The sequence below is a fragment of the Ursus arctos genome, unplaced genomic scaffold, assembly GCF_023065955.2.
Source record: "Ursus arctos isolate Adak ecotype North America unplaced genomic scaffold, UrsArc2.0 scaffold_4, whole genome shotgun sequence".
In the NCBI taxonomy this organism is placed as follows: Eukaryota; Metazoa; Chordata; class Mammalia; order Carnivora; family Ursidae; genus Ursus; species Ursus arctos.
Window position 1 is genome coordinate 31,006,338 of NW_026623056.1, and position 254,436 is coordinate 31,260,773.

Genomic DNA, 254,436 nt, shown 5'->3' on the forward strand with positions numbered 1-254,436 from the left:
TGACACTTCAAAGGACAGCATCAAAAAGTAAAAAGAACCACAGAAGGGGAGAAAATATTTACAAATCAGATATCTGATAAGGGACTTGTATCCAGAATATGCAAAGAAATCTTACACCTCAGTGATAAAGACAAATAGCCTAATTTAATAATGGGCAAAGGATCTGAATAGACATTTCTTCAAGGAAGATATGCAAATGGATATTAAGATCATGAAGGATCCTTGACATCATTTGTCATCAGGGAAATGCAAAATCAAAACCATAATATGATACGACTTCATGCCCACCACCACGATGGCTAGGCTTAAAAAGGCAGATAATAACAAGTGTTCAGGATATGGAGAAATCCAAACTCTCCTACACTGCTGGTGGGAATGTAAAATGGTGCAGCTATTTTGGAAAACAGTGTAAGTTACTTGAACAATTAAACATATAGAGTTGCCATGTGAAACAGCAATTTCATTCTTCGGTATCTACCCAAGAGAAATGAAAACATATGTACGCCCCCCGCCAAAATGTGTGCAAATGTTTATACATTGTCCATAATAGTCAAAGGCTGAAAGCAACCAAATATCCATCAACTGATAAGTGGATGAACAAAATGTAGTATATCCATAAAATTGGGTATTATTTGACCATAAAATAGAACAAAATGTAGCACATGCTACAACATAGGTGAATCTCCAAAACATAATGCTAAGTGGAAGAAGCCAGTTGCAAAAACCCATATGTGATTTCATACATATGGAATGTCTAGAACAGGCAAATTTATAGAGACACATAGGAAGTAAGTAAATTAGTGGTTGCTTAGGAGTGAAGATGTGGAGGAAGATGGGGGATGATAGCTAGAAGGTATGGGGTTTCTTTTTGAGGTGATGAAAATGTTCTAAAATTGGCTATGTGATGGTTGCACACATTTTTAAATATACTAAAAACTATTGAGTTGTATACTTTAATTGGGTGAATTATGTGGTATATAAATTATATCTTAGAGTGTTAGAAAAAAGAAAAATGGCAATTAAATGGAACACTTGGTTTTGGACTGGAGCTTTTAGCACTTAAAGACATTTTGGGGACAACTGGGGAACCTGAAGTTGTCTGGGGATTAAATGTTGTAAATGTATCAGTGTTAAATTCCTGATTTTGATGGTTGTATTTCAGTTATTCAGGAGAAAATGCTTGTTTGTAGGAAATGCACACTAAAATATTTGTTGGTGATGGGGCATCCCTGTAGGTAACTTACTCTCAAAAGTCTGGAAAAAAAGGTTTTTTTGCAACTTATCTATAAGTTTAAGATTATTTCAAAATATAAATATATTTTGTAAAATACCTGATTTAATTTAAAAATGTGAGGCTAGGGATGGAATATTGGATTCTCTGCAACCATAGGACACTGATAGCCCATGATCTAGCCTGCCTATGTTGGTAATGGTGGTGGTGGTGGTCTTATCCTTTAGCAAAGTTGCATTGAGCCTGAATAATTTCTATAAGATTTCCAACTGATATCAGTTTTTATGGAATTTCTACTCTAAAGCAACAACATTGAGAAAGAAAAGGTAAATACTATATAATACAATGAAAGAGAAATAGTTGAAGAAATAAATTTATTTGAAAAGGAATGCTTCTTTATTGATAGTTACATTTATTAGCAGAGAACATTAATCATTAGCCAGTGGAAAATATCAGACCACTTTTCGAATATGCTGCTAAAAGCCTGTGATCTCATCATCCTTGCTTTTGTCAGTCTGGTAACCAGTAAGTGTCAAAGTTGGATTTTGTTGAGGAAGGCCTTTGAATACTTTCAGGTGAATATAACTATTATCACCTACTCGCACCTAGAAGATAAAAAAAAATGAAAAAAATGAAAAGGAAATTCATGCAGGATCTATGTCAAGTGAAAGATCTACAGACTTAAAGACTCACTGAAATAAGCTTTTCAGGAACAGTATTTCTAGATCAGCATTCTTAGTCCCTTGATTTTCATAAATCTACCACCTTATTTTATGAGAAAGGGCAGGCTAAAGGCATGGCAAGAGGCATAAGCCCTTCTTTAATTTTATTTGATCTTATCTTAATTTGTTTTGTTTTATAATTTCCTACTGCTTGGGCACAAATGAAAGTGAATTTCATTTTCAAAGCTGCACAAAGCAAGAAAACAAGTAATAATAATTGATTCTGTTTTCTGACTTCTAAATTGGGACACTTTATTTGCCACATGGTTTGAAAAGGGAGGAGAAAATTGGCATTGTCCTAAATTTGGGAGGTGGTGTTCCCATATCTATATTAGAACCTACATTATAAAAGCCCACTGATAGGACTGAGAAGACACCAGGGGATGGGCAGTCTAGTGTCCCTCTAAAGTAAAGGGATCTTGCTGGGAGGTCATTGGTATGAAAATTGAAAAGGTAGTTTGGGTGCTCGCTTCGGCAGCACATATACTAAAATTGGAACAAAAAGGTAGTTTGGTCATGAATCTGGGACCTAGAATATCATGGTGAGAATTTCTACTTTTGTTTTTGGTTAGGACAATACAAGTTTTGTCTTAGAATATTTTTTATGTTCTGATGTCCCTTCCTAAGAAACAAATACCATTTATCAGTTGTTTACTAGGATTCGGAGGCTATGACGAATATTTTATATACTTCTTACTATCGGCCTGAACAAAGGTAGAACAATGACAGTTTTACAGATGCAAAAGCAGATTAGGAGAGATTAAGTAATTTTCCATAAATCTCTCAGCTAATAAGTGACAAAGTCAAAACCTAAATCTAGACTCCAACATCAATGTTCTTTTCAGTCTATAGTGTAACTATTTTTTCTTTTCATGTAGGTTTCACACCCAGCATGGAACTCAATGCGGGGCCTGAACTCACAACCCTGAGATCAAGACCCGAGCTGAGATCAAGAGTTGGTTGAGCCACCCAGATTCCCCTACAGTGTAACCTTTTAAAAGCATTTATTCTGTGCTTGGAACAGGATATCAGCCTTTTCATACATTATTAGAAGCAGCACAGCCAGTAGTTAAGCATCAGATCACCTGGGTTCAAATCCTGGCTCTGCTTTTACATTGTATGACCTTTGTTACTCCATCTCTGTGGGTCTCCATTTTCTCAACACAAGGGAATGATCATACTTATCTCATAGATTTGATGAGAGGATTAAAAGAAATAATAGATGCCCAGGTCTTAGAACAGAGCCTGGCACACTGTAAGTACTCAGTAAATTTCTAGCTCATTTATTCCACACAATACCTGGCAAAGTAGGTTTTTATCTGCATTGTGCAGATAAGGGCATTGAGGCTCTGAGAGGATGAGACACTGAGATCACGCACGCCCTGACTAGTGGAACAAGTTGAACAAGGACGGGTTCAAACCCAGAACTATCTGACACCAAAGCCTGCAGCCCTTCCATTCCACCACCTGGCTCCTGATAGATATTTGAGAAAGAACACAGAAGGTCACATCACCAGAAAGACCTTAAATGTAGAGAGCGGATCAGAGCCGAGATCAACAACTAGACGGCTGGGAAGTAATGAGGGAACTGGGGTCAGGAGTTGTAATCCAGTAGGAGGAATTTGACCAGGCAGGTGGTCTTAAGGTATGAAATTCTCATGAGCTTTTAAAGAAATACGTGAGTTGGTTAATATATGAAATTTATGAACCTGGACTAATTGTAAATTATTAAAACAATGATCCCAATTTTGATGGAATGTTTCTTGTCTTTGAACAAAATCATTTTTAACTGGAAAAACGTTCTTTTTCAGCCGTGAAGAAAGCAGATTGAGAAAGGAGGAAACAATGTCACTGCTTTCTGAGGATAAGGTGGGATGTCATTCATGTGCGCCACCCCAGGACCTGGCATATACAAGGAGCTCAAATTTGGTAGGACTGGGCTGATCCATTTACATGACCCAGTGTTGTAGTTTCCCTGTGCTGAGCTGGTTAGGACCTCTTATTTTATTTTTTTGCTGAAAATATTTTTTAAACATTTTATATCTTAAGTAGTTAATTGTTAAAGAGAAATAAGCCAGACTGTGCCTTGGTCAAATGGTTTTGTAAAGATCAAGTACATGCATTTGAATGTCTGTTGTTATTATTCATTAAATCAGAATTATCATCTGAATACAAAAGGATGAAGATGGTTTTCAAATATCTATGGTTGACTTATTGAATTCGTTCCTTCTCAACTTTGCAAACATTTTCTTCAATTAGAACTGGATAGTGCATCATTTAATGTATTGATATAGCTATAAAATTAATCTTAAAATTTTTTTAAATGCTCCACTGTTTTAAACTATATCTACAGTGTCACAAATTGAATCCTCTTACTTGAATTGTAAAAATTATTTAAATTTTATCCATCAGAATGCTGTGTAAAGGACAACACTGGCTTCAAGTATTTTCCCACCTTAAATTACTTTAAGTCATTCATAAAATTCATTTAATTTAGACACATAGAATCACAAAGCTCTGAGTGGAATAAGCTTTAAGATAGCATCTGGTCCAGCTCCAAGCCTTCAGGCAACTGAGATAGCCTCTCATTTCACACAAAAAGCGCATGGCCACAAACTAGGCATGCTTGGAACCGTTATGAAATCTCTTTCTATACGATTTCTGAAAATTGTAATTTGTAAATTGTAATTGTAATTTGGAAAGAGTCAATATAGGAAAGCTTTCTAAATTCACAGGAAGCAGATGGTATAAATATATCATCATCTGCCGAATTTGAGAGTCTACCACTTGGGAAATTTCCTGCTAGGTAAGTACCTTCATTTAGGACAACAAGAAAGGATAAAAGGTATGGTAGGGGTGACGGGGAACATCACATGAAGTAGGAAATGCAGTATCTTTTAGTGCCAAGGTGAACCCAACAAGGATGTTGAACTCTAACCTTAATGTAGTAATTTATTCCAGCAACCACTTGAGTTTTATACTCTACAGCTTCAAATTCTTGGTAAGTCTCATTTGTTTTTTCTTCAAGCTGAGGTTTAACCTTAAGAAGAGAAAAGAGGAAACACATTATCAAAGCTATATTGGACTCCATTTATGTGATTTACAAGTCTGGAAACCTCACGTTTCTAAAGGTCCTCAAACATGATGATGAGAGCTATTTTCAGTGTTTCAAGGAAAAGAAAAGATCTGCCTTTAATAAGATTACATGGGCTAACTAAAATGTTAAATTTTGTTGCTTTAGGCTGAATTTGCATCAACTCAGTGTGGTAATATGGCAATATAGTAATGTTTTCACTAGGAAAACTCTGATATATATGTCTTTGATTAATAAAAATAGGAGAGCAATAATCACTATTTCACTTAAAATATTTTTATTTTGAAGTAATTTCAGACTCAGAGTTGCAAAAATAGTATAGTATATCTCAAGATATTATTTCCTTTGCCATGTAAGATAGCACATTTACAGGATTCAGGGATTAGGATGTTGGCCACCATTCTGTCTCCCACAGAGGGATTATAAGCTTTGGTACCAGCATGCCTGAACCAGACATGATAAGGGAATGGAAAGTCTCAAATTCAATATGTGAACTTTTATTGGATCTACCAGTTTTCAGTATCAGTCTCATTTCTGCCGTGAGCTGAGCCTGAGATGCTAGTTTCCACTGTGTTGTCTCTGACTCACTTTCTGTTAAGAGTATAGCTCCAGAATTCTGCCAGCTTGGAAGATGGTGAAAGGGAAGGATCTGGGGGGTGGCCTAACTGCTCCTTATACAGATCTGCTATCAGTTCTCCTGGCATTAGCCCCATGCCTCACTCTCATCTTCAAACATTCCTGGTGTTGCTAGTGCTTGAGCCATTTTGGAATTCTGCACCATGAATCCACTTGCTGCTGGCTCATCACTGCCCTCTGTGGTTGGGCTCCGTCTAAGTGACCCAGTCATTTTCCATTGTTCATTTGTTTTCCATCTTCCAAGGTTTGGTCAGTATCTCTGAGGTGGTGTTTGCCTATCTCCTCTTTCTATGTGTGGTTTTGTGCCCCTTTCCCCCTAATTTTTTCCTATCATCTAGAGGAAAAAGAAAATAGATGTGTATGTTTGATATACCTTGTTTATTGGGAAGTTGCCTCCCTGCCCTTCACTAAAGCATTTTACATGTTTCAGGTAGGTCTCCCGAGCATCTAGATTCTCAAAGGCCATTTGGTTCTTCCCATCAGTGGGCAGACATATTGAATACATTTTCTTTCTTTTTTTTTTTTTTTAAAGATTTTATTTATTTATTCGACAGAGATAGAGACAGCAGCGAGAGAGGGAACACAAGCAGGGGGAGTGGGAGAGGAAGAAGCAGGCTCCTAGTGGAGGAGCCTGATGTGGGGCTCGATCCCATAACGCCGGGATCACGCCCTGAGCCGAAGGCAGACGCTTAACCGCTGTGCCACCCAGGCGCCCCTGAATACATTTTCTATTGACGCCTCGGTTTGGGTACCAGACTGGTTTTCAAAGATGTAAACATTTCCTGACTCTTTGAGTTCTCAGACCACTTTTGAGGGTACAACACCTCAATGAACCACCACCCATTTCTCCTGTGACCTTCAGAATAGATGGGAAGAATGTACTATTGTTTTTTTGAGATGGAAAATGAAGCTTCAGAGTCAAGAAAGGAAGAAGGCAAATTGTGAGAGAAAAACACCAGAAATGGAAGAGGTAGGGTGGAGGAGAGAGGGGAAAAAGGTAGACAGGAGTGCAGAGAGAAGTCAAGTAAGGAGAAGAGTTACTGTCCTATTGCTTCCCGTGTCTAACCCTTCTGAGCCAACGCTGTGTACCAGTCAAGTTAGGAGCTGAGTTGGAGAGGGTTAACCTCTAAACCCAAAATTATCTATTTAAACCTCATTTTACAAATGAGGAACCTAAGGCTCTGAGGAGAATATGACTGCTTAAGGCTGAAAATTATTAATTACAGTTACTTAACATTTTCAATCCCTCGCCTGATAGCTTAAGTATCTGATTTATCTGTTGCAATGATATGTTTTCCTTCTGGTTTCCAGTCTTTTGGTTGTGGTTGTTTGTTTTTTGTTTGTTTGGGGTTTTTTTTGTTTGTTTGTTTTTACCATATGTCAGAAAAATTTATTTCTATTTGTCCTTGTCCTAAAAAATAGATCAAAATCTATAACTTTTCCACTGCATCTGTGCAGTCCCCAAGTCCAGAATTTTCCATAAGAGAGCTGATTTCCAATGTCCTCGTTTATTTTGGTAAGTGCACTGGCACTTGTCAGACTGTGTGCCATGATTTCAGGTTCACTGTACTTATATTCTGTAGCCTTACTCTGTCTTCCAGTAGAAAAGACTGGTATTCTTCTAATGTTGGATGCTATGAACCGGAAGTGGGGATAAGCTGAGGAGCAGGAAAGGGGGCAGAATAGGAAGGAACTGATCCGTGAAACCTTATTTTCAGAAGGCAGCTTGGTGCTGAAAGACATCCCAGGGATGGGTGCTAGGAGAGTGGAGGCCAGCTGGGAGTGGTGGTCTGGGACCTGGTGGTGCATAGGCAGATGTTGAGCTGAACACAGTTGGCCTTCACCTTCCCCAGCCTGCCATACATGGTGGTAGCTGAGATGCTGGAAGAAACAATATGGGTTTGTCACTCAGACCCCAACCAGGAGAAGGATGCTCTCAGGGAGGAGTAGCTGGTAAAATACAATTACCCTAGAGCTGTTCAAGATATTTTTATTATTGCAGAGCATGAATCTTGGTGAGTTGTTAGTTCTCTGGGATCTGAGGATTTGAGCCACGCTGCACCCAACACACCGAGGCGTTTTCCCTATCTATAATCATTCTGCAGAAATTTTGGACTATGCATAATTTAGGGAAGAATGGATAGAAAGGTGACAGTGGCAACATGGGTGGGCCATATTTTGGGATGTTTACAGGGTAAGGAAGGAGAGTTTGGGTATAGCATGAAAGTATAGTAGGGCTGATGAAAAGTGACTTACAGACATTTGTCATCTGACTATGTTTTTGAAGGAAGGGGCAAGTATGGGACAAGGCACCTGGTATGCAAGAAATGATGGCACCCCACATAAGAGAGGAAGGGCAGAGTCTTAGACTGGAGGGAGGAATGAAATCCAGCAAGGGATAAGGAAATTGAGAGTATTCTTGTACCAGATGAGTGCAATCTTTTAACAGAAGGAACTGAGACCAGCTGGAGGAGCCATGGGGATGGGAAGTATTGAGAAATCAAGGAGAGTGAAGGTCCAGGTCCACCTCTCTGGGGTTTTGAGAAAAGGGCCAACAGGATGTGACTGAAAGGATGTTCTGGCAGCCCTAGGGTCCTGTTGCGGTTGTTTGCTGGCATATATTCATAGATTGGTACTGAGTGAGTTTCTGTGGTTCTGCAACTTCCTTGAGCAAAGTTCTCTGAACCTGGAGCAGAAGCCGAAGAGGAAGTTGTGACAATGGGAGTGATCTCTAATTGAGGATTGGAATGCCAGAATTTCATGGGGTCAACAGAAATCGGGGGTGGAAGAGTGCATGAATCTACCCATCATGGGTCAAGGCTGGATGAGCACTCAAGAGGGCCTAGGCATGTTCTGATGATGAAGATGGGAGGGTGAGGGCCTGAAAGATCGTGGTGTGGCTGAATGGCAGGTTCTCTGGGTGTGGGGCAGTGGGAGAGGCGATTGATGAGGAGGCTGCAGTCACAGAGGAGAACACAAATGTGTGGGTGAGTGACAGCTATGACATGCTAAGCTCTGGGGTGTGGTGTCCATGATGGTATGCACAGGGGGTGTTTGTATGGTGTTATGTATGGTCTGTGTGGATGCCAGGAATGGAATTCAGCAATTAGGTTTGACTTAGGGGTGTGTGTGTGTGTGTGTGTGTGTGTGTGTGCATATGTGTGTGTGTTATATCAACCTATGCATGCATAATAATAGCCCTCATTTCTAAAAATAATTATTGAAATAACAGTTCTTTCCTGGACATAAACATACTCTGGAATTCTCATCCCAATTCTCAGGCCAAGTATAGCTCTTTATGTCCTTGGGCATATCTCTTATCTTTTATCTATTTTGTAAATTTCTCTGAAGGCAAGAACCATCTTTGTGTCCCTTCTGTCCCTATAGCAATTCACATAATACTGTGTACATAGTGTTTTCTGAATGAAGAAACCAGGGTTGTTTTTCTTCATGACACCTTGTCTTCCCAGAAAGGAAAGAGGATAAAAGAGGATAGCAGAGACCCACCACTAATAAAGAGAATCCTGGGGAAGGGGATTTCTTCCATGTGTACTTGGGACTCAAGCACCGTTTGCATTCTTCAGTGATACGTGATACACAACTACTATTCAGTTTCCATTATCTTCAGAATGGGGACACTCTTTTCTCCTGCCTTCAGAAATGTTAAGTCTCCTCAACTTCAAGCTCTTTTTTTTTTTAAGATTTTATTTATTTATTTGACAGAGAGAGAGACAACAAGAGAGGGAATGCAAGCAGGGGGAGTGGGAGAGGGAGAAGCAGGCTTCCTGACAAGCAGGGAGCCTGATGTGGGTCTCAATCCCAGGACCCTGGGACCATGACCTGAGCCGAAGGCAGACGCTTAACGACTGAGCCACCCAGGCGCCCTAACTACAAGCTCTTTGTTTGATTTTCTTCTCTTTCTGACCTCATCCAACATCCCTCTTTCATTTTTTTTTTTAAGTTTTTTAAAATTTGTCAGAGAGACAGAGAGAGCACAAGCAGGGGAGTGGCAGGCAGAGGGAGAAGCCAACTTCCTGCTGAGCAGGGAGTACGATGCAGGACTTGATCCCAGGACACTGGGATCATGACCCAAGTCGAAGGCAGACATTTAACCGACTGAGCCACCCAGGCGTCCCTCCCTCTTTCATTTTGATGTCAAATTCCTTAAACCTGCAGTTCTCATTTTTTCTTTGATGCTTCCCCCTCTCTATGAGATGGCTTTTCCGCTAAGAAGCTCTCTGTTAAGGACAGGGAAAGCTGATAAACTTCAGCTCCTCTAAGAATACCTGCATTTTAACAGCTGATTTAAAAAAATTAGAATACATAAAAAAATCAAAGGGATAAAATTACAAGGTAAATGACAGGTAGTGGTGGTCTTCCTTGGGACCACCTCAAATCATACTAAGTATATGACTACTAACACTTACCCATTTGCCTGACTCTGACTGGGCACCTAACTAATTCTATAATCTTGGAGTAGGTGTTGATTATATTTCTTCACCTACAGGTGGTTTTGGTAATACCTGCCTCTTGGGGTTGTTTGTGGGGAGATAAATTTTGTCATTGATGGGAAAGTGCTTCCTAAACTGACCATTCTTCTGCCTTCTAATACTTAACTGGGAATTGTCCCCTAAGGCTCTCCTGTGAGAGGGGAGCCAAATGATAACTGGGAACTTAATACCTGAAAAGCTGAACTTACTACACAGTAATTATTCACTTGAAAGTTAGGAGCTTTGCTGGGCAAACTCCAATGTCCTTCCTGGTCCCAAACCTACGATTTAAAAAATGTTCCTTATTGGGGATTGTTTTATAACATTCCAGTTATCTTGATTTCTCTAAATGGACTCTAAACTCCTTGAGAGCAGGGGCCTGAGATCATGACCTGAGCTGAATCCAAGAGTCAGAGGATCAACCGACTGCACCACCCAGACGCCCCCAGGGCTCTGCTTGTGGGAAGCCCATCTCCCATAGGCCTCTTGGATTTAGGTATCTCCAGTCCTGCAGGCCAGTGTGGTCATGGACAGCAGCTGGGGCATCATCTGGTAGCTGGTTAGAAATGCAGGCTCTCAGGCCCACCCCAGCCATATCTACTGAGTCAGAATCTGCATTTTAACAAGACCCCTGGGTAATGTACATGTACGCTGAAGTTTGTGAATACAGGCCTATACATGGAAGTTTGAGAATACTGACCTCAAATAAAGGTATTAATGACTTAACATTACCCTTCACAAGAAAGAAAAGCCCCAAAGTATCTATTTTTTAAAAGAACTCTTGAAAGGGAAACATTTATCCCCAAAGAATGAGTGGTAGAATTTCAGGCATCGAATCTCTAGAGAGCATTCCAGAGCCCTAACATAGAAATCCTATCTCTTTCACTTATGCAAGAAGCCGATCTTATTTGCCAGTGTCATAGAATGAAATTACAGAGAAAAAAAACAAGGAATGGTACAAGAAAATAGGGCAACAATTTACAAACCTAAAATGATAATTTATGTATATTTTCTTTTTGTAAAATATGCAGGATAATAAAATTTTATCATAGAGGTGATCACTAATCAAACAACACTTAGAAAAATGTATCAACTTGCTAAGAACATTGAGTTCTGTTTTCATCTTAATCAATTTCAGAATCATCATAGACTATGCCACTCCTCTTCCCTACTAGTTTAATCGTCCTCTAAATACGAAAAGACTAAAATATTTTCCTTAGTCAAATTGGCAGGAAGTGTGTAAGTGGATTGTCTTTGCAATATTGTCCTTCATTTAACCCATTTAAAAAAATTTCCCCGCAGAGCGTGTGAAGTCTAGTTTGTCAAATTGTTAACAACCCCAGAGTTTAATTACATGTTGGCTCCATTTGGTAAGATTAGAAGCTTCATCAGAAACTGAATTAGTAATCCTAGAATCATACATTGTAAGCCTATAAAGATGACCCAATATAAATTCTTTTATAAATGGGGAAACTGAGGCTCAGAGAAGGAATGTTACTTGTTCAAGATCACTCTCATAGTTGGGATTATTAGAGGTTTCAACTAAAAAGGTTTTTAGTTGTAAGGAAGCCTGAACAAAACCACACATTTCCCAATGTTCTTCTGGTTTTCATGTTCACCCATACGCTTAACGTGGCCCACCTAGGACCCCAGGTTTTGGATCAATCATTTTCATGAGGTACACCAACTCACCTTGTTAGCAATCTCCTGAATTTCCGGAGTGGCAGGTCTGGCTTCGGTTAAGCCTCCAGGTATCATTTTGGCTAATTGCTTCTTTGCTGGGCAGGATGCTGGAACTGAAGTGATCAAGTAAGCGTGGAGACTCTGGTTTTTAAAGAGGGTGTTGCTCAACAAGCCCCGCCTCCAGAAGGTTTTCTTTTTCACAAAGAGCAAAAAGGCACAGGGAAAATGAATATGTCTTGAAGCAAGCCATGCTGCTTCCTCAACAGAATCTGCCAGTAGGAATTTGGGAGAATGAGGGCTGAGGATGAACAAATGGGTGTGCCCCGCGAGTCGCGTCATCACAGGGAGTCAGACTTCCCTGCATTCTCTTTGACAGTGGTTCCATCCTGTTGCATCTGAGGAATGCAATCTAGAGTCACGACCAGAGTTTCTCAATGTTTTAAAACCTCTAATACAAAATTTTATACTTTAGAGGTATATTTATTAATAATGTCAAGGCTGATTGTTCAGAATTTACTTGACTTTATGAAGAAAGTAAAAGGGTCTGTCTGGAGAACCTTGGCTGGATGTTTGTATTTTACTGTTTGTTTGTTTTTACATTTCTAGATCTGTAGAGTAAAACAAGCACTTCTATTCCTATCACCTAGATTTGAAACTTTTAACATTTTATCTTACCTACTTTCCCTTTCTTCTTTTCTTTCTCCTTTTTTCTGTTCTTTTTTCTTTTTTTTTTTCTTTTCTTCTCTTTTCTTTTCTTTATTCTTTTCTTTTCTTTGTAGTTGTTTTTAAGAAATACAATATAACCAGCCTCCCACTCCCACCCCCCAATTTAGGTCTCCACAGAGGGTAATTACACTGTGAGTTTGGTATCCTTCTATCCCATTTTATACATTTACTTAGTGTGTTTTTAAAAATTTACTTAAGTTGTATGCTAAACATATACTCTATATATGCTTTTTTTCTGCTTAACATGTTTTTGAGTTGTTCCGTGTTGATACACAGATTGACCAATCTAGTTTATTTCCTTTAACTGTTATTCGATGATAGATTTATCTGTCTGCCTATCTATCTATCTATCTATCTATCTATCTATCTATCTATCTATCATCTATTCTCTCTATCTAACTGCTATATGCTATTCCACATTTTACATACTTATTCCCCTACCGATGAAGACTTTTGTTCTTTCTAGTTTTTTTTTTTTTAAAGATTTTATTTATTTATTCGACAGAGATAGAGACAGCCAGCGAGAGAGGGAACACAAGCAGGGGGAGTGGGAGAGGAAGAAGCAGGCTCATAGCAGAGAAGCCTGATGTGGGGCTCGATGCCACAACGCCAGGATCACGCCCTGAGCCGAAGGCAGACGCTTAACCGCTGTGCCACCCAGGCGCCCCTGTTCTTTCTAGTCTTTTAACCCGTATAAACAATATTGCATTTTTTCCCCTTTTATACATGTGCGATGGCTTCTGGAGGGAATTATCTAGAAGTAAAATTGCTGTTTTGCGTGAATATTTATCTGCATTATTTTATTCAATTTTTGAGTATATAACACGTACACATGATTAAAATGTTCAAATGGAACAAAAGAGTTTAAGGGAGAATATAAGGAATTCTTCACCCACTCTATTCCTCAGCCACCCTTCTATTCTCTAGAGACTACTGTCACTAGCTTCTTTTTTTTTTTTTAAGATTTTATTTATTTATTTGACAGAGAGACAGCCAGCGAGAGAGGGAACACAACAGGGGGAGTGGGAAAGGAAGAAGCAGGCTCCCAGTGGAGGAGTCTGATGCGGGGCTCGATCCCAGGACTTCGGGATCACGCCCTGAGCCGAAGGCAGACATTTAATGACTGAGCCACCCAGGCGCCCCTGTCACCAGCTTCTTTATCCTTCATATCCTACTGCACGAATATATAAATAATTAACTACATACATTCAAATACGTGTGTATATACTTTTCTTCTATAAATGGTACAAATGGTACTCTACCACATAATCTATTATATGCTTCACTTTATCCCTAACTATATTTTGCAAACTGTTTATTATTATATTATATATTAATACTTTCATATTATAATTAATATGCAATATGTTATATAAATTATATATTAGAAAGATACTTCATTCTTTATAAAGTTTGGCAGGTGCTTGACAAATTTTTGGAGATAAGTGGTGTCTTCCTGGATAATCTAAGGGGTGCTAGGCAGATGGATGTCCATGGAATGCCTTCATCCATGTATTGAGAAAAATAGCAAATGTGAATGACATGGTGCTCACTCAAGAGGCCACAAGGCATCTTAAGACTTAGCTCTGGCCACAGATAAACCTAGACATCTTCCTGTGACCTTTCTAAGTCAGGTCCTCTCGTATCCAGGTCTTCAACTTTTTTTTTCAAGGCCACAGTCCATTTCCGCCTCTCTGTTCACCAACTAGTTCAGGTCTAATCCCCCCAGTGGTCAGGCATGGGGTAAGCAGCATATCTTCTGTTCTTTTTCTAGAGTCTATGCCTGTTACTCTTGGGTATTCCCTGTTGATTCTCAAAAATTTCTTTTAGAAGCAATAACTGACCCAAAGTAAATATTGCTTTTGTCTTTGCATTTCTACTGTAATATCCTAACTCTTCTTAAGGTAGTATGGATGCCTCTGATAGGGAAGAGTCACATACAAGGAAGTGCAGAAAAGAAAAGCACAAAAATTAATATCTCTGTTAATAAAAATTAAAGTGACAAAAACAGATCAGAGGTTGCCTCCGGCTGGGGGTGGGAGAAGGATCTACTACTGCAAAGGGACACAAGAAATGTTTTCAGGAGATGGAACTATTCTATATCTGGTTGGGGTGGTGGTTATACAATGGTATACAATTATCCAAATTCATCAAATTGTACACTTAAAATGGGTAGACTTTACTGTATGTAAGTTACACCCCCCCCCAAAAAAAAGCTGAGGTAAAAAAAGCACTACCTTTTAAAAACCTTGTTTATTTGTCTCTTGGTCTTGCTTTTATACTGCTTCCTCTAATATTTTCCACCGCATCAACACGTTGCTTTAGAAATGGTTGTAAAGACCCCATTTGAAGTGTGTGCCCCCAAGGACAAAATTACTTCTCCTGGCTATGCTCATGGTGAGGGGAAAAGTAAGAAGTAAGGTTGATTGAAGATAGGTCATAGAAAACAGGTGAAAGATTTTATACTTTAGTTGTTAGGTAACAGAGGTCGCTAAAATTTTTGAGCTGTACAGAAACCATGTGTGCTTTAGAAAGATAAAATCAGCAGCAATGTGTAGGCTGGATTGAGGGACAAGATCCTAAAGACAGAAAGACTGATTAGGGAGTTTTCGTAGTGGAATAGTGAAAAGTTAGTCCTGACCCGATGTTGTGTCAAGTGGCTTGGAGAGGAATGGGTATGACGATTTATAAAAACAGTATTAGGAGGGAAGCCGGGACAAGAAAAAGGGAATGAGTGGCTGATGGAGGTGTTTTGTTTGGATAACCAGGAGGATCCCTGTTCAGTGGATGTTTTTATGTTAGAGATGCACGTGGACTGTTGAGGCAGCTGGTGGGTAGCTGCCTGTGACTGTAGCAGACGCCAAAGCGTCCAGTGCCACCAACACTCCTGGAACTACAATCTCCGCTCTCCTTGCTCTACCCCAACTCCGTATGCAAGGCGAATGGCTCCTTTCTCAAACGCAACTTTTGTCCGTCTTTCCTCTGGCAAGTTAGTGCAGTGGTTTTCAAATTGCCCTCAAGGGACTCTAAAGGTTTCTCAGAGCTCACCCGGGGCCTAGAGGCAAGGATGAGAGGAAATGGGGGAGAGGGGAAGAGCAGTCAGCTGCCCAGAAAGGCTTTGCCTCTGCTCAACCAGAGTGGTGTGGCTAAGCACAGAGAAGAGGGAGTTCTCTGAAAGAACTCCTTTCAGAAGGAGTGCTCTAGGGGCGCCTGGGTGGCTCAGTCGTTAACGTCTGCCTTCGGCTCAGGGCGTGATCCCCGCGCGTTCTGGGATCGAGCCCCACATCAGGCTTCTCTGCTATGATCCTGCTTCTCCCTCTCCCACTCCCCCCGCTTGTGTTCCCTCTCTCGCTGGCTATCTCTGTCATCTCAAATAAATAAATAAAATCTTAAAAAAAAAAAAAAAGGAGTGCTCTATTCTTATGAAAGAATTTCCTTGTCCAGGCCTTTTGGGGAGAAAGCTGTGATTCTGTGATCTGGGTGTTGGCATCGGGGCTTGAGAAAAGCAGTTTGTATTCTGCATTCAGAGAGAAAGGGAGACAGTTCAGCTAGCCAGGTGCCAAGAGAGCCAGCCTGTGATTTAGGATGAGACTGCTCTCTGCGAATTTGAATAAAGTCAAACTAACAGAAAGTTGACTAAACTTACAAAATCCACTCCTAGAAGTGGAATTTTTAAAAATCTTTATTTATTTGTTTTTATTTATTTATTTTCGAGAGGGAGCTCATTGTCAGTGGACAGAAGGGAATCAAGAGAGTGAGCCCTTAGGGTTCAGCCAAACTCCTGGGGAGGCATGGAGTTTCCTCCTCTCCAAACTGGATCTTTTTGGCTGGGAAGTCCCCAGTTCCCATCTGGATTCCATGTATTTGGGGTTCCATGTGGGATTCTTCCCCCCCCTTTTTTAATTGAAGCACGATTTACATGTGGCAAGATGCGCACATTTTCAGTGCACAGCTCAATAATAATGTGCTTAAATTTTGGCAGTTGTATACACCCATACAATGGGTTTGAGAAATATTTCCATCATCCCAGAAAGTTCCCTCATACCCCTTCCCAGTCACTACAGTCGGCTCAACCAGTACTTTTCCAGTTTTTAAATTTCAAATAAGTAGACTCTTATTGTAGATTTTCTTTTTTAAAATTTAAATTCAGTTTAGTTAATGTATAGTGTATTATTAGTTTCAGAGGTAGAATTTGGTGATTCATCAGTTGCATATAACACCCAATGCTCAATACATCACATTCCCTCCTTAATGCCCATCACCCAATTATCCCTTCCACTTACCACCTCCCCTCCAGCAACCCTCAGTTTGTTCCCTATAGTTGAGAGTCTCTTCTGGTTTGCTTCCCTCTTTGTTTTTATCTAATGTTATTTTTCCTTCCCTTCCCCTATGTTCATCTGTTTTGTTTCTTAAATTCCACATATGAGTGAAATCTCATACTGGAGATATTCTTTTGTGTTTGGCTTCTTTTGCTCAGCAAAATGTTTTTGACACTCACTCATGTTGTTGCTTTTATCAAATAGTTTGCTCCTTTATTTCTGTATGGTATTCTATTGTATGAATATGCCATATTTGTTTATTCTACCGATGGGCATTTGGGTTATTTCTATATTGGGCTATTTTGGATAAATCTACTATAAACAAGTCATTTCTCTTGAAGTATAGACTGAGGAGTGGAAATCCTGGGATATAAGGAAGGTGTATGTTTAACTGTATTAGAAACTGCCAAATAATTTCCAATGTGGTTGTGCCGTTTAAAGTCCCATCAACAATTCATGGGAGTTCAGGTTTCACCATCAACGTCAAGTGTCTTGCCAAGGAAGTCTAGATCCAAAGAGTAAGATATGTGGAAGGAAGGGGTATATGGGTGTTAACTTTGTCCTTCTCGTGTCCCTAAGAACAATGTTCCTATTGTGTACATAGGTCTGCTGTTGGTAAAGGCATTAAATGCCATGCTTGTAACCAGTTATGTGGACCTAGGAAGTGCTGTAGCCAAAATTGTGTGGCTCTCAGATTTCCATCCCTTCCCCAACCCCCTTAGGTATTACTGTACTCACCTATTTTCCCAATCTCATCTATTAAAACTTACTCTTACAAAAGAATCTGCAAATCTTTCATAAAAAAGTATAGGTGACTAACAAAAATCACCCATGAATATTGACATTTTGTCTGAGATGAAGAAATAATGATGAAGTTTTATGCATGTGATAAAAATACACTTTGGGAAGTAGAGTGTTCGTAGTATCTATTGATCACATCAGTTTGGTGATCACCTACCTTATTTACATGTTAAAGCTGGCGTTTCCTTGTTTCAAAAACTTATTCTGACTTTGTTAGACTAGACGTTTCTTCTACCTCCAGCCTTCCTCAGGGACCCATCTCTATCCGTTCTAAAAGTCTAAAGTTGGCAAAAGTTGCTCACAAGGAAGGAGGTAGTTTTATATTATGGAAAAAACAATGTTGGAATAAATAATTTTAGAGAATAGTTGAAAACGTAACAAAAAATGTATCTAATTGTCCCCAGGTGTTTATATTCACTTACATTTTCTCTAGATTATAAGCTCTATTAAAAATACAATTTTGTGATTGGTTATTGTCTGCATTAAATCTTCTTTAATGGTTCTTGCAGGTTTGTTGAGGTATGATTGACAAAATTATAATACATTTAAAGTGTACATTGCAATGATTTGATGTACATACACATTGTGAAAGAATTCTCACAGAGGTAATGAATATATCCATCTATCCATCACCTCACATAGTTACCTTTGTGTGTGTGACAACACTTAAGTTCTACTCTCTTAGCAAATTTCAGTTATACAATACAGAATTATCAACTAGTTACCATGTTATTCATTAGATCCTCTGATCTTATTCATATTATAACTGGAAACTTATAGCCTTTTACCAGCCTTTCCCTATTTTCTCCAGTCCCAGCTTCTAGGAACCATCATTTTTAAAAAAGATTTGTTTATTTATTTTAGAGACAGGAAAGAAAGAGAGAGAGTAGGTGGGGGGCAGAGGGAAGGGGAGAGAGAGAATCTCAAGCAGACTTGCCACTGAGCGTGGAGCCCAACTCAGGGGCCAGATCCCACAACGCTGAGATCATGACCTGAGCCAAAATCAAAAGCTGAGCCACCCAGGTGCCCCCTCTAGCAACCACCATTTTACTGTTTCTACAAGTTCGACTTTTTTTTTTTTTTTAGATTCCACATATAAGTGATACCGTGCAGTGTTTGTCTTTCTCTGTCTGGCTTATTTCATTTAGCACGATGCCCTCCAAATTCATCCATGTGCAGGGTTTCCTTCTTTTAAGGCAGAATAATATTCGTGTGTTGTGTGTGTTCACATTTTCTTTGTGCATTCAGTTGTCAACAGACAGATTGTCTCCATACTTTGGCTATTATGAATATTGCTGCAACGAACATGGGAACATAGATATCTCTTTGAGATAGTGATTTGTTTTCTTTGAATATATATCTAGAAGTTGGACTGCAGAATGATATGGTAGTTCTATTTTTAATTTCCTGAGGAACCTCCTATTGTTTTCCATCATGGCTATACCAGTTTACCTTCCTCCCAACTGTACAAGGTTACTTTCCTTCACATCCTAGCCAGCGTTTGTTATCTCTTCTCTTTTTTCCCTCAACTTTATTGAGATATTATTGACATATAGCATTGTATAAGTTTAAGGTGTGATGATTTGACATATGTACATATTTCAAAATGAGTATCACAATAAGGTTAACACAACCACCACTTCACATAGTTACTTCTTTTTTGTGGTGAGAATTTTAAACATTTACTCTCAGCAACTTTCGAGTATACAATACAGTATTATTAACTATAGACACCATGCTGTACATTACATTCCCAGAACTTATTAATCTCATAACTGGAAGTTTATACCTTTTAACTACTTTCACCCACCCACCCCTTCCCCTAGCAACCACCAATTTACTTTCTGTTTCTATGAGTTCCATTTTTTTAAGATTACACATATATTGTCTTTCTCTGTCTGACTTACTTCACTTAGCTTAATGCCCTTGAAATCCATCCATGTTGTCACATGTAGCAGGATTTCCTTCTTTTTTATGGCTGAATTATATTCTGTCATATCTCTTATCTTTAAAAAGTTTTTTAAAACTGAGCTCTATGCCCAACATGGGGCTTGAACCCATGACCCCAAGATCAGGAGTCACATACTCTACTGACTGAGCCAGCCAGGTACCCCTTTTGTTTTTTTGATAGTAGACATCCTAGCAGGTGTGAGATTATCTCATTGTAGTTTTGATTTGCATTTCTCTCATGATTTGTGATCTTGCGAGTACCTTTTCAAGTACCTCTTGGCTATTTGTATGTCTTCTTTGGAAAAATGTTTATTCGGGTCATTTGCCCATTTTTAAAATGGGTTGTTTTTTTGCTATTGAGTTGTATGACTTCCTTGATATTTTGGATATTAGCTCCTTATTGGATGTGTGGTTTGCAAATATTTTCTCCCATTCTATAGGTTACCTTTTCATTTTGATAATTGTTGCCTTTGCTGTGCAGAAGCTTTTTAGTTTGATGTAGTCTTGTTTATTTTTGCTTTAAAAAAAATTTTTTTTATTATATTATGTTAGTCACCATACAGTACATCCCTGGTTTCTGATGTAAAGTTGGATGATTCATTATTTGCGTATAACACCCAGTGCACCATGCAATACGTGCCCTCCTTACTACCCATCACCAGCCTATCCCATTCCCCCACACCCCTCCCCTCTGAAGCCCTCAGTTTGTTTCCCAGAGTCCGTAGTCTCTCATACTTCATTCCCCCTTCTGATTACTCCCCCTTTCTTTATCCCTTTCTTCTCCTACTGATTTTTGCTTTTTTAACCTTTGCTTTTGGTGTGAAATCTAAGAAAATCATCACCCAGACCAATGTCAAGGAGCTTATGGGGATATGTTTTCTTCTGGAAGTTTTACAGTTTCAGGTCTTATGTTCAAGTCTTTAACCCATTTTGAGTTGATTTTTATACATGGTGTGAGATAGGGTTTCAATTTCTTTCTTTTGCATGTGGCTCTCCAGTTTTTCCAACACCATTCATTGAAGAGTCTATTTTTCCCCATTGTATATTTTGGCTCCTTTGTCAAAAATTAATTGACCATGTACACCTGAAACTAATATTATACTGTATGTTAAATAACTGAAATTTAAATAAAAGCTTAAAAAATTAATTGACCATATATGGGTGGGTTTATTTCTGAGCTCTCTATTCTGTTCCATTGATCTGTGTTGTCTGTTTTTATGCCAATACCATACTGTTTTGATTATTAGCTTTGCAATATAGTCTTTATTTAAGAAGTATGATGCCTCCAGCTTTGTTTTTCTTTTTCAAGATTGCTTTGGCTATTTGGGGTCTTTTGTGGTTCTATACAAATTTTAGGATTAAAAAAATTCTCTGAAAAATGCCATTGGAATATTGATAGGGGTTGCATTGAATCTGTAGATTACTTTGGATAGTATGGGCATTTTAACAATATTAATTTTTCCAGTTCATGAAAACAGGATATCTTTCCATTTGTGTCTTCCTCAATTTCTTTGGTCAATGTTTTATACTTTTTAAGGTGCCAATCTTTCACTTCCTTGGTTAAATCAGTACCTAAGTATTTTATTCCATTTGATACTATTGTAAATGGGATTGTTTTCTTAATTTCTTTCTGAGATTTCATTAGTAGTGTATAGAAATGCAACTGATTTTTTTATATTGATGTTAAATCCTGCAACTTTTCTGAATTTGTTTATTAGTTGTAACACTTTTTTTGATGGGATCTTTAGAGTTTTCTCTATATATCATATAATCTGCAAAGAGAGACATTTTACTTCTTCCATTCCATGCCTTTTTCCCCCCTAATTGCTTTGGCTAGGACTTCCAGACTATATTGAATAAAATGGTGAGAGTGGGCACCCTTGTCTTTCCTGATCTTAAAAGGAAAGCTTTCAGCTTTTCACCATTAAGTATGATGTTAAATGATTATCATTAATTGAGCTGCTAGTTATTCTTTTAAAAAGTAGAAGGTACAGGGGTGCCTGGGTGGCTCAATCATTTAAGTGTCTGCCTTTGGCTTAGGTCATGATCCTGGAGTCCCAGGATGGAGCCCCAGGATCGTTGGGCTCCCTGCTCAGTGAGGAGTCTGCTTCTCCCTCTCCCTCTGCTCCTCCCCCTGCTCTCTCTCTTTTTTGCTCAATCATTCTCTCAAATAAATAAATAAAATATTTTTTTAAACAGTAGATGGTACATATGAAAGTATTTCTTAGCCAATACCATCCTAATTATTCGATACATGGCATTCTAGCTTCTTGGAGTTTCCTGGACATCCCTGACTTCTCTGCCCACGGAAAATTCTTGAAACTGCAAGAAAAATATTTCCATTGCAAAAGGTAACAAAAATTCTAGCCAAGTCAAGGCAAAGGAAAAAAAAATTCTGGCCACGGAGGGCTCTGGCTTTCCATCGGTGGCGGTTGCCAGTAATGAGCAGAGAGTGAGGCCCCCAAGGAGATCCCCTGTAGAGAGCAAGATGGAGTCACTAAGGTCAAGCAGGGGCCTGTGTCAAGCCACAACTCAAGCCACTAAGGGCATTGCAGCTAACACCAGATATCACAGAGACCAGCACCAGCTGATGACACACTCAGAACTGATAACCAGAAGATATGGAGGAGGTCTGCAAAGGCCAAGATTGATTAAATGCCTTTAAAAAGAGGATTTTTGCAAGTCAGACTCCTTAGACACTGACCCCTCTGTGTCTGACCATTTCAGAAAGGGAGCTGCCACCGAAGGGCTCTGCCTGATCAATCTCCGAAAAGAACAGAGATCTTTCACTGCTTGAGCTTAAGAAGCAGTTAAGTGCCAAGAGCTGATCCGTACCGGGCTGAGGCCTTACCTCAACTGTGCGTTCACAGACTGACTTTGCGTTTGGTTTGTTAACCTCCTACCCCCGTTCTATCTTGTTTGTTGTGTGACTTGTCTTGTGCTTTGCTTCGTGTGACACGTAAGAAGCCAAGTTAAACATGTGGTGAAATGTCATTGAGTTTAGAATCCTGAACCTGCTTTATCATTATGTTAACTTTGCTTTATGACTAAGTAAAGCAGACATTGTGGAGAGACACAACTCATGTGTGTGCCTTCACAGCGTGTTCATGACACTCCCAAAAGGTGAGTTCTGGACTTCATGAGTTAGAGGTGAGTGCCTTGCAGCGGAGTAGGCATGGAGATACACTAGGGGTAGGGAAAGCTGGGATGGGGTATAAGGTGGCTCTTGACCCATATCTGCTTTTATGGTCCTTGACTTGGCTAACTTCGAAGAGGCTTATACAGGTGTGCTGAGACTGAAGGTGGGACTCACGTATTTCAAGCCAACAAGTCTGGGTGCCATGCTGGCCGCAGGGTACCCCTTTTGGTGCCAGGACACTAGGTGAGGTTGGGAACATAGTTTGGAGGGTTGTAGAAACATTAAGGTTGTCATCCTTCAAGAATAAATCTTTCAGGAACCTACAGTTTTTCTCAGTTCAAAAGTGAGTGTAACAGCAATCATTCCCCTCCTCCTTCTCCACAGGATAAAGGAACTGGTGATCTCCACAACCCTGGTGGCTTTTGGGTAATCTCAAAACAATGCAGAAAAGCTTGTCTGACCTCAGGGATCATTCAAACTTTTGCTCAGGAGCTGGTCTAAGAGTTGGGTTGCACATTTGCCCTTTGAGTGGATAGGGAAGTGAATTGTAGGGGGTCTACCCACTGTGGATCTCATGAAATGAACTGGCAATACTGGAGTTGGCTGTCTATTTTTATGACTAATAATAAATGCCAGGGTGGAGTAATATTAAGCAATCAAAGTTGCTGCACCTCTCCCTAGGGAGAAAATTCTGCCCTCGCCCAAACACACACTGGGATCACAGACATCTCCCAACATGACTTTGTGTCAGTTTACACCCTTGGAAAAATCGACTCATGCATAAGCATAGGATTCTTGGGAAATGTTAATTATGAGTTTGGCTTTGTGGATTGTAATGGTGGGTTCAACTTAGCAGTACTTCCCAACATACCATCTGAACCCCCTGGGATGCTTCCTGAGCTCTATCCCATATTTATTAAATTAACATCCCTTGGGGGGAAGCCCCAGAATCTGCATTTTAAAGAAGCTCCCTAGATGATTCTTGTGTGTACTAAATTTAGAGGCCTAGCAACTTACAATGTTGGTGTCCTGAGTTTATAGATGCATTAGGGAGGTGAACAGTTGGAAATCTGGAAGAACAGTTCATTTTTAGAAGGCAGCCATTTTTACAAAGTGAAAACAGCTCAAGGAAAGAGTTAAAGCAAATGTTCGTAACACGTGGTATTCCAATCAAGTCACATGCATGGGTCCTGGGTTCGTGTTGCGGAACATCCAGTCGGGAGCATGTAATGTGCTGGTACTGAAAAGTGTTTGTCTTAGGCCAGTGACCAGGCCCCCAGTTGTAGCTGAGGATTCTGTGCCTGGGCAGGTGGAGCTCTTCAATCATAGTTATAACACTACCACATCACCTATCAAAACCCAAACTGATCAGTATTTCTCCACAACCTGTGGAGTCCCTTTGTCTTCTGTGTCATTTCCATTTGTTTTTTGTACCCTATAGATAACCAGTGTGTGGCCAGACTGGCCCTGTGGTTCTTTTTCTTTTTTCTTTTTTTCAGCCTGTGGTTCTTATTATGATTGCAAGACACCCTCAGCAGCAGTATATTTTTTTGGGGAAAAAAGTATACTATTTACGTGTCCTGGAAGTTACATGACACATGTGGGGCCACACAGCAAAGTCACAGGCAGAGAGGTAGAGAGGGAGCATAAGAGAGGGCAAGCGTGTGCCCGGGGTTCTGCTTTTATTAAGGTCGAGGGTGAGGTTTTTGCAGGGTCATTCTTTATTGGTGAATTTAAAACGTAAGAGCAGGAATTTATAGTGTGGTAAGAGAAAATAAATAGAAAAGAAAATAAAAAGAAAAAATAAATAGCCCAAATGCTCTGTTGTTGAAACTGACCAAGATCTCTAAAACAGAGGAGCTTTGGTGGGGGTGAGGGGTGGGAGGAGTGGCCTGGCTCTTTATCTTGTCTGGGGCTGGCAATGAGTTTATTCAAGATAGCCATCTTTGAAGTGGATGCTTCTTTGAAGTGGATGCCCCGGCAATCAAAGCTTCTGTAGGGCACTTGATTACAAAAAAAGATAAACCTACTTTCCGGGCCTACGCTACACCATTTTAACCTTTCCAGTGTTCCTTTTCCCTTGCATGGATCCAGCCGCCCTGGGAAGGAAGTGAAGGCAGAGTTAAACTTTAAAACTCTTCATTGATATTGGAAATAGTGTATTCATCGATATTTGGAAATAGTGTATTCTTACAGAGGGACCTTCTGAAGACTGAAATAGAATATTAGCAATAAAAACCTTACACGAAACTGAATAAATGAAGTCTTGGCACAATACTTCTGAGATACTAGAAAACTCTAACTTCAAGGCTCAGCGCACAGAAACCCAGGGGCGCTATTGCCAGGAACCACTCAAATATACTGGCAGTTATGATTTCACAAGGTCTCTCAAATTCACCCTTCCTTGCTGTTTCACGGATGGCACTCCATCAAAGTTTCATCACACCCTTACCAGATTATTGCCCAAAGTTTCTGGCTGGATCCCACCTTTCTAGCTCCTCCGGAAAACCAAACTCTTTCTCAAACACTTAAAAAAAATGTTGCTCCACAACTTGGGAACTTCCCATGGTTTATGAGCAATCACTTTGCCAATAGGTTGTAACTCCTTGTGGTGCCCATCTGCCTATTTGTGTCTCTCTAATGATAAAACACAGTTTCACAGATGCAAGAATGGTAAGGGTCATAGTTTTCTTTTCTTTCCCCTCTCTCCTTTTCTTTCTACAGATAAACTGGGCTTATATTTTCCAGATAAGTTGAGAAATCTTTTCAGTATTTTCATACAGAAAATGGCTATGCTCCAGAGAGACAAGCAGCTCACTGGCAAGAAGAGCAGGGCACCCCTGCCAATGGTGAGTAGCCAGAGCCTTGGCAATCTCTGTTATGGGCAGCAACTGAGGACAAGCCAGGGACCTGGCCAGAAACAGGTGAAACAACTAAAGTGGGGTTTGACTTTACAAACAGAACCATCATTTGGCCTGGGTTATCTTTCTTTACATATCTGGGTTTAAATATAATTCACACAACCCTAATCACAACCTTCGACTTTCTCTCTTGAACTGATTTTCCATTTTTACCCTGCAATATTCTAAAAAGGATTTGAATCGACATGCCTAGGTGCTTCAAACACAGCAACAATATGAACTTTTACCATATGTAATTGAGGAAATTGGAAATGGAGGCGAGAAGGAAAATAAAAGTAAGAAGAAAAAAAAATTGAAACCAAGGTGCGGGTATTACAGTAAATGCTGGCTTTTCTAAGGTAGGGTTAGTTGTCAGAGGCAAGCTACAGATTTGGATTTTAAGGTCCTTGGAGCCAACACAAAGAGGGAAACAAGATTAATTAAACATTTCATAAGGAAGAGAAAATAAAAACAAACCAGTTTCTTTTGATAAACACAGCTATTCCCTGATGGCAAGGCCTGATGGACATTCCCTCCATAGGCCTACAAAAAAGAGAGACGGAAAGCATTGACGGAGCTGTCTTCAACATATCCCTATGGTAAATGCAAGTTCCACAAGACTTAGAAATCCTGTTTCTTATATACTGGCTGAAGGGCAGTTCAGCAAAAGCAATTTTAGTAAAATGATCAGCATGAAAATCCCTTGTGCTCACTTAAATCAAAGATAAAATCGAAAGTATCCAGAACACTAGATTCATTGGATCTCCTTTAGACATTCTTCCATAAACCTTTCTCACAGATGGGCAGTCCTGATGATCAGCTGGGCTTCAGATTCTCTGCTCGGCTGGCCAAGGGCTGTTGCAGATTTTTTGACAGTTTGCTCAGTCACTCATCTAATCTGTTCTTAAAAATGAGTTGTCGGGCAGTCTGTATGCCTGGTCTGAATTTAGGCTGAAGTCCTAGTAGTTTGATCTAAGTCGGTACAGTTATGAGGATGCTAGGTTACACAATTCCAGGGGCATTATTCACACTATATTCTAAAATGGAGCTCAAGTCTGCGGGATGTTTTTACTAAGGATACTTTCTTAATTTTCAGTGAAAATGTACTTAACTGGTGAGAAGGCTTTTATGAGATGGATTTAAATTCATCCAATGTTTCAAAGGAGAGCTCACTGGAGGTAGAAAGCATAGAGGTTAATACAATGGGCTTTGGAGTCAGAGATGGCTGGGTTCAAGAATCTGTCTGGTTCTATAACCCTGGGCACATGACTTTGCTCTTTTGAGCACCAGTTTCATTGTCTGTGAAATATAAATAATAATAACTACCTCACAGAGCTGTGAAGGTTAAATAGAAAATGTATGTGGAACATTTCAGCCAGCGTCTGGCATATGTACTGTCCCATAAATGGAAGCTAGTCGTATTTTCATTTCCAGATATCCTAGCAACTATCCTTACATTTTGCATCCTCAGCTGCATCTTTGAAGGATCTAGAAATATAAAGAGCGACGAAGAAAATAAAACAGATTGGAAGACTGCATTTGGGTTTTTGGATTAATTTTTAATATTTGAGGTTGGTGAGATTAAAAAGCCTCATCGTTATAACCAAACCAGGGTGGGTACCTAAGTATCTTTTTTCTTCTTTCTTTTTCTGATATAAAATGTGGTCCTTAGTGGAGCTATTGGGTAGGTAATGCTGGATGGTCTCTTGGTTGCAGGGTCTACTTCTGATGACCCCCTCCATATTCTGGTTCTTCTCCTTCTGTGTCCCATGCCTTGGTCCTCTCATTTCCCAGCTTGGAAAGATGGGTGTCACTCTCCACTGTTTGCTCACTCTCAGCCTCCTCTTCAAGTAATCACCATCTCCTGTCAGTTACAGTGGACTCCATCTACTTCTTTCCATCTGGATTGCACCACCCCCATTCGGGCCATGATTATGTGTCTCCTGAATAACTGCAGTAGCTTCTCCAGTCTCCCCCTCTTTGACTATGCTCCATTCTTATACAACAGCCAAATATGTCTTCTAAAAGGCAAATCCGATTGTATTGTTTCCGTAGTTAAAACCCTTCAATAGCATTCTATTGTTCTCAGGATACAGCTGTCACTCTTTAACATGGCTTATAAGACCTTTCTGATTTGGTTCTTGCTAAATTCTCCTAAGGCACCCTTCTCTTTGCCTCTTTGCTTATGCTGGGAACCTTTCTCTGTGCTTCCATTTGCCTGTCTGACTCCTCTTTATCAGTCAGGCCTGTTGCTGGCTATGTTATGTCCGTCCCTCCCAATTCATATGTTGAAGCCCTAATCCCCAGTACCTCAGAATGTGACTGTATTTGAAGATTGGGGCTGTAAAGATGTGTTAAGCTAAAATGAGGTCACTAGGGTGGGCCCTCATCCAATATGACTGGTGTCCTTATAAGAAGAGGAAATTAGGACACAAACATACAGACAGAAGACCATGGAAAGACAAAGGGAGAAGATGACAACAGAAAAGCCAACGAGGGAGGCCTCAGTAGAAATCAACTCTGCTGACACCTTGATCTCAAACTTCTGGCCTCCAAAATTGTGAGAAAACAAATTTCTGTTGGTTAAGCCATCCGGTCTGTGGTACTTTGCTCTGGCAGCCCTAACATACTAATACAAGGCCTCAGCTGAAATGTTATTTCTCATCCCATCCCCCCACCTGCCTCAGATATAATGTTTCTCTGTTACCTACTCCCATAGCACTTTGTAATTTCTCTATCAGACGTTTTACTACGGTGTATTAGAACGGCCTATTTCTCTTTTCTTTTCTTTTTTTAAAATTGTTTATTTTGCTTTTATGTTTTTGGTCTGTACTGTCTAAACCATAAGTTTCATAGGCAGAGACTGTGTCTGTTTTGTTCAAGATTTTATCCCTGGTGCCTCACATAGTCTTATACTTCTGGGCATTCAATAAATAGTTGAATGAAAGGAATGAATGATTTGAGGATAATTAAAATCCTAGAGGCTAAACTAATGTTAAAGGTCACCTAGACCTAGATAAACAGATGTAATTTTGAGTGTTGGAGTTGGTTAAAAGAATGTTGACCGGGGTACAGTTCTTAGCACAAAGATAGAAACCATCCCCTTTCTACCACTCTAGTTAGAAAACGATGCTAAAACCAAACAGAAGACAGAGGAATGACATCACTGAATGAAGCAAACCACTTTATAACTCCAAATGGAGCTAAAGATAACTGATTCAGATATAAGAAGAAAAATAAAGTGACTATAGGTTGAAATCAGACCCAGATTCAGGGATGACAGGTGGCTTCTTATTCTTCACATTCATAATTCTTCACTAGGTATGCTTGGGTCAAGTTCCAATCCTCCTTCTAAGTACCATTGCTCTTCCTCATCTAACCTGCAAGCCTATGTGAGTAGGTGGGGCTGTCAGACAGCCAGAGCAGAGCCTGGAGACAAAGGGTGGAGTCAGGAGTTATGAAGTCCAGGACAAGTAGTCAGACCAGAATTTTACCAACCGGTTCTTGATGACTCACTTAACCTGTGAACTAGGACATTGGAAACCTGTATGACATAATCAAGTTACTTCCTGATTCTGCAGTCAACTGTGGGGAGACAGTACACTCATAGTACAATCTCCTCTTTGGATCAGCAATTAGTGTACCCATGATTTGCAAAATGATTTTACTAAACATATTAATATCTGAGAATTTAAAAAAAAACAGTAGTATATTTTCTATGGCATAGCCAAGAAATTTAATTATTATAAAACATTTCTTTGATGAGCAAGAAAACCTAACCAGGGCTGAGATTATCTCAGCAGATGTTTCTTTTCTTTCTTATTCTTGTTGTTGAAGATCTCTGCTCTTGTTTATTTTATTTTTTAAAAAAGATTTTATTTATTTATTCGACAGAGATAGAGACAGCCAGCGAGACAGGGAACACAAGCAGGGGGAGTGGGAGAGGAAGAAGCAGGCTCACAGTGGAGGAGCCTGATGTGGGGCTCGATCCCATAACGCCGGGATCACGCCCTGAGCCGAAGGCAGACGCTTAACCGCTGTGCCACCCAGGCGCCCCTGTTTATTTATTTTTTTTAAAAAAGATTTTATTTATTTGAGAGAGAGAGCGTGCATTCACATGAGTGGGGAGGGGCAGAGGGAGAACGAAAAACAGATGCCTTGCTGAGCACAGAGTCCCACGTGGGGCTTGATCCCACCATCCTGAGACCATGACCTCAGCTGAAATAAAGAGTTGTATGCTTTATTGACTAAGCCACCCAGGTGCCCTGCTCTTATTTTTTAAAATCCTTTTGTTGGGGTACCTGGGTGGCTCAGTCAGTTAAGCGTCTGCTTTCGGCTCAGGTCATGATCCCAGGGTCCTGGGATTGAGTCCCGGGTCGGGCTTGCTGCTCAGCGGGGGAGTCTGCTTTTCCCTCTTCCTCTCCCTCTGCCCCTGCTCATGTGCTCTCTTTCTTGCTCACTCTCTCAAATAAATTAAATCTTTAAAAAAAATCCTTTTGTTGAGGTATAGCATATAAGTAGTGCACAAATCATAAGCTCAATAAATGCTTTTGGTTTCAAATAACATTATTTCTCTGATTATGAAAACAGTATATGCACATTGCAGAGATATTTTAAAATATGGAAAGAAAATAATTATCATTAATATTCCCACTCATAATACCACCACACAGGGATCCTTTTTAACATTCTGGTAAGGAAATTTCCAACCTTTTTCTATAGGCTCTATTCAAATATGTACTTTATAAAATTGTAATTGCATAGTTTATACTGGGTTTTTTACTTTTATGGTGACTCTTTCCCTATATCATCAGATATTCTTCAGTTTGACATTTAACAGTTGCATAGAATTTTATCCTGTGATCTTACTTTATTTAAGCAATTCCCAGGGCGCCCGGGTGCCTCAGATGGTTAAGTGTCTGCTTTCAGCTTGGATCATTACACGAGGGTCCTGGGATTGAGCCCCTCATCGAGCCCCACAGCAGGTTCCCTGCTCGGCGGGAGCATGCTTCTACCTTTCCCCCTACTGCTCCCCCTGCTTGTGCTCTCTCACTCTGTCAAATAAATAAATAAAATCTTTGAAAAAAAACCCCACAACAATCCTCTATTATTGAACATTTAGAGTGTTTCTAATTTTTTGCTAATATAAATAATGCTACATAAACATTGTTCTATATAAGCTCCTGCCCACATATATGATAAATCAATAAATGATTAGAAGATGTTACTATTTCCAATTTCCTTAGTGCAGATGATCAGATGCCCTGATTTTGTGGGTCAGGTTTACTTCATGTTTTCAAGTCCTAGGATCCTTGGTATTATGGAAACATAGGGCGTCAGCAGAGAAATACTCAAATTGAGGAAAGTGCAGTTAGAAGTAAAAATGAATTTACCAACTTATTTTAATAGGGATGCTAATAACAGATACAAAATTGTGTAAGAAAGATATCTGAGAACCCATGTAAATACTGAAAAATAAAAGTGTGGTCATTTATCTGTAGTGTCATTTGCAAGTATCTTCTCCCATTCTGTGGGCTGCCTCTTAGTTTTTTTGACTGTTTCCTTGGTTGTGCAGAAGCTTTTTATCTTGATGAAGTCCCATAAGTTCATTTTATTTTTTGTTTCTCTTGCCTTTGGAGATGTGTCATGAAAAAGGTTGCTTTGGCCGATGTAGAGGTTGCTGCCTATGTTCTCCTCTAGAATTTTGATGGATTCCTGTCTCACATCGGGGTCTTTCATCCATTTGGAGTTTATCTTTGTGTATGGTGTGAGAGAGTGGTCAAGTTTCATTCTTTTGCATATAGCTGTCCAATTTTCCCAGCACCATTTATTGAAGAGACTATCTTTTTTCCACTGGATGTTTTTTCCTGCTTTGTCAAAGATTAGTTGCCCGTAGAGCCGAGGGTCCATTTCTGGGTTCTCTATTCTGTTCCATTGGTCTATGTGTCTCTTTTTGTCTGGTACCATGCTGTCTTTGTGATCACAGCTTTGTAGTATAGCTTGAAATCAGGGAACGTGATGCCCCCAGCTTTGTTTTTCCTTTTCAACAATTCCTTGGTGATTTGGGGCCTTTTCTGTTTCCACACAAATTTAAAGGCTGTTTGTTCCAGCTTGAAGAATGTCATTGGTATTTTGATCGGGATGGCATTGAAAGTGTAGATTGCTCTGGGCAGCATAGACATTTTAACTATATTTATTCTTCCAATCCATGAGCATGGAATGTTTTTCCATCTTTTTGTGTCTTCCATGTCTTTCAAGAGTGATCTGTAGTTTCTAGAGTATAGATCCTTTACATCTCTAGTTAAGTTTTTTTTTTTTTAAAGATTTTATTTATTTATTTGACAAAGAGAGACAGCCAGCGAGAGAGGGAACACAAGCAGGGGGAGTGGGAGAGGGAGAAGCAGGATCCCAGCAGAGGAGCCTGATGTGGGGCTCGATCCCAGAACGCTGGGATCACGCCCTGAGCTGAAGGCAGACGCTTAACAACTGAGCCACCCAGGTGCCCCTCTCTAGTTAAGTTAATTCCGAAATATTGTATGATTTTTGGTGCTATTGTAAATGAAATCGATTCCCTAATTTCTCTTTGTTCAGTCTCATTGTTCGTGTATAGAAATGCAACTAATTTCTGAGCATTGATTTTGTATCCTGCCACATTACTGAATTGCTGTGTAAGTTCTAGTAATTTGGGGGTGGAGTCTTTTGGGTTTTCCATATAGAGTATCATGTCATCTGCGAAGAGAAGCAGTTTGACTTCTTCTTTGCCTATTTGAATACCTTTTATCCCTTTCTGTTGTCTGATCGCTGTTGCAAGGACTTCTAGTACTATGTTGAATAATAATGGCGAGAGTGGCCATCCTTGTCGTGTTCCTGACTGGTATCCAAGATCTACAAAGAACTTCTCAAACTCAATACGTGAGAAACAAATAATCAAATCAAAAAATGGGCAGAAGATATGAACAGACACTTTTCCAATGAAGACATACAAATGGCTAACAGACACATGAAAAAAATGTTCAAAATCATTAGCCATCAGGGAAATTAAAATCAAAACCACATTGAGATACCACCTTATGCCAGTTAGAATGGCAAAAATTGACAAGGCAAGAAACAGCAAATGTTGGAGAGGATGTGCAGAAAGGGGATCCCTCTTACACTGTTGGTTGGAATGCAAGCTGGTACAGCCACTCTGGAAAACAGTGTGGAGGTCCCTTAAAAAGTTAAAAATTGAGCTACCCTATGATCCAGCAATTGCACTACTGGGTATTTACCCCAAAGATACAGACGTAGTGAAGAGAAGGGCAATATGCACCCCAATGTTCATAGCAGCATTGTCCACAATAGCTAAGTTGTGGAAGGAGCCGAGATGCCCTTCAACAGACGAATGGATTAAGAAGATGTGGTCCGTATATACAATGGAATATTACTCAGCCATCAGAAAGAACAATTTCTCAACATTTGCAGCAACATGGATGGGACTGGAGGAGATTATGCTAAGTAAAATAAGTCAAGCAGAGAAAGACAATTATCATATGGTTTCACTCATTTATGGAACATAAGAAATAGCAGGGAGATCAGTAGGAGAAGGAAGGGAAGAATGAGGGGGGGTAAAGAGAAGGGGGAATGAATCACGAGAGACTATGGACTCTGGGAAACAAACTGAGGGCTTCAGAGGGGAGGGGGGTGGGGGATTGGGATAGGCCATTGATGGGTATTAAGGAGGGCACATATTGCATGGTGCACTGGGAGTTATACGCAAATAATGAATCATGGAACACTACATCAAAAACTAAGGATGTACTGTATGGTGACTAACATAACATAATAAAAAATTATTATTAAAAAAACAAAAAAAAAACCCATGTTATGGGACAGCAAAAATAAATAAATAAATAAACAAATAAATAAATAAATAAAAGTGTGGTCAGATAATGTTTCAGGTACTTACCTATATTTTTACTTTTCTTAAACTTTCCCCCTGCCCAAGGTAGTGGTCACCCTGTGCTCATTCATCTCTCAAAGGAGGGATGTTACATGTTAGAAAGCAGAAGTCTGAAAGGGTTTCTGGCTTCTGTTTCTAAGAGGTTAAATTCTAGAATAGAGAGCAGGTAAACAAGGCATGTGTCTGAAAGTGTAGTGAGACTTGAAAATATTGTCCTGGCTAAGGGGAAGGGAAGTGATGAATGAACAGAGATCTCTGGGGGCTTAGAACGAAGGAGGATGGTAGCAAAACCTTAAAAAGGAAATAGTTTCAAGGTGCATTTAGGCATATGGATCCCAGGTAGACTTGCAAAAAGATTCCTGTGCCTGGGTGTGAGGCAGGAGCAGAGGGGTATTCTGACTGGAATGGTAGCCATCTTTACTGTAAACTGGATACACCGGAGAGCTGGAACCAGATTGTGACTCCTGTTCCCCATCTTTGGCACCATATAAGGCCCTCAAACAATGGCGTAACCCAAAGTGAGTGTGGGAAAAGAATTAGGGCAAAGAATTAAGGCTGTTTCCCTGCGAGATGAGGGCTCAAAACAGAAGCAGAAATTTAGAAAATCAAGTTCTATTTCTTTAATATTTGGGCTTATAGTTTGAGATTTATACCCACTATAATTTCTCTATTTTCTGTAGAAATTGATAAAATTTTAAAAAATCCTAACAAGAGTACTAATGGGATACAGTGTAGTTCTCAGTTACATTGCTGTAAATTCAGGTATATATTTTTATGAGGTGTACAACTTTATGGGGCAGAGTTGTAGGATATAATTCATGCAAATTCTGATAGTATCATGGAGTTATTTAGAAATAACTGAAATTCCTTCATACTGTTTCAAATGAATGAAGTAGTGCTTTGAGCATTTTAGGAATTGATTTATAGTATTTAGAAACTTTAGATTTTGCTTGAGAACTTTTAAAGTAGACTTTAGTTTTTTATATTAACTTTCACCGCAGATTAATGATGTCATATGTTTTATAATTCAGTAAATAGAGGCTTAGAGTCTCTAATGCTCTGGCTAAATCTAAAAGTTAAGGTTATAGTATTTAGAGCATGAGCTCTATTCTCTCTGGTTATCCTTCAAAAATCACATTTCTCATAGCTGGATTTGGGATAAGGATTGGACAGAGAACACTGCAGGTTATGTTATCTGGTAAATTCTCAGTTGGCAACTTCACATTCAAGCCTTTTCACCTAATTTGATTGGCCAACTAACTCTCAGGGGACTTTAATTATTCAAACATAAATGGCCTAATGCTTTATAGGGAGGAGACCTGGAAGTGAGACAGAAATAGAGGTAGATATGAGAGTCAGAGAGACAGACAATCAGAATGAATGGATGAATGGATAACCGCTTTTCTAGGGAGGTCTGAATTAGAGTCCTAGCTCTTCCTTGGTACCTATTCAATCTATGGGACCTGGGGTAAATGGGTTAAACTTTTGGGCCCGGATTCCTCCTGCGCCCCAAGGGTGCTAATAGTGTCTAGTGACTTCAGAAGGGGGACAGGAACTTCTTTTTTTCTTCTGAGGCTCAACAGAGAAATACTTCTATATGGGAGATGGGCCATTTTATAATCCCTGTCTCTTCCCAGAAGAAGTGTGTTGTTTTTGTTGTCATTATTTTTCATTTTTTTAAGTGGCAGATACTTAATTGAGCCTCCACAGTCTTAGTTCTCATTCTCTGGCATAGTCTTGGTTTCTCTGAGATGCCCAGTCCCCCGTGCAGCGATGAGACCTACTTTGCAGCCGGGGAGGGGTGGCATCTTTGAGGATGGTACCAGGTTTGCCGATATGCTGGTAGTTGCCACCTCTGAAGGGATGCTCCACAGGGTTCATGGCCACACCCCACATGCGTGGCCAGCAATTCCTCTTGTCCTTATACTTGTGGTAGGCACAGTGGCCTTCAGCATGGGCTTGTAAGTGCGGCCATCTCCGGCCACGACACCGACCACAGGTTTGTTGGCTGACGACCTGACCTTCTTGGAGTCTGAGGGCAGCTTCACTTGTGGCAAGTGACAATGGTGTCGTTCGTGGAGGCTCAGGCCAGCTTGCCTCTGTCGCAGGCTTCTCCTCCAGGCAACACACGATGGCGCATCGTGCTTTCACGAATGGTGCCCATTGGGAGCACACGGCCGATGCTGAGCTGGGCCTTCTTGCCACAGTACAGGAACTAGCTGACGTGGATGCCCTCAGCCGTGAAGAACAGCTCTGTTTCTCACAGACTAGGGACCCTGGAGGACCGCCTTAGCACGGAGCGCACCCAGCCTGCCGCGTGGATGACGTCCTTCCTGGCGCCCTTGACGTAACTGCGCGGCTCTACGAAGTAGGTGCGCAGGCGCAGAGCGCCTTTTGGTGCTACAACGCGTGCCACGTGAGCCAGTGCCTTTCTGGTTTCTCTGGGCCACACGCTGCTTGGCGTGGCTCTGGGGGTGTTTCAGGGGTATTCGCGGCCGCCCAGGCACCCCGCTATGGCCCAGGAACCTTTGGTATCCCCTCAGGAGAAGTTTCAAGGCTGCTTCTAGTCACGTAGGGATTTAAAACCAGGTAGCTACTTTCTCTCCTCTATACAATTTGAAGATATATTTTTTTAAAGATTTTATTTATTTGAGCGAGATGGAGAGAGAGCACGGGGTGGGAGCAAGGGGGAGGGGGAAGCGGGGAAAGGTAAAGGAGAGGGGGAGGGAGAAGCAGACTCTTCCTGAACCCAGAGCCCAGGGTGGCTGATCCTAGGACCCTGAGATCATGACCTGATCCCGTCAGACGTAGACGCTTAACGACTGAGTCACCCAGGCGCCCCCAGTTTGAAGCTGTTTTGCACAGACTGACGAGAGGGTGCCCTAAGTTTTGTTCTTGGAACTATTGTAACCAGTTATGTGGTTATCGAGTTGATCATATCTGGTCTCGTGGTCTCAGGTGGACAGGGGAGGACAAATACAGGAATTCTTATTCCCTCTCATACTTTGGATTCTGACCAGGTGGAAGAAAGGACCGAGAGGAGGTCAAGTGGAGGTCATACCTGGAACTGGCAGTTCTACGAAGTAAGTGTTAAGTTTAGCCACCATTATTTAGAGTTCGTGGAAAACTGATGTTCTTTACTAGCAGAAAGGAGAAGTGAGGTTTTTGGAGCTTTCCAACTTGGAATTTTCAAGTCTAAGCATCTGTAAGGCAGTGATCTTCAGATGTGTGAAGACAAGTCTGGGAATCTCTTTGTGGTAAGAGGAGGAGAAGGACATGTAAAGTTTGAAAACCCATGTTTGTATATATGTTTGGAACACAGAATATTACTATTTTAAATAATCTGAGCTTAATAAGAGCGGTAATCTTTTTAATTCATATTTAATGGGTATGTGTGTAAATAAAGCTTGAGAAACTGCTTTAGGCTGTAAAAAAAGGTGCCAGAAGATGTAAATGAAGTTTAACCCCAGAGTTAGCTAAATAGGGAATCAGTAGCCGTTTAGTTAACAGAGGCCTAGCCAGACCTGAGAGACAGACCATCCAGCCCAGGGATTGCCAGGCCATAGCTCCAGGAGCCAAGTCCAAGCTGGCAGCTGATTTTTAATGACCTGCTAGCTACTAATGGTTTTTACATTCTTAAATGGTTGAAAACAAAAAATGAATAATATTTCATGACATGTGGAAACTATGTGAAATTACAATTTCAGTGTCCATAAAATTTTATTGGAACAGAGCAATGCTCATTTGTTTATGTATTCTCATTTGCTGCTTTTTGTGCTGCAAGGACAGAGTTGAGTGGTTGGGACAGTGTATAGCCCATGAACCTTAAAGCATTTATTGTCTCACACTTCACAGAAAATATTTGCTGACTCTCTTGATCTTGCTCAGGGTTCAGGGAAAGAAATTAAGGCTCTGTAAAGGTGACTGGCTTGCTCAAACTCAGATGGTTAAGCAGTACTAGGTTCTTAATATTACTCATGATATCTCTTTTCAGCGTGTCTTTTTAGTTATCATTACTATGTCAGCACTTCTTCTCTCAACCTTTTCTACCTCCAAAGATATTTCCTAACCGAATTTTCTAGAGCATATCCAGAATTATATTTTTGACAAAGACAGGATTTTGCTTTGCTTCTAGTGCCCTTTTAAAGGATATTCAGCATTTTGCTGACCTTTCCAACTAAGTCAACTTGTGACCTGCCTGAAATGTCTTTATAAATAAGTTTCTAAATCAGTTAGAAGGCTGTTTATGCCTTTTAAGGACTTTGCAGGCACTTGGGAGTCTGTTGCCACCAAGTGGCCAATGACACGTTGATTATGCTTGCCAAACTGAGTGATCATAGAATTATCATAGTGTTACAGGGTCTCATGGTTGGAGGAGATCTGAAATCCCAACCACTTAACACTAAGTTGTTAAGGAGATCATAATGCTGACTAGCCAACTGTTAGAAATAAAAGTAGTTTTTTTTTTAAGTAAGCTTACATAGTCACTTTTAAAGCCAGATATAAAGACATGCAAAGTTACAAATGCACTTTGGTTCTATCCTCAGTCTTCAGTGGTCATTAATCATAGATAAAACTGGCCCTGCTGCTAGACTAATGACAACTTTCTCTTTCTATTATTTTCAATTAAATGGCCCTCAGAGGTGTTTTAAAACAGCCTGATATTTAAAGCAACCCCTGTGGCTTGCTAGTATTTATCCCTCTTTTATTTATTTTTATTTTTAATTTTTTATTTTTTTAAAGATTTTATTTATTTATTCGACAGAGACAGAGACAGCCAGCGAGAGAGGGAACACAAGCAGGGGGAGTGGGAGAGGAAGAAGCAGGCTCATAGTGGAGGAGCCTGATGTGGGCTCGATCCCAGAATGCCGGGATCACGCCCTGAGCCGAAGGCAGACGCTTAACCGCTGTGCCACCCAGGTGCCCCTATCCCTCTTTTAAAAGAGAAGTTGGTGGCCCCTGTAACTCTGTGCACAGCCTGACAGAACAGGTGCCTGCTCACCTTCACAGCCTTTTCCTCTAGCACATAATGGTGAATTGTGTATTCATATTTTTTGCCCATTTTTATATTGGGTTTTTGGTCTTTGTTTCCTTTGATTTCTAAAAATAATTTACATATAAGGTGTATTGCCCATTATCTGTGATTTTTTTAATAATAATTTTTTATTATATTATGTTAGTTACCATACAGTACATCCCTAGTTTTTGATGTAAAGTTCCATGATTCATTACTTGCGTATAACACCCAGTGCACCATGCAATACGTGCCCTCCTTAATACCCATCACCAGCCTATCCCTTCCCCCACCCCCCTCCCCTCTGAAGCCCTCAGTTTGTTTCCCAGAGCCCATAGTCTCTCATGGTTCATTCCCCCTTCTGTTTACCCCCCCTTTCTTCTTCCCTTTCTTCTCTTACCGATCTTCCTTCTTCTTATGTTCCATAAATGAGTGAAACCATATGATAATTGTCTTTCTCTGCTTGACTTATTTCGCTTAGCATCACTATCTGTGATATATGTTGCAAATATTTTTCTTGCAATGAGTGATTTGTCATTTGACTTTACGTTTGGTGTTCTCTTATGCGATGTGACAGTTTTTAATTTTTTTGTAGTCAACTTTATCAGTATTTTCTTTTATTGAATCTGGATTTTGAATCAGAAAAAGCCTTTTCCCACCTTCAAATTATAAAGAAATTTACCATTGATTTCATCTAGTATTTATATGATCTTCTTTTCTTTTCTTTTCTTTTCTTTTCTTTTCTTTCCCCTTCCTTCCTTCCTTCCTTCCTTCCTTCCTTCCTTCCTTCCTTCCTTCCTTCCTTCCTTCTTTTTAAAAGATTTTATTTATTTATTTGAGAGAAAGAGTGAGAGAGAACATGAGCAGTGCCAGGGGAGAGGGAGAAGCAAGCTCCCTGCTGAGAGCAGGGAGTCCAGTGTGGGCTCGATCCCAGGACCCTGGGATCATGATCTGAGCTGACGGTAGATGCTTAACCGACTGAGCCACCCAGGCACTTCTGATCTTATTTCTTACTTCTAGAACTTCTGATCCATTTGGAGTCATTTTTGTGTATGATTTGAGGTATGGATCCAATTTTATCTTTTTCAAAATCATTATCAAGTTGTTCTCACACCCTGTATATGCCCCAGTGATTTTTTGATACCACTTTGATCACATTCCACATTTCCATACGTACTTAGGTTTAATTCTGGACTTTGTGTTCCATTACATAGGTCCATTTATGTGCCAGTATCAAACTTTAATTATAGAAGTTTTGTATTTAGATATTTAGTACAGCTACTTTTCCTTTATAGCCCTTCTTTTTCATTTTTTAAAAAAGCTATTCTTGCGTGTTTATTTTTCCATATGAACTTCAGTATCAGCTTTCTAGTTCTAGGAGAAAAGCATATTGGTATATTTATGAAGAATCTTATTTAATTTATAAGTTGGGGCACCTGGGTGGCACAGTCGTTAAGCGTCTGCCTTCGGCTCAGGGCGTGATCCCGGCGTTATGGGATCGAGCCCTGCATCATGCTCCTCGGCTGGGAGCCTGCTTCTTCCTCTCCCACTCCCCCTGCTTGTGTTCCCTCTCTCGCTGGCTGTCTCTATCTCTGTCAAATAAATAAATTAAAAAAAATCTTTAATTTATAAGTTATCATAGGAAGAACAGACGTCTTTTTAATATGAGTGATCATACTTAAGAACATAAAATGTCTTTCCACTGGTTCAAGTCTACTTGTGGGTGTTTCAAGAATGTTTCCTTGTGTTGATTTTGCACATTTCTTCTTAAGGTTATACCTTAGAATTTATCTTTTTTTTGGTTGCTGTTGTAAATAGGGCCTTTTTTCTCACTTATATCTTGAAACTGATTATTGTTAGTATATCTAAAGGCTGTTGATTTCTGTATGTTAGTTTTATATCTTGCTAACTTTAGAATTCTTTTGTTATTTGGTTAGATTTACCATGGATTCTCTAAGATTTTGTGGATATACAATTATGTCATCTGTATGATGCTGGGTTCAAGACTGAGGTGTATGCATTTTATTACATGAAGAAAATATCCATTAATTTCTATATTTTTGAGTGCTTTTTTTTTACATGAAGAATACGTTTTGAGTTTTGTCAAATATTTTATAGCCTTTATGGAGATCATCATATATTTTCCTTCCTAGATCTATTGATATGGTGAATTATAGTAATTGATTTTCTAATAATGAACCACTCTTGTAGTTCCTGGAATGAATCCACTGGACATGGTGTATTATTTTCTTAATGTGGCATTGGATTCTGTTTACTATTTTATTTTAGAATTTTTGCATCAACATACATAAGTGGTATTTTTCTGTCATTTTTTAAAAAATATTTTTAAAATTTTTATTTTTAAGTAATCTCTACACCCAACATGGGGCTCAAACCTACAACCCTGAAATCAAGAGTCACATGCTCTACCTACTGAGCCAGCCGGGTGCCCAGTTCTGTCACTTTTTTTAAATAAAGATTTTATTTATTTATTTGAGAGAGAGAGTGAGCGAGAGAGAGAGAACACAAGCAGGAAGGGGCAGAGGGAGAAGGAGAGGCAGGCTCCCTGCTGAGCAGAGAGCCCTACGTGGGGCTCTCTCCCAGGACTCCGGGATCGCCTGAGCCAAAGGTAGACGTTTAACTGACTGAGCCACCCAGGCGCCCCTGTCATTTTCTTTATGCTATTTTTTGTCAGGTTTAGGAGTCAGTGTTATGCTTCAGTTCATGAAAATAATTTGGATGTTTCTCTTTTCTAGAACAATTTATGTTGCATTAAGATTATCTGGTCTTGGAAGACTTGTAGAATTTTCCTTTGAAACTGAGCCTGAGGGGTGGGAGAGGGAAATGGTGCTAGCCAGCTCCCTTGTTCCTGGCCCAAAGCACCTCTGCGTATGCTGCCTGTCAGGGAAGCACACCGAGAGGAGCAAATAATCTCCCTGTGTGTGTGTCCCAGGTGTTTTTCAGATTGCCGTTTCCGCAGTCTTGGTCTGGGTTGTTTGCCAACCCTCTCTCCAGGGGCAGTGCTCTACCCTCTGGGCTCTGTCCTGGCCAAGCTGCTCACTTTTAAAATAAAACATACAGATGGCCAACAGCCACATGAAAAGATGCTCGACATCACCCATCATCAGGGAAATACAAATCAACACTACAGAGAGGTATCATCTCACACCAGTCAGAATGGCTATAATTAATAACGCAGGAAACAACAGGTGTTGGTGAGGATGTGGACAAAGGGGAACCCTCTTAACACTGTTGGTGGGACTACAAACTGGTACAGCCACTGTAGAAAACAGTATGGAGGTTCCTCAAAAAGTTAAAAATAGAACTACCCTGTGATCCAGGAATTGCACTACTAGGTATTTACCCAAAAGATACAGAAATACTAATTCGAAGGGGTATAAGCACCGTGATGTTTATAGCAGCGTTATCAATAATAGCCGAATTATGGGAAGAGCCCAAATGTCCATTGACTGATAAATGGATAAAGAAGTGGTATATAAACACACACAGACACACAGACACAGACACACAATGGAATATTATTCATCTAAAAAGAATGAAATCTTGCCATTTGCAGCAACATGGATGGAGGTAGAGAAAGACAAATACCTTATGATTTCACTCATGTGAAATTTAAGAAATAAAACAACTGGTCCTAGGGGAAAACAAGAGAAAGACAAACTAAGAAACAGATTCTTAACTATTGAGAACAAACTGATGGTTACTAGAGGGGAGGTGGTGGGGGAATGGATTAAATAGGTGATGGGTATTAAGGAGTGTACTTGTGATGAGCCCTGGGTGTTGTATGTAAGTGTTGAATCACTATATTGTATACCTGAAACTAATATTACACTCTATGTTAACTAACTGAAGTTTAAATAAAGACTAAAGAAAAAAAAAAAAAGAAAAAGAGAAACTGAGCCTGGTACTTTTTTTGTGAGTAGTCCTTTGACAACTTTGTCTATTTTTTAAAATACTGACATTGGTCTGCTGAAGCTTTTTATCTCTGCTGGAGTCAATTTTGATAGACTGTGTTTTAGTAGGAAATTATCCATTTCATCCAGCTTTTCAAATGTATTTGCATAGTGAGGTACAAAATACTAGCTTATGATTTAAAATATTTTCTGTTTTAATGGTTATTTCCCTTTTGGTATTTATTGTTACTTTTTCTGATTTTTAAAAATTTTTCAGAGAACCAAAATTTTGATTTATTAGTTTTGCAGTTTTTCTGTTCTTTACCTCATTAATTTTGGCTTTTAGATATATTAGTTCCTTCCTTATCCTTTCTTTTAACCAAAACCAATATTTTTCTAACTTTTTGAGTTGTGAATTTAATTCAGTTATTTTCTTTCTTTAATTTTAATTACCACGTTTAAGACTATGAATTTTCCTCAGATCACTTTTAAGTGGATCCCATAGATTCTAATATGTGGTGTTTCAGTCTCATTATTTTTTGCAAACTCAGTAATTTCAGGGAAAACTATTAATATTTTTCCTTTCATCCAAAAGGTGTTTAATAGAAAGTTTCTTTTCTTTTTTCAAACATACAGTGTTGTATTAGTTTCAGGTATACAACATAGTGATTCAGCAATTCTATACATTACTTAGTGCTCGTCAAGATAAGTGTGCTCTTGATGTCCTTTATCAATTTCACTCTTCTCCCCACCCACCTTCCCTCTGGGAACCACCAGTTTGTTTTCTGTACTTCAGAGGTTTTTGTTTGTCTCCTTTTTTCTTTGTAAATTTGTTTCTTAAATTCCACATATGAGTGAAATCATATGGTGTTTGCCTTTCTCTGAATGAGTTATTTCACTTAACATTGTACTCTCTAGCTCCATCCATGTTGCAAATGGCCAGACCTCTTCCATTTTTTATGGCTAAGTATATATAGAACACATTATTTTCATCCATTCGTTTATGAATGGACCCTTGGGTTGCTTCTGTATCTTGGCTTTTGTAAATAATGCTGAGGTAAACATAGGGGTATATATCTTTTCAAATTAGTGTTTTTGTTTTCTTTGGGTAAATACCCAGTATTGGGATTATTCGATCATATGGTAATTCTCTTTTTAATTTTTTGAGGAAACTTCATACTGTTTTCCACAGTGGCTATACCAGTTTGCATTCCCACCAACAGCGCACAAAGGTTTCTTTTTCTCCACATCTTCACCAATACTTCTTATTCCTTGTGTTTCTTATTTTAGGCATTCTAACAGATGTGAGGTGATATCTCACTATGGTTTTGATTTGCACTTCCCTCATTAGTGATATTGATCATCTTTTCATGTGGCTGTTGGCCATCTGGATGTCTTTGGAGAAGTATTTACTCATGTCCTCTGCTCATTTTAGTCAGATTATTTGGTTTATTTTTTGGTGTTGAGTTGTATAAGTTCTTTTATGTGTTTTGGGTATTAATCCCTTATCAGATTTATCATTTGCAAATATTTTCTCCAATTTTGTTTTCTTAATGGTTTCCTTTGCTGTGCAAAAGCTTTTTATTTTGGTGTCGTTCCAATAGTTTAATTTTGCTTTTGTTTCCTTTGCCCAAGGAGACATCTAGAAAAATGTTTCTATGGCTAATGTCAAAGCAATTATTGCCTATGTTTTCTTCTGACGTTTTATGGCTTCACGTCTTGCATTTAGGTCTTTAATTCATTTTGAGTGTATTTATCTGTATGGTGTAAGAAAGTAATCCAGTTTCATTCTTTTGCATGTAGCTATCCAGTTTTTCCAGCACCATTTGTTGAAGAGACCATCTTTTCCTTGTTGTATAGTCTTGCCTCCTTTGTCATAGATTAATTGACCATGAGTGTGAGTTTATTTTGGACTCTCTATTCTGTTCTATTGATCTATGTGTCTGTTGTTGTGCCAGTACCATGATTTTTTGATTATTACAGCTTTGTAGTTTATCTTGAGATCTGGGAGTGTAATACATCCTGCTTTGTTCTTCTTTATCAAGATTGCTTTGGCTGTTTGGGTCTTTTGTGGTTGCATACAGATTTTATTATTCTTTGTTCTAGTTCTGAGAAAAATGTTGTTATATTAAATCTGTAGATTGCTTTGGGTAGTATGGACATTTTAGCAATATTGGTTCTTCCAGTCTGTGAGCATGGTATATATCTTTCCATTTGTTTGTATCCATCTTCATTTTTCCTTCATCAGTGTTTTATGATTTTTGGAGTACAGCTCTTTCATTTCCTTGGGTAAGTTTATTTCTAAGTATTTCATTATTTTTGGTGCAATTGTAAATGGATTTGTCTCTTAATTTCTTTTTCTGCTATTTTTAATAGAAGGCTTCTTAACTTCAAGGTGGAATGGCCTTTTTATTTTTGGTTTTGCCATTAATGTCTGGTTTAATTACATTGTGGTTATCTTAAATCTTTTTTTAAATAGTATCCTTCTCTTTCTCCATTGTCATTTATCTCGTATGATCTTACATATCTTGGATTTGGCTGCTTGCTTCCTCACATTATCATTTAACCTATTTTTTTATATTCTGTATTTTCTGTAAATTGCTAGTTACTCCTCAGGCTTGATTAAATTCAGGTTTAATGTTTTATGTAGTAATACTTCATGGGGATGCTATATACTTCCCATTGCAATTGATCATGAAACATGTAATGTCTTGTTCCACTTCAGTGATATAGATATTATTCACTGGGTTTAGGTGAGTAAGCCTGATCCTCCATTATAAACCTGACTGTCAACCTTTTGTGTAATAGTTTTAGCATCCACTGATGTTGTACCCTTGACCTATTATTTTAGTAGATGTAGCAAAACAATGATTTTCCTGCTATTCCTTTTGTTGTTTTTAGTTGTTGTGGTTCTATTTATTTTTTGATAGTTTTTTTGAGGTATAATTGATGTGTAATAAAATGTATGTATTTGAAGTATACAATTTAATTAACTTTGACATATTTATATACTTACTGATGATTATATAATACATTATTATATATTGATAACTAAATTTTTCTATAAGAAGAATTTTTCTTCATCAACTATTAGATTACCCTGAAATTCAGTTAGTTCATATAGGAAAAGTCAAGCTAAATGCTTGATTCTTTCACTTAATTTATCAGTTAACAGATAATGATTTGATGCCCTGGAAACTTCCATTGGTAACAATTGAAGTTTTTCTCCCCAACACCTTTTTTTAGGGGGGGGGGTTTGGAAAGGTATTATTATGAACTCATGTATTTTTATATATTTGAAATGCTTCAATCAATTACAGTCGCTGTCTTTTTATTGGTGCTTATGTTATGCCACCTTAGGCTAGTGGGAGTCCCTTCAAGTTGGCTCATATCTTTTTGATAGAATTTCAGTAGTCTTTGATAGCTTCTTTGCTTTTTTGTCACAAAAAGATGTCATAGATTCATCTTGTATATTTTCTACCACAGAACTGGAATAAACCATTTTTCTAAAGAGTGCTGGTTCCTTTTAGTGGGGAATGGTATTTAGAGCTATGAACTTTTCTTTGTTTTCATTTTTAATCTTTCTAAAATGATATATTGGTTCATAACTAATGGTATACATTAGTGACATACATTACTGAATTAATATTTTTTATATTAATTTTTAAGCTAATAGTGTTTAGGTTTGTTTTTTAAATATCCGAGCTAAGAAATAATCTGTAGTCATTTAAAGTAACATTATACCTTGCCTATTATCTTTACTCATGTAGTCAGATTTTTAAAAAGATTTTATTTAGAGTGAGCAGGAGGGAGGAGCAGAGGGAGAGGGAGAGGGAGAGAGAGAATCCCAGAGTGTAGAACCCTATGGGGGGGCTTGATCTCATGACCCTGAAATCATGACCTGAGCCGAAATCAAGAGTCAGTTGCTTAACCGACTGAGCCCCCTAGGTGCCCCTGTAGTCAGATGGTACTTACCACAAAAACTATTTAGAAAGGGCATGGGTACCAACAAGTTGGGAGATCTGGGGACTCAGGCTCACTCTATGGGTGGTATGAACTTGAATGAACCATCAGCTCTCTCTCTCTCTTTTTTTAAAGATTTTATTTATTTATTTATTTATTTATTTATTTATTTATTTATTTGACACAGAGAGAGAGAGCCAGCAAGAGAGGGAACACAAGCAGGGGGAGTGGGAGAGGAAGAAGCAGGCTCCCAGCGGAGCAGGGAGCCTGGGATCACGCCCTGAGCCGAAGGCAGACGCTTAACGACTGAGCCACCCAGGCGCCCCAAATGAACCATCGGCTCTCTTAAATTTCTGACTTCTCTTTACTTAGGCAGGGGTAAAGACAATGGCCTGTCTCTGAGGACAGCTGATGGCTGTATATGCTATTGGCACATATTACTTCCTTATTGGGCATTGACAATCAGTATAGGCAGAGAAGTAAAGGCAACCGAGAGAGGATGATAAGAGTGGCCAGATAAGTTATAGACACTTGTTCCTTTCCCCTTTCAGACCAAGTAGAGGGAGAGGGGTAGGAGTGAAAGAACAGACCATAGCCGTTTCTGAGTCCCAAGCCAAAGTTGGCCTGCTGATAGGATGAGGGGAATGTGTGATCATTAAATTGGATTTGAAATTCAAATTTTACTAATACTAAAATTTTTAATAAATAGAAGTGACAAGAAAGACATAGATTCTGCCCAAAATATTGTTAAGAGATGGGAAAAAAAGATTCAGCAAAGCCTGGTCAAAGACAGTGAGGGATGGGAGAAAAGCAAAGCTATTTGAGTACGTGGCCCATTGTGTTCAGAATGTACAATAAACTGTGTGTATTTGGTAACCATAGTGGGAGAAGTTACATTTTTTTTGTGTATCAATATAAGAAACAGAGATTCTGGAATAGAAAATTTAGAAGGATTTTCTGTACTTTATTTTTACTATTTTAATTTTTTTTATTATGTTCAGTTAGCCAGCATATAAGTTTTTGTTGTAGTGTTCAATGATTTGTTAGTTGAATATAACACCCAGTGCTCATCCCAACACGTGCCCTCCTTAATACCCCAACCCCCCCTCCTGGTCACCCCAACCCCCCATCCCCCTCCCTTCTGTAACTCTGTTTGTTTCCTGGAGTCCAGAGTCTCTCATGGTTTGTCTCCCTCTCTGATTTCTTCCCATTCAGTTTTCCCTCCCTTCCCCTGTGGTCCTTCGTGCTATTCCTTATGTTCCACATATGAGTGAAACCATATGATAATTGTCTTTCTCTGCTCGACTTATTTCACTTAGCATAATCCCCTCTAGTTCCATTCATGTCGATGCAAATGGTGGGTATTCATCCTGAGATACCACCTTACACCAACTAGAATGGCCAAAATTAACAAGACAGAAAAAAACAAAAGTTGGCAAAGTTGTGGAGAAAAGGGAACCCTCTTAGACTATTGGTGGGAATGCAAGCTGGTACAGCCACTTTGGAAAGCAGTATGGAAGTTCCTCAAGATGTTCAAAATAGAGCTACCCTACAGCCCACTGATTGCACTACTAGGTATTTACCCCAGATACAGATGTAGTAAAAAGAAGGGGCACCTGCACCCCAATGTTCATAGCAGCAATGTCCACAGTAGCCAAACTGTGCAAGGAACCGAGATGTCCTTCAACAGATGAATGGATGAAGATGTGGTACATATATACAATGGAATATTACTCAGCCATCAGAAAGGATTTTCTGTACTTCAAACTAGAGATTGATAATCTCCCCCACCTACTTCTCTCAGGCTTTTCCTGTAATTCAGTCATTCTCCCCTAGGTGGCAGCAGATATCTTGGTTATGTTATCCATGAGCTCAAATTTTAATTTTTTGCTCAGATTTCATGTAGATTTTAGCTGTATATTTTTCAAATAAAAATTAACAACATCATCTGAGTTTTTTTTTTAAGGAAAGACCTGTTTTGTTTAAAGATTTTATTCATTTATTTGAGAGAGAGAGAGCAGCAGAGGGAGAGGGAGAAGCAGACTCTCCACTGAGTAAGGAGCTTGATATGGGGCTCAATCCCAGGACCCTGAGATCATGACCTGAGCTGAAGGCAGACACTTAACCGACTGAGCCACCCAGGCACCCTTCATTTGATTATTTTAATAAAAACTTTTTTAAATGTTTTTTTATTATATTATGTTAGTCACCATACAGTACATCCCTGGTTTTTGATGTAAAGTTCGATGATTCATTAGTTGCGTATAACACCCAGTGCACCTCCTTACTACCCATCACCAGCCTATCCCATTCCCCCACCCCCTCCCCCTGAAGCCCTCAGTTTGTTTCTCAGAGTCCATAGTCTCTCATGCTTCATTCCCTCTTCTGATTACCCCCCTTTCTTTATCCTTTTCTTCCCCTACCAATCTTCCTTGTTCTTATATTCCATAGATGAGAGAAATCATATGATAATTGTCTTTCTCTGCTTGAGTTATTTCACTTAGCATTATCTCCTCCAGTGCCGTCCATGTTGCAGCAAATGTTGAGAACTCGTTCTTTCTGATAGCTGAGTAATATTCCATTGTATATATGGTCCACAACTTCTTAATCCAGTCATCTGTTGAAGGGCATCTCGGTTCCTTCCATGATTTAGCTATTGTGGACAATGCTGCTATGAACATTGGGGTGCATATGGCCCTTCTCTTCACTACGTCTGTATCTTTGGGGTAAATACCCAGTAGTGCAATGGCTGGGTCATAGGGTAGCTCAATTTTTAACTTTTTAAGGGACCTCCACACTGTTTTCCAGAGTGGCTGTACCAGCTTGCATTCCCACCAACAATGTAGGAGGGATCCCCTTTCTCCACATCCTCTCCAGCAATTGTTGTTTCTTCCCTTGTCAATTTCTGCCATTCTAACTGGCGTAAGGTGGTATCTTAGTGTGGTTTTGATTTGAATTTCCCTGATGGCTAATGATTTTGAACATTTTTTCATGTGTCTGTTAGCCATTTGTATGTCTTCATTGGGAAAGTGTCTGTTCATATCTTCTGCCCATTTTATGATTTGTTTATTTGTTTCTCACGTATTGAGTTTGAGAAGTTCTTTGTAAATCTTGGATACCAGTCTTTTATCTGTAGTGCCATTTGCAAATATCTTCTCCCATTCCGTGGGCTGCCTCTTAGTTTTTTTGACTGTTTCCTTGGCTGTGCAGAAGCTTTTTATCTTGATGAACTCCCACAAGTTCATTTTATCTTTTGTTTCTCTTGCCCTTGGAGATGTGTCATGAAAAAGGTTGCTTTGGCCAATGTCGTAGAGGTTGCTGCCTATGTTTTCCTCTAGGATTTTGATGGATTCCTGTCTCACATCGACGTCTTTCATCCATTTGGAGTTATCTTTGTGTATGGTGTGAGAGAGTGGTCAGGTTTCATTCTTTTGCATGTAGCTGTCCAATTTTCCCAGCACCATTTATTGAAGAGAGTGTCTTTTTTCCACCGGTTGTTTTTTCCTGCTTTATCAAAGATTAATTGCCCATAGAGCCGAGGGTCCATTTCTGGGTTCTCTATTCTGTTCCATTGGTCTATGTGTCTGTTTTTGTGCCAGTACCATGCTGTCTTTGTGATCACAGCTTTGTAGTACAGCTCGAAATCCGGCATTGTGATGCCCCCAGCTTTGTTTTTCCTTTTCAACAATTCCTTGGCGATTCGGGGCTTTTTCTGGTTCCATACAAATTTAAAGACTATTTGTTCCAGTTCTTTGAAAAATGTCATTGGTATTTTGATCGGGATAGCATTGAAAGTGTAGATTGCTCTGGGTAGCATGGACATTTTAACTATGTTAATTCTTCTGATCCATGAGCATGGAATATTTTTCCATCTTTTAAAAACTTGTAAGTATTGCTTTAATACAAATAGGAAATGTTGATCAGACATATTTTTTAAAAAGTCTAAGAGGCAAACTACATAGAAATATTTTTCATTATATTACTAACTAACCCTGTTCTTATCTCTAGACTGACTAGAATGATATTTTTTAATTCCTTCTGATGTCGTTTTGTAATAATATGTTAATAGGAAATGGCTGGCACAGTTCTGAGACTTCAGTTAAATTGGATAACACAAATTTATTGCAGTTTCCCTCTGCTACTGGTTCTAGGATGTTGGGGTTTAGGGAATAATTTTTGTGTCTGTCTTTTTTTTACTTGTCCATAAGTTTCCATTTCTTATTTTCAGAGTTTCATTTTTATCCCTTCTATTGGCAAAAGCAAGAAATGAAAATCTCTGACCTGCTGAGACCAAAAATCCCCATGCCACCAGATTACTTTCTTCAATTAGAGGGCAGTAATTTCCCACTGATTCATAGAATGACATCACTTTTTTCTCATCAGCTTTCTAACTGGAAACTCATTTAAACTACTTTACATATGATAGTACTTATCTTGCCTTATCCTAGCCACAACTCTGAGTTCCTACAAATAATTTTAGAAAGTTCTACACACAAAGGGCATTTTAAGCCAAAATGTATAGTTTCTGAGCGATAGTTCAACAAACATTTATAAACAATTCTAAAAAATAAATTCCCAGGTTTTTATTACAGAGTTTTTAAACATTCAGAAAAATAGTGCAATAAATACCCCGTACCACCACTCAGATTAAATAATTAATATTTTGCCGCGTATTTAAATATATATCTTTTTTTTGGTGAAACATTTTAAAACTGCAGATACTGTGACCATTTACAGAGTAGAGTTGAGTCACATCCCCTAAAATGAGGACATTCTCTTACATAATTGTATTATTACCCCTAAGAAAATTAACAATACTTCCTTACTATTATCTTATAACCAGTCCATATTTACATTTCCCAGATTTCCCTCAAGTTCAAGTTTTACACATTACTTTGGGTTGCTGTTTAGAATATTATAATTTAGAAAGTTTTAAAAGCATTTTTTAAAAAAATAATGATACTGACGTTTTGAAGAGATGAGGACAGTTGTCTTATAGAATGTCCAATATTTTGGATTTGTCTAACTTTTCTTTATAGTGTCACTTGATTCTAAGAGTATATAGTCAAATTAATTTGATGACAACAATTCCTATTATGTGAAAGTTTTCAGAAGTTGCAGTGGTTTGAAGCCACAAAATGATTTTATTGACTCTTTTGTCATTCTGGAAGACTTGCAACCAGAGAATGTCAGAGCAGGAGAGCCCACTCCGACTGACACATCAGAAAGACTCAGTATGATAGATAATTATTATTGCTGCTGTAACAAGTTACCACAAATATGGTGGCTTAAAATCGCGCAGAGTTGTTATCTTACAGTTCTGGGGGTCAGACGTCCAACATGGGTCCTGGCTAAAATCAAGGTGGTGGCAGGGCTGCACTCCTTTCTGAAGATTAACTTTGTTCCTCACATTTCCCAGCTTCTCTAGGCCATGCTTTGGCTTCTGGTCCCTTCCTTCATCTTCAAAGCCAGCACTTTGGCTGGCTTCAGATCTCTCTCTGACCCTGACCCTGACCCTGACTTTCCTGCTTCCCTCTTCCATTTATAAAAACTACTGTGATTACACTGGTCCCACCTGAATATAATCCAGGATACTCTTCCTTTTTCGGGGTCAGATAATCAGAATCTTAGTTCCATATATAAATTAATTCTTTCTTGCCATGTGACGTAACATATTCAGAGGTTCCAGGGATTAGGACAAAGACATCATTCGGGGCCACTATTTTGCCTATGACAGGAGGTGACCTGACGAGGATTTATAAGTTACTCTCAAGAGTCTTTTCAGTACACTGCAACCTTACATGCTTATTTTGCATTGGAATTCAGTAAAAGGTGATCCTTTGTTGAACCTTGATACATCTGAAATGAGATCGTTTCATTTGTTAGTTTTCTTTTGTTTTGATAAGGAAGTTAAGTGTTTTCTTTGACTATAATTGGAGGATCTAAATGGCTCAAATCTTGTAATTCACTTCAACTCAACCTCTTAAATTCTAGTTTTCTTCTTCTGTCACTTCAGGGTATGGTGAAAGAATCCATAAACATAGGTGGGTCACACATACCTCCTTCTGGGTTATTCAAATCAGAACGGAAGTGGATCATGTTATCGACATCCAGACTCATGTAGTGTCAAGACTTAGTATTTTACCAAAAGCTGAAGTTCTGGTGTGGCCTAGGGCCACTTAGCGTACACAGGGTGCTGACTTCTTGTGATAATTTTATAACTGCTAATGCAATAGGAATTGTTTCTGGCTCAAATATTTTCCTCAGACTTAAGAAAAATCAAACTCATTGATGTCTCATTAAGTGCAATAAAATCTGTCCCACTAATGTTGATGGGGTTTTTCTGAAATGGCAAATGAAAATTGTTGGGTATTATTGATCAGGTAGAGAAATCTAGGGAAAGGAAAATGATGAGGTTTTAGTTAGTAGAGTGAAATGTTTTAAGTTAATGAATTTTGGTGGATTTTGGGTGCAGTCAGACAAAATAAGAAGGAAGAAATGACAGAATCTTGGGTATACAATAGTTTGTTGAGCCAAGAAAATATTTAGAGTTGAACCAGGTGTATCAGAGGCTTCAGTTTAAGTAAAAATCTCTGCTCTCGGGTGCCCTGATTATGAGTCCTACTCTGTGAGTTAATGATTTTATGATGGGAAAATCCACACCCTCTACCTTGGGCAAGGTCTGGAAGCAGTTTGGGAGGGGCTTGTGCTGTAGACCAAGGCAGTGATTTTGAGGGCGTGGTCTTGGATTCCAAATAATAGTGATTATACAAGCCTGTGAGCTCAAGAACATCTTGGGAACCTCAGCTATGTTGAATGTCCCACCAAAGTGGTTGTGCCAGGGAAAGTGATTTTGTGTATACACATTGTGTTATTTATTCTTTGCAGTGGCCATTGCTACTTAGGAAGGAACCTCAGGGCCATGGGAACTTAGAGTTTATTCTTCAGCATGTTCTTAGATCCCGTCTAAGAGGGCCACCTGCATGAGCGAAAAGAGAAACTGGAGATACTGCAGAATATTTGGGAGTGAGGAGAGTGCATCACCCACATTAAGGAACCTGCAGGAGAGAGGTCCCCAGCAGTGGAGGGGGTCTCTAAGGAACACATGTAAATACTCATGCGCGAGAGTAATCTATAAACACTTGCTGGGTACCAGTCAATATGGGGACTTTCCTACCCAGGTTACTTTTTCTTCCTCTCTGTGCTGCATTCTTGGAGAGGATTGCCATATGTGTAGGGAAGAGAGGGCATAGCACCTGTGGGATAAATAGGGAAATGGCTGACCATAGCCCCTTTCCTGACTAATGGCGTCTTTCTCTGCAGTAGGCCTGAGCTGAGGGAAAAGGAGGGAGACTAAATTAAGCCAAGAGCTTGACTGTAACAGAAACTAGACATTTGAATTACTGATTAGGACCTTGTATGACCTAATAGTTACCAGAAAAGTGATACCCGAGTTTTTCCACTTAGGGAAAAGAGAACTAGGCCCATGGAGCAGATTTAGGTGGATGGGGAAACAAAAATAAAGTTACTTTAGGATTATATCCCATGAGTTTTGCTTTTTTGATAGGATTGTTACAGTTGTGAAAGTTCAGGACATAGATGTCTGGTGCCTTAATTAGCATGCTGGGGGAGAGGGGAAAGGTCAAGAGACTGGAAAACAGATTGAGGGATGGTAATAATATTTTGTTTGTTTTATATTTGGGTTAAAGTTTACTTACCCACATCTGTATAACAAAGAAAGTGTGTTTTAAAATTATTCTTTGAATGTTTTACCTTCCGCTTTATTTTTTAAGGTTTTTTTTTTTTAAGATTTATTTATTTATCTTTAGAGAGAGAGAGAGCAAGAGAGAGTGCATACACACAAGTGGGAGGGGCAGAGGGAGAAGGGGAGAGAATCCCAAGCAGACTCTGCACTGAGCACAGAGCCTGACATGGGGCTAGGTTGCACGTTCCTGACATCATGACCCAAGACGAAACCAAGACTGGTGCTTAACCGACTGCGTTACCCAGGCACCCCTAAGTTTTTTTTTCTCTTAAAGAGCTCTTGAGAGAGCATGAGCTTGTGGGCAGGGACAGAGGCATAGTGAGAGAATGCCAAGCAGACTCCTCGAGGGTCTCTATGCCAGGCTCCACGCAGGGCTCGACCCCACGACCCTGAGATCATGACCTGACCCAAAATAAAGAGTCTGATGTTTAAACGACTGAGCCACCCAGGCACCGCAACTTCCCAACTTATTTAAGTTCCCTTAATATTGGCCAAGATGTAGCGAAATGGATTAACACTCTCCATAGCTTATCCAATCAAGAATTCTGATGGATTTAGCTCAAGAGCCCACAAATGATTTCTTCTCATCTACTGTCCATTATAATCTTGGCTTTATTAGTCCTTAAATCGTAGCTAAAATACCACAGGTAAGGCTGTGTTTCTTTTTCCCTCCCTCCCTCTTTCCTTCCCTCCCTCTTTCAATGATGTTATATAGCATTGCAAAAGAAAGAAAGAGGGCAGACAGTACTTTATTTTCCTTCCCTGTATTTTCTCTTCTTCCTTTTCAGTGAAGCTTCATTTGTGTTATTCTGTGTGGACACAGTATTCTGTGTCCTGCTCTCCCCCTTAGCATTACTTCTAAACTTGATGATGTGTTTTGCTATGGTACACACACTTGTCATACCTGTTGTTTGTGGGCTCTCCCACAGTGGGATTATGGTGTAATTTCCTTAGCTGTGCTCCGGATGTTGGGCATCTGGGTTCTTTCCTGTTTGTATCCCAGACCCTCGTGTGTGTCAGTGCCCCCATGGGTGCAGGCTCTGGGCATGAGGCCCTGGTGGGTTCTCATGCAGCTGGAACATGGTGCTGCTAAATAATCATTACCTGTTGGATTATTTCCTTGGGAGTGTATACATAAAAGAAATCATTGGCACAAAGGCTGAGAAGGATCTTTATAAAAACTTTTAAACTTTTTGCCAAAGGACAATACAGAAAATGAACCAGCCTGAAGTTAGTTTATCTAAGGATAGATCATAATAGAGGACGTCAGAAGATCCCAAGGAACTGGTCTTTCATCAATCTCCAAGAAGGCCTTTCTGATAGGCTTCAAGGAATTACTTTTTGAGCTTTGTTTTAAAGATCTTAATTTTATTTAAAGATTTTTGCTTTTTGACTAAAATTTTAACTGGTTTGCGGACTTTCAGATTCTCTTTGTTTGAGTGTTTGGTGGACTGACTTCTCTTGTGACAAATTGGGGCCAGTCAAATCACTGAAATTCTATTGTGTGATTTGTTTGGCTGATGAATTCTTTATTTTTTTGGCTGATTTTTTAAACATTTTCTATTATGAAGATTTTAAAAACTTAACAAAAATAGAAGGAGTAGAAATATGGAGCCCCATATACTCATTACCAAGCTTCACCAACCATTAACTTTCTGTTGTTCTTTCTTTTCTCCCTATATACTTATTTCCTCCTCACATTGTGATGTTTTATTTTATTTATTTATTTTTAAAGATTTATTTTAGAGAGAGAGAGAGAGAAGAGCACATGAGTGCGGGGGGTAAGGAGGGACAGAAGGAGAAGAGAGTCTTAAGCAGATTCCATGCTGAGTGCACAGCCCAATGCAGGGGCTTGATCTCGTGACCCTGAGATCACGACCTGAGCTGAAACCAAGGGTCAGATGCTTAACCAACTGCACTACCCAGGTGCCCCAACACATTGTGATGTTTTAAAGCAAATCCCAGGCATCATATGATTTCACCCATAAATACTTCACCCTACATCACAACTTATTAAATGACCACAGTGCATATGGCAAAGCCAATAGAGTAAAATGTTAACAGTAAGCGAATTGGGTAAAGGGATATATGTGGTCTTTGTAGTACTTATTTTTACAAATTTTCTGTAAGTTTGAAATTATTTCTAAATAAAAAGTAAAACAAAACAAAACAAAAAACCCACCCAACCAAACAAAAAACATGACCATGATAATACCACATCTGAAAATCCAAGAACAGTTTTTTCTTGTTTTACTATAAACCATACTCTTGGAAAGAAATTAAGGGAAAAACTCAGATGAATATTAAAAAGAAAATAAAAATCACTCATTATTCTAACACCCAGACACAATCACTGTTTAATGATTATGTATTTTTCTCCAGGCTGTTAAACAGACACAGATACACCCAGACAGATACACATAAAATATGCCTCTCATTTAGAAAATCAAATAGTACTAACGGGCTTATAATCAAGCACATAATTCCCATCATCCCATCCCCTCCAGTCTCCCTGCCTGAAGTACTTCCTGCTTGCTCTCTCTTATCTGCTAGCAACCACTAATGGCAAAAGGCCAGCCGCAGCTCTGTGTTCAGGGTAGTACTTCCTTATCTATCACAGCTAAGATGAAAGTGAATCCTGTTTTTTCTTGCTTTTTCTCAGGAGAATGTTTTTTTCATTTTGTGTTTGATCTTAAAAATGCTTTGTTTGTGGGCACCATGTACTGCAGATTGGCTTGTCCATCATCCACTTTGACCTTCTTTTAGCAGGTCATCCTATACTGTAGAGGCTGGACAGCAAAAGCCACATTTCCAGACTCCCTTGCAGCTTGGGTTTTGCACATAGCCAGTGGGAGGCCTGGAAAGTTGATATGAATGGGGCCAAGCACAGTGGCAGAAGGGTTTGGTTCCTCCAGCTGCAATGAAGAGTCTAGTATCCAGTTCCCTGTGCCATGGGTGCTAAGTGGAAGGCAGGGGAAGTAGTGAGGTTTTTGCCAGAAGAACCCCATGGAGGGATTGGATATTTTTCCTGGCTGCATGGTTCCTGATTGTGTAGCATCCAAGCTTGGTTATCATAAATTCATAAGCATCTTAATATCCTGTAACAGATTTTTTTTTTTTTTTGCTTAAACTAGCTAGAATGAATTTTATTGCATCCAACTGAGAAACTTGATAGAAGAAATTATTGAACTCTAGGACACTTCTTGAGATTCTAAAAGCAAAACCTGCAGACTTTAACCATCTGTGGTTTTGATGATTTTCTATATTTTTCCTATACTCCTGAAAAGGGGGGATACTTTTACATCAGTTATTTTATTTAGCAAATAACCAGTTATGGCAGGTAATATTGTATCTTCTTTATATAAGAAACCGAGACAAATGAATTTGGGCACTAACTACCTCACCTAAGGACATATAGTTTATCTGTTACGCTGTTTAGAATTCCACTCCTGGTGTTTCACTACTCCAATACTTGACCTATTCATGACTAACAATAAAAAATAGTCCCTAAGAGTCCTGGAACCAATTATAGTGCTAGCAAAACTTCATAAGAGCGGCAACTGACCTAACTGGGTGATTCTTATCTAATATAGTTTGCTTATCTATTTAAAACTTTACTCGTGGCAATTTTAAATTCTTTTCTTAATTTTTCTGGTATATTTTTGTGCTTAATGTACAAAATTTGTGAGCTATAATTCTAAAGAAGTGGAAATGATTAGTCCACCACAAGCAGCAGTGTCTATTATTTGAATGTTTTCATAGGTCAGATAGAAACAAAACATTTAAAGAAAATTGGGAGGTTTTGAGCAATAGCCACATCTTTGGGTTGATGTCAAGAACAACACATTCTTCCAAAAACATTTCCTGATACTTCTGTCAGGGATCAAATCCTGTACTGACTCTGAGGGTTATTCTTGGGCTTTGATCTCTTACCTAGTTCCATTATACTCACAAAGATTTGTACTCTATGTGCTGTGAACTCAGTCCTAGAGTTAATTGTTTTATTGGTTCTAGCCTCCTACTCTGGCTAGTTATCCAGGTAGCTAATGCCCCAATTTCAGAGGGAGACAGCTGGTAATAATCTCTATTGCTCTCCTACCCACTTCCTCTAATCTAGCTCTTGGTATAAACAGGTATCTTTGCCTCCACTCCAAACTCCCCCCACTCTTGTGCTTGATTCAGGGGAGGGGACGGATGTGGTGGTCATTCCAGCAGAGGAGGTGGTCCCCCTTGCCCGCTTGATGCCTGGGTCACAGCTGTGCTGCTAGTCCCTAAATACACCTTCTGCTGGTTCTGCCCAGTCTCCTGCCCCTATTTGGTTTCTTCTAGTAGTTCTCCACTTATACCACAGCTGAGCAGCTCCCTTCAAGGCTGAAACTCTTCTCCCTGTCCTTGGAATGCACCTTTGTTCCCATGACTCATCCTACCCTGTACTTGTTGTATTCCTGACCTCTACCTCACTTCTTGCATGATAGCAAAGTTCTCAACCAACTGCTGGTATTTCCCCATGATCCAGGACAGGAAAGCCAGGGTTTCCTGGACACAAGTGATCTCATCACAACAACTTTCTTCCACCTACCCCAGTTCCACCCACCTTCAAGATCCACCTTTATCTCCATTGGACTCCTAAAATGACCATCCAGGCTCAGACGAGGGGTGACTAACAGCACCCCTTATTAGTGTTCTGCTGCAATGCTAGCCCAGATGTGTTCAAATGCAGGAGATAACACAGGAAAACTGGCTCTGTGCATAGCTAGACCGCAGCTTCTAGGACTTAAGCCAGGCCCAAAGGAGAAATAACATTGCCCGGAAATACAACTTTAGGAGAAAGATGGAGGGAAGTCTGATTTCCCCAGAATTGAAACTAACACAGTTAGACAACTTTTGGTGATCATAGGGACTTTCAGAGTGATAATGTTACATGCTGATCGTTACCCGTGAAGTTCTAGTGTAAATTTTTAAAATCTAGGAAACTCTTTCATTTGAGTGAAAATCCTTCATAACTATATAATTCATTTTTATTTTCAAAAGAAAGATAAACAGTTTTCCATTGCCAGTGGACTCTAAAGAATCTTTTAAAAAACTCTTGACTGACTTTATACAAGAGAAAACAAACCCTCATTTGTTAAAACTACTGTTTTTCAGGTTTCTCCTACTAACAGATAATAAATGGAGAGCGAATGGCTGTTAACTATCTAAAACCGAAGCCCAGAAAGACCAAGAACACAAGGTTTCTACTTCCCCAACTAGATTTGAAGGAATAGTATATAGGGCAGAACTTTCTTTTGGGAGGAGAGAGACAGAGCTAGTTGGTGGGGAGAGCATCAGAGTGAGAACAGATGGATCTCTGAGAAAGGTCCTGGCCTTGAGCTGAAAAAGCTCAGGAAAGGGAGGACAGTAAAAATGTGTTAGTTTCCTGCTGTTTCTGTAATAGTACCACAAACTTAGTGGCTTAAAACAACATAAATTTATTATCTTACAGTTCTGGATACCAACAGTCCAAAAAGGCTCTCATTGGGCTAAAATCAAGGTTTTGATAGGACTGGTTCCTTCTAGGACCTCTGGGGAGAACTTGTTTTCTTACCTTTTCCAGCTTCTAAAAACTGCCTGTGTCTCTTGGCTCCTGGTTCCCTTCCATATTCAAAAGCAGCAATGATCTGTGGAGTCTTTTTCATATCACGTTATTCTGACACTGATTTTCTGCTTTCCTCTTCCACTTTTGAGGAGCTGGTGATGACATGGGGCCCACCTGGATAATTCAAAATAATCTCCCCCCCAAGGTCAGCTGATTAGCAACATTAATCCCATCTGCAACCATAATTCACTCTTGCCACAGAATTTATCATCACAGGTTCTGGAGATTAGGACGTGGGCATCTTTATTGTTATTCAGCCTTCAACAAATTCCTGTATAGATTTGGAGAAACGTGCCCTGTTTTCCCTCTAGCGCCTTGAAAGCTAGTCTCCCTGAATTCTCCATACCAGCATGGGGAGGCAGAGTGAAGTAGAGGCCAGGAGGCAGGGGCCTGAGAGCTGCCTGGCAGTTCCCAGTCCCCCGTGTTCTCTATTCATGAGAAAGCTGGCAGGCCTGGGAGGAGCCTAGCAGTTGGGACAAAGTAATGCAGCTATGAAAATCACCATGGATCCCATGACTGGGGACCTTATGCGGAGGCGAGTCCTCAGAGGATGCCACTGTGGAGGCATTATAATCACTGGGGCCAGACAAGAATGTTCTCAGATGTCAGTTGGAGTTGATGGTTGAGGAACATCATGTTTCTTTTCACTAAAAACCCTCATGGAAGGGGGAGGGAAGAAACCTTTGAATTGACCCCCAGAAATCTGGATTGATTCAGAAAACTCTGAAGTTACTGAAAAACCCCAATTTAATTAAGATGAATTTCCTGTCACTAGGCTGAATGGGAATTTGAGATAGAAACTAGGTCGTTACAATAAAGCTCATGTTTTACACTCCTGATTTTGTCTGAGAGTTGTGCCTGCAACATATGAATGAGGACAATGATGTTGAGTCTACCATTCTGACAAGACTATTGGGAAATACTTCTGTATTCGTGAGCACTTGGTGAAATGGAGCTTAACGTAAATGTTGGATGTTTTCCTTGATGAGCCTCCTCCAGGTCAGCACCATGGGTGAGCTGCATGTTGAAGGATGAGTGTGTGACATTTTGCACAGAGTAACTGTGTTTCTACATGGCTATTTGACACATAAAAACCAAGCCCTCAAACTTTTCAACTTCCTTTTTTGTTTTTGTTTTAAGGTGAGGTTAAATGTCAAATATAAATCTTCACTCAGCTCTGTGCCTTGCTCAGAGGTATGACGAGGACAGGAGAAGCAGGTGGAGCCTGAGGCCAGCGCCCTTCCTGGCTTGGGGAGCAGATACCTCACCAACATCTTCCTGTGGGAGACCTCCTCTGTGTCTTACAGTGGCACACCCACATGGTGCCCTTGAGGGCCTTTTCATCCAAATTAACAACCATTCACATCAACAAGTTACTTAAAAAATCGTGGAAAGGCAGCCCTTTTGAAGAAAGTGGTCAGAGGAAGAAGTCGTCAAGAGCTGTGAAGTTGAGGCCTCACACAGACTTAATTGCTATATTTTGGCTTTGCGTAAGAGCAGCATTTAGAGTGATCTGAGAAATTGCTTCCAGACTGGTGACATTCTTCCCTTGGTGCTAGAACCAGAGACCCCCCCTGGGGGTCTGATTGACTTTTTGGTTGTCACCAGGAGCCAGTGTTCCAAGGACTGACCCCTTGAACTGGGTCCCAGAGTTCTTGGGGTTATTATGAAGAAAGTTTTTGTCATCAGTGGGCTTGTCATTAAAATCCAAATGGTAAACAAATAAGGTTTGTTTTATATTGTAAGCAAGTGAAAAAAAATAATTGCAATATCAGTAATAATATTAACTAACATTTATTGAGTGTTTATTATGTGCTAGGCACCATGCTAAGGTACTTTACATACATTATCTCTTTTAATTCACATAAGTGCTCTGAGGGAAAAGAATGATTATTACCTCTATTTTAGAGACAAAGAAACTGGGGCTTAGCAAAGTTAAGATTCCCTGCCTACGGTCACCCAACTTGCAAGTGACTGGCTTGAGCCCAGGTCTCTCTGGCTCCAGAGCCTGAATGCTCAGAAGTATGCCATTCAACCACTTTCACACCCATGGGCAGATTCCCACTGCTGGAGGGAATACAGGTATGGCATTGGGAGGGGGCAGTGCTAGGTTAAGGTCCTGTGAGAGCTCTCTTGGAATCACACTTTCTTACCCCAGCAACCGGTAGGGGCTAACAATTGGAAGCTTATTCTACACAGGGTCAGGTGTGGATCTGGCTTCAGAAAGCCTTGGGGTCAGGGATGGGGGAAACTTCTGGATCCCTGGGACTCACCTGGGCTTAGCTCATGGAGGTGAGGGGTTGGGGTGGGCAAGGGGTGGGCAAGGGGCTCAATAATACTGCCTTGTATTAACCAGACTGTGACATTTGTTTTCAGTTTATATTGTCCATGAGCTATTGTAACAGAAGTATTTAAAACTACATATTAGCAATATTAATTACAGATACAGCTCATTGGATTCATGCAGTCCCTTCCCAACAATTTGAGGTGATTCTTGTGATCCTGAAATCTAAACATGGCATCATTATCACATTCTTGACCACATGCGGTTGGTACAGGAGGGATGCTAACCTTCTAGATGTCCCATGATAGCAGCAGCAAGTAGGAGACCAAATATCTTACGTTTTCATAAATAGGAGGGGACATGTTCACCTTACTATTTTGAACATTTGAAGTTCTTCCCATTGTCAAGGTGCTGGACAGCACTGGTGACTTTCTGTCTTTCAGACTCTTAAATCTAGTGGTGGCCAGTCTGATGTTTTGTCACTCTGCACACTCTTGTCTCTGGGCCAGGGCGTCTGCAATGTTCAGAGCAGGCATTTCAGTGTTAAGAAAAAAAAAGAGGGAACAGGTGGGTTGCTTACAGCCTTGTTTCATCTCTGGGCTATTGGGTGGGATAGAACAGAGGAGGAGAACAGAGAAGAGACACATAGCATATCTGATTATGGTGTTCTCAATACTCTGACATATCCAACCACAGAATCACATGGCTCTCCTTCTTTTTTTAATTTTAAAGGGAGCATTAGTCAATTCACTGTTATTTAAAACAGTGCAACTAAGTTTGAGGTGTTTGGTGTGTCATCCCTCCTTCCACAGAAGAAAGGAATCTGGGGGGGTGAGATTCCTCATCCTTGTCATCGAACATGATCCCAGGAAACCTCTCTGGATCCTCCCTGGACTGGCCACCTTGTTCCATTTTATGAATGCAGTATGTTTTCTGTGACAGTGCTGCCTCCACTGCTGATGACAAAGCTTTGTGAACTGGACACTACAAGTGCTGGGGACATCTCTTCAGGGTCTTCCGTCTCTGGTCGGCGGTCCCCACCCACAGGCCCTTGGAGGCCTGTCTCCTGGGCAGTCAGGTCTGAGTCTATCTCCCTGCACTGCAGCGGGAGCAATGCCTGGTGTCTGGTCAGGGTCTCGTTGCTTCTCTGGGTCTCCAGGGAGTTCTGGTGCGTGGCATTCCTGTGAGCCATGGCACTCTTCTGAGGCTCATCAAAGCTCAGTGAGAAGGTGACGGTGCCACTGCCAAAGATGACCTTCTGCTTGCATCTGGGCTGCGGCTGTGGCTGTGGCTGCTGCTGTAGGGTCAGGGGTTGCTGTGGCTGCTGCTCTTGCTGGGTCAGGGCCAGTGGCTGCTGCTGCTTCTGCCTCTCAGGCTGTGGGAAGGGGTCTTCACTGTTGCTCTTGCTGCTGATGGAGGAGGAGGGCGTGGATCCCGTGGAGCCCCCGAGGCTGCTGGACCGCTTGCGGGAGACATTGCTGCGGCGCAGTGTGGCCCGGGCCGCCACCTTGAAAGCGTGAGCAGCAGTGCTGCAGCGCACCTCCTCGATGGTGTTCCGGGATGGCTTGAAGAGGATGATGTAGACCTTGTTGAAGAAGATGCAGGCCAGCAAGCCGAAGCTGGCTGCCAGGATGGCGATCACTTCCACGGCAGAGACAAACTTGCCGTAGGTGCTGGCGTAGGCTGGAATGAAGGAGATCCAGACAATGAAGAAGATGAGCATGCTGAAGGTGATGAACTTGGCTTCATTGAAGTTCTCTGGCAGCTTCCGGGACTTGAAGGCAAAGAAGAAGCAGATGGCGGCCAGCAAGCAGGTGTAGCCAATCAAGAAGCCCAGTGCCATAAGTGAGCCCTCATGGCATGTGATAAAGATGATCTCATCCTCCAGCTCATGGTTGCGGTAGCTTGAGGGTGGGGCGGTGTAGAGCCAGATCACACAGATGACAATCTGCATGAAGGTGCAGAGGAAGACCAGCAGGAACTGCAGGTTGAGCCCCCACCATTTGCGGTGGAAGCTTGTGGGGATCTTGGCCTCAAACACCAGGAGGACACGGTTGGTTTTCACCAGGATGCATGATATGCAGAGCACGAAGCTGATGCCAAAGGCTGGCTGGCGCAGGCGGCATGTCCAGTCCTGGGGCTCGCCAATGAAGAACAGGGAGCTGGAGAAGCAGCAGAGCAAGGAGAAGAGGAGGAGGTAGGAGAGCTCTCGGTTGGTGGCCTTGACTATGGGTGTGTTACAGAACTTGATAAAGACACCCAGCACGAAGGCTGTCAGGAAAATGCCCAGCACGGCAAAGAGGGTGAGTGCAATCCCAAAGGGCTCCGTCCAGGACAGAAACTCAATCTCTTTGGCAATGCAGGAGGTGTGGTTTTCATTGGACCAGAAGTCATCAGGGCACTTGTCACAGGCACTTGCATCTGTGAATTATTCCAGGGAAGAGTTAGTTACTGTGTGGCATGGACTATAATTTGTGAGTGTGAATGTGGTGCTAAGGGTGTACAGGTTATTGGATGTGGTCACTTTAAATTTTCTTTGTTGATGACATAATTGTGATTTTTACATTACAAACACATAGAACTCTGACTTATGTTTAATATACTTATTTAATTTCATGTATTTATAATAGTTCTATTATTTTTTTCCTTTGTACACGTGGGGGGTAGTGCTACATGTTTCCTTTAGCACTACTTAGTGATGGTTTATACCAGAGAATGATCAATCTTGCTGGACAGGTGGCTACCTGCGCACTAGGGGTCTAGCATAGTTCATCAACTTTCCATAGTGATTCGCACTCAGCCCGTCTCATTTTGGATATATGGATGGGCTTTGTGGACCTGTCAGAGCAGAATTCCTCTTAGATCAAGGCAGAGTATCCCACACAAATGACCTGTGCCTTCCTTACTCCACATCCATGGCTTTCCAATGAGGGAGACTGCAGACTCATTCAGCCAGTAGACATTTATTAAGTCTCTGCTATGTCTCAAACATCATGCAGTTTTGGGGCGTGAAAGGAGCATGGGCTTTCAGTCAGAGATTTGGATGGGAACCCTGGCTCTGCCATTTACTAGCTGTGTGACTTTGGTCAGGCTCCTTAACCTCTCTGAGTCTCAGTTTTATTCTGTGTAATGAAAGCAATAATCCCATTGTGGTGAGGATGAAATGAGATAATAACAATAACATTATAGTTAATATTTATAGAGTGCCTCCAATATGTCAGGTAAGGTTTTTATTTATCTAGAACTTACCATGTGCTATATTAATATTAACTCATTTAATTCCACCAAACTCTATAAAATAGGCTTATTATTCCCACATTATAGATGAAGAAACCGAGGCACAGGAAAAACATAAATAAGACAGCAAATACAATGCCAGGCACCCAGCAGGCAATATATCATAGCCTATTAACTCTATGGTCTGGAACAGATAGAACTTTGTCTATTCAGGGCTACTGAGCTGTAAGAAAAGGAATATAATATTGGAGAGTGGTATCAAAGTAAAAGAAAGATGTCTAAGCTTTTATAGTATTACAAGACATCTAATATTTCTTTTCTATCCCCTCACCCAGTGCCTGGCCCAGCATGACTCTCAGACATACCTTGTTAAATGAGAAACTATGCTAAGTACCTTCTCAGCCTATCTCTTCCAGGGACTTTGCTGACCGCAGGGCCCGAAAGTGGACCAAATCTTGTATGGTGTCCATGAGGGCATGTTCCTTTACCTGTTTCATCACTGTACTCCCCATCAGGACACTCCACACACTCAAAGCAGCAGGTGGGCTCCCCCTCAATGATTCCTTTCCTGGTCCCTGCCAGGCAGTCTCGGCTGCAGTTGGAAAATGGCACCTGGAGAACCGAGAGCACAAAAGTGAAGGGCTGCAGCTGTGGGATCACTTTCACAGCTCCTTTGGCATAATTACGGGGGAGGAGTTTGTGCACAAGGACAGTACGACAGACTTCAGGCCCGTTCCAGGCAGAGGAAGCTCCAGAGATCCTTGTTCCTGTTATCTATGAAAGGGAGAGATGTCCATGGGCCAATGCGCACGCAGGTGTGCGCGCACACCCACACACCCACCCATACCCCCCCCCCACTCATGGGATTCTGGGAAGATTAGTTGTTGGGTCTCTACACGGTGACCAAAATCCTCCTTAAATAATCCCCCATTCCATTCCCTCCGAATCCCAGAGTGGGACACCTGTTTACTTTCCATAGAAATAGAAGTTTAAGACAAACTAAAAGATGCAGGAACATGGACCTACACACAGAAGGACAATTGCAAGGGGATATGCTGAGATGAGAAATTTGTTTGAAAATGAGACTTTGAATTTTGCAGTGGATTGCAATTCCTGCAGTTTTATTTTAGGCTTTATAGGGAGACTTCTGAGATCTTGCAACCATTCAGCAAGGCAGGCAGGACAGGCATAGAAGGGTCAAAAATAAATGGATCAGAAAGATATGTCAGGGAATTACTATCCAAAAGAAATCTGCAATAGCTTTACATTAATTTCAGATAACAGAGATTTTATTTATTTACTTATTTATTTCCTTAGTGGACTTCAGGTGCATGGAATTTGATCATAATCCTTGTTTTTCTCCCCATCATCATTTATTCATGTTTCAGTCACTTTTAGTCAGTCGTTTTTAATGACCACCACCCAAAACAAAAGCTAGGACCAGAACAATAACCTACACCTAACTGCATGCTTTCCTCCACCATTGCTTCCTCCCCCACCACATATTCATACCCGAGATGACCACTGTTCTGTGTTTACCACAGGCGAATTACACTGAACTTTCAAAGAACAGATGAATTTAATCTTATGTGAACTCTAGCAGAGGTTTAAAAGAAAAAAAAAAAAAAAGGAACACTCACTAACTCATTCTTATAAGACCAGTGTAACCCTGATTCCAAAACCAGACAAAAACAGTATGGAAAAGAAAAAAAAAATTACAGGCCCATCTCACTACTTTAACTTATCTTCAGAAGCAGACCTGATTTGAGGATCTGTGTACAAGGAGTTTATAAAGAAAGTTCTCTCAAGGGAACCAGGAAGAGAATGGAGCAAGTCAGACATAGAAGGGAAGAAGACAGCAAGGGTGTGATCTTGAGCAAAGACTCTCTAGTAGCTTCTGCCTGATCCCACAGGAGAACTCTGGACTGTAAGTTTTTCCTCAGAGCTGTCCTGACCTGAGGAAAAGGGAGCCAGGGCTTTCATACTTCTGCACCACTCATTGTTAAGGGTCATCTTAAGGAAATGTAAATTCCTAGGCTTTTCTGCCTCCCTGAGCCTGTGGGCAAAGTGGGTTCCATTAGCCTGCTGGTAGTCTCCTGAAAAAGAGTGGTGAGTTCTGGTTATCGGAAGCAAAAATATACAGAAGTCCTGGAGGCATATACAAAGTATAAGGAATCTGAAAGGACCTGGAAAGAGTACAACTATTTTTTACCACTTGAAGAGAGATGAAAAATACTAAAACAATTAACTCAAAGGACATAAAAAACAATACATACCATGATCATGTTGGTTTATGCCAGGAATGCAAGCAAGTTTATCATTAGAAAATCTATAAAGGTCATCCCCTTCATTAGTAAGTTAATGCAGAAAAATCATATGATCATTGGTAGATGAAGAAAAAGCATTTGATGAAATTCAGCACAAACTCATGATTAAAAACTTAACTGAAAAAGGAGTTAGGCAATTGTTGGAGAGGATGTGGAGAAAGGGGATCCCTCCTACATTGTTGGTGGGAATGCAAGTTGGTACTACCACTCTGGAAAACAGTGTGGAGGTCCCTTAAAAAGTTAAAAATTGAGCTACCCTATGACCCAGCCATTGCACTACTGGGTGTTTACCCCAAAGATACAGACGTAGTGAAGACCCCAATGTTCATAGCAGCAATGTCCACAATAGCTAAATTGTGGAAGGAGCCGAGATGCCCTTCAACAGATGACTGGATTAAGAAGTTGTGGTCCATATATACAATGGAATATTACTCAGCTATCAGAAAGAACGAATTCTCAACATTTGCTACAACATGGACGGCACTGGAGGAGATAATGCTAAGTGAAATAAGTCAAGCAGAGAAAGACAACTATCATATGATTTCTCTCATCTATGGAACATAAGAACTAGGAAGATCGGTAGGGGAAGAAAGGGATAAAGAAAGGGGGGGTAATCAGAAGGGGGAATGAAACATGAGAGACTATGGAATATGAGAAACAAACTGAGGACTTCAGAGGGGAGGGGGGTGGGGGAATGGGATAGACCGGTGATGGGTAGTAAGGAGGGCACGTATTGCATGGTGCACTGGGTGTTATACGCAACTTATGAATCATCGAGCTTTACATCGGAAACCGGGGATATACTGTATGGTGACTAACATAATATAATAAAAAATCATTAATTAAAAAAGAAAAGTAAAAAAAAAAAAGAAAAAAAAAAGAAAAAGGAGTTAGGAAGAAATATCTTTAACTAAAAAGGGTAATATAAAAAATTCTTAGGTAAATATCATTCTACATGAGAAAATATTAAAAGCATTTCTTTTAAAACAAGAATGCCCACTATCACCACTATTATTAAACATTGCAGAGTTCATAGCTAGTGGAATAAGACAAGAAAAATGAGGGCATAAATATTGGAAAGGACTCAATAAAACTGTTGTTATTTGCAGATGATACGATTGTTCACATAGAAAACTTAAAAGAAACAGCAACCCAATTATTAGAAATAATTGGGGGAGCTGCCCCAAGTTAAAATGCCATGAGCTTTTCTTATCCAGATTTCATTAGTTTTTCTTAAAAATTGACACTTCGCCTTTTGTTTGCTTTTGGTTGATTGCCAGATCCTTAAATAATTGTTTTTGACAGTTTTGTCCAATTTATTGCTTCACCATTTCAGAAGCTCTACTTCTGTCTCATGTCAGATAACATGGAGGGCTCATACTATTTGCAAAATGTCTCTTTAATAAGACTCTTCCCTTCTCTTCCCACTTACCTGCTTTATTTGAGACATCTTACAAAGTTAAATGCATGGAAAGCAATAAAATAATTTCTTTGGTCTAACAGAAAAGAAATAACTGGTTTGACAAGGAGTTTTTTAAAAACTTGCAGATGACTGGCATTATCTTCTAATGAAAGAGAGATAGAAAGGGCAGTATTGGACCTGATGATTTCTAAGTTTCTTGGGACCCTGGGGAGGGAAAGGAAGGAAAAGAAATAGTGAAGGACAGTACATGTTAGCACTCTCAACCATAGTAACACAGTACTCTCAGAGGTTTTATCTTTCCCAAATTACCAACCCATTTGATCTTCTAAGAAATTGTCCTTTTGATTTATAGGTCTGCCTTGAGCTATTTGGATTATAGGGAACTAACTCTGTGTGAATTGTCCAGGCCCTGCCTTGAACGATATTTATGTTTAGTTAAATATTTTGCTCTAGTTGGGGAAAGTTTTAGGTGAGGAAATTATTAGCCATTTAGCCAAGGAGTTTTTATGAAGAATAACAAATTTATGAAGAATAACAGATTTTCCAATATAGTAAGTATGGGGCTCGGGTTCTGAGGATTCTCCTCTGTACATGAAACACTGTTGGATTTCACAGGTAGGAACCTGGGCAGTGCAGAGTTAGTGAGTTGAAGGAAGTGGACTTATCAGTTTTCAAGTCCAGTGGTGAAGTCCAAGGCCCTCCCAAAGCTCAGCACAATTTCCTGCCCATGGTGGAGGCATCTGTTGTTCTGATGGACAGCACATACCTCCCTGGAGAACCCACTCCACAGGATTTTCTCCTCATTGATGAAGAGCCTTTCTCCTTTCTTGGCATAGACGTTGTAATATCCGACTTCCTTAAACACTATGGAGCCATCTTCTGGGGAGAGGTGCCAGTTGATGATGGAGTAGTTCCCCATCAGGTCACCACATTCATCGAAAGTCACCTGCTCCCCCATATTGTTGGTAAAATTTAGGTGCCGTAGGTGCTTCAGGACCTAAAGAGGAACAAAGTAGCATTATTCATAATAATCAAAAAGTGGAAACAAGCTAAGTGTCCATCAGTTGGATTAACGGACAAAGTGTTCTATCTGAATAATGGTATACTATTCTGCCATAAGAAGGAATGAAGTACTGATACATGCTGCAACATGGATGAACCTTGAAAACATGCTAAGTGGAAGAAGTCAGTCACACTGACCACATATTTTATGATTCCATTTATATGAAATGTCCAGAAATATCCAAATACAGAGAGAAAGTAGATTTGTTGTTGTTTAGTAATGGGGGGCTGAGGGGGGAAGGAGTGATAGCTAGAGAATATGAAGTCTCTTTTTGATGTGGTGAAAATGTTCTAAATTGATTGTGGTTATGGTTGCACAACTCTGCAAATATATTAAAAAGCACTTTAATAGGTAAACTGTATGGTATGTGAATTATATCTCAATAAAGCTGTTTAAAAGAGGAGGTATGGAAAGGGATTTCAAATATCCAAATATGACTTCTTTGGTGGAGTTGATATTTAGCAGCAGATAGAGACCTTGACAACAAGGTAACCTTGAGCATACTTGGTGTTGAGAATTTACTAGTGAGACATAGCAATTCTAGCCTCAAATGGGACAGGGAGATAAGGATATGCAGAAGGTAAGAGCAGTACAAACATCTTATCCAAAAAAGGAAGTACCCAGAATCTTTGTGGCTAGAAATTTTATACCTGAGATTAGACAAATTTCCTCTAAAGAAGATTTATTCCTTTCTGTATCCCCAGTGATTTGTAGAGGGCCTGAATTTTAATGGATACTCAAACTGTCTGTTGAATGTTTGGTTAATAGTGTGTGCATTAAACTAACACTGTTGCATTTGTCAGGTAATGTCAAACCATGATGAGGTTTTCACCAGTCTGAGGATAAATAAGAAAAATAAGGTCAACATGGTTTCTGTATTAGTTAAAAGAGCAAGTAGGTAGAAAATCAATAAAGATATAAAAGACTTGAATGATACGTGATCAACAGACTTGACCTAATTGATATTTATAGAACACTCAACCCAATAGCAGTAGAATACACATTCTGTTCAAGGGCACATAGAATATTTACCAAGATAAACCATATCCTGGATCATAAAACAAGTTTCCATAAATTTAAAAATATTCAAACAAAGTAGGTTTTTTGACTCCAGAGGATTTATTTACTTATTTATTTTTTAAAAGATTTTTATTTATTTATTTATTTATTTGACAGAGAGAGACAGCCAGTGAGAGAGGGAACACAAGCAGGGGGAGTGGGAGAGGAAGAAGCAGGCTCCCAGCAGAGGAGCCTGATGCGGGGCTCGATCCCAGAATGCCGGGATCACGGCCTGAGCCAAAGGCAGACGCTTAACGACTGAGCCACCCAGGAGACCCTGACTCCAGAGGATTTAAATTAGAAATGAATAACAGAAAGATACTTGGAAAATCTCCAGGTACTTGGAAACCAGTAACACACTTCCAAATAACCTATGGGTTAAAGAAGGAATGAAAACGAATGTTAGAATGTATTTTGAATTAAATGAAAATGAAAACATAGCATATAAAAATTTGGGAGTACAGCTAATGCAACAGTTAGAGGGAGATATGTAACATTAAAATTACTATATTAGAGGAGAAGAAAGGTCTCAAATCAATGACCCCACTTTCCAAATTAAGAAACTAGAAAAAGAAGAGCGAAGTAAATTGAAATAAAGAAGGGGAAAGGAAATAATAAAGATCAGAGCAAAAAATCAGTGAAATAGAAAACAGAAAAATAGAAAGTCACTGAAACAAATTTGGTTCTTTGGGAAGATCAATATAATCAGTGGATCTCTACCTAGATTGATCAGAAAAAAAGGAGAAGATGCATATTTCCAAAAATGGAATGAGATCAGTAACATCACTAAAAATCTTGCAGATAGTCTGAGAATATTGTAAACAATTTAATAAACAATTTCTAAACAAATTTATGCCAATAAACTCAACAACTTAGACAGTTTTTGAAAGACAAACTATCAAAGCTGTCTTCAAAGGTAACTAGAATAGCCCTGTAAGTATTTTTTTTTAAGAGAGAGAGCGAGTATGTATATGCACGTGGAGAGCTGTGGGGGTAGGGGCAGAGAGAGAGGGAGAAAGAGAGAACTTAAGCAGGATCCAGACCCAGTGGTAACCTGACACAGGGCTTGATCTCATGACCCTGAGATCATGACCTGAATCAAAATCAAGAGTTGGACACTTAACTGACTGTGCCACCCAGGTGTCCCAGCCCTGTAAGTATTAAAGAAATTGAATTTGCAGTTCAGAATTTTCCCACAAAGAAAACTGGCCCAAGCTGGGGTCACTGATGAATTCTGCCACATATTTAAGGAAGAAGTAATACCAGTTCCACACAAACTCTTTCAGAATATTGAAAAGGAGGCAGCACTTGCTAACTCATTCTTTGAAGCCAATATTACTCAGATACCAAAACCAGATCCAGATATTACTAGAAAATAAAACAATTGACCAATATCTCTCATGAACACAGAAGCAAAATTTCTTAGCCAAATGTTAACTATCTACAAAATACACTGTGACCAAGTAGAGTTTATCATAGGAATGCAAGGTTGGTTTAACATTTGACTACATTAACATAGTACAAAAGGGAAACCATATGATCATCTCAATAAACATAGAAAAAATAGTTGATAACATCCAATGTCCATTCCTGATAAAAACTCCATAATCTTGGGGCGCCTGGGTGGCACAGCGGTTAAGCCTCTGCCTTTGGCTCAGGGCGTGATCCCAGCTTTGTGGGATTGAGCCCCACATCAGGCTCCTCCGCTATGAGCCTGCTCTTCCTCTCCCACTCCCCTTGCTTGTGTTCCTTCTCTCGCTGGCTGTCTCTATCTCTGTCGAATAAATAAAAATAAAATCTTTAAAAAAAAAGATTAAAAAAAAAAACTCCATAATCTAGGAGTAAAAAGGAACTTTCTGAATCCTATAAAGGACATCTATGAAAAACCTACAGTTAACATTATGTTTAGTGGTGAGAGATTGAATGTTTTTCCCCTAAGGTCAGGATCAAGACAAGAATGTCCATTCTCACTGTGGCTATACACTGTAGCTATGGAATGGAGGTTCTAGCCAGTACAGCTGGGCTGAATTCAGCTGATTCAGACTGAAAAGATAAGTTCTAAACACAAACAAAAACAAGCAAACAAACAAAAGAACTTTCAAAAAGGTGAAAAGACTTAGGATTCACTTTTTGAAAAACTTCATTGAAGACCATTAAAATTAAGGCTTTTATATAATCAGTTGTAACATAAACCTGTTTTTTAAAAGCAAAATACTTAAAATTATACTACAGGATGAAGGGCCAACACAATTTTTCCCTTTGAGATGTAACTTTAACTTAGGTTCATACATTTTGAATTAAAAAGAAAAACATTCTGGATTTAAAGAAGTAAACAAAAAATGGCACACAAGTGAATGGGGAAATATTAGAATTAGTTTTAAAATGTGCTAAAAGATTTTACTTAACAGTGGTAGGGACGAATTAGTTTTCAGAGAATAAAATGTCAACCTTTCCATAGAGGAAAAAGATCCTTATTTTTTCCCCCTAGGGGACTATGTCCCTTGATGTCTTTTTAGAAAGCTGAAGCTAAATATTATATTTTGCATGTCATGTTTTTGGTTACAGGCATACATTTAATTCTGAGTAAACATTCAAAACGTGGAAAAAATGGATTATAAAACTTTCACCACTTTCTTGAGGAAAAAGGAAGTTGGAATCACCATAATGTTGTAATATTGGTGTAACAGCTGGGAGTGTCCTGAAGAGAAAGGTAAGTCTCCCAAACAACTGTTCCATATAAGATTGATGACAGAGTATGCCAGAAGATGAAGGGAGCAGCTAACACCTGAAATGTAGGACTGACAGTCCCTTAATAGAGAGAGAACCAGAATTATTCAGTTAGCTGTGATAAAGTAATTCAAACTAATTGCAAGGAAGGACGAGCCCCTCTCCCCTTTTAAAAATAAAAAAGAATGCCAAGATAGATTTTTTTTTTAAAAGTTTCTCTTCTCCTTTTAGGGATATTCATTGGTACAAAGTAGGCTAAAAATTGTTCCTGATTCTTAGGAAGTCTGTGTCATTTAAAAATAAGAACAAAATTTAATTGTTTCTGTATCTTCATGTCTCAATAATCCTGTTTGTACTCTATTTTTTTAATACTCTTAAAAATCATTACTGAAGTGGTATTTTCCCCATCATTTATCTCATTGCTAATGAAGAGGTAAGTTTCAGCCCACATTTATGAAGTCAGAATTATTATGTTTTTTTTTTACATGAGCATTTTATGCTGACTTCTTTCAGACCACTCACTTTCTCTTTAATCTATGCCTATGTCTCTGTATTGTTTTGTAGTTATCCACTTAAGAACTGTCTTCTCTCAGTATCTACCATTGTCCCATTCTCTTTCTTTGTTCATTCAACAAGTATTTATTAAGCACCTAATATGGGCCAAACGGGCACTTTTTTAGTGACAAGAGATACAGTTATATTCAATATGGACAAAGGGATGTTTGGTATTACTCTAATTTGGTCAGTTGTGTCCACTCTTACTTATTTGCACACTGTACTTTGTGTCTTTATATGAATTAGTTTCAGGATGGTTGGGTTTCCTCTGGTGATCACCTAGGTTTAGGATGAAACCCAGGTTTTCACTGTGAAACTATTGGCTGACCCTGCAGCTGCTTAGGAGCTAGAAAGCATGTGCCCGGAGGGACAACTGGGTACATGGTTCTTTTAACAGTCATCTTGGTGTCATCAGGGGAAGAGACTGCCTGGGGCAGATGTGGGCTTTCTTACTGGCTAGACATATGACTTTGGGCAAATCATTTTGGCTTCTTTAGGTCTTATTTTCCTCACCTGCAAAAGAATAATACTTGACTAATATTTACTGAACACTTACTATGTATAGGCAGTATCCTAAGCACTTTATACATATTAACTAATGTCATCCTTATAATGAACTTATACATTTCATTATCTCCATTTTTCAGGTGAGGGAAGTGAGGCACAGGCACATTAAGTGACAGCCCAAGGTCATACAACTGTTAAGTAGCAATTGGAATTTAGATCTAGTTAGTTTGGCTCTAGGGTCCAAACTGTCAACCATTATACTATATACTGTCTACTCAGGTGTAGGAGTCAGACTAGGTAGTCTATCTATTACATTGTCTATTGCTAGTTACAACAGGTTAACTGGTGTAAAATTTAGTTTGAGAAGATAGGCTTATTTTTAAAATGGGATCATGGAGACATGTATAATGCTTGTGGCAACACAAGAGACCTTAATTGGAAAAGTGGTCCATACTGAACAACATCCTTCTCCATGCATGGCCTGAGCTTTCCCACTCCAGGGACTTTTCATTGTTTTATATTTTTAATCAGCTATACTGAAGTATAGTTTACATAGGATAAAATATGCCTATTTTAAGAGTATAGTTCTGAGTTCTGGTGAATATGCCTGTGTAACCACCACTACTGTCATCTCAAAAGGTTCCCAGATGTCCCTTCCAAATTAGTCCCCACCGCCACTTGGAGCCCTAGGTCACTGTGGATCTGTTTTCTTTCTATCATTAGAGAAAGCGGATCTGTTTTCTTTCTATCATTAGAGAGAGGATATCATATAAATGTGTAGTAATAAAAGAGAATGCCTCTTTTAAGTCTGGATTTTTTTGCTTAGCATGATGTTTTGGGGATTTACCTATGTTGTGTATTTGCCTTTGAATTTGACATTTTCTCCAGGGAATAGACCCTTTCCAAAAATCCTGTGCATCCTTCAAGGCCCATCTCAGATGATATCTTTTGTTTTCGTCCTTATTTCAAATCCTAACCAGCATAGGATTGTAGTGTTTCATCCTCACAGCAGGTGTATGAATAAAATCATGAGTACTGAATTTTTCTAGTCAAAATTTGTACCTTGTCCATTAATGGTCAATTATTTGTTTTCTAAGTCATATGTCTAAGTCATCCTTTTAGAGATCTTTAATGTTTCTTTGGCATATTGACTTTCAAGTTTGGCTTTGAACACCTAATTTTCTACATTAATGCCTTGCATAACAGGGAAGGTTGAGATGGAAACTGTTTCACCCTTAAAAGCAATGGTATGGAATCTTTAAATGATAATCATTGACCTACAAAAGAGCCAACATACATCACAAAATAATTTAGATATTTTCCCCAGAGAGAACACTCTTCTTTTTGGAATTTTAAAAGACGGGACTAATAGTTCCATTAAAAAAGAAAATATAAAATTTTACTTGAGATTACAATCCAGTGTAATATGCTTCTAAATTATTTTACTTGGGGATAAATATGAGGAAAATAAGAATAAATGAAGGGGAAGAGAAAGGAAAACAGTTAATGGAAAGACTTAAATATGAAAATAATATACAGACAAAGAAACTGACAGGCTCATAAAGAAACTAAACACTGTGAAAGACACAGTAAAAGAGGGACAAGTACTTAAAATGTGCACACACTGAGATGGTCATATACTATCTTTTATGTGGTATTATTTCCATCTTGTGGCCTTTTAGGGTATTTCCTCTAAAGGATTTTAAAGTCAAACTATTGCTCATTGTAAGCATAAATGGGAACCATCTCTTGGCACATACTCTAATGGTTAATTGAAATAAACCAAAGACTAGAGACTAGAAACCTCCCACTATTGTCTAGGATTTCCAGCTCTTACACATGGCATCACAGCACAGAGGGAAGATGGGATATACAAAGCACCCCATCCACACAGGGGTGAATGAGGGTTGGTTTACACAGATAAGGAGACTATTGTTTCTTGCCCACTTCCTATACTAAGAGTGTTGGGAAGATCCAGGACCAGTTCCCTTCTCTAACCTCAGCCATATTTCCTTATCTACCCTCCGTCTCTTCTGGTTTTAACCCCAATTCACTCCCTCTGCAAATCCCAACAGTACTCACAATTCCTGGAGAGCAATTCCATTTGACTTCTGTTATCACCGTAGTTCTGTCATTACGCATACCTATTTTTTGACTAGTGAGTGGTTGGTATAAGGTGGGGGAAAGTAGGAAGCATGCCTTATGTATAATCATCCTGAGAGAAGGAAGAAGGTGGTTCCAGACTTCCTTACATAGTGTTCCATACAAATTTGGCTGTTGGGAATGTGACACAGGCTTATCTAATCAGAGTCTAGAGTACTTGGACCAGAGTGATTGACTCAAGGATGGGTTGTTGGGTTGAACACTTTTCTGCAAGGACTCTAGTTGTCAGGCCAAATCAACTAGATTTCTATTCTTTCTTTCGTTTATTCTATACATACTCAGGTGTCAGGTGTTCTGGACATAGTGCTGAAAAGTACATTAGAGGAGTCAGAGTGAAGAGAGCGCTGAGGAGCAGTGGAGAAGGACTTGGGGTCTCTGAGGATGTCAGGAGGGAATTGTGTGCTGTGTGCTCATAAATTATCTGTTAGTGATACTTTAAGGCATATGACTTGATTGACAAATTTTAGGGGTGGCAAAAGTCAACAAAAGAAAAAACTTGTGATCTAATTTAACTAGAAGTTTAATTAATAAGAATCTATTTCAGTCAACTGAAGAGTTATAGAAGCTTAAGTTGAATAGATAAGTGGCAAAAATGAGGAAGAAAGAGTGGTCATAAAGAGTGTGTGTGGGAGTATGACTTGCAGAGACTTCTAGGAGAAAGTGAGTTTTGAAAAAGGGTTAAAACTTCATGGTGGATAGTGGATACAGGAAACAAAAATTGATGGCCCCTCAGGTGTGGGATGTGATCTAAGCCAAAATGCTCTGCCAAAACCTCATAGATGCTTTTGTGGGGAGGTGCCAGGCAGGTTGGCTTATAAGAGAATTGAGAGAAGATGGGGATGGAATTCCAGGCTGAGATCTTTGGATTAGATTATGTGTACTCTACAGGTGATAGGTTTCCATGTAGGTCTTCATAATGAGAGTGAATAATTGTTGGTCCATCTCCTGATAGATAAAGACATGGCCAATATCATTAAATTCCAGAATGCCCACCCAACTGCCTATGTTCCTGAGGCTTAAAGGAGACTTACAGCTAGCACACGGGACGTTTTGGCCAATGACCACATATTATTCCTCCCTAGAGCTGCGACCCTATTTTCCTATCTGTCTCCTGTCCTGGATGAATTGTTCCAGACTGTGTGTGAGCCGGGGGTGGGGGGGCACATCTTAACCTGTACTTAACCTGTCAGCTGAGGTGTCTGTGTGGTGGATCTTTATTTTGCCTGCTTTGCTTCTCTTTTTCCCTCCTTTTGGTAACAGCATCCTGATTTCTCTTTGGGGATCCACTCCCCCTCTTTACTCTCTGTCTATATAGTTTGAAAGGATTCCACTCCTAGCTTCAGGGATGGATATGTGATCCTGGACTGGTCAATCAACATGGGTTCTGGAACTTTTACAGGAGATCCTGGGAAGTAAGAGCCTAACAGTAAAGATTCTGTGAGCCTGAAGCTACTGTAGAGGCTGAAAACTGCTAACCCTGAGGAATAAGGAACAGAGGAGGAGATGAAAGCATCTACTTGTATCTAAAATACTTCTCCAATTTTCAGCATTACGAGCTGCAATAATATGAGTTTCTTCTGCTTAAGCCAATTTGGTTTGGGTTTTCTACCGTATGGAACTAAAAGTCCCAGTTTTGACTATAGCCTCCTTCTTACAGCTTTTTTCGCATATGTCCAAGCTCTGGTCTTGACCATCTGGATCTTAATTCTTTGTTTGGAGAGGAGCCATTGAAGAACAGAACTGTGAAACTACACACTGGAAGCCTCTTTCCCCTTCAACCTCACCCTCGTCCTGTAGGCTTTTCAAGAGCTGGAGTCTTTCTTTCAGGGGACATGGAAGGGAAGGGAGGAAACACAACAGTATTTACTAAAATATTGTACCTTTATTCCTCTTTCTTAAGACTCCCCTCCTTATTATTATGGCTCCTGAAGTCTTTTTTGTTTTTGACTGTCATTAGAACCCCTCTTTTTTTTTTTTTCCGCTGGGGTGCAGGAAGGGGATGGTGCAGTGCAAGGAAAGAGACTTTAAGTACCTCATAGAGATGAGAAACTTTAGCCAACAATGACATCTGAGTGAGATTTTCCCTACACAAGAACGGTTAAGAAGTACTTGCGGTCCTGGCTCATTCTGCCACCCTAGACAGTCTGTTTTGATCCCATGAGAGTCTCTAAAGACTGACATAGGTTGTACATTCTTTGTTTCTTGGTATCTTTTCCCAGGGGTTTGTGGTAGTTGGTTTGTACATACACAGTTATTGTAGTTACCATTTTTAACCTGATTGCTTAATTAGAGGCATATTGAAATACTACTATAATAATCATCATCCATTTAGAGCTTGAAAATTTATAAATTGCTTTCACATATGTCATCACATTTCATCTTCAAAAGAACCTGGGGTGGAAAGTAGGCTAGATATTAGGGCCATTTTGCAGATGAAGAGATTGACTTAAAGCAGTGGCTTGCCAGGGCTTGCCAGTGATTGACTTACAGTGGCTTGCCATCCCCCAAATGATGCAGCTAGTATTTGGGGGAGTTGGAGCTGAAGCTGGAGTCTGGGTCATTCAGCTCATGTTCAGGAATGTCGCCTTCCCCTTTCCCTAATAATCATGCACTGTCTGATAGGTCAGTCTGGAGCCGAGGAAGATACAAAAGGAGTGTAAAACAAGGTTTGGTTGAAAAATCAAGGTACTGTGCAAGACATGAACAACTATGTAGTATTTAAGTCAGGGAGACTTTTATCTTCAGAATTTTTATGAAATGAAAAAGATTATGATGGCTCTTTTATGTGTAATTCAAATAAAAAATACAACATAAGACTAAACCATAAAATGAGTAGGAATTCCACCTTCATCTAATCATTTTCTATGATAACCACTTCAGTGTTTCTTTTTGAAATATCCAATATCAAATCTTTTTAAGAAGAGTTTTTTGTTTTTTTCCTGCGCCCTTGATTTGCTAGTGTCCTAAGCTTAGTTGGCTTACTGGGTGGTGCAGCACATTATATTGTGAATAATATTACGGTAAAAGTAGTGGCTAAATACAGTAACACTAATTTTATGCCCCTTAGTGTATGGAATATAATAGGTACTCAACAAATACTTGTTATAAGGGAATAATATCTGTAATACAAGCATTGTAAAAATACTCCACACAATATTAAATCTGTTCCAGGATATTTAAAAACTTATAGGGGCCATACTCTAGGTATTCTGAACCATTGGACTAAAGAACAGTTGATCCAAGGCTTTAAACAGATAATCAAAATAAATGATTATTAATTTTGCAGAAGTCAGTAGCTCAGATGTTTGAAAAGGCAATTTGAGTCCAAAGCTACATATAGCAACGTCATTTAGATATTGCCTTTTTGAGGTAACCACTTTATCTGTCTCGCCTGGATCCGCCCGACTCTGCCTTAATACACAGTGAACTGTTATCTAAGTGAAGGATGTACCTGCCAGGCCTCAACCTTCTTGATATCTGCACAGGAACCGTTGGTGAAGAGCCCTCTTCCAGGTAAGCATGTGTATATATCTTGCAGGGCATGAGCAATGGAATAGACCGCTAAGTAGACATTGTAGGATATCCGTAAGTGTGTATAATCCATGTAAGGGGTCTCCACGCTGCTGATGTTCTCATCCCCTGTACAAAGAGGTCGGAAGGCAGTGGAGCTGTTGCTTATCCTGCCACCACCTTCTTCGTGACCTCTCAGGAAAGTGTCCATGGACAAAGGCCCTTTAGCACCTTCTTGGAGGTGGCAGTTAAATGTTTCTTCCCAAAACTCCTTGGCAAAACCATTGTGGACAGACTTCCTGGGATGGACTTTCTGCAGGAATTCCCGGAAACCTGGGATCTGCCCAGCCTTCAGAGCGAATCCAATGGTGCCTCCAACCACATGGAAGTACTCGGGCATGGCAATCAAGGAAGAGCTGGCCCAGGCCTCACTGGCCAGCCAGATCCTCCCTGTGATATTGCGCCGGACGATCTCCTTGATGAGGGGTTCAAGGTCTGGGCCACTGGAGAAAACAACAATGACTTTGGCTGTGGAATTCTGGATCACCTCCACCACTTGCTGGATCTCTTCCTCATCAGAATACTGGGAGATGAGTTCACTGAAGTCAATGCATATGTCCCTCTCCTCCGCTTCCTCTCGAAACTTCTCAATCCCTGGCCGGCCATAGTCATCATCAGCTGCAATTGTGCCCACCCAGTTCCAGCGGAAATACTCAATAATGTCTGCCATGGCGGTGGCCTGGTGTTCATCATTGGGGATGGTACGGAGGAAGGACTTGAACTGGTTTTTATTGCTGAGGAGTCTGCTGGAGGAGGCATAGCTGACCTGCAAAGAACACAGGATGAATGAGTGAGGTACCAGTGAGTGAGGCTGTGCATAGGTGCTTTTTTGAGCATTCACTACTTTAATTTATCAAACATGCTTTTCACGGCAGATGGGATGAAAGGGTGAAGACAGCCATAATCTGTTCCTCTCCATTGTGAACACTCAAGCATCTGTCTTTCAGGGAGCATTCTAATTCCCAGTGGGTGATTCTTCACAATGCTACCTTCAGAAATGGGTCTGGCCATAAAGTCAACTCAGTAGTAGAATCTACTTAACCTTTCAAGGGCAGTCTTCATCCACTGTTCCATAGTTGCTCCTAACTTCCTCTGGTACATGGTTATAATACATTCATGTACACATCTTTTTCCCGTTAGGTCCAGGTTCTGATCTGAACGTTTTAGCTTCCCCTTTACTGTGATGAACACTTTGTCCATGACTCACTTCTGGAAGGAATGAGGTTCCCTGTGGGTTATAAACCTAAGCCTCTTCAGAGGAGACCCAAAGGTCTTCTTTCCTATTCTTCCTAGTTTCTCTCTTCCAGTCTCCAGTTATTCTCTCTCTTGGTAATGAAAGAGTGTTTAATATCTCTTGTTCTCCAGTTTTCTAGAGAGATTTTAAAGGAAACCAAGTTGAAAAAACTGGGGGGAATGTTTTTTTAATATTTCTCACCAGTTGAAACAATTAGTTTTCTATGTTCAATGTTTTAAAATGAATTTTTGTTTTTTTAGATATTTTTTAAATTTAAATTCAATTAGCCAACATACAGTACACCATTACTTTTTGACATAGTGTTCAATGATTCATTAGTTGCATATGACACCCAGTGCTCACCACCTCACGTGCCCTCCTTGAATTTTCCAATATATTCCTTCTTATCAATGAATAGTTTCTACACCAAAAACATGAAAGACATTGGTGTATGAAAGATCAGGGCCAGGGCACATGGGTGGCTGAGTCAGTTGAGCATCTGACTCTTGATTTCAGCTCAGGTCATGATCTTGGTTGTGAGATCAAGCCCTGGGTCGGGCTCGTGCTGGGCGTGGAGCCTGCTTAAAATTCTCTCTCACCCTCTCCTTCTGCCCTCCCCTCTCCACCACTACTAAAGAAAAAAAAAAAAAAAAAGACCGAGGCCAACTTTGGTAAGGGGGCATGATTTTTCTGATAAGAGCTTTGATTTTGGAAGTTATAATATGAAATTGACAATTTTTTCTTGTTGTTACGAGAGTTCATGAGGTGTAGGTAGTTTAGACTAAGTAATTTGTTGAGATGTTATTGTTTTTATGGAGCTCTACTTGCAGACCCAAACAGCAGGCTTCTGAATCAGACTTTTGCAAATGAGAAACCTACTCAGGGAAAACATTTTAAAAGGATTAAAATTACAAACGAACATATCTACTATGGATATGGTTCTCTTAAAGTGTATTTATAATATTTGTCCAGTTTTTTTAAAGAAACTAGAAAAGTGGGGATGAGTACTACTTCATTACCTGTTCTCCCCACCAAAAAACAAAACAAAGCAGAACAAAACAAAAAACCCTGAAAAACACAAAACTTTTTTTTATTGTAAGAGGGGAGAATTTCATGAATGATTCAGAAAACTTCTAACCACAACTGTTCTAGCTGGTCCGCTTATTCCATCCACTTGGTGGCATGAGTGGTATAAGAAATACCACAGGGCCTCTGCCCCCACCTGCACAGCAGCGGCTCCCAACTCTGCTGCAGATTAGGATTACCTGGGGAGCTTTCAAAACTGCCGCCCAGGCTGCCTCTCAGATCAGTTAAACCCAAATCTCTGCGGTGTGAGACCCAAACATCGGCATTTTTTTTTAAATAATAATTTTTTATTAGGTTAGTCACCATACAGTACATCCTTGGTTTTTGATGTAGTGTTAAGCTCCCCATGTGATTCCAACATTCAGTCACAGCAGAGAACCACTGCTGTAGATACATTTAACATTGTTTTGACTGAGAATTGGTATAGTCTTCGCTTTTCTAGTTCAAATTCAGTTAGCCTCATCTTTCATCCAAATCACAAAGAATTAAAACCTTTACTTTGGGTTCTTTATTTACTTGGTGGCAATTATATCTTGTGCCTCCTGGCTACAACAACTCACTTTAACTGTCATTTTGAAAAAATTCTGTACAATATGCCAAAATTTTAAGATGCATATTTGCATATTGCCCAGCACATTTACTGATAAGGGCATTGTTAGATCATTTTGCACAAAAGTTATAGAGTCAGGGCTTCCCCATGGGAAACACCTTTAATTCCCTGAAGTAAGGATTCGGGAAATGATGACAAAACTTTTTTAGTTGCCACATGTATATAAAAGGATAATGTCTATTACCAAAGAAAGGGAGACTCCCAACATATAAATGTGAATTTATGAAAGGTACTCTTACAAATTTTAAATATTAGACATTGAAAAGGTAAATTCAATTATCATTTGTAATTTAATTTAGAAATTGTTATAAAGGATGTTCACAATTGAACTGATTCTCCCATCTGTGGACATTTAGGTTGTTTCCAATTTTTCACTATTATAAAATGATGTCATAGATCTATGAATATTAACATGAAAAAAGGTTTACTTCATAGGCGAAAAATATGCAACTTTGAATAAATGTGTATTATAGCACTTGTTTCAGTGAACTGTTCACTAGTATTTGAAAATATAGACATCTCCTCACCTAGGCTGAGTTCCTGCAGGGTGGACACTATTATTCATATGTGTTCTATAAATATTTATTGAATGAAATGGAGTATTTTCCATTTCTAGAATGTGCAAGACAATGGTTAAGTTCCTGTTCTGTGAGAAAGTATACTCTGCTTCCACCTGAGCTAAACTGTCAACCAGAAGGTAGAGAGGTAGACTTTTAAGGAAATAGGATTAGGGACAGATATTTTGAGTTTGAAAGCTGGGGTTTACATCTCATGGTCTCATTCCCTTCAGTAAAGACAGAAGAATGGGCATTTACTAAAGGAAGGGAGTGAAAAGTAAATAATTGAACACTTTGATAAAAAAAGACAAAGTTTTATACATGGTATGTTTAAAAGAATTTTGGAAGAGTTGTGAAGGTTTAGTTGACATGGTTGACATGGGGGTCTCAGAAATCCCAAATGGTCATGGTACAGTGCCCCGACTAATTAAAAGGTCTTTTATGCTAAGGTAAAGCTTAGGTAGGAAAATAGCGAGCTGTATGGACAGTGGGCATGGCAGCCCTTTGAGTCCTGATCCCTGCTTACTCTGCTGCCCCATCTAAGAAGGCGCGTGTACCTGGGGGATGTAGAAGAGGCCCAGCAGGTTTGCCACCGCCGTGGAGACGCCCGAGCCAGTTGCTCCCACCACAGCGATAGTAGAGGGGATATGTTCAGAGCAGTTGCAGAACTCGTCAAGGTTCAGAGAATCAATTTTATTCTGTGCCACAAAACTCAGGGTGGCCTCCAAGGCTTTAGAAACAGTGTTGCAAGTATCAAATATTCTGTATCCCAGTGTCATGTTGGGAAGAAGGGCTGGGCTGCTATTGATTTCCTCGATGGCAAATATCATTGCTTGTAACCAACGAAACCCACGGAAATTGTACCTGGAAGAAAGAAGAAATGGAAGAAAATGGGAGGCTTTCTGGTCAATCACTTGAGAGTAGGGACCGGGTAAACGTGGGTTTGAATCACGGCTCTGTTACTCTTTGGTTTCATGATGTGTTCTTTGAAACTCAGAGTCCTCTCTGTAAAATGGGCACAGTGCCTACCTCACATGGTGGCTGTGAACATGAGATAATTATGCAACATTCTCAGCCTGGTGCTTTACACAGAGGGAGCAATGATAGCAAAGATTATTGTAACTAATAGAATGAATAATTTGTATCTGCTTCATTCAGCAAAGAGTTTGAAGTTGCTGATGTGAAGTGTTAAAAATAATACAGAGATTTTTTTTAAAAAGGACTAAGGAAAATATAAATAAGATTAGGATTTTAATAGGTGAGAGCCTAAAAATAAGTTCAGGTTTACAAAGTCACAAATTTAGATTATGACATTACTGGAGGTCAGAGGGGAAAGGGAAATGATGGGTCTCATCTTTGTAAACTAACAAACATATACAGAAGGACTGTTTACAAACTGGTTATTTCTGGGTGGTGGAGTGATGGGTTTTTAAATTGTGGGCTTTTGTTTTGTTTATATATTCTGTTTTAAAAAATGAGCATGCTTTGCTTTTCAAAGAACATTATTTTAAATAAATATCAAGCAAATTAAACAAAGAGAAGTAGGGTGAGTGACATAGTTTTCACTCTCCCAAGATTTGGCTCAGAGTGAGGGTTAGATAAGTGTGCTGAATCAGTGTATCAGTGCCCAAAGGAAGAAATGTAACAAGTCTGCAGGTTCTTTCTTTATGCGGTAGGTTATAGGAACTCAGTGACGGGAGGTAAGAAGTACAGTTTGCTACGCTCCACTGTATTGTTTAGGTTCCTAACTTTTAATATGACGTTTTTCTCCTAGTCATTTTTTTTTGTTTAGTTGTTTGTTTTAAACCTGCAACGTTAGGAGAGATTACAGAGTATTTCTTTACATAAAATACTTATACTGCTTTTACTATCTTTCTTTAGTATAATTTTAAAAATATAGTATTTCAGGTCTTCGTGCTTGATCTTAAGTATATACATAGCACATGCACAACTCTGTCCAGGAGGTCACAGCAAAGAGGATATATTTGTCCACATGGGTTATGTGAGGGATGTAATCAGCATAATTGAAATTCTGTACTTAGTTTTTCTGTATTCATGAGGAAAATGTGAAAATGTTAATTTTCCAACTTTCATTACAATATGAACAAAATCCAGTTTTGTTGGAGCAATTGTGGTTTTCATTTTAATTTTCCAGCAATCCAGAAGAGCAGGAAAAAATGCTGGATCCCTTCTGAACGTTGCAAGTCTTAGAGAGAAAGTGGTATTTTCTCTTAGAAGTTGGGAAAAAACTTGGAGTACAGTCATGGTCTCCGATACCCTGGTGAAGAGAGGTGATACACAGTCCATTCTACTCTGCAGAAGTCAGATCTTGTTTGAAGGAATTGTGCCTAATTCTAGATGCCATATCATAGTCATGACAAATTAAGGAGCATTACACGGAGGGCAATGAGAATGGTGAGGGGTCTGGAAATCATGTCATGAAGTAATTGTTCAGAAAGCAGAGACGAGTTTGGAAAAGAAGCGATTCAGTGGGACGTGTTAGCTGTCCTCCGATGGCTGAAGAGAGAGTTCAGTGAGACACTTGGATGGATTCTATGTTTTCTCCATGGGTGTTAGGCAGCAGGATTTTAGCCTTCTATAAGAAGGACTTCCAGAATCCTGTGGGCTGCATTTTGAAGATGCCTGCATTTTGAAGATGAATTTTAAAATCCTTTTAAAAAAAAAAAAAGTGAGAGGCAGCCAACACTCAGGTATTACTGACCTTAATAGCTGGGGCACTTAAGGTAAATGGGAGATTTTCTAAAGTTTGCAAGACCTGTAAGAAATTTCCTTCTAAGTCCGCAGTCTTTCATTCGGCAACACTCCTGCCAGATGAACGGTGATGATTCAGTTACCAAGTGACCAGGCACAGACTCCCAATAGGCCATGGATTTTTCTACTCAATATTTTTGACATTTTACTTTTTGAAAAATTTCTTTTTAAAAAGGGGGATGGAATAATTTCAGAATGACTACCAGTCACCATTTTTGAAAAGAGAAAACCAAGTTTGAAAAAATTACTTTGGGTTTGGTACAGTTTTTCTACAACCACCAGCAGAGAAGAGACTCTGACTTGGCTCCTCTCCTTACCTGATACATTCCACAGACTCCGGCCTTGACTTTAGATCTTGATCTTTGGCTGCTACTCCAAAATGAATAGGAAAGAGTCCCCCGAGGATAATGTCCCCTTTCTTCTGGGCTCGTTGGTCAGGCCCATAGGCAGAAGTGCACCAGGTAATTGCCAGGAGGGTTAAACAGCAGCTATAAAATGCCATAGTTCTGCTTTCTCTCCAGGGGAGAGACAAGAGTGCTGGTGGTGTGGGGGCCCCTGGAACTTTCCCCCTTGGTTCAGTTCACTCCCTGTAGTGGGGGCATATGTCTACAGAGTGAGTAATAACAGAACGGAGGCTGTGGTGTTTGAATATCCATTTCTGACTTTCCCATTGCAGACTAGTAAGGTGGGTGGTCCTTGAGTCTTTAGAAGCCACATCATGTGAAGGGTGTCTGTGATGCTTTCTAAAAGAAAAGAGAAACAAAATGAATTCAGCTAAACCTAAATCCTATCTTGTTATGATGACTGCAACTGACATGGCTTAGCATTTCCATTTAGAGAGGCTGAGGGGTAGCAGGAAGGAAGGCATGACTTAGAGTCTCATTTTTATAGCACTTTGTGAAGATACAGAAAACTTTACTCGCTCATGTTGGAGAAGGACTGTGTTCAGGTGTGAGGCCACCCTTTAAAGAAGTCATTGATAAGCTAAGGCCTCCGCTGATGCTGTTGCTGGATTTTAATTCGTTCATTCTTCTGCATGGATAATGCATAGAATTTTCTTAGTAGAAGCAGTTCCTTGCATTATTGTAATATAAATGATATTTTATTCAGCACCTATGTCCTTATAGAAAATACAGAATGAGTCATATTTTAGTTTAAATCTGTCTTTAAATCAAACAAAAATGTCAGAATAGGCCATTTATTATGGTAGATTCCCTTTTTTGTACCTTCTTATCACAGATCTGTTTCAGTTTATAATATGACACTCCATAAACCTTTGAGAAATGGTTCTTGTAAAGGATGCAGCTAAATCGAAGGTCAGATTATGCTGATAAGGCTCAACAGCTGGATCTAGGGAAAAGTCCTTCTGCTAGGAAATCTTCGTTCTTCTCTACACTCTCTCACCCACTTTCTGGGTCAACTACCAACGATACGTTGATGTTGGGCAACTATACAGCTTCTCCTGAGGTTCAGGGCCAGCACTGAACTGTCAGCTGGCCATCTCCACCTGGATGACAGGTGCTTCCAACTTGACAGGCTCTACACTCACCTTCCTCCCAAACTTCTTGCTACTTCATTGTTTTCTAATCTCAGCAAATGATGTATCATCCACAAAGACACAAAATAAGGAGTCATCTTAGCCTCATCCCTCTTCTCATCATTGCCTTTCATATTCAAACAACCACCAAGTGTTTTAGTCTTTTACATCTTGGATCTTGGAGTTCTCCTCTTGGGAGATTTTTCATACTTGATTATAATTACATGCATAATGTCTGATTCCAGAGCCCGAACCCTTAATCATTGTCACATGCTGCCTCTTGCCCTTTAGGAAACCCACCTCCTCCAATAGCTATTCTAGCAGAGGCTACTGGCCCCCACGTGGAAGGAGTACTCCCACAGACTCTCAGCACTCATGGAATTGTCTCCAATAATGTCTGAACATGCCCATGACCTTACATCTAAGCACCCATGATCCATCCAGAACTACCATGTAGTAGTTCTCTGACCCCAGTCCTGCATTTGGATTTTTGGCTTCATTTTTTGGACCTTGGTCATACATTGATTCATACATTTAATAAGTACATGTGTTAAGAACTGGGAATATAAAGGTAACAAACATATGCATGTTCCCTGCCCTCAGGAGCTCCCAGTCTAGTAGCCAGGCACATTGGTGTAGAGGATCAGAATTTACCTCAACATTCAGAAGTGAAAAAAAAATATTATAACTTTGGTTTCAAGAACTAAACTCAGCTATGCTCCCCAGCACTTAGCTCAGTGTCTGAAATAGTAACTGCTGAATAAATGTTGAATGAATGTATAAAAAAAGAAAGCACTTTGGAAGGACACAGAAACTAGCATTTATTGAACCAGGCCTTGTGTCAGGTCCTTTAAACATCCAGTGTATTTTAAATTTCACAACTGCAGTACCAACTCCACTTTCTAGATGGGGGCATAGATTCTCTATATATTCAGCTTACTCAAGTGAGAAATTCTGGCACTTGAATTAAGAATGCCTCAAGAACTGAGAATTTTAAGGAGTCCGAAGTAGTGTACTGAATTAGGAGAGGGAACATTATGACTGGTTAAGGTAGGTCACTAAGACCTGTTAAATTTTTCCTGTGAAAGATTAACTACTTGGAGAAATTTATTAACTTCATTAGTCCATTCAAGAGAAAATTCATGGCGTGAAGTAATAGATCAAGGAGAGATTTGGGGTCATTTTGCAGCAGTTAACTCCCCCAGTCTAATGCAGTCTCTAAACCGCCCTGTTTAGTCCAATTACTAGGGTCTAATTTGTTTTAAAGCTAAATCATTCTAGATCCTCCCTCTCCCTTTCCTCCAATATCCAACCACTTTGTCCTGCTGATTCTACCATCTTTTTCCACCCTGTCTTCTCCTTTCGATTGCCCTTGCCCTGCCTTACCCAGACTCCCACTGCCCCCCAATTTCCTTGTTGCAAAGGCTTTCTTTTCCTTCTATCTCACTCCTGCTGTCATTGATAGTGGCAATCAGAACAGTACCAATTGTGATCATAGCACAGTGGATTAACAATTGGAGTTCATCATTGTGACTTCAGCTTGCAGTAATCAGAATACAGTAGTTCTGGAATAATCACTAATATTTCAGTGGCAGTATCTGCAGTAGAGACATCTGATTGTATCCTTCATGTCTGTACTCCTTTTATGCCACACTAAAATTTTTTTTAGCTGGATATGTGGTTATCCAAAATAAAAGCCACTTCCCTCAACTTCCTTAATAATCATATGTGGTCAATGGGATGTAAGCTGAAGTGCCTGTGGCAGCCTCCAAGAAACTGCTTAAGAGTTAGGGTTTATCCTTTGTCCCTTCATCCCTCTTCCTTCATTCTGCAGCATGGAGATATAGGTGACAGCTGGAGCCCATCTTGAACCATGCACCATATCTTAGGGAATGATGGTACCATGAGCTGATGATTTCATGGAGCAGAACCTCTATGTCAGACAGTTTCTGGACTTTTACATGATAGATAAAAAAGCTTCTAGCTTGTTTAAGCCATTGTTATTATATTTCTTCTTTCTGTAGCTATATTAACAGTATCTATCCAAGAGTTGCAAGTAAACTCATTTGTTTTCCTTACTATAAGTTCATTCCATGTAAATCATATATAATCATGTTTGCCCTCCTGCAAAAAAGTATTGTAAACACAAGCTGAAGCTAGTATTTGTTCTTTATCTCAATGGCAAATATATTTGGAAGAAGAAATGACCCGTGTACCAGCTGGTTTTATGTTCAGAAAGTCCTTGAAATCATGAGGAGTGTTTCAGTACTAACAGATGACTGATCACTGAGTTCCTAATCCAAGAGATGTGGCATGGGGGGTTGATCTGTGGCTCCATAGGTTCATTAATTTGTAAATTCATGCAATTATTTATTCATTCAAAAACATTTATTGAGCTCCCCTATGTGTTAGACACTAGGGAGTGTGAGACACCCAGGAGAGAAAGCTGAGATTGTTACCTTCAAGGTACTCATGGTTTTAAAGGAGACAAAGATATGCATTATAAGTACAGTGATGCAAGCACTAGAAAGAGGCATGAAGTAGGTGTTGAGGGAGTACAGAGGCAGATGCTGCCAAGAGAATTAATTCAGAGTGGAGACCAGAAGCTTCCGAGGGTATGGCCTGTCTCTTCTCATCACTGTAGCTTGGCACTCAGCACAACTTAGTATGTGCTCCACAAATATTTGCTGAATGAATGAATGAAGCATGACCAGTAAAAACCAGGGGTTGGTTGGGCAATTGTAGGACAGAACAGAGAAGGGGTCACCCCACAAGACCAAAGGTTCCTGAGGGGAGGGTCTTCATCATGATCGCAGTTGCATTCCCAGCACTGAACATCGAACCTGGTGCTGAAAGTTATCGAAATATGTTGAACTTTCATTTGTCCAAAAAGTTCCAGAGTCAAGGCTGAATTAACAGAAGATAGAAGGGCAAGGTTAGAAGGCAACAAACATTGCAACATTTCAATTTCCATCAAAGTAAAAACCATCTTGACTCATGTCCCTTGGCTTTAATATTTCCAGAAATTGTGTCTCTCAAGAGTGATTTTACCTATGTTTCAGCTACACAAAACCGAATCATAGACGTCTAAACATAGACCCACTCAGAAATACATACATAATGCTAAGTGAAATAAGTCAAGCAGAGAAAGACAATTATCATATGATTTCTCTCATCTATGGAACATAAGAACTAGTAAGATCAGTAGGGGAAGAAAGGGATAAAGAAAGGGGGGTAATCAGAAGGGGGAGTGAAGCATGGGAGACTATGGACTCTGAGAAACAAACTGAGGGCTTCAGAGGGGAGGGGGGTGGGGGAATGGGCTAGACTGGTGATGGGTAGTAAGGAGGGCACATATTGCATGGCTCACTGGGTGTTATACGCAACTCATGAATCATCGAACCTTGCATCAGAAACCAGGGATGTACTGTATGGTGACTAACATAATGTAACAAAAAAACATTAAACAAAACAAAACAAAAACAAACAAAACAAAACAAAAAAGAAATACATACATACACACATACATACATAAAACCACTCAGTAAATTAGAGGCATGGCAAACCCAAAAACTACAATTTGTTAATTCCTAGCCTGCAGAAATAAAAATTCCAGGTTGCCTAGAGAAAAGGTGGTTATGAACCCAAAATCGATTTCCAGCAGAAATCATTTATCTACATAGGGTGAGTACATTGATTTGTCTGTGATTTATTGTACTATAATCTTTGCCCTCTTTTGTCATACTGATCATAAAGAATAGTAACAGTAGGTGTAAAGCCACCATTGCATAAAGGTGAAACACATACATTTTAAGGAGGGTGAATAGGGAAAAACCTGAGAAACTTCAACCAATATCACAAAACCCGTGTACCTGGCTCTGGTTACAGCTTTCTTTACCTTTTGCTGAGGACACATCCCCAATGTGGGTTTTTATATGCACCTGGTGTGCATTTGCTAAAGAATTAGGGACATCTTATCTGTCATCATTAGTGTGACCATCCTCAGGTCTGTGTCAGACCTCATTCCTTCTGTATTAAAGCAAGGGACATCTTGTTTTCAAATGAGGGCCCTCTGTCAGCACTGGGGGAACATGAGCTGCCGAGTCACACTCGGCTGCCTCCCTCCAGCCCTGCCTGCTGTTCGCTCGCCAGCTGCACAGGTTCCTACCCTCCATCTCCCTGACAACAGGTGTGACTTTTGGAGAGTCCATGCCTCATTTAGCCCTGGTAATGGCTTAATTGAGTCGGAAAAATGCAAGGACAGGAGTGTGATAAAAACCAGCTGAGCTGGGTTCCTGTTAGTCACTGGAAAAAACTATCAAGGAAGGGAGGAGAAAGGATGAACAAGAGTGGGGAGGAACAGCGTGGGGTGTCAAGCAATATGGGGAGAAAGAGCCAAGACAAAGCAAATAAAGGAGATAAGTAGGAGAGGAAATGAACATTCATTAATGTTGTACTATGAGCCCTCGGCAACATGGCCTGGTCTGTCCCGTTTGTGGCCCAGAACCCAGAGGGGCTCTGTAAATGATTAGGTGAGTGAATATATATACGTGGGGTCCCCACATCCCCATAAACCAGCTTAGGAGTTTATAAAGCCATCTCAAGAAGAAGGAAACAAAAAGAAAAAGAGAAAAAGAAATAGAATGGGAGTTGAGGGAAGGTGAAAAATTCAAGGTTAAAAAATGATGAGAAATGCTCATTCTCTGCTCTAGAATCTTATGAGTTGAAATGTGTGCTGGCTTTGGGCTTTGACATTGCCAATGCCTGGTTTCCACAACAGGACGGAGTGAGTTCCTGGGGACACAGGCCATGGAGTTAAGAAATTTTTTTATCCTGAAATGATTCCCTTCATGCCTTAAGTAAGCTCTGCTGATGGATATGTGGACACCTCTGGAATTAATGAAATGGTTGAGGTGAAAAGCAAAAACACGCAACTCATGTTTTTATAAAGAAAAATGCGAGAGGTTCAAGTCGTACATGAAAAAAATATTTCTGTGCAATAATGTCCTTTCAAAACTGCAAGGAACCCTGATTAGCCAGGTGTTTTTCAGTCTGGTGTCCCAAGATGTGCTACTGCAGTGTCCTTGGGTAAAGTAAGTTTGGGAATTGATGTACACTCTGCCACAAGGACATATTTGCCTCCCAAAGGCTCTGAGAAGTCCTGCAGTAAAGATAACTTTAACCCACTCATTCTCAAATTTATTTCAGCATGGGACTTTTGTTAACAATGCTGTGAAACACAGGCTTGAGAAATGTTAACCTCATGGAAAGTATACAATCCTTCCCTGGAGCCTACCCGTTCTCTCTGGATGCATTTTTGAATGGGGAGGTATGTCCGTCCCTCACTGGGCATAGCATTTCTCGTAATCCCAGGAATGAAATTCCAAAGGGTAAGATTGGAAAGAAGAAAGGACTGAGGGGTGGGGTATGCTGATGCATACTCCAGTCATTCTCTGATCTCGGGGATAGGTGTTCCTGCTCTCTTCTTCCGCAGGATGTCTCTGCGGCACTCAGCAAGCTTGTACAGCAAGCCTTTCTCCCTCCTACTTGCAGCAACTCTGGCCTAGAAGTGTTCCCCCACAAGGATCTTTGGAACATGCAGGGGCGTTCTGGTAAACTGGCTCTCTGGAGGCAAAAATAAGAGAGAAAAGGAAAAAAATGAAAGAAAAAATGACCTGATTTGTAGTGTTTGCTGAATATTCCCACCATGGCAGATTTCAGGCTACCAGTGATTTCATAGCCAACTTGCAAAAATCCTTGCTATTTAACCATTGGCTCTCATGGGCTGGTAGAAGCCTGTTGCAACATACTTCTGGGACACAGCTTTAAGCAAATGGAAATACTGGTCTTTGGAAAAACTGGCCCCAATTATTTTATGGACATTATTATGAATCTTTTCTTTCCTCCTGTTTCCTTCTCTGCTCTGACTGCTATGAAGCTGAGGCCAAATCTGAGGCCCAGCTCCAGATAATATAGAAACCAAAGAGTGCATTTATGTGTTCTAACATTACTCAATGTATTACTTTTTCTTCCCATGCTTATTTCACCCCCATTTCCTCACCCTATTAAATCTTTTATTTTTATAAGCAATGATAGGGATATAAACACACACAAAAACATATATTGGGGGTTCTGCTATGGGGAATAAGAAATGTCCCCAGAGAAGACTCCCTGTACAGTGAGAAGAAGGGGGTCTGGGAAAGCCATTCTTGCCTCAGTAACTGAGTTGGTAGATTTAAGGGGGCTGTTTTGGGAGGCCAGGTCATTAATCTACACTGGGTGTTATATGCAACTAATGAATCGTTGAACAGTACATCAAAAACTAATGATGTGCTATATGTTGGCTAATTGAACATAATAAGAAAATAAAAAATAAAATGTGGAATTTTAGAGGTAGAAGGGACCTGGGAAGCATAACTTGTTCACACTGAAACCTTCTGACACCTCAATTATTGTATCATGGTGGCCACTCTTATCAAGTGTAGGAGTTGGAATTCAGAACTCATGGAAAAAACTGTGTGAGATTCAGCAACGGAAGGGAAGGGAAGTCATTTTCTTTTTTCCTCTGATTTGTCAGTGCCCCCTAGTGTGACTTAGTAATAGCATTTTAGGTTTTTAGGAGACTAAACTTAGTTTCATTTTCAGCATAAAATCTATTATGGGAATTCCTGGAGTTTTAACTGGCCTTTAGGTGTATAGAGTTGGATTAATCATAATCCTTGCTTGGTGACACATCCTCACCATTGGTCCGTGACTGTTCCATTTTTATTTATTAAGTTATTTTAATTTATGAAAATTTTTTCTGTTCATTTATCTTTCTCATTATTCTATCAGTTTTGGGCTTTTTCCCCTCCAATTTTAAGAGTTCTTTATATATTACGAATATTAGCCCTTAAGGTGTGAGGTATACTACAAATATTTTCATCAAATTTGGCAGCTCTTTGACTTTATTTTACCACGCTACTTTAAAGAACATTTTTTATGTGGTCAAATTTGTGACTTATTTCCCTTATTGCCCCTGGATTTTGAATTAATGTTAGAAAGCTTTTCCCTACACTGAGTTTATAGAAGAGTTCAACATATTTTTCCACTTTAATTTATTAATTTACTTTCTATCTAATTCTGTTTTTTTTTTACATTTAGTTTCCTGATCAGTGTGGAGTTTATTTTTGTGTATGGTATGAGCTATGGATCTGGTTTTACCTTGTTTTCCAAGTAGCTACCTAGTTGTGCCAGCAACATTTTTTAAAAAGCTCATCTTAAAATAAATAAGTAAAGAAATAGCCCATCTTTGCTTCTGTGGTTGAAGATGCAACCTTTATCTATTCTATTCTTGTCTGTATGGCTATTCTTAGGGCAGTGGCAGTAGCACTCTGTTTTTATTTTTGTTTTTAAGTATACTCCACACCCAGCATGAAGCCCCAACATGGGCTTGAATTCATGACCCTGAGATCAAGACCTACGTAGAGATGAAGAGTCTCACTCTTAACCGACTGAGCCAGGCAGGTGCCCCAGTAGCACCCTGTTTTAATTATGGGGACTCATAGTATAGTTTAATACCTGGTAGGACTAGTCTACATTTATAGTTTTTTTATTTCTTAGTGGGTTCTAGGCTATTCCTGCATGCTTGTTTTTCCTTGTAAACTTTGGCATTAACTTATCCAGCTCCATAAAAAAAGCTTATAGATATTTTTATGGGGATTGTGTTACATTGACATCTTGATGGTGTTGAGTTGTCTTATCCAAGAACTTCAAGGATGCATTTCCTTTTGTTTCAAGTCTAATTTCATGTCTTTCAAGAGTGTTTCCCCTCATTGGTTTTGCACATTTTTGTTAAACTTGTTCCTAAGTATTTATTTTTGTTGCTATTATAAATGGGGCTTTCTTTACCATTATATCCTCTAGCTGATTATTATTTGTGTTTATGAAAGCTGTTGATTTTCATATGTTAATTACATATGTTGATACCTTACTGACTTCTTTTATTATTTAAATTACTTCCATTGTTCATTGATTCTCTAGTATTGTCTGGAGATATTTTTACTTTTTTTATTGAGATAGACTTGACATTGTAACATTACATTAGTTTCAGGTACACAACATAATGATTCAATATTTGTGGGTATTGTGAAATGATCACCACAATAAGTCTGGTTAACATCCATCACCACACACAGTTACAAATTTTTTTTCTTGTGATGAGAAGTTTTACCACACGTTCATCATTTCTTTGCTTTCCTCTCCACCCCCTCCAACCATGCTTTAAAATTTTTTTTTAAAATCATAACAAAGACTGGGAGGATACACATCAAAATGTTGAGTGATTTGTTTTCAGTGGTAGAATTATGGATTTCTTCCCTGTTTTGCTCTTTGTTTTTGAAACTAAAAAAAAGGTATGATTTTGGAGGTTCTAGCAGGGGAGCGCAGCTACTTGTATACCCTTGACCCAAGAACGGTCCTCCTCTATCGGGAAAGGTTGTCCTCTTTGACGAAGCACGCAGCTTTGGGAGGGACACACATGGAGCGGTGACAATTGGACAGCTACACGAAAAAGAATGAAACTTGACCACTCTCTCACGCCATACACAAAGATAAACTCCAAATGGATGAAAGACCTCGATGTGAGGCAGGAATCCATCAAAATCCTAGAGCAGAACATAGGCAGCAACCTCTTTGACATCGGCCACAGCAACTTTTCTCATGACACATCTCCAAAGGCAAGAGAAACAAAAGAAAAAATGAACTCGTGGGGCTTCATCAAGATAAAAAGCTTCTGCACAGCCAAGGAAACAGTCAAAAAAACTAAGAGACAGCCCACAGAATGGGAGAAGATATTTGCAAATGACACTACAGATAAAAGATTAGTATCCAAGATCTACAAAGAACTTCTCAAACTCAATACACGTGAAACAAATAATCAAATCAAAAAATGGGCAGAAGATATGAACAGACACTTTTCCAATGAAGACATACAAATGGCTAACAGACACATGAAAAAATGTTCAAAATCATTAGCCATCAGGGAAATTCAAATCAAAACCACATTGAGATACCACCTTACGCCAGTTAGAATGGCAAAAATTGACAAGGCAGGAAACAACAAATGTTGGAGAGGATGTGCAGAAAGGGGATCCCTCCTACATTGTTGGTGGGAATGCAAGTTGGTACAGCCACTCTGGAAAACAGTGTGGAGGTCCCTTAAAAAGTTAAAAATTGAGCTACCCTATGATCCAGCAATTGCACTACTGGGTATTTACCCCAAAGATACAGATATAGTGAAGAGAAGGGCCATATGCACCCCAATGTTCATAGCAGCATTGTCCACAATAGCTAAATTGTGGAAGGAGCCGAGATGCCCTTCAATAGATGACTGGGATTAAGAAGATGTGGTCCATATATACAATGGAGTATTACTCAGCCATCAAAAAGAACGATTTCTCAACATTTGCTGCAACATGGATGGGACTGGAGGAGATAATGCTAAGCGAAACAAGTCAATCAGAGAAAGACAATTATCATATGGTTTCACTCATTTATGGAACATAAGAAGTCGGAAGATCGGTAGGAGAAGAAAGGGAAGAAGAAGGGGGGTAAACAGAAGGGGGAATGAACCATGAAAGACTATGGACTCTGGGAAACAAACTGAGGACTTCAGAGGGGAGTGGGGTGGGAGATTGGAATAGGCTGGTGATGGGTAGTAAGGAGGGCACGTATTGCATGGTGCACTGGGTGTTATACGCAAGTAATGAATCATGGAACTTTACATCAAAAACTAGGGATGTACTGTATGGTGACTAACATAATATAATAAAAATTATTATACAAAATGTATGATTTTTTAAATCAGAAAAGATGTTGTTGTAAAATGTTATTTAAAAGGATGGCTATGTAATTAGACATAAACATTAAACATGAAGGAAAAACATTGCAAAAATGATTTTACTGTTTAGTCATACTAAATATACTTTGAAATATATTTTGAAACATAGGCTTATGGGTACTACTACTTCATATCTTCTATTTTTTTAATAAAATTTTTACCTCCCTTTTCTCTTTTCTCTGTCTCTCAAACTTTTAATGGCAATATAAGACATCAAGACATATACACAAATCATAAGTGAATTTTCACGATGTAAACACATCCATGAAACCAGCATCCAAAAAACTAGATTGAGAAATAGAACCAGAACCCCAGAGGCCCCACCCATGTCTCCTCCCAGTCATTATCCTCATCTAAGGTAACCAGTAGCCTGACCTTTACCATCACAAATCAGTTTTTCATGTTTTTGACCTTTATATACATGGAATTATGTAGTATATACTCTTTTGTGTCTGGCTTCTTTTTTCCAACATTATGTTTGCAAGATTCATCTATATTGTTTTGTGTAACCATGGTTTGTTTTTTCTCACTGTTGCACATTACATACCCATTCCTCTGTTAATGAACAGGTTTTTTTGTTTGTTTGTTTTTTTAAGATTTTATTTATTCATGGGGCACCTGGGTGGCTCAGTTGGTTAAGCGTCTGTCTTCAGCTCAGGTCATGATCTCAGGGTCCTGGGATGGAGCCCTACATCAAGCTCCCTGCTCAGCAGGGAGTCTGCTTCTCCCTCTGCCCCTCCCCCTGCTTGTGCTTGTATGCTCTCTCTCTCAAATAAATTAATAAAATCTTTAAAAATAAAGTCACTTTCACAAATCCCCTCTGTCCAGTACCCCCTGTTCTCTTCTGCTCTCTCTGCCAGCCCTTCTGGGGGCTCAGAAAGGCCTCTTCTTCAGGAGCTGGAATGGTCCTGAACATTCTGCAACCTATGGCTATCCAGGGCACTCTCAGTGTCTCTTTGCCCAGTCCTGAGCCTGTTAGAGGCTCCCGAAGACCTGGTCAGGGTAAGAGGAGGCCACAGAGGCCTTACAAAGAGCTCTTTCCACTTTGATGCCTCCATTCCTCTTTTGAAATGAAATCCTATTTTATTTTGATTTTCTTCTCTCTTCTTTCCCTCTTTTGCTTTCTTTTGTCTTTCAGAAGTTTCCAAACTGGTTTTTAAGATTTCTCCCAATCTCTATCATGAGAAACAAGCTCTTTTAAAAGTAATGGTATTATTCCTGTTCCTATTTAGCTATGCCCATGTGCTGATTATACTAGACCAGGGGGCAAACTATGATCAGATTTGGCCCACCTATTTTTGTAAACATTTTATTGCAATATATGCATGCCTATTCACTTGCGTATTATCTGTGGTTGGTTTTGTGCTACAAGGGCAGATTTGAGTAGTTACAACAGACATTGGCCCACAAAGCCTAAAATATTTACTATTTGGTCCTTTACACAGAAAGTTTGCTGACCCCCGAATTAAACTGAACACAGAGAAAACTCCATCTTTGTTATGACTGTACGCTGACAGCTTTGGAAATAGTTAATGTGCCTGGTGTGCAGAACGGTTTCTGCAAGTTAAAAAGAGCGGATTCCATTAGCCTTTTCAACTAGAGCAATGAGTCCAACAGCCTGTTTTGTGACCAGAGAAACAGGTCACTTCTTCTCCTTGGTTGCCATCTGACTCAGGAGTCATCAGGGGTCTTGTTTGTTTGCCATTTTCTCACATGAAGAGAACGGAGTGGGTTGTGTGGTGGGGACTCCCCCCAGTGAAAAAACTAGCTAAAGATGGGAAGTCCAAGCTGAGATGCTGAATCACCAGCAGCAACAATTTTTACCCCCTTTGATGCTGCCAAATGAGTCAGTTCCCTGGGAACCGGCTACCTTCCTGTGAAGATGACCTTAAGGGAGAGTATGATTGGTGTGGTTTGGATGGGAAACAGAAATACCACTACCTCCCATGTAGCCCATGCATGGTCTGGGCGGGGTGGAGGCCTGAAAGGAGGAGGCCCAGCACTTCAAGAGAGAGAAGAAATGTTTGCTTTCATTCTGCTCTTACCATTGATGGATGCAAATTCCCCTGTGAAGCTGTCCTCTTGGATTTCTCTCATTTTCTTCTTCTCCTCCACTTCACAGCTCCTCTTCCCAACACCCTGAGGCTCAGAGTAGGGTGAGATTAGAGAGCTTTGGAAGGAGAGGGGACCTATGTCAATGCTCTTCAGCCAAGCACCACCAGGACAGAGGGAAGGGAGGCACCCAGAGTGCAGAATGGGAGAGGCACTGCTTGTTGTGGCTGGCCCTCGTCCTGGCCCTTTTGGAGGAACAGCCCTATGGTCGGACAAGTGTGGTTTGTTACTCACTACAGAGAAGTAGAACTGTGGGTCATCTCAGAGAAGGTAGTAGAAAGAACTACAGGATGAGGCTTGTGTGAGGGGATTTGGGGGAAGGCATCTTAGTGACTGTTGTCTAAAGGGAAGGGAGACCAGAATGAGGCTGAAGCTGTAATTGGTAAAGATGCAGTAGCCATCTGAGCCAGGATAGGGTGATGTTTGGTTGTTTTTGTGGTTTGGATAATGTTAGTATTATTATTTTTTAATCTGTGCTCAGACATGATTGTGGAGTGCTTTTGTTTCTGTCTTTGTCCTTCATAGTCACAGAGTGGTCTTGTTTGATGGTGATGTTCTATGAAGTTACATATGTTCAGCAGGAAAACATCAAGGCCTCACTGATAGTACCACCCAGCTCCCCGGTATCCAGAGCCAGTTTTCTCTTTCTGACCAGTTAGTCTCACTGACTCACTCTTTTCCACTTTCCTTAAAGTCACAAAATCACACAATAGTGGAGCCAGAAAGGACTTTAGAAACCATCTAGTTCAAACCTTGCATGTTTAAGTTAAGGAAAGGGAAGATCAGAGAGATGTTGCCTGCCTTGCCAACATCACACTGCCAGTTAGGACTGTGTAGGTGGAGGGACAGCCTATACCACTCTCCTTCCTGTGCTCCAGTCTGCCCATCCCTTCACTTCTTCCAAGGGCCAGGTTCTTTATTGTCTCAGGCCCTTCCCACAAATTGTTTCCTCAGCTTAGAATGCTCTTCCCCCACTCTGCCCTGCACATTGCTTAATCCATTCCCACTCATCCTTCAGGGTTGGCTCAAATCCCATCACCTCACAAGGAAGCCCCTCCTGACTCTCTAGGCCTCCCTCTTCCTAATGCTCTCTGCATCTTCCTAGCATTTCCCTGCTAGTCCCTCTGAATCTCCTCCAGGCAGTCAGGGATCCGGTCTCTTTCACTGCCCTATGCTCTGGACATAGCAGAGCCTCAGTATGAATGGACACTTTGCCCCAAGACTGGTGGAGGTTCCACCACTGGAATTCTTTTTATAGTACAATAATAATAAAAAAAAAGGATTCTGAAATCTTTTCTTGGTGCCTCTATATAAACTTAGAGTCTGGTTGCAAGTAAAGAATACAACAGGCTAAAGCAAAAATGCTGAGGTGTTGCAAGTAGGTGGAGGATGAATTTGATGACCCCATCCCAATGCCGTCCTTCCTGTGATCACTATCTGGACATGCGGGTGTGCTGGAAAGGCCAGCATGCAGCCAGGAGCCCTTCACATCCCTGAACCAGAGAGAGGTCCCAGAGTGTGAAGCTGCTATTGCATCATTATTTAAAATGTTAAAAGACAGTGTAGAGTGGGCTGTTTGGCAAAAAAAGGGCTATAAAGATGAGATAGTCCAGACAGCTTATTTATATGGATCTCTGAAATGCTGATGAAAACTATGTCTGCTCTTCCCAGAAAAATGCACATCTGCACATAATTCCATATGTTTCAGGTGTTTCATATACCTGAAAAGCAAGGTTATGTGATTTGAGGTTTTTCTCCCTGTGGAGAGGTACTTCTCTGTTACCTCCGTGAAGAAGCAGGGCAAGAATGGAAGCTAAATTTCCTTATTCCCCATCTTTTATCCTTTATCCTAACATCAAAATGTTCATTCCATCATGAGAGACAACAGGGCATAACAGTTGAAGGCACAGGCTCTGAATGAACCCAGGGTTCAAATCTCTGCTTTGACAATGACTCGGTGACTTGGGGCAAGTTGTATAATTTCTGTGCTTTTGTTATCTCATCTGTAACCCAAGAATAATGATAGTGGGGTTGCTGTAACGATTACATTAAAATAATCTTGTAAGAATTTATCACAGAGCCTAGCACACAGTAGATACTAGATAAAAGTTAGTTCTTAACATGATGATAGCAATGCCCCCCACCTCTCCCCTCTTACTTGAATTGAGCGGAAAGGTTACTTTGCTGTTTCTCTCTGGTCCCAGAATACACCTGGTTTAGCTCACCCACAGCATAGCTACCTTCAAACAGCACATGTATGATGATGAGACAGGACTGGGACAGAAAGTCAGGCACGCCACCTAACAGCTGGATTAGAGATGCAGTTAGCATCCTGTCCACAGGGTGGATATTGCTGTGTGACACACTCCTACAGTGGGAGCATGATCAGGACGTTTTCTGATGTCTCCCAGGGTGACCACAGGCCAGAGGATGACACTGAGAAAGTGGCAAACACTCTGAGCTGATGGCCGGTAGAACAAGCAAGGAAGGTCTGCTGTAAACCCCGCAGCAGAGAATGGGCTTCAGGTTTCAACTGTGCGAATCTCGGATCTTTTATTAATCAGTCTGATAGGTCAGTACAACTTGGAAGCATGGTTGTCAAGAAACCAAGAAAAAGCCCTTTGGCTGAAAAACCCAGTTGGAGACAGAGGATAGCAGGGGTCAGGAGACCCTGGTTCTAGTCTCGGTTCTGCCGCTCCCCCTGGGGGACCAGCTGTTGTCCTTCTCCGGGCTTTGGCCTCTTTATCTGTAAGATGGTTGAGCTGGGCGCGGATTTGGTGAGCCGTGCAGGCGGAGCCTCAGTAGAGGGCTGGGCTTAGAAGTGGCCGCTCTGCCTGCCCCCTCCCCTCCTCTTCTACGGGTGAGAGAGCGGGTCTCCCTCCTCCCTTCAGCCAACCCCGTGGGCTCAGCGACTGTCTTGGGCGGGGGCGGCGGGGGTTGGGTAGCGGTGGCGGGAGGCGCGGGGAGAGGACGCCCGTCGCGGGAGCTGGCTCCTTTCCCCGCCGTCAGCAGCCCCCGCCGGCCGCTCTCGCGCAGCCCGGCGTCGTTCCGTCCGCGAGTCCACGCGCCCGCATCGGCCAGGGGCCAGGCTGTGCTGGAGCAGAAAGATCGCAGATCGATTTCCAGCCCCAGCCCGGCGTGGCGTCAGCAGGGCAGAGAGATTGTTTTGATTTGTTAATGCGCGGAGAGAGAAGCCCTCTCTGGCCTTGAGCGTCGGCCCCGTGGCAACAATCGGGGACACTGCCTTTGCACTTCTCCGCTCCAGCAGGCGACTCAGCAAACAAACGGCCGCCCCTGCGCGCCTCGGACCGGCGTGGGGGATCGCGTCCCAAGGCCTTAGGCTCCTCTAGGAGTTATTGATCATTTAAGACCAGAGACACTGAGCAAGATGAAATACATAATCGGAATCCAGTAAAACCCTGGCGGCATGTCTATGTTTAGTCTAAATCTGCCATTTACAAACGGGTTAACTGAGGCTCAGGGAGGGGAAACGACTTGCCAAGGGCACATGGCCAGACTTCGGCTGTGCTAGGGGTAGAACGTGAATGTTCATTCTCTCGCTTCATGTTGCTTACTTCGGTAAGGGGTGGAAGTTTTGTTCTTTTTAATTTTTAGTGTGCAAACTTTTTACAAAAGAAAGTAAACCACAAAAGAAAAGATCCATCGCTTTGGACCATTAAAACATTATGTCCAAATGATACAGAATTCTAAATTTGTAAAGTATATTAGAGGTCTTTTAGCTCACTCCCATTTTAGTTATCAACTGCTTGGTGTAGACACCTGTGGACCCTGTCTGCTGCCACAGTTGTTCTTAAATAAACAAACTCACCTTAACAGAAATGCAAATGAACCTCATAAACACACTTAAGTAGGAAAGTAGGAAATTTTGCTTCTAGTGTGTGTCCTAATTTTGAGGGAGGGGTGGAGCTGGGAGAGAAATAGGCTGGGAAAAAAAGTTTAGCAGACTTAAAGTGTATATTTTAAATTTAAGACTGTTTACAATAAAATAAACATTCGGCATAGATTATCTTCATAGTATTGTGGGATCATTAAATTTTAACAATACTTTCAGAAAAACAGGAGTTTCTCTATCTTGTAGGCACTTTATTGCACATAGGCAAAGCTGTGCAAATCAACTGTGGTAACCCAAAGAATCTGAGAGTTAGATCATTTATAATAAAATGCTACATATGTGATTGGGAATTCCAGATAGGAGAAGGCAGTGGGTATCTGGGGGAGGTACCTGAGAGGAGTAGCGCATTGGGGGATGGAAGGTGTAGATGGGGGAGGGAAGGGAGGATTGTGCTGGGGAGTAGAGTGCGTGATGGCACAGGAGCAGGTAGCACAGGGGTAGTTCTGGTCCCCTCTCAGCTTCCCCTGTCAACATGGTAGCTACTAGCGAGCGCAGATTTAGTTCACCCTTGCTAGGGCAGGTATAGTGGGCACAACCTTTATCTCACAGAGTTGTTCTAACAGACATAAAAGTGTCTGCTACCTCAATTCCCAGTAAACAGACACAGCTCCTACCCTGTTCTGAGCCTCCTCCTCTCTTCTAAGAGACCAGTCCTTCAGTCCTTCCTGTTTTCAGGGTCTCAATTCCAGCCAGAGACAGACAAGTCTGTGCAAGTAGCACACAAGAGGTGCGATCTCAATTTGAGAAGCCCAGGTTCTTTCCTTTTCTTTGCACCTGGCAACACTATTCCTTCCCTTCCTCGTTCTTTCCTCCCTCCCTCCCTTCCTCCCTTCTCTCTCTTTCTTTCTTTCTCTTTTTTATTTAAAGATTTTCTTTATTTATTTGACAGAGAGAGCATGAGTGGGGTGGGCAGGGGTAGAGGGAGAAGCAGCCCCCCCCCCCAGCAGGGAGCCCAATGCGGGACTCCATCCTAGGACCCTGGGACCACAACCTGAGCAGAAGGCAGACGCTCAACTGACTGAGCCACCCAGGCATCCCAACACTGTTTATTTCTTTTTTTTAAAGATTTTATTTATTTATTTATTTGACAGAGATAGAGACAGCCAGCTAGAGAGGGAACACAAGCAGGGGGAGTGGGAGAGGAAGAAGCAGGCTCATAGCGGAGGAGCCTGATGTGGGGCTCGATCCCAGAACGCCGGGATCACGCCCTGAGCCGAAGGCAGACGCTTAACCGCTGTGCCACCCAGGCGCCCCCCAACACTGTTTATTTCTAATAGCAAAAATGGAACTCCATGTCCCACAAGTGAGGATTGGCATGCCAAGATGGTACAGTCTCAGTCCTTAAAAAGGTAATAAAACCACCTAAAGACATAGGACAATACTCATAGTATGCTGTTAAATAAATTAAAAAACAAATTTACAGAACAGCATGTGCAGTGAAACCAGCTGGTTTAAAAATATGAATAGACATAGAAAGAAAAGATGGAGCATTATTAACATCTCTGTGAGCTAGACAGGGAAGGGATTCATAGTGTTAGACCCATAATGCTGAAAACAAACAAACAACACAGCAACAACAAGGTTACCCGAGACTGAGGGGTATTAAGTGATTTGCCCTGTATCACACAGCTGGTAAGTGGCAAAGCCTCAGCTGGAACTAGATTTCCCACTCAGTTTTCTTCCCCTGGACCATTCCAATCCACTCCTTCCTCAGACTGCTGGTGTCCCTCATAGGTATGTACATTTCAGGAAGGACTTGTTACTTTGTTTTTTTTAATAATAATTTTTTATTATGTTATGTTAGTCACCATACAGTACATCCCTAGTTTTTGATGTAATGTTCCATTATTCATTAGTTGCATATAACACCCAGTGCTCCATGCAATATGTGCCCTCCTTAATACCAATCACCAGCCTATCCCCATCTCCCACCCCCCCTTTCCTCTGAAGCCCTCAGTTTGTTTCCCAGAGTCCATAGTCTCTCATGGTTCTTCCCCCTTCTTTTTACCCCCACTTCATTCTTCCCTTCCTTCTCCTACTGATCTCCCTGCTATTTCTTATGCTCCATAAATGAGTGAAACCATATGATAATTGTCTTTCTCTGCTTGACTTATTTCACTTAGCATTATCTCCTCCAGTCCCGTCCATGTTGCTGCAAATGTTGGGTAATCATTCTTTCTGATGGCTGAGTATATTCCATTGTATATATGGACCACATCTTCTTAATCCAGTCAACTGTTGAAGGGCATCTTGGCTCCTTCCACAACTTAGCTATTGTGGACAGAGCTGCTATGAACATTGGGGTGCATATGGCCCTTCTCTTCACTACGTCTGTATCTTCGTGGTAAATACCCAGTAGTGCAATTGCTGGATCATAGGGTAGCAGACTTGTTACTTTGAAGTAGTCACATTGACCCAGCCAGAGGGTCATTTAGATGCCAATAGAAAAAGTTTCGTTTTTATTTGCTTTAAGAAATGGTACAGTAATGGCTCAACAGACATCCTCCCGGCTTCCTGAACCTCTCATGGGCAAGTGGTGTGGGCAAGCTGCCAGGCACTTTATGCACACACCCTGGGTACGTGGGCGATCAGAGCTGGTGGGGACTTGGGGAATTACTTAGCAAATGAGAAAACCAAGGGTCAAGACAAAGTGAATTGTCTTTACCCCCAGCTGGGCATGGATCCTCCCAAAGGCCTCCATTACTCACTCTGTGGAATCTGTTCTGAAGTAATGATGCTGTCTTTTAGAGGCTTTCTCAGAGAAAACCAACCCCACTTCAGTCCTAGAAGACAGTGGCCAGCCCAGTTCTCCCTTTCTGACAGAATTCTCAGTTAACATGCCTGTGGCAGGAAGGAGAATAGCTGTGGATTCAGGTGTTTGTGTGGAAAATGTGCTAGCTTCATGTATCTAAAAGGAAGTGGGAGGAGATGGGAGTTAAATGCCAGATAAGAGAGGTGAGGAAAGGTATATTTGCCATAGTTGTTCATTAAGATTCAATGAGTTCAGAGTTCAGTTCTCAAGGTGGCTTAATGAAAACTGCAGAAATAGAGCCTTTTCCATACCACCAGTTTCATTCTTCATATTCATTGCATGAAAGTTGAAATAATTCAGAGTTCCCTCTGAACTCCTCTTAGATCCCCATTCTGCCCCATGTGGACCATCTAGGTGAAAATTTGCTATGGGTAGAGAGGTCCTAACTCTGGGGTAGGGAGAGGCTGGGGTTGGAGCTAAGACAAGAGAGACTTTATAGCACCAAATTGGCAGCTGGAATGGTGAGCTTTGATGATTCTCCAAGGAAGAAAATGAGGGGGAAAAAAAAGATAGCCTTAGAGTACAATTTCCCAAAGTGTTCTTGATCAAATATATAAAGAAACATTGTGTGAAATAAAAGTAAACATGTCTATTGACTGTAGGACTTATCAATGCCTTCAGTAGTCTAATGTGCTTTATAGAATCTCCAAGAAAAGGACAAAGTAAATAAAGTTGAAAGGCAAGACAAATATAATTTCATTCTGTTGTTTTTCTTCTTATTTTTTCTCTTCTCCTGGATCTCAAGTTCATACTGCTGTAAATCCTTGGTGTTCTATGATTGATTGATTTATTTGTATTTAACTGTGATCATCAGGGATACTGATGATGACTAAGAGGGATGATGCTCTGTAGTTCTCTAGAAAATTTCAGACTGTGTCACACTGAATTACCAATAGTTGGAAAAAATCAGTACTATCTGACACTTCATTGGACCTGGCTTATTGTCATAAATTGCCACCCTTTCTATATGTTGCTGGGCAGCGTTCACATAGGCTGGGGATTGAGACTGGAAGCAGGGCAGCAAGGAGTGGTCAGATGTCAGCAAGCTCTGGAGAGGAGACACGCTGCTGCTCCTTGGGATTGATATCAGAATGGACCATCCTTCTTTTGTCTTGTCTGCCTTGGGTTCAGGTATCTCTTCTATCTCTCTCTTTAATAAAAACATTTTTATTGAGGTATAACTTACATATAATAAAGTTCACAAATTATAAAACTACAACTTGGTGAATTTTTACAAATGTACAACAGCCATATAAACACCATCCACATCAAGACGTAGAACATTCCCAGCACACTAGAAGACTCCCTCATGCCTTCTCCCACTTACACCCTCAAATTCTATTCTGATTTCTATCACTCTAGCTTAGTTTTGCTTATTCTTTAACTTCATAGCAAGCTCAGAGATGCTTGTTGCCCTGCAGATTAATGCACCTGGATGTAGACATTCCTCACACCCCAGCTGCCACACATGCTCATCATGGTTGATTCAATGTGTATATATACATATGTACATGCAGACACAGCAGTATGGCAGCGCTGAGCTGAGACTTGTCACAGAATTCTGAATATTTTCCCTTATGTGCACAGTGTTGTTGACATGGAGAGAAACAGAGAATGGGATCAGGGAGGCTAGTACGTTCCTAGTGAGGCTGCCCAAAGGCCTCACACTCTAGATCAAACCAAGTCTGTGAGGCAGGAACTCCTCTTGTCTAAATCACAAGAAGCTGAACAACATCGAGATCATAGTTTTTGATATTCTACAATAGAGCTCACATGTGTGAATCATCCACTAAATATCTTATCAAACTGGTATCATAGATGGTACCTCTTCATCCCTCTAACCTTGAACTGGTGGGTTTGCCACTCTAACCTTCATGGTTGGCCCAGACCTGACCCAGGTTTTGAATCAGTTCCCACTTCTGGCTCCGGGAAGGCACCGCTTGTACAGACCTAGCTCAACAGATTCCCCCTTCACTCTGGGCTATGGTGACTTTGGTGACCTTAGTCCTGGTGAACCCTGATCCCAGTTACCATGGCCGGTTTTGATCTCTGATCCCTGATCCAGGCTGGGTCTCCCTAGTGCCAGCAACCTGCTATTTTGGAGCTTGGACAAATGCAGCCCTACCCTTGCCTGGATTCCAGAGATGAATTGTAGACCCTGTTTCTATGAGTAGGTTACACCATCCTGATGACCTCTGCAGCTGAATCAAGCCACCACTGTTTTAGGGGCCATTTGGATCTTAAATGAAGCTCGTTGGATTTATCTACAAAATGTATCTGTCCACCTCATATCTGTCTACTTCTCCTTAGTTCACACCCCTAGTTCGAGCCATCATTTTCTATCACCTGATCCTACCTGAACTCCCTGCTTTTACTCTTGCTCTAAAATCATCCAGTTTCCCCCATTTTTCATATAGCAGTTAGTCTTTTAAACCCTGATAAGGATATGCTTCTGTAGCCCCATTTTGTATGACTCCCCCTTTGTTCATTATTTTTAATCACCCTTGTCTCTTACCCGTTCCTGGAACACACCAAGCTCTTTGGCCTCACTGTTACCTCTACCTGGAATGTTTTTCTCTTGGCTGCTTCCTTCTCATCCTTCAGGTCAGACCTTAAATGTCACTTTTATTGGTAGGTCTTTCCTGACTACCCTATCAAAAGGTACCCTCAACCCAGTTGTCTGATATCCCTGTGTTTTTCTTCTTCGTAGCACTTCTGTCACACACTCTGCAACATGTAATTGCAATTTCCAAATGCAAACATGATTGTTTATCTGTTTGCTTATTATCAACACTCTAGCTCCAAATCTAGATTGTAACCCCTTGAGGGTAAGGACCTGTCTGTCTTGTTCACAACTGAATCCTCAGTACTTAGCACAGTGTCTGAAATTTAGTAGGAGCTCAATAAATATTTATGATGAATGAGTGAGTAGATTATTTGTATCCCCCCTTTCCTACCTTCTATATCCATTTTATCATGAGATTCTGGAGATTTTTCCACTTAAATAACTTAATTCTTTCTACTTCTTTCCAGCTCCACCACTACCACCCTAGGTCAAGCTACCATCAACCCTCACGTGACCTGCTTCTCACCTTGCATCCCTGCTTCAGTTGGGCTCTCCTCCAATCCATTCTTCTCCTTGCAGTGGGAGTGATCTTTGAATACAGAAATCTGGTCCTTTCATGTTCTTGCTTAAATGACTTCAGAGGCTTCCTTTGCTGTGGAGATCAACACCACAATCCTTACAGTAGTCTGCAAGGCCCTGGTTGGTTTAGTCCCCTCCAGTTCCCAATCTCATTTTCTGCTCTACAACCTATTATTCTCACTACTCCAGATGTGACTATGCCCTGTTCCTTCCAGCCTCAAGGCCTTTGCATCTGTTCCTCCACTGGGAATCTGCTCCTCCCCATTCTTTGCTACATTAGTCCTGTTCACTCTTTGGATCTTAGCTCACATGTCATTTACTTAAGAAAACTCCCTGAATCCTTTTTCCTACTCCCCCTTCCTCCACATAAGATTGGGTCCACTGAGCTACCTGACCTCATAGAATTACACTTTCCCATCATTGCACTTAAAAGAAGTTCTAATAGAACATTTATTTCCATGATTATTTGTTTACTGTTTGTTGTCTTCATAGTAAGCTCCATGGGGATGAGGGTGATGTCTGTTTGGTTCACTGTTGTATCTCCAGTGGATAGTACAGTGCCTTATATATAGTAAAGACTCAGTAAATCCATGTTGAATGAATAAAATATAAACTGCAAAACAATTCCACGTGGTGAAATTAAATCTCTATACCTGAGTAACATTAGCTCATTATTGATGAGGTGCTCTTTCATATGCCAAAAGTCACTGATAGCATGTACACTGACATCTTTATAACTTAGAGTCTGTGAATCCCAATCTTTGTATTAATAATAACACCTAGTTATTACACCTAATAATAACACCTAATAATAACATCTAGTAATAAAAATACTAGACTGTACTGGCTACATAAATAGTGCCTAAAATGTAGTCCTCGCAACCACCTCTTAGGATGGTACAGTTATTATCCCCATTTTTGTAGATGAGATAACTATAGTTTTTAATCTTTCTTGCCCCTTTTAATGCATCATGGGAACTCCTAACTATTCTGATTCCTTTGTTCTGTGAGAGATAACGTAAAAAAAAAAAAAAAAAGAAAACAAACCTTTCAGATAAATGATAAATTGACCAGATCCTTTTAAAATTCCAAAACAGACATCCCAGACTGAGATCACTTACCACTCCCTTCCCCTCAGGCTCCTGAAAGCTGGAAATGCCAGTAGTGGTGATTCAAACTACGTCCCACCAGTTCTTCTCTGATTTCCCTTGCCCACGCTCAGGTATTGGAAAAATCAGGTAAAATGATCATGAGGTCAAGGGCAAGGCAGACTTGAAGGGATAAACCTGCAGCCGAAGGAAACCCGGAAGGGAAGAGAATAGTCCTATGCACTTATGCTTTGACGATGTGGCCATCCATGGAGACTGTATCTGTAGGAGGTGTGCCCATCATGAAACAAGATTAATTTGACAGACATACTTAAAGCATAGTGCCTTACATTTGTACAGGGCTTGACAGTTTGCAAAAGTGCTTTCATGTCCATGATCGAATTAGAGTCTCATAACTGCTCATGAAAAGTGGACATTATGAACATCCCATTAAAGATGAGCAAACAGAGGCTCCTCAAGGGTAAGGACCTGACTGAGGCCCACAGCTGGCTCAATTCCAGAGGTTGTGATTCTCAAGGCCTCTGCCACCCCATGCACACATCCTGCAGAGACAGCCCCTCAGAGGATAGCTCTTGTTGGAGTTCAGAGCACTTCTGACACGGGTGCCTCTCTTAGAGCCAATTTCTGAGCTGTCCTAGAAAACCAATTACACCTGACTTGGCACCAAAATCTTGTCGCTCAGCTTAATCATTACCTTATTCACCAGACTCAGCTGGCTCCTGGCAACTTTGACCTATTTCAAAAATCAAATCCTTCCTCAAAGGTGGAAACTTTGTCAAAAGTGATGATATTCAAAAGAATGGGATATATAGAGAAATTCCTGGAATTTCCACCAAATATTAATGATGGACTTTTAGGTGTTTAAAAAACCTTTCAATTTTTGTTCTTTTCTGCATTGCTTGAAACCTCTATAATAAGCCATGTTTTGCTCTAATGAGAAAGCATAGAAACAGATTTCTTAAAGAAAAACGTTGGAAGCGAATATGGCAAAATATTCACAGCTAATTCTAACTTGTAGATATAGATGATTGTCATTTGTGTGCATGTGTGTTTTCCTGCACCCAACTCCCCCAAAATCTTTTGAGGAAACAGAACCATCATGCAATAAGTGGAAAGCCTTTCAAGGGGCTTTACTTAAAAGGAGATCACACTCATTAGGCTGTGCACATAAAAGTGTGTTGATTTAAAATAAATTAGTCATTTTATGCCTCATTCATAGCCTGAGTGTCTAGTTGTGCCTTTTGGTTCACTCCTGGAGGCAGGGGGCTTTAATCATAGCATGGCTCAGCTTTCTCTTGTGTGGGCAAAAACTCTCTATCATTTCTATTATTCAGGGTAGTGAGGCAGCCATATTTGGCAGAATAGCAAAGGCAAGGATAAACCTACTTCCTCCTTTCTTTCTACCCTCCCCCTTAGTGGTCCAGAAAACTCTGGTTTATGTCCTTCCAGTGGCAAAGATTAGTCTCTTGGTGATGCATTCCACACTCCTGAGGTTAATAAATGACTTGGAAGAAAAGCAAGTCATTTATCATGGGCTTTTATGTGACCCTTTGTCCAGTCATTGAAAAAATACTATTCTATGAGTGCTTTCAAACAAGGAATTGGCCTTACTGCTCTGTTGCCATGTGTCCAGTTAGAGAACATGGTCTTTTCTTTGTTATTTTCATTCCAAGGACTCCTTAACAGCCCAGAGAGATTTTATTTGGCTAAATTCTCACCATTAGAGTCTAGACTGTAAAGCATTCCTGTACAATCCAAGTACAGATGAATGACAGCTGAGTTTACCTGAATAGTAGTACATCTTTCTCTGTTGGGCCAGAGATGCACTCAGATGTGTTCAGCATGTGTCATTCGATGATCTTGATGTTCCCAGTTCACTCTCACCCCTCCTGCCTAGTTCACTATCGCCCTGGGGTTTTTGAGTACTCTGAACTAAGAGAGAACAGTAAGGTTGTGTCTGCATCCTCTTCTCTTAGTCATACAAGTGAGAGATTGGAGAACTTGATTCTCTTCCAGCTCTGAAATTGCTTGTCTATACCCCCTTTTAAGATACCATAAAGCTACTGTAGCATATTTTTAGAGAAGTTCTGAAGAAAGCTTTTAGAAGCCAGCACAAATCAAAGACTTTAATGAGCAAAATGGATATTCTCCATCAAAGACTCTTAAAAGGATCTTCAAGAGGATACTGTAGGCAGAAAAAAAAGAGAGCAGAGTCATAAGGTAGAATCAACAAACCTAAAAGAGCAAATGAAAGAATCTGGTAAATGAAAGATCAGAGGGACAAAGGGATAAGGAAATAGTATATGACAACAACAAAAATGTAAGTACTTCCAAAAGTCACCTTGGAATTTTCAAGAAGAGGGGATAACAGAGGGTCAAGTGTTAAGGAGCTAAATGTGGGTAGTACACTGATATAGGTCCAGGCCAATTGGCAGAATTTGGGCAAGAGGAACAAGCACATGGAAGAAATGAGAAAGATATCTTTAAGTGGAGGACTTGCACCTCTTAGAAACCACAGCTGAAATAGGAACCAGCTTATGCAAGTCATCTTAAATTATCTTTGACCTCTCTTTGCTATGGTTGTCAGATTGATGGATAAAAAAATGAGTGTTGATTTGAGTAATTTAGATAGGTGTTTTGATACTGGCTTAGCAACTATATCTAAATAGTAAGAAAAAAGATAGAAGGGGTTTATAATGCCTGTAGGCAATATATGAGTCACAGGGTCAGGTGGCTCCTAAAGCAGTGGATGTTAACAAGGACGAGGAGGAGAAGGACCAAGAACCCTATCATACCCAGCCTTGGCCTACACTTCCTATGTCACACGGTGTCCAGGTATGTATATTTCAGTCTTAGAGAAGGGGATCCAGACAAGCTGGCTTATGTCTAGAGAAGGCAAACAGGACAATGAAAGCTTGAAAATGAAGCTATGGGATGCCTGGGTGACTCAGTCTGACTCCTGGTTTCTGCTCAGGTCACAATCTCAGGGTCATGAGATGGAGCCTTGTGTTGTTGGGCTCTGTGCTCAGTGGGGAGTCTGCTTGTCCCTCTCACTCTGGTCTCCCTGCCCCCCAAATCATGCTCTTTCTCTCTCTCTCAAATAAATAAATAAAATTAAAAAAAAAAAAGAAAAAAGAAAATGAAGCCATGAGGAGGAAACAGATGTGGGAACTAACACTGATAGTTTGTTGGGAGAAAAGAACTCTTGGTTGGGACATGACTGGAGTCCTCAGGATGGCGAAAGAGGTCTTAGGTTTTTTTCTTGGTGGGTATCAAGAATAGGACAGAACAGACAGGCAGAGATTCCAGGGAGACAGATTTTGGTGTGATGTAAGAAAGAATTTTCTAACAAAACTGTATAAGGTACAAACCTAGTAGGTTTTCAAAAGCGTGAGAAAAGCTTCCTATTATGACAGTACGATGCAACAATGGAAATACATGCTTTCTAAAGTGAGGGTGTAAAAAAGTGTTCAGGAAGAGGCTGGAGGAGCAGGTGTAAGGGCAGCGGAGGGGACATCTGGCCATGGGTGAGTGTGGACAGGTGATCTGCCTAGCCCAGTAGAAGAATATACAATTCTAAGAACTATCTTGAATTTATACTGTACCTTTCTTTCTTGGAACTTAAAGTGCTTTTACTTCTAGCCTCACAAGAGCAGTGAGTCACAGAATAATGAAGCAACTTGCTTAGAAATTGTTTGAGCTAATTTGGGATCAAAATCCTTCATAGGGATATAATTCTCAATGGTTTCTATACACTTATACATATGAAGCTACTTGAGTTTACCTAGAGGCAACATGCTACGTATATCAAAGGCAAGCTTTTCAGGTTTTATAGGGTAAATATGGAGATGCTGATTTATATGTTTTAATATGTAAAGAAATTGAATCAAACAGTCTTAATGACAAATACGTAAAATAAAATAAATGAATGCAGTTACCTAAGTTGACTTTTGGTTAGTCGCTCCTGCTATATGGGCCCAGCAGGTGAGGACCACCTCTGTGGTTCCTTCCAGCTTTGAGATGTTGTACACTATCAAAGCCAGAGACAGCTTTATTTTTATTTTTTTTTTTTAAAGATTTTATTTATTTATGTGACAGAGAGACAGCCAGCGAGAGAAGGAACACAGCAGGGGGAGTGGGAGAGGAAGAAGCAGGCTCACAGCAGAGGAGCCCGATGTGGGACTCGATCCCGGTACGCTGGGATCATGCCCTGAGCCGAAGGCAGACGCTTTAACGACTGTGCTACCCAGGCGCCCCAGAGACAGCTTTAAAACATGATGTCCCAGAGAGCCAGCTAGCCCGTGACAGGAAGTTGGCTGGCAGCAGGTATGGAAGGGGAATGGAGAACTTATATCCTTCCTATTTTTTATCAGTTGCTTATTTGCACTTGTAGGTGAGTAAAAGCCCAGTATTAAAAACATCATATGATTCCAGTCCTATGTGCAGAGTTAGTCTATTGCTCTCCCTGGCACCTCTGGTATTGCTTTCCCTCCGGTAGGGCAATGAATCCAACTTCTTCCTTACGTGATTCTCCCTGTCCTACCTCTGCCACTTCACTGTCCCTGAGCCCAAGTAAAAGTGTCTCTGGCAGGACTGCAGCTCCTGAAATGATGAACATGACTTTAAGGCTTGTCTGCTTGCAGTACCTTACCTTTTATTGTGTACTTTAAGAATAAATCCAGTTTATCTGCTTAATAGGAAACTTGCATTAAGTTTGTTACTTCCTGGGGCTTGGGTTTCTGACCTGTCTAGCACTTACTATCGTGGCAGAGGCCCACCTCTTTGTGGAACAGATCTTAGCAAGGAATTGTCGCTTAAATGGCCATCTTGTCACTGCCCCTCCCCAAAGCTATGTAGGTCTCACTGTCATCCTTCCCCTCCATGTCTTTTGTTGGATACAGACTGAATAATCAGTCCCACCTGATTTATTTGGTTATTTGTGGTCTCCTTCATGCTTTCCTATAAGTTCCTTTCATTGTTCTGTCCCAAATCTCCCATTTCCTCCTGTATTTCCCTCTTCTTTCATTTCTCCCATGTTTGGAGTGGCCATCTGTCATGCTCCAGTCATGGAGTCCAGGGGTGGTATTCATGGTTGCAGTCTCCCTCTTTCCTTCTCAGACACTTTAATAATTTTGTTTCCTTGTCTCTCAATTGTCACTGTTGGGATGTTTTAAGGAGGTGGTATTAGGACAGTATTTTGATTTTGTTTTAAAGTAGGCTCCACACCCAGTGTAGGCTTGAACTCACGACCCTGAGATCAAGATATGTGCTGAGACCCAGACCAAGATTTGAGCTGAGATTGAGAGTTGGATGCTTAACCAAGTGAGCTGGGACAGTGTTTTTCTAAGTATGGTTCTAGGACTCACAGCATCAGCATCACCTGGGAACTTCTTAGAAATGCAAATTCTCAGGCCCCATCCCAGGCCTGCTGAGTCATAAACTCTGGGGTGGGGCCCAACAATGTTTGATCCTGATACCCACCCAACTGCATTAGGAAGTGGTTTTGGCTGGGACTCAGAACTACTCAAATCCTGCCCTCAAGGTTTCAGAGGAAAATGTTTGTACAGAGAATATTAGCTGAGGCTTTGGTCCCAAACCCCAATGTCAAATTGTAGTGGGCCACATAGAAAATTATTTTTCTGTAGTACATTAGCCTAAGTAATCTAGATCTAAGGCATATGATTTTGCCTCTTGCTCCAAGGCTAAACTTGATTTGAACACTTCCTAATCAAGTATGAGAAAACTGTGGTCCAACATACAGGGCATCTCCATGCTAGACATGCCAAACACTATATGTAATGATGAAATTTTAAAAGCCCTCCTTTCAAAATCAGGAACAAGAAAAGGATGCCCCATAATCATTTCTCTTTAACATTTTCTTAAAAGTTTTATTTATTTATTAATAATTTTTTTATTTTAGTCACCATACTTCTCAAAGGTTTTAGACAATTTAGTAATACAGCAGGATGGTATCAAAAGTGTAAGGTTTGGAAAGGAAAAATAAAATTATCAATTATAGACAACATGACAATCTTAGAATCTACATACATATAACTAGAATTCATAAGAGAATTTAGCAAAGTTGCCAGTAATATAGTAGATAAAAGCCAATTGTGTTTCTATTAATCACCAATAACAGAAATATATACTTTGTAAATAGATACTATTTATAATAGAAAAAAGTAAGTTTCTTAAGAAGAGAATGAACTAAAGATGTGCAAGAACTTTTTTGAGAAAATTTCACATTATTGAAAGACACCGAAGAAAATCTAAATAAATTGAGATCTCTACTGTGTTCATGGAAGACTCAATATTGTTATCATGTCAATTCTCCCCAGATTGATCTATAGATTCACTACAATTCTAATAAAAATTTCAACAGACGTGTGTACGTGTGTGTGTGTTGCATGAGCACACCTTGACAAACTGCTTCTATAATTTTTATGGATGAACAAAGGCCTAGAATATTCAATATTCCTGAAGAAGAAGTAAGTGGAAGGGAGGAGGCTCACCTTACCAGATGCTAAAACAATATTATGCTGGAATAATTGAGACAGTTGATAATGGCAGGGAAGACAAATAGTATAGAACAGAGAACACAGAAACAAGGCATTCCATTTTCCATTAATAAAGTTTATGGTTCACAAAAAATTTTTTTAGAATATAGACTGTCTTATAACCCCAAGTATGGAAAGATTTCTTAAGCAAGTTTAAAAAAACACAAATAATACAAGAAAAGATGACAAATTCAACTACATTAAACTAAGAAATGCTCATAAAAAGATCCTATAAAGTGAAAAGACAGGCTGCAAACAGGAAGGGGATAGTTGCAGCAATGTAAGTGAAAAAGGATTAGTATTCAGAACGTACAGCATTCCTATAGAAAGAAAAATAGAGCCTCCCAATGGAAAAGCAATGGGCAAAAGACATGTACAGGCATTTCAGAGGGAAAAAAATATGAATAGACCAGGAAAGAAACACATACACATCGCTAACCAACGAAAACTACAACAATTTGGCAACAACTCAACTGTTGGCAAGGATGTAGATAAATGAGAACTCTCACACAGTAATCGTGGAAGTTTAAATTGGTAAAATCACTTTGGAAATCTATCTCACATTGTCTAGTAAACATGAAGATGTGCATACCCTAAACCTAGCACTTTTACCCCTAGGTAGAATGCCCTAGAAACTCTTGCATATGTGCCAAGGAGTCATGTACAAAACTGTTTATAACAACATTTTAAAAATAATACCAGAGAACTGCAAATACCAACTGCTGATCAATAGGAAAATAGATAAACTTTGGCATACTCATAGAATGAAATTCTGTACAGCAGTGAAAATGGATGAACCACAGCTATAGTCATTAACATGGATTACTCTCACAAATATAATATTTTTAGAAATGCACACTGAAATATGCAAATAGCATGATTCCATTTGTACAAAATTCAAAACAATGCAAATTAAACAATATTGTTTAGGGATACAGGTGTCTCTTATATAATGTAATATATGTATTAAAAAAACTCATTCTGTAAAACCATTCATTAACAGTAACAAGATTATAGACTATTTTCCTTTGGAAAAATAGAAAAAAAATCCTAGATAACTTTATAAACAGAATACTAATAAAATAAATAAAAATCCTAGCGAAAACATTAGTGTAGTTACAAGACATATTACATTCTTAATAAATAAGTATGTCTGCAAATATGAGAATTGATCTTATGGAAAAGAGGAAGATAGCTTCTTAGAAGAAGGCTGAAGGAAGGTTGAGGAAGCTGCCTTAGGACAAAGATCCTAAGCCTGAAGGTCAGGAAGAACTGTGTAGTAAGTACTTCCTAGATAGGTACAGGCACTTCCCAGACAGATGATGAGCCTAAGATGAGCCAAGAGAAAAACTTGGGGTGGATGAGTTTTGTTTACAGAGAGTCACAGCTTGCTGCATTCAGCCTTGTGAGTGTACTCTGCAGTTAGCTACTGCTCCTTAGTAGGACAGAACATTTATGTGTGGAGAAAAATATTATACAAACAATGTGACTTTTGTGCATATTGACACAATTCCCTTATTTGCTCATTGCATATGAACTAGTGTGCATTAAAGTAACACAAGTTGTAGCATAATCAACTGAACATATATATATTTCATAAAACTGTAAGGTAAGGGAATGTGAAATACAAAGTGGGAGTATTTACCTCTTTGAAGGAAGGAACAGGATGGGCTTGATTAGAGACACAGAGGGATTCCAAAGAATTAATTTTCTTAAGCTGATTATGGATACACAGGTATCTATTTTATTATTATTCTTTAAACCATACACATATATTACATATCTCTAGTATGAATGACATATTTCATAGTAAGTCAAACGATGTTTGATATTTTCATTCTAAAATGTTAGGAAAATATAAAAGGAAGAATCAGAAATTGAAGTTAGTTATGTAATGTACCAAGAAAAGAAACTAAGTGTTTTTTTGTTTTAAAAACAATGTTTACTAACTGTAAAATATATAAACCATGTACAAAGATATAAAGGAGACATCAAAAGAAACAGAAAATTAAAAATCACCCAAAAGCCCATCACCAAGAGACCTCCTTCTGGTGACTATATATACATATACATGTATAATTTTACAGAACGGGATCATGTTATACATTCTGGACAGCAGCCCATTTTTTTTTTCATTCTCAAATGTATCTATTTCCATAAATACGTAACAACCATATTTAGTGGCTTCATAGTGATTAATGGTATAAATGAGTTAAAATTTATGTAACCAATCATCTACTGCTAGGCATTTAAGATATTTCTTATTTTTTTTCCTATTACAAACTATTTCAATTAACCTATCTTCAAATACTTCTTTAACACTTGTCTGACTATCTCCTTAGGATTAATTTCAAGAGGTGGAAATACTGTGTCATGAGCTTTTTTTTGGTCATGGATAATTTGCTCTTTTCAAAGATTGCTTGCTTTTTTTTTTTTAACCAATATATACATTTTTTAAAATACAGGGAGTGCCAAACTGATTTTTTGTTTTAGTATTTTATTTTCTAAGGTTAAACTATTCATTCTACAACTGATATGCTCTAAAGAAAAAGGCATGCATGAATCAGAAAGCTCCACACCCCCTTCAGGAGCCTGAGCGGTGGAACTTGCTTTAAAAATATCTGAAAAAACACTTCAGAGAAGGTTCAAATAAAAGGCTAAAATGATTACACTAAGGATTACCAGCTGAATGGAGGGTACAAATAGATGAGAGACAGATAGGTAGACTGTCTAGAAGCAAAAATGGGGACTGCAAAGCAGTCAATGAAGGAAGCCAGCAGAAAGATGATCAAAGCGATGAGAACAGAAAGAAAGCAAGAATGGGGGGTGTCTTCCAAAGACACCCTGAGACCTCAAAGAAGGGGAGGCAATATGATGAGTATAGGAGATATATATGAGTCAGTGGCACAAAGCAGTTGGGAGGTGACCGGGTCAGGAAACCAAAGTGAACTGAGTCAAAGAAAAAAGTGAATGAAAACCTGCATTAAGAAAAAAAAGTTATTAAAGAAGCTGAGAGAAGGAAGGGAAAAATGAAGGGGGGGTAAACAGAGAGAGAAATGAACTATGAGAGACTATGGACTGTGGGAAACAAACTGAGGGTTTTAGTGGGGAGGGGGTGGGGGAATGGGCTAGCCCGGTAATGGGTATTAAGGAGGGCACATATTGCATGGAGCACTGGGTGTTATATGCAAACAATGAATCATGGAACACTACATCAAAAACTAATGATGTACTGTATGGTCATTAACATACCATAATTTTAAAAAAAGCTGAGAAGATGGAACTCAAGTGTCTGTAGAAAAGGTTGTTTGTGGAGGAAATTATAAAAAGAGCACTGGTAAATATGAACAGTGGTCAAAGATTTTGTTATTAAAAAAAAGTGTGAAATTTTCTTCACAGTGTGAGTGAAGGTAAGGAAAGGTGGCACTCCTGCTCTATAGGAAAAATAAGGGTTGCCAGGCACAGAACCAGGTAGCAGAGGGAAGAGGAGAGGGCGTTTAGTTAGTTTAGACCAGGAAAAGGATTTGGATCAAACAAGCTATAAATTTGCTACTTGAACCACAAGGTACAAAATACCAGACAAGAGCTTACTTTCATGCAAACATTTCCAGCACATATGATCAGCTCCCCAGCTCAGCCCTGCAGGTGGGTGGGCAAAAAGAACAATCTAAGAAGTCTTCAGCATAAAAGCACTAACAGAGGAAATGACCAAGATGCAGTTCCAAAGACCCTATGTCTTCAAACAACACACAGACATTTTTCCAATTCAAGAAGAAAAATAAGTTTTAAAAAACTTCAGTGCCAATTTAAAAAGTACACAAAACGATAAAAGAAGAAAATAAAAATTAATCTTAATTCTATCCCATTAATCTCACAACTCTTTGCATTTTTTATATATACTACATATCTGTGTCTCTAGCTCTGTATCATTTCTCTTTGAATCTATTTTGTCATCTGTTTTTACAAAAATGGATGTAATCTGAAATCCTATAGTAGTTACTATATCATGAACACATTTCTGTGCCACTGAACATTCTTTTTCCAAACAATTTATAATGGCTACTTGGTATTTCATTACCTCTATGTATCATACTTAATTCCCTTCTGTTGGACATGGAACCTATTTCAAATTTTTCATATTATGAATATTGCCTCCCTAATCTTCCTTAGGGTTAAATCTTTGAACATATTAATGATTCTTTCCTTAGTATAAATTCAGACATGGGAATTGTTAAAGGATAAGAACATTTAAAAAACTTATCTTCCAATAAGGGTGTTTCCATTTATACTGTCATGGAAGTACACGAGAGAGCTTTTGGCAAAACCATCATATTTTTTGAAGAATGGAACAAAGTTCCCAGAAACTAAATTTTGACTACGGGCTTTGGAATTATGTGACATAGGTTTGAATCTAGGCTGTTCCACTTACTGGCCATGAGACCTCAGGCAAGTCACTTAACCTAACTTAACCTCAGTTTTTTCATTGTATTGGGATAATACCCAACCTAAGTTCCCCCCCCCCCTTTTTATAATAATTTTTTATTATGTTATGTTAGTCACCATACAGTATATCCTTAGTTTCTAATGTAGTGTTCCATGATTCATTTTTTTCATATAACACCCAGTGTTCCATGCAATATGTGCCCTCCTTAATACCCATCACCAGCCTATCCCAATCCCCCACCCCCCTCCCTTTTGAAGCCCTCAGTTTGTTTCCCAGAGTCCACAGTCTCTCATGGTTCATTCCCCCTTCTGTTTACCCCCCACTTCATTCTTCCCTTCCTTCTCCTACCGATCTTCCTTTTTCTTAAGTTCCATAAATGAGTGAAACCATATGATAATTGTCTTTCTCTCTTGACTTATTTTGCTTAGCATTATCTCCTCCAGTCCCGTCCATGTTGCTGCAAATGTTGGGTAATCGTTCTTTTTGATGGCTGAGTAATATTCCATTGTATATATGGACCATATCTTCTTAATCCAGTCATCTGTTGAAGGGCATCTCGGCTCCTTCCACAATTTAGCTGTTGTGGACAATGCTGCTATGAACATTGGGGTGCATATGGCCCTTCTCTTCACTACATCTGTATCTTTGGGGTAAATACCAACCAAAGTTTTTGGTAGGATTAAACAAAGCAAGGTATAAAAATTCTTAGCGCTATGTCCAATACATTGTAAACACTAAAGAAACAGTAAATGGTATTACTTAGAATTTTTTTTTCTTACGGTTTCATATTGAAAGCTACCAAAAATAGCACACAGGATGAGGCACCACAGAGAAGGAATTCAGATTGCAGGGGATACTAAAGGAAAGCATCAGGGCCACCACAAAACTGGCTCATTAATGTGGGTCAGAAAAGAGCCTTCTTCAATTAGAAAACTAATTGACTCTAAAATTATGTCCTAATGGTGTCATTTTAGCAGCATAGCTGCATGAGGCTGCAACACAAACACAGGGAGCACTTTTCCGACTAATGGTCAGGGAGGAAATGACAGCGCCGTGGACAATCTCACCCCTTTGCTATGAGGCCCAGCTGCTCTGCAGACCCCTTACAAGGAGAAAATGACAAGTTTTGGGAAAATTACAAAAGGAAGATTTTAAGCCCTGAGATGTGTAAGCTGTCATAGTGGGTTGATAACATCATTCAAGCAATAACAGGAATAGTGACCTCAAAAAGAAGGAGGAAGGCAGGAATGGAAAGAGGGAGGGAAGTAGGGGAGATGGGAGGGGAAAAAATAACCAAAGTGTGCAGACCAAATGAATGGGTCCCACCATACTGGCCCTAATAGATTTCATTAGGGGGGAAGTAGCTCCGCAGATGTACAAACTGGGAGTGGGCAGTTGAGAACTGACATACTTGAATGAAGACATTCAGTGAAGGATGCAGAGTGAAACTGGGAAGTAAAATAATGGAAACGGAATTTGAGTAAATATGGAAGGAGAGGAGGGGTGTCTGGAAACCCTCAAAAAGAACCAGGGGTTACAGGGCATTGCTAGTGCTTCTCTGCCAAATACAGGGTCTTCTAGAAAAGTTCCTTCTCATGATAGTGTGGAACAACAGGGCAAACACTAGCAAGTAACCCACAGCTGCAATGCAGGGGAGGGGAAAGAAGGGTTAAGGTTGGCTTATTTTTTGACTTCTTGTTGATGGGGCTTGATTTCACCAAATTAGGAAGGGACAAGGTAGAGACAGGGGGATAGGAAAGGAAAAGAGTAGGAAGAGGGGTGTGGGTAAGGGAAGCAATCAATCCCCACAATGGCTACTCCAAGGGGGACCCAGAGATGCATGAGATGGGGCCTGCTTTCAAGGAGTTTCAAATTCAGTTAGGAAGACAAAATCCCTTAATATAAAAATGCAAACACATATGATAAATGGCCAGGTAAGAACATAAGATGAGGTGTGCTGTTGGCTGTGGACAGGTGTAGCTGGGAAAGCTTTCTGGCATAGAAGGCTTGGATGGGATCTGGATAGATGATGAGGAGAGAGGGGGTTCTAGATTGGGGACTCAGCAGGAGCTAGGTAGCTGAGGCACAACTGAGAAGGCATTTTGACTGGAGACCTGGTGACACGTACCACCATGGACAGGACAGTAAAATGGAAAGAGCTTCGGCTTTGGGGCCAAAAGGACTTGTTCCTCCCACTTCCTAGGAATCCTAGGACCTCAGTTTTCTCACCTCTAGAACAAGGATTGTTGAAAGGATGAAAAAAAGTAGTATGAATAAAGCACTAACACAGTTACTGGAGCATAATAAGTGCTTAGAAAGTGATAGAAAATTTTATTACATGATTACTTCTGGAAATAAAAGCACAGCATAGGAAGGACCTCTCCTTGACTGGAGAATGATAACATAAAAAACAAGTTGAAGATTTCCAGAAAGGTACAATGTAAGAGGTGATACAAATTAAAGAGGGAATGGATCTGAGCAGAGCTACCTAAAGTGTGGTCCATAGATCAGCATCCCCAGCACCACCTTGGGAACTGGGAAGAATCATAGACATTTGCTTCTACCCCAGAACTACCTAATCAGAATTTCTGGGGGTGGAGCTCAGCAATCTACATGTTAAGAATATCCCCAACCTGAAGTTTGAAAGTCCTGGGCTGGAGGAATTGGAAAAATTTCTTGGCCAAGAGATTGGCTCAAAGTAGATATATCTGATTCCAGTTAGCTTTGACCTCAAAGTTAATCTTTTCACAAGTGCATGAAGGTTATTAATTTATAAAGAACTTTAGAGATTCTTCATGGAAAGTAAAACTATGGAAAAGGATTAAGATAGATGATAGTCACAAAATATGGGTATAGTAAGTGGGATTAGGTTATGTCAGTTTATGTCAGTCCAGTTATGTCTTGTTGGTAATGAAATTATAAAAAACCATTAGTCCCAAAGGTTTTTAGGGCTTTGAGGATTTTGGAATTGTAAATGATATTGATTCATTTAAGCCACAAAACAAGCCTATGTGGTAGGTACTCTTGTCATCCCCTTTGTGTAGATGAGAAAAGTAAGGCATGGAGAGGTTTCCAAGGTTACATGCTAATACGTGGCAGAGCCAGGATTTGAACCCATGTGGTGAAACTCCAGAATCCATGCTTCTAGCTGCTAAACTATGCTGCTTTTCCCCCACCATAATTGATACAACTACTCCTTTACTATTGGACACATAGGTTGTCTCTAACATCTCACTTTCATAAACACTGTGCAGGACCTCTTCAGGTATAAGACTCTAACCATATTCCTGATAATTTCTTTAGGACAGAGTCTCAGAAACTGAAATCCTTGGTCAAGGGCCACAAACAATTTTAAGGCCATTGTTTTCCAGATAATGTGTTACAGGGTAGCCATTTCATCCCACTCCACCTACATTATCTTTAAAGTCTTAGTATTCCTAATAAACAAACTAGTATACCATTTTAAAAAATTCTTATTTCTTTTATTCATGTAAAGTTAAAATATTTGTATATGTTCACCAACCACATGCTTTTCTTTATTTGAAAACAACAGTCCTTTGCCCACTTTTTTGAAATGTTCTTCCTATTCAATTCTATGTGCTTTTTAGATACTGAAACTTTTAACCTTTTGGCATATTTGGTACAATTTGTTTTAGTTTGTTTTCCTTTTGACTTTAATATGTAGTATTTTAAATGTTTATGAAATAAAATATATTAATATTTTCCTTCATGATTTTCTGCTACTTTCACACTGAGAAAGAATTTCCTCATTTCCATAAAAAAATCCTCTGTTTTCCTCCCCACACCCCTAAAGAGAAACTTTCCAAACTTCAAGTTTAACTTGAAGTTACAATTTGAGGGAGTATATTTACAGTAAGAAGTTCATTTCTTCAGAAAGATACAAGAGCTATGTGTATTCACTTTTGCTATTAGATATCTGTTGAGTTCCATGAAATCTGCATAAGATCAAGAGACAGCCAGGTAGTGGGAAGAGTCAAGGGCCAGAAATAAATGCACTCAGGAGTATTAATCCACTCTATCATCCATAGTCGTGTTTTCTCTGGCAAGTCATTCTGCTGCTCAGTGCTCTGATTTTCTCATTTGTAAGCTGGAGATGATGATAGGTATCCCGCTCATCCCCCTTATTTACCTCCTGAGATGTTCTGAGGATCATATGAGTTAATATTAGGAAAGTGCTTTATTGCCACTGAGTGTTATAGCAGTCTACATCTTGAGAGTCATTCCTTCGTTCAGCTCCCCCAATGGACTCTGGGGTTTCAACACCTGAATAAGACCTGCTGTCTGTGCTGGATGAGGTTGAACAATGTGTATTAACTCTTTTAAGTCCTTTAACAACCAACAAGTGGGTGAAATGAGGTGGGTGAAATGGATGAAGGGCATCAAAATGTACAAACTTCCAGTTATAAAATAAGTCATGGGGATGTAATGAACAGCATGGTGACTGTATTGCATATTTGAGAGTTGCTAAGAGAGTAGATCTTAATTCTTCACAAGAAAAAAATTGTTTATGTTGATGGATGTTAACTAGACTTATTTTGGTGATCATTTTGCAATATATACAAATACCAAATCATTATGTTGTATACCTGAAACTAACATCATGTATATCAATTATAACTCAATTAAAAAACCCCAATGAACTAGGTGATATTAATAATCCCAGTTTATAGATAAGGAAACTGGAGCACAGAGAGGTTAAATACCTCACCCAAGTTCACACAACTAGTAAGTTGTAGAGCTGGGACACGGGCCCAGGCAGAGTAACTCCGAAGTCCAGACTTTTAACCATGAGGCTGTGCTGCCTCTCAAAAGATGAGGGTGATAATTAGATAACTGCAGAGTGAAACTTTATTTGGAATATTTTCATTTTTAAGAATACAGAAAGAGAAGGCCATATGGCCTCCTCACTACCTTTATCTCTTGATCTCTCCATTGACAAACAGTGTAAAAGGACTCCCTTGGACAGGGGTTTGGGGTGTAGGGAGGAGCAGACTGGGATCTTGACCTGAAGGAGCTCATGATCTGATGGACTGGGGGCCTGAAGCTATGGTAGAGAACTTTGGTCTGGTGGTTCTGCTCTCTTTGGCTCTCTCTGATCAGCCGGCACGTCCACTCCTCTACATACAAACCCTCTTCCACAAGGGCTACCAGATTGGAGAGCTGGGTCAAGACTGGCCTGAGTGTGTAGTGATAACTTAATGCCTGACACACAGCTGGAGCTCAAACAATGCTTGCTGAACTAAAAAACTAAAGGCTTATGTCAAATTACAGAATATTTAGAAGGACTAAATGGAGGATGTGATAATTTTTTCAACCATCAACTTCTATTAAGAGGAGAAAAACAACTTATTTCCTAAGGACAAAGAGCTCACAATTATTGTTGGGGGTTGAGGGAAACAGTAACAGTATCTTTGAGCCTGCTTCTTTCTTTCTACATGAAAAACAACAAATAAACATGAAACATGCTTGTTAGGAACTCCACCAACAAAAAACATGGAAGAAAGAAGTCAGATCACTTCATTTTCTTACTGTTAGTAATTTTGCTTGTATATATGTGGAAGACTTGTTGAAAGAATAGCTAAAATTAGTTTTCTCCCTGCAGGTATCATATTACCTTTGCCCCCATCATACTGATAAGCATTCCGGGAGGGTGGAGGAAAACAGGTTTCCACCCTAGTTTCTAGGGAAAAAAATCAATTATAGATGAGAAACACATAAAAGCCAATTAATTCAGGTTGCTTAACCTAAGAAATCTTCATTCTTCCTGCTTTATCAGTATAAGGAAAGATCTCAGACAGGGGCTGAGCCAAAGGATGTGGACCAGTTAAGCAGCTACCATATGCCAGGCATTGTTAAGCATTTTCCCTATATAGTTCATTTAACCCTCACAACCACCCTTTGAAGGAGACATTACCTCTGTTTTACAGATATCCAAAGGAATATCCACCAATAAAAACAGGCTTAGAGAGGTGAGATATGTTGCCCAAAGTCACAGAGATGGCCAGTCCACTTTTATCCAAACTCTAGACTGTCTAGGGCAGAGGCAGACCTTACTTTTCTTCATTTTACACTTTACCACCTCACTCATTGGCCCTGCCTAATTATAATGTCTGTTCATTTCTGTGGCTTCAAGTAATTATACAGTTGTTCAAGCAAGTGAATCCAACATTCAGTCAGCATTTCCTAGGATCCACATTTGGGGGAAACAGGCACAAAATTTCCAACAACTTTTCAGCAAACACTACCACACACATCTGGATTATTTTCCATCTCACGAACGGATGCTATGGTTACCAAGACTACATTGCATTATAAAACAGGGACCACCTAAATCCTCTGATTCTCACTAGCTTTAGTAAAGGCACCTTAGCCTGTGCATATTGAATTGTGAGAGGGCATTTGAGAAAAATAGAGAAAAAATTCAATCAGGTTAGTGTCAGGCAAGAGTAAAAACCAAACTACCAGGCACGAGTGAGTGTTGTATGTGGCACTTTATGACAGCGGCAAATGGATGAAATCTAATGTTCACTCACCTTGAACTAAAAGCCTCCCAGAGATGAGAGAGACCGAGAGAGAGATAATGGCTTTTGTTTGTAATGGATCAACTAAGCCTTCCTGATGCTATTTTATGTTGTAACATAGAAGTTGTCAAGGAGTCTTCTCAGTTACAAAGACAGCTTCTTCTTCTTCTTCTTCTTCTTTTTTTTTTTTTTTTGTTCCAATCATTAAGTCCTCTGCACAGAAGCAGTTCCTAGATACCTGATCCCTAGTCCTGGTTGATACCTGGTTTCCTTTTGTTATCCTAAAATCACTTAGATGACAGAACCAAAAATGTAGCAGACCAGAATCGCACTCCCCACAAATAATGAGTAATTGAGTTTTGTGGAGTTTACCTTGCAGACACCTCAAGCTTTGGTTCCTTTTCTCTATGGCCACTGCCATGGTCACCATGGTTCGGGCTATCATCATCATCATCTGAATGGGTATAATTTCTGTAAGTGGGTTCTCTGTTCCAAACTTGCCCCCCTTTAACTCAGCATCCTTATGCAGCCAGAATGAATATGGTCTAAATAAAAATGCCCATTAAGTCACTCCTCTACTTAAAACCCTATAGTGACTTCCTTTGCATAAGGATAAATAATGAAAAAAAAAGCCAATAATAACTAGATGCATAATCTGTGCCAGGTACTACCTGACTTATCCTCAGTTCTTGCAGGAACCCAATAAAGGAGGTACAACCTTCAATACCATTACTTATTGAAGTCAAAAAAGTGGCAGAGCAGTGACTCAAACTTGGGTCTGTGTGCCTTCACAGTGTCTATTTTAAAACCACCACCTATCCATGTGATGGCATGCAGGTTCTCTGTGACCTGGCCTGCTCACCACTCCAGCCTCATCTCTTCATGAGCCCCTTTTTGCTCCTGATGCTTCAGCTCTTTGAGCCACTTTTGTGTCCTGGACCTTGACATGCTGTTTCCCACTTCTGTCTTTGTTTTTGCACACAAGTCCCTTCTTCTCTAATGCCCTGTTTCCTTTGTTTATCTTGTGGAATGTCTCGTCTTTCAAGATTCATCTCAAGTGTTAACTCATCCATGAACCTTTCCTCAACCCCTCCTCTCCTTGGTGGAATTTACCCCTCCACTCCCTGTGTATCACTAATTAGGGCAACCACAACGCTTTCCTATCCTTACATGGATAAGGATGAGTCCCCCATCTTAGACTTCTATGAATTCCTTAAATGCTGGGACCATGTCTTACTAATCCATTTTATCCATAGTATCTAGCACAGTGCTGGGCATATAGAAGGTTTATTGCAAATATTGTTGAATGAATGAAAATATTTGTTTGCAGTTGAAGTATGTTGCTTGGTCAGAGCGCCCCATGCCGTTACATTGTGAGATTTATATTGCTTTTACTTAGAGCATCAATTGCAATTAGTAATTTTTTTCTTTACTAAAGGACTGAATATTCTGAAGAGGCACATGCAGCTTTAGAGTCAATAAACATTTTGAATCCTACCAATTAGAGCAGTGGATAAGAATGGAGAGAAGATATTGTAGTCTACCTGCCACATTTCTTTTCACCTGGGAAAGTGATAACAATGAGTTGTCACTGTACAAGCCAAATTTGGTATGGCAGTTACATACATACCTACCTTAGCAATGGGAATATGGATGATTCATATTTGAACCACAATGCACATATTTTATTATGCTCAGTAAAATAAACCGATAAGAATGAAATTAAACATTTAATTTAAAAGCAAGAATAACAGCAATGGAAAACCATGACCAACTCAAGGCAGCACAGATGATACTGTGATAGGAAGGAATCCTTCCCCAAAATTCCAGAAATGCCAATTCTACACGTATACAAATGCCGTCTGGCAAACACTATGTGGCAGCCAGACTTTTTGATTACTAGCAGCCAAATGCAATTTCTAGCCGATACATTTTGCTCCTACCTCAAAACCATATGTATCGTCAATATTTCCACCTACTCTTGAATATCAGCTCAAGGGAAACCTCCTTGAGAAGCCTTCCTTGGTCTTGCTGTACAGTGTGTATACACCCTCAAAGAACTTTCTTTCTTTCCTTTAGGGAACTTATTTTAGTTTGTAATTACGTATTCAATACTTTGTTATTTTACTAACAGTTGCCTCCCTAAAGCATCTATAAGCTCCAGGAGATCAGAGATCTTGCCTGGTTTTATTCACCATTTTTCCTCCAGTGACTGACACATAGCCAGGCACTCTATAAACATTATGAATGAATGAATGAATTATTGCCATGTTCTCTTAAGAATTATACCTGATTCCTTATGAGACCCAAGCTGGTGCTCAATTCATTCCTCCTGATTATTTCCCTACCCTACCACAAGGATCTGTCCTTATTTTCAAATCTACTCCCCTATTAACCTTCATTCAAAAAGGCTTCTTACAAGTGGTGGGTTCTAACCAGCCTGAACTTTCTGACATGTTTGGGATACAGGTCTAGGTCATGCAACATGAAAAACATGAATAAAATAAAGGAAATGTAGTGACTTAGAGTACCTATTTGGTTATTTTATTTAAGTATTTTTTTAAAGATTTATTTCTTTCAAAGAGAGAGAGAGAGGGGAGGGAGGGGGAGAGGGAGAGGGAGAGAGAGTCTTAAGCTGATTCTGCACTGAGCACAGAGTCCGACTAGGGGCTCCATCCCACGACCCTGAGATCATGACCTAAGCTGCAACCAAGAGTCAACTGCTTAACCAACTGTGCCACCCAGGTGCCCCCATTAGGTTATTTTAAACACTCTACACAACTCCTAAAAAACCTATTAGTTCATTAAAAACAATTTAAACTACTTCTATTTTATCATATAGATAAAAATGGGTTTATTCGCTGATTTTTTCCCATTTCTCAATATATTTTGGCCTTGCATAGTAAAAGCCTTGGAACAGAGTTGATTGTGCTGATTGTTAGCAAGAAGTTAAGCCACATGTGTGTCTTATAGCAAAATTATCTGGAGATTATTCCTAAATGATAGAGCCCTGTGCTTCAGGATTCTTCTCCACTCAAGAATCTTGGCCTGCTCCTCACTTCCTATTTCTGTGTTCCTCTCTCACCCTTCTTCTACATCTCTCTCTGCCAGCCCCCACCCCCATTGTCTGCCACAAAGCTATGTCCCTGAGCCCCTTCACAGGTATAAAACTTCCATCTTTTGAGGTTCTTCCAGAGGAAGAATCCTATGCCTGCTACTCTGCTGGGCCTGGGTAGAGAAGGGAGAGGCAATGTAAAGCTGTAATTGGCAAAGTTCTGCTTTCAGGCATAGGAACTCATGAGGTGTTTAATTCCTGGAAATCGAGCGCATTTTAGGAAATACCCTTCATTAATTCCCCTCAGTACCAGACTCTACTAAATCACACTTGGAAAGTCTAGTTTAAGGGAAAGAACATAGTATAGCACTCATCATGGACTCCTCCCTAATGTGGGGAGAGTTAAGGAAAGTAAATGAAGTGTCCTATCGGTAGCAGGCTCCCTACCCCAAGGTCCACCCCAATGAAAGACTTTGAAGACAGCAGGGGCGGTGCCAGTGGGCAACACTGGAGATTATGGGATGCAGGCAGTGGCAGTGATGTCACATTTTCTTCTGGTACTTTCATTAGGCAGGAGGTGGGATAAAGAATCAAAAGGGGGGGGAAGAGCAAGAGTAAGAAAGGACATGAGAAAAAAAAAGAGCTATAAACTAGAAGATAAACTTTTGCATTATTTGATTTTAAAAACCATGTGCATGTGTTATCTGTTTAAAATTACAATTTTAAAATAATCTAAAAAATAATAAAAGACCCCATTTGTCTGGTACCTTTTTTTTTTTCACCCCAAGGAATGTGGCAGCTGGTGATCAGGTCTGACACCCTAATTTGGTGCCATAGAGGCGGTGTCCTCAAGCACCTGGAGCCTTTGGCCAAGGAGGATGGGTGCTGACACTGTGGCCCTCCCTTTCCTTTGTGAACACACTAGAAAGCTGCCCGTATCCTTGTTAACACACAGGGAAAGGGAGCTCTTTCTGACGGCGCCACAGGCAGAAACAAGGCGCAGGCACAACACACTACCCACAGCCTGTGTCTTGGTACGCACTCCTGTTCATCCGAGAGGGCGACCCCCAGCAACTTCTGCGGGTAACTGAACAGTCCGGTCCTGCGCCTTAAGTCTTTGGTCTTGTAACTTTGCCCTGACTTCCCCCACGCCCCGCACCCGGTGTTCCCAGGGCTGAACCGCTTCGGCGGGCGCCCGCCCTTCCTTTGGCTCCTGAGCCCGTGAGGTCTCTGGACGCCGCCACTGCCCATCCTGCATCGGGTCGCTTTCCGCTCGCCCTCCTCGCGTACCTTGGTCCTACCTGCCGCCCTGGCCCGGGCTCCCTCACCAGGGGCAGCGCCGGCCCGTTGGCTGTGGATCTACACGAGGATCCGCTGGAAGTTGAGTTCAGGGCGCCAGGTGGGCCCAGCTCCCGATGCCATCCAAGGCCACGGTCTCGGAGAGGCGCCAGCTGTCGGGGCCGGCCACAGCAGCCCCCGCAGACCCTCTGGGTAGCAGCCGCGGCCCCGGCCTTGGAGCTCCGCCCCTCTCCCGCTCCCCGCCCGCCTGCCCCCTGGGGATCCCAGACTGCGGAGCCCAGCTCCCTTCGGAGCCCACTCGCCGGCTGCTCCGTAACCTCGCACCCCCGGCAGCCCCAGTACGCTCACGGTCTTCCCATGCAGATGCAGCTGCGCTAACTCCTCTGGAGCCCGGCGCCGAAGGCGCCTCTTTTCTCTCCCGGGGGCCACTCGTTGGGTCTGTTTCCCGGGGACAGCGGGCCCGCGCTCGGGTCCCCTCCTGTCCTCTCCGCACCAGGAATTCCCGGTCCCCAGATCCTGCTCCAGCAGTCAGAGAGAACCCCTTACCTTCTCCTTGGAAATAAAAAGAGGCGTTAAGGTGTTGGGGGCTTAGGACTCCACCAACGTTCTCTGTGCCAAGAGCGGGAAACTTTTTTTTTTTTTTTTTTTTTTTGGTAAAAGGCCAGAGAGTCACAGTAAAATATAAATCCCATGCCCAAACTCTTACTCATTCTGCAAGACTCCGGTCAAGCGCTGCCCACGCTGCAAGACTTTCTCGGTGCTCGAAAACAGCTCCCTCCTCTCTTCTGTCCACGCTCCTGCGCCAAAGAGCTCTCGGTCCTCCTTGGCCAGTGGCAGCCACCTGTAGCGTGTGGTTTCCTCTACCGACCCGACCCTGCGCTCCTTGAAGACCGGGACCCTATGCCTTGCGCATTTCACTCCCCAGTCCCTGGCATGGCGCCCGCCACCTATCAGGCACTCGAATATTTTTCGAATAAGGGAAAATTAATGTCTTTTGTAGAAAACCAGTGTTTTTCTTTTTATCCTCAAGCAACACGTACTCCTTTGGGTGGGCGGTTTGCTAGTTCCTATAAAGAACCACAAAAATTATTGTCCCTTTGACGCAGTAATTTCATTCTTGGGGAAATTTCCAAAACAAAATAATGTTCATGTGCAGATGTTCGTAGCAAGATTATTATTTTTTTACATAAATTAATAGTAATAAAAAACACAAAAAGCAAACAAACAAAGCCAAACTGTTGACAATAGGAAATCGGTTAAATTATGGGAGGATAACTTAAAAAGATATTACACAATCCTTGAAATGAAAAGCATCAAGGCAAGAGTGCCTCAAAATGTTTTTAGAACAAGAAGGAGTATTTATTTTTAAAGAAAAAAAAAAGGAAAATACGAAGTAACATGATGAAGTGTTTGCAAAACAGCATTAAGCCAAAAGAGTAAAAAGCTGCATAGTTACTAAGCTTAACAACTTCAAGTAAAAAACGCAGATTTCTTCTCTGTAAAATGGGGATAACACATAGAGGGATTCTTGGAATATTAAATGTAATTAAATATTTGGGGAAAATGCCGGATACATAGTGATTAGTCAGCAAAAAGTTTCCATTTTCTTGCTTCAAAGGAGCACAGACTCACATCTAGTCTCTCAAATACATCCTCATCATAGCCAGGTTCTGCCCATTGACTTACTTCCCCTCAAACACACCATAAGGAGAGTTGAACAAATGTTTAAGCACCAGGAGAAAGAGGAGAACTAGTTAATAAGAATAAATGCCAAGTCCTTCCTCAGGCCCAAACGCCCAGCAAGGCAATTCACAGCGGGGGATTTAGCTCAGTATTAGTTCGTATCAAAATGTCTTAAAAGATTGTAGTTGGCTGCAAGCACCAGGTAGTCAGGCCCAAAGGCTGAATTAATTCCACCCCAAAACTGAATGATACTGCAGCCTTAGGCTGAATTAATACTTTTCAATGATCAACTTACACCTGGCATAATGTTCAAATGTCTTTAATTAAGAAAGTGTCACTCTGAAGAGCTATTATTACATTTCAAAGATGAAGAAACTGAAGCTTACAGCAGTTAAGAGGTGGCAGAAGCATGACCTGAAATCTGATTCGTTTGACCACAGCCAAGGTGTTTGACCCCTTTGCCAGTGAGTCCCAGTGTGTACATCTCCCGCTGGAGGTATAGTAGATGGTTTTGAGTGGTATATAGTTGATGATGCTAAGTAACAGTGGATCACATGGTGAAAAAAGTTATGTCCTTCTCAGTTCTCTTGATTCTATCGATTATGTCTAGGTAGAACTATCATTTTTGTGCTTCTTTGTCTTTACACCTCTCTAACACTTGCTAATCTGTTTTTAACAAAGAGAAAGCCTGCCTCAGGCTCAGTGCCTTTGCTAGGCAACAGTTCCTAAGTAGAATTTAATATCATCGCTTTCTCTTCCTTCTGATATTATTCCTTACACTGTTAATTTCTGACCGATACAGGTTTTCCACTTACAAGTTGTTTTTGTTTTCATTTAAGGTAAATTTACTTACATAAGAAAAATGGGTAACTTCAAAGAAAAATATTAAAGAACGAGTAAGACCAGTGGTACTTGGATATAATAGAAATGGCAAAATGATGAAGGTGATACACAGTTGCCTGACCTTTGGGAAATCCTGCCTCACACTCCATTATGACCAGCGGATGGAAGGTATGGTGAGGCAGGTTTCAGTTCAAAATGAATGAGAACTTCCTGACAATGAGAGCTGTGTGGGAAGATTTGAAAGGGCTGCCATGGGGGTGTTTACCACATTGCCTTCCCTCCAGGAGTTGCAGCAGGGGTTAGATGCCTGCTTGCCACTAGTGATGGCAAGGGAAGTCAAACACACTAGATAGGCTAGAAGCTTTGAAGCTCCTGCCAACCAGGAGAATCTGACATTCTTGACAGCAGAGCTTCTCAGGGACCTGACCACTGGAGAGACTGCATTTTGAAGTAAGTTACATTAACTGCCCTTGCAGACAAGTCCAAAAGAAGGGTTCCAAGTGAGCTTTGAGGAACAGCAGCACCGATGTGACATTTGTATTATGTATGGAACACTGGCAGATTACTCTCAAGGTAATTGCTTTGAAAGAGATAGCATTTTGGGACGTTTGAAAATGTTAGGGTGTTTATAATTCAATCATTTGCTCTTTAATTGCACTTTCTTCTGGTGTCATCTGTATTCATAACCATCTCCAAGGGCCAGGAGGACAAGGCTGCTCTTCCTTCTTTCAGATATCAGCATCTCCCAGTCTCAGGCTTGTGTGGTGTCTACTTACCCCAAAGCAGCTGCCTGTGCTGTTCATTTTAACCCATTTTGACCAGTATAAAAATGCATGTGTGGTGAAAAAGGTACACAGCAGTTAAAAATTTACTTTGGTGTAGGAAATTTATTTTGCAATCGTATGGGCTAAAAATTCATGATGTACAGGATCATGATCGAACTGCCTTAAAGCTCCAGAATATTTGGCACGTGCAATATCTTAGAGGTCACCGGGGCCTATTGTCTCTAAGGGCAGGAATCCTCTTAGGATCTTATGACAGGTAAGCTAGAAGGAAAAGAGCATTCAGATGGAATGAGTAACTGCCCACATTAGAATAACTGCATCCAGGGAAGCTCATTCAATGGACAGCTCTTTAGGTTGGAAAGTTCTTTCCTAAGGTATCCCTGAAAGACCTCTCTTTCCCTCACATTCCATACCCAATCCATCTGCAAGTCATGCTGGCTCTAATTTCAAAATACAGCCAGAATCAACCTCTTTTCTCCATGTCCACCACTACCAACTTCATCCAAACCAGCATCTCTTAGAAAACCTTCTAATTTTTCCTGCATCCACCTTTGCCTCTCTGCAATCTATTCTTATAGCAACTGGAGCAATACATTTGACACAACTTGGATTATGTCATTTCTTTGTTCAAAACCCTGTCTGTAATGACTTCCTATCTCACTCAGACTAAAATCCAGTAAAATTCATGGCCCATAAAAGCCAGCATCAACTGGCTATTTCTCTGATCTCATCTCTGATCTCATCTCCTATAATCCTTCTTGGCTCCTATATACTGGTTTCCTTGTTGGGTTTTGAATGTGCTCAGCAGATCCTGCCTCAGAGACTTTCATTTACCTTTCCCAATCGGAACATTATTTTTGCTTTCTATTCAAGGGTTACCTTTTCAGAGATGCATTCCTCTGGGATTCCTATCCCCTAACAGCATAGCCCCTCTTCCAACCACATCACCCCTATTTCTTTACTCTGCTTTACCATTTTTTTAGGGTGTTGTGAACTTTATGGCTTGAGGGAAATAAAGTTGGGGAGAGAGGTGATGGGGTCAGAGAAGTTAGAGCAAATTGCAGCACAGAAAACAACTTAAAAATGAATATGTAATACTCTGTTCTTTACAAACACGTAGGAATCCAGCTGCCATGAATTTCTCCTTGGCGGTCTTTCCTCCTGGGTTCCTAGTTTCCTGTCTTGTTGCTAGAGGGTGTTTTCACACTCTCATCTCTAGCCCACATCCTTCTTTCACCCTAATCTTTCTCAAAATGCACTAAGAAATTCAGATGGAGCCTAATCATTTTGTTTTTGTCTTAATTAACAAATTTTATTGAAGTGGAACACATGTTTAGAAATACATACAACTTGATCAGCACTTGTACCTTTTTCCATTCTGTAAAACTCCCAGAAAGTAACCATTGTCCTGACTTATAACACCATATTTATATTTATATTAATGGAATCATTCAGTAAATACTCTTTTATATCTAACTTTTTTCACTCAACAACTTGTGACATTCAACCACATTGTGCAGTAGTTTGTTCCTATTCATTGCTGCAGAATATTCTCCTGTATGATTGTATCACAATTTATTGACCCATTTCACTTGATGGACATGTTGCTTCCAGTTTTGAGCTATTATGAATAATGCTGCCATGAATATTTTTTGGTGTATATGTGCTTGCATTTCTGTTGGGCAATATATCAGCGTAGAATTACTGGGTTAATAAGATAAATAAGAACTCTCATTTACTACTGGTGAAAATAGAAATCAGTATGACTACTTCGGAAAATTCTTTGGCAATCTCTTCTAGTGCTAAACATTTGCATACCTTTTATATTCTAGGTTCTTTGCAATTATTGATATTAAAAATGTCTTTTCCAATTCTGTGGTTCTTAATATTAAGTGCCTTTTCATGAACAGATATTTTTAATGTAGTCTTTTCCTTTATGGTTAGTGTGTTTGGTCCTGCTTAAGAAAGCTTTGCCTACACCAAGTCATGAATATATTCTCCATTGTTATCTTCTGGAAGCTTTATTGTTTTCCTTTTACTTTAAGATCTAGGATCCTCCTGGAATTGATTTTTCTATGGTCAACTTTCATTTTTTTCCCAATGAATATCCAATTGACTTGGTACCATTATTGGAAAGATCAACATTTGCCTTCTGTTCTATGTGTCATCTTTGTCATGAAATACCAAATCGTGTGGGTCTGCTTCTAGACTCTCTATTGTATATGTATTTGCCTATTGTTATGCTGAGATAGCAAATTGTCTTTTTTATTGTGGCTTTATAGTAAGTTTGGAAATTTGGTACAGTAAGTTCTCTACCTTTATTCCTCTCTAAGATCATATGGGCTGCTACTGGTCCTTTGCATTTCCATATACATTTTTAGAGTCAGCTTGTCCACACACACACACACACACACACACACACACCCCTCTGGATTTTTTACTGGAATTACATTGAATTTATAGATCAATTTTGGAGAAAATTGACATCTCGTAGTTAGACTTGCAATATACAAACATGAAATATTCTCCCACTTATTTAAGTCTTCTTTAACTTCTCTCATTAATAATTTAGAGTTTTCTGTGTATAAGTTTTGTATATATTTTCCTAGATTTATTCCTAAGTGTTTGATGCTTTATTTTTAAAGATTTATTTATTTACTTTTTAGAGAGGAAGTGAGCAAGTGGGGTGAGGGGCAGAAGGAGAGGGAGAGAATCCTTCAACAGACTCCCCACTAAGTGCAGAGCCCCATGTGGAGCTTGATTCCAGAACCCTGAGATCATGACCTGACCTGAAATCAGGAGTCAGATGCTTAACCTACTGAGCCACCCAGGTACCACTAGATGGCTTTTGATACAATTATATTTGGTATCATTTTAAAATTTCATTCTTAATTGTTTGTCGCTGATATTTTTCTTTTTTTCTTTTTTTAAGATACATCACCACTTCATCACCTGACATATTCGTGTGTTATTATCTATCTCTCTTACAAAACATACACTCTTTGAGAATAGAGATTTTGTCCATTTTGATCACTGCTTTATTCCCAGTGCCTCAAACAATTCCTGGCAAAGAATAGGTGCCTTAAATATTTGTTGAGTTGAATTGACTTATATTGAACTGACATCTTGCAACTCATACTTCCTTCCTCTGGACAATACAGAATAAGTCTTTTTCTTTTTTTTTTTAAGATTTTATTTACTCACTTGAGAGAGAGAGCAAGAGAGAGCACAAGCAGGGGGAGAAGCAGAGGGAGAGGGAGAGGCAGACTCTCCACCGAGCTGAGAGCCCCACATGGGGCTTGATCCCAGGACCTGAAGATCATGACCAGAGCCGAAGGCAGACGCTTAACTATCTGAGCCACCCAGGCACCCCTAATAAGTCTTTTTCTTGTACATGTTGGCTCTTCAACTATTCCCCAGCAGGACTCCCTTCTCAGAGGCAAGTGCTTCAAATCCTTCAGCAGTTCCTCAAAAACAGGTTTTAAGACTCTCTCATCATATTGTCTTCATTCCTTAGTATGAGCTCTGGTGTGCAATGTTCTCTTTCAGTCTGGGCTCCCAGACTGATTTGACTGATGCATATGGTAAATTTAGAATATTACTTGCCTGAATTGGCTCTTTTTTTCCCTCTGTCACAATATTGATGCACAATAAGATTGTAGTCAAACAATATCCCCAGCCTGTATTTTTGAAATAAAGTTCAATTATTTTAACATAAATGCAGAACTTTTGCCAGAGGTAGTTATACCTTAAAGCTAATAAAGTTTAAAGTCAGGATACTTCATTTGTATGGCCCCTGTGAATTAGCACAGGGATGCTGGGTATAAAATAAGGGGACCTTAACTCCAAGGCTGTGGTGATTTCTTTATCACACTATAAATATTCACTGTATTTTTTGTATTCATAATGTTGCATTTTTAATTTTAAAAATTAATTTAATTTTATTATTTTTTTCCTATTTTATTGAGATAAAATTGACATAATACTGTATTAGTTTTAGGTGTATATACAATATGATGAAGTGATATATGTATATTTTGTGAAATGACTACCATAATAAGTTTAGTTAACATCACCATATATAGTTACAAATTTTTTTTCTTGTGATGAGAAATTTTAAATTTTAAGATCAGCTCTCCCAGCAACTTTCAAATATATGGTACAATATTTTTACCTTTAGTCACCATGGTGTTCATTACATCCCCAGAACTTGTTTATCTTATAATTGGAAGCTTGTAAACTTTTGACCACCTTTACCCATTTCCCCCTTCCTCATCCCCAACTACCCCCTGCCTAAACCTGCCCTGCATCTGGCAACCACCAGTCTGTTCTCTGTATCTGTGAGTTTGGGGGATTTTTTTTGGTGAGTTCTTTTTCCCCTCTGGGTTTCATATATAAATGAGATTATACAGTATTTGTCTTTCTCTGACTTACTTCACTTAGCATAATGCTCTCATGGACCATCCATGTTGTCACAAATGTCAGAATTTCCTTCTTTTTTGTGGCTGAATAACATGGAATAATATATATGTATGTATTTATATAAGTCTATATCCATTTTTTTGTTGATGGACACTCAGGTTGTTTCCATGTCTTGGTTATTATAAAAAATGCTGCAGTGAGCGTGGAAGTGCAGATATCTTTTTGAGATAGTAATTTTATTCTCTCTGGATACATATCCAGAAATGGAATTGCTGGATTATATGGTAGTTCCATTTTTAATTTTTTGAGGAAACTCCATTCTGTTTTCCATAGTGGCTGCACTTGGGAAGTGCCCTTTTCTCTGCATCCTCACTAACACTTGTTATCTCCTGTTTTTTTGGTACTAGCCATTCTAACAGGTGTGAGGTTTGAAATGCATTTCCCTGATGATTAGTGATGTTGAGCACCTTTTCATGTCCCTGTTGGCTATCTGCATATCTTTTTGGGAAAAATTCAGGTCTATTCAGTTCATCTTAACTGACATTGTGTTGTACACCTAAAACTAATATAATGTTATATGCCAATTATACCTCAGTAGAGAGAGAGAGAACTGCTAGAGATAAGCAACTCCTCACATACGAGGAATCCTCAATAAGATCAAGAGCTGATAGAATTCTCAGAAACTATAGAGGTCATAAGGCAGAGGACTGACATACTCAAGTACTGAAAGAAAAAAAAATGTGAACCAAGAATTCTATTTTCAGCAAAATTTTACTTCAGAGCCAGAGGAGAAATCAAGGTGTTCCCAGATAATAAAAAGTGAGAAACCTGCTCTACAAGAAATACTAAGTGTATGTTGTGATGAGCACCAGGTGTTGTATGTAGAGTTGAGTCACTAAATTCTACACCTGAAACTAATATTATGCTGTATGTTGACTAACTGGAATTTAAATAAAAACTTGAAGAAAAGAGAAATACTAAGTGTAGTCCTTTAGGTTCAAATGAAAGGACACTAGACAGTAACTCAAATTCACATGAAGAAGTAAAAAGCACAAGTAAAGGTAATTACATAGATATATAAAAAAGAGGATATAAACGTACTTTTTGTTTGTAATTGAAATCATATAAAACATGTTTTCTGGCCACAGTGGAATGAAATTAGAAATTAATTACAGGAAAAAATTTGGGAATTCACAAATATGTGCAAATTAAAACACACTTTTAAATAACAAATATGTCAAAGGAAAATTATAAGGTAGATTAGAAATTTTTTGAGATGAGCAACATACCAAACATACGAGATGCAGGTAAAGCAGTGCTTAGAGAGAAATTTATAGCTGAAAACATCTATATGGAAAAGAAATATCTTAAATCAATAATCTAGGCTTACATCATAAGAAACAAGCAGATAAAGATGGGAAAACTAAACACATAGCAAGCAGAAGGAAGGAAAAAAGGACTAGAGTGGAAATAAGTGAAGTAGAGAATAGAAAACTAATAAAATCAAGCAAAAATTTAGTTCTTGAAAAGATCAACAAAATTAACAAACCTTTAGCTAGTTTAACTAGAAAAAAGAAAACACAGATTACTAAAATAAATGAATGAAAGAGGTAGCGTAGCTACCAACTTTACAGAAATAAAAAGCATTATAAGAGAATGTTATGAAAAGTTATACATCAGCAAATTAGAAAATCTAAATGAAATGGATGTTACTAGAAAGACAGAAACTAAAGAATGACTCAGGAAGAAATAGAAAATTGGATTAGACACATAATCAGTAAAGATATTGAATTAGTAATCAAAAAACTTCCTACAAGGAAATGTCCAGGCCCAAATGGCTTCACAGATTAATTATACCAAACGTTTAAAGAAGAATTAATACCAATTCTTCAGAGACTCTTCCCAAATGTAGAAAAAAAGGAAACACTTTTCAACTCATTATATGAAGCTACTATTACTCTGATAGTAGAAAACATTCAAAGACATCACAAGAAAACTACAGCTCAATATTCCTTATGAATATAGAAACAAAATCTTGAACAAAATACTAGCAAACCAATCCAGCAACACATACAGAGGATTATATACATGAACAAGTGAATTTATCCCAGTCATATAAGGTTGGCTTAGCATCTGAAAATCAATTATTGTAATACGCTGTATTATTAAAATAAAGAACAAAAACTTATGCTCATCTCAACAGATGCAGAAAAAGCATTTGACAAAATCCAACACCCTTTCATTAAGATAGAAACACTAAAAAACTAGGAATAGAAGAGGACTTCCTTAACCTGATAAAGTGCATTTTTGAAATATCCACAGCTATCATCATACATAACAGCGAAAGACTAGTTCTTTAGATAAAGAACAAGATGAGTATGTCTGCTCTTACCACTACTATTCAACATTGTTCTGGAGGGTTTAGCAAGGGCAGTTAGGCAAGAAAAAGAAATAAAAAACATCCAGGTTGGAAAGAAAGAAGTAAAACTATCTTACGACATTATCTTCTATATAAAAATACAATTAAGAAATCTATAAAAATTATAAGAATGGATAAATGAGTTCAGCTAGGTTGCAGAATATATAATCAATATGCAAAATCAGGTGTGTTTCTATACACCAACAATGAACAATCTGAAAATGAAATTAAGAAAAAAATTCCATTTTTTTATAGGATTAGAGAAAGAGAAATACTTAACAATAAATTTAAGTAAAAACAAATGTACTCTGAAAATTAACAAAACATAGTTGAAAAATTAAAGAAAACCTCAATATGTGGAAAGACAGCTTATGTTCATGATTCAGAAGAGCTAATATTATTAGGATGGTAATACTTCCCCAAATTGGTCTATAGAGTCATTGTAATCCTTACCAGAATCCTAGCTGACTTTTTATAGAAATTGACTAAGTTGATTCTAAAATTCATATGGAATTGCAGGGCACCTAGAATAGCCAAAACAATTTTGAAAAAGAACAAAGTTGAGGACTCACATTTTTTAAATTTCAAAAACTAGTACAAAACTATGGTCATCAAGATCATGTACTAACTACTGGCATAAGAATAGACATACACATCAATGGGATAGAATGGAGAGTCCAGGAAAAAAACCCATGAATCTGTGGTCAACTGTTTTTTTTTTTTTTTCAATTTTTTAATTTAAATTCTGGTTAGTTAACATACAGTGTAGTATTTGTTTCAGGTGTAGAATTTAGTGATTCATCACTTGCATACAACATCCAGTGCTCATCATAAGTGCCCTCCTTAATACTCATCACCCATTTAACCCATCTCCCCGCCTACCTCCCCTCCAACAACTCTCTTTGTTCTCTATAGTTAAAGTCTATTTTCTGGTTTGCGTCTCTTTTTTCCGCCTTATATTCATCTGTTTTGTTTCTTAAATTCCACATATGAGTGAAATCATATGGTATCTGTCTTTCTCTGAGTGATTTATTTTATCGTAATACTCTCTAGCTCCATCCATGTCATTGCAAATGGCAAGATTTCACTCTTTTTATGGCCGAGTAATACTCCATTGTGTGTGTTTGTGTGTGTATACCATATTTTCTTTATCTATTCATCAGTTGATGGACATTTGGGTTTTTTCCATAATTTGGCTATTGTTAATAATGCCATAAACATTGGAGTGCACATATCCTTTTGAATCAGTATTTTTGTATCCTTTGGGTAAATACCTAGTAGTCAACTGATTTTTGACAAGTGTACCAAGACCATTCAATGGGCGAAAGAATAGTCTTCTCAATAAATGCCGCTGAGAAAACATGATGACCACATGCAAAAGAATGAAGGTGGATCCCTACCTCACACCTTAAAATAGATCATAAACCTAAATAAGAGCTGAAACTATAAAGCTCTTAGAAGAAAACACAGGAGTAATGGTCAATAAGCACATGAAAAGATGCTCAACTTCATCAGTCATTAGGGAAATGCAAATCAAAACCACAATGGGATACATCATACTAAGATGGCTATAATAAAAAAAAAATAACATGTGTTGGCGAGGAGGTGGAGAAATTGGGATTCTTATAAATTGCTGGTGGGGATGTAAAATGGGTATAATCACTTTGGAACACAGTTTGGCAGTTCCTCAAAATGTTATAGAATTATCATATGACCCAGTACTTCCAGGTATGTATAACTGTATATACCTATATCCTAGGGTATATGCCAAAGAGAACTGAAAACACATGTCCACCAAAAGCTTACATACAAGTATTCATAGCAGCATTATCGTAACAGTCAAAAGTGGAAACAACCCAAATACCCATCAGCTGATATATAAAGAAAACACACACACACACACACACACACACACACACACAATGGAATGTCATTCATCCATAAAAAAGAAGGAAATCCTGCCATTTGCAACAGCATAGATGGACCTAGAGGGCATTAAGCTAAGTGAAAAAGGCAGAGAAAACAAATACTGTATGATCTCACTTATATGTGCGACTTGATAAAATAAAAACTCATAGCAACCAAGAGAGATTGGTGTTTGCCAGAGACAGAGGAGGGGTGAGGGAAATGGTTGAAGGTGCTCAGAAGGTATAAACTTTCATTATGAGATAAGTAAGTTCTGGAGCTATAATGTACAGCATGGTTACTACAGCTAATAATACAGTATTATATATTTGAAAGCTGCTAAGAGAATTGATCTTAAAAGTTCTCATCACAAGAAAAAAATTATACTATGTGAGATGATGAATGTTTAAACTTATTGTGGTGCTCATTTTGATATATAGACATTCATATATGTATAATATACATGTATAGTCATTATCTTTTACACTTTAAACTTACACAATGTTATATGTCAATTATATCTCAATGAAACTAAGAAAAAAAAGATAATCAAGACAAAGTGAAAAATTTGAAGATATCAATCAAAATAGAAAAGTAGTCCAATAAATAAGTAAATGGAGAGTGATGCCATTTTATGCACGGAAAAATTTAATATTATTACCAAGGTATTTTATCAAGGTGTATTATTTATCTCCAAATTAACATAAATTTAGTGTAATCTCAATGAAAATTAATTGCTTTTTAAAAAGGTAATCCTTTTCTAGATGATTCTAGAGTTTACTTGAAAACATATATATGCAAGAAATCAATAAAATTTTAAAATAGGAAAGATATCAAGGAGATATTTGTCTTCAGTAGAATAAAATCCATTATGAAGTTAATAATTAGAGAATGTAAAACTCAATCCAAGAAGATTATGGATTTAGTTTGTGATAAATGGACAACTTGTCATTTATTTTAGAAAAATAAAATCGCACTTTGCAACATATACAAAACAAAATTCCATTCAATTTAAATAGCTAAATATAAAAAAATTATTAGAATAGAACTTCTGAGAGTATTTTTATAATCGTGGGGTGGGTAAGACCTTTCGAAGTGAGATAAAAACGCAGGTGCCAATAGGGAGAGACAGGTAGATCTGACTATTTAGGAAAATTAAAAATTTCTGTACAATAAAAGGCATTAAAGACAAAGAAGGCAGGAAATATTTGCAATATACATAATAGGCAATGTGTTTTGGTAATATTTAGAGGACTTCTGCAAAACAATAAGTAAAATATGAATAACTTAATAGAATAATAGGCAAGGTATATGAATAGGCAATTCACAGATGAAAAAACACAAGTAGCTAATAATATGAAAAAATAGCCTCCTTAGCAGTTGTGAAAATATAAACTAGGATGATATGATATTTTTGACCATCAGACTGACCAAAAATAGTTATTTTGAGTTTTATAGTACCCATGGTCTGCAACCATGAGAGAAGTGAATATTTTCATATGTGATTGATGTATGAACATTATGGTTGGGAGTTTAAATGATATCACCTATTTGGAAGGTGATTTAGCATTGTCTCCCAAAAGTTCAAATATGTGTACATTTTTGACTTAGCAATTTTATCTTTAAGGATGTAGCCTCTAAAAATATCTGTCAGTCTAAGAAATCTCCCTCCAGGGAATGAACAGAACTTAATAGAGAGCTTCCCTTGTGCAGAGAAACTGGGATCCCCATCATTATTAATGGAAATAAAAAAATATATCAATATTTATCAAAAGTTCAAAAATTTCATACCATTTGGCCTGGTAAATGCCATTGCTGATAATGTACCATGAGGGAATTATCCTATGATAAAAAATGTTATACATAATGATATTCATAGTATCATCATCCTTTATAGCTAAAATTGTGAATTTATTTAAAAGTCTATTATACAGAAATATTAAGTAAACCATAGCACATCTGCTCAACAGACTATTTTGAAACCATTGGAAATGATATTTATGAAGAAAATGTATTAGTAACATAGAAAGTACTTCTGACATTATATTTTGCAAAAAAGTCAGGGTACTGGATTGCACATGAATTATCACCACAGATGTGTTAAACAAATAAATGTCTACTATTTGGAAAGCCCCTCACTTATAATAGCCCCAAGGCCCTCTATGCTCATCCACCTGTTCCCCCATTCCCTGCCCCCTTTTCTGCACGATTCTCTTGTGTCTACCTCTCTCTGAGTTTGTCCACTCTGCAGCCTGCCTCTCTACTGTTTCCTGGCTTCTACCATCTTTCAGCATCTGTGGTCCTGTCTTCCTGTGCTTCATTTCATATAGACAGCACCCTTCTTCCTCCATTCCCTAAGGCGGCAGGAATATTAAGGTGGTTATCTATATTAGATTCTGACTGAGGAGTTAGGGAGCTCAGAGGGGAATTTGAAAGTAGCACTGAAAAAAGGGTCAGAAGAATGTACATTACTGTTGCTAGAACTAATTGTTCTCTTCCCTCAGTAGAATTCCATGCTAACTGTTGAAATAATAATGTGTTTTTCTTTCCTAGTGAAAAAATAATATGAATTGTTGAACTTAAGAAACATATGGTGGTTTTACTCACACATGCCTACTCTGGTTGGCGGGGCTGCCAACACTTCTGAATTCTGAGGCTGGGCTTAGGTTCAGTGAGAAGGAATTAATGCTGTTCTCGGCCATAGCCCAGGGAGGGCCTCCAGTCTGCCATCTTACTCAGGTTAGTGTTAACAATCTGTCATTAAATAGGGTCAGATACTGAGCCCATTTCCACGAAAAGAGAAGAAATCAAATTCTCCAGCCTCAGAATAGGGACAGCTTGTGCTGTCCCAGAAGCACATTAAACAATATAAAACAAAATTGTGCTTTCCTGTGAGATGGTGCTGCCCTCATATCCATATGCTGGAAGATGGATGAATCATGGCTCTGTGTCCTGGTCAGCCATGTCCACAGGCTGCTGCTGGGAGTCAAGCACAGGGCAGGAAATGACTCTGAGTTGCTTACCACAGTTTGTTGCTAGAGAGGAAAGCCGCCAATATCTTCAGGATATTTAAAGGGGGATGCAATCTTATTAAGCCCCTGTTAATAAGCACAACTTCCTTATTTATCAGGATAATGTGGTCTGGGATTAGAGAGAGAGCCTAGTCTTTAGCTTTCAGGAAATAAACTATTTTTTTTTCTGTTTTACCCCACAGCTGTGAACCCAAGATTAACCATTTTACTGTCACAGGATTGACCTTAACTATGATGTATCAAATTCATATCTGAATGCTTAATTCTGTCTCCATTCTTGATTTATAAAATTGTTGCCAGCTGATTACTAAGAAACCCATAATTATAAATATCAAACTTCCTTTCCAAAGAGTGCCTCAGGCTCTTTTGAAAAGAAAAATTCTGACCTTATTTTTCTTTGTGGTAGGAGCAAATTTCCTTGAATTTTAGATGATTTATTGATTAGGTCCATCAAATTTTCCATCAAAATTTCTAAGATGAACTTTACCCTTTCAGGTGGGGAGCCCTGCAGAATGTCTCTCCTTCTCTGAGAATCCCTTCTTATTCTGTGTCCCAGACTGGCTTGGGACCAAGTGCAGTTCAGAGGGAGTCTCTTTCTACCCCAGGTACCAGGCCCCCAACAACAGAGTTTCCTGTAGAGCTGAAGTTTCCATTAAATACTCAGGGAAGCAGCCAGAGGTGGTGACCTTGCGGGCAGCTCCTACCCCATCGTCTGACAGTTCATGATTTGGCATTTTGTAGCTATGGTGGTGAAGCAGATGATAGACTAAAGAAGATAATTTCTGCTGCTCCATGGAGAAAGTTAAAACTTTCCCCACATGAACTGACTGAAGACCACCAGGGTGTGGGATAGAACTTTGGTCAGGAAAGAGGTGTGGGTCCTGGGACTAGGTCAGTTGTCTTCTGTGTAAAGCTAACGCCATGCAACTGTTACTGATAGGAGAGTCTACGTTGTGTGGATGGAGGTCTTGGTTCTTGGATTCCCCATGAAAGATTTATATGAGGATCTGTACTTTAATAAAGATAGCCAGAAAGTAAGTAGTAAGCACAAAGCAGTTTATTAAGGACAGTACACTCTCAAGAAGGGAGAGTGGGCAGGCCCTTCAGGTGTGCCCTGAGTCTATAGGGGTCTTTTCCTTTTATGTAAGCTAGGTCTTGGGTCATGGAGGGTGGTCTCTAGTGAAGGCTGCTTCCAAGCATTTGGGGCACTCCTCTCACAAGTTGGGAGGGGGAGTTTTTGACCCTACAAGGTTTTTACCAGAACAGTCATGGCAGCCTTCCCCCATGGGGGGACTAAAATCATAGTGCAAATGCACTATAATGAGTCTATGGGTTACCTTGGGGCAGAAATGGAAGGGGAAAGTGCATGTGCTGCACCAGTGGCTCTTGGTCTGTTAGTCCTGGGGTCTTGGAAGCCACAAGACCAGGATGTTGAGGGGTTTTGAAAGCCACAAAGTCAGGATGCTGTGCCCCCAATCTTCTAATGTGTAACCTATTTATCAGTGTTCTTGCCTGCAGCTCATGTCTAACTAACTGCCTACTCTATCACAACCTTATATGTTGAGCAGGTCATTGGCAAAGCTCCTCTAGTCAGTTTGAGTTTTCTTTTTAGCTCAGCTTGACTAAGAATGTTTATAAGCATTACTCAGTGTTATTTATTTATTTATTCTTTCATTCATTCATTCATTCATTCATTCATTTATTTAAAGAATATGTAAATTGTTCTGTTTCTGTGACCATGTCTACCTAGGGAGGTGGAAGATAAATAGGTCAAGCAAGGCACCTGACCTAGGCAAACGGAGGAAGTCTTTCTTTTCCTTTCCATGCTTGGGGGCTTAGCTGGGTGAATGTGTCTTGGAATGCCCCTGTGTCACTCTTTGCAGACCTGGTCACCAGGCCTCTGAAATCCTCTGTGGGGCTGCAGAGACCACCTACTCATTTATCTTAGAGATGCATGCTCACTATTTGAGAGAGGCCCCAATAATAAAGGTACAGCTCATAGAACAAAAAAACATTTATTGAGCATCTAATATGTGCTCAGCACTGAGCTGGATGCTGAAAAAATTATATATTATAAAATTATAATGCCTATTATATATTAAGTATTAAAACCACCATTATTATTCACATTTTATGATGAGGAATTGAGCTCAAAGTGAGTAAGATTAAACAATCTCCCTAAGACCATGCAGCTGGTGGAGCAGAAATTTGATGGTAAATGCCCTTAGCTCAAAGAAGGCACTGAAAAGCCCTTTCCTGTCATTTTAGGACTTCTTTTAAGATCCTGAAATCCTGAGGATATAATGGCTTATTTTCCAGACTATGGTATTAGGGAAAATGTGGATTCATTGACTGCATGTTCGGTTCTGTCTTCTGTTTTTTCACAGTCCAAATATTTACGTTTGGTTTTGTCACAAGATCTCTATTACTGTGAGGGCTTTTCTCAAGGCACAGGAAGTATTTATGTGCCACTATTTCAAACAGTACTCAAAATATACTTTTATTTACTTCACTATCTGTTTGCTCATCTAAGCATAGAGTATTTTATCTGGATCAGGTTCATCTGACAACTCCAGAGTGATTTTTCCACCCCTACATGCTCCAAATCCCTTACGCTAGGAGTTTTATTTTTCTGTCACCTTTTCATTGGCTCAGTTTTCTCAGAACTTTGTTTCTCAGGGCCAGAGTGACTCATGCCATGCTAGGTCAGCAGGGTGGCCAGGGGAAAGGGAAGCAGAGTCAAACTTGGGTATATCCCTATTAGGGATGATGGCTCAGAGAGGAATAGTGTCAGACAAAAGACAAGTTGGTAGCCAAGGAATAATAGCCACAGGTATCAGACTATTACAATAAATCATGATGTGAGCTTTCATGGAGGTAAGTGAGGCACAGTGGAAGCTCCAACACCCATTCTGTCTCCCAAAATTTTTTCTCTTTCATCATATTTACTACAATATGAAATGAGTGTGAATGTTTAATTACCTCTTAAACGTATGTTCTTTCTACTAGACTGTGAGCTCCATGAGGGCAGGGATCTTATCTGCTTTATTCACTACTGTATATCCAAGTTTATTTATCCACTATGCCTGAAACATAGTAAGTACTCAGTATTAATTGAATAAATGAATGAATGAATGACAACCATTCTATTCTGAGAAGGACCAGGAATTTCATCTCATAGTAGATGCAATGTAGAAATGTTTAACAACAAACTAGATATAGGTAAAGATAATTAGTGAATTATGAGATAGGGCAGAAAAAATGTCTAGAGGAAAAAAAAATTGGAGAATACAGATGAAAAGTTAAGAGGCAAGGAGGATAGTATGGGAAGACCTAAATCAATTAATCAGAATTGTAGTAGGAGAAGAAAGAGAAATTTGGAAAAACAATATATGAAGAGATAATAGATAAAAATTTATAGGAAATGAAAAAGATATTTCAATACAACAATTTAAGTAGCTTAATGAAACCAAGCAACATAAATAAAAAGAAATCCATACCTAGACACGTCATAATGAAACTTCAGAACTCCAAAGACAAAGTGATTTTAAAAGAAGCCAGAGGGGGAAAAAAAGACAGATTGCTTTCAAAGGAGTGACAGATTGTCAGTTGACTTCTCAACGTAACAAGCAGAGCGAGAAGACAGTGGGGTAATATCTTTAATGCACACACACACACACAAAATTGCCAACATAGAATTTTGTATCTGTCAAGAATAAGGGTAAATAAACAAAACAGAGAGTTTTTCAACAGCAGACCCTCACTGAAAGAAGGTCTAATGCATATGCCTTAAATAGACTGAAAATCATCCTAGAGGGATCCTTAGAGAGAAGGCCTACAGTTTAAGAAGAAATAAAAGATAGTAAAAGTAGTAAATATATGGGTAAATTGACTATATAAAACAGTAATGATGTCTTGTAGTATTAAAAAAAAAAGAAAATATATGGTTAAAGTACATGACAAAAATAACATGTAAGTTGGAAGGGTTTTAAATGGTATTAAAAGTATACTTGGGCTTTGTATTTTCCAAGAGGAGATGGTGATTAATTGTACACTTTGATAATTTTTTATATTGTTGTTTCTATAGAAATCTTCAAAATAACGGAAACAAAATATTTAATTTCACACTTAGCAGAGAATAAAAGATTCTAGAATACTGGAAAATACTAAATCTAAGAGAAGGCAAAAAAGGAGAGAAAAATACACATAGAACAGATGGAACAAATAAAAAGCACAAAATAAAATGATATATTTAAACAAAATATATCAGCAATTACAATAAATATAATAATAATTAATAAACTGGATTTATAAAAACTAAGAATAAATGTTTAGACACATCTAAACCATAAAGACAGTAAGAGGTATCTTAAAAGAATGAAAAAGATACAGTATGCAAATACACCAACAAGTATGGTATGGTTAATAAACATAACACAAAGTATACTTAAAGATAAAAAGAATTACCATATGCAATGAGAACCACTCTATAACAATAAAAGGCTTAATTCACCAGGAAAACATTACAATTTGAAATTTATAATGCATCTAATTTATAGCCTTAAAACATACAAAGCAAAAATTGACAGAATTGTAAGAAATAGAAAAATGCACAGCTATCATGAGAAAATTAAAAAGTTTCTCTCAGTAGTTGATAGAATAACAATACAAAAAAGATCAATAAGGATTTAAATGATTTAACTAACATTAACAGATTTGACACAGTGAATTTATATAGGACACTGTACCCAACAACTACAAAAGTACTTCCATTTCAAACCCACAAGGAGCATAGTAACAAATTTGACAATATACTGAGCCTTAAAGAACAAAAAGCCACAGACTGGGAATCATGCAGATCATGTTCTCTGACTATGATGTAATTAATCTAAAAATTGGTAAAAACAAAACAAAAACAAAACCTAGAAAATCCCTAAATGTTTAGATAATGAGAAATACATTTATAAGTAACCCATGAGTTATATAAGAAATCACAATAGAATTTAGAAAATATTTTGAACTGAACAATAATGTATATGCTGCATAGCATACTATTGGGATATAATTAAAGCAGTTTTTAAACAGAATTTATAGCCTTAAGTAAGTAGATCAGAAAGGAAATACACCTGAATGAGTCATCTATTTAAAGAAGTTAGAAAAAGCATGACAAAATAAGCCAAAAGAAAGTAGAAGGAAAGAAATAACAAATATAAGAGCAGAAATGAGTGAAGTAGGAAACAGAATAAAATAGGATCAACAAAACCAAAAGGTAGTTTTTGGGAAGACTAATAAAATTGACAAATCTCTGGTGAGATTGAGTGCATGTGTGGGAGAAAGGTTGGCATGGGGGGAGAGAAAGGGAAAATAAAGGTACAAATAACCAATGTTAGGAATGACAAAAGAGCCATCACTACAGATCTTGCACACATTAATATGATACCAAGAAGATTTTATAAACGATTTTATGTCAATAAATTTGAAAAGTTAGGTAGATGGGAAATTTTCCCAGAAAAATATAATAAACAAAACTGATTTAAAGAGAAAAAAGTAAAATGAATAGTGCTATAAACTAAAGAAATTGAATCAGTAGTCAAAATCTGCTTATAAGAAAACTCCTGGCACAGATGGCTTTACCAGCGAGGTCTGTCAAATATTCTATATAGAAATAATTTTAGGAAAACCTGGGTGGCTCAGTTGGTTAAGCTTCTATCTCTCAGTTCATGATCCCAGGGTCCTGGGATTGAGTTATGTTTTGGGCTCCTTGCTCAAGAGGGAGTCTGTTTCTCCCTCTGCTTGCCACTCCCCCTGCTTGTGCTCTCTCTCTCTCTGACAAATAAAAAAAAAGAAAGAAAAAAGAAAGAAATGATTCTAGTACGAGACAAACTCTTTTAGAAAATAGAAAAAGTAACATTTCTCTAACTCATTATTGGAAACTAATATACTTTTGATACCAAAACTGGACTAGGACAAGATAACTGGACAGGAAAGGAAAATTACCAGACATCTGACTCATGAAAATGGGTACAAAAGTCTGAAGCCAAATATTTAGCAAGCCAAATCTCATCATATATAAAAAGGATCAAGACCAAATTGCATTTATCCCAGAAATATAAAATTGAATAACTTTAGAAATACAATTAATATAATTAACCACATTAATGGAATGATGTAGAAAAATTGTATTATTGTCCCAAAAGATACAGAAAATCATTTGATAACATTAAGTATTCATTTATAATAATAGGATAAAAAATCTCTTAAACTAGGAACAAAAAGGTATTTAAGCTGATAATGAATATGGACAATAACCTACTGCAAACATTCTTAATGGTGAAACATTGGAAAGCATCTCCTTTGGGATCAAGAATAAAACAATGCCTGCTATCACTTCTAATCAGTGTTGTACTAAAAATCCTAGGAAATACAGTAAGTCAAGGAAAAAAATAGATGGTATAAAAATTGGAAAGGAAATAAAACTATTGCTAGTCCCAGATGACATGACTGTGTAAGTAGAAAACCTGAAAGAATCTACAGATAAATTAGTAGAATTAACAAGAGCATTTAGGAAGTTTTCTGGATACAAAATCAATGTATGAAAATAAATTGTAGTTCTAGATAACAGCAATGGTTCATTAGACATGAAATAAAACTAAAAATATCACATCAAGTGCCAAGGATCATGTCTATCAAAAGATGAGCAAGTGAGCATGGATACCATGGAGAAAATTCTAGCATTTTATTGAAAGACATCAAAGAAGACATAAATGATTGGACAGTTCTACCATATTCGTAGGATGGATAACATGATTTTGTGAAGATGCCCATTCTTTACAAATTGATTCGTAGATTTAATGTTGTGACAGTCAAAATTCAAAAAGATCTATTTGTGGAATTTGGTAAGCAAATTCTAAAACATATATGAAAGTGCTAATGGCTAAGAATAGTCAAGATAGAAAGTGGAAGAACTTGTTTACTAGACTTTAAGTTTAAGACTGCTTGGTAAGCCCTAACCAGACAGTGTGGTGGTATTGGTATAAGGACGGAAAATAGATAAATGGATAAAACAGAGAGCCCCCCCCCAACAGATCCATGCATATCTGGACAAGTGACTTGTGATAGAGGTAGTATATGGAGCAGTAGAGAAAGGGTAGATTTTTTAGTAAACAGTGCTGGGAATATTAGGTATCCAAATTGAAAAAAAAATACTATTTGGGATATATACTTTATACAATACACAAAAATAAATTGTAAATAGTACTTAACATGTGAAAGGAAAAGACAAAAATATTTTAGAGCATAACACGGGAGGAGAATATCTTCATGACTTTGCATGCAGGGACTGATTTCTTAAACAATATCTGAAAAGCACTGATCATAAAGGAAAAAATTGATGCTTTTGACTACATTAAAATGAAGAACTTCTGTTAACCAGAAGATACAATAAAAAGAATAAAAAGACAAGCTATGGAAGAGGAGACAATATTAATAACATATAAAACTGATAGAAAAACCTCACTAGTAATCAAAATATATAAAGAACACCTATGAATCAAAAAGAAAAAGGTAGACAATCTAATATAAAAACTGAATAAATGGGTACTTCATAATACAGCAAATTTAGTTAGCCAATAAGCATATGAAAAGATGTAATCAGGGAAATGCAAATTAAAACCAACCAACCACAAATGAAATGCCATCACACACCCACTAGACTGGCAAAATTAAAAAGACTGACAATACCAAGATTTGACAAGGATGTAAAGTAGGGAAAACTGTCATAAATGTTGGTGGGAATTTAAATTGGAACAACTTTGGAAGAGGTTGGGTTTATCTAATAAAATAGAAACTAACCATGGCCCATGAACTTATGTATGAACCCTGGAGCACTTGTTCACATGTGCACCAGGACATGTGTATGAGAATGTCAACAATGGTATTTTCCATAACAGCTGTGCTTGGGAAAAATTAAACTGTCCATCAAGATTAAGTGGATTTTCAAAACCATGCTGAGTCAAAGAAGCCAGTCACAAAAGAATAATAATACATACTAGTTGTAGAATCACTATGTTGTACACCTGAAACTAATGTAACATGGTGTGTCAACTATACTTCAATAAAATTTTTTTAATTAAAAAAGGAATACATACTGTATGGTTTCATTTATGTAAAATACTTGAAAATCAATCTATCATCTACAAAACAATCTATAATGACAAAAAGCAGATCAGTGGTTGTCTGGGGGCCAGGATGGAGGAAGGAGTGGACTGCAAAGGACATAAGGAATCTTTTGGGAGATGTTCTGAATCTTGGTTTTGGCAGCAGCTTCACGGGTGTATAAATTATGTCAAAACTCATCTAATTATACATTTTTTAAAAGCTTCATTTATTTATTTTAGAGTGAGGGGCGGGTAAGGGCAGAGGGAGAGAGAAACCCAAGCAGATGCTGTGCGATTGCAGAGCCCCACTCAGGACTCCACCCGATGACCCTGAGAGATCACAACCTGAGCCAAAACCAAATATGTGCTCAACTGACTGCACCACCCAGCCGTCCCAAATTATACATTTTTATATAGGTACAATTTTTAAGGTTTGCAAATTGATTTAAATAGCAGCTGACAAACAACTATAGGATCAGGGCTGACCACATCATTTGGCAGGCCCAGTGCCAAATGAAAATGTGGGCACCTTCAAAAAGCAAGAAGAAAGCCTTGTCCTTTCTTCTGTGGTTTCTCTTGACCTGTCACAGTGTTTATGATTTGTTATTTAATGTCATGCTCTCCTGGGTTCTGGGACATTCATGGAACAAGTGCAGATCCTCCCAGGCACTTGGGAGCCCTACCTCATGACTCCATATTGGCATAGGCATGAAACCCACCAACTGCTGGGTTACTCTTCCCACCAGCTTCCAGACCTGACCCCCAAAGTTGAGGCAGTCATCTCCCCTTCTAACCCACAAAGTATTGCAACTTCATGCCTGGAAGTGCTAGGTTCTTGGGCATGGGTCGATGAGAGGTTCGTCCCCATCAAGTCACCTCTGAATTCGCCATGGCATTCCCAGCGTAGGACAGGGACTATTGCCATCATACTCTGCTCCCCCACCCCCCGCCCAGATACTGTAGAACATTATCCTGACCCTCTTTGTGCCCTTGACCAGACCTCTAGTAGGGGGTTAGCCATTGCTGCATGGGGCTGGGACCAGGAAGCCTGGGATGACTGGGGTGGGGAGTGGTTGGCTGAAAACCTACTCAAGGAAGATAGCAGTAGGTAGGATCGTTCTTGAGCCAAGACTTCAAGCCTGCAGCACATGCTGCATTGTTCCATCAGACTTCCCTTACAAAACTAAAATTCAAAGATAAAATTATTAAACCAAGAACAGGTCCTTCTGAGTGTGGGACCCTGTATGACTGCCTTGGTTGCAAGTCCCATGAAACAGACCTTGTAGGATATTCATGTGATGGAATAACATGGAGCACACACATAATATATGTAAATCTCACAAACATAATATAGAGTGAAGGAAATTAGTCACACATAAGAAAACATATAGTATAATTTTATTTATATAAAAGTTGGAAACTGAGGGAAACTAAATTATATTGTTTAGGGTACATACATAGGCTGAAAAATAATAAATCAAACAAGAAAAGTTAAGCACAGGGGCACCTGGTGGCTCAGTTGGTTGAGTGTCTGCCTTTGGCTCAGGTCATAATCCCAGGGTCCTGGGTTTGAGCCCCACATTGGGCTCTCTACTCAGTGGACAGCCTGCTTCTCCCTCTCCCTCTGCCTGCTGCTCCCCCTGCTTGTGCTCTCTCTCTCCCTCTTTCTCTCTGTCAAATAAATAAATAAAATCTTTAAAAAAAAAAGAAAGAAAACTTTTATCACAAAGATAAAGATTACCTCTAGGTGTGGGGGGATGGTGGGCTTGTGACCTCAGTTTTCTTATCTGTTCTTGATCCTTTTTGTTTACATATGTTAAACAGGACCTCTGAGGGTGGTCCATCTCTTTGCCCTTAGGGATACCATTTCTACAAGCCATCCCTAGGGATCACTGAGGCCCCCTGCCGACCGTTCCAAACTTGCTGCTGTTTAAGTGCTGCCCCTGCCCTCTAGTATTCCAGGGTCATGTCATCTTCCATGTTTTTAAAAGCCCACTCCGTAACAGCATCTTCTACTGTCAGTCCTCATATACAGAAAACAAATATTACTAGGTTTTCAACAATGCTTACGTCCCCTCTCACCAGCATACTTTTTACTGCTTTGGTTAATGAAGTGTCTTCTAGGCCCTCCTGATCAATGGACAGTGATAGGTGTTCCATGTTTATAGAGTAGGCTCATTTTAGCATTCTGACTTCTCTAAGCCTTCTGAGACTTTCCTCCACAGTTTGCCATCACAGTTCTGGCACCTCTACTTCATTTACAATGGGCCATGTTTTTTTTCTAATCTTCAAGTACCATTTCAGTAATATATTTGAACTGTCACCCAGGACCCTTTTACAGCCAGGTGTTAAATCCTTTATCTAGATTTTCATTCTTCCGCCCTTGAAGAGGCATCAACTCCCAGGAATACTTTCCCAGTTCCTGCCAGTACATGCCAGCCAGGTCCTTTAGCTCTTTTGGTATATTTTCTCTTCTGTTCCATTAGCAAGCCTCAGACTTCCCAGTCAGGTTTTACTTAGACGTGATAATGTGTCCAGTAGCCAGATGGAGGTGGGGGCAGATTATGAATAGGGCAAGAATTGCCTTAAAAATAGGATTTCCAGGGGTGCCTGGGTGGCTCAGTCGGTTAAGCGTCCCACTTCTTGGTTTTGGCTCGGGTCATGATCTCGTGGGTCGTGCGATCAAGCCCCATCTTGGGCTCTTGGGCTAGAGATGGAGCCTGCTTGATGATTTTCTCCCTCTGCCCGTCCCCCCTCCAAAACGAATAAATAAATCTTATAAAAAAGAGGGTTGCCAGCTTTAGCAAATAAAAATACAGGATACAGGAGACTGGGATACTAAAAAATTATTCATTGTTTATCTGAAATTCAAATGTAACTGGGCATCTTGCATCTTATCTGGCAACCCAACTTGTAAAGCACTGCCTCATTGAGATCTCCTTATAGCCTTTAAGGAGTATGAGGGCTCTATCTTTCAACAAGGGAAAGTTGGTCAGTTTTGTAGGCCTAGGCGTTTCAGGCAACCACAAGTTCTCGATCTATCCTCAGCCTGGTCTTCAGCCATGCCTCCCCTCCAGCTGTAGGAAATGAGTGTCTCTTTAAATGTGTTGTCAAGGAGATACTCTGATGTTTCCACTGTTTAAAATTGTGCATTAATAAACTTGAGCCTGTGATTTTTCTCTCTGCAAAGAATTAGTGAGTACCAAGAGCTATCCAATTCCACAGTCCTTTCTTACAGTCACTATTGCTCCCATACCCCTCAATTGCCTGAGACAGTATTCCTAAACTTGTCAGCACATTGAAATCTCCGGGGAGTTTCTAAAGATATTGGTGCCTGTGTCCTTCCCCCCAAGAAATTGTGATGCAGTTGTCTTATATGTGGTCTGGGCTTAGGAATTTTTAGAGATTCTAGGTGACTTTAATGCTAGGACATTGTACCAGTTAATGCATCTTCTTGTGTCTGGATCCCATAATAGCTCACTACAGGTAAGTTTTAATAATCTACTACTACAGCATCCAGGCAGTATCAAAACCTACTTCTCATTGTTATCTAGCTGGTGTGTAATTGAATTACAGAAACTCACCTTTAGTGTCTACTTTCTAGAACCCTTCCTGGTATCAACTGTTTTAGGTAGGGTTCCCTGAAGACAGGGATTCTTATCCATGTAAGTTGCTGGGAATGCTCTCAGAAAAAGAGACTGAGGAAGGCAGAAATGAGGTAGGAATAAAAACCCGCAAGAATGTGGGCCCAGCTGGAGCCTAACTATAGGATCCAATCCCATGGGAAGCTCCTACTCCAGGGTTAGCCCTGTCTTGAGGCAATGGGGCTGACCTTTTGTCCGCTCACGTCAGTTAATCATTGACTGAGATCCATCCCCAGAGGGGATGTTGGAGGGCTGGCGATAGCTTCTTAGCCAGGGCCAGGACTAGGGTGAGGGGAGCAGGGTAAAATTTGAAGGGTGGCAAAAACTCAGGAATCAAGATGAATACTATTTTAATGCAACATTTTAAGTAAATCAAAATTAATTTAAAAAATCATAATGAACAAAATCAAATTTTAAAGATAGAATTAGGGGAAGGAAATTCCTATTTGGCCTAGGGCAAGTCTCAGAGAAAGAAGGCAGCTATTGGTAGTTTATAGGTAGTTTAGTGTCGACATTCACAGCTTCCTGGGGGATGGGTGCATTGGCCAGATAAAGGGAACCTGGGTGGGGTACCAACATCCATTACACCGCTTTACCCCATACAACATTTTCTTGTATTCCAGTTTGAGTTGACTCCACTCCCCTGGGATTTTTGGGAGGGAGAAGTGAGAGCAATACTTGGACCTGTTTATTAAGGTCAGAAATCCCTGGCCATGGCGATTGGTTCAGGGATGAACTTGTGACCCAAACAAACCAATCAACATCTTCTCAAGAATATTTCTGCTGGAGCTAACAAAAAAGATTCCCCAGACAGCATAAGCTGGAACTTCTGGTGACCATCTTTCCTAGCTGTATTGAAGGAATCTGCCTGTAATAGGAGAGGAGGTCAACATGCAAAGAAAAGCCAAGCCAAAATGAAGCAGGGAGAGGGAGTAGCTTGAAGATCTTGATTGCACCTTTGGACTCAGCTGTATCAAGACATTCCCTTCTGTGATGTATCAATTAAGAATAAAAAGTCTGACTTAAGGAATAAAACCAACTTGAGGAATAAAAAAGGGTGGGAGGGGAGAAGAAGAGGGAGAGAGAGAGAGAGAGAGAGAAAAACCATTGGCTCACATAACCAAAGGTGTGGCTGGAAACAGGGCCTGCAGGACGTCACCATGATCTATTTCTTGGATCCGCTTTCTTGGGACTGGCTCCATCTTCAGGTTAAACATGAATCAAGCAATAAGCTGGGGGAGATACTCTGGTTTCCTCAAAATCTACTTACACTCTTGGCAATTGTTCCATGATGCCTGAATATTCATACCTGAATTCTTTCTTTAGGAATTATTTCCTAGTAGTATCAGTTTTCTTTGACAGTTCTGTCCTCATGATCACTTATACCCGACTCTTAATGTAGGACTACACCTCCCCATCCTGCTCCAGTACAGTGCTCCAGTACAGTAAAATACTTGTTCATTGCTGCTGTCATACTTTTTCCTCCCTTCTCTAAATTCTGGTACTACCTTACTTCACTATCCTTTCCTTTTGGTTCTCCCTTCTCAAACAAGTTCTTAAACTTCTGGATGATGCAGCCTTTCTTCCTTCTTCCCAAGATAATACACATAAGGTGGTTAACATAGTGCCTGACATATGGTATGCTTAATAAATAGCTGTGATGATGATGATGATGATGATGATGATGACAACTACGATGATGACAACAATGATGCAGCATCCCTTCCTTACATAGTTTTGGGAAGATTTGACCAAACCAATGCTTAAGACCCTGATGTAATATTGTCTTTATAACTTACCTATACTTCCTGCTGCAAATAAACTATTTCTAGTAAGTTCTGAATATAAGCAATTACTCAGGGAGAATGAAATTCTTAAAATTTTCGTTGATCTGTCACCTTGTTTAAGTCTTGCTAAAGTTTTTTGGTTTTGTTTTTTTCCCACTCAAGACACTTTAAACCCTAAGGACATTCACATATGTTAATATGATTGCCTGGTTTGGACATAGGAGTAGAATTTATTTTTAATATTAAAAAAAGCATTCCTTTTTTTTTTCTTTCTAAATTGATAATGAGACTCTCAAACTCTGAGACTATAACTCTAAGAGTGTTCAACAAATAAACTGAAAACTAGAGGAAAAAGTAAATCAGTAAAGAAACCCACTATGTTTTGATTGTTTGGGTTGGCTTGCTTTTTTTTTTTTTAATGGAATAGACTTGATGTTTTCCCATCAAGTGGATACAGCTCAACTGTTTTACAAAGGTTGTGGGTCCTGAAGCCTGAGGGCACATACTTGAAGTGTGCAGTTAAAAAGTGGCAGGTGGACTGGTGAAAACAGCATGTAACTAGTTTGTGTTGTCAGTCAGCATGGCAACCCTATCCTGGCATGTTCTAGTAAGAACCTTCAGGTATATGCTGTGGGTTGCAAATATGAACCTAAAGAGTTTTAATTATTTGGCAGTCAGTGCGCTGGAAGCAAAGAAACTCTGCTTCCTGCTTTGTGTCTTTTGGGTCTCGTTTCTGAAATTACCTTTGCCTTACCTTCATACTGGATCTCTGAAATAGAAAAGGATCTTTTCATCTTGGTGACTATAGCAAAGACTGTGATTTATTTATTTATTAATTTTCTTGAAAGATAACAGTTTTATTACTGAAAACTTAATGTTTCCATTTTATTAAAGAATCTAGGTTTTTTTTCCTTCTTTAAATTTTAAGTCTAGGGTAGTTAACGTACAGTGTTATATCAGTTTCAGGTGTAGAATATAGTGATTCAGCACTTCCACCCATTATTTAATGCTTATCTAGATAAGTGTACTCTTAATCTCTTTCACCTATTTCACCTCTCCCCTACCTCCCCTCTGGTAACCATCTGTTATCTATAGTTAAGGGTTTGTTTTTTGGTTTGTCTCTTTTTTTCCTTTGTTTATTTGTTTCTTAAATTCCGCATATGATTAAATCATGTATTTTCTTTCTCTGATTGGCCTATTTCACTTAGCATTATCCTCTCTAGTTCCATCCATGTCATTGCAAATGACAAGATTTCATTCATTTCATGGATGAATAATATTCTATGTCTAATAATATGTAGACATATAGATATATAGATAAATCTCACATCTTCTTTATCTATTTGTCTATCGATGGACACTTTGGCTGCTTCCATAATTTGGCTATTGTAAATGATGCTGCAATAAATAATGCATATATCTTTTTGAATTAGTGTTTTCATTTTCTTTGGGTAAATACCCAGTATGGTATTACTGGATCATATGGTAGACCTATTTTTAATTTTTTGTGGAACTTCCATGCTGTTTTCCACAGTGACTGTACCAGTTACCCCAGTTTGCATTCTCACCAACAGTGCATGAGTGTTTCTTTCTCTCTACATCCTCACCAACTTGTTTCTTGTGTTTTGGATTCTAGCCATTCTAACAGGTGTCACTGTAGTTTTGATTTGTATTTCCCTGATGATAAGTGATGTTGAACATCTTTTCATTTCTCTGTTGGTCATCTGTATGTCTTCTTTGGAGAATTGTCTGTTCATAGATTCTGCCATTTTTGAAAAAAGATTTTACTTATTTATTTATTTGAGAAAGAGAGAGTGGAGAGAAGGGCAAATGGAGAGGGAGAGTGAAAATCTCAGGAAGACTCCACCCTGTGTGTGGAGCCCAACATGGGGCTCAGACTCACAACACTGAGATCATGACCTGAGCTGAAATCAAGAGTCAGATGTTTAAAGGACTGAGCCGCCCAGATGCCCCTCTTATGCCCATTTTTAAATTGGATTATTTGGGGTTTTTTTGGTGTTGAGTTTTAAAAGTTCTGTATTTTGATACTGATGCTTTATCACATATGTCATTTGCAAATATCTTCTCCCATACCATAGGCTGTCTTTTAGTTTTGTTGATTGTTTCCTTCGCTGTGCAGAAATTTATTTTGATGTAGTCCCAATAGCTTAATTTTACTTTTGTTTCCCTTCCCTCAGGAGACATATCTACAAAATGTTGGCTACAGCCAATGTCAGAAAAATTACTGCCTGTGCTCTCTTCTAGAATTGTTATGGTTTCAGGTCTCATATTTAGGTCCTTAATCCATTTTAAGTTTATTTTTGTGTGTCATGTAAGAAAGTGGTCCAGCTTCATTCTTTTGCATGTTGCTGTCCAGTTTTCCCACCACCATTTGTTGAAGAGATTATCTTTTTCTCAACGCATATTCTTGCCTCTTTTGTTGAAGAGTAATTTATTCAAAGACTATGATTTATACTACTATTTTTAGTCTGGTAGCTGTACCTGAATCATCTCACCTTTCCAACATAGTTTAGGTTTTCTTTCATCCCATTCTGATTGAGTGCAGAGAACTCCTGTGGTCCATCTCTCCTAAAGCATCTCCCTTAAGTTTCCTTTTCCCTGTCATTTGGATTTGCTTCTGTAGTGGAGTGTACTTAGCCCTGCCCCTGATCTGATGAACCTAGGCACCAGGATCCAGCTTGGAAATGTAGGGAGGCTCTTCTAGTTCAGCAACTTAGAAATGCCAAACTTACAGGGGCTAATTGTGCCCGCTTTCTAACTGGTTTTCCTGCCTCCAATTTGTACACCCTTACCCTCCAAAACCATTTTCTGCATGATTGCCCTCTAAGGCAAAAGTCTTCCAAATCTGGACTGGGATCCCTTTGCCCTTGAGAGACCCTTTTTGTCTCTCAGCCTGACTGTACAGAATTTCATGTTTTATTTAGTAAGGGCAGAACTTTCTGCCACCTTGACAGAGAGGTAGGTGTTCTTGAGTCTGGAAATAATCTTGACAAAGATAAAGGTCTTAAAAAGATGACTCTGGCTTCAGCAATAAGAATGGAAAGGTCCCATGCATGTAAGGTGATTGCATGTATCATCTCAGGCCCTGGGTTGAGATGCTGAATGAAGGACTTCTCTTCAAGTGAAGCTGATGTAGGAGGAATTGTAGGAGCATTTCTGGCTTTCAGCAGGGTGTGGAGGGACTTCTGGGCTGAGTGTTATATGAAAGAATCCACATTCACCACTACTAGTCCACGATGGCTTCCTGTTCCCATCCTCCCACTACTAAAGCTCACTCACCACCTCCCAACCCACCCTACACCCACAAGCTACACAACTGCTTGTTTCCTGTATCCTTCCCCTTCCCTCCCCGCCTTTTCTCTTTTTCTCTCCTCTCTTCTCAAATGTATAATCCTCATCTTTTTTTTGATTGTGCTTGATCTCATGAAGTAGGTATTATTAGCCCTATTTTACACATAAAGAAACCTACAATCAGAGAGATTAAATTGCCCAAGGTCATATGCCAACTCCAGCAATGCCAGGTCTATCTGACCCTGATGTCCATGCTTTTGCAGCATTTTAATCTGTTGACACCCATCCCCCAGCTCTTCCAGCTAACAGGAAGCACAGAAGGCACTATAAAGTGGAAAGCACCAACCTGAAGGTCAGGAACTTGAGTTCTGGTGCTGGGTTTCTCTGATGTTTGGTTAATCCCTCTCCTCTCCGCCCTTGTTTGCTACATAAAATGAAAGGGCTCTACTAGACACTTTCTCTATTTCTTCCATGTCTAATAGACTGTTAGGATAATTTAGTGACTTTTTACTTTGTTTACTTTATTTTGGAAACCTTTGAGTTCACAGTGTGTAATCTCAGGAACAGTGCTATACAGTCGGATCATGGGAAAAGAAGCCACTGTGCCTCATGCAATGGGTAGGAGTAAGCTGGCACTACTGCTAGGGTGGAGAGCTACTTTCTGAAATAACTTCACATATATTTTTAAAGGGCTTCTTTTCACAATAAAACATTTAAAAAGTAGTAAGTACTCTAATCTTTGTCATGTTACACTTGTTTATAAAAAACTACTACATTGTTCTTGTGTATATGTGAATAGGGAACAATGTAAATGGCGCCAGGATGAAGAAAGCATAGGTACTTAGTTTTCTCTGAAAACGTCATTAGTAGACAGCTTTGACCCAAGATACAGCATCTATGGTTCCCCCAACTCTGAGATTCTGATTTAGACTTTACAGGTGTAGGGCCCTACAAAAACTGAGGTGTATTCTCATTCACTAACAACAATTTATTAATTGCTATAGGCAAAAGTGTAGGTTAATAGGAAATAATTTGAGAAGTGGGAAATCTTATGTACTTTTTCATAAGACGTGAAAACTACTGATTCTGATCTCTTTTCTGTTTCATTCATTATCTGTGCCTTTTATTCTTAATGCTTGTTAATGCACTATTTTCAGACAAATAACTGCTCACATAATTAGAAATGTTTTAGGACATGCCAGCAAACTTAAAGTGTAGTAAGGTTCAGAAATGTTGTTGTAAACAGTTTTCATTTTCTATTCCACTTTAACTTTGCCACCACCCCACCCATCTCTGAGGGAATCTTCCTTTTCTGTTTCCACATATCTCCAGACCCTGCTTCTCAATTCCTGTGGTATCCAGCTTCCACCTCCCATGAAGGCCAAGGACTGTTTGAGTTCCTCTAAGCTCTAAGATTATATGATTCCATGAAATGAGAGGTTTTACTTAAGTTAATGAGAATGTCTACTAAAATTGAGGAGTAGATACAGGGCACACCTTTACCTCCTGTGTAGGGCCATGTGACTGTAATCCTGCTTCCTGTTGGCTGGGAAGATCTGGTCTAGTGTGACTGCTCTGAAATAATGGGCTCAGAAGGCTGAGATGGGTCAAGGGATGATTATCCTGGGTGGCCAGAGGCAGCTTTTTTAGGGAGTGAATCCAAGTCATACTTAATGTGGGGAAACTAAGATTTTAATCTGGTTGAGGGAGATGATTGTCAGATCTAAGTGGTATGGCAAGGACAGGAGGCAATTGGGTGATCAAAAGCCAAAGCTAGGATGGTTGGGAGAAGTTGGCATGTAGAGCATGAAACTACCCAGAGCAAGGGGTTTAAGACTAAGGCTTTATATAACAAGATAACACTTGCTTATTTCGTGGTTTGAAGTCCCCCTGGAAACCTGGAGCTCCTCTATATATTGTTTGATGGCCAGAATCATGGTGCTTGGTGGGGAAGGAAAGTTTAAGGATAGGAATGAATTATTGCTGGAATGAGTATTCTGTGATCCAAGGATATGGTGTCACTACAAAGCCTGGGTAGTGTTTAGGTATGTGGCCCAACAGAGGTAGTGGTATTTGAGGCAGGCTTTAATGATGAACAAGAGTCCAATAAACAGAGAAAGATGGGGAGAAATATTCCAGAGATACAGAATAGCATAAATGGAAACAACCTGGATAATACAGGCTATATTTCAGAAATTATTAGTAGCTAAATCTGGCAGTGTCATGGTTTTCCAATAAAGACTGGTGAAGAGTTGAGTTAGTTTCAAGTCCCACTGTTGATGACTTTGGATGTTAGATTGAAGGCACTCAATGGTAGAGTGGGAGAATAGTGGAGTTCCAGGTACAATGGTAGATTAAATACATACATCTAATTCCATTACCTTCTGAATTCCACTAAAACTAAAGAAAAATTATTTATTTAAGTGGAAAAATTTAACAGTACAAGAATAGGAGGGGAGACAACAGTTTGGAATCTGAAAAGTAGATGGATGAGTGATAACTAACTTAATAAGGCAGGACAGCCAAGTCTTACCTATCAGTGCAGAAACCCAAGAAACAATCCAGTTTATACTCCAGAAACATCAAAAGCCTCAGGAACTGGCAGAACTGAGAACCAATTGAGGATGAAGTTTGGGTGGAATGATAAGGGCCAAAATAAGGAAGACTGGGTAAAAGTTGTTTGATAGGAGTTATTGCTGAGCTCTTGTTTCCCATTCCATACCACTGGGCAACTTCCCTCTCCCACCCTGGTAGAAGTCTAGAGTCTTGTTCTCTGGAGAGCGTAAAGCAGAAAGTGTTTCATTTGGGAAACATCTCACACATTTGAGGATGGAGTTACCATACTGAAAGTGTATAGATTAATACATTTATTCATATTGAATAAAACCTGCACAGACCCCACCACTATCACATGTGCGCACGCACACACACACACACACACACACACACGAGCACACACACCTCTTTTCTCTCACTCGCTTCCAAAGTGCTGACACCCAGACTTCCACCTTTTAGGCAAGATACTGGAAAACTACCAGCAGAAGAGGAAAGATCTAAATATGGTTTCCCAGCAAAGGCCCACCTAGGTCCCTTTACTGTAATGCTAAAGTTGACACGCTCATCCATAGACTTAGGTCCTCCAAACAAATTTTTAATTCCTTACTCTTAATCATGAACAATCAAGCATCATCAGACATCTGAGGAATCCTCCAACATGGATAATATAGACCAAAGCAAACACACAGGAAGAAACAACTTGGAGGACACAGAGATAAGGGAGGAAAAGCACTTAAACACCTATCATTAACATCTTCAGAGAGCCAAAAGATGATATTGCACAATTAAGAATGGACTCCTTGAAGAAAGAAACATTCAGAAGCCAAAAAAGAACTCTTGAAAATTAAAATATGATAGCAGAATACAACAGAAAGTTTGGAAGATAAACTTGAGGAAATCTTTAAGAAATAGAACAAAAGACAAAAAGATGGAAAAGAGGAGAGAAAGATAAGACAATGGGAGGATCAGTGTAGGAGATCCAACATCAGAATCCATATCACAGAATGAGAAATTAGTGAAATAGAGGGGAAAAATTAATCAATGAAATAATTCAGGAAAATTTCCTTAGAGTGAAGGACATGCGTTTTCAGATATAAAAGGCCACCTCAGTGTAAATCACAGTGGATGAATAGCCATTTCATTACAAAATTTAAGAACACTGGACATAGAAGATCTTAAAAGCTTCCACATATAAAGAGTCAGAATTTCTGTAGCTTTCTCAAGAACCACACTGAAAACTAGAAACAGTGGAAATAATTTCTAATCCAAAATTCCATATCACGCCAAAAGATTAATTAAGTGGGAAAGTAGGATAAAGACATTTTCAGATACACAAAATCTCATTAAATTAATTTCCCATATATCCTTTCTCAGAAAGCTACTGGAGTATATATACCACCAAAGTGAGGGAGTAAATCAAGAAAGACAAAAAATGACACACAGGAAATGGGAGATCCAGTTCAGGGTGACTGTTGTTGACCAGACCTACAGTAAAACTTGTTCAAATTGGAGCAGGCTCAAAAATTTGTGTCTAAAGGGATGCCTGAGTGGCTCAGTTGGTTAAGCATCCCACTCTTGGTTTTGGCTTAGGTCATGATCTCAGGGTTGTGAAATTGAGCGCTGCTTTGGGCTCCTGTGCTGGGTGTGGAGCCTGCTTGGGATTCTCTCTCTCCCTCTGCCCCTTCCCCCACAGTACCCCCAACCCCCACTGCTTGCACATATTCTCTCTTAAAAAAAATTGTGTCTGAGGATAGTGCAGGACTGTATAAGTATTTTTTCTTATGGAGTGAACAGGCAGACATGGTGAAAGCCAATGGAATCTCACTTTGATTACAAGATCTACAATAATGCTGGTATAATGGGTGAGACTGAAAACGGATACAGTAATATGTTTTTAATATGAAGGATTATACTGACGGCTGGTGTCTCTCTTAATCATCTTAGCAGAAGTCTTATGTTTAGGCTGTTTAGTTAGGTGTAGAATAAAACCAAATCTACCTAATAAGGGGAAAAATACGTACCCATACAAGCACACACACTTTTATGTATGTATATGTATATATGCATGTACACTATTTTTATGTATGTATATGTACACATACACACATATAGGCATAGTGTGTCTATGGAAAGATACATAAGAACTTGGAGATTGTAGTTGCCTCTGTGTGTCTACAGAAAAAGAATGTGAGGAGACCTTTTTTTCACTATTTATCTCCTTGTTCCTTTTGATGTTTTGGACAGAACACAGGGGAAGAGAGACAGTAGACTAGGATCCGTTGGGTAGTGATTGTCATGCTCTTGGATTGAGGAAATAAGGACCTGAATGAGAAAAGAAAGGGTGGTTGCTGAAGTCAGAGGAATATTTGCATGGTCTTGTGATAACCAAATGTGGCAGGAAGGTGGGGTGGCAGTGGGTACTGAGGGAAAGTTTGGAGGGCAGTAGTCAGAGGTGACTCTTTGCTTTCTAACCCAAGTTAACAAATGTGAGAACACTGAGTGGATGAAACTGGTTTCAGAATGGCAGAGGGAGGTAGGTGGATTGCAAAAGAGTAAGTAGTAGGGGTGGAGGGGGAGGAGTTGGAGGCAGCAGTTGTAGTTTGCTTTCCCTCTGAGCAAAAACTCAGTTCTTTTCTCCTTCTTCTTCTTCTTCTTTTTTTTTTTTTTTGGTTTGCCAGTTTTTAATGATGAATTTAAAAGTTTTTCACATCTAAACTTTTAACATGGCAGATAGTTCTTCCTAAATTCATTGTCTCAAAGTCCATTTAGTTATTCTGCCCTTTGGGGAGGGTCGGGGAAATATGATTTATATTTCCCCATCTATACAAGTTTTAGTGTGTTCTTTTTTTAATTTAAAATCAATTAATTAACATATAATGTATTATTAGTTTCAGAGGTAGAGGTCAGTGATTCATCAGTCTTATATAATACCCAGTGCTCATTACATCACATGCCAAAAACTCATTTCTGCTGGTCATATCATGTGCCTTATCATCCACAGCTTCTGGCCTTATGAGATGCTGGCATGGCTTCTGGAAAACTCAATAATGCATCCTCTAGAGGCACCACCTTGGAGGGCTGAGGGAGTGTAGTGTAGGATGTGGTGTAGGCACTCAACCTACAACCATCCAAAGTGTTGTCTCTTCTAGGGCTGGGAAACAAAGGGGTAGAAAGAGTGATGCTTTGCAGAATTTTCCCCAGTTCTGTCATTTAGTGACCTTGGGTTAATTGCTTTGACCTGTCCATGTCTAGGTTTCCTCATCAGCAAAATTGTCATACTATCCACATACCTACATCACAGGGTCATTGTGAGGAATAAATGGGATAATGAGTTTAACAGTTTAGAAGAGTCCCCGGTACAAGGTGAGTATCAGGAGTGTTAACTAGTACTATTATTATACTTAATGACCTCTTTCAACTTTTCTTGGCTTTTCTTTCCCCAGATTTGGAACATAGAAAATCTAGAGAATTTAACATACAACGGAGGGATGTTTTCACCAGAACACACATTAATGTTTCATTCAATCTTTGAACAAATACCTTTGAGGTACTTTTGGGTGCCCAGGATTCATTGGTAAAGAAATTAGATACATTGTTGCCCTCACAGAACCTGGAGTTTTCTTTTTTCCAGAATTTTCCTGGGTCTTCTCACATTGTCATATATATATTGCTACATGTAGCAATATGTGCTAAGTGCATGCAATATACATACATTTATTTATTTTTAGTTGAGGTATAATAGGCATATAATGTACTAATTTTAGGTATACAACATAATAATAATATATATCAAATTATTATATATATTTTATAGATATATAATATATAATATATATTATCAAATTATTATATATATATAGTGAAATGATCGACACAACAAGTTTTGTTAGCATCCATCACTACACATAGATGCAAACTTTTTTTTCTTGTGATGAGAACTTTCGAGATTTACTCTCTTGGCAACTCTAGAAATATACAAAATAGTTATAAGCATTCATTTTGTAATCAAGGCATTTTAAGGAATATTTTACATTAAGCTTTTGCTTAATGTACATATGAGTACATAGTTTAAAATTACAGAATATAAGAAGTTACAAACTAAAAAGCAAGTATCTCTTTCCTAACTCTAAATTTCCCAATTGTCCTCAGAAAGAACCTTCTTTGCTTGATTTTTTATGTCTCATAACTGAGATAAACATTTAGAATCATGTAAGCCTCCCTTTTTTATATAATTGTTAAGGGAAATGGGAAGAGGAGAGGGTTTGGATGAGTCAGAGGCCTCCAGCCAGGGTGACTGGAGAATGAGGCTTCCATGGAGACATTGAGAGGGAGGAAGTACATTAGGAGGGCAGAGGAAGTAATGTCAGACTACAAGGGTTGAGTAGTACTGTTGAAGTAGAAGCAGAAAATGGAGACTTTCAAATCAATTTAAGAAAAATTTATTAAGAGCTCACTGTATAAAACATGTTAGGAACCAACAAGATGCTTAGAGCTTAATGAAGTCAGAGGCGGGGCACAACACACAAATGGTAATATTACAAGGCAAGCATGGCTAGCACAGCTGTCTACAATCTTCTAGGTTCCTTTATATAGAATAAGAAGAAATATTTCTGTGGGTTGGGCCTCCCAAAGTTCTCTTTCAGTTTGGACTGAGGCTGCTCCATCCATTAGTGATGCTGCCTTAGTGATGCCAGGGTCACCTAACTCATTTCTACCAGGCTAGTATAGTCCTCTTGTGCACCTAGCTTTCCCATCGTTGAGAATGACATAGACAGTCCTCAGACACAAATCTGCGAGTCCTGCTCTGGGCCAGCTGATCCCTTCCTAGGACACCTGCCAGCTATGTTGGCCTCTGGATGATTTGCATCTTGGTCCTCCTAATTCCACTCTAGATCCTTCTCTCCCAGCCATGAGTTGGGAGAGTACTAAGCCTCCTTCCATTTATCCCATTATCAAGATGATAGCTGTCCCTCCCCAGCTCTGCCTCCAGCCAGATGGAAAATCACAATAACTTGAATATTATCCAAACTTCTCACCAACCACCAGGGAAGGTGCTGTCTGTCTCCAGTCCTTTTGGACAGTTTGTTCACCTGTTGCTTGCTGGAGGACTGGACAGATAGGACTTTCATGCGCATCTCTGTCAGTCAAAAGCTTTCCTTCTCTCTCTCTCTTTTGAGTATTGTGATCTCTCAGTTGTTCTTGAACAGTTACCCTGGGCCATCATCTCAGTCTTTTCTTTCAAGAAGAGAAGCAGGGTTCACAGTGCATAGTGCTTTCCTGCTTTACACAGTGCTCTCTGCTAAGACTTATTAATAGCTTGTTGGGCAGGTGGATCCTCCTCGGATTCACAGCAGCCCAGACAGAAGTGGCTCCAGGATTCAGAGCTCGTTCTATCTCCATCATGCCTAATTTTCCAAATTTTGATTTGGTCCGCACACCAAGCCATCATTTTCTTACTGACCCTCACAGAGCAGTGGGTAGACTTTTCTCAGGGCATAGTAATTACATTATTAAAGTACACATCTCTTTATGTTTCAAAATATTAATAGCAACACTATAAAGCCATAACATACATAACTCCCACCCAGAGTGAAGAGGTAGTCACAAATATACAAGATGGAATGAGGCACTATTTGAGAATTAAGCATAGATAAAAGCCATTATTCCAGTAATTGGGGGGTTCTACATAAAACACAATTTATAAAATTAAGAAAAGAAGGCTGAATCTGAAACAGGAGGTGTTGGTCTTAAACATTAGTCCCGAGCCAGGAGCGTGTCAGGTGAGCTCGGCCCACAAGTGTGCTCTGAAATGAAAAGAAGCCGTTAAAACCTGCTCCTGACATAGGGAGCAGAACTGGCAGTATAGGGAGGCTATCTCACTTAGAGGGAGTCCCAGAGCCTCTGCTATTATTAATGGTAATAATAATATTAATGGACAAGAAAAAAAGTAACCCAAAATTTGAAAGCGAAGGCATATAAACAATGGATGGTCATATGGACTTTACTCTTTAATTAAAAATGTGTAGTACTTTTGTCGCCCGAGGTTGTCTTCGAAATGTTAACACACTGGGCTTCATCAGCTTTTTCAGGTACATGGGGTTGTAGTCTGGAAAAACAACAACAGAAAAGGAATTGGGTGAGATTTCACAATTGACCCACTTTCTTTTTCTAGATTTCAGTGATAGGGCAGAATACAGGGAGCCATTGAAATAGCAACAAGGAGAAACAAACTGTTGAAGAGAATGGTGGAGATGTGCTGTTCATGCTTCCTTCAATTCACTTGCCTTTATTTTTGTCTGGACCTGCCCCTGCCATATGTTGATTACTTCCTGCCTTCTACTTGGAGGCTCTTCTGGACCATATCTGAACTGAGTCTAAGAGGGCAGGCAAGACCTCAGCACCTGCGCTCACCATCCAGGATTCCTAGACTCACTGCAGCGTGCGTATTCAGGTACATGCTGGGCACTCTGGGGCTGTTAACCCTGGGGTATTGACTATATCTTTGTGACCAGGCTTTTGACTTAGGATTGCCTGACCCTATGACTGTGTGGCCAGAGCCCTGATATTCTTGAGAGCCCTGTTCTTCAGGGAGGATGGAGGTACAAATAATCTGATTCCATCATGTTGTGAAAGGAATGATTGCCAGGAATCTTTATGTGTTCCTTCATGCATACATTCATTCTTTCAACAAATACTTATTACAATAACCAAGGTACGGAAACAACCTAAGTGTCCATTGATAGATGAATGGATAAAGAAATTACGGTATATACATATAATGGAATATTATTCAGCCATAAAAATGAATGAGATTTTGCCATTTAGGGCATCATGGATGGACCTTGAGAGCATTATGATAAGGGAAATAAGTCAGACAGAGAAAAAAGACAAACACCATATGATCTCTCTTATATGTGAAATCTAAAAATAAATAATAAAAAACCCACCTCATAGACACAGAGAGGAGATTGGTGGTTGCCAGAAGTGGGGGGTGAGGGTGAGAGATTGGGTGAAATTTTTGGTTTTCAGTTTGAATAAATTGAATTTAAAAACAACTGAAAACTTGAACTCTTAAAAAAAAGCACCTCACCACATTTGTCTTCTATAGCCCCTACTATGTGGACAAAGGAGAATATAAAGAAAAGAATATATACATTTCCCTTGTGCTATATTTAGGATTGCTTATTTGAATATGATTAGGTTAAGAATCTAGAAAGTAAGCAAATAAATGAAAAATAAATAAAAATCAAACAACTTATAATATTGCTCAGCTGAAAGCAAATGTAAGCTAAACCCTGATGAATAGTGTTTACACTTCCATGAAACTCTTTTTCAACATGTTATATATTTATCAAACCATGACAGTGTAAATTTTATGAGTAAGTCCCATTATCTGTAAACCAGTAGATGCCATGAAATTATAACTATAGAAAATTGTTAGTATTATAAAAAGGCTACTTTCTATGGATTAAAAAATATCTGCTGCTACAATTTCACCGTAGAAAAAAATTATTGAGCAACTACTATATGCCGGCACTAGGTGCTAGCAGCACAATGATAAGCCTAACTGATATGATCTCTACCCTCTATAAAGTTTGGTGTAGTTCATAGAGTTTAATAATGTAATTATTCAAAAATGAAGTATTACCTGGTGTTATGAAGAAAAAGCATAGGGATCCATATGACACGATAACAGGCTAACATACTCTAGTTTAAAAAAGGGTTGTTTTTTTAGAAGTGCAGCTTGAACCAAGATCTGAAGAATGAGATAAAGAAGTGGCAGAAGAACATTCCAAGCAGAGGGCACAGCAGGTGCAAAGACCCTGAAGCTAAAGGGAACATGTCATCACTCCTCATTTATTTATTTATTTATTCATTCATTCATTCCACACATGTAGGATTCCCACTAGTCCAGTCACCATGATAGGTACTGCGGTTGCCATGGTGAATAATATACAGCCCATACACAACACAGACCACTTTGCTATTAATTTTTTACTTTACCTTGACTCAGCTTGCTGTGCCCCTTGAGCATTGTGCATTGGACATCCTGCCATCCACTTATAGCTAGAACATTTCTTTCCAGATCCTAACTTTCCTTTCCCTCTCTATTAGTTCATGTTTGCTGAGGTCTCAGCATGCCTCAGACTTAACTGATGGTCAAGTTATAGATCCTCTGGAGATGGTACCTCTTTCAGCAATGTTGTAAGGTCAGGACTCACCTTTCCATGGCCTGTTCACTCTCTTTTCTCTCCATTTTGTTGGTTTCTGAAAGAGACCAAAACAACTTCAGAAAATGTATTGCCTGTAGATAGTAAAAGAGGGAAAGTTTGAAGAGAATCCAAAGTCTTAGGACTCAGAGAGAAATCATTCTGTCCTAATATGTGGAATAGATGGTTACTTGATGCAACTGAGGAGGTTTTTTTGCATCCAAAAACCAAATGCCTACCTTTATTCACCGTGCCTTAAGTTCTAATGTTGGAAATAGGTTTTTCGCTTACAGCTCTATTCTTTACTAAAATAAAAATACCGCCGGGAGGGGTAACACACTTAGTTTTAGCAATCATTTAGTGATTGGAAAAGTTTTCGATCCTTTTCTGAAAGTAAGGTTTAGAAGAAGAAAAGGAAATCTTGGAGATATTGCTGCCTTAATGGGGCACTACCAGTCAGCCGGCGCTACCAGTATGACAGTGTGGCATGGATGGGCCCAAGTGGGAAAACCTCTAACTGGCTAGACCTCCCAAAGCCTGAGCTGCTATTGGTATGGGCTTACCACTGATGCAACTTGGGGTTTAAATTCCTTTCGGTTGACTGTTGTGATAGTGCTCTTGTCCCACTCAGAGCCTTGCAGCAGGGGTTGTTAACCTGGGTATCCATGCAGGACTTTAGGGAGTGAAACAACATCCTTAATGGTTTTGAATACTTCCTACCATTGGCAGTTCTCAGATGTGTGCACGTGTGTGTGTTTAAAAATAATCAGCTTTATTGAGGTATAATTAATACACAAAAAATCCAATAATTTTCTATATAGATTTTGGTGAGTTTAGCAAATGTATAACTCATGTAACTACCACCATCACCAAGACATAGAACATTTATATAAGCCCCAAAAGTTCCCTCCTGTCTCCTTTCAGTTGGTATCTTTCCCCATCCCAACCCCTGATAACTACTGATCTGGTTAATGTCACAATAGTTTTACATTTTTTAGAATTTTATAATTCAGAATGATCATAAATGTGTGGTCATGTGGTCTTTTTGTGCCTGGTGTCTTTCTCCTAGTGTACTGCTTTTTTTTCACCGTAGAAATACTAAATGAAGTGTTTTAGAAAATTCTAAATATTATCTGATTTATAAATTTAAAACCCATTAGTAACACAAAATAAGAATGCAAGTTGGTACAGCCACTCTGGAAAACAGTGTGGAGGTCCCTTAAAAAGTTAAAAATTGAGCTACCCTATGATCCAGCCATTGCACTACTGGGTGTTTACCCCAAAGATACAGACGTAGTAAAGAGAAGGGCCATATGCACTCCAATGTTCATAGCAGCATTGTCCACAATAGCTAAATCGTGGAAGGAGCCGAGATGCCCTTCAACAGATGACTGGATTAAGAAGTTGTGGTCCATATATACAATGGAATATTACTCAGCTATCAGAAAGAACGAGTTCTCAACATTTGCTACAACATGGACAGCACTGGAGGAGACAATGCTAAGTGAAATAAGTCAAGCAGAGAAAGACAACTATCATATGATTTCTCTCATCTATGGAACATAAAAACTAGGAAGATCGGTAGGAGAAGAAAGGGATAAAGAAAGGGGGGGTAATCAGAAGGGGGAATGAAACATGAGAGACTATGGACTATGAGAAACAGACTGAGGGCCTCAGAGGGGAGGGGGGTGGGGGAATGGGATAGACCGGTGATGGGTAGTAAGGAGGGCACGTATCGCATGGTGCACTGGGTGTTATACACAACTAATGAATCATCAAGCCTTACATCGGAAACAAGGGATGTACTGTATGGTGACTAACATAATATAATAAAAAATCATTAAAAAAAAAAAAGAAATGGGCAGAAGACATGAACAGACATTTCTCCAAAGAAGACATACAAGTGGCCAACAGCCACATGAAAAAATGTTCAACATCACTCATCATCAGGGAAATACGAATCAAAACCACAATGCAATACCACCTCACACCAGTCAGAATGGCTAAAATTAACAACACAGAAAATAACAGATGTTGACAAGAATGCAGAGAAAGGGGAACCTTCTTACACTATTGGTGGGAATGCAAGCTAGTACAGCCACTCTTAAAAACAGTATGGAGGTAGCATACAGCTTTTGAAATCCATCCATGTTGTAGCATGTTACTAGTAGTCTATTCCTTTCTATAGCTCAGCAGTATTTCCTTATATGAATATATCACCATTTGTTTATCTACTCACCAACTGATGAAAATTTAAGACGCAAGGCTTTCAATATTATGAAGAAAGTTGCTATGAACATTTGTGTGTGTCTTTGTGAGGACATATATTTTTATTTCTCATGGGCAAATATCTAAGATTGCTGGGTTGTGTAGCAGTGTATGAGAGTTTCAATTGTGTCACATCCTCTCCAGCACTTGACAGTTACCAGGCCTTTTAATTTTAGTCATGTTAGTGGGTGTGTAGTGGTATCTCATTATAGCTTTAACTTGTATTTCCCTAATGACTAATGATGTTGTGACTGTGTGACTGTGCTTATTGGCCATTTGTATATTTTCTTCTGTGAAGTATGTGTTCAAGTCTTTTTCTCCCAACCTTTTGTTAAATGGATTGTGTTCTTTAGTGGGTAGTAATATATAATTATACATTATGAATATAAGTCCTTTTGAGATACGTATTTTGCAAACATTTTCTCCTAGTCTGTGGCTGGCTTGAGTTTAATTTTCTTAACAAAGTCAAAGGGCAAAGTTTTTAATTTTGATGAAGTTCAGCTTATCAATTTTTACTTTTTATGCTATGCTTTGTGCTTACTGTGTCCTATCTAAGATCTGCCTACCCTAAGATCACAAAGATTTTCTCCAGTTTTTTTTAAGTCTTTTAATTTTAGCTCTTATTTTTAGGTCTATCGTCCACTTCAAGTTATTTTTTGTGTGTTGAGGTTCATATTTTTCCATGTGGCTATCTAATTGTCCCAAAACCGTTGTTGGAAAGACTACCCTTTTCTGCATGGAATTACCTTGGCTCCTCTGTCCAAATCAGTTGACCATGTGAATTTACTTTTTGATTACCCATCTTGTTCCATTGGTTGGTATGTCTGCTTTCACCAATATCACACTGTCTTGATTACTATAGCTGTATAGGAAACCTTGACATTAGGTAGTGTAAGTTGTCTGTGTTTGATCTTGTTTTTCAGAATTGTTTGGCAATTCTGTTTTTTGCATTTCCAAGAAACTTAGAATTAGCTTTTATTTATTTATTTATTTTTAAAGATTTATTTGACAGAGACAGCCAGCGAGAGAGGGAACGCAAGCAGGGGGAGTGGAAGAGGAAGAAGCAGGCTCCCAGCGGAAGAGCTTGACGTGGGGCTCGATCCCAGAACACTGGGATCACGCCCTGAGCCAAAGGCAGACGCTTAACGACTGTGCCACCCAGGCACCCCTAGAATTAGCTTTTAAATTTACACTGAAGAGCCTGCCAGAATGTTGATTGGTATATCATTGAATCCATAGTTCAGTTTGGGCTGAACTGATATCATTTTAAAAAAAGATTTTATTTATTTATTTGAGAGAAAGAGAGAGAGAGAGCAGAAGCAGGGGGGAGAAGCAACTCCTGCTGAGCAGGGAGCCCAAGAGCCAGTCTCAGGGCTCCATCCCAGGACCCTGAGATAATGACTTGAGCCGAAGGCAGATGCTTAACAGACTGAACCATCCAGGTGCCCCTGGGCTGAATTGATATCTTAATATCTACTCCTCTGATCCATGAACATGGCATAGTTCTCCATTTATTTAGGCCTACCTTAATTTCTGTCAATAGTAATGTCTTTTAGCTTTTAGTGTATAGGTCTTTTACTTGTTTTTAAAAACTTACTCCCAAGCTTTTAATATTATTTGATGCTATTGTAAATGCTATTTAAAAATTTTTTCAGTGTCCAAATTGTTTGTTGTGAGTATATAGAAATGTAACTGATTTTGGTGTTTTTTTCTTAATTTGTAACTATTTTATTAGGAAGGAGGCTGACTATATTTTTGACTTTCTTAGCCATTTACTTCAGATACACAAATTGTTTTTGAAAATGCATTGCTTTTATGTACTAGGATCTGTGTGTTTTCATCCCCTTCTTTCAAGGAAAGAATGGCAATTTTTTCATAAAATATAACTGATTTTGATTTTGTGTATTGACCTTGTATCTGGAGATTTAGCTACACGCAATTAGTTCTTTTTTTTTTTTTTAAGATTTTTTATTTATTTATTTGACAGAGAGAGAGAGCACAAGCAGGGTGAGTGGCAGGCAGAGGCAGAGGGAGAAGCAGGCTCTCCGCTGAGCAGAGAGCCTGATGCAGGACTCCATCCCAGGATCCTGGGATCATGACCTGAGCAGAAGGCAAACACTCAACCGACTGAGCCACTAAGATGCCCACACAATTAGTTCTAATAGTTTTTTTATGGATGCCTTAAGCTTTTCTACAAACATGGTCATGTTATCTGTGGGGGAAAAAAAAGTTTACTTCTTCCCTTCCAATATGTATGCCTTTTATTTTTTTCCCTGATTGTTGCATTGGCTAGGACCTCCAGTATAATGTTGAAGAAATGTAGTGAGAGTGGTATCCTTGCCTCATTCCTGATCTTATGGGGAAAGCAGTCAGTCTTTCATCATTAAATATGATGCTAACTGAAGGATTTTGGTATATGTCCTTTGTCAGATTGAGGAAATTCCTCTATATTCCTACTTTTATGACAGTTTTTCTTTCTTTTTTAAAATTATGAATGGGTATTAATTTTGCCAAATGCTTTTTTTATATCCACTGATGTGATTACATGTTTTTTCTTTTTAGTTTGCCAATATGGCGAATTTTATTGCTTGATTTTTGTACATTGAACCTAGCTTATATTCCTGGAATAAACCCCACTTGATCGTGATGTATCATACTTTTAATAGCTTGCTAGATTGTAGTTGGTAATTTTGTTAAGGATTTTGCCATCTATTTTCACAAGATATGTATAGTGTTCTTTTTTTGTAATGTTTTTTTCCAGTTTTGGTATCAGGGCTGCCCCTACTTTTAGGGTAGCCTGGAAACTGATTCCAGGCAGTAAGTTGTGGGCAATCATAGGGCTCACCTTATCTTTTTCCTTCTTTCATGGACTACAGTTTTCTACAGCTTATTGTCTTATGACTGAAAACAGTTGTTTCATATTTTGTCTGATTTCTAGTTGTTTACAGTAGGAGGGACATTCCTGTAGCAGTTAATCTTTCATAGGAGGAAGAAGTTTTTGTCTTCTATATAATTTTAAAAGAGCCGTAACTGTTGGAAAATTCAGTCTTATTTCTTTACATCTTCTCATACTGTTCATGCACTGAGATGCCCTTTGGAGCCACAGCTAAGTAAGATCTTTGTACCCTGTGACAGCTTTTAAGATATTTGAAGGGAACACTTTTCTCCTCCCCAAGACTTCTTTTCTGGCTAAGCATTCTCAGTTACTTGAACAATTTCTTATTTGACTGAGCTTCTAGACACTGTAAATCTGGTTAGGTTTTATTTTTTTCAAACTTTCTCTTAAAAAAATGCTTACTTGTAACTGAATATAGTATTTCAGATGTCTGCAGACCAACATAGAATACTTATATTGTCCTTTCATACCCATGACAAAATCATCACCATTTCAAAAACAAAAAGTTTCTATTTTGAATGAATGGAAGCAGACAATAAAAAGGCAGATTCTAAACTTGTGGATTTGATTACAAATTTAGCATTTTGAAGGCCAGATGTGATGATATCATCAACTTTCAGTTTTTAAGTCCTGTGAAGGTTTCTGTCTAAATAGTGGTTAAAATTATTTATTTCAGAAAAGACACTTGCCCTTTAAGAAATCATTCCTGAAAGAGCCGAGACTCTTCCACGGTTGGTGGAAGGCAGCAAACTGTAAAAACTGTTGGTTGCTAGGGCTCTATTACATACAGATATCAGTCACACAAGACCCAAATGAGGAAGTAAAACTTTAGGAGGAGCTATTTTAGTCTCTCTCCCCCATGGGTAAGCTGATAGGGTAACTTCTGATTGGGAAAAGACTGTAATTCAAGGTTACAATTTCTCATGCCTAGTCTGCCCTATTTGACAAATCAAAAAAGAGAAGAGAGATTAGAAACCAGCTAGAATAACAGTGGCATTTCCCTTTCTGTTTGGCCCCAACAGAGTAAATGTGGATGGTTGGGGCCTTGAAAAACTATAACTACCGAACAAACACTGTAAAGGACTTTTGATGCCCAGTTAGTTTGAGGGCCATCTCCTCTGAGAAATGGATTAATGTTGGATTAGGGGGAAGCACCATTTTTGGAGAAATTCCTACCGGAATTTCTTACTTATCAGTAAGCTTGTGTCTCTGTGGATGGATCATATGGCTTCCATGTCTGTTTTTCAGCAGAATTTAGTTCCTTGTGGTTGTGTGACTGAGATCCCCATTTCCTTGCTGGCTCTCAGCTGAGGGCCAGTCACAGATTCTAGAGGCCACCCACATTCCTTGTCTCATGTCCCCTTCCTCCAAATTCAAAGCTAGCAATGGTGGGTTAAGCCTGTCTCAAGATTTGGATCTCTCCTCCTTCCATCTCATCTCTCTAACCCAGCCTGGGAAAGGGGCTCTGACTCATGTGATTAGATGGGGCCCACCTAATCTCATCATCTTAAAGTCAGTACCTTAAGCACATATGCAAATTCCCTTTTGCCATGTGAGATAACATATAATAGGTTCTGTGACTAGGAGGTGGACATCTTGTTGGGGACATTACGCAGTCTATCATACAGAAAATTCCAGAGGTATCCACAAAGGAAGTGCAGACATTGCTGAATTACAGAACCCAAATTTACAAACATATCTACATGGCATGGTTACTTGGTACATCTTCCTCCTCCAGTGATATCAAGACTCTTCTTTTTGACCAAAGTCACTAGCACAGGTGACTATCTGACCAAAATTTCCTAGCAATATTCTTTATCACATTCTTGGGGGGAGGAGGTCATATGTTATATTCTCTTGTCATAGTCTGCCTTTTACCACTCACAGCTCGATTTGGCCATTTCCTATGCACACACACACAGCTTCTTGAACTCTGTTCTCCTGAATTTTTCTGATTGTGTCTTGGGGGAAGAAACATTCTTCCTTTCTTTTTCTCCTTATTCTTTGTTTCATTTGTAAGCTAATCAGTCCAATGTGAAAGTAAATTAGGAAACAGCTTATTTCCAAGCTGAAGGAGCTTCTGCATAGTTAGCTAATTTTAAATGGCAATGAGATTGAAAGAAACAGCTCAAAATTCTCACCTTGAAAAGCCAAAGCTTCAATAAGCATGATATATCTGTACATCTGTCCCTGTGCTCTGAATTTTACACTTTTATAGCATAGAAATCTATTATTACATCAGCACACCCCATATTTTAGCAGTTTGAATATGACTCTACCATAAGCGTTGTATTCATTTCTTGAAATTGGATACTCACGCCACAATTTACTGTTTTTAAAATATATCGGGATGAAATGAGTGACTGCTAATGTCATCCATCTATTTTCTAGTGGATCTTAAAATCGGTACAGTGAAATCTTAAATAAGATGCTGATCAGAAGCATTACTCATCTGGTGCTTTTTACGAAAGTGAGTAAGAAAGTTACCTTAATTATTAGCACCAACCAAACTTCTAGTACAGTCATTACTGAGATAAAGTCCAACCTTACCTTGCAACTTTGCCCAAACCAGCCCAAACCACAAAGAGGCATAAGATTATTATAAAGTCAGGGACCTCTTTGTCCCCCATTAAGCACAGTGCCACTTTTACAAAAGTCAATGAGGAGGCTGCTCAGTGCAGTGCTATTTACAATAACAAAACTATGGGAACAATCTAACTCTTCTACAATGTGGAGTTGGTTGAATAAATTAAGGTGTATCCACAAAATGGAATATCTCACAGCCATTTAAAATGATGCTATAGAATGATAATTAATGACACTGAAAGTTTTCTTACTATGTCTAGTACAAATAAATTAGAAAACAGCATATATGATATTATCTAAACTGTGAAAAACAGTCCTTATAATATTATTTCACTTACAGAAAATAACATAGATTCCAGAAAAATCTGGAAGATATACACCAAAATGTTGTCTGTATAACCATTTCTTTCCTACTAGGAGAACTAAAGATATTTTTTTCAGCATATTTGGTAATGGGTATATAATACTTGGTAATCAATAAAAGTTAATATTATTTTTAAAAAGTCAATGGGGAACAATTCATCCTGCTTTTTTTCTCAGAAACCTAGACTTTTAGAGATAAGAAAGTAAATTTTATGGTCATCTAATCCTCCTCCCCCCACCCCCAAGATTCCCTGATTGAACACTGCCAGGTCCATAGTCATTAACACTTAGAAGTGTTTTCGTGATTTTACTTCTTTGAATCCTCACAGTAACTTTATGAAGTGAGGTAGCTAAAGCAAGGAATGATCAGCTTTGTCTGGAAACCAGAAGTACATTTGTAGACCTTAGTTTAGAAATGTTGCCTCTCCTAGAAATCCAGAGCACTGTTGAGTCCCATCTATACGGGCTCCAAACCCTGAGGGAAAACCTTTTCCTCCAACCACTTGCTGACTTTTTGCTAATCTGAGCTCAGCCAATGAGCTCCAGAAGGCAGCTGACCAGAGGTAGCTGCAAAATGGCAATCTGCAGAGGGGACAAGCACTGACTCACCACATTCATGAGAGGGGCCAGGCTGCTTCTTCTTCCTTTTCCTTAGTGTTAGAAAGCACACCAACACCATCCCACACAAAATGACCAACATTACAAGTAGAGCCGCAATCCAGAGGATGGGGTCTTGGGCAGGGGGGGGTTTCGTATGTGCATCTAGAAATGACCACAAGTTTTTAATCAGCCAGGAAGATCGATTATAAAAGGTTTATAATTACTGTTGTCTTCATTTACAAGTCAGCATCTCCCCAGGGCTCTACTGCCAGAGGAGCCTGAAATCCACAATATGAGGTCATAGAAAGTCCCAGGCTTAGGGCCTTAGCAGCTTAGAACCAAACCAGTGCTTCTGGCCAAATGCCTGGACTAAGCTGCCTTCCCTTCCCAAAGGTTGAGATGACAATGACTGTGATCTAGAAGAAGAAAGTCAACCTGGCCCTTAGTTCTGCATGTAGGTATGGTACCCACGCTTAAGCTTTGAATGTATAGTCATCTGTGCAACACCCTGCTTCTTTAGCCCATGTATAGCCAGGCCTGAGGTCCTGAAGTTTCCCTTGTCATAATTTCTCCATCCACTATCATCTCTAGATCAGGCTTCAGACACACCTCATTTGGACAAATATAACAGGATAAATACCTCCGGTTTTGCTTGTTTGTTTGTTTTTCCACTGAGGTTACAGTGGAAGAAACAGGGCTTTCAGAATGTATCACCTACTAGAAAACCTTTGATATCTCTTTGTGCCCTGAGGAATCAGGGTTAGAATCAGCTCCTGGGAGGTCAGGACTTTCTTCCTTGCATGGGGACTTCTAATTTTCCAGGAAGTTGAAAAACAGATTTTGAGGGGAAAGCTTAGAACTGAATGGCCCATTTTATAGACATTTATGGGACTCATTCTGATAGTTAATCTCAAATTACAAGAAAGTAATACCAGCTGACCTATTAGTTTAGCTGCAACTTGTGGACACATGCCCCGTTCCTGGGACATTAGGAAAAGGACATTAGGATATGGCCTGCAATGCAGCAGGCCATATCCAACACTGTTTGAGTCTGTCCTAGTTTTATCCCACTTGAGCCTGTTTGGCATTACCAGTAAAGGGGGGTTATACTTGATAACATGGAGACTGCTACCTTTTGACACCCAAAAAGATTCCTTGCTTCAATGGCCTATACTATCTCTGGTTAAGCCATAGAACAGGGATACAGAGAGGCAAGCCCTGGCTTCCTGAGGCAGCTGGAGCTGAAATGTTTCTGAAGATTGTGGTAGCTGGGAAGGTTTGGGCAGTAGTTGAGAAACAGCAGAAAGGTGAGCCATGATGAAGCTATAGGGATGGCAAGGCCCTATTCATTTGTAGACTCTGGGAGCCATGGCAGAGGAAGCCATGGCAGAAGGCCCCAAGGCATGTCATGTGTGGTGGTGTTGCTGGCTCCAAACAGGGATAGTTTGAGAGAGGCTTCCTTTTTTTTTTTTTTTTTTGAGAGAGGCTTCTATTAGGCCAAGAGAGGCTACAGTAAAAGCAACCAGGCTCCTGTGCAGCCTAACTACTTACTGGGCTCTCAGAGGCAGAGATGTATTAGAAGAAGGAAATCAGTACCAAGAGAAGGGATTGGCCCACTTGTATAGCTTACTGAGAGGGACTGGCTCCAGGGGCTGTCCATAAGAATGTGTCCATAGACCAAGTTATGTTTGAACAATGAGACAGCAGGAGAAAGGAAGCAGCAAGGTTAGAGGATGAAGCAAGGAATTCGATGGATGCCTCAGGAGAGGGAAAACCAAAGGGCCAGAATTGGAGAAGGGGCCAAGGTAAGCAGAAGGCCGATGTGTGGGAAGAGAGGGGTCAGGATCAGAAGAAGCACTGATAGGGACAGTGTGGGTGCCAGAGTGCCTTTATACCAGGAGACAATCTTGCAGTTACTGCTCCTCAAAAGTGGGGTCTCAAACACGGATTTCCCCCAGGGCAAAGCCAGGACTTTAAAATGTTAGGCTTCTTTCTATTAGCGGACATTGCTTAGTTTCAACCCTTTCCTCCAGCTGGACTGGACCCTGTACCACATTGTCAACATGCCACAAGAATTTTTGCTTCTTAGTCTTTCCTTGACACTTCTGCCCACCACCACAACCTGTGCCCATATCAAATACTGTTAACTGATTTTTGTCCTCTCACCTTCTCAGCTTGGATGCTGTCTGAGAATTTTTCTTTCTGTTCAGGAAACCACAAGTCTGATACCTGTCCTTTCTTCACCATACTTTTATTTTTTTTACTTTTTTTCCCCTAAAGATTTTATTTATTTATTTGAGAGAAAGTGAGAGAGAGAGAGAGCACAAGTGGGGGTAGGAGCAGAAAGAGAGGGAGAAGCAGACTCTGGCTGAGCGGAGAGCTGGACATGGGGCTTGATCCCCGGACCCTGAGATCGTGACCGGAGCCGAAGGCAAACCCTTAACTGACTGAGCCATCCAGGCACCCCTTCACCATACTTTTAAAGCCCAGTTATCTTTTATGGTGTTTTAAGGTCCCATTTCCTTTAGGAAGACTTCCCTGGCCCTCAAGGAACCTAACTACCTCTGAATGCCTATAAAGTTGATTATCAGTCACTCATATTTTTAAATTTATTTGCATATTTCCATGGGATATGCTTTAGATCCCAATTCAATCTTTTTAAAATCCAGTTTTTCATGTGTGTACATAATGGGGTTCTGATTTTTTTGGAAGTACTTGAAGGCAAAGAGCCCCCATGCCTTACACATTTTAGGTTTCATGTCTGCAGCCAACAACATCTATAATAGTTCTGTACTCAGAGCATGTACTGCATGTATGAATGAATGGATGGATGATGATGATGATGATGATGATGACGATGATGATGATGATGATGATGATGATGTGTGTGTGTGTGTGTGTGTGTGTGTGTGTGTGTATGAATGGATGAATTCTAGCCTGGAGGAATCTTGCATTTTCTGACTTAAACTTCAGAATCTTCTACCCAAAGGTAGCCCAGAAGACTGGGTCAGTTTCAGGTCTAAGAACATACTTCCTCAAGTGCAGCATATATTCATAGTCTCTGGGACCCTGCAGCAGATGAAGAGAGGAGCTTTCCATCTAGTTCCTTCCTAATACCACCACAAAATGGCCCTGTTGGAGGCTTCTTGGCAAGCAGGGCATATTGAATGATCTGCCTCAACCATTTGGGTATAATACCTGATGAAAGAAATAGTCTTGGGAAGCAGCTTTACCTATATTGTACGGTAGGGAGTGAAGTTCCATTGACTCAAGTTGCAGGACACAGGTGATGCTCACATTGCTTGCTTCAGGGACTGAAAAAGACAAGCTGATAGAAATGTTGTACAGTTCTGTGACATTATTTTGAGATTTCTTCATGGCAGTATCATACTTAGTAGTTGAATTCTCGGTTTTTAGCTTAAAATACATCTCCTTAGGTTCTGGGTAACCTTGTACAGATGAGCAGGTCAAATTTATGATGCCAGAATTTTCTGTTCTATTAGAAGTTACCATTATTTCAGGTTGAGTGAAGTTAGCTGAAAGCAGAATAAAGATACAAAAGAAAAAAAAAGAAATCAGTCTAAAATTTAGATGTGTCTAGAAGGCAACTGCAAATAACTGGCTCTGATCTGGGAACTTACTGGGGGCACACTTGGGAGCCTCTGGGTGTCTAAAGTGTGGGCCTCAGCCCATGGTGAGAGCCACATACGGACCCCACATTTATTTTTCAAGAATGGAGCTTTGGGCCATGCTTACTTCCTGCTTACATAAATCAGGGTGGGGGGGTGCTCTCTGATTGACGGGAGGGCTGAAATTGAGTCACCAAAGATTCACAATGAGGCATTGTTCTGAGGAGTGGAGTTTTGGGACGGAGAAGTAGTCTGACATTAGAAACCAGCTGTCTCGTGGGGTACATTGCAGCTTGCCAGACTAAGCATCAGAAAGGGACTGACACTAACAGAGTTCATGGTGCTGGCATGCTCTGGGCCATATCTTCTAGAAACCCAGGCAGGATAGTGATAAGTGAGTGGATGGGGATTTTGGATTTAAAAATCAGAATAAAGCAAACACAACTGATGGCATTAATGAGGAAAGGGTAGTTAACCTGATTACAGTATATAACATATCTAAACATAATAAATCATTTTTTCTGGGGAAAAAAATAAAAAAATAAATAAATACCATAAAAAAAATCAGAATATTGGTTTTGGGTATTATTGTCAAGCTTTCTTCATGATGTACTATAAGATGAAGGCCAAACCAAGCCATTTTTGGGAAAATGTATGATTTTGATAAACGCAGAGCTTCTCTCACCTTGGTTTGCCATTCAGATTTTGATGGCTGTCAAAGATCACTGGCACCTAGCCTTTCGCTAGGCCAAATCCCTTGATATTCTTCAATAGTTACTATAGTTTTCAGGTTCTACATACTAATTTCTAATTTACCTTATTGTCTCTAAAACCAGTGATTTGCATGTCACCTTTCTAAGTTTGCCGTATCAACACACTACTTAAGCACTCCGCTTGTACTTTATGTGGTCTGTAGGAAGTGCATTGTCACGGTGCTACCTCCTTTGGCCTCCTTAACATTATCTGTGAAATCACAGGTTGGATAAGTTAGTTATTGTTTTTCCTAATACATTAAAATAAATATAAGATGGTTAAAATAAAAAAAATGATCGTGTCCCACCTAAAATATACCATGTTCCTCAATGGTATCTGTCCATATCTTGAAAACACTTATTTATCACTTGGCAAAATGTTCTAAAAGTCCTACAGCCTAGTTTGAATCACATAAGGCTTAATTAAAGGGAGGGCTCCTCATTCTATTTCTACTTTCGCCTTTTCTTTACTCTGTGGTTTCAGACTCGGTGTTGATCTGCCTTTTCCAGTTTCATCAAAAGTCAATCTGAATCTAGTAATGCCACACCTGGGTATCCACCTTAGAGAAACGAAAACTTATGTTCACACTTATACGTGTTTACAGCAGCTATTTATAATAGCCCCAAACTGAAAAAATCCCAGTGTCTTTCCGTGGGTTGAGTGGATAAAACAGAATGCTCCTCAGCAATAATAAGGAACAGGCTTTTGATACATGCAACAACTTAGATAAATCTCAAAGACATTATGTTGAATAAAAGAAACCAATCTTAAAAGGTCACATGCTATATGTCTCTGTTTATGTGATGTTCTCAAAAAAGAGAAGACTTGGGGCACCTGGGGGGCTCAGTTGTTAAGCATCTGCCTTCAGCTCAGGTCATGATTCCAGGGTTCTGGGATGGAGCCCTACATCGGGCTCCCTGCTCAGCAGGGAGCCTGCTTCTCCTTCTCCCACTCCCCCTTCCCCCTGCTGGTGTTCTCTCTCTCTCTCTCCCTCTCTCTCTCTCTCTCTCTCGCTGTGTCTTTCTGTCAAATAAATATAATCTTAAAAAAAAAAAAAAGTCCAGACTGTAGGATGCAAAACAGGGCTTAAGGGTATGGAGAGGTTACGATTATAAAGCAAAAGCATGAAGAAATTTTTTTAGGGTGTTGGAAATGTTTTGTATTCTATTTATAGTGGTGGTTACAAAAATGTATATGTATGTTAAAATTAACAGAACTGTGCATCAAAATAAAAAATAATTAATTTTACAGCATTATAATAAAAAAGGTCTGTAGTGATATTTAGGCTTTTCAAGGCCTGGGAAAAAAAAGAGGAGCTGATTTGTCAGCTTCAGGATTATGTGTGCTGGGTTATTTCCCTTTTGTCTAGCAGGCTTTTAGTTGGGCAGCAAACAACTCATAAGTGACCACCAGGGGGCTGAAGGAAAAACCCAAATCAATCAGCTGTCACCTTCACTAGGAGCTCTAGGCAAAGACTCAGTGGGTGAGAAATCTTGGACCAAAGGAAAAAAATGAATGTAAAAGAGATCTGAGGCCTGTATAGTTATGTAAACTTAGTAATGGCCAAATTACTCGTGGTTTTCCCTTAGCCACATTACCTTTGTTCAGTTAGCTCTAGTTTGTCCCCAAAGCAAATTCTTACTGATCCTTCAGAAGCAAACTATAAAAAGTACAAAGGATTTTCAGTTCCCTATCACCAAACCCTGCATTCCCTTCAAATGGACTTCCCAGAAATGGCTATCTCCTGCCTTCTCTCTACAGGTACCACTCACAACCCTCCCACCCCCTCGGCCCCCCTCCCACACACACACAACATTTCTCTGCTCATTGCTGTCTCTGAGAAGACCAGGGATCTGAATGTGCCCTTGACTACATACCAAGCACTGATAGCTCTGAACCCATGTGGTACATGGGAACTAGTCCTTTGGGCCCTTTATGGTGAATGAAACATTGATATGAGCCCATGTCCTTGATCTGAATGTTGTGGAGTTTCAGGGTCCAGTTGTCCTTGTCAAAGCTTGTGCGGCCTTTATACTTGGGATGGACATTTTGAGGGTTCTCTTTGCCTCGGTATAGCTCATACAGAACCAGCTTATCCTGGTCCTGCCAAAATACTACCAACTCATCCAGGCTTATGTTTTGAGAGTTTGTAAAATGGCACGGCAGTTCTCCAGTCTTGTTGAAATACCCTTGACTCGTCATGGAAGCAGCACCTAAAAAAAGGAAAGGTAGAGATTAGGGAAGGAGAAACAAGAAGGAAGAAGAAAAAAACAACTCCGTTTCTCTTTATTCAATACCCAGATGCTATCTTACCAGTAATAATACTGAAGAACTAGGTATTAAACTCTGGAATGTGCATACATACTGGCATCTAGAGAATGGGACTTTTGTCCTCACTCCACTGCTAACTAAACGTAGGCCTTGTGCAAACTGCAACCACTATCAGGCTGAGTTTCCTTACCAGTTTAGTGAAGGGGTGGACTAAGTGTTCCAAGAATCTTCCCAGTATTATGGTTCTGTGAATTTAAATCCCAGACCAGGAAAAAACAGCAGAGTTAGACAATGCATCCACCCATCTGTTAACCTTCCTATAACCTAAATACTGATTCTCTTCACTGTAGCTGTTTCAAGCTCCATTACTTCTATACCATTACCAAAAGTTCTCCTTCCCCTCCTCATCCCCTTATTCCTTGGCCTGTTACAGTGAAAATATTTCTGATAATGGTAATAAATTTAATATCCATCCCCCTTTCATTATGCCTTACTAGTTGGGTATCGCATTGAGTAATATCTTTGAAATTCAAATAGTTCCCTTTATAGAGCTTTCCTCATGAATGCTACTTCCATGGCCAGCTTGCCCAAGGATGTAAAACAGTTTGAAAATGACACAGTCAACCAAAGCCTCTATTTTCAGTGACCTCTCTAAGCTCTTTCAGGGATCAGAAGGAGAACTGGGCCAATATGATGGTTGTTTTGGGATTGTGGTGGTCAAAGACCATTTAAGGTACATGAATGAAATGCTGGAAATGAATCATAGATGAGAAGGTGAGGATGTGCTTTTGGAGTATTGGGAAAACCCCAGGTACGAGACACTTGCTCTTTCCAGTATGCATCGCCACTGGAAATTTTTACAACCCCTGGAGGACATGCTGGAAGAGTTTAGGGAAAGGCTTCCACCCCTGAACATATTGTAGTTTGTGGAAGGGATGTGTGCCACCTAACTCCTTAAATGTGATCAATTATAGGGCTTTGTAGGGCCTATTCTCTGTCACAGAATTACTTGAGAGTTGGCCAAGAAATTAAGCAGTGGTGGGTGAGAATTGCAGGGTTAGTGGGAAATGCTGTTTCTTAGTTAATATAAAGTTAAATGCTGCCCTGGGGAGAATGTTAGGGTGGGTTTTGAATAATGCGTCATCATTCCAGACTTCAGTGAAGAGTCATTGACATTAAGGGGGAAAGGGGAGGTAGGTTGATGAGAGAGATGAGAGGAGTTTCCTTTGAGGTGTTCTTTAAGAAATTAAATTGATCTAATCAATGGGTTTCTCTTCTAAGAGGGAGTAGGACAAAAAACAGTGACATGAACTTGGCAAAATTGAACTGTCCACAGAGTGGCCCAGTGAGAACACAATCAAGAGGGTTGGTGGTGGTCTTGAATTCTAAGGGAAGAAGACTCAGGCACCTGTGAGAGTCAGCACAAGTTCAAATCACTGCCTATTGCAATTGTGCTTACTGTGTGAAGCACTTGGCAAGTATAAAATGCAGCATATGTACAGGATGTGTTCCCCTATTGGAGGGTGGTGGGAAATTTTACCTGAGCACCTGGAACTATGAAAGGGGAACCTAAGGAAGATTTACTGTATTCAGCAATTGCCTTACAAGGCAGTCCTGGGGCTCCTGCTACTTCTTTGCTAAATTCTGAATGATAATGTAAGAGTGCCACCTGCTGTAAAAGCTTCTAGCAGCTATATCTCTGGGGAAACTCATTCTGGTTTTAGGGCAGATGACCTAAGGGAGAAACCAAACTCATAGTTGAAAATTCTGCCAGTTAACGGTCGCCGTTTTGTTATTGCTTACTAGTCAATTGTACCTCCTGTGATCGGAAATTACTTCACCTTTGGCTTCTTCTCTCTTCTTGATTTATGACTATTTCTCTGCAGAACCTCACAGTATCTTCTCTCCTTCCCACCCACTCTTTCCAATAACAGACCAGTCTAAATTCTCTGACTCAGGTCCCCCCTCCCAAAGATTATAAGGGCTTTTCCTTATACCCATCTGACTGCCCCACTCCTCACCTACCAATCAAAGGTATGGTCTGTGTTCTAAAGGCATGGGCATCAACAGGGGGCTGGTCAGAAATATGGAATCTCTGCCCCCCACCACACCTGCTGAGTCAAAATCTGCATTTTAACAATAGCTCAGTTTGCGAAGCTGCAAGAAAGGATCTCTATCTCTGTCTCCAGAGTAGAACAGAGAAGGTAATGATAGGAAAAATGTGTTCCTATCTGTCCCTCCTCCTTCTCCCCTCACTCGGGGGTGGAAATCACTCTGAGGTCCATTTTGAGTGGAACTGAAAGTATTTCACAATTTATGCTTTATAGTTCCTCACCAACCACTGCCTTCCATGACATCACTCAGAGCTATACGTGGTACACATGCTAATTCCTGATGAAATGGGAAAGATTTAGCTCAAGGTCTACTTTTCCTAAACAGCTTCAGGCCTCTGCTATGATGAATCCACATCTTAGGTCACCCAGCTGCTGGACTCACTGGGACTCCATTGGTGGGTACGCACTGAGATTCTCTCCCTTGCCCAGGACTTGGGTAAAATAAGGGTCTGGGTCTAGTTATAACTGGTTGCTATGATGATGTCAGGAGCTAGGCGTGCAAGAATCCATCTAGACACCTCCCTAATCAGATAGAGAAGTTCGTTCCTTAGCAATATACTGTTTGAATGCTACACAAAAACTGTAGTCTTCTAACCTTGTGAGATCTCTGACAATACCTGGGAGATCTCTGACTACACCTGGGACTTCAGTCTTCCCTGGCCACTACCCCAAATGCACGTCTTTTACATTCAAGAACCATCTTTTTCTCAAGTTACTATGGTTGTCTGTACTCATAAGTTTTTTCTCTTTTACTAAACTTCCTTCAAAGCTTTACTAGGTCCTCTGGAAATCTCATTCCATTGTTATAAACTCTTCTGCATCTCAACCTCTTCATCAAATGTTTCCCACAAGGTTATGCTTTCACTGAAATCTGGCCCTAAACAAAGGACACCCCTTGTCCTCAGTAACTGCTTGTTTTAGCACACTTCACAGGGAACTTGAGCAACAACATCCTTCCCGTTTTGAGGTGCCCACCTCTCTCACTGTTGTTAGCTACTAATCATTTGTCATTACTTCTTGGTCACTGAAGATTTTGGCAGTAGACCTAAGGTCCTTCTTTCCAACCAGCTATTACTATCAATTTGAGCTATTTCAGCATGGATAAGTTCACCAACAACCTTGCTTCAAAATTCTTTGGTCTTTTCCATTTCAAAGCTCTTCATTCACAGGCTATTTAAGCAGCTCCTCTCCTACGACATAACCCTGAACCTTTTCGCCAAGAACAGCTCTGCTCCTAAAATCTTAAGCCACAATGTACCTATCTCTGTCCACAAGATATCTTCCTCCAACATTTGTTCTTTGACTTCATCAAGACCTCAGCTCTATCCAGTATAGACCCTGTAGTGCAGTGCTTTCCAAAAGGCCTCTCTGCAATGATGGAAATGTTCTATATTTGTGCTGACCAACGTGATAGTCACCAGCCACTGTAGCCATTGAGCACTTAATATGTAGCCAGTGTGACTGAGAAAGTGAATTTTTAATCTTTTTAAATTTTAATTAATTTAAATTTAAATAGCCACATGGAGCTAGTGGCTATCATATTAGATAGCACAGCAATAGTATAACTTTCCAATCATTCTCTTACCAATAAACTTGCCTCCTTGTGCAGATTTCATCCTAAGAACACTTCACTGTTGATCTACATACCTGTTCTTACAACTAAATGTTTGAGCAATACTGGAGGAAATTATTCAATTGTTCAGACTGATGATGTTACAAATCTGTTCCTGTCCCATTTAATTTGTTCTGTGGGCTGGTTACCCTGCTTATTACCCTCTCCCTTCCTCATAGCAGTTTCTTTAGCAATTCCCTTTGCTACTGCTTTTAGTTTCTTTTTCTCTTATAGTCAAACTCCCTGAAGGAGTAAGTAGCAATTGCCGCCTCCACCCCTAGCCTCTGGCCCCCACCTCTCTGCCAAAACTTCCCTCACAAGGCTTGTTAGTGACTTCCCATCAGTGCCAAATTCAGAGCTCTTTTCAGACCTCATGTGATTTGACCACTCTGTTGAATGTCGCAGTGTTGGCCTTATCTCCTTCTGGAAACTCTCCTCCTTCCCATTCTCTGACCTCCTGGTCAATTTTCTCTGATCATGCCTTAAATGCTGATTATCTTGAGTGCCTGTTCTTGATCTTCTCCTTACTTTCCACTCTCTCTGGTTTTTTTCTTCTATCCCAATGGATTCAACTGCCAAGTATAAGCTATTAATTCACAGGTGCTTATTTCCAGCCAATCACTTTCACTAGAGTTCCAGATACCATATTTAACTATGTTGGATACTGCTGTTTATATGTCAGCAGACACTCTCTTCCTCCCCTGTCTCCACCTCAGTGAAAGGTTCCCCCACTTGTTGCTGTCAGTACTTATCTGAACCATCTGTAGAAAATACCCAAGAGAGGGTCTGCACAGATGTGGCTGAGGAGATGTAGAACTATGATAACCAGAGCTGAACTCTAATATGGGTAAGAGAAGGGTGAGGAGACAGTATGAAGCAAAGAAAAAATGGCTTTGTATTTATCCAGAGATCTTGGAGACATCATCTTTTACGCATGATAGAGACTCTTGGCTTGATCAAAATTTATTCAGGCCCATTATCCTTGTTTCCCTTTAGAAATTTTCCATCCACTGACCGCCCCCTACCCTGCCCCCAACTTTCTCCTTGGCTATAAATTCCCACCTGCCCATGCTATATTTGGAGTTGGCTAAATATCTCTCCCTCACTGTAAAATCCCTCTGCAGTGGTCCCTATGCCTATCTCAGTAGCACTCCCACCCCTTGGATAAAGTCTTCTTGACTGTGCTTTAACAAGTGTCATCTAATTTTTTTTTCTTTAATAGTAAACTAAAGAGAGATCCTCTATTGTAGAGCAGGGATGGTTCTTCAGGAGTTTTCATGGCCTACATGGTATTTCTGTTAAAACTAGCTTTGATTCATTTCAAGCTTACCATGTATCCTATTATCTATATAAATAAATATATATATATATATTTATACATTATACATAATATCTGTATATGTTTTGTAAAATTATAAAAATACACTGTATGTTTTATGAGATATGATTGATTAAAATTTATGAAGCATCATATAATGTAAAATGGAAAACACATCATTTATATGTTAAAAAAAAAGCCAACTCCTTCAAAGTGCAAGCCATCAGACTATACTACCCACAATCCCTCATGGCTGCTGCTGTTCATCTTCCTCCTTGGTGCCCCTTATTCACTGAAGATCTGAGCACCTGGCTGGCTGCAGCCAACTTCTCCTGCCTTCTCCTTCACTGCCCCTGTCTAGGTGATTTCAGCCTCATGCACACAGTGTGGAACCTCTCACTTTCTTGTCCTCTTCCTCTCCAGTGGTCTTGTTGTCCACTCTGCCCCAGCCATCTCCTCCTTGGACCAGACCCCAGACCAAAGTGCTCCCTCTATATCTCCTAAAAACTCTCAATATCAAGCACCTCACCTTATTACCACAACCTCCCATCTTTTCATTTCATTCCATCTCCTACCCCCATTCCATCAATTCTTCTGCCTCACTGAGATAGATTATGAATTGGAATATTTTTCACTGGGTCTGCAGATACTAACCTTGGCCAAGCCTCCATTACTGCTTGACTGGATAATTGCAATTGCCTCCTAATTGCCCACTTTCCTCCTTGCCCCCAAGTCTAGTTCCTCAAGCCCAAATCATCCTTTAAAATGTATCTCCGATGACATAATTCTCCTGTTCAGAAGTCCCTGATGACTTCCCACCACACTGAAAATTAAATCTAAATCCTTTCGCATCACACTGAGAACTAAATCCAAAATCCTTCCCTGGCCTACAAGGTCTCATGTAACCTGGTCACTGGTACCTTTCAAACCTCTTTCCCTCATTTACTCGGCTCCAGCCACACTGGCTTCCTTGCCATTCCTCCAAAAGGCAGGCACATTCTATCCAAGGCCTTTTCTCATATCAATCCCCCTGCCTAGAAGACTCTTCCTCCATATAGTCTCGTAGTCACTTCTTCACTTCTATAAGTCTCTCATAAAATGTTACCCCCTTGGGAGATTTGTCTGACCATCTTATTGAAATAGCATCCTTGTCACTCCTTATTTCTTACACTGACTTATTTTTTTTTTATCAGAATACTTATCATAATCTGGCATGATGTGGTATGTTGGTTATTGTCTGTTTCTCCTGAGGAATCTAACTTCTAGCTAAAAACCTATGTTAATTTTTTTTGTCCTAATCCTAGGCAATTACAAAGGTTTTACCTAGCAGGCTTCACTGGGGAAAACTGTCCTCTCCACACCAGATTTGTTGCACAGCCCATGCACAGCAGTCCCTGACGGGAGTTGTAGTCAAAACTCAAGATCTGTGGCCAGTCACGCTCATTCACATATTTACATTCATAGACCAGGCACCTTCATTCCTAGATTTCTTTATCTGAGGCCTCAAGTAGAGGTCTTCATCAGATGCCTCTGCTGAGGCCTCCTCACGTTGGGGAGGAGGGAGAGCCTTGAAGACACTTTTCTTCATGATGACTTATTATGTCCACCCCAGCCCTTCCCCACCCCCCACCCCAGGGTCCATAACATGGCTGGAGCCTTTTGTTCTGGGCTCCCTCAACAATGAGAAGAACCCCTTCCCCCATCTATGCTGATCCACCTGACCCTCGGTTGGCATGCTGTATACAGAAAGAAAGAAGTAAAAATGTGGAAGAACAGATTAAGAGTCATTAACAGTCTGAGAAACTCTAGAGTTTCTTGAGAGGAGAACGGAGGGAATGGTAGATAAACAATAGTTGAAGAGATAGATCGTGAATATTCAAATTGAGCAGAACATGAGTCCTCAGATCAAAAGTTCATTCTAAGTACCACACAAGATAAATGAAAATAAATCCACACCTAGAAATATTGTGGTGAGGCTGCTAAACATAAAGCATAAAATATTTTGTCAAACTTACAAGCTCAGTCTTCAAAAACTGGAGAAAGAATATCTATAAAATGATGACAATTAGATTGAAAGCTCCTTAGCAACCAAAGAAGACAGTGAAGCCATAACTTCTAAATGAATAAAACACACATGCGCACACACACACAAAATAAACCAAATTATATCTTCAATTCAAGGGACTAATGCAATTTCAAAAATTATAAAAACGAAAATCATCTAGAAACTTTAGAAAGTATGTATGAAACAATATTGAGTAAAACATATTCAGGGATTTGCATATATATTGTGATCATAACTATATATAACTATTTTTACTCTAGTCTGTTGTTTTATAGTAAGAACCAGAAAAGTGACTTTTAAATGGAGAAAGGAGTTGAATACTTTTTAATAGAGACCTCTGTAAGAAGAAGTGAAAGAAAGTGAAAACGAAACCAAGAATGGGTAAATACTCTTAGAGGGTGTTAAAATTGTTTTCATAGTTTTGAGGTCCTGGAACTTGGCCCTGTGGCCTGGCAATATAAGAGAGGTCACCTCTGGGGAATAGATCAGCTCTAGAGGTAAAATCTTGCCTATATAGTAAGGGCTACCAGTGTTTGTTTTTGTTTCCATAAATCTCAACAGTCCTGGGGTGGGGTAGGGGCAAAATCCAGAGTTACATATTCTGGAAATTATATTAAGATCTCTCAAAAAGGAAAAATAAACCAGTCTGCCAAACTCCTGCTCCTTCCTGAAGGGGTCTGCCTACCATTGCAGCCTCTGTATTCCCTATTCAAATGGAGCAGGACAAGAGTTCTCAGATCAAAAGTGCATTCATTCTAAGTACCAAGCAAGATAAATGAAAATAAATCCACACTTAGAAAAAGTCTTTGTTCCCAGTTTTATTCTTGCTTCCAAACAACCCTACACTTATCCTATTTGGTGAATAACTTCCACTAAATTATCATGGCTGACAGCCCGTACTCTTTGGAACGTACTCTACTAAAATGATTAATTACTTTGAGGGTAAGATACTCCCTACTGGGTAGCATACATGTATTTCAAAAGACCTGAAACAGTAGCTTATCACGAAGGAGTGACTCCAATAGGAGAACTATTAGGCTTCATGACAATTCTTTGGAAATTTTGGAATTAAGTCTGAATTATCTGTTCACTGCCAGGGGGTGATTTTAGCGACCACTATCAACAGTAGCAGGAAATAGGAGTTAGAGTAACCATATAAACATAATCCCCATGCAATCACCCACTAGGAACCTGAAAAAATCTGGGGGGAAATAGCAGAACTTTCCATAAGATGTGAATGAGGGTTTGAGCTAATTTTATGTGAATTTTAAAGTGAAGAAAGATTTTCAGCTACACTCCGGTTACATTCATTGGACCAGCGGTATTGTTCAAGAGAAATGGGAAGCAGTACGACCCAGAGAACCCCCAGACAGTAAGAGAGCCACCATCGAAAGTCAAACTAGAAAGAAATTTCCTTCTGACGTGTGAACTAGTGATTTTCCAAATAGCACTCTGACTCCAGCTTTAAAGAGTTATGGAGGCGCTGGGCTAGCAGCAAACAGAACTTGACAGTTAAAGGTGCCTCTGCAAGTTGCACTTAGAAGTTCCTTTACCTTTATAAATGCAAAGCACAAATGGTAACCTAATTCTGCAAAGCTGTCCAGCCCTTTTCAGTCTTGAACTCTCATCCAGTTTTCACCTCAAGGGCAGGAGCAGCAACTATGATGTCTAATTTCCCTGACTGGGGGAGGACGCAGAACATATGAGGGGAGAGGAAAAACAGAATTATTTTGCTGCACTGTTTTATCTCTGCCATCAAATAAATTATTCAGCCCTGCATTTTTGTTGTGGATTAACTAGGCCAATTGCATCTCCTTTCTCCCCTTGGATGCCTGCCTATGGCCAGGTCAGTGCTCAGCAGCCCAGTAAGCAGAGATGTGTCCTGAGAAGAAAGCTAAAATTCAAGTTCATTCTTTTCCTTCGTTAAAAAAGAATGGTATCTATTTTGTTGTTTTTCTTGTTGTTGCTGTTTTTAATAGCATGTGAAGTATTGGTAATGTGATGTTCTAATCTGGTGTCACCATCTCAGTATTGAAATTTATACTGCCAAATATATAATCACTTATCCTTTTACTGCCATAAAACTTAACCAGTTACCATTTGGGGAGGTTATTTTTAAGGTTTCAATATTGGTAATTCTCTTTTCTAAGGCCAAGAAGTATCCAAGCAGGGCACTTTGAAACTTCAAAGGCGAGGCAAGGACAAAAGTGACATCTGGACTCAGCTTCGATAGGGCTTCTCAGCTTTATTCTCACTTTCAGTGTGCAGAGTCAGAAAGTTTGGGGGGAAATGGTATCAGACTTTTCTAAAAATTTGTTTCTAGGCCATTTTTCTTCATTTTTTCCCCCAAGTCATAAGAACTAGACTGGTCAATCCAATGGGTGGGGGGCCAGCATTAGGAACAGATGAGGTGCTGGCTGCAGGAAAGGTGATGGATGTGCTTGTGAGAAGCTTGTGAACTTGGCTGAGGCATAAGTGACATTATCCACCAAAGTTGTTTGGGTCTGTACGGAACAAATCCTACCACTTATGATTAGTTCATGAGCAAGAGTTGGAAGAAGCAGTATAAAGTCCAGGTGAAGTGAACAGATGCTGAATCTACACTGCGTGGGGTGAATCTAAGCTCTGCTACTCCTTAGCCAAGTTGATCTTAGACAAATTACTTAACCTCTCTGGGCATTACTTTCCACATCTATAAAATGGTAAATCATAAGACCTAAAGCAGCAAGTTATTATGATATTTAAATAAGTTATCATTTATAAAATGTTTAGAACAGTACCTGGCACAAAGTGCTACATCTAAGTATTTGTCAAGTCAACAGAATAGGAAGTGGAATGGGAAAGGCTTTCTGCTGGATAACATTCTCCAGAGCCTTGTCTTATCTTCTTCCTCACAAGTACAGTTTGCATCCCCAAGAGCTAAAGCTAGCAGGTCATTGGCCCTGCTAAGTAGAAGCTTCTGTTCTGACCTATATTAGTGAAGTGGTTGGTTAGCACATCTATAGACATACGCTCAGGGACTCAATGAGCTCCAAGGTGCTAAGCAGAAAACAGAAATCACAAAAGGCCTGTCCCAGCCAGCATCATTCGGAGGGAGCATCTCTCCCTAGAGCCTTGACTCTTTGCCACACACAGCAGGCATGAGGACAGCGGCCAAGGGCCTGGTGCATAGCCATCTGGAGGATGTGAACTCATGGGCCGGCCAGTTAGTCAGGGGCAGCCTGCCTGCTGCTGTGGCCGAGCTCAGGCTCACCCCTCACCCTCTGTCGGCCCCATATCAAGACTGGAATGGCTTCCCTCTCAGCACTGAGAGTGGGGAAGATGTGCACCAGGAAAGGGCGGGAGAGAAGAAACTAAAGGCACCCAGTCACAGGATGTGTGGCAGGAACCTCAGCCAACCCCAGGTTATAGATGAAGAAACTGAAACTCAGAGAGGAGCAGCAAACAGGGAAGATCTGAGTTTTGTGAGGCTGACTCTTCTAAAACTTCTTTCTTGGGGGGTGGGTGGGTGGGGTGCTCTTTAAGAGAGAATATAGAATTCAAGTACAAAATGCTTGTGGCCACTACCATGCCACCCAACAGAGGGAGAATGTGATGAAGGGAAAAGTTGTAGTGGAAAGAGACAGTGGTCTTAACTATTGTGGTTAAAATATCATACTTATGAAGATTTTACCAAAGAATAAGACATGTGACCACACTGGTAGGGCCCCCAATGGAGGCTTGAAGGGGACTTCGGAAAGGGCTTGTGTAAGTGAGAAACACTGAAGCTCAGCTTCATTCACTTCATGGTGACTCGGCTGATGCAGCTAGCTAGCTGAAGTGCAGTGAAGTGGGGAGTAGTGGGGCTGGGCTTCTTGATCCTCCCTTGATTGCTCCGTAAGCAGGGGCAACTGTGATCTATGGGCATCGACTTGTAGGGAAGCCTGTGGAGGAGGAGAGGGAAGGTAGGGAACATGGAAACCAATGTTCCCTAATGGAAGGCTTTTAGAAGCCCATTGGCTATTTTCTAAAAGCCTGAGAATGCCAGGAGTGGGAACAGAGAAGACCAGAAGGAAGTACATGTGGAGCAAAAGAGTTAAGCCTCAGGGGTGTCAGAGCAGGGAACTTCCCCTAGCTCCCTGGGTGCTGCTGGACAGGCCAGTCTACCCTACTTTGTGCATCCAGTACCATGGGAGTAAGATGGCAGAGGGGAGGATGCAGAGAGGGGTGGGGCACCATCCCAGGCTAGACCTGCCATCAGCTGAGATACCTGTTCTCCATCATGATGCTTCTTTCTTCTCCAGGAAAGTTGCGTTTTTTGGTTTTTGTTGTTGTTGTTGTTGTTGTTGTTGTTGTTGTTTTGCGTGTGGTGTTATGCAACACTGGATAGAAATAAGTAAAACCACCAAGTCTCAGGCCTGGGCTTGCAGTGGCCAGTTCATCAGGAAACATAGAAGGATCTAGGACTTTATAAAGCCAAAAGGTTCTTACCAGAGATCAGGAGGGCCATCCCAAGGAGAATGTTACTCAGTCCCATAGTGCTAGAGTTAGAAAAGAAAAGATAAAACTTGATTAGAAAATGACTAAAAACCAAAACATAAGTGGAGCTTGGGATTCACTTAGGCCCATGCTATGTGTTCACTAAGGTCATTTCCTTTTCCTTCTAACTCCACAGATAAGCCCTACATCCCAGCCTCCCCTGCAGTTAGGTGGGCCATGTGGGGGGCCGTGATTGGGTTCTGGCCAATGGAATTGTGGATGGAAAAGACTGGGGTTACTTCCAGACCTGCCACTGAAGGCTCTCTCTCTTTCCTCCCTCTCCTTTCTTCTTGGATGCAGAGAATTCAGAGGAGGAGTCCAAGGCCCTAGGGGATGTCAAAGCCTCACTCTGAAAGGAAGCTGGGTTGGTGAACAAATTAATAAAGCAGCTCTTTCCACCCTAAAGTGATCCATATTGGACTGTGACTTGAGCAAAACATAAACTTTTATTGTGACAAGCTAATGAAATTTGGGGGATTGTTTATTGGAGTAGCTAGCATTACTTATTTTGACCAAGACAATGGGTGTGATGGGGCAAATGAAGAATATTTATGTTTAGAGATCGACTTGCCTGTGATTCTCAAACTTTACTGTGCCTAAGAATCACCTGGAAGATCATGTTAAAGCCGTTGTCTGGGCTTTGTCCACAGAGATTCTGATTTAGTAGGCTCAGTGAAACCCTTGTCAACAAACTCACAGGTGATGTGGTGCCGCTGGTCTAAGGACCCCACTTTGAGAACATGATGAGCCAAGGAAAGCAGCAGGTATTGCTTTATAACTTCTATCCTCCCATTCTTCCTCTCCCTTCCTCCCTCGCTCTTCACTCACCCACTTACTCCAACTTAGACCAAAAAGGCTATAGAGTGGCTTAGAATGACCAAAATTAGAAACAGCTAAAAAGCAAACCAAATGCAAGAATATAAAATAGAGCCTGATACAAGTCCAATGCTAAATATCTGCCATTTAGAAATCTGCCCACCTTGCATGGTTCAGGTCACAGGTTTGGCCTATATCTTTTTAACAGCCAAAGTGAAAATGAAAACCTCATTGGTGAATTAATTTACAGATTTGTCCATTAGAATAAAACAAGCCAATGCTCAGGACAAGATGCACAGCTATTTGTGGTCCAATAGCAGAAATTTCTTCCTTGGGGGTGGTTGGTCTAGAAGCCATTCCTGATCCGTTTGGGCTACGCTAGACACCCTTCCTCTCTGCTCCCATAGCACTCAGGACACGGCTTTGGGCTAAACGTGTCTGTTAGGTTTCTTCCCTTCTAGACTATAATCTCTCTTTCTAGTTAAAAAAATTTGATTAAGTCATACCTGCACATGGTACTAAATTTAAAAGGCACAGGTGATAAATAGAGGAAAACAAGTCTTTTTCCCAACCCTGTCCCTTAGCTATCAAGTTTTCCCCCACAGACATCACTGGAGTGACCACTGTTACCTGTTAACAGCTTCCTACCTCTACTTACAGTGATTTTAGGCAAAACAAAATGAAAACATAGACCCATATTCTTTATTCATTTTATTTTTAAACACATGGTAGCAATTAATATGTAATTTTGCGCACTTGCCATTACCTTAGGGGTTGTTCTGTATCAGCATGTACTGGGTAACTTCATTCTAACAGTTGCATATTCTGTTGTATTCTATTGAGTGACAATAATTTTTTTTACCAGCCTCTATCAATGGACATTTAGGTGTTTACAATATTCTACTGCAATGAAAAACCTTGGTCAAATGCCAAAACATGTTTGTGGGAGTAAGCTATCTTCCTAGAAGTAGAAATGGCTTGACCAAAGGGTCAAAGGGTAATTGCAATTTTAATTTTTAAAGACATTGAAAAATTGTTCTCCCCTAAGATTATATGTTTATGCTCCCCTGCAGCAAAACATGAGCATGCTTATTTTCACATAGCTTTTGCCAACATAGCATGTTTTCTATCTTGTGATCTTTACCAATAGGGAAAGTTAAAATGACATCTCATTGTCATTTTTAAAAATTATTTTTCATTGTGGTAAAATACATAGAACATAAAATTTATCATCTTACTCATTTTTTAAGTGGTATTAAGTACATTGTTGTGCAACCATCACCACCATCCATCTCTAGAATTCATCATCTTGCAAAACTGAAACTCCTTACTTACTAAACACTAACACCCTGTTCTCTTCTCCACCCAGGCCCTGGAAACCACCATTCCATCTTCTGTCTCCATGAATTTAACTACTCTAGCTACCTCGTATTAGTGAAATCATACAGTGTTTGTCTTTTTGTGATTGGCTTATTTCACTTCACGTAATTTATTCAAGGTGCGTCCATGTTGAGCATGTGTCAGAATTTCCTTCATTTTTAAAGCTGAATAATATCTCCACTGTATATATGTAGGCCACATTTTGTTTATCCATTCATCTGTTGTTGGATATTTGAGTTGCTTCCACCTTTTGGCTGTTATGAATAATGCTACTGTGAACATGGATGTACAAATATCTCTTTGAGGCCCTGCTTTCATTTCTTTTGGGTATATAGTCAGAAGTGGAATTACTGGATCATATGGTAATTCTATTTTTAATTTTTGAGGAACTGATATACTGTTTTCCACAGCAACTACATAATTTTACATTCCCATTAACAGTGCACAATTGCCCTGTTGCAATTTTCCACATCTTTGTCAACACCTGTTATTTTTTTCCTTATGGTATCCATCCTAACGGATGTGAGGTGGTGCTCACTGTGATTTTAAAATGAATTTCTTTTATTATGAGCTTGAACATCTTTTCGAATGTATAAGAGATAACTTTCCTTTTTTTTAGAGAGAGGGAGAGAGAGATGGGAGTGGCAGAAGGAGAGGGAGAGAGAGAATCTCAAGCAGGCTCCGTGCCCAGGGTGGAGCCAGATGCAGGCTTGATCTCACAACCCTGAGATCATGGTCTGAGCTGAAACCAAGAGCTGGCTGCTCAACCAACTGAGCCACACGCACCCCAAGAGATAACATTTCTGTTTCCATGTACTATCCGTACATTTCTTCCACCAGTTCTTAATTTGAGTCTTTGGGCTTTTTATAAATTTTTCTTAATTTGTAGGAGCTCTTTAATATTTAAAAAAGTAGTGTAAATTAGTAACTACTTAGAAAGGCAGTGCTTTGTGACAATGAGTTGCACATATACTCAGTTGTTGAAGCACACAGTAGGTGTTCAGTATATGAACCTCACACTTACTCCTGATTACCCTCTTTCTCCCTTCCAATGATTTCAATAGGTTACAGAGCTTGGGAATTAACTGTTGGGCCAAAGCTGACACCACTCAATGGTAGAGCCTGGAAAGAGAGTTCTCTGTTCGATTCCTGTGCACTTCCTCATACTAAACACCACCAGCATCCTGTTTGTCATAGAATCTGTGGACTGGGAATCCTCTGAATCTGAACTCCCATGTAATTTAGGAATCTCCCATTGTTTGCAAACCCCAAAAACCAGCATGCTTGACCTAACAAAAGATTTGTTTTTCCTTGGGGTGATGTGTTGAACGGGGACACAAAATCAAATTATATTTTACTATAAATTTAACAAATCACCTTTAATTCAAATTATTACATGAATCAGTATGGCCCATGATATCTTCGACAAATGGTCCCTGTAATTCATGCACTGGGGAGAAGCACTGGGTATGACAAGGAAATCAATACCATTTTAACTTCTCTATTTGGAAATTCTCTCTTCCCCTGAGCAAGAAACTGCCTCTCCTTAACTTCCTCTCATTAATACTGGTGTCATTCTCTGGAGCTATGCAGAGAAATCTTAACATATTCTGGCAAAGCCCTTTAAGAATTTGGGGACAGATATCACATTCCTCCTCAAAATCCTGGCCCAGCAGTGAGTCTTTCTAATATACTTTTCTAACATTAATTTGAAGATTGGACACTGTCCTGGACAACACTTTGGACACTTCATTTGTCAGAGACCCTAATAAACTATGATGCTAAAATATTTGAGATTGACATGATCCTCTATACCCCATGTGATGAATTTCTCTCAACTCTAGCCATGGAATATGTCTGAGGATGGGGGCTTGGGTTAGGAAACCAGTTTCTTCAATGTTGTTGGCTCTGAAGAAGAGCGAAATGTCACTGTTCCCTCCGGAATGAACTTTCAACCACAACCACGAGTCATTGCTTTCTCCAGAGGGCCTGAGAAGTAGAAACCCTGGCTTTTGAAGGGAGGGAGCAAAAAGGGGAATGGGAGAGGAAAGAACCTAAGAATTTACGGGGGGATTCTCTGAGAAGAGATTTCTGCCAGCTCTGTTTAGAATAAGGTCTGTAAGTGGGTGAACTGGCCAAAAACCTAAAGCAAGTATCTTCCATGTAGCTGAAGGTTCATTACAGAAACCAAAGGGCACCTACCGTACAGCGCTTTTCTTTACTATGTGTGCCTGGCTCATCATAGACCATGAGTGAGAGACAGCTGAATGACTAGTTACACTCTTATTCCTCACAACAAAGTGGGATTATTTGCCCCCCACCCCACGTTACAGATGAAGAAATGGAGGCTCAGAGAGGTTAAGGAACTTACCCTAGCCACCAAGTAGTAAATGATAGAATTGAGTTTTAAACGCACACAGCTTCGATGTGTTCTTTTTAACACTGGTATAGTTCCTTTAAAAGTTCCAGCCAGTTTCAGCTGGGCTGTGGGAACAAGGAGATAGGATTCTGATTCTACCTAGTCTTTAGGTAGCGGGGAGCAGCACACCCCAAAGGCCAGGTGTGAGAGTGGCTCCTGGGATCAGAGTGCACGTTCATGGGAGAGAGGCTGCACTGGGGAAAGGAGGACCCAAAGGGTCCCTCCCTATCAGGAGAGTTTCTGTCCTAAGCTTCCATTCATCCCACAAATATTACGTGAGCACCCTTTACGTGCCAGGCAGAGAATGCTTCTCTCTACTCCAGCCCTGGACATGTTATCAGTTTCCTAGCATGGACCTAGCTCCAGGCATGCATTAGTGTGTTTCAGCAAGTCGCACCTAGAAGAGCTCTGAGGAAATACGTGTATTTTGGGCAGAAAGAGAAGGGGATAAAGAAGGGATCTTTTGTGTCTCAGATCTAAGGAAGATGTGGGATCTAGTTCAGGCAAAAGACTGTATGAAGGGATGTGGGGTGGTGGTGGCCAGCCAGAGGGTGGGACGGGAGTGCAGATACCGTGACACAGGAATAGAGAGAAGAATTCAAGGTAGAAGTTGGGGATCAACAGAGAAAAATGTTCCCTGTTTCACAACTTTGTCTGGAATATTAGTGGTGTCAGGATATCAGGAAATGTGCTAAGTTTGCTGGTATCTAAGCAAAATTGTTCATTGAGATCATCTTTCATGTAAACATTTACTGAATTTACTCAGTGACAGGCTTGTTCTAGAGGTTGTGGGGGAAATAAAGATGTGTGGGCCTTGCTCCTTCACCCAGTACTAAAAAGAAAGATAGGGTATACACATATAACTACAATTTAAGCTCTAGGATCAGTGTGGAAGGTGGCAATGCATATTTCCTCCTGGTACATATGAGAGTCCTTGCTTTAGGCAAAGTAGGAGATGATGCTACAACCTCCAAGGAGGGAGGATTAGGTCAGCCTCAGCCCAGTGCTCAGGGCCTCTGTCAGTTCATCCTGTCACTGGACAAACCAAGCTTGCTGGACTGGCATCGTGAATGAGGTCCAGGAGGACCACAAGCTGCCTGAGGCCTTGGTTTGCCTCTGGTTTGACATGCTGCGTGAATTACTTCTCAGAGCACCAGAACCTGAAGCTATATTGTTAGAGCAGCTATTACTACCTTTGAGGTACTGGGAGGAATAGGGTAGGCTTATTTCCTTTTTTATAAAGTTTCTGAACTACAAAATAATAAAGTTGCTGGGAATGGAATGTGTCTGAATTTTAACAAGGCTTCTGACAAGCTGTTTTGTGATATGCTTGAGAACAATACGGAGAAATGTGGGATTGATATTAACTAGTACAGTTAATGGCTGAAAAGCTGTGCCCTTATGTTGTTCATTCATTCAACAAATATTTATTGAGCCAGGCATTGTTTTAGGTGCTTGGAATATAATAATGAAAAAAAAAAAAAACAGAAAGAGCTCCTTGTCACATGGTTGCTTATATAGTGGAGGAGCAAGATAATCACACGAATAAGTGTAAACGTGTAATGATGACAAGTGCTACAAAGGAGAGGTTTGTGGTACTTTGAATGTCTATTATAGGACTAGTCTAAACTGAGATTTGAAGAATGATGTGATAGATTACAGATGGACATGTATTCTTTGCTACTCCCCCCATGAAGAAGCAAAGTCTAATCTCTTCTCCTTAAATCTGGGCTGGCTTGAGAGACTTGTTTGACCTATAGAACGCAGCAGAAAGGATGTTTGGGACTTGAGAGGATAGATCGTAAGAAGCTTTACAGTTTCTATTTTTCTTGGAATACTCTTTCTCGGGCTCTGAAACATCATGTAAGATGTCTCACTACCCTGAGACCACCATGCCAAAGAGGCCATGTGTTGGTGTTTGGGTCAACAGTCTCAGCTGAGTCCTGCCTTCCAGCCATTTCTGCCAAGCCACCAGACATAGGAATAAAATCTTGGATCTTCTAGATCACAGGTCAGCAAACTGCAGCCTGCAGACCAAATCTGGCCACCACCTATTTTTACAAATAAAGTTTTGTTGGAATGCACCTGTACCCATTTATTTAATTATTGTCTATGGCTGCTTTTCCATTATAGTCGTAGAGATGAGTAGCTGTGTTAGGAACCATATGGCCTGAAAAACGGAAAATATTTTCTATATGGCCTGTTACAGAAAAAAATGCTGACCTTTGCTATACATCAGCACTGTCCAATAAAAATACAATGCAACCACATATATTTTGAAAATTTCGAGTAGCCACATTAAAAAATTAAAAAGAAATACATAAAAATTAATTTTAATGATATATTTTATTTAATTCAGTATATCTAAAATACTATAATCTCAACATATAACCAATATAAAATTATTAATGGATATTTTACATTCTTTTTTCTGAATAAAATCTTGTAGGTATTTTATACTTATAACACTTAGATGAGCTACATTTCAAATGATCAGTAGCCACATGTAGCTAGGGCCTACTGAATTGGACAGTGCAGTTCTAGACTACCTATTCACCAGATTAATACCAACCACCAAGTGACTTCAGCTGATGTCATGAGGAACAGAAAAATCACTCAAAAGCCTGCCCAAATTTCTGGCCCACAACATAGTAAGGTAGAGTAAATATTTGTTGTTTTAAGCTGCTAAGTTTGGGGGCAGTTTGTTATGCACTAATAGGTAAACAGAACAAATTGAATAAGTGTTTTATAGGTGAAGGGGAGTGGCTTGTAACGATTCTAGACAAAAGGAACAGCAGGTGCAAAGGCACTGGGGCAAGAGGGAGCATGAGGGAAGGTTGGTGTGGCTTAAATGACTAGAGAAGTGGGGAGACAAGCCTGCCTAGGTCAGCAGGGACCAGACCACGCTTATCTTAGGGGTCAGTGAAGGATTTTGGTGTTTATTCTGAGTGCAACATGAACCACTAAAGAAATTAGATGAGTGACATTATGAGTTTTGCATTTTGAAAAGACAGCTTGGCTACTATGTAGCAAATGGATGGTAGGGAAGCCAGAACAGATGCCAGAAGACCAATCAGTTGGCTACTACAGTCATTTAAATGAAAAAAGATGGCCGCTTTGTCTAGGGTGGTAGTAGGAGAAGTAGAAGCGGATAGGTTCAAGCAATATGTAGGATTATAATCAACAGGATGTGAAGATGAGGATAAGGTATTGATTGACTGATTGATTGATTGATTGATTGATTCAGTCATTCATTCATTCAACAACTGAGTGCCAGGAATCACTCTTGTTTAATAGACTAACACAGTGGATGTTATGGGGCTTTTTTACTTTTTCACTTGCACAAATAATGGGATATTCATTTCTCTAAGTAGAGTAGGATAGCTTAATGGAGTCTGGAATGCCAGATGAGTTTGTATTTGATGTGATAGAAAATTGAAAGTTTGGGATTAATATTTGGGAGCAGAAAAATTATGTAATGAAAGTTTAAAGAAAATAAGCGGGTCAGTGTCCTGAGGAAGGAGGTGAGAGCTGGTACCAGGGTGATTAAGAAAGCCAATATTAAAGTCTCATAGACCTGAGATGAAGAGGCTGAATCAGCATAGGGGCAGTGGGTATGACAAGAAAGAGATGAGCATGAGTGACGCCTTGATGAAAACGTGAACCCTCCCTGGTGTATGGTGGACACAGGAGATAGTGATTAGCTATGGATGCGCATCATGCATCTTGAGCTTTACTGAGCTCCCCTACCAGCCATGTCTCTTTCTAGCTCAGGCTAGATCATATGTCTGACTTGGTTTCCAGTCTTGTCTTGGAGCAAATCCTCCTGGCCCCCCGTTTGTGGAGAATTTTTCATACATAACACTGCCTTACTTTGAGTAGCTGTCCTTCCCCTCACCCATCTGGGAGCATGGTGTTTCCACACAGATATGAGGGGAACAGCATCAGTGATGCATAGGTACCAAGAAGAAATGTCTATGTAGACTCATAAGGAGGAGAAGGCTGCTTTTATTCATCCCTGATGTTGTGCGTAACTAAGTATTAAAATCAAGAGTCCATTCCCCTCACTCACCCAAAAGAAGGAGCATAACATGGTGAGAGCATTTAGCTTTTCAGTCTCCTTATAACAAGTTTGTGTACAAGACAGATGTCCAGTTCTTCTAGTCATATCTAGAATCAGATCTTTTTGAGTCAAGGAGCATCACTTTTCCAAATTATCAATAGTTTTGCAAACCATTTTTTCCTTTTCTACCAAAAAGTGCCTGTGGGTAAGCATCATGAAAAATTTTACAGGTGAGTCTGTGCACATCTGTTCAAGGGCTCCGCCTACCACAAATAAGACCCACAGAACTCACTAAAAGATATTTATGCCAATCCTGGCCCTGTAAGAGGGCCCCTTCCTGTTCTCTCAGAACCAGAATCATGGTCAAAGAGAGAAAGCCAATGTTTCAAGGGCACAATTTGAGGGACGTCCCCTCTCCCCAATCTATGTACCAACCCTACCCTGGTGCCTGGAATTCCCAAATTACTCATTCCTTGGGTTAAGGCATTTTTGAAAGCCCCTATTAAAATGCAAATGCTAGCTAGAAGGGAGCAATGTTTTTTGTTTTTAGCCATTAAGAGTTAAGTTCAAATTAATTTATCTAAATAGGAAATGGAACTCAGAAAGGAATCATACATGTCAAAAGAAGGAAAATAGTGAATGGGAACCTTGCTATTCTGATGCGGAGATGGAAAGTGCTGAAGACACATTTTTCTTCTACACATATTCAAAATGGCGTCTATTTCCCAAACCTTACCCTGAGTGTACTACAACCTCAGGGAGTTCAGAAACTAGTCTCCATATTAGGTTAGAGATGAGGATAAAGGTCCAATAAAGGATTGTGTGCCCAGCCTATGGCCTGATCCTTCTATTCCGCCCCCTAAATACTCTTTATTTGCCTGACCAAGAAAGGTGAATTGTCAATATTTGCTTGGAATCTGGAAAACTACTTAGGAACCTTCCCCCCACCCTCCTTGCTTGTTTCAGACATGTTTTGTTCTTGTTCTATTTCTTCATAGCTTTAGTCTCCTGGCCCAGAGACCCCTGAACTTACCTCCCACCTCTATCCAGTTTTGAAACATGGTATTTGAATCTCGATTTTCTCCTAAAGAATCTGGCTTGGCTTACCTTTTCACCTCTTATCCTCTTTCCTTTCCCACCTTAGCCTCAACTCCATAACATCCAATCCTCATCTCCCAGAAAGAGACATCTGATATCCAGGGATAATAGGGTACACAAAATATCAAGCTCAAAGACATAGTTATTAAACAGTGAGCAAAATCAAAAGAAGCCATTTCCCTGCCTTCAAAGCATTGTTGCCATACAATCATTTTAGTGTGACTATCTAATTAATACTGTTCTCCCACTAGTCTAAAATCTTCAAGAGTAAAAGGACCATGTCTTTTATGCTCCCTGTTAAAAACCCACTACCTATGACATAGTTGAGCCCTCGATAAGAAGTATATTTAGAACGTACCAATGAACAGAGATTTATAAAAGCTTATACACAGGATAGCTCATGTAAATAGCATTAATGGTACCTGCAACAGCAAACACGTGAAATAATACAGAACTACAAGCTTGTGCACATACTTAGACTCGTTTAAGTCCAGAGTCTTAGTTCCAAGATTGAGGTTACCAATCCTGGCCCTATGTCAGAGGAATAGACCATCTCCTTAGTTATTACAATTTGAGAGGAGTGGGAAGTTCCCTTGGCCAAAAATTATTTTCACCTGTCTCTCCTTAAATAACTATTAGTGGAGGCACTATTTTAAGCCTATTTGCAAATGCAAATATGTTCATGGTATACAGAACACGAGAAACCACTGCCTGGGCTCTTTTTTGACCTAAGACTTTCTTTTCAAATGAGCTATTGGTCTCTGGTGCCAAGAGGAGACAATATTGTGATGGGGCATTTTGATGGGAAGAAGAAATGGAGAAAAGAGAAAAAGAGAGAGAGAGAGAGAGAGAGAGAGAGACAGGAACAGAAAGGCCAAATAAGAAAGCAGAGACTATGCAGAGGCTGTGGGTTTTGCTCCAGTTCTCTGGACTTCTCACTGGCACAAGGGGCTCAGGCAGGGCCAGGATCCTTGGATAGCTTCTCCTGCAGCAGAGCTACTTGGAGCCCCCAGCACCCTGAGGCCAAGGGTGGCTGCTGGTTGTTTGGTAAGTGGTGCCTTCTGTTTCCTGCCTGTCCTGTCTCTTAGCTCACCAAAGCAGACAAAGGGATCTGGCTGGAAGAGACAAGTTTTTGTAATGTCCTACCTCCAACATAGCCAGACTCAGAATCAAGCCTGATGATCAAAAGCTTTATGCATGTACTCCACAACCCTTCTTAAGAACCCACTCCGTTTCCAGCCGTCAGACCCACCTCTGAACATCTGCCCCAGACGCAGCTTCATCTAACACCATGCTCCCCAGGCATACGAGCTTCATAAGAACATACCTGTCACAAATGCCCATCCACTGCAGCTCCCAGAGACCAGATGCATAAGCCCAGTGGCATTCCCGAGGAACACAGAAGCAAGGTATTAAGAATAAACAAAGAAGAGCCTTTGTGAGCTCCCCAGAACCTCCTAACACTCCTTGTAGAGAAACAAATAATGTCAGGGCTGAGGCTAGAACTCAAATGCAGAAAGGGGAACTGACAAGAAAGAAATAGCACCACAGACAGGGGCTGGTTCCAGATAACTTCTGATGGCAGGTGGGCATTTCCACCGATGAAAATGACTACAAATGCACTGGTGGAGAGTGAGTGAATGTAAAGCCCTGAGGAAACTCCCCAAAGACAGCCCAGCCACAAACATGACAAAGACTGACAGAGATCCAGGAGTGCTGCCTTTGAGGCCCAAAGGTAAAGGTTCAGCTCAGTTTAACAAGTGTTTTACTGGGCAGCCATGTACCCCGTACTGTTTCTGGCTTGGCAGGGCAGCAGGAGACAGTCTGCAACCAGAGAACCCAGAGACTGGGTATTTTTCTTCTCCTACCCCCAAACCATTCATTTGAGTATACGTTCATGGATCCTGTTAGAAACCAATTAACATACACGGCCCTTTTAAAAATTATCCGAATCTAATCCTCATTGTCTTAATCTAGAATGTTTCTATTACCTTGGCTCCTATTCCTGGAAGTGGTGGTACTCTTGAGCCTGGGAACAAATCACAAGCAGAAGACTGAAAGCTGTGTGAATGCCAAGTGGATTTTTCCAAACCTACTGCTTCCGCTGGGACAGCCTTCACACATACAATAATCCTGCCTCAAATGTATGGTTTCTTTTCTGACCCAATCAGGCCCTGAAAAGTCCTCTGCTCGATGGTGTGTGTGTGTGTGTGTGTGTGTGTGTGTGTGTGTGTGTGTGCGCGCATTTATGTGTCTTCTGAGCCGTCAGCATTTGCCCTCAGGAGAGAAGGCATGCCTCCCTCTGAGCATGCCTCCTCCACTCTCTTGGAGGCTAGCTGTGCCCTGCAGGGCTGGAGAAATTAAAAGTAACAAAGGGAAAGCTGTTTGTTGCCAGGGTTGAGAAGGAGCACCCAAGCAAAGACCTGTGGTGCAGGGGAAGTAGCATAGCATGGGTTTGGAACTGGTGCCCCAAGGTCAAATCCTGGCTTGACCACTGAGCCCTGAACAAGTTCTGAACATCTCCCCATCTCAGTCTTCTCATGCAGAAAATGTGACCAGCATCCTTGCTGCATTGTTCTGAAAGACAAATGGGATCTTGCTTGTCAATCGCCTGGCACAGAGCACGCTATGCAGCTCCCTAGTCTTCATTATTACTTTTCTGTCTTCCTTTCAGACTTTCCAGTTCTCACTTTGACCTTTTTTGACCACAAAGATTATCCTTAACCACTGGAAAGGTGATGGTCATTCTTCCCAAAACTGGCCTGTCAGTCAACTCCTTCACCTTCCATCCAGGGCCTCTCAAAGCCATAGGGCTCCTGTGTGGGTCCTGGCCCCTGACTCATACGGTCTTCACTTCCTCTCACCCATTCTGTGTGCATACCTTGGAAACTTCATCCTTTATGCGGATAGGCCCCACCTGGGGTTTTCCTCTGGATTTTACAATCGTATATATTATTTTTATTTGAAAGGGTCCATTTAGTTTCCTTATTGTAACACATGAAATTACCCATGTATCAGGGCACAGGAGAATTAATTTACATTCCCCTCAGTTTTTAAGTTTCCTTCTTTTCCTTGTACTCAGCAGTCCAAATACAAAATAGACTAAATTGGGAAGTCTTGCTGTCAAAATGTTTGGAATAGTATTTCCCAAACTACAGTCATTCTAGCTACTGGTACCACTTCATATCTATGTCAAATCTGTGTTATTTTTTATACACTTATTTTCTCTTGACTTACTTTGAGTCAGTTTATTTTAAAAGGAATCTCTTATCAATATGAAAAATTCTAAAACCCAGTATCATTTACCATAAATGAGGGGTGAGTAAAAATAACACCTCACATAGAGCTTTGGAATTACAGAGACCTGGGTTCAAACTCTGGCTCCACTAGTTGATATGTGTGTGTTCTTGGGGAAGTCACTTAACTTCTCTGAACCCTAGTTTCATCAAAGAGGTAATACTAAATATCTCATAAGCTTGTTGTGAGGATTAAATAGGAACACATATAGATGGTACTTCACACTGATCCTGATATATAGGAGGTTTTTTTTTTTTTTAAAAAAAGTTGTTTTATTGTGTTCTCTTTTCCATATCTTCTCTCATCTCCTCATTTCAGCTCCTGCTTAGAGCAGTGTCCAAGGCACTGCAACATCAAATTAATGGGAGATAAGGGGTGAGGCCGGCAGCAGAAACAAAGGACAACGTGGTGCATGGAATTCTCTTACTCTATGACTTCATTAGCATTGCAGGGTTGTCTAAGGGGCCTCAGAAGTCCTCCCAGTCTCTCACTGTGAAGCAAGGACCCCTTCAATGTTATCTCTAGTAGATGGATGTCCAGTGTTTGCTTTCTCACTTATGTTGGAAAACTCACTACCTGATAAGACAGTTACAAGAGAAAGGTCTTCTTTATAGTAATCTCACATCTCTTACCTTTCCCTCCCCAGCCCTATAAGTACCATCTAGTTGTGTCTGCCATTTTCTAAAACTACTGGTATATGTATTTTTAATCCCTTTACATAGAACACTCCAAATAGTTGAAAGCAGATATCAGAAATTTCCTCAATAGTCTATTTTCTCAGCTAAATAGCATCAGTGTCCTCAACTTTTCCTCATACGACATGGTCTCTAGAACCCTAACCAACCTGATGGTTCTCCCACTGGCACCTGACTCCCTGAATTTATCAACATACCTCTTTGCAGAGAGGGCTCACAGAATGGAATGCACGGTGATAAGATCACTTTCATTAATGAGTCAGAGATCACATAAGCCTGTGAAGAGTTGTACTGGAGTAGCTGACTATGATTTTTTTTTAAATGTCATGTCAGATCACCACCTCCTGGCCCCATCTTATTTGTGTGTTAGTGTTCAGCCAATCAAAATTACTCTGAATCCCATATATGTCTTTCATTGTATTAGTCATCCCTCCAAACCTTATGCCACTCAAAAATTTGATAAGGAGGCCTTACTCAAAGGTCATCAGAGCCAAGGATGGATGGGGTTCATCAGTGATGGTGATCGACAGTATCAAATGCTGAGATGAGGTTAATAAGCAAAATGAAGATCAGTTCCTTGTGTTTAGTAAGGAGGAAGTTACTAGTAACCTCAGAAAGCTGCTTTCTGTGTGGGGCTGCTTCCTCCATGTCTCACTCCCAGATGTTCTAACGTCTGAGGAGACCAAGGCTACAAGAAAAAGCAGCAGGAGGGGAGGGGCCATAGATGGTAGCTGGGTCAGGGAAATAGATACCTTCATGATGTTCTTGCTCAACTGTGCCCAAGAGATATTCCTCTGGGACCACATAGTTAGGATCTACTCTGGGGGCAGGAAAGGGCAGAGCTAGGAACTTGTGGACATTTGGAAAGATCAAACACTTGGCCAAATTTTCCAATTCCAGACATATATTTGTTTGTTATACTTAAATGGCTTCCTGTGGTTACTGGTCAAGAGCCAATATAAAAATATTCTAGGTTGTAGTGGTTCCAATATTGCACAAGATAGTTTCCACAAATAATTGTAGCAGCATTATTTATTGATATGTTAGCGTTTGTTTTCTGAGATTTCTTTTTTCAAGATTTACTTATTTATCTGACAGAAAGAGAGAGCACAAGCAGGGGGAGGAATAGCGGGAACGGGAGAAGCAGGTTCCCTGCTGAGGAAAGACTGACCTGGGGCTTGATCCCAGGACCCTGGGATCATGACCTGAGCAGAAGACGGACACTTAACAGACTGAGCCACCCAGACATCCCTGTTTTCTGAAATTTCTTGACACATAGATTTTTTGCAGGGGAGAAAGCAGAAGAGACCTAAAGTCAAGGCACTTTTGGACTTTGGTGAAAGCCCATGGAAGAGATACAGGTGTTCTAGAGGAGAATAAAAAAGAGAGTGCTTTTGAGATGCAAGAGGAAGGAGGGGCAGAGGTGTTTGGGTCCTGTGAACGTGGAATCCAAGCACCCCCTTCTCAGTGCTCCCAAGAGGATAAAATCTTTGGGAGTGATGGCTCTTGCCTACAGAGGCAGTGCACTTGGCTCATGGGCCTCAGTTGATAACCTCATTCCCCACTGTGGCATGGGGACAGAGAGCTGCCAGATTTCACAGACTACCATGGTTCAGATAGTTAGGTTGCCAATGGCAACCAAGACATTCCTCCATTTCTAGGCATCAGGTAAGCTTCCTGAATTCTGACTGGGCTGCAGGAAGGGAAGGGCACCCCTGTATGATCAAGATGGAATCTCTTACACAACTGGTCTCACAGGTGAGATTATGTTGAATTAAAGGAAACACGAAAAGTGATTATCTCTTACATACCTGGATTCCTGGCCAAATTCAGACTCTACGCATAGTTCCTAAACAGTTTTTAGTTTAGAAGTCATGCAGCTGAGGAGGGTTCTGTTCTTGTTCCTAGCCCTGCTACACAAACTCTCTTAGTGTAGGATAGCCAGCCACAGCTCCCAGACCTGACTCTTTCCTTTCAACGAAACTCTTCTGGGTTCACAGACAGGGTTCCCTGATACCACTTGAGAGGGAGCGTAAAACATTTGCTATAAAGTTTTTCTTTTACTGTTGTTGTAAAATGTGTTTCTAAAACGCTTCCTCCTTGAAGCATAAACACAGTAACTGCTCAGGGAATGAAAAGATAAGCCACAAAGTGGAAAAACATATTTGCAAAGCACGAACCTGATAAAGGACTGATACCCAAAATGTACACAGAACTCTTAAAACTCAAGAAAAAGAACAACTTCGTCTAAAAATGGGCAAAAGATCCGATCATACGCCTTACCAAAGATGATATACAGATGGTAGCTAAGCATATTAAAAGATGCTCGGTATCATATGTCATTAGGGAATTGCTAATTAAAACAATAATGAGCTTCTACACACCTATTAGAATAGCTAAAATTAAAAAAAAAAAACCTGACAATACCAAATGCCGACAGGGATGTGGAAAAATGGGAACTCCCCTTAATTGCTGGTGGGAATGCAAAATGAAATAGGCACTTTGGAACTCACTGTGGCAGTTCCTTACAACACTTAACATAAGCCTCCCATGTTATCCACCAATCATACGCGTAGGTATTTACCCAAGCGAATTGAAAACTTATGTCCACACAAAGACCTGTATTTGAATATTTATAGCAGCTTTCTTTATAATTGCCCCAAACTGAAAGCAACTAAGATGCCCTTCGGTAAGTGAATGGACAAACTGCGGTACATCCATACAGTGGAATATTATTCAGTGATAAATAGAGATGAGGTATCAAGCCATGAAAAGACAGACAAACTTTAAATGCATATTTAATGAAAGAAGATGTTTAATGAAAGAAGCCAACCTCAAAAGGCTATGAACTGTATACTTCCAACTAGATGAAATTCTGGAAAAGGAAAAACCATTGAGACAGTAAAAAGATCAGTGGTTGCCCAGGAATGTAAGAAGGGATGACTAGTGCAGCACAGTAAAACTTTCTGCATGATACTGTAATGGTGGATATATGTTTTAAATTTGTCAAAGCCCATAGAACTATAGAACCCAAAGAGGGGCACTTAATGTAAGGATGAGTTTTAATTAACAATATTCGTTCATTAATTGTAACAAATGTACCACACTAATGCATGATCATAATAATAGGGAAAACCGTGTGCAGGGGAGAGGATATATGGGAATTCTCTGTACTGTCTGCTCAATTTTTCTGTAAATCTAAAACTGTTCTAAAATAAAGTCTATTAATTAAACACACACATGCACACACACACACTAACCACATGCACTGATTTCTGGTAAAGCAACTAAGTTAATGACATGATATTTTAGAGGGCTTCTACACTAGTGGGTAAGAAAATTAGCATCAGTTTCACGGTCCACTGTTCACTTCTCCATGTTGCACACTCATAATCAAACACCATACATAAAACATTGCTGCAAAACATCTCTAATTTTGTATTTCTGCCCTCTATTTCGACATTTTCTGCATCTTTCTGGTGCAGAATCATAGGTTTTTATGTCAGTTCCTTAGGTACGTTAAAAAGTCCCATTGTTTTCTAAGGGCCAGATCAATAAAAAATAGCTTTCAGTTCCATGTTTCTGGAGGAACATTCTTAGAAACGTAGTTGAGTTTCTTTTTTCTTTGAGGGGGAGATACAGTGTTGGCCTACATTTAAAAGCAATTTTATACAGTTAAGCTTTGGGGGTTGAGTCTTTTTCTTTTTCTTAGCCCAAGTTTTGCAGCCTCCATTTTTATATTTTAGAAGAGGGTAGGGAGGGACCCTCACTCTTAAAACCTCTAGCTCAGGTCCTCTCTAGTCCTGGGCTGGTGTCCCTAGCTGCCCTGGGGAGTCTTATTTTATTCATGAGAAAGTGAATTCACTTTCTCGTGATGCAAATTCACACCCATCATTCATGCGTGCTAAGAAAGAAGGAACATGTATTGTTTCTTAATTTATATTCGATCAACTTCTGAGCACAGAAACTAGGACTCAGTGACACACTTTTGCCTAGATGTCCTCTAAGGAGAAGTCAGAAACAGAAAGGACACCAACAGTTATTTACAAGATTCTATCAAGTGAATGCAAAAGATTCTCATCTATACTTTTTCTCAAAACCAAATGGTGGCTTCATAGAACATATCCGAACTTCAGCAACAAGATACATTTGTTTGGACTGAGGATTACATTAGCATGTAGTAAAAGGCAGGATAAGGAAAAATTGTCAAAAGGCAAGTATCAGAATATGCACATTTTAGAAAAAGAAGTACTGTTGTACCTGGGATGGGTGTGGCCTTTAGATGAACTGTTACTTTAGCAGCATGGGCAAGTGGGGAAGTTGAAGAATGTGGCACCACGCAGAGCTCAGGCTAAGGACAGCAACTCCAAAAGGTAAGGAGCCAGCCATCCCAAACCCAGGCTCTGAGAAGGGTTGGGTATCTGGTGGAGACATGGCAGAGTGGGGTGGAGGTGTCCTGTGGCATACCCAGAATTGGGATTTTCTGGGAAGTGTGATTGCTACAGTGTGGTAGGGGGAGACACTTCGTTGTTTCTTCCAGTGGAACAAGACCCATCACTGGAGGATAGGCTCCAGGGGCCCATTGGGAACTGGACCACAGATCAGGAAACAAAGCCAAGCCAGAGAAGAACAACAGCTTGGGGAACTGAGAGACTCACAGCTCACTCCCTGGACACTAGACATCAGAATTGTAGCAGCAAGACCACATCCAGAGCACCCTTCCCACTGTGCCTGCCTGCTATCTGTACAAACATGTCAGAAAAGGGACTGGCCAGAGCTTCAAGGGTGGTTCCAGGGTGTCCATGGGAACTGGTAACAGCTGTAGACTCTCGTAACAAACAAATACACATATTTTATGCTTCACCTTTGTTTCTACCCATCTTTGTATCTTAACAATATTTCCCATTTTCCAATAATACTTTAAAATCCAGTGATGTAATTGCACCACTTGGAATTTCTACTTTTTAGTTTGCTCTCATCCATTCAATAAATGCTTCACTAGCCTTAATTGAGTGTAGGCTTGGGCTGGTCCTAGGATACAAAATGAGCAAAAGTAGAGGGTCTCTGCTCTGCGAGAGCCTGCAGGTGAGGGCAGGAGACCTATACCGGTCTAATAATGTCAAGGGACCTGCCCCAAGTGATTTTCAACATAAACAACTTCAGTTATGTAGGATGTCCTAATGATTAAATAACTTCTTAAGAGCATGTGGTAGATTCTAACTAGGTTGTATAGGTCTCAGTTAAGAAAAAGGAATAGGCTTCTCTAAGAAATGTTGGTTCTTCCTCATTTCATATTTTAAATGGTCACTGTGTCTGCATGACCATCAGTCATGGGTGGCAGAGTAGAGAACTCACTCGAGAGAAGGGTGGACTAAAATGATACTTAACTTCTAATTTAATAATTCAATATTCTAGCTATCTAGTAATGTTTACAATACAATCGTAGAATCTCAGAACTTCTGAGAGTTTAAACAAAAGATGGCCTATTAGTTAACAAAATAATTATTAGATGGCCTATTAGTTAACAAAATAACAAATAACAAAACTATGTAAAATCTTTCCAAGATGAATGAAACACATACAGCAGTAAGTTTAAAAATTGATACCAATAAACTACCAACATCAGTGATGGCACCTTTCAGAATTCAACAAAGTAAATATATGATTCCAAATGTATTATTCTTTCAATCTTGAGTGTTACCTGGGAACATTAAACCCAAATTCAGAAGATTGTGATCTCTGAATTTAAAGTGGCCCATTTGCTTAAGGGTATGCTCTTACACATTCTGAGAAACTGTCATTTCTTTCACAAAGCATCTGACATTTACCATTTCCTTTAAACCTTAGTTAGAAAAAATAAAATGAGGTAATATTCTAAATGTAAAAGTGGCTTGAAGAGTTAGGTCCATATGCTTTTTCCTATTTGTGCAGAGGAAGGAATATAATACATAACAAAACTAACACATTTTAACAAATGGCAGCATATCTCAAATTTAGGGAAGCATGATCTGTGAAAGCACCTTTTTATGCAAAATATTTATATAAGAGCATAAATAAAATGTGCTCTACAAAGTAAAATAAAATAGATTGGGGCATTTAGAACACAGCCAATATGACTAGGCTTGTTGAAAAAACAAAACATAACAAAAAACCACTGGATTTTTTAAAGCTTCCATTTCACAACAGGGTTGAGGGAGGGGACATTGCACACTCAGAGGCTCACTTTCTTGTGGCATCTCTGTAACCAAAAGCAATGCACAGAAGACTTCTGGGAACCCTTAAAATATACATTTATCAACCTGGATTTGCAATTTTCAAGTTGATGGTACAGAACCATTGAGATGTAATTTTGCAGCTCCCTTCACATGCCTTTCTCTGGAAGATTCTAAAGGTCCACCACCACACAGACACATTGCTACCTGGAAGAAATTTTCCAGTAAAACAATATGTCACTCTTCCTACTCTTCAGCCATGTGAGTAAAGGGTAGCTTCTTTTGAAAAGTGCCTTAAATAGCTGTCCTCAAATCTGGTTTAAGATGGAAAATAATCTCAGATAAGCCTTGTACCAGTTGGCAAGTTTTAACAAGAGGAGTTGGAATTCTTTTTTTTTTTTAATGTATCTTTACCTTTTTTTTTAAAGATTTTTATTTATTTATTAATTCGACAGAGATAGAGACAGCCAGCGAGAGAGGGAACACAAGCAAGGGGAGTGGGGGAGGAAGAAGCAGGCTCCCAGCAGAGGAGCCTGATGTGGGGCTCAATCCCATAACGCTGGGATCACGCCCTGAGCCGAAGGCAGACGCTTAAGCGCTGTGCCTCGCAGGTGCCCCAGGAGTTGGAATTCTTAAGGACAGCATTCGTAAACCAATCTTTGTGATTCATGTATTGGAGGCAAAATATTGTATTTGTCATCATACTTGAGTTGCATTTTCACTGTGCCTGGCCTATTTGCATACAAACAAAAGAGACTATTTTTAAAAGAGGTTTTCTGTGTTTTTGTTTTGGTTCTTTGGGATGACTGTGGTAAATAAGGGAGCAAGCCATTTTCATACCTTGGATTTGACACATTGTGTTTATGTCATTCTTCATTCCTCTTCCTCATTACCCACTTCCAATTCATTGGTGGCCAGTTTTGGGGTCTCTGTCACCTCTTGTCTGGACTACTGCAATAGCTTCCTGGGTGTTTCCCTTTCACTCTCCTTACCCCATCATTACCCTTCACCAAAAGCAATCTGATTATGAAACCTCCTTACTTTGAAGACTTGCTCCCTTTTCCCTCATGACCTAGTGGCCATACTTCTTAGGAAGACACAGAAAGCCCTTCACAGCCAGAATCCAACTTTTCTCTTCTGCTTTTATCAGTCAACCCACATAACTTACCTTCTAGTCGCACTTGAACTGTTTCACTGTCCCTTGACCCTCCTAGACCTTTCAGGACTTTCTGTATTCTTTGCCTTTGCACAAGCTATTCCATCTGCCTGGGATGCCTTTCTTGCCTTTCTGTATGCAAAACTCCCCTGTTCCTTTGAGATCCAGATCACTCCACAGTTCACAGTTGGAATCTTCCCTGCCATCCTTCCCTCCTTTTTCACTGTATCTGTATCTTCCTCCCTCCCAAATCACATCATTTACTCTTTCATTATAACAGTTTCCTCCTTGTGTTAAAATTTCACTGCTCATATGGATGTCCTGTCCTGACTTCCACAAGGGCAGGGAACATGTTTAATTCGTTTTGCATTCCTGATACTTAGTGCAGGTCCAGGAAACATTTTAAAGTTAATATCTGTTAACTGATCACTTATAAGCTAGCCATTCTGTTAAGTACTTTAAGTGCATTACTTCAATTAATCTATACAATAAATGTAGAAAGTTTTGCAGATGAGGAAAGTGAGTTTCAGAGAAGTTAAGCCACTTGCCTAGGGACAAGCAGCTGGTGATCTCAAGGTTTTAGCAAGATATAGAATTGAATCTGTTTTCATTTCTAGCTGATAATGCTATATGACTATCATTAGAATGTCAGTGTACTTTTTTGGTGTGGTTTGGCTCTTTATAAGTAAGTCTCTCCACTCTACATTTTACTAATTTTGCAACCTTGAGTAAGTTACCAAACCTCTCTAAACCTCAATTTCCTCATTTTTTTTCAATGGGGAAAATAATACCTAATGTATATGGTTATTGTAAAGATTCAGGGACAACACCTATGTAAGGTTCCCAACCCCACCGCTGCCCATCACAGCAATCACTTATTCCTCCTGCTCTCAGCCGTGTACTTCATATTCTTCCATTCACTCACTTCATTCTTACCCTCTGAAAATTGGAAACTATTAAACCTTCTAACAGATGAAGAAACAGGCTTAGAGATGTAAATAACCTGCCCAAAGTTCCTTTAATCCAAGGAAATTTTCTTCCTCAGTTCCCCCAGAACTAAATAGTACCCTCAGATCAGTACCTAAGTGGTGTGTAAAGGGATCACTCTGCCTGTATGTGTGAAAACACAACTAGAGGCATTAAAGAGATTGAGTTTGCATTTTTTTTTAAACTTTTTTCCCCCTGGCAACCATGAACACTTAACAAGCCAGAGAATTTTCTTGAAAACAGAATCTTGGGTGAGCCACTGCATGGACATATTAACTTTTCTGCTCCCTGCTGTCTAAATTCTCCATGTCCCTCAAATTTCCACCTCTCCACTGAGGCCTCAATCAAGTTCCCCTCTCTCTACCAATCCACTTCCTTCCAACCCCCAAGCAAAGATCTTGGGACCACTTCCAGCCCAGTCAGAAGGGAAGAGGTAAATGCTCTGCCTTAGGATCTGGCACCCTGGGGAAGTGTCTTGCTGGGTCCACATTCTCGAAACCCCTAGCTTCAGTAACTCTCAGCTCTCACCTGTCTTATTCCATTTGGTTATTCCTTCCCACCTGCTGATTCCTCACTGTCTAGGCCAAGGCTTTTAGACTCAAGTGCCTGCAGGGTCCTGGCAGATAATGGAAATCAATGAGCAAAGTAGGCCACATAGGAAAAGGAGAACTTATACCCCATTGGAAATTGAGCAGCCTCTTCCAGATTCACCAGTTGTTACCATATGGGAATGTGGGCCCAGCATTACTGGGTATTCTGATTTATGTGAATTCTCCAGATTTTTTTTAAGTATTGGTAACTAATTATAATTTAAGTTTTAAAATTTTTTTATCTTTTATTTTTTATTTTTAAAAATTATTTATTTTTATTATGTCCAATTAGCCGACATATAGTACATCATTAGTTTTTTATGTAGTGCTCAACGATTCATTAGTTGCCTATAACACCCAGTGCTCATCACCACACGTGCCCTCCTTAATACCCATCACCTGGTTACTCCATCCCCCCACCCCCTTCCCTTCTGTAACCCTCAGTTTGGTTCCCTGAGTCCAGAGTCTCTCATGGTTTGTCTCCCTCTCTAATTTCTTCTCGTTCAGTTTTCCCTTCCTTCTCCTGTGGTCCTCCACGCTATTCCTTGTGTTCCACAAGTGAGCGAAACCATATGATAATTGTCTTTCTCTGCTTGACTTATTTCACTTAGCATAATCTCCTCCAGTTCCATCCATGTCGATGCAAATGGCGGGTATTCATCCTTTAATTCTTATCTTTATCACTTGGTTGCCAGAGGTTGTTTTGGACCCTGACACAACACAGCTCTCTCCTGAGCACAAATCTTTCCACGCACAGATCTGTCTTGCTGCTAAGAGTAATCTCATCCTTTCCTGACTCCCATAATATATGCTCTCATAATGCTTGTTCAGAGCTTTGGTCTGGTATTAGACTCTGTATCAGCTATGCGACCTGGACAAATTATTTAACATCTCTAAGATTTAGTTTTCACTTGTGGAAAATGGGGGATAATAATACTACCTACCTCCTGGAGTTGTAAGGATTAAATGAAATAATATATGATGTGATATAGTATGCCATAATGCCTGCCACGTGTAATGAAGTTTCCACCATTCATGTGCCATGAGGGTATAATAAACTATAGGCCTGCATCACACTTCTGTTATCTGAGAGTCTCTATGGGCATTCTGTGATTGCCACTCCTGACTTACAGACTGTATCTCACCACTAGATTGCTTTTTAACTTGATTTCATCCTGCTTAGCAGAGCAATATAAATTCACTGTAGATTTAGCAATTTCAAAGAAAAAAAAACCCTATTTCTGTAATCCCACCAATCTAGAGATAACCAGTATGACTATTTTGACATACTTGATGCTATGTTGTTTCTATGCATTATTTTCCTTATAATTCCATAACCTTATGATTCCTTCTATCATTAAAAAGTAATCAACACATGTGCACGTACACACACATACACACACAAGTCATCAACAAATTCATTTTTAATTTACTTAACCATTCACCTACTATGAAAAATTTAGGTTGATTCTTATTTTTCATTATATTAAATAATGCTATAATAAACATTTTGTACACAAATCTTTTCCATGTCTCTTATTATCTATATCCTTGAAGGTGAAATTATTATAGAAGAGGAATAAACATTTTTATGATAAACAAAAATGGTAATTTATATATCTTCTAGAATTAGAAGTGCGAATTTGAATACGTTACCCATGATGACTAATAAGCAAACAAGTCTTTATAAATTAAGAGCAGACATTAGCAGACGTAACATACTTGAAGTCCAGAAGGCTAAACCACGGCTTTCATAGCTTTGTGAAGATGTACGTAATTACCAATTATAGGACAAGATTCTTTTTTAAATGTTTTTGGCATCCTACCTTACATAAAATATATTTTAGGTGGTTTTGTTGTTTGGCTTTCACCTTATTCACCTGCATTGAGCCTGCCCTTCTCTTATTAGAGGTTTCCTATAGTGACTTCTGGGTTTTAAGGAAGAATCCATTTGCTAGAACTGAATCAGAAAAGGCAAAGCTAAAGAAATTTAAGACAATTTAAAATACAGAAAACAATAGATTTAAAGAAAAAGAATGTGAAGACCGAAATATTTTATTTCCACGAGACTTCACGTCCACCATAAATTCTAATAAGCCTCATGGCATTGGTGAGTACTCATAGCCACATTTTACAGATGAAGGCACTGAAGTTCAGGGGGCAAGGTAACTTCCCCAAGGTGACACTGCTGGTAAACAGAGAACTACTTATTAACTACTTATTGTTTGACACCAGCCAGACTGACTCAAAACTCTGGCACTTAGCCAAGACATACTGCCTATGGACAAATGGAAAGCAGCTACCTTTGTTCTCCTGTGGAACCTCGCACACTTCATTGTTACTTTTTAAAAATCATCATATTTGATATATTTACCTTGAGAAATCATGTTACTCATTTTGGTGTATTTCTAATGTGTAGCCAAGGACCTGGAACAAAGGTGCTGAATGAACTGAAAAATGACTAAGAACAGAGAAATAGGCAGTTGGCCAGAATGGGTGTTTTTAAGCATTTTTAAGCTTCTTATAGTTGGCAAATTGCTTTCCAGAAAGGTTATCATCATTCATAATCCTACAATCAATAGTATATGAAAGTACCATTCTTCTTGTATATTTATTATTATTAGAGAGCGAGAGAGAGAGAGAGAGAGAGAGAGAATCCTAAGAGGGGGAGGGAGAGAGAGAGAGAGAGAGAAAGAATCCTAAGCAGGCTCCACATCCTGCATGGAGCCCTACACAGGGCTTGATCTCACTACCCTGAGATCATGCCCTGGGCCAAAATCAAGAGTCAGACACTTAAGCTACTGAGCCACCCAGGTGCCCCCTCATTAGCATTATTATCTCCACCCCAACAAAACATAATTTGATAAATAAAAATATGTAATTGGTATTTGCATTAGCATTTCTTTAGTGTTTAGTGAAGTGAACATTTTAGGTTTTTTTAAATTACTTTCTTTAAATTACTTTTTAATTAACTTTAATTCAAGTATTGTTAACATACAGTATTCTATTAGTTTCAGGTGTACAATATAATGATTCAACAATTCTTTTTTTTTTTTTTTTTTTTTTAAAGATTTTATTTATTTATTTGACAGAGATAGAGACAGCCAGCAAGAGAGGGAACACAAGCAGGGGGAGTGGGAGAGGAAGAAGCAGGCTCACAGTGGAGGAGCCTGACGTGGGGCTCGATCCCGGAACACCGGGATCACGCCCTGAGCCGAAGGCAGGCGCTTAACCGCTGTGCCACCCAGGCGCCCCTGATTCAACAATTCTATACATTACTCAGCGCTTATCAACATAAGTGTACTCTTTAATCCCCATCACCTGTTTCACCCATCCACCCATCCCATCTCCCCTCTGGTATCCATCAGCTTGTTCTCTGTAGTTAAGAATCAGTTTTTTGGTTTCTCTCTCTCTTTTTTTCCCTTTGCTCATTTGTTTTTTTCTTAAATTCCACATATGAGTGACATCACTGGTATTTATCTTTCTGTGACTTATTTCACATAGTATAATACCCTCTAGCTCCATCCATGTTGTTGCAAATGGTAAGATTTAATTCTTTTTTATGTCTGAGTAATATTCCATTGTATACATATATACACCACATCTTCTTTATCCATTCATCTATCGATGGACACTTGGGCTGCTTCCATAATTTGGCTATTGCAAATACTGCTGCAATAAGCAGGGGTGTGTGTATCCCTTTGAATTAGCATTTTTGTATTTTGGAGGTAAATACCCAGTAGTTCAATTACTGGATGATAGGGAGGTTCTATTTTTAACTCTTTGAGGAACCTCCATACTGTTTTCTACAGTGGCTGCACCAGTTTGCATTCCAGCCAAACAGTGCACAAGGGTTCCTTTTTCTCCACATTTTTGCTAACACTTGTTTCTTGTGTTTTTGATTGCAGCCATTCTGACAAGTGTGAGGTAATATCTCAGTGTAGTTTTGATTTGCGTTTCCCTGATAAAGAGTGATTTTGAGCATCTTTTCATGTGTCTGTTGATCATTTGTACGTCTTTGAAGAAATGTCTGTTCATGTCCTCTGCCCATTTTTTAATTGGATTATTTGTTTTTTGGGTGTTGAGTTGTATCTTTAAATTACTTTTTAGATGTTTTATTTTGAAATAATTTAAGATGCCAAGAAAGTTGGAAAAAAATGTATAAGGAGGTCTTTTGTACCTTTCACCCGCTTTCCCCCAATGGTAACATCTTGTATAACTGCAGTACAACAGTTAAAACCAGGAAATGGACATTGGTATAACCCACAGAGTTTATTTAGATTTCACCAGTTTTATGTTTTATGTGCCTTCATCCGGGTGTATGAGTGTGTGTGTGTGTGTGTGTGCGCGTACAATTTTATCACATGTGCAAATTCATGTAACAACTGTCATTCATGTAATAAGGAAATATTTCATTACCACAAGTCTCCCTTGTGCTAACCCTTTGTAGCTGCATACCTCCTCCTTTCTCCAGCACCCATGGCTAAACCACCGATCTGCTTTCTTGTCTTTATGATTTTGTTATTTCAAGAATGACCTATAAATGGAATCAGATGATATGTAACATTTTGGGATTGGCATTTTCACTTCACATAATTCTCTGGAGATTCATCCAAGTTTTTGTGTCTATCAATAGTTCTTTCCTTTTATTGCTGAGTAGTATTCCATGGTACATATGTACCACAGTTGTTTAACCATTCACTCGATGGATATGGTTCCCCCGTTTTTTACTATTATGAATAAGTCTGGTATGAATATTCATGTATTGATTTTTGTGTGAACATAGGTTTTTCATTTCTCTGGGATAAATGCCCAAGACTGAAACTGCTGGGTCATATGGTAACTGTATGTTTAGTTTTGTAAGAAACTGTCAAACTGTTTTTCCAGAGTGGCTGTACCATTTTATACTCCTAACAGCAAAATATGAATGATCCAGTTTCTCTGCATTTGGCAATCATCTGATGTTACCATTATTATTTTTTTTTAGTCATTCTAATAGATGTGTAGTGATATCTCACTGTGGGTTTAATTTTTATTCTCATAATGACTAATGATGTTAAACATCTTTTCATGTGCTTACTTGTCATCTGAATATCCTCTTTGAGAAAATGTCTTTGTATATCTTCTGCCCATTTTTGAATCGGATTGTTTGTTTACTCTTTAATCTGATAGATGAAAATATCTCATTGGAACCTGAATTGGCATTTATTTAACACCTAGTAAAAAGGATCATTTTTTATCATTTATATTTATCTTTAAAAATAGCTTAATTATTAACTACATTGGATTGCTTTTGTCAATTTACAATTGTTGGTCTCTATTCCTAATTACACAATAAAGAGTACATGTTAGTTATTTTTTTTTTCTGTATTCTACACAGTTCCTTAAAATGATCAGGTTCTTGAAAAGGTGTATTGTTTTCTTGGTTGAAAATAGTTGCAAGATGAGGGTGCTGATCTAGGTTTATCTTTTGGGTAGTTATTTTTTCAGGTTTTTTCCCATAGTTAGTTTCTGGCTGATATTGACTAATTGGTTTATTTAGCTAACTATTAATTAATTCCTTTTTATTTTTATTAGGTTTTTTAGTACAGTCAATTGCATTCATTTGATCCCATATAATATAGAACTGTGACATTTGGATTGTTTGATAATTTCCCTAAGACTATAGAAAGCAAATTTTAGACTCAATTTGACTTCAGAGCTTTCTAAGAAAATGCTTTAATACTTCTTCTTTCTAATTCTACTATATTTTCTGTTTAAATCATGAGTGAGCCCCAAAATTCCGCTTGTGTTTGTTTTCTTCTTTACATCACCAGATTTACCACAGTCTTCATCTCTGAGAAGTCTCAAGTAACAACTTTCTTATGGCTTTACAAAATAGAATGGAATCTCTTTTGTGTCAGTACTAAAAATCTAATTTGTAAAATGATAGCTGCAAAAATCTTTTTCTTCCTGAAAGCCTTCTCAAACCATTTTGGTGGGGAAAAGTATCTGGTTTTTTAGCAATTAAAGTAGAGAAAGGAAAACTCCAGGTCTGGCTGACTGGACTCTAGATTGTTTCCATGCGGCGGTTATGGACAGCAGACGTGCGTTTGGTCCATTGAGGAGATCTCCTTTCATTGCCAAATGTTTGCAGGAGTGGTCCCTGTGCTGCCTCTGTATTCTCAGCTCTATGATTTACTCCCTCTACTGAACTGGGAGATCTCTGCAAAGGTCACCAAAGGCCTCTGGACTGACATTTTCAGTCATTCTCCTACTTCACCTTTCTGCAGAATTTGGCACTGTGGCTACCCTCTGCTTTGTGAAGTATTTTCCTTCTCTTAGCTTAGGTAACATAATCCTTTTTCTTCCCTCCCTCCCCTATACACTTATCCCTAGTTTCTTTCTCTGGCTGTATGAACTCTTCTCACCAAGGTATTATGCACACTACCAAGTGTATTAGTTTGCTAGGGTCGTAGTAACAAAGCACCACAAACTGTGGCTTAAACAACTTATCTCACAGTTCTGGAAGCCAGAAGTCCTAAATGAGGGTGTCAGCATTGCTCGTTCCTTCTGAGGGATGTGAGGGATGGATCTGTTCCTGGTCTCTCTCCTTAGCTTGTGAATGGCCTTCTTCTCCATGTCTCTTCACATTGTCTTCTCTCTCTATGCATGTTTCTCTGTCTAAATTTTCTCACCTATCATCTTGGATTAGGGCCTACTCTATTAACCTCATTTTGGCTTGATTATCACTGTAAAGACCCTATCTCCAAATGTGGTCACATTCTGAGGTAGTGGGGTTAAGACTTCAGCGTATCAATTTTGAGGGGACACAATTCAATCATTGACAGTCCTTAGACACATTTTTTTCTGTTGTATCTCAGGTGTTTCAATGTAGAAGTTTGGTAAATACTGTTTGCCTTTCCCTGGGGATCTCCTATTCTTGCTTGCATCTATCTCCTCCCTTGGTTTTTATGACATCACTTTTCTCCTGCTTTGCTCCAATCTCTCTAGTCCCTCTGTGATGTCTACTGTGGACGCTTCATCCTCATCTCCCTCCTTAAATGTCAAGGTTTTCCAGGTTCCATCCTTGGCATCTTCTCACTCCATCATCCTTTCTCCCTAGTGATCTCACCCACAATGAGAATTTTAGCCTTCAGCTGTACTCATGCTGAATACTGTTAATATCTATTCCAGCCTATACCTCTTCTTTGAGTTTTGCACCTGTATATTCATTGGGCATCACCATCCAGCTGCTCCACAGGATCTCAAATTCAGCATGTTCAAAAATGAACTCACCTTCGGTCCTCTCCTTCCCCTGGCTCAAACCCAGTCCACTTCCTATATCCCCCACTTTATGAAGGATGCCACTGTGTACTTAGATCTCTCCTTCCAAGCTTCACATCTTTCAGAAAACAAATCCTGTCAATTCTTGTGCTTAAACATCTTCTAAATGCATCCTCTCCTCTCTGATCCCACCATAATTGCCCTGGTTTCATATCCTCAACACCTCTCCTTGGATTATTTCAATAATTTCCTAAATGATCTCCTTGTCACCCAAATTATTTCTGCACTCTGCTGCCAGAGGAATTGTTTAAAACAAATGTTATCATACCTTTGCTTGTTTATTATTCTTCAAACTTAGGCTGTAACTTTAAGATAATCATGGCTGGATACCCGGGCTCCAGGTTTCCTTGTTCTGGCCCTCCTAGTTTCTACCTCATCCTCTGTTATTGCTATCTGTCAGGCACCTTCTCACAGCAATACTTGCAGCCCCTCCACCCCCCATCTGTCTATTTAATCACCCAGACCTTGGGTCTTTAAACCATGTTGACCCCCCATGAAACTCTCAGCTGGTGGTCTATAAAAGCCTCAGCAGATCTCTGAGCCGTCTCTTCTCTTCTGTTCTATCTCTGCTCCTGGCTTCATCCCTGCATCGAAATTGACTCTCTGCTTTCTTAACTTCACCCCTATTTCCAGTATTTGGCTTCTCATTGTAATCAGAGTCATTCCCAGGAAGTTGCTGGCCTTGTCCTTGGGCTCTGTCTATTTCAAGTCAGCTTCACTGGGAACCCAGGCTGTCTTAACAGGCTAAGAGGGTACTGCACACTTCTGTTGGAAAAAACCTTCCTGAATTCTAGTTCTAGCATTGCCATCAAGTAATTGCGTGATCTTCGACGGATCACTTCCCCTCTATTTCTTAATCCTAATAGTAATAGTAATAAAAACAACTAATAATGATTACTGAGTACTTATCAGAGCAAGGTTCTAAGCACTTTACAGGGGTTCTCTCTCACAATCACTTATGACTTATCGTAATTATCCCCATTGTACAGATAAGAAACTGAGGATCACAGTTTTTAAGCAACTTGTCCAAGGTTATACAGTCAGAAAGCAGAAGCTAGGATTCAAGCCCCAGCACTCCGGTTCCAAAGCATGACCACTTAACCACTGCCCTGTTCTTCCTTCCAATATGCAGCTCACTCCAGAGCCATGCCATCACATCTGTAAAATACGGAAGTGAGCTGTCTGGTCTTTCCACATAGAACATTCTACGAAAACCGGCCTATTAGGATCTAGTGAGTATATTTGAAGTTAAACACAAAAGGCCAAAACCCTAAAAATGGAATTCTACAAATTATGAGTGACCATGTAGTACTAGACAGCTGTCTCCTTTTCTGAGAGAAGCCAAATATTGATTTATTTTTTTAATTATCTAGTTTTATTTTTCTGCCTGCAGATGTGATCCAAGTTCAAAAGCACAAAGTAGAAAATAAAAATCATCTGTATTTCTGATTAACATTGTGTATATACATTTATCATGTATAAAAGTAGTAACACTGTACATTCTGCTTTTTTTCTTTAGCTAAACACATTAAAAATCATTCTACAATAGAATTTTTAATGGTTCATGGTATTCCATTATGGATGTTCCATAATTAACCAACTACTTATTTTAAGGCATTTAAGTTGTTTCTAAGTTTTTCATCATTAGAAACAATGACAAGAAAAATATTTGTGTCACTAAAATTCACAAACATATATGATTATGTCTTTATAATAAATTTGTAAAAGTTGAACTTCTTGGTTAAACGGCACATACATCTTAAGGACTTTTGATTTGTATCACCAAATTTTTGTTCAGAAAGATTATATTACCATCAGCAGGTAATAAGGGTATAAATGTTCCTCCTGCCTTAGAAACTTGTAGGCTTCTTGCTTGCATGCTAGTTGCTTCTTAAAAAGAAACCTGCCATTTTGATAAAGAAAAATAATACTTCACTGTTTTAATTAGCATTTCTTTTATTTCTGTTGAGAGTCCACATTATTTATTGGTTATTTATATTTTAAAATTTTTCTGTTCATTATCAATTTTCAGGCACTGTGAAACAGTGAATCTTAACAAGAACAATATAGACAGTAGCCTGTGGTTCTATGGATGTCTGCAGGCAGCATTAGCATAATTAAATAGTATCACTGCTACAGTTTCACAAAAAGGATAAATTCAGAATCTTTTTCATACATGTGTAATATTTCAAAATTTTACTGCAAGGAAAAAGACTCTTTCCTTGGAAATTAAATTCTAATCTTCTGAAAAAGACTCAGCAAAGCTGTTTCCTGAACCAGTAAGCACTGCATAGACAAGTGTTACTTAGATTTTCAAAGAACAATAATAAATAATGACTGATTCCAGCTGGAGGGTGGATGTGACTGCTTCCAGTAAGTCACAGCCACAGGGCTGTGTCACACATGAAGAAACCTTGTGGTGCAGAGCAAAGCAGCAAGAAAGATTTTAGCTTTACTCTTACATGAGCAGTGTGATCCTAGCAAGTTATTTAGGCTCTTTAAGCCACAGTATCTTATCTATAAAACAGAATGATACTATCTGTCTGAGAGTCATTGTGAAGATTAAAATCCAATGACTATATCATGAATAAAGTACACAATACATCATGTATGTTCAATACTGCAGAGCTAATTGAATTATTACTCTACTTTTTTCTACTATCTCACCCTGCTCAGAATCTCCCATGGCCTGTTTGTGACTCATTTTCTGGTTTCTGCATTTTCTTCTTACACCTCTTTTTCCTCTTCCTTTTCCTTGGCCTCTCTCCTTCTACCTTCTCTATCTCATTCCTCTGCCCCCAGGCCAAACTGTCCTTGGCATACACAAAATTTACTCTTGACTTTGTAATGCTTATGCAGACATTTAAACTTTTCCTGATTCTTAAAATCAACAACTGCAACATTTAAATATTCGAAAAACAAATTTACAAAATCAAAATTAATCACTTAAAAAAACACAGCAACCACTAAACTTTTTGGCATCTCAAATAATTCTTAACTTTGAGTGGCAGTCAAACATCTTCGGTAGAAATTTCTTTAAAAGATCCCCTGTGCTGGAGCTACAGGATCGACCGAGAGTGGATGCTCTCAGAAGGAGAGAATGGCTTCCGGGACTTCATCTAATTTTTCACAGCGTAGATTGTTCTGTATCCCAGGTGTTCGTGCTTTTGGCTTGTGTATAACCTTGCCCTTAATACATATTAGCACTCTTGAGCAGGAAGGACAGAAAACAGAGCACCATCCTCAACCTCAGCCTTCTGCTGAGGTAACTTACCTCCATTTTTTTTTTAAAGATTTTATTTATTTGAGAGAGAGAGAGCACAAGAGTAGGGTGAGGGGCAGAAGGAGAAGCAGACTGCCCACTGAGCAGGGAAACAGATGAGGGGCTCAATGCTGGGCTGGATCCCGGGACTCCAGGATCATGACCTGAGCCAAAGGCAGACGCTTAACCGACTGAGCCACCCAGTGCGTCTGAGGAAACTTAACCTTAACTGCCTGTCAAATAATAATAAGAATGATCACTCACCATCTGAGATACATCTTGGCTGCGGCGGCTCTCGTGCTAACGTCTGGGAATGCCTCTTGTCTGTCTGTACTAATCTGTGTTACGGTGGAAGGAGGAGCAACTCCCTCTATGCCTGTGAAAGCCTTCCTCTCAATGACTGTATATCCTGTAACTTTTTTCAATAAAGGCTGTTCCTCTTTTTTCTACAGATTTTGCCAACACTTGTGGAAGAAATTTAACCCTTTCCTTGCATTTGAATTCACTGACCTAGGTCTAAATATTTTTTTAAAAACAATTCAGTGGCTTGAGTTCCAGACCTGACATTAAGATGAGACTGACTAAAATTCCCCCTCTTGAAATTCCCTCAAAAAACCTAGAAAATAAAATAATTAAAAAGAAAAAAATCTCTGCATTTATAAATAGAATAAAGAATATTCTACAATTTTGGTAAGATAATAACAAGTATGATTTATTATGGATGTGGATTGGGAGTGATTAGCCTCTTCCTTCTGATTTCCACCACAGAGATAATAGAGGATTTCACTGAACTTTGGGAGCAAGGGAAAGTCCTGTGAAAGCTGCACAACCAAGGAGGGCAAACAAAAACTACTGCTTTTATTATTTCATTCTTACTAGAGGCAAAGATTAAATTGATCAAAGAGAAATTTCCTGAAATAGAGGACTGGAAAAAAAAAAAGCAGTATCCTAAAATTAAGAGATGCACCTGAGAGAGAAACATAAAATTCATCAAGTAGAAACTATTTTCAGACGAAAAGAAATTTCCACATATGAACTGAAAGGGACACTATGAAGGAATTCAAAGGATTCAGATTGTCAAAAAAAAACTTTAAGAAAATTAGTTTTCCTCCAGATAAATCACAGTGAGCATTTCAAATTGCAAAGACATTGAAAGCTAAAAGCAAAATGAAAAAGTAGGATGACTACAGTGAAAGATAAACCAGCTTGACCTCTTACTCAATCCTAAATGTCAAAAAACCACAAAACAATATCTATAGTTTTGAGGTATCATTCTCTACCTAAAGAAGATGCCAATTAAGTGGGAAGGTCAACAGAAATATATCACCAAGCAGACAGAATAACAAAAATACCACTGCAAAGACAACCTTCCTAAATAAATTACTTGAAGATGTGTTCCAGGAGAGTAAGAGACAAATTAAGGGTGAAAGCATAGGATACAGAAGTTATTGTCTTGATTGCCTGCTCCAAAAAGGAGAAAAAAGAGAAAAATGGAGGAGGAGGAAGGGCACAGTGAAAGCAAGTGCTAAGGTGGAAATTTATAGATGTAAACACTTATTTTAAAAATTAAGAAAGATCTCAGAAAAAAAGAAGAAAGATTTCAAATCAACAACTTAACTTTACAACTTAGGGAACTAGAAAAAGAACAAACTAAACCCAAAGATGGCAGAAGGAAGGAAACTGTAAAGATTAAAACAGAGATAAATGAAATAGAGAATAGAAAAAAAAATAGAGAAAATCAATGAACCAACCCCAAGGTTGGTTCTTCAAAAAAAAATTTTAAAAATTCACAAAACTTTAGCTACAATAGACTATGAAAATAAGAGAAGACTCAAATTACTAAATAAGAAGTAACCAGCGGATCAAAGAAATCAGAAGGAAAATCAAAAAAGAATCTTGAGGCAGGCAAAAATGAAAACAAAAACTTATGGGATGTAGCAAAAGCAGTTCTAAGAGGGAAGTTCATAGAAATAAATGCTTACATTGAGAAAAAAGTAAGATCTCAAATAAACAATTTAACTTTGCACTGCAAGGACCTAGAAAAAGAACAAACTAACCCAAAAGTTAGCAGAAGGAAGGAAATAATAAAGATTAAAGCAGAAATAAATGAAATAGAGACTAGAAAGACAATAGAAAAGATCCTCAAAACTAATAGTTGGTTTTATTTTTTTAAAAGATTTTATTTAATTACTTGAGAGAGAGAGAGCAGGAGCAGAGGGAAGGGCAGAGGAAGAAGCAGACTCCCTGCTGAGGAGGAAGCCACTTAAAGGACTGAGCCACCCAGGCACCCTAATTGTTGGTTTTAAAAAGATAAACGAAATTGACAAACCTTTAACTAGATTAAGGACAAAGGAGAGAAGACTCAAATCAATAAAGTTATAAATGAAAGAGGAGACATTACAACTGATACCACAGAAATACAAAAGATAGTAAGAGAATATGATAAACAATTGTATGCCAATAAGAGAGGCACATGAAAAGGAGCCCAGCATCACTAATCATCATGGAAATGCAACTCAAAACCACAATGAGATACCACCTTCCACCTGTCAGAATGGTTAGGATCAAAAAGACAAGAAATAATAAATGTTGGTAAGGATGTGGAGAAAAAGGAACACTTGCACACTATTGGTAGGAATGTAAATTGGTGCAGCCATTGTGGGAAAACAGTATGGAGGTTCCTCAAAATATTAAAAATAGAAATACCAGGGCGCCTGGGTGGCTCAGTCGTTAAGCGTCTGCCTTTGGCTCAGGGTATGATCCTGGTGTTCTGGGATTGAGCCCCGCGTCGGGCTCCTCTGCTAGGAACTTGCTTCTTCCTCTCCCACTCCCCCTGCTTGTGTTCCCTCTCTCCCTGGCTGTCTCTCTCTCTGTCGAATGAATAAATGAAATCTTTAAAAAATAAAATAAAATAAAATAAAAAATAAAAATAGAAATACCATATAATCCAGTAATTCCACTACTGGGTATTTACACAAAAAAAGGAAAACATTAATTTGAAAAGATATATAAATCTCTATGTTTATTGCAGCATTATTTATAATAGCCAAGATATGGAACCAACCCAAGTGCCCATCCATAGGTGAATGGATAAAGAAAATACAGTATATATGCCCAATAGAATATTAGTCAGCCATAAAAAAGGATGAGATCTTCCCATTTGTGACAACATAATAGATCTAGAGGGTATTATGCTAAGGGAAATAAGTCAGACATAGAAAGGCAAAAACCATATGATTTCATAAGATGTAGAATCTTAAAAAACAAAACAAATGAATAAACAAACAAAAAGCAGAAACAGGCCCATGGTTCCCAGAGGGGAGGGTAGTGGAGGGATGGGTAAAATGGGTAAAGGAGAGTAGGAGATACAGGCTTCTAGTTATAGAATGAATAAGTCACAGTAATAAAAGGTACAGGGTAAGGAATATAGTCAATGGTATTCTAATAGTGTTATATGGTGACAGATGGTAGCTACACTTCTGGTGAGCATAGAATAACATATAAACTTGTCAAATCACTATGTTGTACACCTGAAACTAAAGTAACATTGTGTGTCAACTATACTTCAATTAAAAGTGAATAAATAGATAGAATTGGCAAAATATATATATACACCAACAAATTGGATAACTTAGAAAAAATGGATAAAATCCTAGAAACATAAACCTATCAAGACTGAATCACAAAGAACAGAAAATCTGAAGAGACCAATAAAGAGTAAGGAGATTGAAGCAGTTATCAAAAACTACAACCAAGAAAATGCCCAGGACCTGATGGCTTCACAGGTGAATTCTACCAAACATTTAAAGAGGAATAATGCCAATCCAACTCAAACTCTTCCAAAAAATCGAAGAGTAGGGAACAATTCCAAACTCATTTTACAAGGCCAGCTTTAGTCTCATTACAAAGCTAGATAAGGGCACTATCATAAACAAGAAAATTACAGGCTAATACTCCTGATGAACATAGATGCAAAAACTCTTAACAAAATACTAGCAAACTGACTTCAGCAGTACATTAAAACGTCATACACCATGATCAGATGGAATTTATCCCTGGGTTTCAAGGATGATACAGCATATGCAAATCAATAAACATGATATACCACATTAACAGAATGAAGGGTAAATATCATATAATCATCTTAATAGAAATGCAGAAAAAGCATTTGACTAAATTTAACATCCTTTCTTGATTAAAAAATAAAAAACAAAAAACCTCTTGACAAATTGGTATAGAAGAAATGTACCTCAACATAATAAAGGCCATATATGACAAGCCTATAGCTAACATTATGCTCAATAGTAAAAAGCTTAAAGCTTTTTCTCTAAGATCAGGAATAAGATAAAGATGCCAGTTCTCACTGAAATCCTAAAATGTGTATGGAACCACAAAAGACTGAAGAGCCAAAGCAATCTTAAGAAAGAAAAACAAAGATGAAAGCATCACACTTCCCAATTTCAAAGTATATTACAGCTTGTCTTTCAGCACTTTAAATATGTCACTCCTCTGTCTTCTTACTTGCATGGTTTCTGGGAGAAAAAGTCCACTGCAATTCTTATCCTTTCTCTTCTGTAGGTAATTTGTTTTCCTCTGTGTATTTTCAAGATATGCCTTTGGTTTTGGTTTCCAGCAGTTTGATTTTAGTATAGACTGAATTGTGTCCCTCTGAAATTCAAATGTTGAAGTCCTAACCCCAAGTACCTCAGAATGTGACTGTAATTTGGAGATATGGCCTTTAAAGTGGTGATTAAATTAAAATGAGGCCAATATGGTGGCTGCTAATCCAATCTGACTGGTGTCCTTATAAGAAGAGGAAGTTTGGACACAAAAAAAGACACCGTGGATGACATCCATGGACAGAGGCATGACCATGTGAAGATACAGCAAACAGGTGTCGGTCTTCAAACCAAGAGGAGATGCCTCAGAAAAAACTAACCCTGCTAGCACCTGGATCTTGAATTCACAACATTCAGAACTGTGAGAAATACATTTCTGTTGTTTTAGCCACCCAGTCTGTAATATTTTGTTATGGTAGCCCTAGGAAACTAATACAAATATGATATGCTTAGAAGTGGGGTTTGTGTTAGTTTCTCTTGTTTTGTTTTTGGTATTTATCCTTCATGGTGTTTACTGAGCTTCTTAGATCTGTGGTTTGAGGCATGGCATCAATTTTAGAAAATTCATAGTCATTATTTCTTCTATCTCATACTTTCTCTCTGTTCCTTCTGAGATTCCAGTTACATGTATATTATGTTTGATATTTTCCTTCAGCTCTTGGTTGCTATGTTCTGTTTATTTCCCTCCCATTCTAGTTTTTCCTCTTGCTTATCAGGTTAATGATTTTTATTCACCTATTTTCAAGTTCCATGATTTCTTCTTTTGCTATGTCAGGTCTACTAATGGGCCTATTTAAAGCATTTTTCATCCCTATTGCTACATTTTTTTTATTTCTAGCATTTCCATTTGATTCTCTTGTTTATAGTTTATATTTCTCTGCTAAAATTATCTGTCTGATCCTGCATGCTGTCCCTGTAAGATAGTTCCAACATGTCATATTTGTGCCTGGTTTTTTTTTAAAGATTTATTTATGAGAGAGAAAGCGCACGCACGAGCATGAGGAGGGGTGGGGGTGCTGGGAGGGGCAGGGGCAGAGGGAGAAGCAGACTCCCTGCTGAGGAGGCAGTCCCCCTGATGCGGGACTCAATCTCAGGACCCTGGGATCATGACCTGAGCTGAAGGCAGATGCTTAACCCACTGAGCCACCCAAATGCCCTTGTGTCTGGTTCTGATGATTGTTTTGTCTCTTCAGATTTTGATTTTTTTTTTTTTTGGCCATTTTGTATTCCTCTGCTATAGATTGAATTGTATCCTCTCACAAATTCATGTGTTGAGGCTCTAACTCCCAATGTGATGATATTTGGAGATGAGGCCTTTGACAGGCAATTAGGTTTAGATGAGATCATGAGGGTGGGGATTTCATGATGGGATTAGTGCTCATATAAAATGAGATACCAGAGACCTTGCTCTCTTTGTGTCTCCACCATGTGAGCACATAGTGAGAAGGCACTTATCTAAAACCCACAAAGAATTCTCACCAGAACTCAGCCATGCTGGCATTCTGATCTTGGACTTGTCAGCCTCCAGAACTGTGAGAAATAAATTTCTGCCCAGGCTATGGTATTTTGTTATGACAGCTTAGCAGACTAAGACAGCCTCATGATTTTTTGTTCAAAGTCAGACATGTTATATAAGATAATGGATACTGAGGTATACATATTTTATGCCTAGAGATAAGCATACCTTTCCTTTTGCTAGGCCCTTAGTGATACACAGATTTGTGTTAAGTTTGTCTGGAGTTGAGTTGGGCTGGAAGTTCGGTGTTGCTATGGTTAACCTCAGTGTACCACAGGCTTTCAAATTTCTCTAGTGATACCTTGTGTGGGCTCTTTGTCAGAGTGTTTCTCTCAATATCTGCTCTACACTTGGCTTCATGTGTTTCTGCTTTCCTTTGAGTCTTCCCTTTGAACTGCTTCCCCCAAATAATCTGTCTTTTGAAGCTCTCCTAGCTGTATTCCATTCTTATTTTTACTTACTGTTTATTAGAGTAGTTATGGGGAGGGGGGTAGGCAAGGCTTAGGTCTCTGATGTTCTAATTGCTTCAGTTTTTATCAGACATTGTGAACCTGTGGGCCTTTACTAGTGTTCTTGCCTTCCACTGGACCTAGTGCTGGGCCAGAACCTATTCTTAACTTACTCCCAGGGTAAACATTTATTCTCCTATTTTCCTCTCCCAGTGGCAGTGGGCTTCCACCAGTGCCCTAAGGATACAGTTTTTGTTTCCATTATCCCTGCATATTGAGCCTTTTGTTTCATAAAAGAGATAGAATAGATGGGTTTGAGCAGAGTTTTGGCAATGACTTCTAGTCCCCCTCATCCAGCCATCCCTGAAGGAAAATGTCCTCAGAGTTTTCTTCAATTTTCTTTGTGAGCTCCTGGTGAGGTTCTCACAGAAAAACCCTTCAAGAAGGGTCCACACTGGTCCACACTCAGCCTTTAGAAATTTATTATAGTTTTCCAGCTATTCTTGTTACTGGCTTATATGGCATTGGGAGGCATCTGCCCCAGATAATCAAATGTTCTGATTATGTTTTTCTATAAAGGAGTTGTCTCTCCCCAATTTTGGGTTACATTTTTGCCCTGTGATAGCAATTCTCTTAAGACTTCAAGAATCTATTAGTTTTGCAGTTTGTCCAGCATTTTCTTGTTGTAAGGGTGGGAACAACTCTCTTCATAGCTCTCTATACCTCTGAAGTGAAACCAGAAGTAATTCCTATATTTTTTTCATATATTTCATACAATTTCTAGGACTTGACCAAAATAACCAGACACACCAGTTTGCTGAATACAAGGTCAATATACAAAATCAACTGAATGTCTATACACCAGCCATAAACAATAGAAAATATAATTTTTAAAATGATATTTAAATTGATATAATTTACCATCAAATTATATCAATACCTACAAATAAGCCTCATGAAGATGTATGATATTTCTACCCCAAAAAACTAAAAAATACATATATTAAGAAAAATTGAAGAATATAAAACAAATGGAGGTATATACTAACTTCATAAATTGGAAAGCTCAAAAATATAAAAATGGCAATTCCTCCCAAATTGATCTATTGATATAAGGCAATCCCAATTAAGATCCTAGCAGATTTTTGTGTAAATTAGCAAGTTGATTCTAAAATGTGTATGGAAATGCAAAGGACTGAGAATAGTCAAGTCATTCTTGAAGAAGAAAATGAAATGAAAGGACTTGCTCTAGTAGGTGTGAAGAGCTGTTATGAGGCTATAATAATTGAAAGAGTGTGGTATTGGCACAAGGGTAGGCAAACAAATAGAAAGACCAGTGAAAGAAAATGGAGAGTCCAGAATAAGATATACACATGTATGGACACTTCACTTTTGGAAAAGCTGACATTGTTAAACAGAAGGGAAAGGAATTAACTCTTCCTTCTTTTCTTTTCTTTTTTCTTTCTTTCTTTCTTTCTTTCTTTCTTTCTTTCTTTCTTTCTTTCTTTCTTTCCTCTTTTTTAGTGTACCCCCAAGCAAACACAGGAATTAATATTCAATAATTAGTCTTGGTCAATTGGATATCTGTATGAGAAAAAAAATGGAGGGGTACCTGGCTGGCTTAGTCAGTAGAGCATGTGACTCTTGATCTTAGGGTCATGAGTTTAAGCCCCACGTTGGGTGTGGAGCCTACTTAAAAAAGAGAGAGAGAAAGAGAGAGAGAGAGAAATGGAATTTAACTCCCTACTTCATAAGTCAGTTCTACGTGGATTGTAGATCTAAATGTAAAAAGCAAATATAATGCTCCTTGGAGATGACAGAGGAGAATATCTTCATGACCCTAGAAAAGGCACGTATTTCTTAAAAACACTAAAATCTCAAAGACATTAAAAGAGAAGATTGATAAATTAAACTTCTCCAAAATAAATAATAAAAACCCCTGCTCATCAAACAATATCATTTAGAGAGCAAAAGACAAGTCACAAATTGGGAGAAGATATTTTTAACCTGTATAACCACAGAAAGGACCATATCCAGAATACAATAAGAAACTCCTGTAAATCAAGAAAACAACAGAAAACTGAATAGAAAAAAATAAGCAAAAGATTCTACCAAAGACAAAAAAGGATATCCCGAAGTCCTGAAGGCCGATAAACATATGAAAAAGTGTTCAAGTTCATTAGTCATCAGGGAAATGCAAATTAAACCACAATACAGTACCATTACACACCCACCAGTAGAGCTATAATTGAAGACTGTCAATCCCAAATATAGCCAAGGATGTGGAACATTAACACTTTCATACATTAGTGGTATGTAGGTAAATTTGGAAAAACCTAAGTCTGAACATATGTTTACTATACTGGTAATCTATTGCTGCATAACAGCAATATTGTTTCAGTGGCTTAAAATAACAAACATATATTGTCTCTCTTTCTGTGGGTCAGGAATTTGACAGTAGCTTAGTTGTGTGGGTTTTGGCTCAGGGTCTCTCATGAGTTTAGTCAAAATGTTAGCTCTTCTGAAGACTTGACTGCAGCTAGAAAATTTCCATCCAAGAAGGTTTATTCATATGGCTATTGACAGTAAGCCTTATTTCCTCACCATGTGGACTTCTCCATAGGACTGCCTTAGTGTCCTCATGATATTGCAGCTGGCTTCCCCCAGATTGGGCAGAAAGAAGCTGTAATACTTTTTATGACCCAGTCTTGGAGGTAACACACTGTCACTTCTGCTGTTCTGTTCATTAGAAGTAAGTCACTAAGTCCAGCCTACACTTGAGGGTCATGGATTTATGCTCCCCCCTTTTGAAGAGAGGAGGGTCAGAGAACTTGGGGATATATATTGAAATCACCACACAAAGCCCATGAACAATTTTACTCTGGGAGTTACAGAAGCAAAAATGGGTGAGTGTAAGGCTCTCCAAACATTTACAACAATGTTTATAGCATCATTATTCATAATAGCCGAATAGTAGAAACAAAATGCTTATCAACAATACAATAGATACATAAATTGTGCTATATTCTAACAATATAATACTATTCATAAGTAAAAATTAACATAGATACATGCAAAACCACAGATGAATCTTGCTAATACTAAGATTGAGCAAAAGAGACAAACTCCACAAATGTGTACTACATTACTTTCTTTATATAAATGTTAAAAGAGGCAAAACCAATCTATACTGTAAGAAGTCAAGATGGTGGTTACTTCTGGGGAGGAGAAGGGTGGGAATGATTAAGAGGGGTTATAAGGAGGTGCTTCTGAAATCACCATTTCATTACTGATCTATAACTTGCCCAGAGTGGTAGTTGCAAAGATATGTTTACATTGTTATAGTTCATGGAGCCATATACATCTGATTTGTGCAGATTTCAGAATTGTCTTATACTTCAAATTTGGAAAATTTTACAAAGATGCCAAAGAAAGAAAGTATTCTTCGGGTAAAAACAAAACATGTCTGTGTGCTGAATTTGGTCTGCAAATAGCCAGTTTGTAATATCTGCTTTAGACCAGGTTGATAAATATGATCTTCAGTAGGCCTCAAAGCATATGGGTTATGTTAGACTTTGGTGGTAGAATAAATCTATTCCTGTAGAATTTAGAATTGTCGAATGTTGGTTATGGAAAAACCCTTCTGGATCAGTTAATCCACTGATTTTTCAAATGGACCTCTCTGGCAGAGGCAACCCTTTAGGTACTCCACAGACTGCAAGTGCTTCTCAGAACACAGTGTAAAAACCACTGATCTAGCTAATGCCCTTGTGTTACAAATAAAGAAACTGAGGTTTAGAGAGACTGTTATTTGTTTAAACAACCACTTGGTGGTAATGTCCTGAGATTTACTCCCACGTGGAGGTACCATGAGTGTATTGTGATGCCCTGGTGAAGAAACCCAAAAAGGGAAAAGTTACATATCTCAGGACCTTGGTCTTTGGAGTAGAAACTCTCCAATTCTGTCATTCACGGTGGTGGTAAAGCAGAATTATCAAAGATAACCTGAGACAAGAAATGTGTTGGAAAGTGTTGTGTGTAGGGACTGCCCTGGGGAATACCCTATTTGCTAACAAAGATGTGGGGCATTCTCTCATCCAGCTCACCCTTCAACTAGCTTCTCAACTCTGGCTGTACATTAGAACCACCTGGGAACTTTTGAAAAAATACTGCTTCCTGGGTCTCCCCATAGAGTAATTGAATCAGATTTTCTGGACTGGGCTGGAAAGAACTGGATATTCTGACCCCTGCTGAGCTTTACTGAGATGTATATGGACTGAGCTCATCATCTCAGAGAAGCTCTGCATCTAAACAACAAATTGGGCCTTGCCACAAGATGAAAAAACACTAGAGAGAGAGAAAAAAATCCCTCTGGTGGTTGCAAAACAGGCTGCCTACCTTTATTACTATGAGGACTTGGACCTCTTCTGTGTGGTTCTGGCCTCAGGAAAGCAGCCCCTCATTTGTCCCTAGTTTTTCTCCTTATAATAAAATATTGGGAACACCAGATTCTTAGGCCTTACGTGAAAAGTGCAATTAAAGCACCTTGGTTTCATGCATGGCTTTCGCAGAACATGGAGTCTATACCTCTGCTTAGAATGGGTAGAGCCCATTCTCTGAGGAAAGTTACCCTTAGGGATCCTTTGTTCTGTATTCCTCTATCCAGTCAAGGGACATCTTCCTACTCTGCGTCCTTCTCACCTTTGTAGAATACTAGAAGTGTGAAGGACCAAAGAGGTTATTTCACCCAGTTTCCCACTGATAAAAACATTCTTGGCCATAAGTAACTTACTGAAAGTCATACGGGATATCAGTGGAAATGTCATGGCACAAATACACATGGTCTGATTCTGTACCCCGTGCTCACTCTTTTTTGTCTTAAAAGTATTTTTAATTACAAAATATGCTGAAGATAGAGAAAAGCATATGAAATTTAACTGATTTTACATTTTTAGCATATATTTCAGATATTTTTTTAAAAAATAAAATATTACAGGGGCACCTGGGTGGCACAGCGGTTAAGCGTCTGCCTTCCGCTCAGGGCGTGATCCGGGCGTTATGGTATTGAGCCCCACATCAGGCTCCTCTGCTATGAGCCTGCTTCTTCCTCTCCCACTTCCCCTGCTTGTGTTCCCTCTCTTGCTGGCTGTCTCTATCTCTGTCAAATAAATAAATAAAATGTTTAAAAAAAATAAAATAAAATATTACAGATTTAGCTGAAGTCCCTCCTAACCCATACCTCTCTTCCCTCCCTCTCACAAATAACAGCACTCAAAGATTGGTGAATCCTATTCCCTGGAATGTTGTTATACTTTGTTCTACATATATATGAATCTTCCATAATACTATATGATATTGTTTCTTGTCTTAAAATTTGACAAAATATTATAAATAGTAACCTGCAACTTCTTTTATTCATATATATATATATTATATGGTTTAGATTTACTTAATTCATTTTAACAGTGTCATATTATCTCATTTCATTGATAAGTCCCATTTTATTTACTTATTCCCCTCTGATGGAAAGTTGTTTCCAGGTTTTGCACAAATTGTTTCACAGCCAACATCCTTGACATGCACCTCTGTGTACAAGAGTGAGAATTTCTGTAGATTGGAGACATAGAAGGGAAATCACAATTCCTGGATATATGCGCCTTCAGCTTTAAGATATTTTGTCAAATTGTTCTCCAAAGTAGTTGAACCAATTTACACTTCTCACATCTTTACCAATACTTTGTTTGCTCAGACTTTTACATTTTAATCAATTTGTCACAGGTGAAATAGCATTGTTTTAAATTTGTAATTTCTGATTACTAGTCAAGTTGAGCATCTTTTCATATAATTAATAGTGAATCAGATTCCCTCTTATATGAACTGGCTATTCATCTCCCTTACCATTGGGTTGTCTCCTTACTTTTTAGGAGTGTTTTAAAAACATATGGTGGAGAATATATCTATCTATCTATCTATCTATCTATCTATCTATCTATCTATCCTTTTAAATGCACAGAAAATATCTTTCTCCAGTTTGTGGTTTGGTTTTTCATTTTGTATTTATTGTCTTTTGCTTATAGAACTTTCAAATTTAATATAGTCTTCTGTATCAGCCTTTCTCAATGAATTATTCTTTTCGTTTTCTGTTTAAGAAATCGTTGTTTTCCTCAAGGTCATACGGGTATTCTACCATATTTTCTTCTAAAAGCTTGAAATTTTTGCTTTTAATATTTAGATTTTAATCAGTTTGGAATTTTGTATGTAGTATGAATAAAAGATATCTTACCTTTTAACGTAATAAACACTAATTGTCCTAGCATCACTTAGTGAATAGTTTATGGTTGTCCCATTGAATCATGCCACCTTGGTTACATATCAAGTTCCCAGCTATATGGGTATCTATTTACAGAATCTCTTTATGTTCTACTTGTCTGTTTGCCTATCTATGCCAGTGCCACATTGTTTTAAGTGCTCTAGCTTTATCATTTAAAGAGGCAACTTCCCCTCTTATTTTTTTTCCAAAATTATCTTGGCTATTTACCACTGTATTCCATTTAATTTTAGGAATATCTTGTGAAGTTCTGGGGAGATTTTTCAGGTTTGTGTTAGAAATATTTAGAATTTATTATGATCAGCGTGATACATCATATCAACAAGAAAAGACTCAGGAACCATATGATCCTCTCGATGCAGAAAAAGCATTTGACAAAATACAGCATCCTTTCCTGATTAAAACCCTTCAGAGTGTAGGAATAGAGGATACATTTCTCAATCTCATAAAAGCCATCTACGAAAAGCCTACAGCAAATATTATTCTCAATGGGGAAAAGCTGGAAGGCTTTCCCTTAAGATCAGGAACACGACAAGGATGCCCACTCTCGCCACTATTATTCAACATAGTACTAGAAGTCCTTGCAACAGCAATCAGACAACAAAAAGGGATCAAAGGTATCCAAATCGGCAGAGAAGAAGTCAAAATGTCTTTCTTCGCAGATGACATGATACTCTATATGGAAAACCCAAAAGAATCCACTCCCAAACTATTAGAAGTTATAGAGCAATTCAGTAATGTGGTGGGATACAAAATCAATGCTCAGAAATCAGTTGCATTTCTGTACATGAATAACGAGACTGAAGAAAGAGAAATTAGGGAATCCATCCCATTTACAATAGCACCAAAAACCATACGTTACCTTGGAATTAACTTAACCAGAGACGTAAAGGACTTATATTCTAGAAACTATAAATCCCTCTTGAAAGACATTGAGGAAGACATAAAAAGATGGAAAGATATTCCATGCTCATGGATCGGAAGAATTAACATAGTGAAAATGTCCATGCTACCCAGAGCAATCTACACTTTCAATGCTATCCTGATCAAAATACCGAGGACATTTTTCAAAGAACTGGAACAAATAGTCCTTAAATTTGTATGGAAACAGAAAAGGCCCCGAATCTCCAAGGAATTGTTGAAAAGGAAAAACTAAGCTGGGGGCATCACAATGCCGGATTTCGAGCTGTACTACAAAGCTGTGATCACAAAGACAGCATGGTACTGGCACAAAAACAGACACATAGACCAATGGAACAGAATAGAGAACCCAGAAATGGACCCTCGGCTCTTTGGGCAACTAATCTTTGATAAAGCAGGAAAAAACATCCGGTGGGAAAAAGACAGTCTCTTCAATAAATGGTGCTGGGAAAATTGGACAGCTACATGCAAAAGAATGAAACTTGGCCACTCTCTCACACCATACACAAAAATAAACTCCAAATGGATGAAAGACCTCGATGTGAGACAGGAATCCATCAAAATTCTAGAGGTGAACATAGGCAGCAACCTCTACGACATCGGCCAAAGCAACCTTTTTCATGACACATCCCCAAAGGCAAGAGAAACAAAAGATAAAATGAACTTATGGGACTTCATCAAGATAAAAAGCTTCTGCACAGCCAAGGAAACAGTAAAAAAAACTAAGAGGCAGCCCACGGAATGGGAGAATATATTTGCAAATGACACTACAGATAAAGGACTGGTATCCAAGATCTACAAAGAACTTCTCAAACTCAACACACGAGAAACAAATAAACAAATCAAAAAATGGGCAGAAGATATGAACAGACACTTTTCCAATGAAGACATACAAATGGCTAACAGACACATGAAAAAATGTTCAAAATCATTAGCCATCAGGGAAATTCAAATCAAAACCACACTGAGATACCACCTTACGCCAGTTAGAATGGCAAAAATTAACAAGGCAGGAAACAACAATTGTTGGAGAGGATGTGGAGAAAGGGGATCCCTCCTACATTGTTGGTGGGAATGCAAGTTGGTACAGCCACTCTGGAAAACAGTGTGGAGGTCCCTTAAAAAGTTAAAAATTGAGCTACCCTATGATCCAGCCATTGCACTACTGGGTATTTACCCCAAAGATACAGACGCAGTGAAGAGAAGGGCCATATGCACCCCAATGTTCATAGCAGCAATGTCCACAATAGCTAAATCGTGGAAGGAGCCAAGATGCCCTTCAACAGATGACTGGATTAAGAAGTTGTGGTCCATATATACAATGGAATATTACTCAGCTATCAGAAAGAACGAGTTCTCAACATTTGCTACAACATGGACGACACTGGAGGAGATAATGCTAAGTGAAATAAGTCAAGCAGAGAAAGACAATTATCATATGATTTCTCTCATCTATGGAACATAAGAACTAGGATGATCAGTAGGCGAAAAAAGGGATAAAGAAAGGGGGGGTAATCAGAAGGGGGAGTGAAGCATGAGAGACTATGGACTATGAGAAACAAACTGAGGGCCTCAGAGGGGAGGGGGGTGGGGGAATGGGATAGGCCGGTGATGGGTAGTAAGGAGGGCACGTATTGCATGGTGCACTGGGTGTTATATGCAACTAATGAATCATCGAGCCTTACATCGGAAACCGGGGATGTACTGTATGGTGACTAACATAATATAATAAAAAATCATTAAAAAAAAGAAATATTTAGAATTTATTAATTTGAAAAAATTATCGTCCTTAGTGATATTGTTTCTTTCCATGAATATGGTACATCTTTGCATTTATTTACATCTTTGAAAACTGTTTTCATTAACTTTTTACAATTTTCTCCATAGAGCTATTTCACATATATTGTTAGATTTATTCCTAGTTACTTTATAGATTTGCTTCTATTACAAATATATATTTTAAAGTAATATCTTCAAAATGGATGTTATTGGTATATACAGATGTCAGTGACATTAATGTATTGACCTTGTTTTCAGCAACCTCTTTTGTTAGTCCTTATACGTATAGATTCTCTTCAGCAGTCTGTGTAATCATAACACTGTGAATAACAACATCTTTATTCTTCATTTTTGGCCTTTTAATTTTCTTATTGTGCTAATTAGAAGATTCAGCATAATGTTGAGTAGGAGTATTAATAATGAACAAATTTGTTCCCAAACTCCTTTCACTAGATTCCACCACCTCCTGCTTTTAGCCCTACTCCAGGGTGAATTGTATCTTGGGTTATATCCCACTGACCAAAAAGTAGGTCTCCCAGTTCCTACTGACCCAGACCTCCCTTATCAAGCATGCAGCTCCTACCAACCTCATTCAACCAATTGCACTTAATAAAGGTGTCCAACCATCCAGAGGGGTTTCATTTGGATACTCCACTATTCTCTCAGGTGCAATGTGTCTGAAATGATTCAAAACTTTTCTATATATCTGTGTTCTTTAATGGCATCACCATCCACACTGACTCAATAATCAGAAACCTATATTCTCTCAATTCCCACATCTAATTTACCATCAATCTTGTCAATTCCACATTCTAAGTATCTGCCGAGGTATTTTCTCTTCTGCATTCTCAACACCAATGACTGAGTTGAGCCCTCAGTATTTCCATCTTGACCATAATAACAGTTTCCTAACTGATCTCTACACCTTTCATCTCAATTCTTGCTTACAATTCTTCTCATTGCTGTCAAGTTTAGTTTCCTAATATGCAAGTCTGATCATGCCTCACCCAGCTTAAAACCCTTCACTGCTTTCCCATTGTCTACTGTATGAAGTCTTAGTTCTCCAGCTGGTCATACAAGGCCCTTTATTTACCCTGGCTCTCTAACATATTTTCCTACCACTCCCCACCTTGCCCTAGCAAAACTGAAGTGCTTATAGTTCAACTGTGCTATTCCCTGGTGCTATGATTTTTGCACATAGTCTTTCTGTTTGGATTGCTCTGGCAAAATCTTTTCACTTTCAAACCCAGCTCACATGTCACTTCTTTCAGAAACTATGGATAAAGAGCTCAGCAATATTTATTGAGCACCACCTATATGTCAGCTAGATGCCAGACATACAAAATGCATAAGATGTGTTCCAAACGTTGTGGCATCAGTTAGCTAGTTTCATTTCTTGCCTCCCTTTAGGTTTAATGGCCTGGAGCAGTATTTTTACTTACATGCTTATTTTCTTTCTTTCATTCTTTTTTAAAAAAAATATTTTATTTCTTTATTTGACAGAGAGTATAAGCAGGGGGAGCAGCAGGCAGAGGGAGAGGGAAAGGAGACTCCCTGCTCAGCAGGTAGCCCAATATGGGCCTTGATCCCAGGACGCTGGGATCATGAGCTGAGCTGAAGGCAGATCTTAACCGATTGAGCCACCCAGGCGCCCCTCTTTCTTTCGTTCTTGATAAATACACAGTTAGATATAAAAATATCACACTTTTCTTAAGAAGAGATGTACATGCATATAGAGACAAGTATTCAGTAACATTTATGGACAGTTTTAACTAGAAAGTGTGATTATAAATGATGAAATCATAAGCTCTGTATTTTGTGGTTAGACTCTGGACCAATGAACACAAAGAAACACAGTATGGCTAGGGTAGTAATTAAGGGTGTGTTCTCTGAAGGCAGATTGCCTGAATTTGCATCCCAGCTTTGCTACTTACAAGCTGGGTGACCCTGGGTAAGTAACTGGACCTTTGTCCCTCAAGTTCCTAAGCTGTAAAATGGGGACAATAATAATCCCTGCCTCAGTGTTGTTGAGAGAATTATTGAAGTTAATATAAAAGTGCTGAGAATAGTCCCAAGCACATTATAAGTGTTTAATAAATGGTACCTATTTTTACTTTGTATATGAGGACACTTTTGTCTCAGTCTCTATCAGCAGGTCAAGTGACTTTCACTTCTATATTGAGCAATACAAGAACTGTTTGTTGTTCTGAGCCAAATGTATATTTTTACCAAATTTTTATTGAACCAATGCCACATGTTGGCAGAACAACTGGCCC

General features: G+C 39.5%; 3 protein-coding genes, 1 non-coding gene and 1 pseudogene across 12 annotated transcripts; all 5 read right to left on the reverse strand.

Moving 5' to 3' along the window:
• Positions 1-1,591: 1,591 nt before the first annotated feature.
• CSTA (cystatin A) lies at positions 1,592-12,156 on the reverse strand. 2 transcript variants are annotated; one of them, XM_057306843.1, is made up of 4 exons: positions 11,866-12,156; positions 7,391-7,564; positions 4,892-4,993; positions 1,592-1,836 (listed from the first exon to the last, which is right to left on the reverse strand). In XM_057306843.1, exons 1-4 carry the CDS (start codon positions 11,929-11,931, stop codon positions 1,708-1,710), a joined length of 471 nt encoding a protein of 156 aa, XP_057162826.1. In that variant the 5' UTR covers positions 11,932-12,156; the 3' UTR covers positions 1,592-1,707. The 2 variants fall into 2 exon arrangements, with proteins under 2 accessions (XP_057162826.1, XP_026350523.2); XM_026494738.4 differs by lacking the exon at positions 7,391-7,564 and having other exon boundaries at positions 11,866-12,138.
• A 7,582-nt stretch (positions 12,157-19,738) lies between these two features.
• TRNAR-CCU (transfer RNA arginine (anticodon CCU)) lies at positions 19,739-19,811 on the reverse strand. The gene has a single exon. It is a non-coding gene; the product is annotated as a tRNA-Arg (tRNA).
• Positions 19,812-35,342: 15,531 nt separating this feature from the next.
• On the reverse strand, positions 35,343-59,961 carry LOC113242250 (60S ribosomal protein L8-like; annotated as a pseudogene).
• Positions 59,962-61,728: 1,767 nt separating this feature from the next.
• Positions 61,729-134,306, reverse strand: CASR (calcium sensing receptor). 2 transcript variants are annotated; one of them, XM_057306844.1, is made up of 7 exons: positions 134,207-134,306; positions 87,413-87,838; positions 84,881-85,187; positions 80,718-81,602; positions 69,959-70,189; positions 65,931-66,054; positions 61,729-64,626 (listed from the first exon to the last, which is right to left on the reverse strand). In XM_057306844.1, the coding sequence occupies exons 2-7, from the start codon at positions 87,595-87,597 to the stop codon at positions 63,119-63,121; spliced, it is 3,240 nt and encodes a 1,079-aa protein (XP_057162827.1). In that variant the 5' UTR covers positions 87,598-87,838; positions 134,207-134,306; the 3' UTR covers positions 61,729-63,118. The 2 variants fall into 2 exon arrangements, with proteins under 2 accessions (XP_057162827.1, XP_026350464.1); XM_026494679.3 differs by lacking the exon at positions 134,207-134,306 and adding an exon at positions 133,492-133,659.
• A 38,161-nt stretch (positions 134,307-172,467) lies between these two features.
• Positions 172,468-236,944, reverse strand: CD86 (CD86 molecule). Of its 7 annotated transcripts, none has more exons than XM_057306679.1 (8): positions 236,813-236,940; positions 203,200-203,249; positions 191,227-191,562; positions 188,201-188,503; positions 184,977-185,129; positions 176,267-176,312; positions 174,074-174,150; positions 172,468-173,848 (listed from the first exon to the last, which is right to left on the reverse strand). In XM_057306679.1, exons 1-8 carry the CDS (start codon positions 236,824-236,826, stop codon positions 173,799-173,801), a joined length of 1,029 nt encoding a protein of 342 aa, XP_057162662.1. In that variant the 5' UTR covers positions 236,827-236,940; the 3' UTR covers positions 172,468-173,798. The 7 variants fall into 7 exon arrangements, with proteins under 7 accessions (XP_057162662.1, XP_057162661.1, XP_044238485.1 ...); XM_057306678.1 differs by lacking the exon at positions 236,813-236,940 and adding an exon at positions 214,351-214,690; XM_044382550.3 differs by having other exon boundaries at positions 172,468-174,150; positions 236,813-236,944.
• Between the last annotated feature and the right edge of the window lie 17,492 nt (positions 236,945-254,436).

Coding starts and splice junctions, on each gene's coding strand:
- CSTA (XM_057306843.1), bottom strand. CDS start 11,931: ATGATACCTGGAGGCTTAACCGAAGCCAGACCTGCCACTCCGGAAATT. Junction 7,565..11,865: donor TTCAGGAGATTGCTAACAAG/GTGAGTTGGTGT, acceptor TGTTTCTTCCAG/CATCTCAGCTACCACCATGT. Junction 1,837..4,891: donor GAATAAATTACTACATTAAG/GTTAGAGTTCAA, acceptor TTTATCTTCTAG/GTGCGAGTAGGTGATAATAG.
- CASR (XM_057306844.1), bottom strand. CDS start 87,597: ATGGCATTTTATAGCTGCTGTTTAACCCTCCTGGCAATTACCTGGTGC. Junction 81,603..84,880: donor GCCTCTTCTACATCCCCCAG/GTACACGCGCCT, acceptor TGTTCTTTGCAG/GTCAGCTATGCCTCCTCCAG. Junction 66,055..69,958: donor GGAGTGGGTTCTCCAGGGAG/GTATGTGCTGTC, acceptor TCGGTTCTCCAG/GTGCCATTTTCCAACTGCAG.
- CD86 (XM_057306678.1), bottom strand. Junction 174,151..176,266: donor AGTGAACAGGCCATGGAAAG/GTGAGTCCTGAC, acceptor TTGTTTTTCCAG/ACTACAACCCCATGTACCTG. Junction 173,849..174,073: donor GACAACCTCGGGCGACAAAA/GTACTACACATT, acceptor TTTTCATTTCAG/AGCACACTTGTGGGCCGAGC.